Consider the following 243,793-nt stretch of genomic DNA (forward strand, 5'->3'; position numbering starts at 1 on the left):
TTGTTTATTACTTCTACAATGCAAGAAATGGGGAATATGGATAATTCAGTGGGATCCATTAATGAATGCATCAGATAGGAATGGGGCTAAGTTCTGTTTGTGTCTAGTTATTGTCTTAGCCCAGAAATCTATTTTATTATGCTTTTTACCTTGGATCAGTCTGAATACATAATAAATTTGATGTATCATTTACTGGAAAAATGGGAATTCAACCATGTGGGAAATAAGTCAGAAGCTTAGAAAAGGAATGGGGCGTCCGCAGAACGTTCCTATATTCATATATTTATCCGAATGTACCGGAGGAAGAAAATCGTAAGAGGTAAAACCCATGTGGATTTAGAAAAAGGAATTAAAGAAAGGGGATATTTAATAACAAAAAATAAAATTGGCAATACAATTCCCTGAAAATACACCTTAAATCCTGAACAATTCTAAAACAAAATAATAATAAAAATATTCAGTTAGGCAAGATGATTGATGGAAATAAGGTGTGAAAATAAAACATTGCCAGCAAAGCCCCTGAACCAAAGGGAGATCAGCTGAGGTAATGTCAGTTATCCTTAAAGGAAAAGGAGTTGCAAAAACTAAGTATCAGAAACTTTATCAGAAAGGTCTATGTAAATACAGCCATAAGCACTCACAGAAACGCTGCACTGAGTCCTCAGTTAAAAGAAACATCACATTTTTTTCCTTCTATTCTGTATACAAGATCTTCTGTGTCAGACTTCCTGCTCTCATAAAAATCCTTTAGGGCACAGCACGAGTCTGCCCAGTTTGCTCCTCTCTCCCCCTCCCCTCTCTGCTGTAATCTGAGCCGAGTGCTGTTCCCTGCCTCAACACTGCTGCCTGGAAGTGAAGTCAGACCAAGCTAAAATGGCTGCTGTTTTCTAGCTTCCAGGGCTCTTTACTCAGGTATGGTAAAGCTTTCTGCAGAATAAACATAGCATTCTAGCTTGCACTATTGTGGCTAATCTATTGGCAATAAAATGCCTGAGTAGCTTTTCTTCTCCTTCAAAGGGGTGGTTCACATTCAAATGATCTTTTAGTATGATATAGTATGGTCAATTCTTCAATTGGTCTTAATATATATATATGTATATATAAATATATATATATGTATATATAAATATATATATATGTATATATAAATATATATATATGCATATATAAATATATATATATGTATATATAAATATATATATATATACATATGTATATATAAATATATATATATATACATATGTATATATATATATATATATGTATATGTATATATATATGTATAATATATATATATATATATATGTATATGTATATATATATATATATATGTATATGTATATATATATATATATGTATATGTATATGTATATATATATATATATGTATATGTATATGTATATATATATATATGTATATATATATATATGTATATATATATATATGTATATATATATATATGTATATATATATATATGTATATATATATATATGTATATATATATATATATATATATATATATATATATATATATATATAATTTTTTTTTTTTTTTTATAGTTTTTGAATTATTTTGCTTTCCTCTTCTGACTCTTCCTAGCTTTCAAATGGGGGTCACCGACCTGAAAGCCAAAAATCTATTGTTCTGTAAGGCTACAATTACAATACAAATGTCCCCATGCACAAACCGGAGTCCAAAAAGAATTGGTTTGCTGAACAAGGAGCAGAAGAACTGAGGGAAGAACTAGAGCACCAACTGTGAGCCAGGCTTGATCCCCACCTTCAATGCACAACCTCACTCTTGCTATTGTGGCTAAATAAAAACATATCCCACCAACAATGTTTTAGCATCTAGTGAAAAGCCTTAAACAGCTGAAAAAGGCCATATGAAAAAAAAAAAAAAAAAAACATTTATAAGCTGGCGACAAGCTAAATCCTTAGCAGAACTACATAGTAACCAAAGTATTATAAAATAATTTTACAATGCAAACAGTAGAAAAAAAAAAAAAATCTGTAAGGAACGGCGTGTAGACAATATAAGAATGACAGAATGTTTGCTCTTGAACTCAAAGCAGACGATTGTGATCGGAGATATTTATATAGGTATTAAATGTGCTTAAATAGAAGCGAGAGGGAATGCGGGTAATTGGGTTCTGAAAAACTAAGCGCTCGCCGCTCTGAGCAAAGCCACTGAAATGATGGCTATTTAATGGAGACCGCCACGTCCAATAGAGTTTTGCTGGACTTAACAGCCTTTCTATCCACTGGGAATAACGGCTGCCGTTGTAAAGATCATGGGAGTAGATTGTGCTGTAAACAAATTAGAGAAGTCAATACAGGAGATTGATTTATACCCTAAGAGAGTGACGGGGATGTAGGGGAATGTGCACGACTGGGATTTGTTAAAAATTGGCTGTGCGGTTATTGTCACCCAGATTTACTCATCATTTATCCCACTGTTACATGGTCCTTATTGGCCTGTGCTGCCCAATTCTGTAAAGAATGTCACGGTCTGGATACTGAATAGATGAAACAGTAACACCTCAACCCTGGGGCAGGGTCTCCATATGTAACATTTCCATTATTACATAGTTATTGGGCTTAAACAAAGGCAAAAGTTCAACACTTTCAAATGACCCCCTGACATGGAAATAACCATACTGGTTCTATGGCACCTCTCTATGCCTTTACCCTACAGAAGGCATAGAATGTGCATTTTTATGAATGAATAATAAATAAACTTACAATTTACTGTAGAGCCAGCCCTATGTACATTACATGTGTTTGTCACATTAGAAGTCTGATACCGTCTGTGCTATATAGGCATAATCTGCTCGTACAGAATGCTAATGGGAATCTATGGAAAGAAAGCAGAAGACACTGGTTAGAGTGATTAAAATGCAGCCCTGTGTTTGCTCATCGCTGAGGTTCTGCCCAAAGGGCACAGTGTAATCAGTTAGCAGCAGAACAATGGGTTCCCTCTAGTAACTGATCTGCATCTCTTTCCTTGTGCCAGGAGTCCTGCATGCAAATACTCAGCGCTAATAGGTTTTCAAGGAAAAGAAACATTTTACCAAAACAAGTTATTATGAAATAGGGGAAAGATGCACCAATGTTAAACCAGCAATGGTCCTGGGCTGCCATATTGTTTGGTGTCAGTCAACACAATGCACCTTGCTCTCTAAGATTTCCACCAACATCAGATACACCACCATTCATTTTCAAACAGCAATAATTAGAATAACTTACTAATTATAAATCAAACCTTGGGAGGTAATTCCTATTACAATTTAATATTTTGAGAGCTTCTGGTGGTCACCACTTTTTGGGTCATTCAATCAGGACCGTACCAAGAAAAATGGAATAGATGAGGAGTATAATTAAGCTACATTGGCAACAATAAATGGTTTATAAGGCAAGATTATGCTTTAATGTTTTCTGTGGCCCCCATCCCCTATGCCTCCCCCATGTCATGGTTGCTGTTTAAAAACTATGTAACCCTATCTTGCCTTTCCAGCTAGTACAGTTAGAACATGGGTCACGTTGGACTCCCTTACTCAGATAGGCACTCACTAAGTGGAGGAGAAAGGGAGATGGAGTTGTGACACTACACCTCTCTGCTGCTGTGTAGAAATAAAAATAGGATGCCAGAGTTTCTTGCAAACAAAACAAAATGGATTATTGTCAAAGACTTTCTAGAGGTTTAATACTCACAGATCAATAAGGTATTTAGACACAGTTATAGGTAGAGTAGGCTTCTGTAACACCACCGTGGAGATGGTTTGGCAAGTTTTACATTACCAGGTAGTGGTCCAGTTTCCCTTCAGCAGAAATAGTTCAGGGCATGAAACACAACAGTACTGTGTACTGTGGTCCCTTCACTTTAGGCTAGTTATGCTTAGGAAGAGCTAACACCAGCTATCAATCCTTAGGTGGAGCACAGGGCTGCACTTTCTAGCTATGCCTATCTATCTTATGTTCCTAGAATCCACCATGAGAAATGCTAATCCTGTAATCTGACCTTTTCATGGGGCCTGTGTTCCCCAACTTTTTTATAGAAGGGATGTCCCTCTATGGCAGAACTCTTAACTGTTGACTCCAGGCTCCTCAGACACATCCATCTGGGAGAGAAGATCGATGGTCAAAGAAAAAGAACCACACCTTTCCAATAACTCAGTTAAAGTGCAACAGGAAGTGGTCATAAACTCTAAGAGCCAATAACATAGATACGTAAATAAGATAACTTACATACAGTAGCACCACATAGTAAGAATTCCAGATTGTGATGAGACAAAAAATTATTTTCATGTCTCCGAAGTCTTTAAATAGCCTGTCCTAGATCATTCACCTCTCTTTAGGCTTAAGTTTTCTGTAGGGGTGCCATGATTACATCTTCCCCCTCAGATAACCACCACTAGAATGTTAATAAGTTCCTATATTTATGGGGTTATAAGTGACTCCTTATGGATATCAGATAGGTCAGTGCTGATTACAGATTTTTTTTGTTGCCATAAGCTATTCCTACCATCTTCACTACTACTAATTGTCTGGGAACGTCTAGCTTCCCCCCCCTGAGGCAATTCCTAATATATGAGACAGACTTTTGGGTACTTAATGGATTAAACTGCAATTAACAGAGGCTGCTGCTATGGTTCCTTGTGGTGCCTCTATGCATAATGTTGGAGGCTGACTTCAGTCAAGTGGAACTTTTTCCTATGAGTGAAACTGTTTTTTTTTTTTTTTTTGTTTTCTTTATATGTATAAATTGCATAATGAATTGTGTGTGAATCATCTACGAATTGTGTGTATTATTAATTGTAAGCAAATCATTTAGTGTGCACTTTTGGGGGGAGATTTACTAATCCACGAACGCTTGGAGCGCTCATTCGAACGCTCTGAGCATATTTTCCCGCAACTTTTTCGTCGTTTGCGCGACTTTTTCGTACTTGGCGACTAAATTTGTGCAACAAAATCGAACTCATGATTTCCTGAATTGGCCCCTTGGTGTCCTCGCTTAATAAGCGGATCTTATAGTTAAGGACCACCTTTACTCAGCTTTCCTAGGGTAGAAAAGACTGAAGATCCTTATCCCATAAGCTACTAATTTTGGGTGTAAATTCTACGTTTTGATTCCATGGTTTTAAGTTACATTTTAACTAATGGGGAAGTTAATTTAGTTCTATGACTGTCAGTATTCCACTTGCTCTGGTGTTTATTTACATGATTAATAAATCTAGAAGTCCAATATACTGAGTATCCTTCTCCGATGCAGTTCGCTCCTTCTACAGAAGAACCGGAAACAAGTAAACCTACCTCTCAATTTGGATTCTGCCTGAACCCTCTACTTGCGTTAAACCGCAGAACTTTCCATGTTCCGTCTTTCTGACACGCTCTAATTAAAGTCTATATTCCCATCCAGCCGCACGATAACACTAAAATATAGAAAGAATCAATGGTGCTAAATATTCATGGCGCCACTGCATTAAGTCTAACATTAGTATGCAGGCTCGGGATGAGCACGAGGAGTGGAGCGGAGATGCAGATATCTCTGAAGGAGCAGATAACACAGATCATATTTTACATAATACATTCAGGGTGACACGAGATGCATTTCATGTGGAATTTAGTAACAGTAATAAAAGAAGCAGAAGAAAAATACATGGTTCAAATACAGCTGGCGGCTGACAAAGTATCGAGTCCCTGTCTGTAGAGCCTCCGAGAACGTTCCGAACACAGTGCATTAAACAAACTAGTTAGTCTTATGGCACAAAACAGAAGCAATTTAAAAAGTAATTGATGTCTTTTTAACCTAGGACTGTCAGACTGAATGGATAATAATGGGAGCTGACACGACTAACGGTAAAAAAAGAAATTGTAGAATTGATCCACTTTGCTTGATCATTATGAATATAATTATCTATTTTAGAGGTTTGTGTTTTTCCACAAATATAAAGGTTTTTTTTTATTGTTGTTGTTGTCGTTGCTTATGGTAGCCTGGCAGCTTATCAGCTCGGAGAAATAAAACAAGGTGACTCCAGTAAGAGGCACAACCTCAACAGCGCTCTGAATTCTGATCTGTATTGTAGAAAAATGTCTTTATAGGGAAACAAGTCTGCGATGTAAAAGATAGAAGATAAAGAGAAAGCATCTACTCAACATGAATCAATAATTGGACTTATACATAAATAAAGCATGAGTTTGGGGTTACAAGGTGTCTGTATTGCAGCTAATACACCTTTAATGTACAGGATGTTTTTGTGAATAAGTGTATGGAATTACTAAGTTAAAAATAGGAGAGATAAAGTGCAACCCCTTGGGACCTAGAATGCATCTGTGCCATTGCAATGGCCCATTCATGAATGTTGGTGGGGAGGTTATAAGATACAAAAGCTGAATACCAGAACCACAGCCTTGTAGGGGTTTCCACAGGGGAATAGAACCAATATGGTTGGAATTATGTGGTATGCTTGACCCATTCTTTCCTTGTTCCATGTCTTTTTCATGTTTCAAAGACATATAGCATATAGAACACACAGCAAATGATTCGGGGTAATTGCTTACTTGTTATCCTGTATATTACAAGATCTTTGTCAAGGATCCAATTATCATTGTACTTTGTTATAGATGTAATCTTGTTGAGAGCTAAGGAGGGAATTACATTATGAAACACAAAGCAGAGCTTTACATCCCATATTGTCATTGTATCGGTATTGAATATGGAAGGTTAAAAAGAACAGGGTAGATAATAGATAATAATAGAAAACATTTTTATGTCAAAAGTGATTTTAAGCAAAGTATAAAGAATTTATTAAAGCAGGAACTGATAAGGCTGAAAACCTTAAGATACCACCTAGTGCAGAGTCTCTTTTCTCCCTCTCTCTATATATTTATACAGTAACTAGTATGGGCTTGAAGTTTGAAACAGTCTTAATTATTATAAGTTTATTTTAATACTTCTGAAAGCATTAGGGGAAAAGCAGCACTTGAAGAGTTTGGAAAAAGGGTGTGTAAGATAGCTTACAGACCCAACATCACACAATATGTAATGAAAAAAGTGGTGTTTCAAGGAAATGCCAACATAATGATAGAAAGCACATTTTTAAATTTGGTACAGGAGCATTTCAATGCGGTTGTGGCTCCACCAACCAAAAGATTGGATTGGATATGATGATTTCTAACAATACAGAAAGTATAAATACATAATGGTAAAGGTGCTTATAAAATAATGAAGCGGTAAAGACAACATCTTGATCAAAAACTGTAAATATATATTGGCACCACCTGTTTCCCTAAAAATTTCCCAAAAGTATAACTAGCTATCTAAGATTCCAAATTACTAGATTTCATTATCTTCTAATTTTTAAATTTTTGGAAAAAATGTTCAATGATAAACAGAAAGAGTGGAATAAACCCACTATGATAAATTCACTCCACCTGGTGCAAGAAGCTACTAGTGTTTACTTCTCATATTGGATGAAGAAGTGTCAGTTAGTATCTGGTGCTGCTCAAACTAAGGAGGCAAAAAAGTAAAATGAATTCCCCAAAGTCATTTATTAATCAAGAGTTTGAATAAAATGATTTCAGTTTATTAGAGTTCATTTTCTATGTTTTACTCTATTTAATTTACAAGTTTTGAGGTCATTTCAATTTGAATACGACACTCTTTTCTCAGGCTCATTCAGTTGTACTCCAAATAATACTCTATTTGACACAGCACTAGAATACTCAGTAATATCTGATAGATATCACATGGCTCTGTAAATTCATATTTAAGTACAAAACCTGAATTTATATCTGTACTAACTTTTTTTATTATTTCTCTTAGAAAACTCTTTTTTTCTAATTGTTTGTTTACTATATAAGGTGTTCAATATATCAGGTTAATGACCAGTTGGTTTAATACAGAAGTTTAACATCTGTAAGGAAGCAATTATTTTAGAAATTATGATCAAATTCTGTTTTTGAGACTATTACAAGTAATAACATGGTGTTAAACACTCTCTAGTGGGTAAAGGGTCCCTTAGGACTGCAGTTAATAGCTGAAGTAAGCCCACTTTACTCCTTACTCCTTACAGAACAAACTGCATATCAACTAACATATATACATGTGAATTTGTGCAGCTTGGCGTGGATATAAATGTAGATTAATAACATATGTACAGGTTATTAAAAAAAAAGACAACAACTCTTTTTATTACCACAGTTTTTGTGTGTGTTTTGCACCAGAAGCAACTTGTTTGTTACCAACCACTGTGCAGTTGCAAATCCATTGATCAAATGATGCCAAAAAAGACCTGTTTGTCTCTTTAGTGCCGGGATGGCAATTATACATCTCTATTGTAATGGGTGACCTGCATCAACCGCCCTCTGTTATTTTTTTGTTCCAATTTTCTACAAGCTAATGCTTTTTTTATTGCCAGCTGATCCATTACTAACAGAAAACCAAAAGGTCAAATGGATTTACGATAAAGATCTTCAGGGAAGAATGTCATTTTCTTCTATTGGTTGTGTTGTGCCTGCTATAGAGAGAATCACTGGTTTCAGTTAGAAATTGCTGAAATGTAGACAAAATCATATTGAAATGGATATGTAATTACTGGCTGCGGTTTATAACCTGTCCATAGGCCTTGTTTACAGGTACAAATGATTTACATTGCAACAAGGTTTCCAAACAATGAACGAACAGTGAATAAAATGTTTTGTGTGCACAAAAATCCTCAGATATTGTGAAACCATAATTTTATTGAGTTGAAATCTGCAGTGCTGTACATAATAGTGCTACAGAGTCTTGTGTGTGTGTGTGTGTGTGTAGAATGCCCACCGAGCGCCATTTTTTGCAAGCTCTCCGGCGTTGCTCCCAGCTTTTTTATTTTTATACATTGTCTGCTAGTTTCCCCAAATTAAAGATGACATACGTACATTGTTTATGTACAGGTTGCTATAAGAACGGTTTATAGCACTAATGTCACTTGATTACTCATGCATATATTTTTTACCCACCCAGCTGGCTGGCATTTTCATCTTACTTGGCTGAAAAACATTCCTATAGAGAGCCCCACAGCTGGCCATAACCCCCTTCAGTACTAGTCAGCAGCTTATTAGGCTGTGTATGGGCCATCTATTGGCCAGGTTTCAAATTCCCTTAATGGCGAAGGATCGTGATGACCTTCATTTACCTTCGTTATGATCTTATTGCTCGACCTAGGGCCAAAGAATTGGATCATAACAAAATTGCCCAATACAAAGTGCCCATACTGGGGAAAGATCCACTTGTTTGGGAGACTTACCAAGTCACCAAATGACTGGATCTTCAAGTGTATAGCCACCTGTGTTGTCTTTAGAAATACATAAGCTCTTTTGAGCAGGGCTCTCTATACTTCTTGTATCAGTATTTCACTGATTTATTGTATAGCGCTGCAATACAACAATATATGTAGGTGCTTTATTAACAATATCAATAGATAAGTACGTCTATGAAGATTTTAATTTATCCACATGATGATATACATTATTTTGTAGAAATAAGTCTAAAGCAACTGAGCTTTCTGAGTTTTCTTGATGGGCACTAATTAATAATGCAAGATCTTATTTCTGTGGCTCTCCATAGATCATTTACACCTAACAAATTCTTTAGAATTGGTGATAGAGATATAGATAGAAAACCATAAGAACAAAGGGAACAGTGATCCAAATGCAACATTTGTTTCGTTAAAATGCTGTAAATAGGCAAAAGGTTCGGGGCACCAGAGGAGAACACTGTTATACAAAAAGTAGTAACTATAATGAGCAGGCCTGGAAGCCTTTATCCATATGTGGGATACTCATAGTACAGACAATGTAACAACTCCCCAAATTATTAAACTATAATCTGTAGTTTTATCAAGACCATTTTCTGGTTAAGTCTCCGGAACCCCAAGTTGAGGCCAAGGAATAATGTTGCCTTTACCCAGCCCTAAAATCCTTGGGCACACAAATCAATATTTCTTCCAGAATCCACAATGATGCGTTCTTTTCCAGCAGCTTTCGTGTTACTGGGTTTCTGGTTTATTTGCACATAATATGTTGCTGTAAATTCTTGGTTCCATAAGAAACCAACCAATCACAGCATTGGTATTTCAAGCAGTAAAGCACCAAAGGATATTCCTCAACGCACACAAAGATATTCTCTAGTCTGGTTTCAACTGGGCAGTCCAAACTCAGGAATCAAGATCTAGAAATGTAGATTGTTGTTGGGAAGCAAATGTGTATATACTATAGCTCTATAAATGTAACATCTGAAACTTCATAGATAACATCTATCTGACTGGCTTATAGAGACTTTTCTTACCTGTGCCATCCTTGGTTACTGTAGGAAATCCATACTGGATATTTTCCATTCTCGAGACAGAAAAGCACAGAAAAAAAGACCCTGCTCCTCTTACAGATTTGTCCTCATAATCTTAATTTATTCATAATCTGCATTTCAAAATAATGTTGTTAAACGTTATCCTTTACTTTGAACAATTGTTTGTATTTTCTTAGTCAGGTATTTATACCGCACTCTATCAGGGATAGCGGAACGCTGCCTGCCCCTGTTATCATGTACAATAGTTACGTGCACGTGCTTATGGATACGTGTTTGGCAGAGCTGAAGGCTGATTAGATATGGGTCTTTATGAATGTAAGTAGATAAGGACACTTTCCTTGTAGATAAAATCAGGTATAATAAAAAAAAAAATTAAAACAACCTAAAATTAAAAAAAAAAATAAAGAAAAAAAAATTTCATATATACAAATTTCTGTACAAGGTGATGACTTGGAACTTAGTGAGGTCATCATTAGGAGATTTTGTCAAAAAACGACTTAGTAAATATTGATATTGAATTATTACAGACGCCCAGCGGGAGGCCCTCAGGCTGCTGTGTAGAGAGTTACAGTTCCCAGCATGCTGTTGGGGGGATGCTGAGAGATGCAGAATGACAGCAGCTGGAGGATGCCAAGCTGGACATCCCTCATTGAGTACTTCTCTAGATAAATTAGTATCCACAGTTCAGTAGCTCACAAAATTCTCATAATCATTTGTTAAATCTAAATTATTTTCCATTATCGATGATTGCACAAAAAAAAAAAGAAGACACCACAGGCCCCGCTGAGGTAATTTTTGCATCATTAGCTGAAGTAAGTTTTACATTTGGCATCCGTGTCGACACAGCTACTGCTAGATTCCAAAATCCATGGTGGTCGGCTTTCGCATTGTCTTTGGGGGAGGCGGTGGTGGCGTCTTGCTTGGCAGCGGAGGAGGAAGATTCTGAAAAGGGAATAACATTATGTTCAGCAACAGCAGGGGAGTCGTCTCGTGTAGACTGAAAGTAAACTTCAACAACACATTTGATAGAAATTGCAATTTTGAACAGGTTTTGGGGAAAAAAAATAAAATACAAAAATCAATGCAGATCTTTTGCTTCTGCTACAAACATATTTATTACTTTTAACCACAGTGTTGCTATTTAGTACGACGATTGCTGCTAGTACTGTATATACACAATGCAATAAGCCTACGGATTTTGGTGCCCAGAACATTCCTTTTCCATATAGGCTTAAATGCATATGCCTCACCTTAGGCTAATGTCACAATAGACCTGGCTAGATTTAGGTTCCAGGGTCAAATAGTCTACCAAATAGGGAAGATTTTTGGCTTTTAATCAGACATCAAATCATTATAAAACAAATATTCAAGACCAGAGGAGTCGATACTTTTCACATATGGTCTACTTTGAGTGAAGTTAATGTGTTGGCACCTACTACCTCAAGTGTTAAGGTGGCCATACCCGTGTAGAGGAAACAACGACTGGCCTGCCCGACCGATCAGGCAGATTAAAACATTCAGTCGGATTGGGGACTGCATCGGCTCATTGATGCGGCCCCCGAACCGACTGTGCCTATTCTAGTCGTTATAATTCGATCATTTGGCCCCTAAATTCCCCCGATATCCCCCACTGGTAGGTGGGGATATTGGGAGAAGATCTGCTCACTTGGTGACCTCACCAGGCAAGCGGATCTTTACGTGTATGGCCACCCACAGGAAACAGAGGGTGTGGTCATAAAAAAACAGCCATCTTCAAATCTGAATAATGGTAAATACACAGAAGGGTAATTTAATGTTGTTGTTTATGTGGACAAAGCTAGCTGCTAATATACTGGTCAGCACCCTCAGGATCTACTTGTAGATCACTATCTACCTTTTGGTTACCTCAGTTAGAGACTCTAAATGCAAAGATCCTTTTTGTCCTTATAAAGAAAGAGAGAGAGTGTTTATCCAGTAGCTTTACAGTATGGAAAATGCCTTAGGGCCTTAGCTACTGTAACTGTATGGTATCTACTAAGCTAAAGTTCTACTTCCCATTGTTATTCTCGTACATTTGCCCTTGGAGTTGCAATTCTGAACATCAAGAAAGGTTTCAGGTAGGAATGCACCCAAAAATAATTAACTAAATCCTAAACCCTAGTTTTTAATATGCAAACTAGTAAAATAACAAAATAAAAATCCAACAACAAACAAAAATAGTCAACTGCCTAAAGTCGTGTGAATTAAATAAGTCACATGATTATAGTATTTGGTTTGGCCAGGCACTCAAACCTAAAACAACAGAAAAGGCTTGGATTCAGCTGAATCCCAACCCAAATCTGGGATTCGGCACATCCCTAGTGTCAAGGTGTGTGTCCAACTAGTTCAAGAATCAGCTCTTCTATACTGACAATCCATAGCATCCCAGGTCAGCCAAGTTGAAAAATTGTTCATACATTTGTCAATTTTTTGAAAAGCAACAACAGCATCTCTGAAGCAGGTATTTGGAAGAGGGAGGATTTCCATATTACAGTAGAGAACCTTTACAGTTCACAGGGTTATAAACTGCACTAAAGCATGGTGGCTCCATGCAAATCATACTGACTGGTGCAGGACACCATATGCACCATTTCAATAGTAAATGAAAGATTAATGAGAGAGAAGTTATTATGGATCTGTGATCCACAGGCATTAAAAGGGAAAAAAGAAAACAATGAATGTGGTAGTGAGTCTGGCACCGTTTTACAGGGAAGATATTAATTTAGCTGTACGGCTGCCATTTCATATTAGATGAATCCATTGTGTGCAAATTCAGTGATTCTCGCGCACCTCAGGGAAAAGGGGAATCTTATGTAACAGGCACATCTGTAATAACAGCAGCAATCTGTCGGCTTTCATTGCTGTGAGGCTCGGCCTGTTTGGTATCTGACTGAAATCCAGCCCCTTTGTATACAGTTTATTTAGATTAAACATGAAGGGTGCACACAGCTCTGTAACTGCTCATCTGTGAAGCTGCAATAGGCTGGAAACGTTATTCATTTAGGGAATTACTGAAAGGTTGGAAAATTATTATTTGAAAAGATTATTGAAAGATTTGAAATTAATCTTCCAAATTTAACCTTAATCTCTCCATTGTCATGCCCTGTGCTGCAATGCATCACATTAAAAATACTAGGCATGGTTCAAAAATACCCTTAAAAATACCACTGCTATAGGAATCTACAGGGAGAATGTATGGAAGCTACTGAATACAAATGTATGGAAGATGGACTGAATACAAACTGGCAAGTACCAATCCCTTTGACTTTACAGGACAACACTGAAGAGGAAAAATAGGCACAAACCAACTAAACAAATTGGTTATTTCCTCTGATTGGTTACGGGAATCACTCTGGGTCACTGCACCAAACAAAACTGTTTTACATTGGTTAGGCAGAACTGCATGATTGCTAGCCCACACTTCACTCGTCTTGCTGCCCTTTCAACCACTGGCCTCTCCAAACTTTCATTTCCTAACAAAACATCTTAAGAGGTCTGTAAGCACAGGAAGATATAAAGGGTCTCTTATGAAGACCCCCAGACCAATGCACTAAGGGGTGCAGTAGCGTGTCCCATAGTGCTCAAGATCTAACTGTGCTTGGGTGTGTGCAGCCCAGTCACTACCAGCTGGTAAAGGCAGGCACTGTATTTATGGGGGCAGCGTCAGGCATCTGGAGGAAAGAGACCTCAAGGCGAAAAGGTGGGATGGATTTGTCCATGCAATGTATTTGACATACATACACATGAGATTAAAGGACCACTTCAACAAAACCCATCACAATTTGGATATTTTATAGTAGAACGCTGCAGATAAAGCCATTCTCATTCAAATTCTATTGATTTAACTACTGGGTTGGAAATGAAAGTCAGAGGGCACACAGTATTAGATATTAACGCAAGCACATCAGCACCAGAGTGGGATGCCTGTAGCAACCTTACCCTGTGAGGAGGGGGTGGAGGAGTTGAAGGAGTTACGGAATCCGTGAAATCCATGACATTGCCGTAATCTGCCGTGCTCCCTTTGACTGGAAGTGGAGGGGGGGTAGCCACTGATTCACCGTTCATTTCCACGCCTGAAAAAAGTAAAAAAGAAATCAAAGTTAAACCAATTTGTCAAATGAAAGAACTCATTTAAATTCATGCTGTTGAGATTACACATAGAGACATCCCTTGCAATGGTGAAGATTTAAAAGAACCATTAAATACAGTAGTTTGATCAAACCGTAGCAATACCTGTGGATTCTAACAATGACCACATCCCATGCAGATGGGCTTTTTACATGGCTCATATGAGTATATGCCTGGATATCAATATATATTAACTCTGCACTCAGCACCCTACCTCCCTATGCGGTCATTATTAAATAGTAACATTTACATGTTAGGGATGCAGACAATGCCTGAGAAATACAATGTACTGGGCTGCGTAAGATTACTTGGAGAACTGTATATGGATTATATGAATGATAATTTACTTTCTTGCTGTTTGGACTTTTCAAACTTAAACCTCCCTTGGGGTCCCCATCCCTCACTTGAAAGCATTCTTTGGTAATACCAAAAACTAGCACACAACAATCCCGTTACACTAGCCCCACTCCACCGTACTGAAGATCAAGCATTTTCTAACATAAGATAAACATAAGATCAGACAGAAATCATAGAATAAGTCCAAAGCACTCATGAAAGTAAGCCATTTTTAAAAAATGTTTGGTACTGACCTATGGCCATCATGGCAGTATGAGGGCTCAGTGTTTCCCCCAGGGACAGCAACATTTAACAGTGATTTTCTAAAGTGTTGCTTCTCTTATTCTCTGGCCTTAACACGTAACTGAATACAGCAGATTGGATTTGGAAATATAAAGAATATCCTTACCTGATGGAAGACTGAACAGAGCCCTAACTCTTGGAGTAATGGGTGGTGGCTGGGTTTGTTGTGGGGTAGCTGGGCCTGGAGATACAGAAATCCGCCTTTCACCAGTAACGAGGTTGAGAACTTGGCTTTTTGGTCGCTGAGGCCTTAAAGGGCTTATCTGGGTTTGGGAAATAACAAAAGCGCTTGAAGAAAAATGCTGCAATGGTTTTATCCGAGTTGTGCACAACTGTGTGTTACTTATAGTTATAGTACAGGTATGGAACCTGTTATCCAGAATGCTCAAGACCTAGGGTTTTCTGGATAAGGGATCTTTCGGTAATTTGGATGCCCATGTCTTTAGTCCAATAAAAATGTATTACATCCTAAAAATATTTTTTAAATAATAATTATTTGCTTATTTGTCCTTCCCATCCCCCATAGACTACATTTCTGGATAACAGATCCTACACATGTATAGATAATTAGTGCCTGATAGATACTTTGCCAAACTGGGACTGGTTTTGGGGGACAAAGTCAATTTCAGTTACACAGTGTAAACACATTTTGGGACTTTAGGGCATCTGTACCCTAATTATAAGGTTTGAAACCAAGATGTCTTAAAAACAACCAAAAAAAAAACCATGCAGTCTACATTATAGGGATGCACATCACTGTACTTGTATATCATACAACCTGTTCACTGTAGTCACTGGTGTGAACAGGTTGTATGATATACAAGACAAACAAATAGAAGAAATCTTGAAAATCTAGTCTACAGGAAGGCTGCCCAGCTATAGTCCCCCAAGATGTGGCTTTCAAGTTATTGTATATGCCCCTTCTTCAGACTGCTGTGTACAACATCATTATTTTTATATTATGCAGGACATTAACATGCAATATGTCAACTAACTGATACAATGCATGAAAATGATTGGTTAAGAGTTGGTATATGGGGCCAGCCAACAGGCCTTCCCAAAAGATATCTGGCCACAAATCGGGCCGATATCCATCAGGAAGGTTTGATCTTCCCGTCAGGGTGGGGGCCACATAAGCATATTGATTTGGTCCTTTCCCTGATGGCTGTAATTACAATTCCATCAGTGGTGGCAATTATAATCCGGATGGATCTTTAGCTGTATGGCCCCCTTTACATGGAGGTTTTACATGCAGAGTTATACTGAAAACTGCCCATGCTATCTCTCGTTGACTTTAAAGGAACAGTAACGCCAAAAAATTAAAGTGTATTAAAGTATTTTAAATATAATGTACTGTTACCCTGCACAGGTAAAGTTGTGTATTTGCTAAAGTAACAGTACTATAGTTTATATAAATGAGCTGCTGTGAAGCCATGGGGGCAGCCATTCAAGCTGGAAAAAAGGAGAAAAGGCACAGGTTACATAGCAGATAACAGATAAGCTCTGTAGAATACAATAGTGTTTTATCTGTTATCTGCTATGTGCCTGTGCCTTTTCTCCTTTGAATGGCTGCCCCCATAGCTACACAGCAGCTTTGTTTATATAAACTATAGTAGTCTTTCTAAGGCAAACACACCAGCTGTACCAGTGCAGGGCAACAGTACATAATATCGTAATTAATTTTATACACTTTAATTTTTTGGTGTTACTGTTCCTTTAATAGAAACAGCCTGACATGAACTCTACTTTTTGCACTTTCTGGGACAAAAAACACATCTACGAGTAGCAGCATGGTCAGTTATGGATGCTTCTCAGCCATATTCTCAGTCATATTCACTGTACTGGGCATTCTATAGGAATTTTAAAAGGTGTAATTATGTCTACTCTTGATAAAAAATCCTTTACGAGTTAATTGAAAACTGCGACCCCTGGGGTTAACTCTTTTTTCACCCTTTGATACATATGTCCCTCGAACTCACTTTCTAGGAGAGATCAGCTAACACATCCCCCCTCTGCATAATGGAGAAAAAAAAATCTATACATCTTGTCAGAGGTCAAGCCTTACTAACTGAGGTTAATATCAGAATATCAGAATTTACTGGAAAGCCGAATCCTTGGTTAGAGACGCTTCACGGCCGAGGTGAAAGCACAGACAGTGAAACAGTGCTCGCACATAGATTTCCATTCATTTGCATTGCAGGAAAGCATCCCACCAATGAAATGATATACAGAAACATTCAGCGGCGTCTATGCACACCCACACGGCCCGAGATAGAATTACCGTTTCTGACAGAATAACGGCGTCAGACTGCTGCAGTGGAATTTCAGTAGCTTTAAATTCTTTATCAAACATCTCTTGGTGCTTGCTGTTCCTTTTCTCCTTCTTTTTCTCCTTCTTCTCCTTATCAAGATCATCTCGGTCCAATTTATCTTGGGAGCGAGAATGCATTTTCTTTGGCAAAAGTGGTTCCAGAACAAACCTGGAAGAAATGTAATATAACTGTGCACATCCATTCAGTACTGACACGTGAAATATTCTGTCTGCGGATTGAACTGGTTGGCTGCTGCGCTACTGGAACAGATGGGGGAATCTGTTACCATTTTGTTCTTTTTATCTCTGCCTGTAAAATATATACTTATAAATGGTGCTTTAACTAATGACTTACTATAACCCCTACTTAAAAATGTAACAATGGTAGAATTGACCTTGGAGCGCTAAGTCACCACTAATATCCTTATATTATATATTTATAAACGGTACATAGTGATGACATCAGTTATTATTGATATACTTAAATCACATGACTCACTGAAAATTGTGTATTATAATAAATACCCCTGTTTGAATATTAGAAGTCACCTTGGAGTTGTGACCTATAAATTAAAAATACAGGAAATCACAGAACTTTTTTGTGACATCTGATATCCTTATAATTTATAACGCCCTGTATAAAAGAACTTGCCCTTCACCTTCTGCCTTTATATAGTCATGACATTCCTCAGTGACCTATAAAATCCTTATCCTATAAAACAAGGGTATATAATTTCTCTATAATATACAAGAGCCACAAATATCATGCATGCCATTTGCCTATAGACAGTTCTTAGTAATATCATCAGGTATGATCACGTTTAGTGATGTCACTTGTGTCACATGATTCATTTAAAGTTGTATATTATAAAGATAATGTACACCCTTTTGTAAAATATGAGATATAGAAGAAGTCACCTTGAAGTTCCATCTAATAAAGCCCTAAAGTTTACAGAAGTTTCTGGTGACTAATATCCTTATAATTTACAACAAAGAGTACATTATTTGCTGCATATTTAAACAGGGCTCTATTCCATACACACACATGTAATCTTTACAGTTAACCCAATGCATGAACTGTGCTCTGAACACAAACACTGAGTTCCTACAATGACACAACTGACATATTATGTTTAATTGTTGCCCATCAATTGAACTTCGTTAAGCTAAAGAATGTCTATGTACATGACCAACCATCCTATCACATTAGGAGAATGGCTTCATCTTTAAATGAACAAGGTTTTTTGGTTTCTATCCTGTATCCAAGGGCTCAGTGTAGCAGAGGCAAACACAAATCCGCAGCCGTGCCACTGCCAGTTGGTTCTGTGCCACTGTTGATCCGTAAAACCCTGTCTGCTGATTTCATCCAAACTGACTCGCACCGGGAGACATGCCAAACATGCAAATAGCAGCAGCCAGACTAAACAGTGTAAATGTGATACAACATCCGCTTTTTAACCTTAATCAACAACTTTATCATGGCTGGATCAGAACAGGCTTCATATGCATTTTGCCCGCAGAACTGTGACAAGCAGCTGGGCTAAATATTTTGAGCTTCTTAAAGCACCCAGAGGTGTCCCCAGGGCACATATTGTTTTAGAAATGGCAACGTTTGTGTTCCCTTGCAGTCTTTAGGCTCCTTTTTCTTTTGAGAGCAGCTGAAATGCAATTTTTTTAGGAACGCTTTCCGTGAGTGTATCGAGTAACTTAATAAAGGCAGACACAAACCGGCCTGGAGATCAGGAGAAAGGCAACAGTGACATGCTGAAGACGTGGGCTGTAATTTGTGAGCTGCTGAAGTATTGTGAGTAACCAATAAGCCTTAAAAGCACACAGATGCATTGCAATTTGCTTTTCTACTCAAAGTGGAAATTAAAAGTTTATTTCTGCGAGGAGGGGAAAAGATTCCAAAAATGAAATTTATTATTTTGAAAGGGGCACAAATGTGTAGGGCACAAACTTTTGCAGGGAAAGAGGGGGGGACACAATGCCAGAAAACATACTTACTGTGATTTATTGCTGTTTTATGGTGCAAAGCTTGCCACCTTGCCAAAGCTCCTAAATGCACACAACGGGACAGCAATGCATACACAGAATTGTATGCAATATTTCTCCATATAGACTTCACCAAATGTTACCACCAGTTTGTCACAAACTGCAGGTTTACAAATGTTCTCATAAATACAAATGGATGTAAAACAACTTACCCATCTGAGCCAGGTCTTGATGGGGTACTGTCTGAAGACACTGAAGACACGGAGGCAACAGACAAAGGTCTCGATGACGACGGCATGGTAAATGAACGGACCATAGATCTTGGCCGATTCCCCCGCCTCTCGTCAGGGTTTGAAGACTAAAGTGAAGAAAATAGGGATTATTTTTTTACTTTCATATTCATTTTCAGGTTGACACTCCACTAGTATTCTGAATTATTTGACTGTTTTATGGGAAAGGGAAAGAGATGGTATCAGACAAAGTCACGGGAGTCAGACACTACAGACTTAGTTGCAGTAGCAAGTTGAGGTGGAGAAACTAACACCCATTCAACCCATGGTGTTTTACTGCAGAAAACTGAGGTGCAGATGGTACTTTGAAAGTTGAAAATATACAGTTTGTGCGATCATAACAGCATTTCTCCATTTACTTAATTAAAGAAAAAAAAAATCAAATGGAATTAAGGGAATGCTCAGTACATCTCTGAGAGCTTAGTTTTATGAAAAAAACTCTAAATTATGAAAGCAGTGCAGTGTTAAAATGTCCAAAATGTGTTGACTACACAAATTTAAATTAAATATAGCCTGCTATTAAATGATGCATACGGTTACATACAATGGCAAATTGTGACTAATTTATGCTTGGTAGGCAGGCGTGAGAAGGAGCACGCCATTATAGCAGCCAGCCTTAAGTAAGGATATGCAATGACAAGATGAAAACAGACGGGGCCCAATGTAATGCTAGTGTATGTAGGTATTCCATTGTTCCAACACTATATTTCTGTTGAAAAAGCTTACAGAAACCTACTTGCATGTCAGCTATTTCAGTTTTCAACTGCAAACAACTTGATTTAGCTCTCCATAGAAACAAATGACTTCATTAGTCAAATACTGGCATCCCATAACAAATCAGAAATCACAGGATTCACAGGTTCTCAGTGTATTTGCTCACTGGCCCATGCAGGTAATCATAAGAAATAAATTACCTGGGAAACTATTAAGTGCTGTTTACCGTGGACAAATATTTTGGGGGTCTCCAGCCACTTTCTCAATGTACATCCCACTCACTAGTCACTGGGCTTCTAATCGTGAGGATGTGCAAGTTAGGGAGCGGCAGAGGCTGCAGTGGGGCCCTGTCCCTGCCAAGGCCCCATTGCTGAAAGGGAAAATTATCTTATAATAAAGAGTAACGTAGATGCATTGCAAGGAACATGGTGGGGTGAAAAGGTAAATGAGACATTTCTAGTGATACTTAGACATCCTAACAATTACAGAAACTGGGCCCATTATTAATTAAAAAGATCTAAGTTTGTGTTAAGCTTGAAAATTCTAAACCTATGGGTTCTGACCCAACTATGGGTCCCCATGCTGTTTATGCCCACAGCTATTGTAACCAAAATGAGGTAAATAATTGGTTCTTTACCAAATATTTGGGTCATGAAGCTGATTCAATGATTTAATTTAGGTTTCTTGAGTAAAATGTAAAAAAAAAAAAAAGTTAAACCCTAATTTAGCTAAATGTATTAAACAATGAGGTTATATTAAGATATATATGGCATTATGGAGATCCCAACATTATTGCCCAATCACTTGTGTAAATACAATGGCAGTAAAGTCATAGGTTTATTTGCAGACAGGATATTGCACAGCTTATGTGCGGCCAGGTAATGTGAGAGAGGCAGTTTGGCACCAATGACCCCGGTGTCAATATATAAAAAATCTCATAATTATTACTGCAGTGTTTTATAGAGACATCAGTCTGTGGCTCAGTGGTGCTTGAGATCTGATTACTCTTGCACAATCACATCAGCTTCCCCAGAAGGCAAATAAGGAAGAGTCCGTGAGCCCCTGTGCCAAATGTATTGCTCCTTTACACTTAAACATCTATGCCTCTAATGATGTTTCATAATCCCACCCCCTATAGGAACCCATAGAGTTCAATGCCTACATACAGCCTTGTGAAATAATCCCTTCAAGCTACAGTTCTTCTTCTTCTCCACTGAACAATCAATTAAGCATCTAAAATGAAATTATAAGCAATCAGTAAGTCTAATAAGAGCATGTTTGAGCCCCAAGGCAGATCTTTTAGACCCTCACTTAAACTATAAATCCTGAAGGGACCAAATAAACCCGCAGACTAATGACTAATATTATTTTAATGCAATGTGACCCAATCTCAAGTGTTTATGAACAAGCCTTCTAACCTCAGGGGCAGATTTATCAAGGACAGATTTAGTATCCAGTCGATCTTTGGTGAAATTTTGATTAAATTGCTCAAATAAGCCTAGCAATGGCATCAAACCAACAGACCAATTCCAAATATTCAATCAAACACCTTACTCATCATTGTCGAAAGTCTTCGATATTTTAACCCCCCAAAAGAATGAATGGTTGGGGCTATCAAACATTATATCAGGCTATGAACAGGCATCAAATGTAAATCCATAACAATACTGATCAAAACTGGCTCTCCTGATAGAGAGTTCCATTATGGATAAGAATTTGTACATGTATGGGACCCTGTTATGCAGAACGCTTGGGACCTGGGGGTTTCCAGACATGTAGTCTTTCTTTAATTTGGATCTCCATACCTTAAATCTACTAAAAATTATTTCCATAAGAAATAAACCCAATAGGAATGTGTTGCTTTCAAAAATGATTCATTATATCTCAGATGGGATCAAGAACAAGGTACTGTTTTATTATTATTGAGAAAAGGGAATCATTTAACCATTAAATAAACCCAATAGGGCTGTTCTGCCCCAATAAGGGGTAATTATATCTTAGTTGGGATCAAGAACAAGGTACTGTTTTATTATTATTGAGAAAAAGGGAATATGTTTTCAAATAATTAAATGATTTGATTCTTTGAGTCTATGGGAGATGGCCATGCTGTTATATGGATCTTTCTCGATAACGGGCTCCAGATAAGGGATCCCATACCTGTTTTCAATGAATTGGGATAGATAATTGATAAAAAAGGAAAATGTGGATTTCTCTAGTCTGCCCTATTAAATCTATCCATGAGGCTCTGCTGTGTGAGGAGGCAATTACAATTTTAATGCTTGTATTCATTTTACTACTATTTCAATAACATTTTATTTCTTTTTGGTTGTTTTCTGTAAACTGCAGAGTCTGCAGGTGAAATAGAAATAAAAATATAGGAGAACAGACAGAGCAATGCACTGAGCCAGGGTCTGTTGCCATATAGCGACACAGTATAAGTACGCCCCCTCACTGAGTCCTGTATGACTGCTCATGAAGAAAGTGCACCCATTTATTACAGTCTTTCCATTATTTTATTTTGGCCTATTTCAAAGCTCTAAAGCCTGCAGCAGTTTTTCCATATGACAAGGTACGCGGTGTATTCTCACTATTTTCGCTCCATTGGGCAGAAGAGAGCAGCTCTCCTACACCAACTACCATCTCATCAGGAAAGGGAGTTATGGGAGCCCTCTCAGGTACCTCTGCTTGATGCCGGCTAATGCTGGCAAGCCCGGTGATAATATAGTTACTGTAGAGAGCCTTGTAAAAAGAAGCCTTTGCACTAATGTTAATTTTTCTGCTTGCTTTCAGAGGCTTATATTATGTAATTGTTTGACTTCTGTCTGCTTCAGAGAGCCCAGGAAATAGCAATCTGGCAGCTCTTCATAGCACAAACAGCGACAGTTACCCTCACTGTCTCCATGGGGAAGCCAAAGCTGCTCCATTGTTTTACATCTCTGACCTGTAAAAAAATACTGAAATCACAAACCTAAAGAAATACTTTTAATAAAGCAGACTTGGAGATATATGTCCTCTTCTCCTTTGGATCTAGCCTGTGGAGAGGGCTCTGTGCCTTCTATGATCAAACTGAGGAAAGGTTACCTGCCTTTTCTGTGCCTTCTTTTTCAATCTTGTAGCTTACAACCTCATGCCATCCTACTTTCTTATTATTTCCATTACAAACAGGACACACTTTCAAAGACCTCTGCATGCTACAGTGGTGGAAATGTAAACATGCAGCGGAGTACTCACACTTCTAAAGACACTTGTTTAGAGAAAAGATAAAGGAATTACTACAAAATACTTTTAAAGGTCTTTGTCATATGCAATGTCAAGTGTCACTGAGGGGACTCACACTCATTTCCAGTTGCTTATTTCTGCTTGACACAGAAGCAGAATGTGTGATTAAAGGGTCATAAAGTAACTCTTGCAGTTTTCCTTTATCTTTTCACATACTGGGCACATATGGTAAAGATCGCTAGTTTGGTGAGGTTGCCAAATGAGCATATATTTACCCAATTTGCCCCTCAACAGTGGGATGATCTGATCATTGATGGGATTATAATGGGGGTCTATCGAGACAAGAGAAGACCATATCAACTTCTCTGCTTCTGATTAAAATCTGCCCAAATGATACTGAAAATCAGTAAGATATCAACCCTGGAAGGATATTCCTAGAACCCCATAGTCAGCCTGTGTATGGCCAGTTTTAGTGACACTATGACTGAAGTCTCGGCCATTATAAGCAACACTGTAACCCTTGAGGCATCTTAAGATAATTGTGTGTGTATGTATATGTGTATGTATATATATACTTACCTTAACAGTCAACATTTTTTAGGAATCCAAGGATCCAAGAAATTAAGTCCAAGTAATTTATGTACCTAGATAAAAAGTTCTACAATGTGTAGTCAGCTAGTGCAGGATTTGGTCTCTTGGGTGCTGGTGATTCTGTTAGTGCTGCAAGCCCTATTAACCCACTATAGAGCCTGCTATGAGACAGACTGATCCAAACTACTGAAACACGTAAGGAATTGCATGGGTTATGGTGAGCAGTTAAAGCTAACTAACGTTTTATGTGTTCAGTTCATCAGAAACATATGGCTTTCTGTTATAACCATGCTTAAAAATATACAGTTTTGATATTTGTTCTGAAACTTCTTCTTCCAAGAAACAAAGGTTTCGGTGGGCAGTTTATGTAGCATATAACAAGGAAAGAACTGAGGCATTAGCTAACTGGCTAACAAGGCTGCAGGCAAGAAATGCTGCTCCCTAAATTATTCATTTAGCTACAAACAGTTTTCACGCTACTCTCTCTCTTTAAGCAACGCTATATATTTTATGCTGTACAGCTTTATCACAAGCCCAGATGAGTCTGCTAAAAACCAATAAAAAGATCACACAAAATTCACTCAAATCCATGCCTTCTAAAAAGAAATCGATTTTATTTTATATGTTAGATTTTGTGTGTATACCTGTAATGTCCACTCAATCTCTAATGGCCATTTTAGCAGGAATTTCACCTCTAAATTATTATTTGGCATTCTGCAGATGGACCTAAAGTTAGCAACCTTGCCATTGGCCTTTCTGGTTTTTAAATGAATCCATCTACATTTGCCTTTTTCCAACAGGGAATATTAAACTAGAGAGCAAAGTGACTGCGAGTTAGTATTACTATTACTGGTATTGAAAGAAGTATTTTCCTCTCTCTGTTCAAGCTATTTTGTATTTGGTGTAACTGCATCCAAATTATGGTGCAGAGCACGTACAGTTGTGTCCATTTTGACTAATCAGACATAGTGCACTTGGGTCTGATCCAAATCCCACATTGTGCCCCCAATGACACGTGGGAAACGCAGAGCAATGGTGACTGTAAGTGAATGCACCCTAATCTTCAAATACAGGCTGGCACAATAACCAACTGACCATCTCAGTAGAACTGATGCAGTGAAAAAAGTAAATTAATATAAAGAAAAAACATCTCAAAAGCTTTACGCGTTTCGTGCCTTGGGGTGCATTTAATCATAGTTCTATGATTATATGCCTGTTAATGTATGAAATGCCTCATCTAAACTGAAGGTCTGGGGCTCACTAATTTTTGTGGTGAGTTTCCCCTTTCTTTCGTTATGATATATAATGGATGCTTTATTCGAGTAAATATACCGTATATACTCGAGTATAAGCAGAGTTTTTCAGCACCAAAAATATGCTGAAAAGGTCTCCCTCGGCTTACACTCGAGTATATACGGTAATAGGTTTTCAGGCTGGACGTCCCCCGTGTACGTACCTTCGTGTGGTGATCGCTCGCACCCCCCCCCCCCCGTGTATGTACCTTCGTGCGGGGATCGCTCGCACCCACACCCCGCCCCCATGGACATATCGTCGTGCGGTGATCGCTCGCATCCCAAACCACCCCCAACCCCCTCCTGAACCCCTTCCCCCCGTGGACGCACATTTGTGCACCTGTTGCCCCTCCCGAACCCCTTCCCCCCCGTGGACGCACATTCGTGCACCAGTCAGCACACTGCTTTAGTGTGATACTGACACATTACTGATTTTTTCAGGAAGGTGTTGATATCACTTTAAAAAGCTTCCTGAAACTAATTTAAGGTGCACACTGCACAAATGCGATTGATGGCTTCTCCATGACTGCATAAGGCCCCTATGAACCTGCACAAACTGTAAGTTTACCCTGATGCACTCTCACTAATAGAAGTTATTAGACAGTATAGACAGTTAAAAAAAAACCTTAGCAGTAGCTGCTGCATTTCCCACCCTAGGCTTATACTCGAGTCAATACATTTTTCCAGTTTTCTTAGGTAAAATTAGGTACCTCAGCTTATATTCGGATCGGCTTATACTCGAGTGTATACGGTAAGTGAATGTGCCCTTATATATCGCTAATACTACTCTCCAACAGAATTCATGGCTTGCACTCACTATACTTCTTGTTAATACTACTCTCCAACAGAATGCATGGCTTGCACTCACTATACTTCTTGTTAATACTACTCTCCAACAGAATGCATGGCTTGCACTCACTATACTTCGGTTAATACTACTCTCCAACAGAATGCATGGCTTGCACTCACTATACTTCTTGTTAATACTACTCTCCAACAGAATGCATGGCTTGCACTCACTATATTTGTTCATTGCGTTTAACTGAATAGCCAGTAGAATGCGTAACTTGAAGCCACTTAAACGTTAAAGCCAGTTAAGAGAACTTGCTAGTGTGGAGTAGGGCAGAAGCTTTCCCTTTAAGTATGTATGTTGCACAGCAGACATGTAATATACTGCTTTCTTCACAGTGAGAATTGTTTGCTTGGTATGAGTCCTGCCTGTTAAGATGACAAAGTGCCCTCTGAAACGCAGCAGCACTTGTGGTGCTTGGTACATGACAGTCAGGAGTAGGAATATTTCTGCACAGTGTTGCTAACTGAAACCATATCTCATATGCCATCCTGAAAAGCTATACAGTTACTGCTGGTCCTGCTTTTAACCCCTAAAGCTTTGGCAAAATTCAAATGAAAATCAGGTTGAAAGAACATGAATTCTATCAGTCTTCACAAATCCAACTAGAGCCAAACCATTCCTCCATCCAAACACTGCTATCCAGGGCCCTTTTTGCACTCACCAGTGTTTTCACACCGTATTGCTTCTCTATTTTCTCCCTCAGTTGCCGGAAGCAAACCTCCATCCTTTCATGGAAAGGCCTTAATGCCTCTGTTACCTTTTCCCCATGAATTTTTATTCCTTCTGCCAGGAATGGAACCTTAAAAAAAAAAAAAAAAAAAAAAAAAAAGAGATTCAATACAGCGAGGAAATACGCTAAAAGTGGTGTGCGACATACTGCCAAACAGAAAGGATCTGCAAATATTCTATCTGGAATAAAAATGGTTTTATAATTTTCTTATGATCGTTGTCAAAGTGTTGCTGAAAATCACAGGAGAGAATGTTTTACATACACAGCCTGAGGAGTCAAAATACAAGAGGAGATACAGATGAAAAACAAAGACAAAAATACAGATACAATTTTAAAGATTTATATTTACAAACAATGCATGCAAATAATTTTATATAATTTTAAAAACTCCATGAAAATAGGTTATGGCCATCTGTATACATTTGCATGCTTTTGAACTGTACCCATCAACAAATACAGTAATATAAATAACAGAGATGAGAGGCCCTGGCTCCAGGCATCTGCCCGAAATGACACCTTGTAGAGAATACACTAACATATTATTACTGATTTACAGATATAAGGGAGACTGAAAGATAAATCTTTTAATGCACAAGTGCACACAATCTAATGGTAGAAACTTATAGAACATCACCATATAATTGCTACTCTATGATCGCAATAAAGGAACAAAATAAACCAAACATTCTTTCCCAATCTACAAGACACAAACATTCCATATTGTGGTTCCTGTGCTTAAACAAACCTAGCTGGAGAGTTGATTGAAAAAAAATATATAGAAACTATACAATATACACCTTACTCCCACAAGAGAACTATTCCATGGTATATCTATTTATCTTCTGAACTCTCATGAACAACTAAAGGTGGCCATACATCGAGTCCTTCAGACTGATTTGGCAGCCTATTTGCTGGGGTCAATGACCCCTATTTGAAAGATGGAAGGAGTCAGAAGAGGCAAACAACTCAAAATCGCTAAAAACTGGTAATTCTATAACTTACTAAAAGTAAGCCTGAAGGTGTTCCACCCCTTTAAGAGTGGCCATGCAAATGAAGATTCAAGTGGATCTTTGCCTGATTTGACTACCTAGATTCTGATCCAAACATCTGGCCCCTTGCCAATAATGTGTTAATTGGCACATATGCAGGTTCCTTGGGACAGGACCACACCAATCCTAAATTGCAATATCTGCCTGATGGGCTCTACAGATAGCTGGCCCATTATTTAGCCAGATATCTATTGGGAAGGCAGTCGGACAGAGCCCATACACAAGCGTATAAGATGCCGACTCTGAAGGGTTAAATCTGCCTGTGTATGGTCAGCTTAATAATAAAGCCTTCAAGACTGTAGTTTCCCGCTGATAAAAATAATTAACCTTTTGCTATGACTTCTTTTGCACAATAGAAGGCAACAATTCTGAGTATTTTATATTTCTGTGTCATATAAATACCATAGGACATGTCAGTCTTTTAAAACATAAAAACTGGGCAGACAAAAAAAAAAAGCATAAACCATATACCGTATAAGTAAATATGTCTTATAAAATTTTTCCAAGCATTCAGGATAATAGATACTATAGCTGTACACATTATGACAGCAGTGTATGTTAAAGGCTTCTAATCCCATTCAAAACAACACTAATGACAAATATTTGTTTATATATCTTGGGCAATCTTTGGGATAACGGAAGCAATTTTCCAGAGCACATACACCTACACTGCTTTCAACAGTCACTGAACAGAGTATGGCTGATATTTCCTTTCTGACCCTGACACTTCCAGATAGTCTCCTTTGAATAAAAGGCAGGGGGTTAACCAGGAACATTACTTTGGAGATGATCAGATGACAGTGTCAAATTGGAAAATGAAGCGCAGCGTTACTTCCATAGGGCAGATAAATGCCGCAGAAATGTATATGTCAGAGCGATGACAGTGATTGCACACAGGCTGTCAGAAGAGAAATCACGCTGTTGCCTGTGCACTTGCCCTGAACCATGTAATTGAGAATTTTACCTGCCATGCGATCAAGTCCTTCAGCTTTTCAATCTTCTCGTTGTCCTCTGGGTGTTCTTGCATATATTTTTCAGTAAAGAATGCCTTGTAAACATAGAGGGAGATATATCATTTCACAAGTAATCATCAATATTTTTCAAAAACAATTGTTTACACGGTCTCATAGTGTGTTTGTGTATTGCTCCTGATATCTTCTTAATTGCTCTGTGAGGTCTACTAATGATCTATAATTGCCTTAATCTGTCAGGGTCCTCCTGTTCTCATAAACATTATTCCAGAACATATGACCAATACCCCTCTTGCCTTCAGTTGCCAACACTTTCCATAACACCTGACCCTCTAATACCCCTCTTGCCTTCAGGTGCCAACACTTTCCTGAACATCATACCCTTCAATCGTCTTGCCTTCAGGCTCCATCTTCAAACTAGACTGATATCCGGCCAATGTTGAATAGCAGTCTGTTTAAAGATGGCACCGGAAGGCAAGAGGAGTATTGGAGGGTCAGTTGTTCTGGTAAGTCTCCACATTTCGTTCCATAAGCACAGAGCCTCACTGGTTCAAACTCGCTGAATAAATTCCAAGGGAAGTTGCCCTTAATACTACCTATTACTTTATATGTAGTGAGTAGGAAGCATGCCATGCTTGGGAACGTAAGTTACTGAAGGACATTTGAACATAAAATTTGCGCAATGTAACCATCAGCCTTTCAAGACAAAAGGCAACACTACATGATTAAATCAGGAATAATGGAAACCAGCCTGATGCTATAGCTTTCTCCCAAATCAATAATGAATGAGCATCTAAGAATATAGGATTCTTCCCTCAGTAATAGATACTACTTCACAGCATCTGATATACGCAACATCATCCCAGGAGCTTGCTTGCTGTCCACTGCCCTCCATGCCTCAAACCAAGAAGCAAAAAATTCCCATTATGTACAAGGAGATCTTTATTCAAACAGGAAGTGTGCTTGATGGGTATAAGGGTATACGCTGCTGTCACTAGCTAGTTCAACAGCCATTTGTACCAACAGAATCTTTCCAAAATGTGTATGCATATTCTGCGCTGGAATTCCGTAAATTCCATATTATACATATGCTCGAAAAAGGTGCAATGCAGAAATTTGCACTATAAATACTGGGACTTATAACCAGGATAAACCATAACAGAACCAACACCAACCTTTTCATAGTTTGCAAATCCTCCCATCACAGCAGGATCCACAATCCCGTTGAGAAGCAAAGACAGTGGGTTTATGGGCAAATTAGGGTCATTCATATGTTGCTGGACCATGTTATTAATCTTTTCATTTGTTAATTGCATTGTCTCAATGGCATTTTCCAGTGGACTTATTTCGACCTGTGCGAACAGAAATCAGTATGAAAAATTATTAGTATTGGCAATCAAGTAATAAGCAATAAAAAACTGAACGCACTGCAATCTTCAATGCATATTTATATGGCGGATTTGGCACTCTAGTAGCCCGCACATTCACAGATCAGTTCCCTATGTGACCAAGGTATATCATTTTAATTCGAGCAAGGCTTTGTTAAGCAAATTCAACAGCGTCTCAGCAGAGGGAAAAAAACCCTCTGTAAGAGAATCAATATTCCTGGAAAGTATCTAAGCTGACTTTGGCAATTAATATTTAAGCTGTATATATTTGAATGGAAGGTTATCATGAATAAGCAATCTATATTTCAGGCTATGTACGGCTATGTTCCTTCAGTCTGACTTTACTGCATGCGTATTCCTCTCAGAGCAACCTCAAATAAAGGAGCTAATCCATTCTAATTTGCATTGCTATGGTAACTCTTGAAGCTGGGTGTTAAATATGAGACCCCTGTTACACGGAGACACTTGACTCTTCTGCAAATTAAGTTACTTCAGTCATAATCAATGAGAAAAATATTTATTAGGGGTCACGGAGTATACTGCAGCGAGAAAAAGCTTCACAGTTCTTTTACGGCTTTATTTACTTTGATTTGTCTCTTACCCACGCACTTCTCTATAACAGACCTTACTCCCTGCCTCTGAAATATTTATAACCTCTGGCAGGGAACATTTTACCACACTGTTTTAGAAGAGTTATACAATAATATGTCGACAAGCCCATCGTGAAGGTAGGCATGTTCCAGACAAAACTGCAGGTTCCCTGTGATACTGACCAGCTCTTGGGAATACTGGGTAGTTCTGACAGTTGCCTTGCTTGAGATCTTAGTCCTAAATATCCACCTGTAGTGAAATAACGGAGCAAACCTGGCCTTTTCCAAAAACAGCTAACCACCTAGTGTCCAAATTATAGTTGTTGCCCATTGTTGAGGTCCCTAACCAGTGGAACGATTGGTCCAATTTTGACAAATCAATATACTAGCTAGTATTAAAAGAACCTAAAATGTCAGCTTTGACAAATAAAAAGCAACCTGAGCATTCTGTAATCATTTGAGCTCTCTGCTGACTTTACACCAGAAGCTGTTTGCATGACGGCATTTAAGCCACTCCACACAGGGAGGATTCTTTGGGCCCAAAGAATCACAGGCCGAGAATCCACACTCACACAAGCTTTTGGTTGTGCCTGCACCTGGAGCCATTGCCTCAATGCCAAAAGCTTTTTTTTGAGTGTATGGGTGTATTTTTGGCCTGCGTTTTTCCATAGGTGAGAATCCACCCTGTATGTGTGTGTGTTTGTGTGTGTGTGGGGGGGGGGGGCTTAAGGGAGAACTACATTATCTAGTCAGGAATTCATTTCAAGACATTTATTGGCAAATCATTTCTGTTGACCTTTAGATAAGATGAACTGTGTCATAATTATTCTTTGTTTTACAACTATGGTTGCATATAAATAAGTTTTGTACATAGAATAATATTACTTAATTTATATTATTTCATTAAAAAGGGACCTGTCACCCTAAGAAATAAGTCCAAATTATTTTCTATTGTGCTAGTCTGGCAAAATAAAATTTACTTACACTATAGAAATCTTGTTTCCCTCAGCCTTGGAGTTACACAATCACAACAAGTAGGCAGGAAGGCATCATTTTATGAACACTGTATTTAAAGGAAAACTATACCCCCAGAATGAATTCTTAACCAACAGATAGTTTATATTATGTTAAGTGACCTATTAAAGAATCTCGCCAAACTGGAATATATATCAGTAAATATTGCCCTTTTACATTTAAGGGTATATTTATCATGCTCTGTAAAAAGTGGAGTAAAGCATTACCAGTGATGTTGCCCAGGGCAACCAATCAGCAATTAGATTTCAATAGTTAGAAAACCAAAGCAAAGCATCCAATTGGCTGCTATAAATAACATAACCGTTCATGTTTTACTCACTTTTTACACAGCATGATAAATATACACCTTAGTGATGGGCTGTGTGCTCCCTCAGAGATCAGCTGACAGGAAGTAATGCAGCTCTAACTGTAACAGGAAGGAGTGTGGGAGTAAAAGGCAGACCTTGTCCATTAATTGGCTGATGGGGCCTAGCATGTATGTGTGCACTGTGAATCCTATGATCCCAGGGGGCGGCCCTTAATTCTTAAAATGGCAATTTTCTATTTAGGATTACCCAATAGCACATACTACTAAAAAGTATATTTTTATGAAAATGGTTTATTTAGATGAAGCAGGGTTTTACATATACAAATAAAATAAAGTTATACATACATATGAGCTGTTTATACAATATATTTTTATAGAGACCTACATTGTTTGGGGGTATGGTTTTCCTTTAAGATAAATTTTGCATCATCCCAAAATCTTGTGTATGTGCCAGAATGGGGGACCTGGTGCCCACGCCCATGCTACACAATTATAGCCCGTGAGGAGAAAGGATATGAGAGAAGTGTAGTGACATCTAGGAAGTGCTGAAGGTAAAGTGAAAGTATCTGCCTGCCCTTCTTCTAAACCTGAGGCATAGGCGTGATATATGATTGACAGCTAAGATTTTTAAATACCTTTAAAACAGGTATGGATGTTTTAATAAAAGATAATTTGGGCTTCATTAATTTGTAAAAGCTTTTTATGTCTGGGTAACAAATGCCCTTTAAATCTGCTATTACTTTCACTTACCGTATATATGGATTTTACTTCAAACCATCTCAATATCCCTGGCAGCTTGTATGCTATTGAAAAGGTAGTTCTCTCGATCCACATGTTCTGTAAGTAAACAGTTGGCAAAAGTTGCAGTTTACTGATATTTAATCGGGGTGTCTGCTATTAAATGACAAAGTCCCTATTTAAATATGGAGATTCAATTCACAACAAGTGCAGTGCTCCCAGGCAATGTTATGTCTGTAGAGCAAAGCACATTAAAAAGACAAAAACAAAGATATGATTTTACTGTTGCTTTCATTAGAATCAATGTATTCATCCCTAGAAGGCAGAAATTAAACACTTTGTTTTAATCTTAAAAACATTAAGCTGCATTTTTGTAATAAATGTCCTTTGCCACTGAAATGCCTTAAGACTTACAGCAAATTCGTTGTCTGGATCTTTCTCCCCTTTTCGAAATGGTCTGGAATACTGGAATCGAATGACTTCATTCACTCTGTAAAAACTGTTAAAAAACATTGGACCAATTGATTAAAAAAACAAAAAGTTAAAAAATACACAGTAGTTTATTACAATGATGCAAAATATGTGGATACAAAATAATAGGTTTCACGAAGATAGCAACTACTTCTCCTTACCAAACAAAGTTCCATTTATTCTTTAGAGTTGGCAAAACAAAATCCCCCTGAAAGTGCAGCCTGTTTCTTGTGTTCATCAGGCTTTAAAGGGGAAGGAAAGGCTAATAAAGAGTAAATGTCAAGCTGCAGGCATACCTTCAGTTGTCTCAATAGTGCCCTTAAGTCTCCCCATATTTCACCTGTTCAGATGATCAGAAGCCAAACAGGAAGAAAAAACACTGAGCTGTGTAAAGAAAGTTCCCATAATGACCCATGTTGATCGATCGAGACCCAGACCCATGTACATGCTCAGTTTGCAACACTATGAGGAAGCTTCCTGCTGATTGGCTCAGATCCACATTCCTAAGGGGGACGAAGTGAGTTCTTAGCATTAGGGAGGGGGAGGAGGAGAGTGATGCGTGTCTCTGGCACATGAATTACAGACACAACAAATCTTTTGACAGAGAAGTCAGTGCAGCATTACTGTAAGTGCTTATGGCTGTATTTACATAGACCTTTCTGATAAAGCTTACTTAGTTTTTACCTTTACTCTTAATCGCTGATTAGGATGAGACTTGGTCTTAGTTAGGACTAGTGAGATACATGTGTAGCCCCTCAAGAAGCTTGGTCTTAGATATAACTAGTATTCCTCATTAATGTCCTTTACTTCCCTCTACTAAATTGACATAATCTGTGAACCACTTGCCCACTCTCTAATACATTTCCTATATCACTATCATGACTTATGGCATACCATGTGCTTCTATTCTCCTCATTCTTTTACTGAACTACTGCTCTTATGCTCAATGCATAGGCTGATCCCTCCAGGTGTTGTCTTTGTTCTCTCTGAGGCTAAAGTGTGTTACTTCTGGGGGTTACAATGCAGCACTGAGTGTGGCTGGCCCTTTTAGATTAGGCCTACTTATAGCAGGGCACACATTGTATTCTTCTGGAAGCCATACATACTCTACCATCTCACCAGCAGCAAAAGATGATAGGGCTTATTTACAAGCAGAAGTGCACAATTGTGCACGTAAATGTCATTCACAAAGGTATCTGTAACTTGTGTCAAAACATCAGTTACTTGCACTATGCTAAGTAAGGTGCAAGCTACAATGTACAGGGGGCTTAGATGCAAGGAAGCCCTTGAATTTACACCTGCCCTGGAGCAAATTGTTTGACCATCACATAACAAGGGGCTGCATTGGAGTTTAGCAAAATAAATGCAAGCATGATATGTCATTTTGCAGAATCTCTGTCCAGAGGTCTGGAAGTATGCCTGCTGCAGGCATCAGGAGACCTTGTCAGGGTCACAATTTACAAACTCATCCGCCCACATGACGTGAAATGAAGATGTGAACTGAGATATATGAAAATTAGCTTGTTTAAATGTGTTTAATTGAAAAGTCATTGTGGAGTACAGAACATTTGGAATGCTCTTTTTAATGAGCTCAGCCTGGTATAATGTGCTTGACATACTGTAATGCCACATACCCACAATACAACTGTAACGAAATGTGCAGAGAAGTTACCGCAGTATTAATTATAAGGTTTAGTCATCACACAAAGATTGAAGAATAAAACAAAATCCTTAAGTGCAATGCCCACAACCAAGTAGCCATTTAAAAGTAGAGATAAAGGAACATTATGCCCACTAATACATTATATCCTCATGTGGGACAACAGGCAGGACAGGAAGCTTGGGGGAAACATTTATGTAATACTATACTAAGAAATTACAAATACTTCCTTAATTTTTGTATGAGGTCTAATATGTGTGTTATGAGTCAACTACACAAAATGAGTGCTCATCAGCACTTTCATGCACATCATGCATTTAACAGGGATGTCTATGTAAGTCCTAAAAACAAAGACACTGGGTTTCCTTTGTCAACAATAGGCAAATATGCAGGTATCTATCTATGGATGCAAATCTTGAATTCTCTTTAGGGTTCTGCTGAATCCTGAGTGCCGGGCCAAACTAAATCTGAACCCTTGATATCATGTGACTTTAGACCACTGGACATACATGCACGTGCAAAGTAAGGTTGTAATTTGATACAACCTTTTGCGGCAGATTCAGTAGATACGGTACATACCTACAGCTTTCATTGTCCTACCAGTAGTTTCCTGAAAAATCTAATCACTGATTGGTTGCTATAACCACCTGTGCACCTTTTTCTGGCCAGGCACAATTTTGCCCAGTGTTGATATACTTGCCCTAGTGTGTACTGGCAGACAAAATAACAGCAAGTGACAGAATCAGCAACAAACAGCACAATAATGCTATGAGAGACAGAGTATGCTGGGCATTACTGTTATCAGGAATATGAGATCTTACCTTTGAATCTGTTCTGATACAGACTTGTTCTGAAACTTTGGAGGCAGTTCCAGTAGGGGTTTCACTGTGAAACACTGGATATCTGGATATAGACATTAAGGATAAACAAGAGAAAGACCAAGAGCACTTTCTAATGGCTCAATGATGACTACACACAATATGAATTCAAACAAACCCTTTGTTTCAAGGATACATTGTCCGACAGAATTCTTTATGTCATCGCCGGGTGGAGACGACGTCTTCATCTTCTCCGCGTTTGGAAACTGGGTCAAGAGACGAGCTTCAAAATCTTCACGCCGTTCATACTCTTTGCCTCTGTACATGAACATTTTGTTCTTTCGAAAAAGAAAAAAAGCTCAAGTTAGTGAGAGTACCACTGATTTTAAGGTGTGTGTGGGCGGTAATCTGTAGGGAAGGGCCACCAATCGAGGATAATAGCAAGAAGGGTTTAGTGATGAGTTTAAACACTACTTTACACTGCATACGATCCTACTGATTTGTCTGAACTAATGGCAGCATTGGATTGCTAGCGCACAGACTGGCAAGTAGGAGAAGCAACACCAAACAGCTGCACACTCTACAGTATAGGACCTAATATCCAGAATACTTGGGACCTGGGGTTTTCTAGATAAGGTGTTGTTCCATAATTTGGTTCTCCATACCTTAAGTCAGTGATCCCCAAACAGTGACTCAGAAACAACATGTTACCCACCTTGTATGTTGCTCCCAGTGGCCTCAAAGCAGGTGATTATTTTTGAATTTCGTGCTTGGAGGCAAGTTTTAGTTGCATTAAAACCCAGATGTACTGCCTAACAGAGCCTCCTGTAGGCTGCCAGTCTCATAAGGGCTGTTATGTCTAGGAACCCTCAGGAACTTTTCTCATGCTCTTGTTGCTCCCCAACCCTTTTAACATCTGAATGTGGCTTACAGGTAAAATGGTTGGGGAGCCCTGCCTTAAGTCAACTAAAAACTCATTTAAATATGAAATAAACCCAATAGGATTGTTTTGCCTCCAATAAGGATTAATTATCATTTAGTTGGGATCAAGTACAGGTACTGTTTTATTATTACAGAGAAAAGGGAATCATTTAACCATGAAATAAACCCAATAGGATTGTTCTTCCCCCAATAAGGGGTAATTATATCTTAGTTGGGATCAAGTACAGGTACTGTTTTATTATTACAGAGAAAAGGGAATCATTTAACCATTAAATAAACCCAATAGGGCTGTTCTGCCCCCAATAAGGGGTAATTATATCTTAGTTGGGATCAAGTACAGGTACTGTTTTATTATTACAGAGAAAAGGGAATCATTTAACCATTAAATAAACCCAATAGGACTGTTCTGCCCCCAATAAGGGGTAATTATACCTTAGTTGGGATCAAGTACAGGTACTGTTTTATTATTACAGAGAAAAAGGAATCATTTAACCATTAAATAAACCCAATAGGCTTGTTTTGCCCCCAATAAGGATTAATTATATCTTAGTTGGGATCAAGTACAGGTACTGTTTTATTATTACAGAGAAAAAGGAATAATTTAACCATTAAATAAACCCAATAGGGCTGTTCTGCCCCCAATAAGGATTAATTATATCTTAGTTGGGATCAAGCACAAGGTACTGTTTTATTATTACAAAGCTTAAGGAAATCATTGGTAAATGTGGTAATGTGACTTTTTTTTTCATTAGAATTGGAGCCTATGGGAGATGGCCTTCCCATAATGTGGAGGTTTCTGGACAACAAGTTTCCCGGTAATGGATCCCATACCTGTATTCATTATACTTAAATGCTCACCACCACCATGTGCTTGCAGTATATAGTGTGCCTCCTATGGGTTCCACACCCACACATATGAATTAGCTGCCATTTTTAAATGAGCAATTTAACACCTCTAAACATTTACCTTAAATAAACATAGCATTTATTTTTATACCTGGGCCTGTGAATATTATTTTTCACACTATTGGGCACTCTACTATAATAAGCTCTGGTAACCAAACAGGAGAATGTTAAGTGGCTGCAAATAAATTAATTGGAAAGGAAAAAATGTGGGAAATGCATTGCCTTGCTTTCTTTAGCATCCATGTGTTAAGGTAACAACTCTCTCACTGGTGTATAAAATGCTTAAAATAGCCAATGATTTGTCTACTGTTTCCAGTAGTTCATAATAAGTGTGGTAGGTATAAAAAATGCAATCTGGTCTTATATGCTGCCCTAGTGCCTTATTTTACTTTTCTTTCCCTCCCTTTAATCGGGTTAGTTCAGTGTACCCTTTAATTGTACCTCGAAAATTACTAATTGCAAGCTCTTCTAGTATCCCTCAGTATTTATTATTAAATAAATTATTTAATAAAATATTTAACATTTTTACAAATTATCCCTGTAATAATAAAACTTGTACTTGATCCCAACTAAAATATAATTAATCCTTACTGGAGACAAACAATCCAATTACTGGATACAAATTGTGCTGAAAAAGTCACCCTCGGCTTATACTCGAGTCGGGTGCCTTGGGCCCCTCCAGACTAGCACCCACTGTCCTTTGTGTGCAAATTAGGCCCCCCCGCAACCAGACCCTCCAGTGCCCTTGGCCCACTCCCAAATTCATCTTTATCTACCATCCTCACCTGTCCCATTCTGCACTAGACATTGCACTTTAAATTCTATATAAACTATATATAGTTCTGAAGGGTTTTAACTCTTTGTATTTTAGCTTGGTTGCTGATTGAGCTAAGGGGGCAGTAATGTTAAGGTATCATTGTTGATAAAACATTTGTTTTTGTTGACCCTCCACTTACAGAGCTAGTTTACAGTTTTTATTTGAAATACATATTTAAAAACATATACCCCACTGATGCCTTAATGTAATTTTATTGGTATTTGTTTTGATGAAACTTAGCAGCAGCTGCTGCATTTCTCACCCTAGGCTTATACTCGAGTCAATACGTTTTTCCAGCTTTCTTAGGTAAAATTAGGTACCTCGGCTTATATTCGGATCGGCTTATACTCGAGTATGTACGGTACCTACTATCCTAAAGTCATATCCTGCCCTTCAAAGACAGTTAAGGATAGTTTTATAGTTAAAGGGGGTTTAAAACCCCCAAAAATTAATGCAAAATTGCTCTTCTACTTTTGCAATTTACATTCGTTTTTTAAATAACTTTTAATACTGTCAGATATCAGCAGTTTTACACTGTTAATATCAGGCTCTGAGCTGCTAAGCTGGCTAGCTGCCACAGAGTTAAGGTGGCAATTTAGCTCCTTTAGTCCAAGTCAGTGAGTTATGAGGATGGGGCACTCCGACATTTCCTACCTAACAGATATTTGGCTCAAAATCAGCCACGTCGCTCAGACAGGTTTAAAAATCTTATTGGTATGATGACCATATCAGTGCGTAGATAGGGTCCTCGACCTGTATCTCCAACGCTGTGATAGGGCCAAATGTAAACTGTGCAAAGTAGCATCAATTCTGACCAGTGCAAGCATGCACTATTTGACGTTTTTGGGAGTAACGGGTTAAAACTCATAAAGTGTGGCAGCAGGAAATATCTTTCTACTCCTCCTGTCCTGCTGCGCACAGCCTTAAATCTAGCATTCATGTTTAAGTAAAAAAAATAAAATAAACAGTAAACAGGGCCTTAAAACAGTAAATACAAGGCAAATGGATCAAAAAAAAAAAAAAAAAAGCAAGAAAGTGAAATTACTGACAAAAGGACAAACAAATATGGGGTAGGAAAGGATTGTGAAGAATTTTGTGTCAGCAATGCATGAGAGAGGCGATGAAATGTTATAGTCCCCCAGCTAATGCACGGCACCTGACAATATGACCACCAAGAAATGATTTGTGGTACGCAGTAAATGCGTTTCTGCGGAATCATGGAACTGTTCAGTTGTAAAGAAAATTCATCTCTGTATTAAAAAGAGGTTTAAAACACTATTCACCGTGTTTATTACTCACTCTTTTACAACATGGACAAAGGAGTCTGAATTGGAAAATTGCTGGCAGTCATGGATTGGCTTTGCGCCTTTCAGTCAGCTGTATGGCATACAAACAAGGGCAGTAGAGAGGAACCAAGATTTAGAGATGCCCTATTTTTTTTTTTTTAGCCCATGTGATCCAAATATAAAGGGGACGCTGACCTTGAAACTACTGAAAGGCGGCCATACACGCTAAGATCCTCTCGCTCGGCGAGGTGGCCAAGTGAGCGGATCTTCTCCTGATATCCCATCCTACGGGTGGGTGATATTGAGCTAATTCGGTCGTTTTGGCCCTGGGGCTAAACGACTGAATTAGAACAACAGGTACAGGCGTTAATCAGTTCAGGGACTGCATCAACGAGCCGATGCGACTGATTTTTAAACCTGCGCAATCGAGATCTGGTTGATTCCAGGCTAGATGTCAGTTGGGCAAAAAATCATTTTAACATTAAATAAACCAAATAGGATTGTTTTGCCTCCAACAAGGATTAATTGTATATTAGTTGGGATCTGGTAAAAGGGTGATAAGACTGGTTTATTATTACAGAGAAAGGGGAAATCATTTTTAAAAATTAGAATTATTTGATTATAATGGAGTCTATGGCACATAGCCTTCCTGTAATTCGGAACTTTCGGAATAACAGATCCCATACCTGTATTAGCATGACTATTTCCAGTCTGAAACTGAGAAGGCTAGCCTGTTGTGCAGCAGCCAAAAGCCCAGTAGACTGTGAGGTTACCGTTTCATTGCCACTTGAAAATGAATAAAATACAAATTAAAATCAAGTCCCATCACCATGGTTTGTTCCCACAATGCAGCACTTCTAGAAATGTTTTTGTGGTTGCCAGAACTGGGGACAATGCATCAAAATGAACAGAATTGCCCGACTGTCTGTGCTGCGCCTATTGAGGGGGGTGTTGGAGATGGTGTTAGCTCCAGGGTTCCCCTGTGTCTATGGATGCATCGCTTGATATGGATAGAGTCAGAGAGCAGAGCAAAGCACAACTACACGGAAGTGGATGCTGATGCAATCTCCTTTAATAGAGTTTTAGGTGCAAGGGACTACTCGGAATTTTGTGGCCATGCAACTGCATTTGCAGCTGTAAATGACCCCATTTGTGCAGGATTCAGTTTAGCAGTTACCATTAAACATCACTGGGTCTGTGCTCCCTTCATTTTATCTAAATGTCTATTAAAAATAGAAAGAATCCAACAAATAGCTGTATGTAGAGAGGCAGGCTATGGGGAAGGGCACGGGGAATAGCAGCTTTACATTAGTACATTATTTCAGAAAAGGTACAGAATTTTTTTAGTGATTATATAGGTATGGAATCCGTTGTCCCGAATGCTCCGAATTACAGCAATTTTTTAAACGGATTTCCTTTTCTCTGTAATAATAAAACAATACCTTGTACTTGATTCCAACTATGATATAATTACCCCTTATTGGGGGCAGAACAGCCCTATTGGGTTTATTTAATGGTTAAATGATTCCCTTTTCTCTGTAATAATAAAACAATACCTTGTACTTGATCCCAACTAAGATATAACTACCCCTTATTGGGGGCAGAACAGCCCTATTGGGTTTATTTAATGGTTAAATGATTCCCTTTTCTCTGTAATAATAAAACAGTACCTGTACTTGATTCCAACTATGATATAATTACCCCTTATTGGGGGCAGAACAGCCCTATTGGGTTTATTTAATGGTTAAATGATTCCCTTTTCTCTGTAATAATAATACAGTACCTTGTACTTGATCCCAACTAAGATATAATTAATCCTTATTGGAGGCAAAACAATCCTATTGGGTTTATGTTAAATGATTATTTAGTAGACGTAAGGTATGGAGATCCAAATTACAGAAAGTTTCCTTACATGGAAAACACCAGGCCCCAAGCATTTTGGATAACAGGCCCCATTACTTGTATTAGGAAATGACATGAATCTTCTATTATCCACTTTTTATCTCAGGCCCTCATTTCATGCTACTTTCTGGAATTCTGGAAAGCTAATAAAGCTTTAGTATGTTTGTATAGGTGTATTTATATAGCACTATCTGTGCATACAGTGCTGAACATCCAAGCAATACATCAACAGAGCAGATGGGGAGCCAGATATTTCTTCTGTAGCATCCACATTACAGTAGCACCTTGCACAAACTGCATCACACATTTATTTCAGCCTTGCTGCATCCTATCTATCATCCCTTATCATACTACTATGTTGCAAAGTGAAATAACTGCTGTCCAAGTTGGTGGCCCTCTGCTGCCCCCTACCTGTAACCCCTGTCAGCAGCAAACTAATCCCCCCCAATATGCTTCATATTCCCCTCTATTTTACTATAATACTATCATTGCAAGAGGAAGCTCTTCAGTAGCCAGTGGTTCAGTCTCCAGTTGTCCTTTAAAATCTTCATCCTTGATTTTTACATTCTAAAAACAGCAAGTATGATAGTGCACCATTTTTATAGCTAATTAAAAAAAAAGTGAAAAATATAAAAACAATAAAAGGGACGGTTCACTAACACATTAACTTTTAGTATGTTATAAAGTTAGTTTAAAGGTGAACCACCCCTTTTACCAATACGTATATGCAAGCATCTCCATTCATTTTGCCTTATCCCTGCTCATAAGGGGGGGTAAATAACGCACATACAAAAAAACACATACAAAATATAGTTACCCTAATAAATGTAGGAAACCCTTGTCCATAGTATCCAACAGCGAAATAATCGGGTTTGGGTCGGATGACTTTCACAATGTTCTCAAAAAACTGGGCTTGCTTTTTCTAAAAGAGAACAAGAAGAATAAGAGTATACAATTACGGTAACCAGCAAAGTGTTTTATGCCATGTTCTACATTGTTTAGAGAGTTAATCTGCATTTTATTTAATCAATGAATCTCCTGCTTGTCCTACTTGTCTCCTGTTAAGAACGAGTCAGTTTATAAATTGCAGCTCCTCCCGCCACACAATTATTTGCTAGTGGGGATATAGACAAGCCGTTGAAAATGAAAATATTATAATATTATTTCATTTAAAGTGCACACTTATTACTGCCTTGATTCTCACATATTATATATATATATATATATATATATATATATATATATATATATATATATACACACACACAGTTGATTTTCTTTAACATTACAACAGTGTTTTTCAGGGTTATAGCATATGTAGTGGAGAAAAGTCAGTGACCTCCCTATACCGTCCTTACCTAATTGCCCAAAACCCCTCAAGTGTCAATTTTTGGGACGCAATATGTACCAAGTGCACAGGGATAAGAGCATGTAATTAAAGGGGACAACAGGGAAAAGAGGCAGTATCTGATGGTCACTGGCAAAAGAGCTGCCATGTCTGCTATTGCCTTAAGCTGGCCTTACCATAACAGATCTGCTACTGTGGTGAGGTAGCCAAATGAGCAGATCTTTCCCGATATGCCCACCTTGACATGGGTGATATTGGATTGAACGGATAGTTTGGCCCTAGGACCACATCAATAAGTCATGGACTGCTGGCACTGTCTGAATTTTTACACTTGCCAAACTGACAATCAGCCAAAAGCAATGCTTCCACAGCTGTTTGGACTGGACTCTAGCACATAGTAAATAGAGGGCCCAGCCTAAAAGTAAATTAAGGCGAAATTTGAAGATTTACTGCCTTGCATACCCCAGGTTGACTGTTACAAATACTTTTTTTTTTTTGTATTGTATGTTTTTAACCTTGGTATGTTGTAAAGGACCACAGAAACGCCAATAGGTTAACACTCCCCCCACCCCAAAACTGCTATTTTTTTTTTATATCTTCAGTTTGAATTTTACTTGCAAAATACTCAGTTTTGGGGGGTAATTAAGTGCTAGAATACTTTGGTGTCACTGTTACTTTAAAGGGGTCCGAATAATATAAGATGACAACGTGAGGACCTGATCTGAGAAAGTCTACTGACCAAGTGTGTTTTGCCTAGAATGAAGCCCATTATAGGATGTGTTTAGATCATGTGGGTGTTCCAACCATGTAAGTAGCTTGCCAAATACAATCCATAAGGTCAAATCACATCAAGATGTGGATGAGAAACTGTGGAAGTGAGTAGGGGGTGCGGTTTGTCAACAAGAGATATAAACTGCTTCATGCATGGCAAGTGCTAATGTTACTCAATACTCAACACCGATAACAGAATGTCTATAAAACACAAAAGAGCTTTCATCTCTCAAGTAACACTCACACCATATTTAAAATGTTAGCAAGGAACATACCAGCAGTTCACTGAGTTGCTCATAATCAAACATCTCATTTTCATACTGTTCAGCCAGTTCTTTGCCAAGGGTGATCGCTTCTTCCCACATCTATGCAAAAATAAAGTATTAAAATATCATGTACTTTAAGATTACATCAAACCACAGTCAAAGAAAAATAAACATTTGAAATTAGAGGAAAAGAACAATAGTACTATGATAGAAATAAGGAAAACACAGCATAGTTATCATGGACCTGGTGTGCAGCCACATGTTGCTGGTTTGGTTGGCCACTGGCCTCACACAGCAACAATGAGAAACATCGGTCAACCAAGATTTCTGTTTAGCAATTGAATACTCTGCAGAGTTTGGGGGCTTGGAAAGGCTCTCGGCATCAGCATGCTCTAGTTGGCCCCTCCCTCTACCCACTCATGCCCCCCACTTTCCGACTGCTTGCAACAGTGTAGGTAAATGCGGGGTCTGCTTTGACTATAGTTACCCCACTGGAGGCTCTAACGAGTTCAGTTATAGAATCTCTTATCTTAAAAACTGAATTCCCAGAAAGTGCAGCCACATGTTGCTGGTGGGATGGCAAATGGCCTCAAAAATGAACAAAGAGAAACATTGGTCAACCAAGATTTCTGTTTGACAACTGAATACTCTTCAGTGATTGGGGGCTTTGAAGGCTCTCGGCATCAGCATCCTCTAGCTGGCCCCTCCCTCTACCCACTCGTGCCCCCCACTCCCCGACTGCTTGTGACGGTGTAGGTAAATGTGGGGTCTGCTTTCATTATAGTTACCCCACTGGAGGCTCTAACAAGTTCAGTTATAGAATCTCTTATCCGAAAAAACTCAAGTGCAGCCACACGTTGCTGGTGGGTTGACCAATGGCCTCAAAAAGTAAAAATGAGAGACATTGGTCAACCAAGATTTCTGTTTGGCAATTGAATACTCTTCAGTGACTGGGGGCTTTGAAGACTCTCAGCATCAGCCGGCCTCTCCCTCTACCCACTTGTGCCCCCCACTGCTTGCAATAGTGTAGGTAAATTTAGGGTCTACTTCCTCTATAGTTACCCCACTGGAGGCTCAGTAATAGTTCAGTAATAGAATCTCTTATCCAAAAAAACTATTTCCAGAAAGCTCCAAAATCATGGAAAGGCCACATCCCATTGAGTTCATTTTAAAAAATAATTCTAAGTTTTGCAAAAGAGAAAATCCCCAAGTTATTAAAAAAAACTAACAGATGAGGCCATCCAAATACGTAAATGGTGCTCCGAGTAGCCTTGGGGTGATACAAACGTCGGGCCTCCTTTTGGACGGCCTTGGATTTTGGCTTAAAGAAAGCCCTGTTTCAGGTTGGGTAAACCGTGGAGCTTTTTCAAAAGTGCAGTTTAAGATTTTGTCCAAATATTTATATTGACAAAAGGAAACATTTCTATGACTAGGATGAGCTTCAGTAAGTCATGTTCCATTTTCTTGCTTCTCAAAGACTGGCAAGTATTATGGTAAAAATTGGACAGCACAACACACAAAGAGCTGTGAGGACTACATCAAATTTTTTAGTTCAACTTTAACCAACGTATAAATCTGTACATTTACATTTGAGGTGAAAGTGAAGTAATGAGAACAGTCAAAATGTCAAGGCAGCAGAGCAATTCAGCTGCTTCACAAAGTGAAGTAAATTCTTCTTTATTGCCTTGGGGAATTGTACCAATCAATCATTCATTTCCTATAATGCAGTGTGGCATCGCTGGTGTATACACTACGTATGCTAGATCAAATACTCCGTCAATTTTGATATTTTCTACAACATGTAGGCTAAATGGGAAATGTCATGCCATATGTTAAAGAGAGAAATAGAATGTACCAAGACTGCTTTCTACTTGGCTTGGTACTGATCTTTGTCAATTAAAGGTAAAGATAATCAGGGGATTGCAAAATAGTCAAATTGCCCTAAATCTGGAACATGGAAAAATGCAATAAAAATAACTAAGCCAAAGAGAGAATTGACTCGATATGATCGGTACAATCACGGGTTGCAGTACTTCTGAGTAGCGCTTCCTTCAGTAGATGATAAATTATTCTTTATCAAGGAGCCACCCCTCTGCTTCAATATTGCTAAATATAGAAAATCTGTTCCTATGAGAGAGAGGCTTGGGGGTTAACTGCCACTGGGCTAGTTTATAAAATGCAATTTTATCATGTTACAAACTACAATACTGACAACGATTATGCTTAGTGGAGTGAAATGATGGCTCATTAAGCTAAAACTGAATAGGAAAAAAAAATAATAATATAAAGTGTAAATAAAAGGCATTTAGCACATTAGGCTATAAAAACTAATGATCCCCCAAAAATAAAACTGTTATTTGAAAGAAGTAATTAAAGTAGAAGGAGAGATATCACATGATATCATTTGCAATGGGAGAATAATTGCCATATCTATCTAAGAGTTCTGAAGATACACTTCATGGGCCAAAGTATTTGGGCACATTATAAGGCACAGGTATCCGCACATTCTCCCTAGGTGGTGTCGTAGTGACACAAAATCTAACATCATCACATGCATCGCCAAGTGTTGGCTGGAGGGGTGTAAGTGACACCAACATTTGGGGGTGTATTTATTATAGTGTGTAAGCCAACATCGTGTTGCCCATAGCAACCGATCAGCAATTAGATTTTTGTGGTCATCTACAAGTTAGAAAACAAAAGCAAAGATCTAAGTGGTTGCTATAGGCAACATCAGTGTTGGCATACATACTGTAATAAATATGCCCATCACACTCTGGAACTCTGCAAAAAAAAAAAATTTTGAGGTGAGTGACAGCATTTGGTCCATGCCGCAGTGCTGACTGGCCCTGATAAATAGTGAGTTGGGCAGTTGGTGGGAAGCAGTTCCTTCCTTCCTTCTAGGTGTACGGGCAGTTTAAAAGGATTCTGCCACAAGGATTTTTTACAAAACACATCAGTTACTAGTGCTCCTCCGTCAGAATCCTGCATTGCAATCCATATTTCAAAAGAGTTAACAGATTTCATTTTTTTACAATTCATTTTGAAATTTGTCAAGGGGCTAGACATGATCTTAGTTTTCTAAGTGCCCTTAGCCATGTGACTTATGCTCTGATAAACTTCACCCACTCTTGAAGTGATGTCACCCCCCTTTCCTCAAAAGCCAAACAGCAGAACGAAGGTAGCAGTACAACAGCTCCCTTACACCTGTATTACTAAGAATGCTCCTATGCCCCACCTAGTGGTAGATATGAGAAAACACCCAAGTCCTGCCATGACTCCATAACAACTGAGTAGGAGAAACAATAGGTTATCTCCAAGCAGTTCTAATGGGTAGCGCTGGCTCCTTCTGACTCAGCTCAGACTCAGGCACAATGCACGGAGAAGGCACCTACACACCAATATTACAGCTAAAAAAATATGTTTTTTGTTTCAAGAATACAATTTAAAATAATAAAATGCATTATTTGCAACGTACACAGTGTCATTTAATAATAAAAATCCCGTTAATAATTCCCAAGAAGTGCAGAAGCAATAGGTAAATAGACATATTAATAAAGATGTAGCATGCATATTCAATTTACCCTTAATAACTCTTCACCTAGTGCCCCTAAAAACTGCTGCTGAGCTGTAAGTCCTATTTAGCAGTATCAATCTGCTAATATGTTTTAAATGACAAAACTATATACAGGTATAGGACCCATTATCCAGAATGCTCGGGACCTGGGGTTTTCTAGATAAGGGATCTTTCCGTAATTCGGATCTCCTACCTTAAGGCTGCCAAAAAAAATAATTTAAACAGTAATTAAACCCAATAGGATTGATTTGGCTGCAATAAGGATTAATTATATCTTAGTTGGGATCAAGTACAGGTACTGTTTTATTATTACAGAGAAAAGGGAATCATTTAAGCATTAAATAAACCCAATAGGGCTGTTCTGCCCCCATAAGGGGTAATTATATCTTAGTTGGGATCAAGTACAGGTACTGTTTTATTATTACAGAGAAAAGGGAATCATTTAACCATTAAATAAACCCAATAGGGCTGTTCTGCCCCAATAAGGGGTAATTATATCTTAGTTGGGATCAAGTACAGGTACTGTTTTATTATTACAGAGAAAAGGGAATCATTTAACCATTAAATAAACCCAATAGGGCTGTTCTGCCCCAATAAGGGGTAATTATATCTTAGTTGGCATCAAGTACAGGTACTGTTTTATTATTACAGAGAAAAGGGAATCGTTTAACCATTAAATAAACCCAATAGGGCTGTTCTGCCCCCAATAAGGGGTAATTATATCTTAGTTGGGATCAAGTACAAGGTACTGTTTTATTATTACAGAGAAAAGGGAATCATTTAACCATTAATTAAACCCAATAGGGCTGTTCTGCCCCCAATAAGGGGTAATTATATCTTAGTTGGGATCAAGTACAAGGTACTGTTTTATTATTACAGAGTAAAAGGAAACCATTTTTAAAAATGTGAATTATTTTATTAAAATGTAATCTATGGGAGATGGCCTTTCCGTAATTCAGAACTTTCTGGATAATGGGTTTCCGGATAAGGGGTCCGATACCTGTACTTCAATGGCAAAATGACATCACTTCGAATAAGTTTACAAAAATGTAACTTTTGGCTTAAGAACTCCTTAAAGACATTAAATCCTTTGCTACTAGATAGAAGCAAACCCTAAACTGATTTCTTTACGTTTTTTTCAACCCCCGGTGACTCACTGAGTGGCGGCACGCTGCAGACTGCTCATGCAGCAGAAGGGTTAGGAGTTCAGTACAAAACTTTCTATATTATTTCTGGTCTAGCAACCACAGAAACTATTCGGAAGCTTAGTAATATTCTATAAAGTCAGTGGATTAAAGAGCGTTATTAAAATGACTTTGCTTCAGCAAAAGACAATAAAATAAATGAACAGACAGCGGATCCGGCAGCAAAAGGTTAGGTTGTTGTGATGAAACTAGACACAAGGGTATGAAAGCAAAGAACAGAAGATTATGGCTTTATTTCCCCCCCAAAAAAATACTATCACAGAAGATTATGGCTTTATTTAGAAAAAAAGAATAATATTATTGCTGCAGTGGAAAAGAACAGCTGAAAAGGACCCCGGCTAAACATGAATTCTCTTTTTGTTATTTCTTGAGCTAAACAGGGCAAACGAGGAAATTGAAGCTGCTCCATATTTGGTAGAGGTAGCTAATTAGATTATTATACAAGTCCCTTCTCCCTCTTTCAGGCTTTGTTTTGATTGTTTTGTTAGCAGGGGTCCATTATGCAGGAGATTATCTATGCACTGCTAAACTAGTTATCAACCTTTCAAAGGTCTAAACATGGAGCAGCTTAGGTTTCCGTTTGCCCTCTTTAGCCCAAAAAATTACAAAAACCATAATGTGATATCAAAGACACAGGGGCTTATTTCTAGATCGTAAGCGAAATTTAACCTGGGAAGTAACCTGGGGCAAAGAATCAAATGTCTGAAAAAAGCCAGTTACTGATGGGTTATTGCCCATGTGCAAATGTGTCTAGTGTTTATATATGAGGCCCAGTAGTGTCTCTTTGCAGACAACTCAATAGATCTAATAGACCAGGACAGGCAAGCCAATACAAAATTATTTCTGGAAACGGTATAATTCTACATGGGTACTGTATAGGAAACTTAACAAACAAAATATACGAGGGATCATTAACTGATACCACTGGTGCAAGTGCACCCATGGGAAATGCTGTGGTCTGTACCTTGCTTTGAATTAAATTCTATGACAAGGCGCAGAATGCACTTCTTTGCTAAATGAGGATGATTTACATTTGCAAGTAATAACCTAGGTGTTACAAATCCCATGGTGGCCACTATATTGTTATACAGTTATTGATAGGGCTGTAATCCCTGTAGAGCTAGTTATGACTTTAGAGCTGTAGTGAATCCCTAGAGCGCTGAACACAGACTGGGGATCAAACATCAGCCTCAATGGCAACTACAGGGGATCTCTCCTTGGGATTCCAGTAAGCCTAAACCTGCCATACATGGTGCGTTTCCATAACATGGAAACGCACACAAGTGTGGGCATCTCTCCTGACTTTGCTCTGCCTCACTGGATGCAGAAGAAATAAGACCACAGAAGGGATGGGTCAGTCATACTTGCAGCTCCCCTTGCACATAGAGGGACTTCACAGGACAGATATAAATACAAGTTGAGTGCTTCTAAACTTGAAATATCCCTAAACCATGCTTCCATTCAAGCACATTATAGGGCACTTCATATAAAAAAATAATAATAATAATAATTGCACTTCTGACTGTAATAACCTCCTCAGTTACCTGTTCATATGCAAACACTGTAGAATTCAACATGTAGGATGTACAACGCATCCAATGGACATGTGAGTATTGCAACTTAGGAGTAAAAAGACAAATGTACCTATTCTGAATTCATCAGAATCTGTTCTTTCCAAAAATGTATAGTTTTCTAGTGTAAACCTACTCGAAGTGGAATATTTGGCCTTGAAATCTAAAGAATGCAGATTTCTGGGCCAGTGCTTTGGAAAGTTAGCAGTGTACTGCTGGGACTTTTTGACCTATACAAGTGAGAATTCTCCATAAAACTATATATATTTAGTATTGGTGCGTTCAAGAGCCTTTCAACTTTCCAAATCAGTTGTATTTTCGTGTATAAAATAATTTCTGATATATGTGTTTATATTATGGAAAATATTATTTTTCTTCATTTTTTAGACATTTAGAAGCCTATAACTTGTTACAGAAGTGGAATAACACAAAAATAGCATATTTTGAAAGCTTACAGTATGTTGTCATGAAATATATATATATATATATTATTTTCCCAGGTAAAATAAAAGTACCCTCTAGAAAAAAGGCCCTTAAAGTGAAAGAGTGCTAAATGTTCAAAAACAGTCTGGCAATACAAGTTCCTCTTTGACCAAATGGGCAGGCAGTTAAAGGGTTAAAGAATATAAATCACAATTGCAGTGTTTAAAAAAAATTAAAAATTGAAAAAAAAGTGTAAAAAAAATTCAAGAGGCAAATAAAAATGAAAGAAGCCTTGTTTTTGTATTACCTTGCCTTTATCAAAGTAATGGATAATTTCTTGGTACAGCTGGTCTTTTAGTTGCCCTTGTGTTGTTGCTTGGTAACCATCCCGCTGAGTAAGGTGTGCGGCACATGCTTCTTCAGACCACTACACAAAGAATAGAAATGATATGCATGGTAAGTACAGAGTCAGGCAAGCAAGTTGCTCCAAGGAAAAAGATTCAATTTACTGTACTCTCACAGTGGTTTAAGCTGATCGTACATTTAAAGTCATCAAACAAACCGATCTTTTCCAGATATATCTGGGTCATATCTTGCCCTCGGGCCAACCAATTGGATCATGTTGACAGTAAATGCAGGCTGTCAGGGGGAGAAGCACATCAATGAGCCAATGCAAAATAGTAGGCCATATATAAGTGCCAATCACCTAAAAAGCCATTTCAGGCAAATGCCACAGGTGAATGAGAGAGACCCCTGGGCATTTTGGATTCATCTCCCAAACAGCCATCAAAGTATATGCAGCTAGGGATCCAAACCCACTCAACTGCATAGGGATCTTATATGGAAATGTAGCTGTATTGTACATTGTGACTGGCTGGCCAGAACTCCCTATAGCGGTGCCCATTTCATTACTTTATAATCATTGGCCGGTACCTTTAAAAGCTTGGCGTGCAGCAGTAGAGTATAGGCAGCCTCGGTATAGTTATCACATTCCTTGTGTAGATCGCACAGTTTGTACAAATACCTAAAGCAAAAAAAAAAAAATACAGATGTACAATGAGCACTACCAATGATTCATTTTTTTCATCATATTAATAGTAGAAATATTGAAATGGTTTATTACATGGCAACGTCTTAAGAAAAAGAGATTCTTGTTAGAAACTAAAGCTGCTGCCTGGTAAAAATCGCCATGAAGGCAGGGTAGAGTCCTACTGGTGCATCGGTTGTGTGAATCCTGTCTGGGTTCTGGCATTTTCCAAGTGTACCCTTCATTACTGCAAGGCATTCTGGGAATGTGTACACGGTAGCTATTACAGGAGAGCTATAGGCAGATGATCCTTATACAATCCTGCAAAATATTACTTTAATATGTGAGCCCATTTAAATAGGATTGGGCTGAAATTGCTGCAGCTCTGCCCTAGTTAATGGGCACAATGTTGCCAATAAACAGAACCATAAACCATAGCAAGCAGGGTCGACTGGGATGTGTGGGGCCCACCGGGGTTGCCACCCACCCCCCAAGCGCAGATATCTCATACTTACCTAGGTGCAATCAGGGGACGAAGCTCTGGGGTGGAGCGCTGATGCATCCTGGCAGGGATCGGTTCTGGGTCGGTGGGGCCCACTGGGTTTTATTTCCGTGTCCCGCCAGCCCAGTCCAACCCTGACAGCAAGCAAGCAGCATTTGCCTTTGATAAGTCAGCTCCAAATCAAACTGGTTGATATATATTACTGCACTAGAAACTCTTACTCCATTTGCCCCAGCTACAGGCAAGATGACATGGAGGGGTCATATTATATGGCACATTGTGTCCCCGATACAGTTTTTGTGACATTAAAATATGTACTTCTGTCGTTTTTTTTTTTTTTCATTGAAATAAAAAAGTGAATTCTTACAAACCTTATGTACATTTCTTCTCTCTCAATCTCTTTGTAGAAATTCTGCAAAACAAAACCAGGCACAAAAGAATGTAAAATGACCCATTTAAAGAATTTTCACTGTCAATATGGCTTGTAGTTGGTTGTATGAGGTGTAATATCATTTTTGGAGATAGCCTACAGTCTACAATAAGCTCCCTATAGAATGGAATAGAATTTACCTAATACTGGAAAGTTGGAAATGTGACAGTTCTTTATTTAAAGTTGATGCAGTATTTTTTGATTTTTCTTAAATTTGAATAAAAAATTATGGCTTATGGATATGGGCATTCAGTTTCATTTTAGTATGTTACAGTGGACTGGAATTCTAAATGAGCTCTGACATTTCAAGTCACTTTACAGCAGCCCCTCTGGTATTTGCCAGGACCCACAGATTGCCAGTCTGGGGCTGTGTTAGATAATAGCATATTTTAGCAACTTTTTAATTGGTCTTCATTTTATTCTTTTCTGTGTCTTTTCAGCTTTTAAATAGGGGTCGCTGACCCCAGCAGCCAAAACTATTGCTCTGTAAGGATACTATTTAATAGTTATGTTTTATTACTGATCTTTACACTCCCTGCTATTCATATTCCTGTCACTCATTAATTTTAATCTACTGCCTTGTTGCTAAGATACACTGGGCCCTAGCAATCAGATAGCTGCAGAAAATCCATTTTTCGCTTTCTGCTGCACAAAAAGCTAAAAATCAAAAACCACAAATAAAAAAATAAATAAATGAAGCCCTATTGCAAATTGTTTTAAAATATCAATGACTTATTAAATTTAAAGGTGAACTACCCTTTAATTCTCTATGGACTGTAATTACTGCTGTTGCTGAAGCATTACACCTTAGCAAATGATCAACTTCTCTGTTTCTATGATGAAAAGTCACGTGATTTTAAGTATTCAGCCTAATCCGAATCCTGCTCAAAAGGTCAAATCTTGGCTGAATCCCAAACCAAATCCTGGATTTGGTGCATTCAGGGTCGGACTGGGCCAACGGGAATAAACCCTCTGGGCCCTGGCCCTGGTTGGACCCACGGGCCTGACCTGATCCCCGCTGGGTGCTCCCCTGAGACGCCGGTTTTCCTTCCCCGACACACTAAAGGGAAGTTTAAATTATGCATACTCGGGGGAGGGAGTCGGACAACTCATGGGGGCCCCTGCGGAAGGTGTGAAAGCTGCGGAGGTGGCTCATTGGTGGGTGGGTGCAGGGGCTTTGCGAAGGCAGTGGTGGGCCCTGCACCCCCAGTCCGGCCCTGGGTGCATGCCTAGTATATGCTAGAATGTATGTGAAAGAAAGTAATACTCAATGTGAACAACACAATTCAACTCCTTCCAGCAGAATGCTTTCTCTATGGCATTTACAGGAAGCCAAGAAGAGCATGAAGGGTTAGTAGGTGACTTCCATCCAAGTGTGATTAGTGGGAAGGAGCTAAGTAATTAAAAAGGCAAGTCTGTCTAGCTGCTCATTTCTTGCTTTGTAAGTCAATATATAGAGCTGACACTGTTTAGAAATGCAAAAGAACAGCTCAGAGTATATAGATCCTGTGTTTATCCAGGATTAAAGAACCTTCTTTCTTGTGCAGTTTAGCTGAGGATATACAAATATTTTGTTTCCCCCCCAAACACGTTGGGACGCGGTGCCACTCTCATGGAACATTGTCAGGGATGCCATCACATTCACCTTTCATCTATTGCTGCACACTGGTTCCCTGATACAAATGGCTCCGAGATACGGACGTATGAATGGGCTTCTTGGGGTTTCAGGAACATTGTGTGCCGCATTATAAATCACATAAGCGCAAACACTTCCTGCTGAACGTAATCTGCCAATTTTTAAACATGAAACTCTGCAGCAGCAGCAGGTAAATCTCTGAAACATTCCCTCTTTCCAAGAACGGCTTTTACTGTGCGTTCATTGAAAGCTACAAACAGATAGAGAAGAGCGAGCAACACAAATCTGGTGGGTTTTTATTATAATGCATTTGGGCGGTGTATATTCCTTTACAAAATATACTGAATATGGGCAAATGAGTAGGGCGTTTTGGGCAAATACATTATTTTGCATATTCTGCATATTGTGATGAATCCTTTCTTTTTCATAAAGCACTAAAACAATTGGTAGTCTGTGCTGGTTTCCCCCGCAGAAAAATCTTTGGAGGGCCCTGGCGCACAGGGACTCCTACCCACCCACTCCCTGACCCCCCGCCTACCCGAGGCCCTCACGTCCCCCACTCCCTCCAGGTAGGAGAGCTGCTGTGGAGGGGGATTTATAGTCTGTTTCTTCTATAGTTATGCCACTAACTCCTGTTGTAATCAATAAAGCATAACCCTTTAACTGCCAGTAGCTACAAACATGTAGCTGCATGTTCTCTAGCAATGGTGCTGGTAGAAAGGGTTAAAATGATCCAATGAGCCATGTATGCCATTCTTTCCTCCAACTGTTGCCTATGTTTCAGGCTTACTGAAAGGAGGTGTTTAATATTCAATGTGGTTAGCTGCTCCCTCCTCCTACCCCCATAATTCACAAGAACCAAGAACCTGCACTTCTCATGAAAGGTTGGGGAAATCTGAGGATCTGACAGCTAATTTATTGGAGTTCCTTTTGTAAGTAAGCCTCAGTGTCCCCTTTTGGTGTCGAGTGTCAGTGCTACATATACCCATTCATGGGTCAATAGACATAAGATTTGCTTCATTCAGGTCTAGAAAGCTGGGGGTATAAAATGGAGAGCAGTGCCTTTTTTATCTGGGGTTCTTCATTACCGGGCAGTCTTAATGCCTCTTAATGCCTCATTGTTTTATTTTCATGTCTGTGGAAATGTTGTGCCTTAGTAAGGACTGGGACTTCAAGCCTTTAGCCCTAGAAAAGCCCATGTAAAACTGATTTTCCTCTGTTAAATTCTTCCTATGAAATGCCATTCATATCTCGGGAAGTTAAAGAGAAGTCTCATTTACAGTGTTAATACCTTTCAACAGGGGTCGGGAGCTAATAAGCAGTTTCTTTGAATCGTATATGTCAAATAAGATGAGAGGGTTAAGGTGGGATCTGCCTATTGCTACTCTGATCATTATTAGAACAGACTGAACTGTTTAACATATAGAGCACAAGCATAACAGATGATACATTAGAGCAGGGACGGCCTCCCCACGGCTCGATAGTGGTTGCTCCCAGCGTGTGCTAGCAGATGGTGGGATTTATAAATTAGAACAGGTGTTTAGGAAACATATGTAGCTCGAAATCTTAAGGAATTACTAGCATCCTTCTGCTAACTAGGCTAAAGGCATGCAGGGAGTTGTAGATTGGCAAGCTGCTGGAGAGACACGGGTCCCGCTCTGGGATAATAAACCTGGGATGAGATTCATTTTTTATAAAAAGCATAGCAAATGCTTTGTTGCAGTTTTTTACAGTGTGAAGTAATCAAATGGTGTGTGTGTGATGGTTATCGTATCCAAAACGCACCGCAAAATATCAAAAATTAGCTTTTATCCAAAGCATTGGGTTTGAGGAAAGCAAACATCTCATTGGTTGCTGCGGGTTACTGCACTGGGCCGAGCCATAGTTATAGACCCAAGAGATTTGCATATATGTGTATATATCAACGTTTCGGTCACATACTCAGACCTTTATCAAGATTTATTCCATTATCATCTTCATAAAGGTCAGAGTATGTGACGGAAAGGTCTATTCTGCACTAATAAAAAGATTTTTTGATTTTTCACATCCAGTCCTGTGAGTTCTGGATTCACTTTTGCTTTACGTTTTACATTTAGGTAAATAACTTTTTTACGGTGTGTGCCCTCCGCCTAGTATGTTACATTTACATTACTGGATATTTATACAGTTACTGACCAAAACATTGACAGTGCAGCTCATTCGGTTCTCTTTGTTCTCGTCGTGCATGATTGTCCTGTAGTCCAGTAATCGCTCCATGAGCCGGACAACCAGCGTGACAAAGTTCTCTCCATTCTTTGCTAGGTATTTATGTTTCCGGCAGTGCTCCAGCAGTCTGTAAAAGTTCACACAAGCATTAAAATAAACCAACTCCGCAGAGAGGGAAAAAAAAAAAATATACTAATTACGGTGTTTTTAATTCCCGCTGTTCATTAGCACATTTTAAATATAAGTGAGGCGCAAAGTTCACCACGTACTTGTTATTGTCTCCTGCATCTAAACTTAGATATGAATCCTAGCGCTTCATCAACACTTACATTTTCTCAAATAACACTTTGTACTGCTCGTCTCCTCGCCCTCCTTCAACTTCATGGTCCAACTTGGTGATGATCTCATTCTCAAACTGAAAAAAATTAAATGTACCCAAAATATTCAGCTCAACGACTGTAACCAGACACAAATTTCTAAATCTGAGAGACACCTAGAAGCTGTCCCACAACTGTTGTCAAACTACAATGCCCAAGAGCCTCTGGGATGTTAGCAGGGGAAGTTGTAAAGGTCAGCAGGCTATCAATTCTCAAGAAGGCACATACATTTTTAATATATTTTAACTTTTTTTTTAGCACCCAACTAATCAGATTTATGCTTTCTTTAAGTCAGCCATACTGGCTAGCAATTCAGCCACTGGTGGAAAAAGTCGGAAGCCTACTGGCCTGTGGATTGGGAGAAAAAGATAGATGCCTATGGATAGGCTATATCTGAAAGACGGGCAAGTTAACTATTGATCAGGAAAGACTGGAGAGTCTCATTTGCATCTAGCTAATAGAGCAGTCCTTTCCCAATGAGTCTCCTGGTCTCCCATGGCAAGACTTGATAAAACTCACTTGGGTGGCCAATTTAGCTCAGCTTATTTGGTCCCCTACTGCAGTTGACTGGTTACAGCTAACTTTTGGTTGGTTCTTGGAGGCTTGAAATCCAGAGCAAAATGACTCCCGTTTCATATATACCTGTGCCTGATTTAGAGCAATATGGACATTATGGATACTATAGAGGGGTGGTGTTTCATTGAGCTTTCCACCCAAAAGCTGTATGAAAATGATCCATTCCTGTAATTAACTAGGACAAACTGGACATTTTCTATTAAGGAAGGCTATCTTCCCTCATAGGAAAATATTACAGAAACATTAAAATGCTTCTGACCCAGAATGAAAGCTAGGCAAGAAATACATTTATTATAACAGACTATAGAAACACTTTACTCACTTGTGGCTTGTTCATTTATAGGCTGACACGACAGACCTATTGTGCTACAGAAAGCCAATCACCTCACAGCCTTTGGGAGCAGAGGTATAACTATGCAACTAGGAAAAGCCTTAGGGTGTGCTTGATTAATAGACTCATGCTCAGAATGAGACTTAATGTTACAATGTGTTCTACAAATTGCTTAAATACCAAGAACAACTATTTTCCTCCACACTCAGCAGACTTATTATGGGAGGAGAGAATGCCCATTTAGTCTCAATTTTCCTCCTACATTTCGCAGAAGAACAGTACCAATAAAACCTGCTGGGGTCAAATGCTAGCTCTGTTTATAGGTAATCAATAGCAGTTCAATACAGCCCTTAGCAAATCAATATTGTTACAAGCAGCCTTTCCCATATGTGATGCTATTTAATGACCTTCACTAAATCACTTACTGAGACCTAAATTATTTATCTTGCATTCTAACTTTTGCATAGGTAATTAAGCCATAACAACAAGATTGTAGTTACAATTCCAAGCCCGAGACCTGCAGCATAAAAACCTAAGAACTGGCTTTTCTCAACGTGTTTCTCACTTGCTTACAAACTGCCAATTTAGGGCACCGGAGTGAAAGCATTACATTGGATAATATCTAGCTAATGCAGCTAATGGTTTGGTTCACACTAGCATAGGCACCTTTACACATTATTTCTAACCTTGATGCTTGTTTACTCTAACAGCCTGCTGTAAAGTGTTTCTTTAGCAAACACATTTAGTTCTATTCAGCCTGAATTCTTATTTGCCTAAATAAATAATAAAAGTCAAATCTATTTAGGCCAATATAATAAAAAAATAATAATATCTGCATGCATTTAACATTTGCCCGTTATTTTAAAGACGCCATTGATTACATTTTAAGCAGGCAAAAGTGCATAACTAGATCCTTCTTGTAACCTGAAGTTTGTTGAGAAGAGCCATTAATATAAAAGCCCAGTTTCTATGACTACCGGCACTGTCAAGGTTGCGTCTTGCATTGCCAGTGTTTGGACATATTGCGAGGACCATATTAAGCAGACACGTGGGCGTTATTTGAAAACAGACTGACACGTTTCTTTTATTCTTTTGCGCTTTTACCCCGTTTCGGGTTCCAGAGAATTAACATAATTCAAAGCACAAAAAAATAAAAATATAAATAAATAAAAAAACGCAGGATCCGGTGTTAATTAAAATGACTATCATTACCTCTTACTGTAATTGCAAAAGATCTGTTATCGTACACAACCTTTTAACTCCGGTTGCTGATTAATGCAGTACATCAAAAATGTAACCTTTTTGAGGGAGAAAAATATCTAAAAAATAAATTAGCTAGAAATTTGCATCAATTTCGCTAAGTGTTTGCGAGTTAAAGACTCACACAAGCCGGGGCTGTATGACCTTTCAATGAGCTCACGCTGGGACCGTACAGAAAAGCTAACATAATCATCTAATAAAAAAAATAAAAATATCCCCTTACCAGAATCAATTTGCACGTGACTTCGCTTAATTAAAGTAATTAGGTACAACTCCCTTCAGTGGCAGTTTGTCTCCCTTCAGTGGCTAAACTAGTTCAGCTCATTAAAGGGGAAGTCATCACTGAGGGATCCCAAAGCAAAGGGAGCTCGGAGCCAGGGAACAAAACCTGGGAGAAATGGCTATAAATCTGTGCCTGCCTAGTACAGGTATGGGACCTGTTATCCAGAATGCTCGGGACCTGGGGTTTTCCAGATAAGGGGGTCTTTCTGTAATTTGGATCTTCCTACCTTAATTCTGCTAAAAAATTATTTAAACATTAAATAAACCCAATAGGATTATTTTGCCTCCAATAAGGATTAATTATATCTTAGTTGGGATCAAGTACAGGTACTGTTTTATTATTACAGAGAAAAGGGAATCATTTAACCATTAAATAAACCCAATAGGGCGGTTCTGCCCCCAATAAGGGGTAATTATATCTTAGTTGGGATCAAGTACAGGTACTGTTTTATTATTACAGAGAAAAGGGAATCATTTAACCATGAAATAAACCCAATAGGGCTGTTCTGCCCCCAATAAGGGGTAATTATATCTTAGTTGGGATCAAGTACAGGTACTGTTTTATTATTACAGAGAAAAGGGAATCATTTAACCATTAAATAAACCCAATAGGGCTGTTCTGCCCCCAATAAGGGGTAATTATATCTTAGTTGGGATCAACTAAGGTATTGTTTTATTATTACAGAGAAAAAGGTAATTTTTTTAAAAAAAAATCTGAATTATTTCCTTAAAATGGAGTCTACGGGAGGTGGCCTTTTCATAATTTGGAACTTTCTGAATAACAGGTTTCCAGATAACAGGTCCCATACCTGTACAGCCGATGGATTTTGTTTGAGCAAAAGAAGCACTAAATACAATTCAAGCAAGCAGATCTGGAACCCAAAATATAATGTTGCCCCAGTCTAGTACAGTTATGTGTGTAATATATTCTACTGTACAGGTTTCTAATATAAGGTTACTATGCATTAAAAGCACTAAAAACCGGCAACAGGGAAGGTTCTCCCTGTAACAAGCTCCATGTTAGTAAATTAGCACTATATCTGAAGAACATGTAGCACAGAGTCATTCAGCCTTATCTTGCCAATAAAATATATCTGACTACTGTATAGGACAGATGGCAGGATGAATGTTGCATCAATGGGGTATCGCTATTGGTTATTTATGGCTCGTCTTTGAGACCACCACCCTCAGAATGCCATGGTAGCAGTGGAAAATGTAATCCATACCAGAAGAGCAGCACCCAAGGAAACAGCGGTATTTAATTATTAAAAGTTAATTCAAAGCTACATAAGAATATACCACTAAATATGAAGGGCTTTCTAATCATAAATAAAAGAAGGTTGGTTATTCTTAGCATTACGGGATCCCTAATATAACTTGCCAAGCCAGTAAGGAGAAGTAAAGGTATGGGATCTGTTATCTAGAATGCTTGGGACCTGGGGTTTTCTGGATAAGAAGTCTTTCTGTAATTTGGCTCTCCATACCTTAAAAAAATCATGCTAAAAAAATCAATTAAACATTAAGTAAACCCAATGCATATATAGTAATCACAAGACATTTATAAAACCTAGCAAAGAAGTAATTCAATGAATGATAATAATGGGATTTGCCCATAATATTCAGCACACAGTCATTATGTAAAAAAGGCATATCACATTACATTTTGTAATGATAAATTAACAGGTCCCATACCCTCTGGTGCGTTGGTCGTTTTTATGGGAAAAAGAACATCCCCCATCTGCCTATAATCCCCTCTAATGTACTTGTACAGAGGAATCATGTCCCCTCGCAAGTGCCTCCTCTTCAGCGAAAACAACCCCAACCTTGACATTCTTTCCTCAGTTTTATTGTTAAATTAATTTGAGAGGGTTCAGTATATTAAAAAAAAAAAAAAAAAATCGGGCTCTACTCCATAACATAATTATTTTCTAATCAGTAATAAGTACAAATACATTCTTGAAACTACCACCATGTCAAACCACACAGCATTGAGCTTGACATTCGCTACGTGCCTAAGCCTAAAGCACAACACAAAAATAAATAAGAATTTAATCTCATTTTGTTTTTTGCTTTTTTAAAGCGTATAGCGTGTAATGGCGTACAGCAACAGTGTTGCCTTTAGCAAGTCAAACATTTATTGTTGCTGTACATCACAACGTAGCTGTGCCTTGGGATACTTACTACAGCATAATTCCCTACCCTTAAATGTCTCAGTCCATTAAGGTCTCTCTTCAATTAAATCTTAATGAGCAGTTCAAGTTGCTTTACTGTTCTCTGCGCCAATAGTTCCGGCGCTCCTGCCGCCACTCACCTGCACTGCTGTACGTTCATGCCTCTGCCTTAGTTACATTATGGTTTTTGTGGAGTCTCAGAGGTTTTATAAACTTGAGAATTTGATGAGTTATAGAGTTTTAAGCATCTCCAAAGGCACGTGTAAATTAAACAAGCACCAAATACATGTATTCTGTTCTTCATCTGAAAGAGAACTGCAAAGCTGATATTCTAAAAAAAAACATTAAAATCTGAGCTAAAATACTGTACACTTGTCTTGAAATCACTATTATGAATTTGCATTTTTGCCTTGGAATATTAAAAGGCCAGTAGAATAAAAAACTGAAAGTGCTAACCTACGGCCAGCTTTACCAAGGAATCTGCCATTTGTCTGCAATGCCATTCCTGATGGTGCTGCTCATCCCCCTGCAAGCCTTTCAGCAACATAAGCAATGACAAAGTGAGGGATAACCTCCCCTATTTAGTACCCACCACCAATGAGAGCCCCTGGAGTTAGCTACATCAGACAGGGCCTTGCTGGAACATCTCCCATTGCCAGGCTACCATGCCCAGTAATGTAGGGTCCACTTTACATAGCAGATAAATTAGCTATTTAAAAGACAGGTATGTGATCCATTATCTGCAAACCCGATATGCAGAAAGCTCTGAAATACTGGCCATCTCCCATAGACTCCATTTTAAGCAAATAATTCTAATTTTCTAAAATGATGTAATAATAATACAATACCCAATTAAGATACAATTAATGCTTACTGAAGGCAAAACAATCCTATTAGGTTTAATTGATGTTTAATTGATTTTTTTTTTTTTTTTTAGACTTCAGGTGTGGAGAAAAGTGCTGAAAGATCCCTTCTCTCTTACCCTTAAACTCCAGCTCCCGAACATTCTAGGTAACAGGACCTACACCTGTATAATTGTTTTTTATACTAAGGGGGGCATTTTCTATTGCTCCATTTTTTCGGTTAAGGTTTTTTGATGCAGAAAAAACAGATTTTGTTGCACAAAAAAACATGATTTTTTTGTGATTTATGCAATAAAACCGAGACAATCCGAGACAATCCAAATTAAAATATACGCCAGCTAAAACCTGCCAATATCACGCAGATTTCCCCTTTACAACTGAAAGATCTTTCTTGTAGAGGTTTTTGTTTTTTTTAGACACTGGCTTGTGTGTAACAAAAAAAAAATAAATAAATAAATAAAAAAAATCTGTACATTGCTAAATCCCCCCTAAGTTTTGATAAAACGCACTGTCATTGTCAAGAAAGGTTTTACTTTGCAGATTTAATATATAAATGAAGAAGAAACACAAGAAGTTATCAATAACCTATATATATATATATATATATATATATATATATATATATATATATATATATATAACAAGAACAAACGGAGCACAGCCTATTGAAATTCAAATGCCCAGGGTGCTAGCAAAAAAATATAAAGCAAGAGAATGAGCTGCACACACCAGGACTTGGCAAAAATATAATAAGTTTATTTAAGAAAAGAGATCCAACGTTTCGAGCACTAACTGTGCTCTTCCTCAGGGAAAAAACCACGGTTGGATCTCTTTTCTTAAATAAACTTATTATATTTTTGCCAAGTCCTGGTGTGTGCAGCTCATTCTCTTGCTTTATATATATATATATATATATATATATATATATATATAATATATATTGCCTATTGATGTAACTTTAGTACCTGTACTATGTATTATATGAAGAAATAGAGAAGTAGAGAAACATTATTCCTTTTACTGACTAGTTAGTTATTGTACTAATAATCTACCATTAGTCTTAAGGTATCAACAATGTGTTTTTTTACTGATTTACTGATACATAAATACACAAACACATTCAGAGCAACTTTATATGCTCACGTACATCCCTACAGTGGCAGTTTAGTGTGTATGCAAATTTAATCAGAAAGCATTATCGGTATTACAAAGTAGAGGTTTTTATATTTGGAACATGCTGGTTCGTTAGACTGGAAAAGTCAAAGCAAAAATTGCTGCTTCTTTCCTGTCATTTTAATGATACAAAGCATATGGAAATATAATGAGCACGGAATAAGGCAATCAAATGTTTAAATCTTCTAGGAAACCTGACAATTGCTAATGGCATTTAAATTTTTCTAATAAAAAAATAGAACAAAAAAAGCTAAGAGGAACTCCTGCTTCTCCACAAGTTCTTCCCTGCTGAGTCTCTGTATAGCCGCCTGGGAGAGAACAGTAAATCACAGAGATGTTCATACATAGAATGCATTGCAAAGAGGCTGCTACACATTTTTAGACCCTGTTTCACCTTGTCCCCTGATGGTGTGAATAGTGTTAATTAACATGATTTGTCCATTGAGTGCTTGTACACTAGATACAAAAACCAGGGAAGATTCTTCTCAAAACAATTCAGAGAAAATAATATTCAGAAGAATAATTGTTGCCAACTTATGCCAAACAATACAAATATATTTATTTTGAGTTCCTGAACAATTACATTGGGAGAAAAGCTTAGTATTTTCAGTAACAAACTGGAATTAATATATTCTGGTGCTGATAAAAGTTTGTACGTACCATCTGGAAACTTCGAGTGGAGTGGAACTCGCACTGCATCATGTCAAAGAATATGGGGATTGTTGCTTTTCGAAGCTCTGTTTCTGGGATCAAGGTCATTTCCAGTATAGGGCCAACCATCTCAGGAATAAATTTGATTTTATGTTGTCCTGTTGAAATGAAGATATGATATTTTTTTAATTCCTGTTATTTATATAGCGTCAACATATTTCCACAGTGCTTTACGGCGATTATACATTATTCATAGCCGCAGTCCCTGCCTTAGAGGAGCTTACAATCTAAGGTCCCTACCACATTAACACACAGCATGGTCAATTTGGTCGGAAGCCAACTGACCTGCCTGTATGATTTTGGAGTATGGAAGGAAGAAATAGGAGTACCCGGAGGAATATGTAGACATGGGGAGAACATATAAACTCCTTGCAGATCGTATCCTGGAAGGTATTGAACTCAGGACCCCAGAGCAGCAAGGCAGAAGTGCAACCCACTGAACCACTTTAATTCAGATTTGTCAAAGCAAATGGATTTTAAGGAGCAGACTTTGAAGATTAAAGCCATGGTGGCAAGTTCTGAGACGTCAATGTAAAAACTGTATTTCAGATTGGCAAATTTATATATGAACCGGTTTCCTTCACTTGAATCCAGTGACCTTGCTAACTGAGCCACATATTTCATTAAATATATTGCACAAAATTCAAAAGCAGTGTTACTCAAATAACATTCAAAAGGAAATCAAAGCAGCACTTAAAAAGCTTTCAGGCTCTCTTAAACTAGAGTTATTTACTTGCATATATTTCATGGCTTTGCTGCAGTTGTTTTGTCTAGAAGTGTTATGGGGAAATAAGAGAAGAGTGAGGTGAGAGATAGAAGGGGAGGCTAGTGGGAGAGAAAGAAGGGCGGAGTGGGGTGAGAGAAAGAAGGGGAGACTAGTCGGAGAGAAAGAAGGGAGGAGTGGGGTGAGAGAAAGAAGAGGAGAGTGGGGTGAGAAATAGAAGGGGAGGCCAGTGGGAGAGAAAGATGGGTGGAGTGGGATGAGAGAAAGAAGGGGAGACTAGTCATAGAGAAAGAAGGGAGGAGTGGGGTGAGAGAAAGAAGAGTAAGGTGAGAAATAGAAGGGGAGGCCAGTGAGAGAGAAAGAAGGGAGGAGTGGGGTGAGAAAGAAGGAGAGAGTGGGGTCAGCGATAGAAGGGGAGGCTAGTGGGAGAGAAAGAAGGGCGGACTGGCATGAGAGAAAGAAGGGGAGAGTGGGGTGAGAAATAGAAGGGGAGGCTGGTGGGAGAGAAAGAAGGGTGGAGTGGGATGAGAGAAAGAAGAGAAGAGTGGGGTGAGAAATAGAAGGAGAGGCCAGTGGGAGAGAAAGAAGGGTGGAGTAGGATGAGAGAAAGAAGAGAAGAGTGGGGTGAGAAATAGAAGGGGAGGCCAGTGGGAGAGAAAGAAGGGCGGAGTGGGGTGAGAAAGAAGGAGAGAGTGGGGTCAGCGATAGAAGGGGAGGCTAGTGGGAGAGAAAGAAGGGCGGACTGGGATGAGAGAAAGAAGGGGAGAGTGGGGTGAGAAATAGAAGGGGAGGCCAGTGGGAGAGAAAGAAGGGCGGAGTGGGATGAGAGAAAGAAGAGAAGAGTAGGGTGAGAAATAGAAGGGGAGGCCAGTGGGAGAGAAAGAAGGGCGGAGTGGGGTGAGAAAGAAGGAGAGAGTGGGGTCAGCGATAGAAGGGGAGGCTAGTGGGAGAGAAAGAAGGGCGGACTGGGATGAGAGAAAGAAGGGGAGAGTGGGGTGAGAAATAGAAGGGGAGGCTGGTGGGAGAGAAAGAAGGGTGGAGTGGGATGAGAGAAAGAAGAGAAGAGTGGGGTGAGAAATAGAAGGAGAGGCCAGTGGGAGAGAAAGAAGGGTGGAGTGGGATGAGAGAAAGAAGAGAAGAGTGGGGTGAGAAATAGAAGGGGAGGCCAGTGGGAGAGAAAGAAGGGTGGAGTGGGATGAGAGAAAGAAGGGGAGAGTGGGGTGAGAAATAGAAGGGGAGGCCAGTGGGAGAGAAAGAAGGGTGGAGTGGGATGAGAGAAAGAAGGGTGGAGTGGGATGAGAGAAAGAAGAGAAGAGTGGGGTGAGAAATAGAAGGGGAGGCCAGTGGGAGAGAAAGAAGGGTGGAGTAGGATGAGAGAAAGAAGAGAAGAGTGGGGTGAGAAATAGAAGGGGAGGCCAGTGGGAGAGAAAGAAGGGCGGAGTGGGGTGAGAAAGAAGGAGAGACTGGGGTCAGCGATAGAAGGGGAGGCTAGTGGGAGAGAAAGAAGGGCGGACTGGGATGAGAGAAAGAAGGGGAGAGTGGGGTGAGAAATAGAAGGGGAGGCTGGTGGGAGAGAAAGAAGGGTGGAGTGGGATGAGAGAAAGAAGAGAAGAGTGGGGTGAAAAATAGAAGGAGAGGCCAGTGGGAGAGAAAGAAGGATGGAGTGGGATGAGAGAAAGAAGAGAAGAGTGGGGTGAGAAATAGAAGGGGAGGCCAGTGGGAGAGAAAGAAGGGTGGAGTGGGATGAGAAAGAAGGGTGGAGTGGGATGAGAGAAAGAAGAGAAGAGTGGGGTGAGAAATAGAAGGGGAGGCCAGTGGGAGAGAAAGAAGGGCGGAGTGGGGTGAGAAAGAAGGAGAGAGTGGGGTCAGCGATAGAAGGGGAGGCTAGTGGGAGAGAAAGAAGGGCGGACTGGCATGAGAGAAAGAAGGGGAGAGTGGGGTGAGAAATAGAAGGGGAGGCTGGTGGGAGAGAAAGAAGGGTGGAGTGGGATGAGAGAAAGAAGAGAAGAGTGGGGTGAGAAATAGAAGGAGAGGCCAGTGGGAGAGAAAGAAGGGTGGAGTAGGATGAGAGAAAGAAGAGAAGAGTGGGGTGAGAAATAGAAGGGGAGGCCAGTGGGAGAGAAAGAAGGGCGGAGTGGGGTGAGAAAGAAGGAGAGAGTGGGGTCAGCGATAGAAGGGGAGGCTAGTGGTGAGAAAAAGAAATAGGAAGCAAATGAGAAATAATGGGAAGAAGTAGTGAAGGGAAATATCTGAGTAGCAATGTAAAAGTGAAGCACTATTTAGAAAAAAATAATATTTAACTGAATTTTATATTTATTTGCTGATATGAAACAGTTCATTTCTGGTGCTGACTTGTGATTGTCACAATCAATAAATTCTTTGTGAAAAACAAAAAAACCCACTACTAAACAGACACCAAGTCAACATATTTTCATGTCAAGGCAGAGTTAAACAGTGTGGATGTTGTAGCTATAGAAAATCAATTTTTCCAGATCAGGTGAGAGTGCAGCTATTTCATTCCTGGGAAGCAGTATTATTTTAAACAAAATTCATCCTCCCTCCTGATGGAATGACCCTGAAAGCATTTAATGGCTTGCACTATATAGCTGAAGAAGCTGTAAAGCATACTCCTTTCTCAGTGCTGTTATTTTCAAGCTCGTCTGTGACAGTTTTCATGTATTATGTCTGAAAAATGTCAGAGTCAGTGTTTCAGAAAACAAATGTTACTGACACCGAGTTATTCGTCAAACAAAACATCAATGTCACGAAGTTTCATAGGTTTATTGCTCTTGGCATAAAGGCAAAGGAAACTTTTTGGAGTGACTTATAAAAACGTGTAAAGATAACATTGTTGCATCTGTATTAAATCACAATTAGAGCTTGATTGGCGAGTGAGTCGTTAGTTAGTAAGAAAAGGTCAGGCAATCAAGAAGTAACAATGAGAAGACTCTGTTATACTTTTTGTTTTTTTATGAAGGCTGTAGTTCCAAGAAAATGCCCTCTCTGCCTTGGGAGCTATAGCGCCTACAAAATTACACTCCACACCAGACTTGTGTACATATCAACTGTGGTCACTTTTCTGTTTGCTTTGTCCATAGACAGTAGACAAAGAAAATGTGGACATCAAAATCACAACTCAATGTTGAAAACTCACCCAATATATAACAGTGGTCCGGGTAAATCAGCCCCAGCCCCTCAGTTCAAGGAAGTGGACAAGCCGTAAAGGGGGAGGGCCCTGCTCGCAAGAGCTTACATTCTAAAAGGGAGGGGTGAGAAATAAGGTCAGGGTAACTAGCATGGCATTGGAGTTCATGTAGGTGTGTAAAGTGACAGTAAGTGCGGAATGAGAGGTGAAAAACCAGTGGTTAGTGAATGTTTGGGGGGTTTAGGTTATAGGCTTGAGTGAAAAGGTGAGTTGAGAAAAGGTGAGACCGTTTAAAGGCTTGGAGAATCTGGCAGTGACTAATGGAAGGGCGTTCCAGAGGATGGGTGCAGCGCGTGAGAAGTCCTGGATGTGAGAGTGAGAGGAGGTGAAGAGTGAGTAGGAGAGAAGGAGGTCATGTGTAGAGCGAAGGTTACGTCTGGGGGTGTACTTGGGGATTAAGGGGGTTAAATAGAGTGGTGCAGCACCCGTGAGTACTATGAAGGTGAGTACAATCTTGAACTGAATCCTGTATGTGACAGGTAGCCAGTGCAAGGATTGGGGGGAGAGGGGCGGCACTTGTGGAGCAGGAGGAGAGGTGTATGGCAGCACTGTTCATGATGGATTGGAGTGGGGTCAGTTTAGATAGGGGAAGAGCAGTGAGTTGCAGTAGTCTAAGCGAGATATGACGAGGGCGTGGATGAGAATTTTGGCAGTCTCATGAGTGAGGAAAGGTCGAATGTGTGCGATGTTTTTGAGGTGAAACCGACAGGATTTAGAGAGTATTTGAATGTGGGGAGTGAAAGAGAGAGCAGAGTCAAATGTGACTCCTAGACAGCGAGCTTGTGGAACTGGGGTTATATTAATATTTTCCACGCAGACAGTGATGTCAGGCAGGAAAACAGAGTTGGAGGGTGGGAAGATGACCAGCTCGGTTTTGTCCATGTTGATTTTTAGGTGGTGAGAGGACATGAATGCAGAAATTGCAGTCAGACAGTCGGAGACATGAGCTAGGAGTGAGGGCAGGTTTGGGGAAGAAAGGTATATTTGAGTATCGTTTGCATATAAATGCAAAGCAACCTGCTTGGTCCTGCAAACAACTGGACAATGGGGAAATTTTATCGTCAAAGAAAATTTTAAAACCCGCCTGATCAGATTTCTGGCCAATGTTGAATGTACAATCGTTCCGTGCCCACTAACATTACGATAATTACAACAGATTTGTCAGATCACACTGAAACTGGTCGTTAGGGAAAAAAATATGCAGATACAGATTTTGTTCATTTTTCTTTCTTTGTTATTAATACACTGCAGACATTTGGACTGTTTTTTTTTTTTGTTTTTACTCAAGTTCACAAAGCCTTAATTGCTAAGAACCCTATAGTTATGGCTTCAAAAGAACTATTTGAAAGTTGCGGCAATCATGCCTAAACATTTTTTTTGACAAACAAACAGTTTCTGTTCGAGTATGCTCGCAGACATGAAATTACTACTTTAATGATTGCAAAGACATTTACAGACAAGGACACTTGTACGAGTTCTTGACATTATGCAGCCAGGTGCTCATTACTCTATGGACGTTTCAAGCATTCGGCATCTGATGAGATCAAAAGCTTAGCTCTGTGCCAGAATTTTACTTTCAAGCAAATGACTCTCAAAATCAGTTGGGTTTGCAAATAAGGGATGCACGGGATGTGTACACCGGTAAGCTAGGATAGCAGGCTATGGTTACAGGAAGATTGTCCCCACTGCAGTGCAACAGGTCAGAGGTTACACTAAAGGCTTGGGCATCTGCACTTTGAGGGGGCTGCTGGGACACTTGCTAAACTTCCAGCAAGCATGGTGGGGTATACATACCATAACAGCCAGAAAAAGGGAACCTTATCAGAGTTAATAAAACGTCGGACTCTTTTCACCCTTATATCAATATATGCCCTATATGTGTGTTGTCTTGAACACAGCAACTGTCAGACAGGAGGCCATCCTTGCTTTACTGGGTAAGAATATCTATACTAGTATGGCTTGTTTTGGAGTGCAGAATTGATGAGAACAGTGTCCCAGTTAAGACCTTTTCCAGTTCAAGCCCCCGCCCCTTGGAGTTCCTAAAGTCAGTGCACCTTAATTCCAAACAAGGTTCCATATATAGGAAAACATTGGCGTACCTGTCATTCAGCCATAGTTTCAAGAATATATAGTACAACACAATTACTCACTTCAGCTCTAACCCTAATTGACCTTCCAGCTAGGATTTCTCTTGTATCCCCACACCTCACCTGACCTTCAGGCTGGGCCCCCAGGCACCGCTCCAGGGCAGAGAAACACTACTCTAAACTGATATGTACACTTCTTAAATAAAAAAAAAAAAGCAATCTGAAAATAAAATTACCCATGTATACACACGCCAAACCCATAACAGAGAAACCAGCTTTAAAGTCAAAATATTGTGTGTTTTTGGCCTTCCTAGAAATGCATCCCTTAAAGCTCCTAAAACTACCCCATGGACTATTACCCAAAAGTGACATAACACTAAATATGGATTTAGGCAATCAACAAATTTAATGGGCAAAACAGTTTTTGTTGTAGTTGTCTATACTACTTTGCCACAGACTCTTCAATGCTTTCAAATATAGTCCTATATTGAAAGAAATAGTTTATGTTCAAGCTCTCAGCAAATATTTCTAAAATAGGGACAAAAGTGGGAAAACTGTAATATACAAATATCTAACATATTTAACTAGGAGAAATAGGCAATTAGCACAGAACTCCCACCCACAGTGGTGCATTTGAGATGGTGGATCTCAGAAAAGTCTAAACCTCTTAACAGGGTAATTGAAAGCAACTCTTCCTTCTCCTAAGAGAAGCCAAATGGATCAGGAAAATGGAAAAGAAATAAATGCCTTCATTTCAGTTTCATATTATTTCTGTGTGTTAATTAATGTCCATTATCTATGCCTTTGATCTCCTACTAAGATGAATTCACTCTGTAGAATTTCACAGGAGAACATATGGTTACTCTTAAACACTGTACTACTGTGTAATAGTAACTGTTTAACGGTATACTAGAAAGACCATTTAAAGGGGATGTCCATCCAGAGAATGTAGTTCTAATCAAATTTCCAAAATACATTAAGAAATGTAAATGTAATTGCAGTTAAAAGTAGTATCAGTTTCCAAAATACATTCATTAAAACATGTACATGTAATTGCAATTAAAAGTAGTATCACTCTGTTACAGACCAAAACCCAACCACTTGCCTCCAGAAGCACATGGCGGGACGTATTTGCCATCAGCCCAGTGCCTCCTCAACCTTTTCGCCTTGTTCCAGGCACACTACTGATGTCATAAACCAGTAGCAACACTTTCCTACATAATTTGCTTGGCCTTATCCCAGCAGAGATAGGCAGGCCAGTGGCGGGTATATAAAAGAGCATGGTTTGGCAGGCCAGGTTAGGCTCCAGTTGGGCTGTGATATTAAACACAGTGTGCCAGCTGATAAGACAAAGATCAACGAAAGAGCCCCAAGCTGAGAAAGATGCTCCCCCAAGTCAATCTGGAACAACAGTGCCCCTTACAGATGAAGCAGAGTAATGTCAGAAATTCTGATATAACATTATTATGAATAATACATTTCCCCCAATTGATGCATGAAATAAACCATTTTTTAGATTTGGACGAATACCTTTTCTTCTAACCAAATGTTTACTAACCAAAAGCAACGTTTTAATTCCAGTTACCCGCCTTGCAAAGCTAAAAGAGAAAACCCATGCAAAAACAGTATATTAAGAGCACATAATCTTACCTAGGTTGTACCACATGTCCCTTATTTCAAATCCAATTTGGCGTCTCATATCCCCATACCTGTAAAACATAAAATGTTATGTTAACAACAAACTTTTGTTTTTGTGTGACAGGGATAGGCCAGACTGAGGAAGGCAACTTCTAGTTAGTAGTATAAGCTACAACTATCTTTTTCTGCTTTTCAATTTACAATTTTCAATCTTTGCCAAGATATTGCTTCTATGCAACTTGTCTCTATAACGCTACCCAGCCGTTTCTCAATTACATGCAGCATTGCAAAGTCTCTCACATCCCTAGAGTAAACTGATGCCAAATTGTGCAGCTCTAACCTTAACGTTACAGAATTAAGGAACAGAAATATCAGGTGGCTTGGTCTGTTTCCTGTATTCTATTCTGAATTGTGTAAAAAAAAGTGTGTATGAGTGTATTGCACTTGGCACTTATCTAAAGCTTGTACAGGTATGGGATCCATTATCCAGAAAGCTCAGTATAAGGGAAGATCATCTCCCACTGACAACATTTTCATCAAATAATTCCAAATGTTAAAAACATATTTAAAAAGTACTGTGATTTGGCCTAAAAAAATACACTGCCTATGCTTTCTTTTGCACATATTGCTTACTTGTTAAGGATTTTGTTTCTTTTGGCACTTGAGAAATTCTCCAGCTGTAATGATTCTTGGGTGAGAAATGCAACCGCCAAGTGAAAGTAGTTATTCCACAGCTAAAGGGTAGAAATAAAAATACATTTTAGTTTTTAGGAGAGACCAATCCTTATTTTGGCAGAACACTGGTTATTGCGGCATTTGTAGGGTTTTAGAGGATTTTGCTAGGATGCTGATATCTCACATAGTGTAACCTAGCACCATGAATGCTCCTTATAGTCCCATGGTCTGTGCACATGTAGTTCAGACAGAAATACATGCTGCATGTGCAATTAAAATCAAATGCCGTGCCTTTAAGTGTGCGCTGGCCACAGGGCGGGTAGGAGCAGACTGGCATATCTCTGTCGACAAAGAAACCAACTATTGTGCCATTAGCCTTACATTTTTGCAGCATAACTGTGGCATTAAAAGGGTTGTTCATGTTCAGGTTAACTTATAGTATGTTATATAATGGCCTCCTCTTAGCAACTTTTCCATTGGTCTTCATTTTGTATTTGTTATAATTTTTAAATTATTATTGAATCTCTTCCCAGCTTTGAAATCGGGGTTGCTGACCCCAGCATACAAAAACTATTGCTCTGTACTTATCTTTCTATTTATTCCCATCTCTCTTTTAAACCACTGCTTGGTTGCTAGATTAAATTTGACCCTAGCTAGATGCCGTGACCCTAACAAAATGCTAAATAATTACAAAACCACAAATAAAAAATGAAGAGCAATTGAAAACTATCTCAGAATAGCACTCTCTACAACAGTGATCCCCAACCAGTGACTCATGAGCAACATGTTGCTCCCCACCCACTTTGATGTTGCTCCCAGTGGCCTCACAGTAGTTGCCAATTTTTACATTTCTGGCTTGGTTGGCAAGTTTTGGAAGCACAGAGACACAGTGTTACTCCAAGCAGAGCCTTCTGCAGGCTAGCAGTATTTATTTGGCTTCCCCAGAGAACTTATTCAGGCTTGTATGGCTCACCAACACTTGTTACATCTGAGTGTGGCTCACAAGTAAAAAAGGCAGGGTATCCCTTCTTTACAACATACTAAAAATTAATATACAGGTGAACAACCCCGTTAAATTGCATTAACATATAATATGTAATTATTAAACAGTTAAATTATTAAATGGCTAAAGTGAACAAGAGTAAAATAAAGTGGGAAACCTTATTGCTCTCATTGCTTTCAAGTATTCAACCACTTTTAACTTAAGAACACTGGTTTTTCTTCCAGATCAGTTCATCTAATGATCAATTGGGTTCATCACTGAGAATATAAAACTGGTACAATTACCATTTGAAAACTCTCCCACCCATGGTCTGCAACATTTTTACTTTAAATAAATGACTTGTACTTTTTTTTTTTCTAATAGATTTGGGGCCAAATTCCCGACACAGTGAATGGCTGCTGAGGGCCAGGCTCAGTGACTTAGAATGACTTGTTCGGGATTAATCAGTGTCATTAGTGAAAGGCAAATTAAAAGCCCATTTTCTACTCTCTTAATTTCTCCACAACATTATCCTTTTTGCAAGGGTGAAATGTCTGAATGGACAAGGGATTCGAGTGGCTATTAACTTAATCAGTCCTGTAATGTTTTAAATCTTTTACTCTACGACAACAGAATGCTACATTTAAACAAACATTAGATCTGAGACATCAGTTTCAGTGTAAGGGTTCTGAGTAAATATAAAATATAGAATTTACAGGAAGACATGTTGGAACTTAAAATAGCATGAAAGGCATGCTTCACTGTCTAAAAACTTGATAAGGAGTTGTTATTCTCTTCTGTAAAGGGCAAGTGTACACAAAATGGAAAACTATATTTGGGCCTACCTGGATGCCCGTCACTGTTTTTAATACGGACAACCAGTGAACATGTACAATATGAAGCACCTGGAAGGAAACAGCTACTCCACCAATCAGTTTTGATTACCTGTAGTTCAAAGTTGGCTTGATCGAGAAATTTTTTGTTGAGCATATCTGCATACTGATTAATTGCCCGTAAAAAGACTCTGAAAAATAAACAGAACATGAATAGTTAACACAGAAAAAAGTCCAATGGAGTTACCAATCTTTCATCATTCAAAACACATAATTTGTTTAGCTGTGTATAGCTATTTATGCAGTCCATGCCATTAGCCCATACCCTGTGCTGCTAAGCCATGCTTCCAAGTCAGGATATCGTGAGAAGATTATACCATATTAAGAAAAGAGTAGGTCTCTTTATAGCATATTAAAATCACAAGCAATATTAATATGTCCCCCAGCCCAGTCATAAGTTGGTTTAACCAACTTTGCTGAGCTACAGAAGGGATACCCTGCCTAATGGCACTGGGAGATTGACATTAAAACAATTCAGATCAGTCTTGATTACTCAGTAGAAAAAAAATCCCTTTTGGCAAAAAAAATGAAATTAAAAAATCTGTTGCGAGGACTCCAACAGTCCTGTCCTTACCGTCTACCATAAGTTAGAGATTAAGTACAGGGATCTGATGAGGCCTGCACCCACTAATTTGTGCATTAAAATGATTCCCAAATTAGGGGACAGGAAGGGGGTCCCTACATGTCTCCCCTACCCCTCATGAATACAGTGCTGCTGAATGCAGGTATCAGTGTGTTCATGGGGTGAATGCCAAATAAAAACAAAAGAGCACATTCTGCTTCCTGCAGGGCAGGGAGCAAAGTAAAAAAAAAACAACCCATGGTGGATTGCACCCATTTTGGCACCCATTATTGTCATCTCATACCAGTATCCCAACATGTACTCAGCTTGCAATATGTACAGCTGGTCAAACACTGAAAGATACACTCCTTTGGCGAGGTCGGCAAACGAGTAGATCTTTCCCCAATGTGCCCACCTTAAAGTGGGCTAACTATAACAACAGGGATACAGGCTGTTGGGCCATGGACTTGTTCTATCAACAACTAGTTGGTGCAGTCATTTCCTCAATGAGATTTTTGAACCTGTCCAATCGATATCAGATATTGGTCAGGTAAGCCCTTCAGAGTGCCCAATACATGGGCAGATAAGCTGCTGACTTAGACAAATTGACAGCTAAAATCTACCTGTGTATGGCCACCTTTACTGTCAGTTGTTTGCATACAGGTGCAAGTAAGAATTTCATGTTCTGATTCCTGACAAATGGAGGATAATCCACCCCGAATTGCTGAACTTCATCACTAACCATTCTGTGGCTTAATAATAAAACTGACTTAACACTTACAATGTACATGTGAGTGCTGTTCCTGCCTTTATTCAAAATACAGGTACGGGACCCATTATCCCGAAACCGGTTATCCAGAAAGTTCCGAATTACAGGTCATCTCCCATAGACATTATAAGCAAAAAATTCTAATTTTTAAAAATGATTTCCTTTTTCTCTGCAGTAATAAAACAGTACCTTGTACTTGATCCCAACTAAGATATTATTATTATTATTATTATTAACATTTATTTATAAAGCACCAACATATTCCGCAACCAATAACCGATACAAGAGGTGGAGAGAGCCCTGCCCAAAAGAGCTTACAATCTACAAGGAGAAAGGGTTGAGACACAAGGTGTGGGATTAATCTTTACTGGAGGCAAAACAATCCTATTGGGTTTATTTAATGCTTAAATACATTTTTTAGTAGACTTAAGGTATGGGGATCCAAATTACAGAAAGATCCTTTATCCAGAAAACCCCAGGTCCCGAGCATTCTGGATAATAGGTCCCATACCAGTAATAGCACTTCTGACCCACCCTTTTACACTAACACAACCCCTCCCAGTACATAGGAATGACTCTATACCAATTGGGATCACCACAAGTGAACACATCAGTGGAAGTTATCATAAGCAACAAGACCTAAAGCAACTTACATTTCATACATAACAGTGGATCAATGACTCTATCTTTTATGCTTGCATATAAGTTTGAGTGGCCAAACCAGGTAGAGAGAAGCAAATGTGAATCTCCAACAGTCATACAGAAAACACAAAAAAAGCGATGATCACTTGCAGGCACATTTTAATGACGGCATTTGCTGACAGATTCTATTTTCCAGCAAAGACAAGAGCGGTTATTTGAGCCATGAGTAAAAGAGAATGTGTAAAACACTTTTCTGTTGTGATGTTTGTTCTGAATACCTCTACTGTTTTCTCATTTCTCTTTAATGCCATAAATAGAAAAACGTTATTGTAAGATTTCTATTTCCATCTATTCATGCAAAATGTTCATTTTGGAAGATGTTTATAACAGATTTAAGAAATTCTGCCAATGAACCAAATGCTTATTTTCAGGCTGGTTGTACTTATATTAATAATATATACTGCATGGAATATGTCAGCACTAAATAAAGTACAATGATAATTAGTGCACCAGACTAGAAAACATATCGGACACCAAAAACCACCAGACTCTCCCTGAGAGAATTCACAACATGGTACCTGTCAATGTTGACAGCGCTCCATAAAAGATCCATTAGGAACACAAAACATCCATCTTCATTAGCAACCATCTATCCTTGGCCCTCTGAAGGGTTGATCTCTTGCTCCTATCCTCTCTTTGCAAGCTGAGTAACTGGGAGCCATTTAAAGGAAAACTATACCCCAGAATGAATACTTAACCAACAGTTTATATCATGTTAAGGGGCCTATTAAAGCATCTTATTAAACTAGAATATATATCAGTAAATATTGTCCTTTTACATCCTTTCCCTTGAGCCACCATTTAGTGATGGGCTGTGTGCTCCCTCAGAGATCAGCTGACAGGAAATAATGCAGCTCTTACTGTAACAGGAAGTAGTGTGGGAGTAAAAGACAGAACGCTGTCCATTAATTGGCTGATGTGACCTAGCATGTATGTGTGTCCCTGAATCTTATGATCCCAGGGGCGGCCCTTAGCCTTAAAATGCCAATTTTCTACTTAGGATTACCCAATAGCACAATAAAAGTATATTTTTACGAAAATGGTTTATTTAGATAAAGCACTGTTTTACTGTTTTATTCAATATATTTTTAAAGTGATCTACATTGTTCGTGGGTATAGTTTTTCTTTAAGTGCTTGCAGAGACATTGATTGCTCAATAGGGAGGGCAGTCAATGGCTCAGTAAGATACATGCCATGCTTATGAAAAGGGCATATGTATAATCTTATTTCATTTTCTTTTGTTTAGGAAGTAATTTGGGGCACAGTTTATAGTTCAGGTATTTGTTCAGAAAATGACCTTTGGGGCAGAAATGGAAAAAGTTGCTTTTATGTGTATTTTCAAACTGATCTTTGGACTGGACCCATAATGCACCTATAAGCTGCCTTGGCCTTTGTATTGCCAGCCAGTGTGGTAACTACATATAAGCAGACTCTGTCACCACAGAGGGGCCTGAGGGAGAAAGAGTGTTATGGACCCAGCCTGTACATTGGTCATGGGAAAGGGGGTGCTTAAGTGATGTGTTAGATAATGACCAGGAATGTGAAGCCCACTGTGGACATCTTTAATCATACTTCCCTCACTGATAAATGTATGGGGGGCCACTGTAAAGAAAAGAGTAATGGACAAACTAAAGATTTTCGGTAAATCAAAAGCTCTGCTTTCTGCCTCAAATCTCATGGGAAAGACAGATCTGTTTTCCCCAAAGTTTGCTCATACCCAAAACAAGGCAAGAACATAATCAATGCCATAAGCAATTATCGCTAGCACAAGCGCTACCTATATTGGCCACAATTACAGTGGAGGAAATAATTATTTGACCCCTCACTGATTTTGTAAGTTTGTCCAATGACAAATAAATGAAAAGTCTCAGAACAGTATCATTTCAATGGTAGGTTTATTTTAACAGTGGCAGATAGCACATCAAAAGGAAAATCGAAAAAATAACTTTAAATAAAAGATAGCAACTGATTTGCATTTCATTGAGTGAAATAAGTTTTTGAACCCTCTAACAAAAAAAGACTTAATACTTAGTGGAAAAACCCTTGTTTGCAAGCACAGAGGTCAAACGTTTCTTGTTTCTTGATGACCAAGTTTGCGCACATTTTAGGAGGAATGTTGGTCCACTCCTCTTTGCAGATCATCTCTAAATCCCTAAGGTTTCGAGGCTGTCTCTGTGCAACTCTGAGCTTGAGCTCCCTCCATAGGTTTTCTATTGGATTAAGGTCCGGAGACTGACTAGGCCACTCCATGACCTTAATGTGCTTCTTCTTGAGCCACTCCTTTGTTGCCTTTGCTGTATGTTTTGGGTCATTGTCGTGCTGGAACACCCATCCACGACCCATTTTCAGTTTCCTGGCAGAGGGAAGGAGGTTGTCGTTCAGGATTTCACGATACATGGCTCCGTCCATTTTCCCGTTAATGCGAATAAGTTGTCCTGTGCCCTTAGCAGAAAAACACCCCCAAAGCAAAATGTTTCCACCCCCATGCTTGACGGTGGGGACGGTGTTTTGGGGGTCATAGGCATCATTTTTCTTCCTCCAAACACCGCGAGTTGAGTTAATGCCAAAGAGCTCTATTTTGGTCTCATCAGACCACAGCACCTTCTCCCAGTCACTCATAGAATCATTCAGGTGTTCATTGGCAAACTTCAGACGGGCCTGCACATGTGCCTTCTTGAGCAGGGGGACCTTGCGAGCCCTGCAGGATTTTAATCCATTGCGGTGTAATGTGTTTCCAATGGTTTTCTTGGTGACTGTGGTCCCTGCTAATTTGAGGTCATTAACTAACTCCTCCCGTGTAGTTCTAGGATGCTTTTTCACCTTTCTCAGAATCATTGACACCCCACGAGGTGAGATCTTGCGTGGAGCCCCAGAGCGAGGTCGATTGATGGTCATTTTGTGCTCCTTCCATTTTCGAACAATCGCACCAACAGTTGTCACCTTCTCTCCCAGCTTCTTGCTAATGGTTTTGTAGCCCATTCCAGCCTTGTGCAGGTCTACAATTTTGTCTCTGACATCCTTGGACAGCTCTTTGGTCTTTCCCATGTTGGAGAGTTTGGAGTCTGCTTGATTGATTGATTCTGTGGACAGGTGTCTTTTATACAGGTGACTAGTTAAGACAGGTGTCCTTAATGAGGTTGACTAATTGAGTAGAAGTGTCTAACCACTCTGTGGGAGCCAGAACTCTTAATGGTTGGTAGGGGTTCAAAAACTTATTTCACTCAATGAAATGCAAATCAGTTGCTATCTTTTATTTAAAGTTATTTTTTCGATTTTCCTTTTGATGTGCTATCTGCCACTGTTAAAATAAACCTACCATTGAAATGATACTGTTCTGAGACTTTTCATTTCTTTGTCATTGGACAAACTTACAAAATCAGTGAGGGGTCAAATAATTATTTCCTCCACTGTAAATGGTACACTGGCTATAAAAGCCACAGTGGTTTTATGGGGCTCCCAACCAAAACTTTATCAGCATTTCCAAACAGGCAGAAAATGATAATAAGCACAAGTGCTGAGTTTCCTATGCAGCTTGCATCTCATTTTCATAAGCGATGAGCCAGACAGCGCGTCCCTGACCGCTAATCAGAAAGAAGACGGGCATTAGCAGCCGATGCCCATTATTGCTCCATGATTGGGAACGCAGCAGAAAAGCTTGTTTTCCGTAGATTACAAACCCAGACAAAACGGTGGTGCAATTTACGAGAGATAATAAAATCTTCAGTCATGCAATTCAGAAAAATGCGGCACAGAGCGAAGGCTTAGCTAATTTCGGGAGCCCTAAGAATGCTGTGATTGATAACAATTTTTAAATGAAGTTACAAAAGGCATTACTATAATGTCACACCAATTAAGTTAAATAGAAAGATAATGAAAGCTTTTATTGCAGTCTATCAGTTCTATCAGGGTTGCACATGTTGACTCTCAATAGCTCTGATAGGAGATATTCTGATAAAAAGAAAATTAGATGTGGAATTTGACTGTAAACAACTATATATGGGAGAGGAAGCCATGTGATTAAAAAGTAATGGCTGTAGGCAATAAATATACTCTATGTAGGGTGACAGAGAGGGCAGAAAAGACCTCATAGCTTCCCTACTGAGTCCAGTCTTCACTACCCAGTACAGTTTAAATTGGTCTTGCGGCCTAAAATAGGGACAATGGAAGGATTACAAGTAGGGACATTACAGAGGAGTCTGGGAGATGAAGCCTGTACAGACGGAATGGATACAGAGATGTTAAATGTGAACTAAAGCTTAAAAAAAAGAAGTGGATAGAAATACTACACATTATGTTTTGGGGTTCAGTGCTAGCTCTGTGCTGTTGTCAGATACCTGAGCTTAGGGACGCACAATATATAGTATACACAGAATATAAATGTAACAATACAAGGTTGATTACTAATTTATTCTCATTAAACAGCAGATCTAAAACCAGTGCAATTAGCATCAGAGTGTAATAGGCAACCCTGTAGCATCAGCTTCTGACAGGCAAAATCACTTTTTTTTTTTTTATAATTTCCAGTGGCTCCTAAGTTCAGCTTTCCAACAGCTGCCTGGAGCAAACTTAGCATGTGCAATGCCACTGACACTTGTAACAAAATATAAATGGTGACCCTGTGATATCTTCGAAGGCCTGGATCATTATTGTTATTGAAATACTGAACATTTAGGCTGGTGCATTAAGCACAGTATATACAATATTTTATATATATATGGTTAATAATTTTAACCATATTTGTTTTTTGAGTTTAATTCTCCTTTTAGGGTAGAAGCACATGTGGCGGATGATCAGCTTTTCCCAGCTTGTGTTTTGTATGTAGGCTAAGAAAAGTGGATCCACTTCCACCCACAGCTCTGTGCAGCTCCACACAGGCAAACCCAGAGTTCGACTGTAGCGCTACAAGGAGCTGTGGATGGGAGCGTGCATACAAAATGCAAGCTGAGAAAAGCAGGTCATCCTCCACATTTGCCCCTACTCTAAAAAGCTGAGCTAGTGCACTTATATTATTCATTAGGTGCACAGGGGCATACAGCTGGCAGCCTGGCTTTCCCCCCTCGGCGAATAAAGCAAAGGTAGTTATCTCCAACTGTTTTTCAAAAATCTATGTGCTGGGCTTGATGAAGTGTTCTAGGCCCTGATTTGGCAGGACCTACCTAGGTAGGCCCATTGGACAAGGATCACACAAAGACTGCACACACACACCGGTGCAGTCCTTGTCCAAATAGGGGATTTCAAATTTGCCAGATTAGGGTGTTCCTATTGGAGGGAGGGAATTAGCAGCTTTTATCGGAGTATGGACAACTTGGTATCACTTTAATTCCCAAGTTCAATAACTCTATGGGTCAGTTCAGGTGTGTTTGCTTCTACCTTACCTCAGTAATCATATGGGACCAATTGCATAATTCATACTTGTACATGTTATAAATAAAATTTTGGCATGGGATAGGTTAAGCCTTTTATTGTCACAGAATACAGAATCTATATAGGCATAAAAAGACCGCAGTGCCACTACAGATCAGCCCGCTTCTTTGATCCATGCTGTGCATTTGTTCACATGGCAAGTAAACGTATACATGAAATAGTCCATCCCTGGCACTAGTAACTTTATGTCATGGAATTGGTTAATTCACATGTGTTTGTAAGGTAAATGTCATACTTTAAATACACAGTCACTGAGCCTCTGTATATATTTTAGTATGTCTCTGATATAAAGACACAGAAAAATAAAGACAGAGAAAGAGACAGAAAAAGACACACAGGCTAATGAACATGGCAGCATGGTTAAACCCAAAATAAGATAATATGCACAGAATACAAATATATTCCACTCCCCCAGCTGTAGTTTGGTGTAATGCACAAAACTGTACATTGTACTGAAGCGCTGCAGACAATTTGTAGAATTTAGACATTATCTTATTTACATTTTCTGCCCTTTTCGCAGAAGGGAGATGCTCTGGAAATAGACATTCGTGCAACCATAACCTGAAGACATTTAGGAACTGCATGTCGTGAGCACATTAATCAACTCTCCGATAGGGAAAGAGGAAAAGTCTGAATGAGAGTGCTTGCTGAGTTTTCTACATTTAGTATAGTTTATAGTCTGGGGGGTGATGAATGTATACAGTATAAATACACTTTAAAGGAAAGGCAAAAACTAAGTAAGCTTTATCAGAAAGGTCTATGTAAATACAGCCATAAGCACTCACAGTAACACTGCACAGGATTTCTTGTCTCCTTTTTTGTAAACATGATGTTCCAGTGTCTGACTTCCTCTCTCAGAAACATCCTTAATTCCCAGGGCCAGAGTCTGCACAGTTTCTCCCCTCTCCTTCTCCCCCTTCCACCAGAATGCTAAGAACTCCCTCCCCCCTCCCTTAGGAATGTGTGATCTGAGCTATAATGGCTAGAGCTGCAGCAGGAAGCTACCTAAAATGGCAGCTGCTATCTTAAGCAAAGGGAGAAAGCTTCTAAAGCTGTTTACTCAGGTACAGTAATGGTTTCTGCAGCATAACTATTTTGTTCTAGGTGGCACTATAGTGGCAAATCTATTGGCAGTAAAATGCCAAAATGACTTTCCTTCTCCTTTAAAAGAAAAGTATCTCTCATTAAAAAACAGGTAGTTTATATCATATTAAGCGGCCTATTAAATAATCTTACTAAACTGGAATATATATATATATACAGTATATATATATATATATATATATATATATATATATATATATATATATATATATATATATATATATACAGTATATATAGTATACAATAAATATTGACCTTTTATCTTGAACAACTATCTTGGTATGGGCTGTGTGCTCCCTCAGAGATCACCTGATATTTAGATAAAGCAGGGTTTTACAAGAGCTGTTATATATGTGCAATATATTTTTATACATAGACTTACATTGTTCAGTGGTATGGTTTTGTCTTCCTTTAATATTTTGAGGACAAAAATGTACCCGAGGAGGAAACAATTAAAGTAGAAAGAAACAAGAGGTAAAGCTCAAATACATTTGAATGGAACCAACTAATAGCCAAACCTTTACAAACATTAGATTTGGGTACGTTCTAGTGATGCGCTTGTACATAAAACTGCACCCTTTGTTTTATTTGGATGGCAAAAGCACAATTTAAAAAATCTTCAGGATTTGGAAGTGGTATGCAAAATGAACCTTAGTAACCAAATGGGGTTTGTGATTCTGCTCCTTTCTTTACAAGGGCATAGTTGCATGTCCCTGGCACCACTAGCAGGAACAAAGGCAGGCCCTCTCCATCCAATGTGTTCAGCCTGTTGCAACCTGTGCTTTGGGACAAGACTTGACTTCCCTTCCTAGACAGAGACATGAAACCCACTTGGTTAACAGACTTCCATTATTATAGATGCACCAAATCAACCTTTCTTCACCCATACATTGCAAAGGGTCTAGATCAGTGCTGTCCAACTTCTACGGTGCCGAGGGCCGGAATTTCTCTAGCATACATGGTGGAGGGCCGCTAATGGAAGCCAGTTTTGACCACTCCCCTTTTTGAAACCACACCCACTTCAAACCACACCTATTTTATCACAATGGTGGTAACACAGCAAAATCCCAAATGCTTGGTCCTTACTGTGGGGATATCAACCATCATTCATATGTGAAAGAATTATGTCATATTAAGATATACCCTTAAATTCCATATGCCTCCTCCTCCCCTGTGGATAGCAGAGCAACCCCCAGTACATAATTACACACCTTAGGGACCATTTAATGGCTATTTCCAACTGCTAACAAACTCCCACAACAAACCCCTGCCAGGTTCACCTCCCACAAGCAGCATAGAGCAAGCAGAGTATGGCACACACAGGCAGCACTCTGCCTGTCCTATGCTGTCTGTGTGTGCCATACTCTGCCTGTCCTACCCTGCCTATGTGTGCCATACTCTGCCTTCTCTATGCTGCCTCTGTGTACCATACTCTGTCTGCCCTACCCTTCCTATGTGTGCCATACCCTCCCTGACCTATGCTACCTGTGTGTGCCATACTCTACCTGCCCTATGCTGGCTGTATGTGCCATACTCTGCCTACAGTACCTATGTCTGAGGTGTGAAGAAGTGAACAATGGGAGTGATTACAGCCTGAGCCTGAGGTGTGAACACTGCAGGGGGTGAACCATGCAGGTATTAAAAGGTGTGAAAAACACAGGGGATTACATTTTTAAACAATACAGGGGGATTACAGCCTGAATCTGAGGTGAGAACCATGCAGGGGGCCAGTTAATCTCAGTACTGATACCATTTAATGCTTACTCAAAGGTAAGCCATCAAAGCAGCCAGACAGGTGGGGGGCCACACAGAGGGGGGGCCGCGGGCCGCCAGTTGGACAGCACTGGTCTAGATATCTTCTGCACTCTATGGAAATAACTGTAACGCTTTAATAGTTTATGGGCTGTTATCCCACAAATTCCTTTTCGTAAACTTCCTGTGCTCTTTCTACCCCCACCCACCAAAATCGTTGCTGACCCACTCAGTCCCTTTCGATTCCTCCTGAATTGTTTCTCTTCTATTTTAGCCATTAGCAACTCTGCAGGGCCAATCTTCTTCATACTGCCAAACTTGTAAAAATAGGAATGGGCTGCACAAATCAATCTGTCAATAAAATACAGATTGCATTATAACTGGATATCAAGGGAAAACATAATGACCAAAGTAATTAGTGCCCCTAGTGATGACCCTCTTTAGCAGTAAAGGGGGGGAGGGCACTATTTTGGAGCAGATCTAATTTTTGTTAAATCTTATTTTTTTTTTTCTTTTTTGGCATTGCTGCTGTTCCTTTATGGACAGACATGCTAAAACCTGTCAAGATCCATTAAGACAAATGGGACATAACTGGGTATTTTAGTTGAACACTTCCTGAACTTAATGTAGTCAAGAATTCTCCACAGCTTATATACAGTACAGGTATAGGACCCGCTATCCAGAATGCTCGGGACCAAGGGTATTCCGGATAAGGGGTCTTTCCGTAATTTGGATCTCCATACCTTAAGTCTACTAAAAAATCAGTAAACAATTAATTAAACCCAATAGGATTGTTTTGCACCCAATAAGGATTATTTATATCTTAGTTGGGATCAATTACATGGTACTGTTTTATTACTACAGAGAAAAAGGTAATCAGTTTTAAAATTCTGAATTATTTGATTAATATGGAGTCTATGGGAGACAGGCTTTCTGTAATTCTTTCTGGATAATGGGTTTCCAGATAAGGGATCCCATACCTGTATTAACATAAGAGAAACTAACCTGTCTGAGATGCCATAGATAAAATCATTAAATTTGCCAACCAGGCCAAATGGGATATTTTTTTCCATGTACAGCCATTATTTCCCTAACAATCATTTACTATGGATTAGAAAAAAAAAAAAGAATAATACAGTTATCTATCAATTTATTGTTCAGAGACCTATATTAAGAACACATTTCCTGTAACATGCATCACCTCGAGACTGATCACTGTTAGACCAGAACATTTATTGTGTCTGAAAGTGAAGAATTTACAATAAAAGATAAGAGCGAGAAGAGGTACGGCTTGTGAGAATCAATATTTCTGTTGGAGAGAGAGAAGTATAAAAAGAAAAAAGCATAGGAAGAAAGGAAAACTACCAGCCATGGGACAGAGCACTATATATTATTGCCAATTTAACTGAACTAAAGGTAACTTTAAATCACCAATTCATTTATTTGTTGAGACAATATCATCCTATGACTTTTAGTTTGGATTTTTTTTTTTTATGAAAGGATATTTGGAGACCTTAAAAAGCAAAACGTACCAAGTGAAATGCTTTACTGCAATGCAGCAGAGGTTAGGTGCACAATATTACAGGGGTTTCCAACCTAATCAGGTAACAAGTCTCCATAAAAAACACCTGAATAACTCCAGCCGGAGCTTTACCAAACATGAGTAAACAGGCCTAGAAGTTCTAGGACAGCAACTGCCATTTTAGCTTGGTCTGATGTAACTTCCCTGCCTGCAGGCTGCTTCTTGGTAGCTCTGGGCTCACATTACAACAGGGAGGGGAGGAGGGAGGGGGAAAGGAGAGAGGAGCAAGCTAAGCTAATGCTCAAGCTCAAGAGGTTTGAGCTGAGAGAAGGAAGTCTGATATAGAAGTTCATATGTACAAAATAGGAGTAAAGAAATGCAGTTTCTTTTCACAGATGAGCAGCAGGACTGTAAGCGTTTATGGCTGAATTTACATAGACCTTTGTGATAGTTTGGCCTTTCCTTTTCCTTTAAAAGGTCAACTTGTTTTGTCCTTAAACCATAAACAAATAAATGTTACAGTCCCACTTACATGAAAAGAACAAAGTATATGTATAGTCTCCTTAAAGTGCTCCTTAATTCATCTGAAGTCAATAAACAATTTATTTTGTAGGTTTAGATTAGTGAAAACAGCTTAGACATGGAAAACAAATATATAAAAAATAAAATAATTATAAATTTCTATTTTACTTGAAAAAATTATGCAGAATGCCTAATTAATGGATTCTGTCTTAAGGTGCCCCTACATGGACCGGACCCAAAAGCTATCAGACCCATCAGCCCATGGTCTGAGCGGATGTTTACTGAATTGTACTAATACAGGTATAGGACCTGTTATCCAGAATGCTCGGGACCTGGTGTTTTCTGGATAAGGGATCTTTCCATAATTTAGATCTCCATACCTTAAGTCTACTAAAAGATTATTTAAACATTAAATAAACCCAATAGGGCTGTTTTGCCTCCAATAAGGATTAATTATATCTTAGTTGGGATCAAGTACAGGTACTGTTTTATTATAACAGAGAAAAGGGAATCATTTAACCATGAAATAAACCCAATAGGGCTGTTCTGCCCCCAATGAGGGGTAATTATATCTTAGTTGGGATCAAGTACAGGTACTGTTTTATTATAACAGAGAAAAGGGAATCATTTAACCATGAAATAAACCCAATAGGGCTGTTCTGCCCCCAATAAGGGGTAATTATATCTTAGTTGGGATCAAGTACAAGGTACTGTTTTATTATTACAGAGAAAAGGGAATCATTTAACCATGAAATAAACCCAATAAGGCTGTTCTGCCCCCAATAAGGGGTAATTATATCTTAGTTGGGATCAAGTACAGGTACTGTTTTATTATTACAGAGAAAAGGGAATCATTTAACCATGAAATAAACCCAATAGGGCTGTTCTGCCCCAATAAGGGGTAATTATATCTTAGTTGGGATCAAGTACAGGTACTGTTTTATTATTACAGAGAAAAGGGAATCATTTAACCATTAAATAAACCCAATAGGGCTGTTCTGCCCCCAATAAGGGGTAATTATATCTTAGTTGGGATCAAGTACCAGGTACTGTTTTAGTATTACAGAGAAAAAGGAAATCAGTTTTAAAAATTAGAATTATTTGCTTATAATAAGAGTCTATGGGGGACAGCCTTTCCGTAATTCAGAACTTTCTGCATAATGGGTTTCCGGATAACGGAAAAATATATACTAATGTAAAATCTATGTTTTATAAGCTTGTCCTCAAGGGCAGTTACTCAAACAAACCCCACAGAACCAGGGGGTCATCAATGAGATTATTACAGGCGCCAATTAAGTTATTACAGCTTTGCAGAAGTAACAGCAAACATAGGATGGGGGGGGGGGTTGGTTCTCTTTAACCATTACCTACAACTGCAGATACCTTTTATAGATGTACATTTTAACCTAGATATGTTGTACCATTTCTTGGGAAAGACAATAGCAGGATAAAAATAATTTCCTGCTGGTCAGTTTATATGAATATATTAAAAACATGACACTAGCGGAAGATTTGGATTCCAGCTGAGCTCTGTGCAGAAATAGTTCATGGCTCTATACAAAGTCAGATTATTACAGAGAAAAGGGAATCATTTAACCATTAAATAAACCCAATAGGGCTGTTCTGCCCCCAATAAGGGGTAATTATATCTTAGTTTGGATCAAGTACAAGGTACTGTTTTATTATTATTGTTTATTGTAATATTTTAAAAAATGAATTACCGTATATACTCGAGTATAAGCCGAGTTTTTCAGCCCTAAAAATGTGCTTAAAAAGTGACCCTCGGCTTAAACTCGGGTATATATTTCACTCAAACTTGCAAAGCTTCCTTCCGCGATTTCTACTAACCCACCCGTCCGACTCCATTGTGCGGCGCCCGCCTCCGCCAGAGCCCAAACGTTGAAAGTCACATGAGGTCACGTACCCCGCATGCGTGATATTCCTTCGCCCCGTAACGTCTCACTGCCCGGGAAATGAACTGCAGTGCCCGCCCTCTCGGCCACTAGCCTGTAACTGAGTTGATCGGCAGTTCACTGCATGCCCTTTCTCGGCCCTCTAGGCTTCGGTAAAATAAAGACCTGTAGAATAAAAGTCTGCTGCCACAGCAAGGTGGCTGACCAATAGGGCCCGCGGCTTAGCGTGACGCAACCGAGAGGCGTCTTGGCCACTAGATGGCGCTGAACTGTAAGCGCGTAGTAAACGTAGTCAGCAAATATGGGCATTGTAGCTCGAAGATCGCTTGCCATGAAGTGGAACGATAGTTGTGGGGTGAGTGTAGGATTGACAGGCACACGCTCTTTACGGCTGTGGGAATGTACCCTGGTGTTACAGCTAGCCGTTAAGGGATGCGTTGCCCTCAAATTCGTCGTTGTACATACTTTATTCTAATGCAGAATCGTGTGTGCTAAGGGTTTGCTCAAATGTTTGTGGTAAGTGAGACATGTTTATTAGGTGCTGATTAGCAGAATCCATAACAAGATGTTCCTGGGCCTCCATCAAAAAACGTCCAGAATGTGATTTGTTTTTACCTATAAACATATATATTGAAATTGCTATTTATGTAGGTCCCCTAAACTCCTGCCTCCACCTGGGTTCCACACTTCCAATAGCAAAGATGGAGATAGTGACAAATGCTACATGTAGGGTATCTAGGCTCATTCAAATATGTCCTCTCATCTGTATTTATCAATTTATATATATATAGAATAATTTTGTATTCATTGAAGTGACATCCAGAGCAGCAATTTACTGTACTTAAAGAATACAGAAATGCCATATTTATTAATGGGATTAAAGATTTTGTATACCGGTATATGGATGCTTTTCATGCTGCACCATTGAGGGGCTTATACTCGAGTCAATAAGTTTTTCCAGTTTTTTTTTAGTTAAAATTAGGTACCTCGGCTTATATTCGGATCGGCTTATACTCGAGTATATACGGTACAGAATTAAAATGAAGTCTACAGGAGATGTCCTTCCTGTGATTTTGAGCTTTCTGGATAACAGGTTTGCAGGTAACAGACCTTATAACTGCACTAAGGTATCATGCTGACTTGTACTTATTATTATTAAGTCAATGATGTTCAAGCATTTTCTTTTTATTTTAATAGGCATTTGAAGTAAATGAAAGCCCAAACTTACACAGCCTGCTAGAGACATGCAAAGCAGTGCAAGATAAATAAAGATAGAGATAAATAAAAGAAAATGAGGTATCATTCCAATCCCTGAATATTTTATTAGAGCCGCCGTGTCTGAAGAATCTCTAAGTGCTATAAACTCATTAGAGTTAACATAGAACCTTTCCCCCACTATATTGTGTGAATGATCCTTAAAGTTTCTGTATGGCCATTCTCTGCGCTATTAAATGCCTCTCAATCGCTATCATTTACTCTGTTTCCTCCTCCACTTCTCTGATTAGACACCTCCAATACGTCTCCCGCTCATCAGGTGAACATTCTGCAGTTTATTAAATGCACCTATTTGAAATCTTAATTAGGCTTCTTGAACCTGATCAGTAAAAAAAAAAAAAAGAAAAAAAGAAGAAAAAAAAAAAACACTTGGCTTTAATTCAGTAGAAGTAAAAGGAGGGAGACTGCGTTTAAGATAACCTTTAATATGTTATAGAAAGTCATGTTCTTAGCACTTTTCTGCTGGTGTTTTTTTTTTTTTTTTTTAGTTAGGATACAATTTTTTTTCTTGTTTTTCTACCCATTGGGTAATATCTAGATTGTAAGCTCTACGGGGCAGGGACCTCCATCCTCGTGTCTTTGACTCTTATCTTATTGCAATTGTATCTTTTATTTATTTGTGCTTATTGTAATACTTTGTATTTATCTATTATCTTAATACCCCCTGTTTGTATTAATGTATTCTACTGTACAGCAGTATTTGATTAAAATGGAGTCTATGGGAGACCATAATTTGGAGCTTTCTGGATAACAGGTTTCCGGGTTAATGGATCCCATACTTGTATAACTGACCCCTGATAAAACTAACCAGTGTTAGTGTTAATGTAAGTTTTATTGGCTCAGGGGCTAATGTCAATGATGGAAAGTCTCTGTAAAGTGCTGTGGAATATGCCGGCGCAACATAAAAAGGAATGCTTCTGACCTGCAACTCCCTGCATCCCACAGCAGGAAGGAGGTCCATTGCCCATCCTTACTCTAACAAAATAGAAACCCAAAATACAGGAAACCGTAACAGGAGCAAGTAACAAAAATTGACAGTTTTCTTTTCCTTAAAAATACCTTGTCTGTACAGTATAGGCGAGCCTGCCCAGATCAATACTCTAGTTCTGCTTATAGTGAACCACAGTGGCAAGGCTCCCCAAGCGTAAAGTCATTAGATTAGAGTCATAACCTAAAATTAAATTAGAAAAGATTTTTCTTTTTTTTTAATAACTATTTTTGTGATTATAAACCTCCCTCTTCACTGTCGGTCAAGCTCCATAATTAAAAATGTTGGCTGAAAAAAATAAGTTTTGTTATTACTCTCATAAATCACTTCCCCATCATCACACTCGGAGAAAATTCACTTTTCTTAGAAAAAAATAAATAAAAAATATCTAGTTGTTAATGATGTATGACAACAAACATGGCATCAATATTCATTAACATGATCCTGAAGATGTAAGTGGTAAAACACTACTAAAGCAATTTATTTTATTCACATGGGTTTAAGGTTTTCAGGTTTTGCAGCAACAAAAACGATGACACTTAAAAACAAATAAAATTAACCCATTATTCAGCATTAGATATCTGGATTATAATTATTTATAGGTGAATCTATTGCCTTGTAAACCTTGATAATGTCCTGCAGCTTCTGAAATGATTACCCTTAACTACTATTCCCCATATTATATAAGGTACAAGGAGTTTCTGATGCAGGGAAAACAATAGAAAAAGCAGGCACTATATGTTTGTAAGACTTTTGGTACCCTAAAATATCTTGTCATAAAACTACAAAAATTACTAAAAGCTAGATGTTAGCAGGCATATGTAAGCCCAATCTCAAGGGCCAAATTTGCCTGTAAAATGCAGTAGAGGGACTAGAAAAGGATAATAGATGAAAAGAGATGGTGCCTATAGTAGCAGTGGGGGGATACTAACCTCTGGGAAGGGACTGTGGCTGTGGGATAGCAGGTATAGTAGGGAGAGATGGTGCCTATAGTAGCAGTGGGGGGATAATAGCCTCTGGGAAGGGACTGGGGCTGTGGGATAGCACGTATAGTAGGGAGAGATGGCGCCTATAGTAGCAGTGGGGGGATAATAGCATCTGGGAAGGGACTGGGGCTGTGGGATAGCAGGTACAGTAGGGAGAGATGGTGCCTATAGTAGCAGTAGGATAATAGCCTCTGGGAAGGGACTGTGGCTGTGGGATAGCAGGTATAGTAGGGAGAGATGGTGCCTATAGTAGCAGTGGGATAATAGCCTCTGGGAAGGGACTGTGGCTATGGGATGGCAGGTATAGTAGGGAGAGATGGTGCCTATAGTAGCAGTGGGATAATAGCCTCTGGGAAGGGACTGTGGCTGTGGGATAGCAGGTATAATAGGGAGAGATGGTGCCTATAAAAATAAAAATATAGAAGTATACAGGATTCCTTAGACTGAGAGTAAACCATTCAAGCCTTCCCACAACTTGCTCCATGTAGATGTAATGGACACTTTTTTGAAACCCATGCTTCATTGATTTGGAATTCAAAATACTTTCAGATTGGACTCACTATGTAAGAAAGAGGAAAACACAAACCAGTTTCTTTACATGATTCCAATGATGACACTATTTGAAATAATTTTATCTTGTAAATTGCTAGAGAGCAGCCACATGCCCTGTTTCATTCCGGACACTCTACTCTGTGTATACTGTCAGATCTTTACTATACTCACAATGATTGTTATTTAAATAGCAGCAGCAAGTTACTCTGTACAATGATAGGAGACATACAAAAACATTTACAAACAAGAGAATCCAAATTAATCTGGAAGACGGAAGGGACTGAAACATTTTGGAAACATACCAACAGTTAATTTCTACATGACCTACATAGAGTGTGGGAGTCAGTGGGATATCACATGCAAAGAGATTCTGCCTCTGCATAAATATACTGAATATTGGATTATCTGTAACACACTCATTTAGCTATATCATACACCAAAACAAGGAGCTAAAGCATGCTATGTGCCTCCCTAATGTAATGATGCCTTAAATCATTAGTTAGAATAAGAATGTGAATTGAATATTGCCTACCTTGGAGATATCACATAACATTATGGATTCTATTTTTGCAGTGCATGAAGTCAAATGCTTTAAACATGATTTACAAGGAAAAGCAGCTCTATAACAACAAAATAAACTGCTAAATCCACATATTTCATGGAATCAGACATCCTAACGAATACAAAATTGCCTTGTTTGTTGTTATAGTTGCTTTGTAATATTTGCAGAAATAAATGACAATTTACAGTACAGAAACCACAGTGTACTTAAAAAATAGAAACAAAGCACCCAGTTGGCATTAATACAGAGCGAGTACAAATACATGATAAGGTATATTTATTTCATACAATACTGGACTCAATACTGGAAACTGCAAATGCCAGCTGCCAAACGCACAAGGGATACTGACTTGTTGCAGCTTTTCCCAGTGTTGGCAACACTTTAAAGCACAATTAAGTTTCACCCATATTTTTTTAAACCCTTGCCCAACCATTCCTTGGTTCCTTCCTACATGGTAAAGAACGGTTGCCCTCAATATTTCAGGCAATGATGTCCCACCGTTACTTACTTGTTCTGCATCATGTTCATGATAACCCAGTCGGAAGGGTAAACGTTTTTTCCAATGAGGTTCTTGAACATAATAAATGTCTCCATCAAAAAGTCCTAAAACCCAGAGAAAATAATTAGTGCCATGAAATGATGGCTTAGTGGCACATTTTGACAAAAAGAGTATTCTGTAGGCTGCCAGTCCACATAGGGGCTACCAAATAGCCAACTATAGCTCTTACTTGGCACCCTTAGAACTGTTTTCATGCTTGTGTTGCTGCCCTACATTTTGCCAATTTGAATATGGCTCATGTGTATAAAAGGGTGGGGACCCCTGGTATAGATGATCAGCTGGTGACACAGCACTGATACACAGAAGCCTTTGCACAGGGCATCTCATTGCACAACAATCCTTTGTTGGGTTTGGATAGCCTGTTATCTTCACAACTGAAGAACCATTCCAGAGCTATTCAAATAAAGTGTTATGGAATTTGTAAAAACACTATCTAGATTAGGGGGAAACTTCACAGATTGGGAATCACAATGTAGGGCCATACCACATCCATGGCTGCTTAGAATGGTACATATTTTTTTAGGTTTGTGGTTATCATATATTCTTTTACATACTTTTGATCATCTTTATATTGTCTGCCCTTGCAACTTTCCAGTTACTCAATATTCACTATTTAGTTACTGATGTGATTCCAACCACATTAAATACATAAATATTTAGCAGACATGAAGGAGTTCAGTGTGGCTTTCTATGGATACAACATATATCTCCGTTGGACATCTACTACCAGATTATGTACCTGGTTTCCAGAGCACATGCATTTATTGGTACAAAGGCCCAAATTATTGTGTGCCATACAATGTCAGTGGGCAAATTGGCCCATGGGTAAAACTGATCAATCAGTCAGCGATTGTTTTTTTTTTTCAACCAGCTGCAGGTTAAGCAGCCAAAGCAGAAATGTGATTGGTTACTGCCCAGGTGCAAATTTGCCCAGTGTTTATAAATGAGCCTGTGTACAAGTTCTATAATCTAAGCACACTATTTTCTTTTGAAGGGGCTGAATGATGTCCTCCTACCAATAAGATTTTAGTAAAGAAATATCAATAAAGTTTGTGCTTCAGCAGGTATTCTGCAACTGATATGACTTCTGTACCACTTACCACAACATCGGTCCTCATTTTTCCAAACGTCTTTATAAGATGCCCATAGTGGTAATCTTCCATTTGCCTTAAAATTCCAGTCATTGAAGCAACAAAGTTACCCTAAAAGACAGGAAAAATATTTTTACTTATACTCATCTGAAAATCATGGCTTACTGTTTAAGAGAGGCAGACTAAAGGCAACAAAATAGTATATAAACATTGGGATTTATAAGAATGCTTGAAAATAATGACAAAGTATATAGAACAACAGGTGCAGGGTGGGGAAATCGACAAGATATTATAATAAATGAAACTTCAAAGACCTGAATGTATTTCTACACAACAGTTCCCAGCACAGAATTATATTTGCTGATTTTTCTTTTATTTCATTCTTACAAAAATGTCCTTGCTCTTGTGTCAAAGGAAACACATGGCTTGTTCCAACAGTGTTGACAGCAGCGGTTATTCAAACACAAGCACAACAGACCTTATACATTTACTTCTGAAAACCTAAGAAGCACTAGATGACCTTGTGGCCTAAAGACAGCCATACACGGGACAACCAGGCAAAGTATCCAAGAGTTTGGGCCAATGGGACAAATGGACATATTTCGTATGAGGGGCCACAAATAGCATGGCTGCCTTACTAATGTTATACATATTTGGACCAGAACAGCAAGCTAAGGCTCATTTTTGCTTCCTTATGTGCAGATGCACCACACATAAAATTGTATGTGCCAAGGCACTACATTAGTTGAAGACATGCCCAGTCGACATGGATATTGGTTGGGATCGTCATGCAACCATCAGTACATGTATAGCTAGTTTAAAACCAACCTCTTGATAGTGGTGAGTATATTTTACTGCCTCTAAAAACATAGAACATAAAGAACTCCTGACGCTTCATGCAATCATGCTCATGTCTTGATGCATGGGAATACCATGTGAAAGGGCACAGAAGACCTCTGGTGTTTGTGTCTATATCCCTGTTTTGATCGGATTCCTGTTGCTTTTATTTCAGTTTGCCCCTTCAACTGACTCTTCTAGCCTCTGCCCACGGCTATATCATGCTGCCCACATCAACTTGTCTGTCCTCTGGATTTTTTTTCTCTTGCATATTTCTTTATTCCTCCTTTAGTTTCTTCCTTTCTGGCCTGGCAGCTTACAATTTGTGCCCTAGTGTCTTGTCCTGAAATGGTTCTCTCTGTCACTTTTGTCACTCTACATCAGAGAGCACCCTGTTTTAGGGTAGTGACTTCCCAAGACATGATAAAACCCTGGGTTTTCTTATAATCTACAAGTACAGGTAAGGGATCCGTTAACCATAAACCTAATTTTCAGCAAGCTCCATATTACGGAAGGCCATCTCCCACAGATTTTAATAAAATAATTCAAAACATATTTCAATTTTCTTTGTAACAATAAAACAGAATCTTACACTTGAACCCAACAAAGATGTAATTAATCCTTATTTTAGGCAAAACAATCCTATTGGGTTTATTTAATGTTTAAATGATATATTGGTACACTTAAGGTATGGAGATCCAAATTATGGAAAGACCCCTTATCTGGAAAACTCCAGATCCCAAGCATTTTAGATAACAGGTCCCATACCTGTACAGATATCATTAATCAATATTAACAATGTACTGTCCTATAAAAGCTCACTGAGAAAGGCAAAGGCATCCCGAGAACCAGTACTGCCCTTTACGGATTATAAAGGAGCAATCTGCCCACCATTTTGGCCAAACTAAATGAGCCATCATGTATGAACAGTTTAAGGCTGCCAGTATGCTATTACAGGTATGGGACCTCTTATCCAGAATGCGTGGGACCTGGAGTTTTCCAGATAAGGGGTCCTTCCTTATTTGGGATGAAGTACAAGGTACTGTTTAATTATTAAGAGAAAAAGGAAATCATTTTTAAAATTTAGCATTTTTTTATGAAAATGAAGTCTATGGGAGATGGCTCTCCTGTAATTCTGAGCTTCCTAAATAACAAGTTTCCAGATAATGGATCCCATACCTGTACTTCTAAAAGAGCAGCAATAGACAAAGGTGCTATCCACAATGTGGGTGTTTCCCCTTTGCAAATGGCGATTTCAGGCTGGCGGAAATCAATAATGTAATTACTAATAATCACTGGGAATCTTCAGAATGCAGACAAAAGAACTGTTAACACCTTAATGTTTCCTGTACTTTTACTACACAGGCTATTTCAAGAGGACACCAAGATATTGGTTTACTTATTAAAAGCATTATGAACAGTGACACGGGCAATTTACAGAAAATACATGTTTTATAGACGAGATAAAGCAGGACATTCATCTTCATCATGAGCCCAACAAACGCTTGCATTCCGCACATTTAGGCTGGAACATTAAGCCTACCCTAATAAATACATATACTGTATTCTATCCGTCACTGGCTGGCAAAATGCATTAGCCTGCATTGCAAGTCATGTCTGATTGCCATAATCATCAATCAAAACATGTTACAAAGGTTAAGGCAAAACTGCAAAATACATCAGAAACAGGCGGAGAAATCATTCGGTATGCATGTCATTTGGGTCCCGAGTAGCATAAAAACCCATTTCTGCTAACAGGCTTTTCATAGAATCTGAAGGAACATTATGCTCAAGTACTCTCCACTGGTCAGCGCGCAACAGATTAGAATCAGAGTTATTATTCTGCCATATCAGAGGCTGAGCAGCATTTAAAGTGATTTTGACACGGCTTCCTTATGTTTTCAACAACAGGCTATCAATCTGCATTACTATGTGAAGAAGTGGTTGTTTTAAATGTTACTACGCCAATGCCTGGCTTTTCACAGCATTCTCTCATGTCCGCTATTTCGCTGGCACTTGACCTCGTAAGGGTTAAAGCAAAACGGACAATTACTAACATGAAAACCGCACAGAAGAACCAGCACTGGCTGGTCCATCTATAAAGCATCAGATACAAAACAGAAGTATGGGTATGTATATAAGTATAGGTACCTGGATACCACAAAACTCTTAACTATGGAAAGTCCGTCTCCCATAGACTCCATTTTAATCAAATAATTCTAATTTTAAAAAATGATTTCCTTTTTCTCTGTAATAATAAAACAGTACCTTACACTTGATCCCAAGTCAGATATAACTAATCCTTATTGGAGGCAAAACAATCGATTTAATGTTTATAATAAATAGTAGACATCACCCAGGAATTCAGCGATGACATAGAAAGGGATGAAGTCGCAGGGCTAGTGATCTTATCCAGTTTAATGCACACAAAGCATTTTGTCTATTACTGTCCTCCAGTGGACAAAACAACCCAGTAAGACTGTCACTACTCTTAATACTATTCAATATAAAGTACTCCCTCTGACACATGGAGCAGTTACATATGGACTTTAGTGCCAAAACCTCATCACAGCTATGTGCACATCCAATAGGATGCCATTTCTTCAATAGTACAGGTGTGGCTTCTATTATCCGGAATGCTTCCGACCTGGTTTTTTTCACAGAAATGATCACCACACGTTAACAGAGAAGGAAAGGCTTAGTCACTGGGGGTGCCAAAATGTTAGGCCCCGGGATTCAGAAGACAGAAGGAAGAGAAAACACTTACTGCAGGTACCCCGGGCTGGTGCGGTTTTCTTCTCACAGGAGCACCAACCCGGGGTAAAAGGTAAGTGATTAAAGTCACTGGGGGTGGCAAAATGTTAGGTACCACACCTAAAGGTGGCCGTACACACTAAGAGCTGCTCGCTTGGCGAGGTCGCCAAGCGAGCGGATCTTCTCCCAAAATCCCCACCTACGGGTGGGCGATACCGGGCTAATTCTGTCGTTTGGCCAGATCGAGATCTGCCCGATTTCAGGCCAGATGTCAGTCGGCCAGACCCATGGTTAGTGCCCATACACGGGCCGATAAGCTGCCGAATCGGTCTAAGGGACCAATATCGACAGCTAGAACTGGCCCGTGTATGGCCACCTTAACAATTGGCACCCCCCAGTGACTAGTTTTTCTACCAATACAGATTCATGCAGCTTAGTTGGGATCAAGTACAAGATACAGTTTATTATTAATATTATAGAGAAAAAGAAAATCATTTTTTAAAAATCTGAATTATTTGCTTAAAATGTACTCTACAGGTAATGGCCTTCTGTAAATGTGTAGCTTTGTGGATAACTGGATAAGAGATCCCATACCTGTACTAGCAGAGGTAACAAGTGGGCAGGAGTGCTGCTGTGTTAATGCCGGGAACTTAACAGCTTATTCTTCTAGAAAAGTTACAGAAATTATATTATGCAAAAGTCAGACAAAAAAAAAGTTTAAAGTTTGGTTGTAATTAGAATTACCCTTTTAATGGTGCAAATGCCTTCTGTAAAGGAGGCATAAAAAAAAGATTAACCTCACAATCAGCACAATCCAAATCTAACAGAAGCTAGTCTTTGAATATTTAAATTGAGGATTTTAGGAATTTGCATGAGCTCTTATGTTAAGAAGCAAAGATTTACTTACTAATTGTACACACGGCTATAATGCTGCAATAAAACATGGCTTTCAATGAGCAAATGCAGACCATGAATAATGAATTACAGTTTAGAATATGTGAAATAGTAATTAAAACATAAGGAGATGCCATGCATGGTCAGAGTAAGCAATGGCTGTAACGACATAAGGATTTTGAATTTGCTCTTTGTATTCATCCACCCAAGGAAAATTCTTATGTTACAGAGAGTCATAAAATGGTACAGTATAGGCGCCATAGGGTTAATATATCCCCACTAAGGCAAGAATCTGTTGCCGATTTAAGCTGCTATATGGAATTATTTTATAACATTTATAGGGTATTTGGTTCCCTTTTAAACTAAACCCTAAACATGAATATAGCTAGAAATGCCATACACTGAACTTATTAGAGGTTTAGCATCTCTATTGCAGCAATGATCCAGGTTTCAAAGTTGTGCACAGGAGCTCCCCATCTTGGATTTTGTTAGGAGTTAGTCAGTGACACTGCACATGCTCAGTGGGCTCTGGGCAGCTGCTGAGAAGCTAAGCTTAGGGGTTGTTGCAAATTGTCAAACAGAACATGAATTTTGACTGTAACAGAAGCTGATGCTACAGGGTTAACTGTTAAATTTTGATACCAAATTGCACTTGTTTCTGAGCTGCCATGTAATGAAAATTGGAATTAATTACTAATCAGCCTTATATTGTGACTTTCATTCTATATATACAGTATGTTGTGAGTCAGTCCCTAAGCTCAGGTAAGTGACAGCAGCACAGAGAGCAGTGCAGTGAATCAGCAGAAAATAACATGGGGAGGTACTGGGGGCACAGATCTTCCCTGCTAAAGGGCTGGTGTTGCCTTAGGCTGGTACAGAAGCCCAAAACATAATGTACAACATTTGTAGCCTACTACTTTAGTGAGGCAAAAACAGCACAGTTGGACACCACAGCTCAGAATAATGTTTGGAATTAGTGTATGCTCACTAAGGTTAGTGTATCACCATATGGAACACATAGAAGTGTTTGTTTAAAGGAGAACTAAACACTAAATTAATATGGCTAGAAATGCCATATTTTATACAATAAACTGACTGGACTGATTTAAAGTTTCAGCATCTCTATAGTAGTAATGATATAGGTCTTTACAGTTGTCACAGGAGCTCCCCATCTTGGATTCTGTTAGAACTGTCCGGGAAAGTGCACATGCTCAGAATGGTTTGGGCAGCTGTTGAGAAGCTGAGCTTAGGGGTCGTTGCAAATTATCAAGCAGAAAATCTGATTTGTCTGTCATATAAGCAGATTCTACAGGGTTAATTATTCAGTTCCGGTGCAGTTGCCCTGGTTTCAGATCTGTCATTTAATGTGAATCTGAATGAATTACTAATCAGCCTTTTACTGTTATATTTATATTCTCTATATACAGTATATTGTGAGTGGGTCCCTAAGCTCAGTAAGTGACAGCAGCACAGAGAAAGTGCAGGGAAGCAGCAGAAAGAAGCTCGGGACCTACTGGGACATCTTTGGGGGCACAGATCTTCCCTGCTAAAGGGCTGTTGTTGCCTTGGGCTGGTACAGAAACATAACATTTCTGCCTTACTTGTTTAGTTGGCTTTAGTTCTCCTTTAAGGCTATATAAATGTGCAAGGGGAGCATACAATAAACTCTCTGATGCATTATTCAGTGAGCCAATGATAAGTTGCTCTTGGACAGGAAATGCAATTGAGGATGTATACATTTTTATAATGTAGCACTGAAAATACTTTTTAATTTTTTTTTTACTTATTTGTGGCTTCTTTGAGTGCCAAAAGAGCCAATGTTTGCTGCTCTTTATTTAATAGTTCCTCCCAGCATAAGGGCATCCACTGAGAGTAGAGCAATGGAGGTTCTACCTTAAAGGGATACTGTCATGATTTTTATGGAGTACTTTTTATTTCTAAATTACACTGTTTACATAGCAAAACATTCACTCTACCATTTCAAATTTTATTCTTAAACCAACAAATGTATTTTTAGCTGTAATATTGGTGTGTAGGCGCCATCTCAGTGCATTGTGCCTGAGTCTGAGCTTTCAGAAGGAGCCAGCGCTACACATTAGAACTGCTTTCAGCTAACCTATTGTTTCTCCTACTCCCATGTAACTGGAGGAGTCCCAAGCCGGACTTGGATTTCTTACTATTGAGTGCTATTCTGATACCTACAGGGAGCTGTTATCTTGCTCCCTTCCTACTGTTCTCTTGATCGGCTGCTGGGGTGTAAGTGTAAGTGTGAAGTTGTGGATTTCTCCCCCTGAATCGTACTGGCTGATACATTAGATAGCTGGATGCGTTTTCAGCAAGTGAGAAAATAGAAAGCTAACTGTTATTATTTCTCAGTACAAAGTTGATCCGTTGAGTCTGGAAGGATTGTAACTGTGGTAAATCTCCAAACACAAAATATAGGTATATTGGACATCACAGAAGTGTGCAATGATCCCAGACATAAAATATAAGTATATTTCTAAATTACAAAGGAGGTATAATCACCCCAGACATTAAGAAATGACTGCAGAATTATCTACCATAGTGGCAATACCCTGCCTCCTTGGGACCTGAAGCAAGAAATTCTCTGCAAAGCATTACTTCCCATAGGTGTGGCAAGGAAGACATTTCCGTGCAATGTATTTAGTCCACAGCTATTTTCTTTATTGTTTCTTTGCAGTTGTTATGTGTGTTTGAGGTTCCGCTTTTTTGTTGCCCTGTTACTTATTGTCAATTTTTTAAATGGTTTAGGATCAGCAGATATGTCAAACACCTGCATTATGTGAAAAGCCAGCTCCTTAAACCAATGGGGACCATAAAATAAAGTGCATATAAATCAATGAAAATAACAATAAGGGTCTGATTGTCGAGGTGTCCTACATAGCACACCAACTGAACACAGACACAGATAAAGCTCTTCAGGAACAAGTCCATCAAACTGCCATACACACAAGGATCCAGCAGAAGACAGATGTCAGCGCCCCAGAGCATTAACTTTAACTACTGTGTTATGTTTGGAAAATCTGTTTTGGGCAAAACCACAGCATGGCACATAGCAAACTAACGGAAGGAAAATCTGTTTTGCATAATTCAGCACCATGACCTATTTACACCATGGGCTCGCTGTGCAGAAACATAAAAAGACTTGGGATATGGATTAAAATTCTGGGAAAAAAAGAAACCTTCTGAAGGTTTTCAAAGAAATATGATATACTGTACATGCACACGCCCCCTTACCTCTGATACACACACGCCCCCTTACCTCTGATACACACACGCCCCCTTACCTCTGATACACACACGCCCCCTTACCTCTGATACACACACGCCCCCTTACCTCTGATACACACACGCCCCCTTACCTCTGATACACACACGCCCCCTTACCTCTGATACACACACGCCCCCTTACCTCTGATACACACACGCCCCCTTACCTCTGATACACACACGCCCCCTTACCTCTGATACACACACGCCCCCTTACCTCTGATACACACACGCCCCCTTACCTCTGATACACACACGCCCCCTTACCTCTAACACACACACGCCCCCCTTACCTCTAACACACACACGCCCCCTTACCTCTAATATACACACGCCCCCTTACCTCTAACACACACACACGCCCCTTTACCTCTAACACACACACGCCCCCTTACCTCTAATATACACATGCCCCCTTACCTTTAATCTACCTTCTTCACAATTAACTTTCAGCACACTATAGAATATACTGTAGAATGTTATTCAGTTGATCTTAATTTTTTTATTGTGGTTGTGGATTAAGGGGGGGACCCTGTAATGTTCCCTGAATGGCCCCTGAATTCTCACTTTGCATGCACTGTGTTCACCTGGGAGACAGGGGCAGTTAGGGGAAAAAAGGGTAACTCCTGAAAATTTCGGGAGAGTTGACAAGGGGAAGGGAAATTAGCACTGAACAGTTAGATCACTATGTAAATGGCCGACATGTCTAGTTTCAGGCACCAAAAAACACACCTTTCACGCACACGTGTCACTGCTTGGGCCGGATTTGGCCAAGTGACTGGATTTTAGACTAAGTGCAATCACAACTGACCAGTCATTTTGCTCATCCAGGGGCTCACATAATAATTACCCTGGGTGCAGCCAGCTTCACATGAATGATCTGGAGCAGAGTAAACAGTATTACAACACTTTTGGGGAAGCTTTTTACATGGAAAAGAGATTATACGCTACATATGGCAATCATGGAGAGGCAGACATTCTGGGATTTACACCATATTTAGGACCAGAATAGAGACCTATTAATACATCGCTATAGCTAAACCTTTTATGTTTCTATTCTGTAAATGAAAGCTTAGAACAAGATGTAAACAGAAATTGCTAAAACAAACTACCTCTGTTATTATTTAAAGAATAGCAGAAGATTCAGCTTAATATATGCAAACAGTCGGCACGCTCCCTTATGGCCGAATGTGACGTGGCGGCTACAAACCCTGCCAGCTCCTTGTGCAGCATGCAATATAACAACAGAACATTTGCACCACAGGTCTGATGTTTCATTATTTTCAGAAGTAAAAAAAAAACCTGGGCAGCCAACCAAATACAGATACTGTTGCCAAACGTTACATTCTGATTGCTGCTTTATAGAAACCCCAAGCTGTCAGACAAAGGGTTAAACCGTGTGGTTGTTCTCTATGTAACCGGCGCAGAAAATGACAAGGTGCAAATGCTGCTGATTCCAGCCCATATCCACCTTAACTCTATTATGAACAGCACCATCCACCATCAGTAATTTAATACATACCATGTATATTGGTTGGCTTTGAAATATCCATCTACTGATGCTGGACAGAACAATATAAAAGTGGACATACCACATATGGGTCTCTGTTCAGTTGGATAGTATATAAACTGGGCAGTGTATGGCCCCCTTTACTCCATCTTGCCACAAACCAGTGGGCCGGTTAGAGCCAGAGGCAATAAAGCAGCAGCCCTAGGAGATAACAAGCAGGGGAAAGGCAAGGGCTCAAGCCCAAAACATACTGGCCAGGAAAGCGAAAATGCACGGCACAAACAATAGACTGATAGTACAGGTATGGGATTCCTTATCTGGAAACCCCTTATCCAGATTGATCCCAACTAAGATATAATTACCCCTTATTGGGGGCAGAACAGCCCTATTGGGTTTATTTAATGGTTAAATGATTCCCTTTTCTCTGTAATAATAAAACAGTACCTGTACTTGATCCCAACTAAGATATAATTACCCCTTATTGGGGGCAGAACAGCCCTATTGGGTTTATTTAATGGTTAAATGATTCCGTTTTCTCTGTAATAATAAAACAGTACCTGTACTTGAGCCCAACTAAGATATAATTACCCCTTATTGGGGGCAGAACAGCCCTATTGGGTTTATTTAATGGTTAAATGATTCCGTTTTCTCTGTAATAATAAAACAGTACCTGTACTTGAGTCCAACTAAGATATAATTATTCCTTATTGGGTTTATTTAATGGTTAAATGATTCCCTTTTCTCTGTAATAATAAAACAGTACCTGTACTTGATCCCAACTAAGATATAATTACCCCTTATTGGGGGCAGAACAGCCCTATTGGGTTTATTTAATGGTTAAATGATTCCCTTTTCTCTGTAATAATAAAACTACTGTACTTGATAAATAATCCTTATTTGAGGCAAAACAATATTATTGGGTTTATTTAATGTTTAAATGATATTTTGGAGATCCAAATTATGAAAAGATCCCTTACCAGAAAACCCCAGGTCCCGAGCATTCTGGATAATAGGTCCCATACCTGTATATACATTGCATTTGCAGGATAAAGGCTTGCAGAACATAAGGTGGCAGGAAGAACAAAGAAGGGGATTAAGGACTACGCTGGCTTGGGGCACAGACAGACATTAACTGGACTGGGCAGAGTAGTAGAGAAGGAAGAAGACCTGAGGACGGCTGCGTGTGACTAATAAATGTTTCATACAGATGGGGGGAAATGTGCTTATTTGCAGTCTTTCCAAGCAGGATTAGTGTCATCTGACAGCCTGTATCCTATGGATCAATGTAATCATTTTAGCCTGGCACATAGATCCCAAGGTCTCTGCAATATCATTTTAGCTAAGAAAAACAAACAAACAATCTAAAGGTGACCATATGCAGGCCAATAATAGCTGCTGACTCCACCCCTCCAGCCTTAGCTGGAGGGGCCCACATATGGACTGATCCGATCATTCTGCCTCGGGTCAAACGATTGGAGCACATTTACGGGATGCAGGCTGGCAGGACAAGGACCGCATCAACAAGCATTCCTCACCCTGACAGCATTTTTAAACCTGCCTGATTGGCATCTGGACATTTCAGCCAGATAGCAGTCAGTCAGGCCTGCCTGATGGCCCCATACACGGCCCGAAAAGCTGCGTCCGCCGGCAGCTTTTATTTGCCCTTGTATGGATTGGCACAAGTCTCTAACGTAATCTGATCATTTTTGTGGGAGTCAAATTACCGAATTAGCCCAATGTTTACTACCTCCATGGGCAAATCAGCAGATCTTAGAGTATTCGCAAGCTTAAGGATAAGAAATAAATAACCAATTAGTGCTTTGGAAATAAAGAAAACATCAGCTGTCAAAACACCTTGGCTTTAGACAGGGGACTTCCCATACCTCTTCTTGAGAAGCAGTGACAGTTGGATAGGTGCGATGGGACACATTATCCAGAATGCTCGGGACCTGGGGTTTTCCGGATATGGGATCTTTCCGTAATTTAGATCTCTGTAACTTAAGTCTGCTAAAATTAATTTAAATATTGTATAGACCCAATAGGGCTGTTCTGCCCCCAATAAGGATTAATTATATCTTAGTTGGGATTAAGTACAGGTACTGTTTTATTATTACAGAGAAAAGGGAATCATTTAACCATGAAATAAACCCAATAGGGCTGTTCTGCCCCCAATATGGGGTAATTATATCTTAGTTGGGATCAAGTACAGGTACTGTTTTATTATTATAGAGAAAAGGGAATCATTTAACCATTAAATAAACCCAATAGGGCTGTTCTGCCCCCAATAAGGGGTAATTATATCTTAGTTGGGATCAAGTACAAGGTACTGTTTTATTATTACAGAGAAAAAGGAAATCATTTTTAAAAATCAGAATTATTAGCTTATAATGGAGTCTATGGGAGATGGCCTTTCTGTAATTCGAGACTTTCTGGATAAGGGATCCCATACCTGCATTAGCTTTTATGTCAAAGACCCTGCCTTCAGACTAGTTCATATTCACATACTGTAAATGAGCTACATTAGCTAAGATAGAAATGCTGCAGTCATAAAACAGAACCTTATTTGTTATATATATTTTTTTTCATTTGTATCTCTGCTGCATAACATCCTTAATTACCTTACAAAGGTATTACTAATAAAGCACAGAATATAACAAACTGGTGCAGAGAGGGTTTTCTCAATTGTCGCCTTAGTGGAGATTCCCCCGTCGCCTTAGAGAACCTAACTATACAACTATTCCACTTTCAATAATTGTTGCCTGGCAACAAAGGGTGATGTTAAAAAGTCTGTGGCTCCCACCATTACTTTAAAGGGGACCTGTCACTCACACATAAAAAGCTGTATAAAGCTGTATGAAATCATCCATACCTGTTACAAATGTATTTAAAAATCTAAGCTGTCAATCATATATTGCCTGCCCCGCCTCTATGGCTGCGGCATAGAGGCGGGGCAGGCAATATATGATTGACAGCTCAGATTTTTAATTACAATTATTTTAACTTTCCATTCAGCACTTCCTGGATATCACCTAGATAGCGAATGCACAAGACTTTGGGGTGATACACAGTTTGCCTTAATAACAATGTACACAAAATGGCACCGGCCTGCTTGCTGTGACTGTAAATTCCAAAACTGAAGGGAAAAAAGATGAAATAACTTACATAGTGTAAGTAAAATGTATTTTGCTCAGCTAACATGATAGAAAAGGATTTGGAATAATTTCTTAGGGTGACAGGTCCCCTTTAACAACAGGACTGTTACAAAGTTCAACTGGGGAAACAAAATAATAATAAACTGGTAATTAGCCAGTCAAGTTCCAGAGAAGATTAAAAAAAATATCACAACTGCCAGACTGAATAGAGTGCAAATATATTGATATTATTTATTTACCTATATACATACACACACTGTTATATACAATTTTATTAAAAAAAGTAAACTGTAATAAGCAATGTTTTGACTTCCATTAACTGCTTACTATACTTGTCAATACAAACCGATAAGTCATTTATATAAGCAGAAACACAGTAATCAACATATATATTTGGCCACCCGAGTTCAAACATTAGACTCCTGGGCTAGTGATCAGGTCACTCAGTGGCCAGTCACTGGGCCAGCTGGGATGAGATATTAATGGGAAAGGAGACTGTTCTCTTGCAGTAAATGTGCCATTAGCTACCAGGTAAGACATGAGTCAATTTCTGCCTGTGCACTCTTACTGCTTATATACACTGAAACAGAGGTATGTTATTTGGAGACCTGTTATTCAGAAAGCTCTGGATTACAGAAAGGCCATTTCCCATAGAATCCATTATAAGCAAACAATTTACTTTTTTAAAAACGCTTTCCTTCTTTGTAGTAATAGTACCTTGTACTTAATCCCAGCTAAAATATGATTAATCCCTACTGAATGCAAAACAATCCTATTGGGTTTATTCAATGTAAAAATTATTTTGTCAGTAGACTTAAAGAGATACCGACACCAGAAAAAAAAACTTTTTTTACATCTACCATAACACTGTGTTTGCATGTTGTTTATAATTTTGCCATAAAAGTATTTCATCGATGCTTTTATATTACCTATCTGATCCCCCATGTTCCTTTATGAGGGGGCTGCCATGTTTGTCTGTTAGCATTAGAAGCTATAGTTGACAGGTTGAAAAGGGTTTAGGAACTTTAATTACTTACAAAAGCAGACTTATCAGTGAAGAAAGATCAATATGACCTATAGGTAACTTTAAGTGGACATTAATATTTTGAAAAGTAGTTTTTTAGTGTCAGTATCATTTCAATGTATGGAGATCCAAATTACGGAAAGATCCCTCATTCAGAAAACTCCAGGTCCAGAGAATTTTGGATAACACCTGTACAACATACTTTTTTATGAATATGCCCTAATAATACAGGTATGGGATCCATTATCCGGAAACCCATTATCCAGAACGTTCCAAATTACGGAAAGGCCACCTCCCATAGACTCCATTATAAGCAAATAATTGTAATATTTAAAAATGATTCCCTTTTTCTCTGTAATAATAAAGCAGTACCTGTACTTGATCCCAACTAAGATATAATTACCCCTTATTGGGGGCAGAACAGCCCTATTGGGTTTATTTAATGGTTAAATGATTCCCTTTTCTCTGTAATAATAAAACAGTACCTGTACTTGATCCCAACTAAGATATAATTACCCCTTATTGGGGGCAGAACAGCCCTATTGGGTTTATTTAATGGTTAAATGATTCCCTTTTCTCTGTAATAATAAAACAGTACCTGTACTTGATCCCAACTAAGATATAATTACCCCTTATTGGGGGCAGAACAGTCCTATTGGGTTTATTTCATGGTTAAATGATTCCCTTTTCTCTGTAATAATAAAACAGTATCTGTACTTGATCCCAACTAAGATATAATTACCCCTTATTGGGGGCAGAACAGCCCTATTGGGTTTATTTAATGGTTAAATGATTCCCTTTTCTCTGTAATAATAAAACAGTACTTTGTACTTGATCCCAACTAAGATATAATTAATCCTTTTGGGTTTATTTAATGTTTAAATTATTTTTTAGTAGACTTATGATATGGAGATTCAAACTATGTAAAGACCCCTTATCCGGAAAACCCCAGGTCCCGAGCATTCTGGATAACAGGTCCCTTACCTGTAATTACAAAATATCGACAAAAACAGTCTAATACTGAGATTGTAATCCTTCCAAAATGTAAATATTAAAGCATAAATGATAAACATAACCGGAACGTTAAAACCAGATAAAAGAAGGCAGATTTGGATAAATGAGACAATGAATGTTCACGTTAGTATGTTACAAGTAGCCAGAAGAAACAAGCACTATGTTTAAAATCTATCCAACTCGAGAGGGGAGGGGAAAAAAACACAAGGTGGCGCTCCTTCCCTTGGAATGGCTCTTGTGAAATCTCTATGGTTTCATGCAGTTTGAGCGCTGGCTTCGTGGAAGGAGCAGCTTTTGTGTTTGTGCTCTACCCAGACCTCCAGTTTTTTTTTTTTTTCCCTTTTTCAGAAGAAGAAGAAAAAAAGAAAAAGAAAAAAAATCTAAAACCAACAAGTTTTAATAAGCCAAGACAACTGCTTTGTGGTGCGAGCAGTGAAGTGCTGAGGAAGGCAAGGGGATTGCTGGCAATATCCTGCAGCAGATGCTGGACCACAGCGAATCGCACAGCACTAGGCTTGCAGGACTGCTCACACACAGACATGCAGCGCAAAGGAACTTTGCAGTCGCTGACTTATTTCTGAGGATCCGTAAGGTAAGTGGCGAGGGTGCAGGCTTGCTTGCCGACGTTCAGCCTCAGTGCTCGGAGCAGGGAATGTCTTCATCAGCCATGGGAGCATCTTACACGGGCTGACATTTCTATTCCCGGGCAGCAAGATGTTTATTGATAGCGTGCCGAGCAGGCGATAAGAGAGGGGGGCCAGCATGCTAATAACAGGCAGGGGGCTTTGCACATCTCTCATACAATCATTTGCTCCACTTCTTGGAATTAATATGATCTGCATATAAGATTCTGCATTTAAGATACTGCACGGTGGCTACCTTAATCCATTAAGCTGCTACTGGACAGCACTTCATGCTGCATGGGGATTTCAGCTCTTAAGGTATATCTGTCTCATTATCATAACTTTTACATGGCATTCAATGGCAATTTACACGAATGACTATGCTGAATCTAATAAGAACAAAATTGCTTTGATCTCTGTAAATCCACCTAGAAACGTCATGATAAATATTTCCAGTTCTATCCGTGCTGGACTGGAGGAACAGATAATAACAGGCTGCTCTATCCCGTGGGACCCCTGTGACCATTTAAACAAACCTACTTATTCATGCAGGAGGCAATGCCTCTCTCTATACCTGTCTGGTCATTAATGCTGTCCGGCTAACCTATTCCCGTCAGTATGAAATGAACTTATAGGGGCTGCTACTGGCTAGAACAATGCATTTAGCAGCTCAAATAAAATATTTAGAAGCAAATTAGTGGCTCAAAGCAAGTGCTTTATCAGAGAGCAAATCCCACAGGAACGGGGGGGGGTTGTTCCATCAATATCACCAGAATTGCAAATGACCCTTCTGCGTGTATATATACATATATATGTGTGTAAAATGGTTATAGAATGTAAATTTATGTGTGTCAAGTAAAACCAAGCATAGATAGTCGAGTATATATATTTATATTACACACACGCATGTGTGTCAGGTCAGATTGTGGCCACTGGATGAGGAGGGGGGGGGGGGGCAAACACCTGACATTCAGCACATGACCAGGCATCTTAAACAGGGTTCTGAACCATTTTGCCTATAGCCCAGTCTTATAGCACCCCCCTTTTCCAGTCACACAGGCATAGACTGTCCTGCCTAAGATTTCCATCTAAACCCACTGAGGTTTCACTACACTTGTATCCGCATTAAGAGGCTCTTTCCTCATTGAAATATTCATCTTCAGTGGATGTGCCGAATTGCTGAAAGCTGAATTAATGTATTACAAGATACCTGGATGGATAGGAACCTGCATGCATTGTTATTTTAAATAATCTCTATAAATCTGCATTGATCTGAGTTGCTAGTGAAACTATAAGGAGATGCAGGGGAATGCCCCTGGGAGCTATAGCCATACGCACATTTGGAGTTAATACATGGTACAAGGGTACATAGCTATATGCACATTTGGAGTTAATAGATGGTACAAGGGTACATAGCCATTTGCACATTTGGAGTTAATAGATGGTACAAGGGTACATAGCCATTTGCACATTTGGAGTTAATAGATGGTACAAGGGTACATAGCCATATGCACATTTGGAGTTAATAGATGGTACAAGGGTACATAGCCATACGCACATTTGGAGTTAATAGATGGTACAAGGGTACATAGCAATATGCACATTTGGAGTTAATAGATGGTACAAGGGTACATAGCAATATGCACATTTGGAGTTAATAGATGGTACAAGAGTACATAGCCATACAAGGGGACTTCTCTAATATGTTATTCATTGTATGTGATGCCTATAATAATGAAACCTTATTGAGCAGCATGGATTAAATGTGTTTGGGAAGGCAGAGCACTTGGCAGTGGTACAAACAAGCAGCACCTGGAGCTGGGGATGTGTGCGGCGTATCCGGTTTATGGGCAAGCATAACTTACGCTGCCATTTGCATTGTGACAGGTCATTGGGCTGAAGGAGATCTAGGATAATGACTGCCTCCCTAAACTTAGAGGGAAAGTCCCATCCCTAGATGTACTGCAGCAAGGTCACTGTGCTTAGGAATGTCAGCAAGGGCTATAGTACAGAATTGCCCCCCAAAACCGGAGAGATGATTATTCCCAGCGCCTGGATCACCACTGCAGATAGAATGGTTCTGGGACAGGGAGTCATGGCATAAACTGCAGTCGCCTGATGGGAACTACTGAGTCTGAATGGTAGCTCCTCGGGAGAAACCAGAAAAAATTCTTGGAAAGTACATGTCCTGCCAATATCTCTAATAATTTATAGCCATAAAATATAATTCTCTGTATAAGGCTGCCCATTCTCTATATATCTCTATCAGTGGCCCTATATAACCTTGTACCCCGGAAAGCCATGCAGAGGTAATGCAAAAGCAGCAGAAGGGCCATATGTAGACAGTATACCTCTTGTAAAAAGCAATATACAGACTAACAGATACTGCAGTAATGCTTCAGTTTAAATGACACAGGGAATAGGGTCACTAATGCACTGATTATATAAAACCAACTATCACTGGGTATATCATATATAGTATGGACAAACAACAAGCATACTAGAATCCATCACATACAGCTGTGGGCTCTCTTACTCGGAAACCCATTATCCAAAGAGCTAACCCTTCAACCACAAAGCCAATTTTCAGCAAATAATTCCAATTTTAAAAACAAAGAAAAGATTTCCTTTTTCTCTGCAATAATAAAACAGTAGTTTGTACTAGATGGCACCTAAACTGCATGAATCGATATGGCAAAGCAATCCTATTGGGTTTATTTCATGTTTAAATTAATTTTGGCAGACTTATGGTATAGTGATCCAAATAATGGAAAGATCCCTTATATGGAAAAGCACAGGATCCAAGCATTCCAGATATATCAATGTACTGGCCCTGCAATAAAAGATTAATAAAAAAAAATTCAAAGGAGAAGCTGCCGGTGAATGTAAAACTCTCAGATGGCAAAGATGAACACTAAAAGATTCCTATATATATATATTTTCCTGGAAAATAAGAAGGAATTTAATAAAAGTGTTGAGTTTGTTCTTGCTAGGGCAGGGATTCATAACTTATGGGTCAGGACCCACGCAGGCTACTTAGGTTGGGCCCCCGTGCCCCTCTTTAATATTTGAATTATTAGAAAAGACAATGGGACTTTTGCCATCAACATGGACTTATGCTAGTTTAGTAACATCCTTATTTAATGTTTAAATAATTTTTTAATAGACTTAAGGTATGGAGATCCAAAATACGGAAAGACGCTTTATCTGGAAAACCTCAGGTCCCGAGCATCCTGGATAACAGATCCCATACTTGTACTGAATCCTGGAGCTTTCTGGATAATGGAATAAAAGATCCTATAGCTAAATCAAGTTTACAAAGTTAACATCAATACACGGCATTTCCAGATAAGGGTATAGGATTACAGAAAGGCCATCTCCCATAGACCACGTTATAAGCAAATAATTCTAATTTTTAAAAATGATTTCCTTTTCCTCTGTAATAATAAAACAGTACATTGTACTTGATCCCAACTAAGATATAATTACCCCTTATTGGGGGCAGAACAGTCCTATTGGGTTTATTTAAAGGTTAAATGATTCCCTTTTCTCTGTAATAATAAAACAGTACCTTGTACTTGATCCCAACTAAGATATAATTACCCCTTATTGGGGGCAGAACAGCCCTATTGGGTTTATTTCATGGTTAAATGATTCCCTTTTCTCTGTAATAATAAAACAGTACCTGTACTTGATTCCAACTAAGATATAATTACCCCTAATTGGGGGCAGAACAGCCCTATTGGGTTTATTTAATGGTTAAATGATTCCATTTTCTCTGTAATAATAAAACAGTACCTGTACTTGATCCCAACTAAGATATAATTACCCCTTATTGGGGGCAGAACAGCCCTATTGGGTTTATTTAATGGTTAAATGATTCCCTTTTCTCTGTAATAATAAAACAGTACCTGTACTTGATCCCAACTAAGATATAATTAATCCTTATTGGAGGCAAAACAATCCTATTGGGTTTAAATGATGTTTAAATTATTTTTTAGTAAACTTGAGGTATGGAGAGCCAAATTATGGAAAGATCCCTTATCCAGAAAGCTCCAGGTCCCGAGCATTCTGGATAACAGGTCCTATACCTGTATAGTAATATAGTAATACAAATGTAAATGGCAGCTACTAATCTATTTGCAAAGCAAGGCTTTAGAGAATTCAGCAAGTAACCAAGTTAATGAACAATTAACCAAAGTGAGTACAGGCATGGGATCCAATATCCAGAAAGATTAAAAATACTTATTAAACCAAACACTTTTCAGTTTTGGACTGATTTGCCCTTTCTGTATAAAATACTAAAGCAGTACCCAAATACTTAATGGTAACTTAACCAACAGAAAACAATATAATCCTGTTGGGGTTTTTAATATTTAAAAGATTTTAGTAACCTTAATGGAAGTATGCCTTATTTAGAAAAATCCCAGGTCCCAGCAATTGTGGTGGGTTATGATACCTGTGTATCAATGGTGCCTATCCAGAGTGAGCCCTGGATAGGTGTGTAAAGTCTTAAAAAATACAGTAATTTACACACACATAAAGCCCACTTTCTTCAAAAAACAGAACTACGATAAGTTTATGCTAGGGTAATGTAGGCTACACATGGCCTATATGGCCAACTGATTCTTTACCAAACTTGCCCAATATTGGCCTGTGCTTGGACCACAAAAGTCCAACATTCTAAATGTAATCTGCTCAGGGTAGAAGGGATTATGTATGTAGGTAACTGAACAGAGCTAGTAAATGTACTGTGCCCTTTGTAGGTCTCCAATCGCCCTACAGTGAGGACATAGGTTATTTAGGCTCCTGTGTATTTCTTGTCCAACTGGCCAAAGATCCATTTGCTGAAGAGCTCGGTCCAAATGGATTATCTGGCTGTGTGTGCTTAGCATTACTGATACATAATATATTCCTACGAAGTTCCAAATTTGTAGGAAAAAATTAAATCAACAAAGGCTTATATTTGCCCAGCTTGCTTACTCAGCAGGGAGTATTTTAATTTTGCAACATGACAACACTATATAAATTAGGGAAACCTTTTGCCTTCAGTTTTGTTTTGTTTTTAAATGGCAAAAGTTGTAGTACAGGTATCAGACCCCTTATCCGGAAACCCATTATCCAGAAAGTTCTGAATTACAGAAGAGCCATCTCCCACAGACTCCATTTTAATCAAATAATTCACATTTTTAAAAATGGTTTCCTTTTTCTCTGTAATGATAAAACAGTACCTGTACTTGATCCCAACTAAGATATAATTACCCCTTATTGGGGGCAGAACAGTCCTATTGGGTTTATTTAATGGTTAAATGATTCCCTTTTCTCTGTAATAATAAAACAGTACCTGTACTTGATCCCAACTAAGATATAATTACCCCTTATTGGGGGCAGAACCGTCCTATTGGGTTTATTTATTGGTTAAATGATCCCCTTTACTCTGTAATAATAAAACAGTACCTGTACTTGATCCCAACTAAGATATAATTACCCCTTATTGGGAGCAGAACAGCCCTATTGGGTTTAATTACTGTTGAAATCATTCTTTTAGCAGACTTAAGGTAGGAGATATGAATTATGGAAAGATCCCTTATCCGGAAAACCCCAGGTCCCGAGCATTCTGGATAACAGGTCCCATGCCTGAACATTTGGGGGCTCCTGGATTAGACTGACAGTGTGAAATAATGAATAAAAGGCAGAAAAGGTGGTTTAAAAAAAAAAATACAACCATTTGATGTGTCAAAAGAAAAAAATTAGTGCTTTACCATTACTGAACAATTGCAAAAATATATTTATGTCCTCTTTTTTTTTTAAATGATAAGGCGATGAGCCTTTTTATAAAGGCTTTAAAGGCCTCCCGCCTTATCAGGAACCTTTTAACATGATTGATTTACCGACTGTCATGCTTTTTAATGTCACCTGTAAACAGCGCACAGCCTTCCATTAATCTGGCTGCTTGATAAGAGCTTTTCCTCTGTACTGTCATTCAACACAGCTTACTTCTCTAAAATCCCTCAAAATACCAATCCAAACAGATTTACAGCTGATAAAAGATATACCAGGCAAAATGAGACTTCCTTTCAGCTCACAATTCGCCGGCCCATTATTGTGGTGCTACTGTTAGATCTGGGACTTGAAAGACACCGATGAAAAGGGGCCAGTGTATATAAAGTTAAAATGTGCACAAATGTTAGATACGGAAACAACTAATTTGCTTCTGACTCTATAAACCAAAAAGCGGAAATCTAACAAGGAATGAAAAAGAGAAAGCACTTCTTAGCAACTTTCCCATATACATTAAATAAACATTTCCAATGGTGTTAAAGATATCTGTAAAGGTATCGGCTATTGAAAGCAGTATCACTCTGGCAGCTTCTATATGCTGCACCTCTGGTTCTGACTTCTGAAACAATGTAGTAGACACTAGCAGATTAACAGATTAATGCTGATTTAGACCATTGCCTCCCTATTTGTGTATGTTTATGGTGAGCTGTATTTAAGCCCCTACAGCGTCTAATGATACATGTATCACAAACTGTACAAAATACCTTAATATGCCTTGTTCTTTTCTAAAAACAATTACAATTGTAAGATACAAAAAAACAAACAAAAACACCTTGGGGAGAATAGGATTTGGGGATTAGCAAAGGCTATTTTAATAGCAATCACATTTGCAAATACCTTTAAAGGACCAGGATTGTTAAAAAGTTTTATATTTTATTTACATATCAAGAATGCTTAAGAGCTGGGGTTTTCTGTATAAGGGATATTTCCATAATTTGGATCTGCATCTGTAAAGGGGAACTCCACCCAAATACAAGTTAAAAATATGCAGCCTTTTCATTATTTTTAATGTAATAATATGATTTGGGACAGTTCCCTAAGCCCCGCCCCCTGTTCCCCTGCTGATCTGGCTGGCTACTTTGAGACTCAAATAAAATGTGCAATGCATTTGTGGGTTATGTAGTTCCTGCATGCTGTCTGTAAGCTGTGGAGAAGTTGTTACAGTCTGTAACATCAATGCTTAAGTCCCTCCTCCCCTGCCAGGATTTCAAATGATTCAGAAAGAGAACTGTTTTGCTGCTGGATTCCCATATATAAAATATTTATTCCTACTTTTTGAAGGAACAAATTACAGTGATAGGTATGTTAGGGGTTTCTGTGTTTTGTGGGGCTCTTTAGCAAATTTAGGTTTGGAAGCCCGCGTTCCCCTTTAAGCCTATTAAAGAAAATTAAACAGGAAATAAACCCGATAGGATTGTTTTGCCACCTATATGGATTCATGCAGCTTAGTTACTATCAAGCACAATCTTTTATTTTTACAGAGAAAAAGCAAATCACTTTTGAAACTTGGAATTATTTACTTCTGGGTCCCAGAAAACAGATCCTATACCTGTATGTGATTATCCAGCACCCAGAAATACACTATTTTCTTGCAACAAATGCTCTATCCTATAGGAGGCTTTCTGTCTGTACTGTAGCCCTGCTTACAATTTACAACATGCAAAACATTCCAAGTAGTAACAGCCATAAATCAGAAAGCCTTTGGATGCAAGCGTAAGTGCTATTCCCACAGAAATAAAGGTTAGAACTGTATAATCCCAGTGGGGGTTATTAAATTACAATGCAAAGTACATTTTCACCAACTAAAGCCACAAAACACTGATTTTTAATGCACAGAAAGAAATAAACATAAAGAACAGAGATCAGTCCACTGCCACTTTCACATGAAGGGCTATATTTTTCAGAGACATGTAACAAGATCCAGTAGGAAATAATAAATACAGGTATAGGATCCCTTATCCGGAAACCCATTATCCAGAAAGCTCCAAATTACAGAAAGCCCGTCTCCCATAGACTCCATTATAATCAAATAATTGAGAATTTTAAAACTGATTTCCTTTTTCTCTGTAATAATAAAACAGTACCTTGTAATTAATCCCAACTAAGATATAAATAATCCTCACTGGATGCAAAATAATCCTATTGGGTTTAAATATAGTTTTATTGATTTTTTAATAGACTTAAGGTATGGAGATCCAAATTACGGAAAGACCCCTTATCCGGAATACCCTTGGTCCCGAGCATTCTGGATAATGGATCCTATACCTGTATATAAGAAAAGGGGGTAAATGTTCAGTTTCTGTTTAATGATAATTCAACTGGACCTCTTTATCTATTGTGCTGTTCAATGGGGCCCAGGAAAGACCAGTCAGTGCCTGCCCTGTGGAGCTTGCAATCTATTTCCGTCCACTGTGATTTTCTAATGTATGCTTCCCTTAATCAAAGGGTTCCTCTGTGGAACCTCAAAACTTGCCACTATCCTTAAAGGTGTAGTTCCCTTTTAGTATGTTATAGAATGCCCTATTTCTACCAACTTTGCAATTGTTAATTCATTATTTATTAATTTTTTTATCGTTTTTGAATTATTTGCCTTTCTCTTCTGCCTCTTTCCAGTTTTCAAATGGGGGTCACTGACCCCAGCAGCCAAAAACTATTGCTCTGCAACACTACAACTTTATTATTATTGTTACTTTTTAATTACTTATCTTTCTCTGCAGGCCTTTTACTATTTATATCCCCCATCTCTTGTTTATACCACTGCCTGGTTGCTAGGGTAAATTAGACAGTAGCAACCAGATAGCTGCAAAAACACCAAATGGAGAGCTGCTGAACAAAATGCTAAATAACCGAAAAACCATAAAAAATATTGTCTCAGAATATCAATGTCTACATCATATTAAAAGTTAATTTAAATGTGAACTATCCTTTTAAAGAGGAAGGGCTATCAAGTGGATAATTGTAGAAGTACTGAATGATTAGGCCTGCCTGGGGGGGGGGGGGCTGGAGGAGGAGGAAGCTCTAAAACATAATGCATTGACACAGGAGGTTTAATCAATGACACCGTTTCTGTCTGCAGGAAACATGGTGAGCAAAGAAGGGGACAAATGTGTGCTGACATCCTCGGAAAGCGAAGTTGAACAAGCGGTTTCACTTGCCTTAGAGATGAAATATGCACTGGACCCCAACAGGCAGATTAAAAAAAGGAATAAAGCCCTCCAAGTGAGGTTTAAAGATATTTGTGAAGCTCAGAATGAACAGAGGGATAAACAGCTTTCTACGGTGCCGCAAACCGACAAGAAAGACAGCAAATCTCTTTCGTACAAAGCTTATCGTAAGTACATGACCGTGCCCGCTCGGAGGTCCATACCCAATGTAACCAAGAGCACAGGGGTCCAAACCTCGCCGGATCTAAAAAAACGCTACCAGACGTTTCCTCTGGATCGGAAAAAAGGAAATATTTTAAAAAATGCTACTGGAGTGGATCCGTTAAAAAACCAGAACAATGGATTTATAATTGACGCTAAGGATAAAAACTCAGGGGACACCATTCAGTGCAGCAGGGTCAACGAACAAGTGGTGGCAGACTTAATGATACACTCGAGTGAAGACATGGATGCCATTCATCCGCTTTCTACTAGTAACTGTTCAGATGCATGTAAAAGCACCGATTCGCACAGCTGTATCAATGAGTCCCCCACTCGCCAAAATCCAGCCAACGTTTCTTTGGAACAGGTCATCTGCCACGTGCATGACGCATCCAAATATGATAGAGGGCCGCTGGGGAACATACATTCTAACCAATCCGGACACATCAAAGTGCTTTTGAAAGAGGAAGCCACGATTCATTCGCCTACACTAAACCCAAACTTGACCGATCCCGAGGAATCCAATCCCGGAAATGATTCTGAACAGACAAGTACATCAGCGGAGGAAGAAACTAAAAGAACTGCCCATCTTAACGGCTTGCAAACGCAAGACGTACATGCGAAAGCCTGTACCGCCCAGGCGCAGTGCCAAGCGACGGAATGTAATAACGAACAGACCCTTCAGATCAATGTTTTACCTGCGGGAAAAAACGCACCTTGTCAGATAGCAGTTGCTTTGAGTGGTGAATGCCAACAAATTGTGCCTCACACTGAAGTAGTAGACTTAAAAGCACAGCTCCACACCATGGAGAATCTGATAAGTTCAAGCCAGGAAACCATAAAAGTGCTTTTGGGTGTTATTCAGGAGTTGGAGAAAGGAGAAGCGCACAGAGAGGGGTAAGTAAATACCGGCCATCGATTCGTAAACCTAATATTGGGGTTCCTAACTGCATCCCCCCTTCAATGAGGTTAAAACCAGTCACTGGAAAGATCTTGTTTCTCTTGAAGTGCTGGTCCTTCAGGTTAAAGTTTAGTTATGGAATTACCTAAACTAAGCAACGTTTCAATTAGTCTTCATTTTTTTTTTTTACAGTCTTTGAATTATTTGCCTTCTTCTGAGTCTTTCCTGTAATTAACCCCAGCAGCCGTGAGGCTAACATTTTATTATTACTTTTTAAATTACTTTTCTTTCTATTTAAGTCCTCTTTTATTCATATTCCAGATAGCTGGAAAATTCCAAACTAAATAGCAGCTGCACAAAAAGCTAAATAATTGAACAACTGCAAAAAATAAAAAACGGAGACCAATTGAAAATTGTCTCAGAACAGCACTCTCTACTTCAGGGATCCCCAACCTTTCTTACTCGCGAGCCACAGTCAAATGTAAAAAGACTTGGGGAGCAACACAAGCACCATAAAAGTTCATGGAGGAGCCAAATAAGGGCTAAGATTTGCTATTAGGCAGCCTCTATGCACACTATCAGCTTACAGGGGGCTTTATTTGGTAGGAAATCTTGTTTTTATTCAACCAAAACTTACCCCCAATTCAGGAATTAAAAACTAACTACCTGGTTTGGGGGCACTGAGAGCAACATCCAAAAGGTTGGGGAGCAACATGTTGCCCCTGAGCCACTGGTTGGGGATCACTGCTCTACATCATACTAAAAGTTAATGTAAAGGTGAACAACCCATTTAAGGCTTCTTAAATGCCCTTGGTACAGGCTTGTTGGTGTCCCAACCTCATCACTCATCATTTTTAGCTATTTATGTGAGCACTGAAATGATGTAAACTGCCAGATATGTAAAAAAGTGCATGAACAGCTTGAATTTTAAAGTTACAAATAAATAATGAAAAAATATATACAATTTTTTTTCCTTCCTGCTCCTTCGTGAAGTGATGAATTGTGGGGCTTAGAATCCCTCTGCCATTTATAGTGGCTGATGCACAGACTCACTGGGAAGGAGAGGGACTTCAAGTCCCACAATCCTTCAATCCGCTTTAAAAATGAAACAAGGTGATGGAGGAGTTGAGCCTAAGAGGGTGGCAGGGTAAATGTTTCTTACAAGTCAGACAGAGACTGGCAGGGTTTCCTTTCAGTCTTTTCAGTAATGTAGGTCTGCGAAACAAATAAAATATATAGTGCTTGTTCACCTTTTTGAAGGCAAAAACTAAAGGTCTATGTAAATACAGCCATGAGCCCTAAAGTAAGTCCTCTATCAAAAGAAACACAGGATTTCTTGTCTCTTTTTTTGTAAACCTGATGTTCAAGTGTCTGACTTCCTCTCTCAGAAACATACTTGATTCCAGTGGCCAGAGTCTGCACAATTCTCTCACCTCTCCTGCTCGCCCTTCCATCAGAATGCTAAGAACTCCCTACCCCTACCTTAGGAATGTATGATCTGAGCAATGACAGCTAGAGCTGCAGGCAGGAAGCTACTTAAAATGGCAGCTGCTGTCTTAAGCAAACAGAGAAAGCTTCTAAAACTGTTTACTCAGGTAAGGTAAAGCTTTCTGCAGAATAAATATAGTGTTCTAGGTGGCACTAATGTGGCAAATCTATTGGCAGTAGAATGCCAAAATGACTTTCCTTCTCCTTTAAATATAAACCCAATTGAACAGACTTGTGCCAAAACAGAGGTATTTTTCCTTTTTAACGGGAAGAAAACAGACTCCTAAAACTTCTAACAGTCAGGATCATTGACTAGAACAGGGATATACAATTGCTACTAACAATTTCAATTACATTTTACAAATAACTTAAAGGAGAACTAAACCCTAAAAATTAATATAGCTTAAAATTCCATATTTTATATACTGAACTTACTGCGCCAGTCTAAAGTTTCAGCATCTCAATAGCAGCAGTGATCCAGGACTTCAAACTTGTCATAGGGTGTCACCATCTTGGAAAGTGTATGCAACACTCACATGTACAGTGGGCTCAGGGCAGCTGCTGAGAAGCTGAGCTTAGGGGTCGTTGTAAATTATCAAGAAGAAAATTAGGTTTGTTTGTCATAGAAGTTGATGCTACAGGGCTGATAATGAAATTCTGATGCTAATTGCATTGGTTTTTAATCGGTTATGTAGTAATTATCTGTATTAATTACTAATCAGCCTCATATTGTGACATTTATATTCAAAATATATTTTATATTGTGCAGCAGTCCCTAAGTACAGTAACTGCAGTACCTACACAGTAACTACAGCACAGAGAGAACGTGCAGTGAATCAGCAGAAAAGAAGATGGGGGGCTACTAGGGCATCTTTGGGGGCACAGATCTTCCCTGCTAAAGGGCTGTGGTTGCCTTGGGCTGGTACAGAAGTCTAAAACATAATGTATAATATTTAGTTCTCTGCACAATTATAAATGCCATTAAAAGTAACAAGCAAAACCCTGTGCAGTGATAATGTGGCCTCGGCAGGAGTAATAATTAAAAATAAAATAAAAAAAAAATAAAAAAAATCACACTGTGGTGCTAATTTACAAACACTGGGCAAATCTGCTTCAGTGCAGTAATCTATAGGGACAAATCAGAGATTGCCTTAAGTAGACAGAAAAGTCTAATTGCTGACTGGTTGCCATGAGTAAATGAATTCCATTCTTTTTCTATTCTATAATCCAAACTTTAAGATTTGAATTGGGAGCCAGATTGAGACTGAACAGCCGAGCCCACACAGTGGCAACAACAACATTAGGGGCCAGTAACACAGACTGAGATTGAAATGCTAATTATTCATTTGATAGCACTTACTTTTTATCCTGTAGATGTAAATATTTTGTTTTGCAGTTTTTTTTGTAAGATGGGAAGCTTTATTGAGAGCCCTCTTGGCCTCCTGTACCAATTAGTGTTTGTATGTAATGTGTATGTTTGAAGTATACACTCTTTCTTCATGCCTTATAAATATGGCTTTGCATCACTATTAAGGGGTGCACGATTTGTTAAGGCAGTTTTCATTAAAATGAATGACCAGGTTTGGGTGCTTTGTGTGCCAGGGAACCTGCAAATAAAGGATATCATGCTCTCTAGGGATTTTGTAGAACTTTCAAAAAATGCAAACCAAATTAACATTTTATGTTAGTACTGTCAGGGATACTGGGGGTTGCTATCTTGCTCCCTTCCCATTGTTCTGCTGATCGGCTGCTGGGAGGGGAGGAAGGGGTTATTACTCCAACTTGCAGCCCAGCAGTAAAGTGTGACTGAAGTGACAGGTCACATGGCTGTGGCACCCTGGGAAATTAATAATATGGCTAGCCCCATGTGAAATTTCAAAATTAAATATGAAAAATGGATTTCAATGCAGGATTCTGCTGGAGAAGCTCTATTAACTGATGCATTTTGAAAAACACATGTTTTCCCATGTCAGTATTCCTTTAATTTTATTTTATTGATGACCCCTTTAAGCCATATTCTTATTTATATAGTTATAGTGGCCATACATTGCCATTTGGTGAGTCAGCCAAACGAGTGAATCTTTCCCTGGTCACCAAACGAATAAATGTTTCCCTGAAATGCCTTCCTTAAGGTGAGATGGGATACAGGCCGTTGGGAACGAGGTCCGCATCAATGCGCCAATGTGCTCCTTGTCCCAATGGAATTTTAAATCCACCCAATTAACTCAATGTTTCGCTGATATTTCGGGTAGGCCCATCTAGGGCCCCATACGTTGGTGTGGCCACCTTTAATCCCTGAGTTTTGGGTCACAAAGATAATTATCCAACGTAATTTGGGTCCCTCCCAAAAAAATGCTTAAGTGTCTAAAAAATGTTACATATAGTAAATATACAACATATACCTTAATATATAAATGTAGATAGCCAGGAAGCTGCACACCACAAAACTCGGATACTACCTGGGTGCCAGTGCAGTAAATTAGACATAAAGACACATAGGGTGACGGCACTCACAGGAATTTTACGCAGGAGTCAAAATTTTTGAGAGAAATAAAGTGAAGATTTATTGGTCCGACGTTTCAGTTCCCACTGGAACTTTCTTCAGGGACATATGTAAATATATAAATATATAACATAAATATATAACATATATAACATATACGTTTACATATAAATATATAACAAACATTGACAAACATCAGTGCACACCAAGGCAGGTCACCTAATTAGCAGCACCAAAGAGGCACTGAAAAACTAAAGAGCCGATTATCATTTCTTATTAGCTGTATATATATATATATATATATATATATATATATATATATATATATATATATATATATATACACACCAAATCAAACACAACCAGCACCAAGGGTCTTGTGGTTCAAACAAATATTAGTGTATTATAATTGCATGTACAACCGACGTTTCGGTCCCTTTTGGGACCTTTTTCAAAAGGGACCGGAAACGTTGGTTGTAAAAAAAAACTGCAACATGTACTCAAAGCAACAGCCTATCAACGTCGGTTGCACAAACACTGCAACATGTACTCAAAGCAACAGCCTATCACAAGAAGCCTTGCTAGATCCAGTGAAGGCAAGTAGTTACCAATTAGTGGAAATGTACCAAATGCACCTATGGAAACCCATAACCCATCCAGCTTATAGTTTGCAGTGTGCTGTATCAGATGGTTACATTATTAGCACTGCAGTGATTATGGAGTAATGTAAATACAATTTATAGTAAAGCACACTGACAAACATTTTTTGGGATCCTATAAAAAATGTATAGTTTAGCTTTTCACGCTTTTACCTGAATATCTACTCACAGACTTGAGCGGAATTGCAAATGAATGGGATAATGATTATGGATCAAAGACAGAGATGCTTACAACAAAAGTTGAAAACGCAATATGAGGTTAGCAAAACAAATGGAGAAAGGGATATTGCATACTTCTCTGGATAATAGCAACAGTGTTCAAATCATTTTCCATTATAGCTCATTAGCTCATGCTGGGAATTACTGGATATACAAGAGATAAGAGTATATATAATTGTTAATGCAAAATTTACTCTAGAATACATAGAGTTAAGGCCTATGCCTGTAGCTTTCAAGTGTTTTTCACATGACGATGATACTATGTCAAATGTTCAGCTCAGTTTATTGAACTAAAAGCAAAAAAAATCCTCGAAAATCTCATTCCCAGTAGGTGTTGCACACTTAATGAGTTCAGGATTCGTCTTTGGAATTTTTTCTCCTTTATTTGGCTGATAGGTGAAATGCCTGATTGTACTGTAAGGGCTGATTGACTTCAGGAGGGCTTGACTGGAATGCCAGGGCCCTTGGCCCATATGATAGGTACAGTGAGGACTTAAGGTGGCCATATACTGACTGATTCTAGCTGCCGATATCAGTCCTTTAGACCAATTCAGCAGCTTATCTGCCCGTGTATGGGTGCGGACGAGGGGCCTCCGCTATCGACATCTGGCCTGAAATCGGCCAGATCTCGATTGGGCAGGTTTGATTTTTCTGTCGGATCAGGGACCACATCGACTCATTGATGCAGTCCCTGAAGCGATAGCGCCTATACAGTCATTTTAATTTGATCGTTAGCCAGATATCACCCACCAGTAAGTAAGGGTTTTCGGGAGAAAATCCACTCACTTGGCAACAAGGTCTGACACCTGCTGGAAAATACAGTGCAGCCTCTCCTATTAGTAAGATTAGTAGGAACTCAGACTGGTTAGTTTTTGTATTGCACAGTGCAGTAGCAAGGCCAGGGAAACCTACACACACACAGCTATGGATACACGGCCAATGACAAACCAAAATGACTAGTACTGGTATATCCCATTGGACATATAAAGGAATGGGGACCTGCCTTACATGTAGCTAAACTAGAGCTAAAGACCTCAGTTGAGCATATAATAAGACTATTCAGCCTAAGGGTGGGTGATATTTATATTTCTGACATTTCTACAATTATTTAAGATTCAATTAAACCTTAACCATTAATTTGTCAATATAACAAAATTTCTTAAGATTTGTATTCATGTCTCACTTCAGAAAGCGTGACAATGGTCACGAAGCTTGGGTACCTGCTGGTGTCTAGGAAGGCTCCACATGATGGCTTGATTTCTGAGCAGCTAATTATTCAATGGGAAACATCTGCTAGACAGTCCATGGTTTCTCCTCCACCCCCATGGTACTAATTGGAATCTTTAAAGTGACATGCTTGTATTACAAACAAGACTGTTCAAGGAGCATTCATGTGTTGCTGACAATTGTTTATGTACAATGCTATTTTTGGGCCAATAATCCCTTGGAATGTATCCACAGCTGAAACGTTGCCCACGTGGAATAAGGTGGAAGATACCTATTAAAAGATAATCCTCTATGCCAGCAGGGCCCTCTACCTTTCTTATTTGATGTGTTGTGGATGAAAGTCCATATCCCCATTATACAGGAAAAAAATTAGATTATATTCATTAGGGCATTTTAGAGCCATGCTGAGAAAATGAACACATTATGCTTCCTACACCTATACACTTGGAGAAATTATTGTTTACCATTCTTTACAAATTAGATATAAAACTAAAAAAAGTGACTCTCTCAGCTTATATTTTGTTGGGGTGGAAATGCTGACTCCTCAATGGCAAAGTGTTCACTGGGTTTAGGACTCATGATAGGGAAGGGGCCTCCTATCCCTTTTGATGAGGATACAGGTATGGGACCTATTACCCAAAATGCTCGGGACCTGGGGTTTTCCGGATAAGGGATCTTTCCGTAATTTGGATCGCCATACCTTAAGTCTGCTAAAAATCATTTAAATATTGAATAAACCCAATAGGCTTGTTTGGCTGCCAACAAGGAATAATTATATCTTAGTTGGAATCCAGAACAAGGTACTGTTTTATTATTACAGAGAAAAGGGAATCATTTATCCATTAAATAAACCCAATAGGGCTGTTCTGCCCCCAATAAGGGGTAATTATATCTTAGTTGGGATCAAGTACAGGTACTGTTTTATTATTACAGAGAAAAGGGAATCATTTAACCATGAAATAAACCCAATAGGGCTGTTCTGCCCCCAATAAGGGGTAATTATATCTTAGTTGGGATCAAGTACAGGTACTGTTTTATTATTACAGAGAAAAGGGAATCATTTAACCATTAAATAAACCCAATAGGGCTGTTCTGCCCCCAATAAGGGGTAATTTTATCTTAGTTGGGATCAAGTACAGGTACTGTTTTATTATTACAGAGAAAAGGGAATCATTTAACCATTAAATAAACCCAATAGGGCTGTTCTGCCCCCAATAAGGGGTAATTATATCTTAGTTGGGATCAAGTACAGGTACTGTTTTATTATTATAGAGAAAAAGGAAATCAGTTTTAAAAATTAGAATTATTTGCTTATAAAGGAGTCTATGGGACATGGCCTTTCCGTAATTCGGATAATTCTGGATAACGGGTTTCTGGATAAGGGGTACAATACCTGTACTAGCATATTTAACATCAAATAGAAAACACTGTATGCTGTCTAATTACTAGAGACAAAAAGCAAATCAGTTAGAAATAAAGATTTCTTTAATCAGGACACTACTGGAAATGTACATGGTTATTATCAGGATAACAGGATTCCAGATAATAATAAACTACCAGCACTGTATTCTGCAAGCACTCACAATTTAGGGTTAATGTATGCTCTAATACACACATTAATCTTCCCTATCCGTGTAATTAGTTGACTGTCAATACAAGGAGGTCAGGTAATGGTCAAAAAGACCTACTCCAATGCCTTTCATTATTGCAGAGATATTAAGGAAAACTGACAGTTATTTAAAAACCGTGGATCAGTCACCTGCAGGAGGCAATTTCCTGGGGATGACAGCTTTTCAATGCACCCAATCTTCTGTGTTACTGTCACCCAAATATCAGAAACATGCTTGTATAGAGGTCAGCGAGCAGCAACCTGGCTTTCAGCATGGGGCCCAGAAGTACAATCAAAGCACTGCTTTAAATTTCAACTTGCTTATTCTAAGGGCCAGATTTACCAAACTGGGAGTTTAAATCTTAATACATAAAATAACTTACCCACGTTCTATGCATTCCTGTGGAATTTTAAGAAGCATAATTATCAATTGTTGAACTATAACTTTTATACTTGTAGGTGAATAGAACATGCTTGAGTTTTTAATATATTAAGCTCTAAACCAGTGATCCCCCAACCAGTGGCTCGTGAGCAACATGTTACCACCCCTCTGACGTTGCTCCCAGTGGTCTCAAAGTAGTTGCCCATTTTTCCATTTCTGACTTGGAGGCAAGTATTGGAAGCACAGAGACACAGTTTTACTCCAAGCAGAGCCTCCTGCAGGCCAGCAGTCCACATGGGGCTACCAAATAACCAATCGCAGTCTGTATTTGGCATCCCCAAAGAACTTATTTCATGCTTGTGTGGCTCCCCAACACTTTTTACATTTGAGTGTGGCTCACTGGTAAAAAAAAGGTTGGGGATCGCTGCTCTAAACTAACATTTTAATAAATCTGCCAATTAGGGAGTCATTTACTAATGAACAATTTCCCAATTCAGAACTTTTTTGAAATTTGTTTTAATACAATAGGCTGAAAAATTCAAAACTTTTCTGTGAATTTTCCCACACACGCTTTTTCATTTCTGAATTTTTGATAAATGTCACACATTCGTGGAAATTAGTTTACGTGAATTTTTAAAAATGAAGAAATGAGAAAAGGTAGAGTTTTAATATATTTCATAATAATCAAGAGCAGATGAAACATAATACGGCTGAGTTACTATAGAAGTAGTAAAAAGGCACGATGTAACATTTTTCCTAGCATAACTGTGCCCACAGCAGGGGCTGAGCCAGTCAGTATATAGTGCACAATGGGGTGCCTGAAAAGTAAGGGATGGCAGGCAGGACAAGAGCAATGATGTGTGATTGTACAACATGCAGATGGAGCCCTGTACTTAATGGCTGGTTACAGCAGGTGTTGGGTAACTCCTGCACTAAAACAACCACAACTGGATAATTAATGGACAGCAATAATTGAGATAAACACGAGGGGCTTACACTTTTTGTATGGCAGTTTTATGGGCACTAATTTGCACCTATATGTCATTCTATTGTTTACTAATGTGCCCAGATGATTCCTCCTTGGTTTCTATGTGTGGAGATTACACAATACTGAAAACCTGCTTATGGTTTGATTGCGGTTAGTTACAAGGTTCTATTTTGATTAATCTTTTGCAGTCTGATTTAAATTAAATAAAGTGTTCATGCCCCCTTAAACTGGCTAAACATGCTCAAATTTAGTCAGGCAGTTTAACCCGGACCCCCTGGGCATGAACACTAGGCAGATCAACTATTATATAGGATTAGAACTGTCCCCTGAGCTAACATTCAGTGAAAAGCAGCTGATCTGTCTGACAGTGTTCTCTGCCATGGCACATCTTCTCCTGATCTTCTTCTAGTTGGACTGTTGGCCCAAATGAAAGGAACTATACAATGTGTCCATCTGTGTGTTGCCAGCTGTGGGGTATCGATCTGTTCCACTAGACTGTGGAATGTCGACCAATGTATAGCTACCTTTTCACAACTGCCATGCATTCATGGCAGATGACTTATTCAGCATAATGGTGGCATTCCAAGAATAGAGCAGTATGGGTGACCAGACTAGTGATAGAAGTCCCTGTCCCAATCACAGAGAAGAAATGAAAATTAAAAAAAAAAAAAAAAAAATACTGTTTTATTTAGTTTTGTATGGTTATCACATAAGAAATTATACATAGTGAATACTGTACCTTCTATAACAGGGATCCCTGACCTTTTTTACTCAAGAGCCACAATCAAATGTAAAAAGACTTGGAGAGCAACACAAGCACCATAAAAGTTCATGGAGGTGCCAAATAAGGGCTGTGATTGGCTATTAGGCAGCCTCTATGCACACTATCAGCTTACAGGGGCTTTATTTGGTAGGAAATCTTGTTTTTATTCAACCAAAACTTGCCCCCAAGTCAGGAATTCAAAAATAACTTCCTGGGTTGGGGGCACTGAGAGCAACATCCAAGGGGTTGGGGAGCAACATCCAAGGGGATGGGGAGCAACATGTTGCCCCTGAGCCATTGGTTGGGGATCACTGCTCTATAGCAACTTAGGTCAGGAAACTCCGCACACACATTACAAATATAATTAATGTATCATTTACAGGATGTTTAGGCTGTTCTCTGTATTACATAAGATATAAAAGAAAGTAATTTAAATTCCTAGATAGAATAGCATGTGGCTTCCCTGCCCAACTCTTATGAGTTGATTTAAGGCTACGTCAAGGCATGCATAACAAGCTGAGGTGAACGAAAAACCCCACAATATAAAGATTATAGCAATAGCTTTTAAACATTGCTCCAAAAAGATTTGTTGTTAGTAAAAAGGGACTATTAAATCTGGGGACCCGGGAGAAAGAGGTTTCAGCACACACATAAATCTTGCTCTGATGTTTATGGGCACAATGAAAGTTATTTGTTAGGATGGTACAGGTTCCCTTTTGAGCTTCAAAGGTGCCTTCAATTTATTCTTGGAAAGCCTACTACAGCCCAATACAATTACTTTTATAACTGCATACGATGATAGATAGATAGATAGATAGATAGATGATAGATAGATAGATGATAGATATTTTTGGACAGTTATCAGAATTGGTTACATACATTGAGCCACTGAGACTAGTGTATATTGCCCCTTGTCAAGGTGACGTATAATCCAACTAAGGAAAATGTTTTTAATGTAAATAATATACATGGTGCATGTACAATTCCAAATATAACAAAAGTATTTATTTGTCAAACATTTTCCCCAACATTTACTTTGTCTAGTAGAAAGAGAAAATATTATGTAATTCACATAAGTAAAAGCATATTTTCTTCCCTATAGGCTTTCATATCGGACTGGCCAAGATACAGCAAACTGCGACACATGCAGGAATAGCGCGTGCATTATATATAGGTATGTCCACCATAATGCCTTAGCATTCTCTGTCTTTATGTTTGGAGGCAGTTTCTATATACATTCATTTTAATTTATACATGGATTATATAAATAAATGTTAATAATAATAATAATAATAATAGAGTGGATTCCAGTCGTGGGAGGGGGTGTTGTGTTACATTGATCATGGATGTGCATGGGTTATAGCAATGCTCCAGGCTAAGCCAAGGCTAAAGCTGCATCTCCTTACTATATGAGCTAATTCCAGCAGCTACAGGCAGTACTAGTTTAGCTATTTGGGGGCACATAGGTTGTATAATGCAACAACCAGAGGGACTTATACATAAATATTTAATATATTTCTTACTTTACTTGCTCATTGCAACCTCTTGCTGCCCAACTGTGAGACAATGGCATTCAAGTCAATGCAGTATTAGGACTAATGTGCTGGTAGCAACAATGGCAAATGGCCTTATGATACTATGAGGGACATTATATTCTTTCTTTATAAAGTATATTTTATTTTCCCATATGTGAAACATGTTTCCACTTCCAAATTTACTTTTGTAGAAACTTGGCATTTACACTTAAATATGCCCCATGCAACGAATGGTATCACAAGTTGCCATTTACAACTGAATTAATGCTGAATATTTCCTTCTGTTAAGCTCTGAATATTTTGCCAGTCAAATGTTTTTGGTTTTGTTTCTTATTTTCTTCTGTTGCCTTGGAAAACTGTTTTGCATGAAGAGTAGCTTTTATTGCAAACAATGTAGTTAACCAATTGAAAGCAAGGCTGTGCATGTAACCTTGGGGGGAAAGGGAGCTTAACAAAGATTTTACATAGCCGCATTATTTGAATATAGCAAGGATACTACAGCAATTCTGCTAAATAAAAGTTATTATTATTATAAATTATTATTATTCGGTTTAATGCTGAGAGAATTAACAGGGATTAAAGAAAAACATTAATAATGGACACCAGCTTGCATACATGGGTAGATGCTGGGTACTGGTATGGCCACTCCTGACTGAGATTGCAGTCTAATGGTCAGTACTTTCCTCAATTGGTATACACAGCCTATTGGCCTAGAATGGTGCCAAACTCAGTGTTTGGGGCTCAGTCATATACTGACTTTGCCCAAAATGGTGCTTTTTTTCCCAATGGACAGAGTCCCCCGCCACTGGATCTGTATGAATACCTCACAATTCTAATCATAGCCCAAAAGCAGAACAATTGAACCCAATTTGGCATGCCACTGAGGTGGGCAAATTGCACAAAGACCGACTAACTTGGCAATATAACCGAGCTTATGGGCAATTACACAATAAATTAAGCAATGTTTTTCAAGCTGCAAGCTTCTACAAGTGCATTTTCCAACAAAATGAATGTCTATGAAGATTCTCATTCATCCAGGTCATGATATACAGTATCTAGTAGAATTAAGTCTAAAACAACTGGACTTTTCTGAGTTTTTCTTGAAAACGTTTCACCACTCATCCGAGTGGCTTCTTCTTCCAACTGAAGAAGCCACTCGGATGAGTGGTAAAACGTTTTCAAGAAAAACTCAGAAAAGTCCAGTTGTTTTAGACTTAATTCTACTAGATAACAAAATGAATGTTACTATTAGGAGTGCACTGTGCATCCCCCTATTTGTGGGAACATTTCTTCACCTTCTGCCCCTATAAATAATCCATAGTTGCAACATATGCAGTCTTTACCTATTTCCATATTGTAGTTGCGTGACTTGCTCTACTTTCTTCCATATTTCAGGGAAGGGCTGCTGGGTTTCTTTTTATATCAACCTCATTATAGCTATATTTCCATTCATAGCACTGAAGAATTAAATCGTATGACGGTAAAGTTGCCCATATGAAGGAAGATCCGCTCATTTAGAAATCTCATCAAACATGTTGCCCTGGGCCAACAATTTAATCATAATGGTTTCATGTAGACCCATTGGGAGAAGACCATATCCACAGAATAATTTGTCCTCTCCAACAGAATTTTTACCTGGACAGTCAAACCATACTTAAGCCACATTTAGACCCATCGGAAAAGCACATCCACTGACCAATGATGTCCTCCATGTAGGGACTACCCCACCTTGAGTAATTATTATTTGGGTCGTGGGATTCATTTTATACTTAAATACTTTGTAGGGGGAAGAAACCATACCACCCACACCCCCCCCCCCAAAAAGGCCCCACACCCTCATAGTTGGCAACAAAAGACAGGCCTTATATATAATGTGGATATAACCTGGAGAATCTTAATTCCTGCATCTATACTCATCTTTAGACCGGTTCTCCTAAATTTTAACACAAAGAAATAACATTTTCTAGGTAAACAGAAACAACTAATTTGTTTAATATGTATAGCATGGCAAAATTAACTCCCATAACCCATAAACATATGAAATATGTCAAAAAGATCACAGACAAGAAAAAAAAATAAAAAGAAAAAACACAGACAACCACTTTTGTATAGCATTTTATAAAGGGGTTGTGTGTTTTCGTAGTCCTTTAAGTTAAATAGAGTGATTACTTATAGGTTCAAGCCCCCTTCCTTTAAGATCCAACATTTGGTCAGGGTTCCAGATAGGGGTAAGATAGGGGGGTAAATAGTTGTTTGCTCTCCTAGATACATGCAGAAGCTTAACGTAAGGAATGTTTAGGGTAAGATTTATGGTGAAAACGTATTTGCTACATATTCTTGGGATAATTGCTCAATGACTGATAGCGCAGTGTTCTGTTATATCTCTAGCCATGTTATGATCTATCAGTCATTGAGCAATTATCCCAAGAATATGTAGCAAATACGTTTTCACCATAAATCTTACCCTAAACATTCCTTACGTTAAGCTTCTGCATGTATCTAGGAGAGCAAACAACTATTTACCCCCCTATCTTACCCTAAATGGCTATAAGGCTTGGTTGCCAAGGCACTGCTCCATGTTTTCCTGTCGGCTCCATAGTTTGGGAAGGATTAGCGGGAGGATGACAGCTTCCCATGAATTACAGTCATTTATCCGACAGACCAAAGCAGAATTTCAACCCTGTATGTAGTCCAGCTCACATATAGGTCAGTATCCTATAGACCAGTGGATCTCAACCTTCCTAATGCCGCGACCCTTTAATAAAGTTACTCATGTTGTGGTGACCCCCAACCAGAGGAGTGGTGTTTCAGTTCCTAAGAACCGCTTTGAGAACCGCTGCTATAGGCAGACTCTTGCCTATGTCGAAAGAAAAAGTCAGCCCATGTGATCAACTAACAATGTATAAAAAAAAGCAAGCACATTTATATACTAGTATTTTTTGATGCTAAATGTTATCCGTTCTTTTAACCAGTTCTTTCTAATTACAAAGCTTTCACACATTTGTTTCAAATTATTTTAATATTTCAGTGTTGAACTGGATTTCAAACAGCAAGAAGACAAACTACAACCAGTCTTGAAAAAACTAAACCCTGTTGAGGAATCTCAGGTTGCACCTTTGCCTTATCCTGCAGAGAGTTACACATCGACTCCCAAGCAAAAATCCAAAACAGAATCAAAAAAACATGGAAGATGGAAACTCTGGTTTCTTTAGCCGAACCTGCTGGAAATAGAGCCTCAGTCCTTTCTTAGGCACATACCCAAAATCCAACAATTAATTTACAAAGAGATCTTGGTAACAAGCTTATGTTATCGGGAAGACGCTGCCCTGGGGCAGTATGCAGATCCCACTGTGTGTACCAAAAAGGCCTTTATACTTGCCACATATTTGTAGGAGCAAGATGTAAAAATCACAACATGCCAACTTCTTCTAAGTAGATCATTATGCGGGATGTAAACGCTGAATAGAAACTGGGAAACTGGTTTTATGCGGTAAGGATGAGGGGAAAATGAACAAAACTTTGCTCTTTTTTTTTTCTCCACAATCCAAAGGGTTTATATTTATTTTTAGTTGATCATAAAATGAGCCACTTTTGTTTCACACTTAAAAACTTTATATTTAAGATGCTAATCTTAAAAATACATCAAATGTTTATTTTTTTTGCAATTTTTTTTTCCTCTTAAAGCTGGGGATAAGTGCAATTTTCAGCACACTGGAAATCTGAAGAAAGCACAAAATTTACAAATGGTCAGAGACAGCTGGAAACCTCATAGATGTGACTAAAATGCATATTTTCTGTTAAGTCCTGTTTAATTTGGTCGCTTGCATCTCTAGATCGATAGCATTATTACATTTAGCTTGCCTTTGATTTGCTTATTTATTAGCTGTGAGTGGTATGACATATCCCAAAGTCAGAACATGCCTTTAATCTTATGGTTCGTTGACAGGGTCAAGGCTACAGGACACTGTTTTCTTAGGAAAAAAAAAATGCTTTACCACCCAAAAAAAAAACAAAAAAAAAACAATGTTCTGACTTTAGCCAGCCTGCGTTGGAAAATTGTGGTCACCGCGTGCGTTTTTTTGTAATCTGGAGACTCAAATGCCATATCGTTGAGAAAAGCCAAGAGTTTTTTTTTTCTTAATTTGGCAGTTTGCTTTATTACAAGAGTTCATAGAGAACAACATTTTTTTTCAATACTATTTAATTTAGAAAAAGTGTAATCTAAATTTATTATTTAAGATAAATAAATTATTTAAGATAAATAAAAAAAAATGTACATTGATATTTTCTAGTTACGTACAAAATATTAATTAAGGATACTAATTATATTGTTAAGGAAGAAATTGTTAAATTATTTAATGCTTTATACAAAGATGATTGTAACTGTTAACCAATTTGTAGAGAATATAGAGACGGGATGCAACAAATTCACAAATCAGTACAAAAATGCAGAAAAGTGGAACAAAGTCAGATTTTGCATTATATATATATACATGGTTCCTTCTGCCATTTCCATATTCTTGTTATCATATGACTTTAGATATCTAGGTGGTTCCAAAAAAAACTAAGGGGGTGATTGATCAATGTTCAAATTCCAAATTTTTTTTCTGCACAAAACCGCCCAAATTTGAAATTTTTCAGATTTTCTTTGAGAGTTTGTAGACCCTTGAAAATGATGGTTGGAATATGAACTGAATGCATCAGAGTTTTTCTTTTTTTTTTTTTTTCTTTTAAGGTTTAATTCGATCAAGTTTTTTTGTCGTTTTCAAATTTTTTAATAAATGTGAGTTCGGTAAGATTTCAATTTTTTTGGGAATCGAAAAAAAAAAAAATCACAAATTCTAAGGTAAATAAGCCTCCCCTATCTGAAATACTGGAGATCGCAATTAAGGGGCAGATTTACTTATTTTTGTACAACTGGGGGGAAAAAAATTCTTAAATGTTTCCAGGTTTTGTTCCCAGCAAATTTTCATATTAAGGAAATTCTAAATTGGATTAACACCATGATGGACGGGGGAAAAAAGAAAAGATTATTACAGTGATTATTAGAATGCTGAAGATACACTCCCTTATTTACTTATTTATCCAGGCAGGTTTTAGGTGGCAAGATTTAAAATTTTTATGAATTATGATTCATGGTTTTTGCTGTGATTTTTGGAAGTAGTGGCCCAAACTTTAATACATTTGCCCCTTAATTTAGATAATGGTGCAAAAATACACTGAAGCTTTTCATCTGTAAAATTCTAATGCAGCTCAGTATCTTTTTTTACAGATTTTTTTTTTTTTTTTTGGTGTTTGGATTTGTTGCATCTCTAGTAAACAGTAAATTTTATTTCTTAGAATAGCGCAAGTAAATAACAAGAGCATATATATACCAATCTATTAGAATTAACGAGCCACAACATTTGCATTGATAGATCTGTGGCTTGTAATTGTCTTGAATTAAAGAATATTGAAGGTACATACTATATCCCACAAGCCAGCCCCACCAAAAATATGTACTTCTAAAAAGAAAAATGACATTATTCCTAAATATTTAAATGGAAACATCAAAATATTTATTTTATATGTGAGAGGACTTGTAACATTCACAAATATGTATACAACTTTATAATGTGACTTTTGAATGAAATTACAACTGTTCACTATTTAAAAGGTGTTTATTTAATGTGAGCTATTTTTTCATTATGTTTCTTGCTCTCAGGCATTTCTGTTTGAAAACGGCAATCTGCCCATCCCAAAATGAGGCTAACTTGCATACTGGGCTGTGTGTGGTATTAAAGGAACAGTAACATCAAAAAATTAAAGTGTTTTAAAGTAATTAAAATATAATGTGCTGTTGCTCTGCAAAAAACTGGTGTTTTTGCTACAGAAAAGCTACTATATAAATAAGCTGCTGTGTAGCCATGGTGGCAGCCATTTAAGCTGGAAAAAAGGAGAAAAGGCACAGGTTACATAGCAGATAACTAGTAGATAAGCCCCATATAATGTATAAGTATCCTGTGCCTTTTCTCCTTTGAATGGCTGCCCCCATGGCTACACAGCAGCTTACTTATATAAACTATAGTAGTCTTTCTGAGGCAAACACACCAGTTGTACCAGTGCAGGGCAACAGCACATTATATTGTAATTACATTTATACACTTTCATTTTTTGGTGTTACTGTTCCTTTAAGTACTCATTAACAGGACATTATTATTTCCAAAATAGGAGAAAAAAGGGAATCTATGGTCTAAATGAAATGATGGTAAAACATGCTCAGAGTACAGGTGTAGGACCTGTTATCCAGAATGCTCGGGACCTGGGGCTTTCCAGATAAGGGAACTTTCCGTAATTTGGATCTCCATACCTTAAGTCTACTAAAAAATCATTTAAACATAATTTTAACCCAGCAGGCTTGTTCTGCCCCCAATAAGGATTAATTATATCTTAGTTGGGATCAAGTACAGGTACTGTTTTATTATTACAGAGAAAAGGGAATCATTTAACCATTAAATAAACCCAATAGGGCTGTCCTGCCCCCAATAAGGGGTAATTATATCTTAGTTGGGATCAAGTACAGGTACTGTTTTATTATAAAAGAGAAAAGGGAATCATTTAACCATTAAATAAACCCAATAGGGCTGTTCTGCCCCCAATAAGGGGTAATTATATCTTAGTTGGGATGAAGTACAAGGTTCTGTTTTATTATTACAGAGAAAAAGGAAATTACATTATTTAATTAAAATGGATTCTATAGGAGATGGCCTTTCTGTAATTCGGAATTTTTTGGATAACGGTTTTCCGGATAAGGGATCCCATACCTGTACTGTCTGGGTTTAAAATAAATTAGAAATTTTATTCCTCTTCTAATGTGTTTTTATTATATTTTGCTTTGTTTTGGTGCTATTTATCGTAATAATCAAATATTTCATCCATGTCGGATTCCCTGCTTTGTTTAGATACGCATAAAGCTCCACCACTCAAACTGCTGTATTCCATTCCTGCTCCGACATCTATTTGGTAGTCTTTTACTTGTCTGCTTAACAGTGAAGGGAAATAAATATCTTTTTTCAGTTGCAGGACAGAAACCTCCTTTTCTGTGTAGTGTCCCCCAGTATCACAAATACATGTTAGGAGAATGCTTATAACTGCACTATAAAACAAGCATTAAGCAATTCAGGATATGATACATCAACATTAGGCTGCGTCACAATATGAAAGATCTGTGAATGTTATAATTAGCTTCCACAAAGGCAAAACTCATATTGCCACTAGTTCCCTTTACTGCAGCTAGTTTCCTTTAGAATGAAACTAAGAATAAACACACAACTTATTAAAATTTCATGTTGTAATATTTATTGATACTACGCTTGAACAATCCAGAGTGAATGCAGTGCCACTAACGGACCCAACGCATTCAATTTTTTTAATTGCTTCCTGTGCTTACAACAAATTGGATACGCTGAAACTACACAGTATCTATGGACATTTTTCACTTATAGAAATGTCTCACCCCCTTGAAAATCTCCATGTTTAATTGTCATAGAAAACAGAATCACAGTGGATTTTTTTTTCTCTACAATAGAAGAGAACAGAAATAGACTCTTGAAACCAGATCTCTGCAAAGTCAATTAAATTATTAAAATAAAAAAACTAACAGAGAATCACTGGTTGCACTTTGAGTTTTTGAATTTTATCAGTGTTGCACACCTGGATTCTGCAACATTTTACCCCATTCCTCTTTGTGAAAACTGTTCAGGCTCTGCCAGGTCTATCATGAGTCCCCAGCCTTTTCATGTTCAGCTGCAAACGCTCTGTTGGACTGAAATCTTAACTCTGACTCAGCCATTGACATTATTGTTTTTAAGCTATTCTTGTGTTGGTCTGGCTGTGTGCTTGGGGCTCATTGCCTGGTCATCTGCAATGGGAGTTTTAGTTAATGGTGGCTTTCTTTTAGCCACTTACCCATAAAGCAGCAACTGATTAAGTTTCAGGAGCAACAGTAGTTGTATTTGAAGTCTCTTCTATCTCAGCCAATTAGGTTTCTATCTTCTTTAGAGTTGTCAAGGTCTCGTGGTGGCCTTAATCAATAGTCTCCTTCTTGCATGGTCACTCACTTATAGAGGACAGCCTATTCCTAGAAGATTTACAGCTGTACCATACTATTTCCAGTTCAGTTGTTCAATGTGTATTCAATGACTTGGAAAGTAGAATCCTACATCTTGTATCAACCCCCTCTGGCTTTTTTTTATGGCACAGTAGGGACTTGCCATAAACAGAACATTCCAGATCCACATGCGTTTATTTTACTATCTTTTAAAACCCCTTGACTATACACAGGGGTGTCTCTCTTTCAGTAATTATGTGACTTTGGAAAAGAATTTGCTTCACCAGTGATGATTTAAGTGTGCCATACTAAATGAGGTGTATATTTATGCAATTCATTTTTGGGTCTTTTTCCCATTGAAATGATGATTCCAATTTGACATGAAAGAGTCTATTTTTGTTGATCAGTGCAAAATAACCCCACCACCACACACAAAATTAAATCAATTATGATTCAATTTTTTGTGACTGTAAACTTCCAAGGGGGATTAAATACTTATTATAGGAACTGTATAATCCCAAAGTTTATTTCCATAAACAATATATCCTCCATACTATAATACTCAAGCCCAAGCTAAAACTATACTGCTCCAAATGATCACATCAGCTATCATGCATACGGAAATAATAAAATCTATACAGGTATAGTATCTATTATCCCTAAAACTCATTATCCAGACAGCTCTGAATTACGGGAAGTCCATCTCCCATAGACTCAATTTTAATTAATTATTCTCTGTAATAATAAAACAGAACCTTGTAGACGACTTAATGAAGATCCAAATTACGGAGAGACCCCTTATCTTGCCCTGGAAACAAGTCCCATTCCTGTATATAAATATATACATATACTTACATCTGATTTATTAGTCAGCACTACAGTGGGCCATTCATATATCCTAAGCCCATAGATGTAAGTTTTTCTGCTTCTACAAGGTATGTCCCTGTTTAAAGGGATGCATAGAGTGGTGAAAGGAAATTACTTTAATTGATTAGCAGATTTAAGAATTGTGAATTATGCAATATACAGGTAAGGGATCCCTTATCTGGAAACCCGATATCCAGAAAGCTCTGAATTACGGAAAGCTTGTCTCCCATAGACTCCATTTTTTTCTGTAAAAAAAATACCTTGTATTTGATCCCAACTAAGATATAATTAATCCTTACTGGATGCAAAATAATCCTATTGGGTTTAATTAATTTTAATTAGTTTTACTGATATTTTAGTAGACTTAAGGTATGAAGATCCAAATTACGGAAAGAACCCTTATTCAGAATATCCTTGGTGCCGAGCATTCTGGATAACGGGTCCTATACCTGTACTATAGTAGATTTCTTTTTTTCTCTTAAATTAGTTTATTTTCACGCATTAAGAGCCCAAGGCTGCAAAGTATCCGTTCATTCTGACTAATAGTAGTTTTTAAAAACAACAGTTTACTCATTCAGTGTGTTCCATTCTCATTGACAACACATGTTTCTTGCCTCTAGGGCACCAAATCCCTTCCTTTAATACTATGAATCATAGTCTATCCCTTTTAAGTTTAAGGGCAGAGGGGGAGGTACTTATAGCTCCTTTAACCCTATTTATTCCTAAAATGGTTGCCGCAGTCTCTTAAGGTGGACATCAGGTGAAAGCAAGACCTTGTCTCTTTCCAACTTGCATGAAAGGGACAAGTACCAAGCGTAGAGAACTTTCAAATGTATCCATAGCTTTTTTTGTTTATTACTAAAATGCAAGAAATGTTTTATTTCTAATTGTTAAAGGATCCTTTCATTTGGTGGGAAATATTACAACATGAAATTAGATAAAAATACAAATATTACACTGAGGCTTTTCTATTGCTTACACAATACGAAACACGACTTGCGTACTTAAGACTTTTTAAATATTACACCGCCAGTAGTGAAAGACTTGGGAGTATTAAGAGAACTAGGGGGAGGGGTGTAGGGGGCAGCGGAAGAACTGTTTTTATCACTATGTGATATTTTGCAGCAAGTACGTGGTTTGTGCTGTTATAGATTCACCTTAAATAACAACCGTAACCGTGCCCCGGTAAAACAATGCTTTATGAACAAACAAAAAGTGAGTTCTTTAATAGGGCTATGAAAATGTACTTATTTTTCTGTATAACCTAAAATGTAAGTGAAGTAGTGGACGAGCGCCTAGAAGGAAGTGCAATTGTTATATCTGTTGGGAGGGAAGGGTGAAAGCATTACTGTATTTTTTAACGTTTTTAATTAAAGATATGTATGTTTATATTGCACAATACAAACGTCTATATGTTGTCATTGCCAAAATGCACTATTCTTCTTCAAATAATAATGAAGGTAAATAAAGGGCAACAAGAATCTTACTGACATTTGCGAAGAGAGAGAAACTGCTCTCAACTCTTTGCAATTCATATTTAGTATTTCATAATTAGTTAATTGTTTGGGTGTAATATATAAAATGAGTCACTATTCTTAAGCATGGACACCGCACCGTTGACTTTTCATTGCCTCTTTGGCTGGTTCCAGAGGGATGTTCAGCAGGAACAGGTTCAGCTATTACTTTTCCTCAGTACGTAATGAATGCAGGTATGGGACCTGTTATCCAGAATGCTCAGGACCTGGAATTTTTTTTTGTTTGTTTGTTTCAGGCTCTTAATCCATCAGGGATCAATTCAATGATATCTTGGAAGGGAATTCCAGGTATAAATGAGAAACCTTAACAAGATGTGTGTGAATATGGGTGCCTTTAGAAAAGTGGGACTTGAAGAAGTGAATGGGGGCTCAGCCTGCGAATGGCAATTTGTTTTTTACAATAGATATTCTTCAAACTATTACTGAAAGAATAATACAGGCTATCCGGAAACCTGTTATGCAGAAAGTTACTAATTACAGAAAGGCCATCTCCCATAGACTCCATTATAAGCAAACAATTATAATTTTTTAAAAATATTTCCTTTTTATCTGTAATAATAAAATAGTGTCTTGTACTTCATACTAATCCTTATTGGAAGCAAAACAATCTTATTGGGTTTATTTAATGTTGACAATTTTTTTTAAGAGAAAATTGAAAACCTAAAACCACAGGACTGCGGTTTTAGGTTTTTAGAAATGTAAAACCTAAACCCGCAAAAACACTCACACACAAAGGCGATTTAGAAATCTGTGAAATGTCACAGGACCTCAGTCGGGCAAAAATGTAAAATACGATTGTAAGGAAAAGTAAATTACATTGTTTGTCAAAAGGAATAAATGAAAGCTGTGCTTCAATTACAATGGGTTCCCGCAGAAGTGAAAAACAAATGGAGATGTGGATATTATTATAATGATAATGCATAATTCTGCAACCTTAAGGCAACTGATGGCCCAGTCCAAATGCAAGCTTATAAATGTTTAATCAAAACAATCCGCTATTCTGTGACTAAGACAAAGCCATTCCAATAAAGGAAAAAAATGAAACTGGGGAGAAGCAATGATTGGAAATGATTGCTAAGAGATAAAATACCTGTAGTAGTGAACTGTAATCAAATACATAGTTGTGGGGGTATAAGGGTGCCGTGTCATAGGAAGACTTCCATGGATGAATACCAATAGCAACCCCAGGATTCAGGTCTCTTACCGCTGAGCAATTATTTCATGAGCAGGACACATATTGCACTCAGTTTTACTTATTAGGCACAAGTTATGGTTTTTGTGTTAGTGCCATAAAGACAAAAAAGAGTGTACTAGACTGTTGATAAAGGATTCTTCTAATACACATTAAATGTAAATATATATATAGATATATATATATATATATATACACACATTTACATTTAATGTGTGAGAAAAAATGATGCAGGTACAACATGAATATTAAAGAGAACCCCAAACAAGATGGATTTGTGTACAATACATACATAAACAGGACATGAGAAATAAAATTGCAAACATGCAAACCCATGGAAACTGTAGGATGAATTTGTAGCCTTTTATCATTTTTATGATCCATCTTAATTCAATAACCTACCTTTTAATATATACATTTGATAAAAGCCTTTCTCTAGCACCCACAAGAAGCCTTGTTCTTAACGTCATCCATGTATTTTATGAGGCTGAGGACAGTCGACCACTGTTATATTTTATTTGAGTCTCAAAGTAGCCAGATCAGCATAAGGGGGTGCCAGGCTTAGGGAACTGTTCCAAATCATAGTGAACAGTTCAGTGTGAAAATGAAACTGGGTAAACTAGACTGTGCAAAATAAAACAATATTTATGATATAATTAGGCAAAAACGTAATCTATAAAGGCTGGAGTGCTATCTTCCTGCTTTCAGCCCTCTAAGCCTCTTAGTTAGTCAGGGGGGGGGGGCACATGGGACATAACTGCCCCCCCCCCCCCCAAAGTTACTGATTGGATACTGATCGAAAACAGCTAGAGAGCTGTAAAGCAGGAAGTAGTGTTCTGGCTATTATGTTAGACACATCTGCCCACTCCAGCCTTTATAGATTACTTTTGTGCTTAACTAACTATATTGAGAACATGTTTTATTTTGTGCAGTCTACCAATTTAACCCAGTTTCATTTTTACACTGAACTATTGTTTGGGTGGAGCTTCCCTTTCATTTCAGTTTTGGTAAATCTCATGTACGTTTTTTACGGTGGATATGGCATTATTTTACACTTGCCATCTCACACAGATTCAATAATGGCATTCATATCTGCTTTACTTGGTTAAAGCTGGGTACAAGGGAACCCTGCAATAATTGGCATATCAAAGCTCCTTGATTAGATGTGCGCAATACTCAGAGCAGACTGAATGGGTGCACTGACACATCCCACAAGTTACTACGGAGCATTTATGGGTGCCAGTAGCTTTGTGAAGGGTGTAAGAGCGTGCTGAATTTGTGCGACCCTTTGTTCTGATCCTAAAGAGGATCTAAAAAGTACCATGGCATAGCTTTACTTTCTAATTATCCAAGTAAATACAATTTTATATATTAATTATGTAAAAAGCACGTGACAGTCAAATCACAAGTTTGCCAGTTGGCACCAAAGGTTCAACTAAGGATACTCAAGGTTAAATGAAGGGTCCATGAGTATTGAAGACATAAGTGGTTAGGGAAACACTGTGGGGAAAAAGGAACAAACCAGCTGTTTAGAAACTATAAAGAGCAGTTTTTGCCCCAAAGAAGGGTGCAAGAAGCGATGTTGGGAGTTACAATTGTGCAAAGGCAGAAGAAGAGTCACAGATGGCAGACCCTTGCCCCATTATACAGTGATTTTATTACCATCTGAATTTCAAAATGACTATTCACAGCGCAACAAAAAAAAACACATACACACTGCAGGCTGAACAATATTGCCTATAAAGCCGTTTAAATAAAACCATTAAATCAGTTGTAATCCTCTAGAATGTGCTAGATTTTTACTGCATGCAATAATAAACAGAATATACAATTCTATATTTCCATGTGTAAGGGAAAAAAAGCCACAAAGACCCAAAAATCTCCCTCAAAAAATGTTTAGATGGCACTAAATATACTGTATTTGTAAGAATATATGCTAACAATAACCCTTGGCTGCAATATCACTATTATTACTAGTTTGAAAGGAGAAGTTAAATTCAATACTAACTTTTATCCAAAAGGAAAGATTCTGTAAGTGCAGGAAATGAAGAAGGGGTTAATGTACTGACATCTCAGGGCGCAGCAGTTATCCCTCACTGCATGTGGAGCCTGAATTGCCACCCTTGTACAAACCCTGCAAAACAATAGGCCAACTTCCTAGCTGATGGCAGCGGCTGTGCCAGTCACTATGGGTAGGGTGCACAGCTGCAAGAATGGCTGGAGCAGAACTGGTGCAGCTGGGGAGTAACTGGCTGCCAGAAAGCTTGTTATGGACTACAGGGGATATGTAATGAAAGCCCATCTTTAACATAAGTCCTAATTACTTTACAACAAAAGCATAGCAGGATGGCAAAAGAAAAAAGTAGCAAATTCGCACAGACACACTGATCTTGAAAGAAAAAGGAAAAAACCCTTTTGAATAGAAGAAACAAATTGTTAAAGGGGACCTGTCACCCTAAGAAATAATTCCAAATTGTTTTCTGTTGTGTTTGTCAAGCAAAATAAACTTCACTTACATTACAGAAATTATTCTGATCTTATTTTCTTCAGCCTTGGAATTCACAATTGCAGCAAGTAGGCAGGCGCCATTTTGTGGCACTGTTACGAAGGCAAACTTAGCATACTGCCAAAATCTTATTTCTGTGCCAGTATGGGAGGACCTGCTACCCATGCTCATGCACTGGTTTAAAATTACATAGTGAGGAGGGAGGGGGAATGAGAGGAATGCAGTGACGCCTAAGAAGTTCTGAACTGAAAGTGAAAGTTAGAGGCGGGACAGGCAATTTATGATTGACAGCTGGGATTTTTAAATGTTTTTGTAACGGGTATGGATGTGTTAATAAAAAAAGGAGTTTGGGTTTCATGTTTCTTTTGAAAAAGACTTTTATTATACAGTTTTTATGCCTGGATGACAGGTCCACTTTAAAGGCTAACTAAAGGCCAAAAAACTGGGGATTTGAGGAGGTTTTGGAGGTGGGGGATTCATCTGAAGCTCCAAGTCCTGCACTTACCACATGCAGAGTGTAGCATATTTGGGTACAATGTAGTGTACGTGCAGTGTTAGCCTTTAATCTAAAACTGACTCCATGGGAAGCACAGCACTCCTGTAATTTTGCTTTTAAACACTGCAAGATATTAATAATAATCTCTGTGTGTAATAAAAGATCCCCATTGGTGGTTAGAAAGCAAAAAAGCACCCACGTCTGCCACTGCGGCTGCAGTAGTTGCCAAGGCGAACAAAATGGAAGCTCCCTCACACACATACGGAACCAAATGCTCTGTATAAGCAATGCACTATAGCCTCCTACTATATAAACAAGAACAACCCACACCTCCTACAGGTTTTCTGGAAATATACATGTTGCTCCAAGCAAGAGAATTTCTAACTGTGCAAAGGGAATGGTAGGAAATTCCTTCCCACTCACAGCTGAAATAAAATATAGGAAATACCAAGAGGCTGTGTATTCTATATCGAAATGTGACGTATGTCTGTTTTTTACACCAGTGGAGAAAACGCCGCCATCCAACATGTGTTCTAGCAGCACTGACAGGCATGGCATTCACCTTTCAGCATTTACACAGGGAGGATTACAGCCTGAAACTGTGCTTTCACAAACAAGCAGACGATTAAGGGGAAGTTAAAACTATCAATGTGTGGAATGGAAGCTAACAGAAAATACATAGCGATAAAGATTTTGCTACAATAAATACATATTCATATGAAGGCAGAAATGTGCAGTTTGCTGGAGACACTTACTATGAGTTCTGAATCGCGGCCCATGGATATAACTGTTCTGTTTACTGTTCTTAATAATTTTTCCATAATGATCTGGATGTGGCGCTGTGTAGGTCCCTGAGAAGAGAAAGAAGTAACATTAAGCTCCAAATTCATTAACTTACTTCCAATGAGTAAGTTAATCTAAAGGTGAACTACATCTATAACCACACATCCAGCAAAAGCAACCGAAACACGCACATGATCTTGAAGCACTTGTTTTCAGCAGACATGGAGTGCAATAAAAAAACGGATCACAACAGCATAGAGGCCCCCCGGGATTTCAGGTAAGTGACTGGGGTTGCCTAACAAACTGATACGCCCAAATTTTTGGTGTGTCATATGTTTTAAATACTGTATACTTTTTAGCTGAAGGGAATATCATATGATGCCAGTTTCTATTTAATTAAATATCACATTTGGATCAAATCTAAATCCTAACTTAACGGAGAACTCTGGCTTCTGCCCCACACAACAAGGAATCTGCTCCTTGAAAAAGTAGGAATAAATAACATTTTTATATGCTGAAATCCGTTCTTCTCTTTCTGCATCATTTGAAATGCTGGCAGGGGAGGAGGGACTAAAACACTGATGTTGCAAATTGTAACAATGACTCCACAGCTTACAGACAGCATGCGGGAGCTACATAACCCACAATGCATTGCACTGGGATGTTCCTTTCCTTATTGACATCACGTATGCAGGCAATTGTAGGATTTGGAGGATGCAGGCTGAATGCAGGATGAGGACAGTTGACTACTGTCCAGATTCCATGAGAGTAAAAAAAATTAGGAAAATCAGGATTCGGATTCAATTTGGTGTTCGGCCAAATCTTTTACATAAGGATTTAGCCAAATCTAAAATAGTTTGATAACTCAAAATGCTATGAAATAAAAGGTTTACTTAACATCACACACAAAAAGACTGAAATCCGTTACTTACCACATCTTTCCTATAAAGCATTTCCAGGATGTTGCTCAGCAGCTGACAACAAGCTTCAGGTTCTTCATGTCTTTCCAAGTGAAACTTAAGTTGATCTATCATCATTGGCAGTAGAATATCTCTGCATTCTATAAGAATAATAAAATGGTTAAAAGAATTAAAGGGTTCTGATTCGGGTTGTAAATTCTGCAAAAAGTGAGTTTAAGAATTAAATGAGCACTTTAACTTAAAATAAACATTTAGTGTGGGTTACAGTGCTCAAAGAGATGTTCCTGGATAGCATTTAATTGACAAATTCATTTGTGCATGCACATTCAAAACTAATTAGCAGCCCATTGAGTTGCCCCCTGTATAAACAAACTTCCAACCCAACCTTCCAACAGCTGCAGCCAATTTAAGGCCTTAAGATAAGGTGCAGATTATTATACTGCGGGCTTCTCAGTTGACTGGTAATTTGTTAAGAGAGGAAGTGGTATGCGAAAAAACTTTCACTTTCATATTTTTCCCAGTTTATTGCAAGAAATAACAAAAAACATAGATATTTCATAATTTAAATAACAGGTAGAAAGTGTGTTAAGTCTTAGTAATGTTAAAAAAAAACGTATACTCCCCTTTCAAATGGGATTTTATATGAGATGGACCAAGTTGGCAGCTTATTGGCCGTGTATGGGGCCTTCTGACTTGCCTACCCAACTGATATATGGACAAAATCAGATGTTAATTAAGCATCGGATTGAGAACCGAATCTTGTTGATGAGGTCGTCTGGGCCAAATGATCAGGTCAACCTGATATTGGCCTTAGGGGCAACACAATATTATCCACTTCAAGTGGGTCAAGATCCATCAATGTATGGCCACCCTTACTCAGATTTACAAGCCGAAGGGATCCAAAGTAGACTGTAAGTGGTCAGCAGTGTTACTAGTTATTGGCACTACATATAAGGATAACAGTTGGTAAAGGCATTAACCCCACACGTGTATTATAAAGGACAACTTTTATTTTCCCTTTGTATCTTTCGTATATAATATTAAAGGAGACATATTGGATAAATGAAAAAAAAAAACCTAATTTTGTAGGCAATTATGAATAATATATGGTGCTGGTTTCACTTTGGGATAAAAATGAATCCTATCTGTGAAAATGACCCCTTTACTGGAGCGTTTTATAGAGCCTACCAGTTCTCTGTCTGTGTTTGAAATGAAGGGTGGGCATGTCCTAACGCTCCCTGCCAGAAGCAGGAGGGGTAGAAGGGGGAGGGGAGAGCCAATCTAGCAAGTCTAGCCAATCTAGAGCCTAGCACTCACAAAAGCAGACAGGCTTCAGTTCCCTATCAGGTCAGCCTAGCTGCTGATTGGTTCCTATCCTGCAGTGCAGTGTACTGAGAGCCGCTGGCCCCCCTGCACATCCAGAGAATTCAGCCAGCAGGAAGTGGAACAGATGGGCGGGGCTAGTGTGGTTTTTGTGGAATTTCTCAATAAATCAGTCCGAAACACTTTTTTTTTTTAAGCACAATCTTTCTATATCTAGAGGAGAGGGGTACATTCATAATTTTTATAGGATATGTCTCCTTTAAGAGATGAGCATATATTTTATTCTGCTAGCTTGTTACAGGAGTAAAAGTTTAGTGTTGTCTCAAATGCCATTGGCTTAAATTACACAAGCTCCCTTATCAATTCCCATTGCCATCCTATCGCCTTATAATAGACCCTTTTCTATCAAGTTCATCATTTATTTATACAGCAGCAAGTTACATAGTGCTTTACATTAATTCATAATATGACTGGACGTACAGAGAGAGGCACCAAAACTATGTCTGCAGTAAAGTTGTGTACAGTGTTTAGTTTTTTTTTTAAAGGGGTGACAAGGAGGTATTGTGGATGGGGAACAATATAAAGTCATGGTTATAACTGGGGCACATCAGGAAAAGTACTTTTATTCCTTACCTAACTGACTAAACAGGTCACTGTGTACAATCTCGATGAGGCAGTACAGTTTCTGTCGCACAAGCCGTTCTTTTGGAATATTCAGGATGAATTCTGTGAACAATTTACTGTGAAAATTGCAGACAGCTAGTTAATGTTCATAACAACAGAAATGGCACAACTGCAAAACTGTACGATTTCAAAGCGTTTAGCTAGATACATGTATGTACCATCATAAGAGGAGATTATTAGAACAAATCCCCCTCCGGGGACAGGCCCCAGAGATTAAGCATGATAGCAGATAGCAAATAAACAATTAAAAAGAAGGATTTAAAGGGATTCTGTTATTTTTTTTTTCAAAATGCATCAGTTAACAGTGCTCCTCCAGCAGAATACTGCACTGAAAACCATTTTTCATAGGAGCAAACAGATTTTTTTATATTTAATTTTGACATGGGGCTAGACTTATATTTAGTTTCCCAGGTGCCCTCAGCCATGTGAATTGTGCTCTGATAAACTTAAGTCACGCTTTACTGCTGCGTGCTGTATTGGTGTCACCCCCCTCCCAGAGGACAGGTAATAAAATGGCTACCTACACCCCTATATTACAACAAAAAAAAATACATTTGTTGGTTCCAGAATAAAATGGTAGAATTATTTGCAATGTATACAGTGTTTAGTACTAAAGCTACACTAAAAATCAAGGTAGAATCCCTGTAAAATAAACATGAAAGGTTAAAATGATCACTTACCTTAGTTCTTTTGGGTCAAATACAAGCTTCACATCATTTATGATGGCAGGCAAATATTTCAGTGCCGCTCCCTACAGAAAGATATAACACAGTATAAGAAATACTTTGCCAGACAACTGCAGAATGAGAACACTTTTGTACCACAATCTTCATTAAGTGAAGGGAGCTGAACTATACACTGACTGACAGATGCTCTGATACAGAACTCACCACTAGGCATTCTACATTTCAACAAGGTCCGAAGTCTGGCTAAACAGTATACTATCAGATCATTTGGACTGTTAATCAATTGTTTGGATTGCACATGAACAGGCTTCTTAATAGCTACCATAGCATTCTGTGTGTAAGATACAAACCAATTAGATCGAGCCTTGTAACTTTACTCTTTAAATTGGCTTTGTTCATACTAGCTTAACGGGTCTGGTGCATAGCAACAATTTCAGCTCTTAACCAGACCTAACCTTTGCTCTGGCTATTTAAACAGTTACCTTTAAATAGTAGCTCCACAAGGGAGTGCTTGCATACCACTACTTTAATGCTCTGGCTCTAAAAACAAATAGTGGCAGGCCTGCCGTGGTGCTATGGCTTCTTGGTCTAGTTCATTTCCAATACACTACATTATGGTAACTTGGCTGACATGAATTATTTCTCAACCCTGTCCACTAGTCCACTGTAATAAGGTTGTTAAACACAGCCAACATATTTAGTCTTGCTCTCAAATAGACAACATACAAGGTTCTCGTTCTCTAATTGCCAAAATATAAAGTCTTGCTCTTTAATATCCAACATATGGAGTATAGCTCTCTAAAAGCCAACATATCTAGTCTTGATCTAATAGCCAACATATATAGTCTTGCTCTCCAATAGCCAGGATATTGAGTCTTGATCTTTAGGGCTCTGGCACACGGGGAGATTAGTTGCCCGCGACAAAACTCCCTGTTCGCGGGTGACTAATCTCCCCGAGTTGCCTTCCCCTGCCATCCCACCGGTGAACATGTAAGTCGCCGGCGGGATGGCACACGCGGCGGCGCGATTTCCCGAAATCGCCGAAAAAGACTTGCGATGCTTTTTGCGCGATTTCCCGAAATCGACGAAAAAGACTCGCAAGGCTTTTTCGCCGATTTCGGGAAATCGCGCCGCCGCGTGTGCCATCCCGCCGGCGACTTACATGTTTTGTCGCGGGCGACTAATCTCCCCGTGTGCCAGAGCCCTTAATAGCCAGCATATCTAATCTTGTCGGGAAATCGCGCCGCCGCGTGTGCCATCCCACCGGCGACTTACATTCTCGCCGGTGGGATGGCAGGGGAAGGCAACTCGGGGAGATTAGTCGCCCGCGAACAGGGAGTTTTGTCGCGGGCGACTAATCTCCCCGTGTGCTAGAGCCCTAATAGACAAAATAGCTAGTCTTGCTCTCTAATAAGCACAATATCTAGTCTTGCTCTCTGATAATCTTGACCACTGTTTACTTTCAATAAGAATGAAAGTATCATCAAAAACATGTTCATTTTTTAATTTTAAAACCCTGAGTGTGTTGTGGCAGGCTCAGAATTTAGAAGCTAACGTGAAGCCCTTAGGAATACATTATAGATAGGAGAAGCAAAGATCAAGACTGGTTCAAAAGGCAAATATCTTATTCAAAGAGGAAAATATTGACACCAGTGACAGAACTTTAGTGACTGCATTAGATTAGAGTGATTGATTACTCCACTGATCTAGCAACACTTTGATAGCGCCTGCTTGTTGTTGGGATCCATAGGACAGTTAAAATATGTAAATGAAAGCCTATAGAAGGCAACTTAATTGATAAAAAGCTGAATATTTTAACACAGGATTAGCAAAACTCAAGCCAAACACTATGCAATACTCTGAGATAATTAAATCTGATTTGATGATAAACATGGGAAAATCAGATCTGTAGGCTGATAAGTAGCACTTTAACCAACTGGGAGGATTATGCAGTTTCTAGAAACAATCTATGCTTCTTAGATATACTAAAGGTAACGGTATGTGGCGTGATTTATGGCAGTTTTGATGCCCAAGCTTATGGTGTCTCTGCATTTCTCCCTATGCTCTCAATGGGAGTTGCCAGGACCTGCAGATGAACTCGTGTATCAGGTAATCGCCACTGAAATCACTATGAAGTGTTTTGGGGTCTTTTGCTGCCCACCTGTGGAGCTATTGAATACTTCAATGGTAAAATGCCCGGAATAAAACTGTTTGCCATTGCCCTGAGGGGCTGACACCTCTACGGGGACATACCGAGTGCCAGTAAGGTTAAGATTTATGGTAAAGGCTGATTTGCTCTAAAAGATACTACTGAAAGCCCAGGTTGAGGGTCATTAAATTAAATAATATGGAGTCCAAACACATTTGTTCTGCAGATATTCTTTAAACTGTGGCTTAGGGGCAGTAAATTCAAGAGTTTTAGGGGGTCTGAATTAATGTTGGATCCTGAGGGCTCTGGCACACGGGGAGATTAGTCGCCCGCGACAAATCTCCCTGTTCGCGGGCGACTAATCTCCCCGAGTTGCCATCACCTGCCATCCCACCGGCGAAAATGTAAGTTGCCGGTGGGATTGCACACGTGGCGGCACGATTTCGGGAAATCAGCGAAAAAGCCTCGCGAGGCAACTTCGGCGATTTGGCGAAATCGCGCCGCCACGTGTGCCATCCCACCGGCGACTAACATTTTCGCCGGTGGGATGGCAGGTGATGGCGACTCGGGGAGATTAGTCGCCCGCGAACAGGGAGTTTTGTCGCGGGCGACTAATCTCCCCGTGTGCCAGAGCCCTAAAGAGGGGCTTTAGCTAATAAGCCCGACCACCTTTGCCCTAAAAAAGGCTCAAAGGGTTGTCTTCCTGTATCTGGTCTTCTGTATCCTCTGTTAGGGCCATGGCAGATGGAGCATTTTTATCTATAAAACTAATAAAAAGACAACAGATAAGATTAGTAAGTGTTGCCATACTGTACATCTCCACACAATTAGTAAATAACTGGAAAAAAATCCCTACCTAAAACTAGCATATATTTTGAATTTAATACAGCAAATCCTAGCCAACTACCCAGTAACTCTTATAGAGGCTTCGCAGTTCCTAATAGTTCTTTGCAAATTTAAGGCAGCTGTCTTCTCAATATATCTATTTCATCTTCCAGAGGTTTTTACTTCTGTAGGATGAATTAACGTTCTAAGCACTGCGGCTTGATTTTTAACATTAAACTGACTGTTTGATATTTCTGCTGCATATCTCCAGAGGAGAAACATCAGATAACACAGATCTAAAAGCACATCTTTTCTTGATGCCTGAAGAATTCCTTTCAAAACACACAGTGGGCCCCCGAGATTCTCAGGGGGCGCAATTTGGACCTTTGTTTGACGTCAGCTAGAAATGGAATTCATAAGGTTGCCTGCATAAACCTCAGGAGCCTGTGCACCAAACTCAACACTGTTTCAGGCACTAAACAAAAGGTATAATTGCTAGTGGAAAGTAGATTTTGTCTAAGCTGAAAAATGTCTGTAATATAAATCCACTGGGGGGGGGGGGGGGAGGAACAAAATTTCCAGTGATTTATTATTTCGTTGCATGTGATTGCAAAGCCAACGTTTATAAATGAAAACTTTTTAACTTTTTGGTAATAAAAGGAATCAAATGCTTTTTATTCCCCCCATATTAGTATAAATGTAATTGCGCCTGACTGCATTTTGGTAAATTCTAATCTGAACTATGCATTCATCTGAATTAACTGTATATAGACAAATTCCCTGTGCCATGCTATGTTATTCATGTATGATAAATTAGCCTTGCAATCATTTTAATTTGAGATACTGTCATTGGAGGAATGATTACTATGAATAAATGCTTTTTAAATATTGCATGAAACAATTGCCAGCCATTTCTCCATTCAAACAATAATGGGAATGCAATGGATATAGTTAAAATGGTAGCACTGGAAAAATACACTAAGGCTTTGTTCTCTGTTGGCTACCAGTCCAGAAAGTTGCCCCAAAATGTTTGTAGAAGGGAAAGTCCTTCTTCTATAAACTTACATTACTGTATATAGTGAACCCCTGCATAGCTGTAGATCATTCGCAGTTAAACAGATATGTCAGTTCTATAACTTAATGAAACAGAAGTCACCATAAGATGTTAACAAAAATGCATCTCTCCGATAGTTTGCTTTAATCAATAATACAGGTATGGTATCCCTTATCCAGAAACCCATTATCCAGAATCTCTGAATTATGGGAAGACCATTTCCTGTGGAGTCCATTTAAGCAAAAAATTTAAAGTGATTGACTTTTTCTCTGTAATAATTAAACAGTAAATGTTTAAAACATGGGACCTGTGATCCAGAATACTTGGGACCTGAGGTTTTCTGGATAAAGGATTTTTTCTGTAATTTGGATCTCCATAACTTAAGTTTACTAAAAATCATTTAAATATTGAATAAACCCAATAGGCTTGTTTTGCCTCCAATAAGGATTAATTATATCTTAGTTGGGATCAAGTACAGGTACTGTTTTATTATTACAGAGAAAAAGGGAATCATTTAACCATTAAATAAACCCAATAAGGCTGTTCTGCCCCCAATAAGGGGTAATTATATCTTAGTTGGGATCAAGTACAGGTACTGTTTTATTATTACAGAGAAAAGGGAATCATTTAACCATTAAATATTTGTAATTGGATAGAGAACTGGCTGAAGGATAGATTACAAAGAGTGGTTGTAAATGGAACATTTTCTAATTGGACCAGTGTGGTTAGTGGAGTACCGCAGGGGTCAGTCCTTGGGCCTTTGCTTTTTAACTTGTTTATTAATGACCTGGAGGTGGGCATAGACAGTACTGTTTCTATTTTTGCTGATGACACTAAATTGTGCAAAACTATAAGTTCCATGCAGGATGCTGCTGCTTTGCAGAGCGATTTGACAAAATTAGATAACTGGGCAGCAGACTGGAAAATGAGGTTCAATGTTGATAAGTGCAAAGTTATGCACTTTGGTAGAAATAATATAAACGCAAACTATCTACTGAATGGTAGTGTGTTGGGGGTTTCCTTAATGGAGAAGGATCTAGGGGTTTTTGTTGATAACAAGTTGTCTAATGCCAGGCAGTGTCATTCTGTGGCTACTAAAGCAAATAAAGTGCTGTCTTGTATAAAAAAGGGCATTGACTCAAGGGATGAGAACATAATTTTGCCCCTTTATAGGTCCCTGGTAAGGCCTCACCTTGAGTATGCAGTGCAGTTTTGGGCTCCAGTCCTTAAGAAGGATATTAATGAGCTGGAGAGAGTGCAGAGACGTGCAACTAAACTGGTTAAGGGGATGGAAGATTTAAGCTATGAGGTTAGACTGTCAAGGTTGGGGTTGTTTTCTCTGGAAAAGAGGCGCTTGCGAGGGGACATGATTACTCTGTACAAGTACATTAGAGGGGATTATAGGCAGTTGGGGGATGTTCTTTTTTCCCATAAAAACAATCAGCGCACCAGAGGTCACCCCTTTAGATTAGAGGAAAGGAGCTTCCATTTGAAGCAGCGTAGGTGGTTTTTCACGGTGAGGGCAGTGAGGTTGGGGAATGCCCTTCCTAGTGATGGGGTAATGGCAGATTCTGTTAATGCCTTTAAGAGGGGCCTGGATGAGTTCTTGATCAATCAGAATATCCAAGGCTATTGTGATACTAATATCTACAGTTAGTACTAGTGGTTGTATATATAGTGTATGTATGTGTGTATAGATTGGTAGGTGTGGGTTAGGTGTGCTGGGTTTACTTGGATGGGTTGAACTTGATGGACACTGGTCTTTTTTCAACCCTATGTAACTATGTAACTATTAAATAAACCCAATAGGGCTGTTCTGCCCCCAATAAGGGGTAATTATATCTTAGTTGGGATCAAGTACAGGTACTGTTTTATTATTACAGAGAAAAGGGAATCATTTAACCATGAAATAAACCCAATAGGGCTGTTCTGCCCCCAATAAGGGGTAATTATATCTTAGTTGGGATCAAGTACAAGATACTGTTTTATTATTACAGAGAAAAAGGAAATCATTTTTAAAAATTAGAATTATTTGATAATAATGGAGTCTATGGGAGATGGCCTTTCCGTAATTCAGAACATTCTGGATAACAGGTTTCTGGATAAGGGATCCCATACCTGTACTTGATCCCAACTTAAGTATAATTAATCCTTACTGAATGCAAAACAAACTTATTGCATTATTTAATTTCTAAATGATTTTTAGCAGACTTAAAGTCTGGTGATCCAAATCTGGAAAGCCCCAGGTCCTGAGCATTCTGCATAACAGGTCCCATAACAAGAAGAGAAGAGGACAAAAAAGCAGCTGTTTGCTTAATTGTATTTACTCTGCTTTTTACAAGAGCAACCTAATCTAAAGAAAATTACCTTACACTAGTCATTTTTTTGGGTGAATTACATTATTATGTTTCAAAAAAAAAGAATAAAAATATAAAAGGAGGGCTGTTGTCTATTAAACGCGATTCCTGAGAGATTACTTGGTTCCCACATCAACTGAAATGTTTCTTTAAGCTGACAGTCAGAAGGGTTTGTTAGAAGCTGCATTCCTTCCTCTACATTCCTCCAATAAGAACTATTGATTTTAAAAGATACAGTTTGTTGGTAATGTAGTGGCAACTCTTCCAGCTGCATTCCAGCAATAAAAGCACCACTCACTTAAACCTCCCCTGATTATAAAGCCTTAAGGCTATTTTCTTTGAAAAATGCATTGAGAACCTGGCTGCCTGTTGTATGGTAGTTTATGACAGACAGACTAGCACATGTTCATGTTTTTGAGCTTGCAATGTTAAGTGATACCCTCTGTCTACATATAAATTATACATATATATTTATGGAATAAATTGAAATTGATGAAATAAAGCATGGCATTTTGGCAATAGATTCACCACATTAGTGCCACCTAGAACACTATATTTATTCTGCAAAAAGCTTTACCATACCTGAGTAAACAGCCATAGAAGCTTTCTCTGTTTGTTTAAGAGGCCATTTTAGTTTGGTCTCAGTAGTTTCCATGTTCCTGCTCTAGCTGCTGGTAGTTCAGATCACCCATTCCAATGGGAGGTGAACTGAATTCTTATGGGAGGGGGGAGCAGGAGAAAGAGAAAGCTCAGCAGACTGGGGCCCAGGAATTAAAGGAACAGTAACACCAAAAAATGAACTTTCAAGTAATAAAAATATAATGTACTGTTGCCCTGCACTGGTAAAACTGGTGTGTTTGCTACAATAACTTTACTATAATTTATATAATAAGCTGCTGTGTAGCCATGGGGGCAGCCATTCAAGCTGGAAAAAATGAGAAAGGGCACAGGTTACATAGCAGATAACAGATAAGTTCTGTAGAATACAATAGTGTTTTATCTGTTATCTGCTATGTTCCTGTGCCTTTTCTCCTTTGAATGGCTGCCTCCATGGCTACACAGCAGCTTATTTATATAAATTATAGTAGACTTTCGGAAGTAAACACACAACTTTTACCTGTGCAGGGCAGCAGCACATTATATTTTAGTTACTTTTATTTTTTGGTGTTACTGTTCCTTTAAGGATTTTTCTGAGAGAGGAAGTCTGATACCAAAGAACATATTAACACTAAAGAAGACAAGGAATCCTATGTTTCTTTTGATAGAGGACTCAGTACAGCTTTTCTGTGAGTGCTTATGGCTGTATTTACATGGACCCAAAGGTGGACCACACTTTTATTGTATTGTATGCATTGTAATTATTTGATTCTTGGCACCCAGCTTTTATTTATATATATATACCAATAATATTGACCAATAAATTATTTCTTTATTTTTCATAAGTCCTGTGAGTGCGGAGTATCTTTTCTGCAGTATCTTTACCTTTAATTCTGCACCCAGGCACCCTAAATCCTGCTGATACGCGAGTGCCTGATCCATTTGGACTTTATATATATATATATATATATATATATATATATATATATATATATATATATATATGTGGGTGCCTAACTTTGCTTTCTAGCTTTAAAGCACAGTACTGTTGCAGTCAGGGCTTACCATTCAAGCCAATGGCAGATGCAGTCGAGTAATTTCAGAAGCTTTTGAGCCAAATAGATGCCAGTCTGCCTTATAGTAAATCATTTTGTTAAGCCATGCATCAATTGAATAAAGCCATAACAAGAAACAGAAAAAAAAAAAAAACATTCAGCCAAAAACAAAAATTTTCTAAAAGTGAAATAAATCCTGGTATAATAAGAATTTTGCAATAGTTTTTGTAACATCTAGGAATCCTGCCTGGAGAAGTCCCATGCCTTATTGCCTAGAGACAACAGATCAATGAGACTTCTCAATCAAACATTCTCATTTTAATGCTTCATTAAAACACCCTAGTGCACTAAAAAGCTGCAGCCATACCCTCTTCCTTGCAGGCTTCTTTCCATCTATTTCTACTTAATTTGTGGTAGGCACCGTTCCCATGGAAATGCAAGCTTAATGAATTAGTTGTTAAAAGGGACTGATGGTAACAATGTTGACATACAGTTTAATAAGAGCATTTCTGTTTATCACAGAGATGAGTTTCCAAGAGAGATATAATGAAAGCTTAAGCAGAATGTACCTGTTCTATTTTATCTTGTCATTTTATTATTAAAAGGTTACTATGATTGCCGTGTTTCAAATAATTAAAATGCAATATTGGTTAGCACAGGCTTTGCAGTAACTAGCGGTTTAAACCATCCACTGAGTCTCAGTCTCTGCTCTGGAAAAAAATGTAATGTTAACTTCCAAATCAATGTATCCTCTACCTTGTTTCATCATCATTGAACTCTAGCCTCCATATACTAAAAATGCACTAAGTTTGCCCAGTAACAGAGACAGTACCTTATAGCAACCAATAAGATGTTTAAAAACAAACAGGTACATTCTACCTGCTGATTGGTTGCTATGGGTTACTGCTCCCGGGCAAACTTGGTGCCTTTTATTACATAACCCTCTTGGTGTGCTGTATTCATTTACCCTGTACAGGGGCAATTAGAGTACATGCAAGCATGTTATCATTTCATGACAATGCGGCCACTATAGGTTCTCCCTGGGCATAACAACATACCCTTGTTGAACATTTACAGATTTTTTTTTTTTTTTTTTAGTTTTAAATAGTACTTATTTAGTTAAAAGGCAATGAAGGATGAAAAATCAGTAACAGCTGGCTACATGAGGAATGGTCATGTCATCAAATACATGAACAGTGGTCTGGGTAAGGCTCCTCGGTGGGAGCATGTATGGTTGTAGTTTAGGGCCTAGGTGTAAATTTTAGATTTGTTGCTGAGTTTGGGTCTACACGTTATTTAATTATGTTCATTTATGTTTGTAAAAAAAGTTTTACAATACCATGCTCACTTGCTGCACAGACCATTAGGGTTTTAGCAACGTAATTGACATAGGCCCTGGGTTTGGTGATAATGGTTGGTATTCTTTCTCAAATTTCACAACAGAATACATACAGTGGAATAAAATTATTCCAAATAGGGATGCACCAAGATTTGGTTCTGGATCTGACCAAGATTCAGCCTTTTTTCAGCAGGGCATGGATTTGGCTGAAACCATGCCCCTGGCCCAACCGAATCCTTAAAATTATGTAACTTTTTGTCACAAACACAGAAGCAAAATCGTTTCACCGCATGAAGCAAATGGTTCTCTTTGGCATTTGGCTGGATCCTAAAATAGTGGATGTGGTGCATCCCTAATTCCCATTGCTGTCACTATAAGGATAAAGTACTAGTACAAGCAATACAGAAAGGTATATAAGGTCAAAATGAAACCAACCATCTTGGTGACAGTTCAGCATACAGATAAAGCACACATAAAGCAATGCCATCATTATGTTAGTGTACAAGCATGCCCTGATGCTATACAGAGGCCAGGAAAGTTCCTTGGGGGATTAAAGTGTGTTGGGGAGATACATGGTGCCCCAAATTTAACTGGGTGATTACCTAACCAAATATTTCAAGACAAAATATTCTGTGCCAGCCTGCCAAATCTTAAGGCTTAGGGCACAATGCCCTCAGTCTGTTTTTTTTTTTTTCCTTTACAGGCGGAGAGAAGTGGATCTGCTCCCCTATGCACCTCAGTAAATCTGCACTGACAAGTACAGCATCCACCTCCGTCTTCGTGTAGTCGAGTGGAGGCGGAAGCAGTGCTTGTCAGGGCAGGCTGAGAGCAGCATGTGTGCCCTTAGCCTAAACCATAAATACCTTGCCTTGCATCTCCAGCTCACTTGACAAGAATTTGACAAATGCATGGAGCAATATTTGACTTTGGGTGCCCTGCAATAGTTGTGATCTCCAAATAATGTAAAAAAAAATGTAGTGGTTTTGCATGGCTAATCAAAGGTCATAAATTGCCTTATATTGCACTAAAATCTCTTAGGCTGATGCCAAACGTGGATTTTTTCCACTGCGTATTTTCTAATTCTCTCGGCGGCTGAAAAACGCCCGATATCATCATCCATAAAAATAGCTTGAAAAGACTCAAAGCAAACCACACAATGCGGAAATACGCTAGAAAACACCTTAGCACGGATTTTTCAAGTGTAGGCCGAAATACGCCAGTATTTGCAAAGCAAGCTATTCCTATGTATACGCAAAGGCAGCTGGCAGACCTAGCGGAAATACGCTGAGTTTTTTGCTCTTTTGCGCTATTAGCACCATGGAAACGGGATTTGCTTACGTCACCAGTACTAGGCTGAAAAACGCCATGTGTGGCTTGTGCGGCGTTTTTAGGGCGAGAAAAAACCGCAGCGGAAAAACGCCACGTGTGGCATCAGCCTTACTCCATAGAAATTTTCTCTTTAACTCTACTCTTTACAAATTCTAGTATCAAAACAGTACTTTACAGAGAGGTTGGGACTGATGATCTTCACATCAGTCCCAAAGCCAGTGGACAATGGGCACACCAGGCCGATTTTAGGCGCGCGGATAAATGCAGGCTGAGAACCAGCTCCTAAACTCCAACCAGCCAACCCCTGTGCCTGCTCCCTTGTGTGCCTGTGGCCTAAGGTATTTATTCCATTTACACAAACAATGGTCAGTTTCATCAAGAACCAGTTAGCCAGCCTGTATGCTTTCGGAGTGTGGAAGGCAACTGGAGTGAACATACTAACTCCTCAACTCTATTAAAAAAGGCTGTTATATCATAGCAGCAGAATATTTCCTTTGTACTGCTAACAGCAGTAAACATCAGAGTGAGTGAGTGAGTGAGAGTGTGTGTGTGAGAGAGAGAGAGAGAGAGAGGGAGGGAGATGGCTAACATGTTGATAAGTCACCATGAACAGAAGAATTCCACAGAGATCCAGAGTATTAAGGCAGTACAGCAAATTAATTCTGCAGATTAGTTGTCTATAGCTCTAAAACACTGCTCCTCATTGATTTCGATTCTGCAGGTCAATGCTGCCCTAAAATGATTTTCTTTGCACTTAAATATATTGTCTGGGCCTTAAATAAATCCCTCCCTAAAGACCCAGGCAAGAGATGTACCCTATGAACCTCCTTCCCCTTTTAAGTGTTATGCCATTTCATTTTCTATTTTCGGGAATTCAGGGGCAATTCTATGCTCTGAGCCTCCCTGAGGAGGCTCCTGCGATGCCACTACCCCGCTCGCCCAAGCACTTACCTATTCTCCGCTGAAGGGGGCCCAGAGGGGCCTGCATCACTAATGGAGAGTGCATGCTGTCTGTACTAGAAGAGCTGAATTTCTGGTTTAATAACCAGAAATTTCTCTCTAAAAGTTACCAGAAGTTTCTCAACTAGCCTCATGGCAGCTGCACCCCTGTTGGCATTTGTTGACAACACATTTCAAGCTAACGGTCAATTTTAGGAAATATTCTGCTGGTTTATGCCCACACATAACCTAAAGGTTGTTGTAAGACCCTTTCTTGAAACATATATCATATACATCGAAACACTTTGTGACACCATTTCCATGTGCAGGTCCAGACTTGGATACAGGGCAGGGAGGCCCAAAAAGCCCCCACTAGCCCAATAAATTGATTGCCTATGGCATCCTACAGCAGCCCCTCTGGCATTTGCCTGAATCCACAGATTGCCAGTCTGGGCCTGTCAACATGATACAAAACAACACAAGATCCACCCAGTCATCTACAAACAACCTAAAAACAAAACGTCAAAGCCCCATTACCGGGCTTGTGTGCTACGGCAGAAAAAAAAAAGCAGTTACATAAATCCCATAAGTCATCCCATAATTAAAAGTGAAACTGCTACACGACCTTCCCAAAATGCCTGATGTGAATTGCTCTAAAGATTTTCTTTGTAAACCCTTCCCCCAGCACAGCTGGAAATCCATTTTGCCATCACCACACTCTAATATTAATCAAATATATCATTGGGTATTTTCACTGGGCTGACATGCTAATCAGTATTTGAAAAGCTCGAAATCTTAAACTCTACTTATTTCCCTGGGAAAAATGGTTTAAATAGCCTAAAGCAATTTTCAGCTTTTTTTTCTTTCTCTTCTCATAACAAACTGTTTTCATATGTCATGTTTCCTCCGTGGTATTCAACTATTACTGACACAAGGAGCCGTTACCAAGACACAATTTTTTAGATCCAATTAACTCTTTTTTAAACCTGCAGCTAGCATGAGAATTTAGCAGAATAATTATAGGAAACTACTTCAGGGTAGATGGAACTTCTGGCAGCACAGTGTTGCAGTGGTTAGCGCCAATAAGGCCCTTTCAGTTATATACATGGGTCTCCTCTGCCCTGTCCCACCCAGTGACATCAGTAATGGGAGAGTTGGGCATGGCAGGTCAGATCGTGTATGGGTTGGATCCAGGTGGGTTACAGTTGGACACATGTCAAGTATTTGTTGACCTATGAAATACTACAACCAGGACACTATCTGCCTGGAGTCCCCATGTCTTAAGACAGTGATCCCCAACCATTGGCTCATGAGTAACATGTTGCTCACCAGTCCCTGGGATGTTGCTCCCAGTGGCCTCAAAGCAGATGCTTATTTTCCTGGCTTTTGGGCAAGTTTTGGCTGTATAAAATCCAGATGTACTGCCAAACAGAGCCTCACGTAGAGCCCATATTTGTAACTACAGAAACATTTTTCATGCTTGTGTTGCTCTCCAACTCTTTTTACATTTGAATGTGACTCACTTGTAAAAAAAAAGGTTGGGGATCCCCATCTTAAGAGAACACAAAACACATAGGGCTGCTCTTTGTGTGTGTGCGCAAAATAGAATTCTGGAACTGCTGTCTGTAGGATTGCTCATTTCAGTACCTGCTGTTTTTCCAGGATGATATTTTTAAATGACTTACACTTTCGATTTTTGGTGTTAGTGTTCAGGTAGACAAAACAAAACCATCTACCTTCTACCTTGCACACCTCCATCTTCCCGACCACACATATAGTGCGTGTCTTAAGCTACCTACCTCCTGGACCAAATCCTTATATCTGTCTCCGTTCTCTAAGATCCTATACATTTCTTATAATCTCTTTCTTCACTCTCAAATACCAGCTTCTATTTCCAAGAAATCTCAATCTGCTTTAATTGTCCAGTTTCTCTTTCTCATTTCTCTTCCCCAGGCACTTGTACCTACCACCAGTGTTCCAACTGCCAGTATCCACTTCGGGTTCCCACTTCTTTATTTTCCAATCTCTAAATCTCCAGCTACCCTAGCTTCATTTTTATTTATATTTAAAAAAATGGGGGAAAAATAAGAACAAATATTTTTTACCTTTACTATAACAGTCTGATCAGTGATAGTACTTGTCATTTCATTGATGGATTTGAACAGCTGTATCAAGGATTCTGTAAATTCAGCTTCTCCTTTATTTTCATACAATCTGTGTTTTTAAAATGAGAGCAAAGAAAATTACATTCACCAACAAAATCAGAGAAAATAAAAATATCTGACATTATTTTAGGTTAAATTTAAGAAGTTAAGAACCTAAACTGCAAAAATGTTGCCTCTGTGTACCTAAAAAGGTAAAATAAATGTAAAGGAGGTAAAATATTTGTATTTCTATGAAATCATAATTCTTACAGAACAGCTCTCCGTAGTGCAACAAAAAGCACCAAATACAAAGGCTATTCCTCTAAAATGACATATCGGTCACTTTCATCAACTCTATATAAACGTTTTCTTTGAAGTAACACATTTGTTCAAGCAGTGGATTACAAGCTACAGTCAGGTGATCCCAATGGGCCAATAAAAGGGCAACCATTTGGGAGTTTTAACCTTGAAATCAAGTAAGTTGCAGTTAAACTTCTTTCCTGTGAAAAATGTATAATGAGGCAGCAGAATTCTTAATGAATTCAATAAAAGTGAGCGTAAGACGTAGTTGGCTAGCTTGAATATATTGCAATATATGGACAAACAATCCCTGTTTTGCTTAAAGGGGAGGGCATATATTGGTAGCTTAATGCACAGAATGTCTTAATGCCCTATATATATATAGTGAATAAAGTACGCTCTGTTGTAAAATATAGGGTTATTATAAGTCATCGAGGAGTTTCATTACCATATAAAAGTACAAGGCCGTGCAAGGTGACATGTTATATCTTCACATTTTACAACAGGGGGTATATTATTTATTACAATACACAAGTTTCAGTGAGTCATGTGACAGAAATGAAATCACTAAGCACTGATTATAAATGATTACATCACTAAGATATGTTTATAAGGATATCATTTACAGGATATTCATGGCTCTTGTGTATTATATACTAATAATGGGAGACTTCAGAGGGCCTTTGATTGGATTACAAAAGCCTGCACACCAGAGCTGATAGCTGGTGAGGCATCAAGATCATCACTGGTCAACTCTCACAAAGTAATGGGGGATCATTCAGAGTGCAAAACTATGATGACAAATAAGCATATCCCCACAGAGAATATTTATGAAGTGATACTGAAAGGAACATGTCTTGAATATAGAATTTTATATACTATAAACAAAACCACTGTAATTTTAACATAAATATGCTCTTGGTCACACTTCTTTCTTACACCTACAAGAAACCACCAGGCAACTGAATCATGTGATTTAGGGTGGGACAACTTAAAGGCAATTTTTTTTACATGGCAAAATTTTTTTTTAAATCCCAGCAAACACTGGACCATTTTAAATGGATGCTTATGGGTAAACAAGCTGTTAAATGGTAAGAGTTATGTCCCCTGAGAGGAACAGAGAGGCAAGTTGCTGACTAGTTGCAACTAAATACTAGAGTATATGTTGAAAAGTAATGCTAGGACTACGGCTTTGCACTAAATAAGTCCAACCATGCAAAAGTTAGGAATTTTATTTCCATCCTCAGTTGAACTGACAGAGTTATGCTTATTGAAAATGAGTTATTATACCTTTTGGGGATTCACTCACTGCAAGCTATGAAAAAATGCATTTTTCTACAGTAGATAAAAGTATTACTATATTCAAATAGGCAGTAAAACAGGGACATGTTGCTATAATGTATTGTACTGCTAACACAACTAGACCTAGGCAGTGCATTTTATAAGGATATCCTCTAGTAATGCACACTTCGTACAGTAAAAACAATGACATAGGTTAGATAACAAGGCAAAAAATAAAAAGCAAACTTACTGGTTAAACAATACTCTGGATCGCACAATAAATTTAAAGATGTATTCCAAAGCTTTCATTGCCTTGAATAGCTGGTCCATCACCTGTGGTTTATCAGCACTTTCAACATAGTTTTTTAACACTTTAGTCAGTTTCCTGGCAAAAGAGAAAAAAAAAAAAAGTACTTATAGTGGAAACTGCAATGTGTAATCCAATCATTCTGCATTATTCTGCGAATTCGAGCAACAGATGTACATTTTTTCCAAATACTTCCTTCTCACTCCTATAATAGTCACATTCTAAGGCTAACGCCATTCATTCTTGGCCTGTGTTTATCTTCCCTGCTGCTGGCATCAGTCCTCTCCTGTTCAAGGCTGTATTTTTGGTCCGGTGCTGCCCTAGGTACCAGACCACTGCTGCGCCCATTGGCGAAAGCAATGCCACTGCGCAATGTTCTGCGTGTGGATTTCATAGGAAAAGCTCTGGTGGCAGCGGAAAATGGTCTTTTTTTCACATAATTTTTATTTACCATATATGCACCCGAGAGCAGCCACCCCCAAGCTGCCACCTTAGGCACAGGCCCTCAAGTGCCTATATGGTAAATACAGCCCTGCTCCTGTTACTGAACCCAAAGCCACTTCCTCAGCCCAGGTACAGGTATGCTCACATGTTTCAGTGCCAAAATGCATACTCATACTTTTCTAAAGTGAAATTGGCTTAGTGTACCTGCTTGCATAGGGCTCCATATGTTGGCTAGCATAGGGACCAATATTCACCTTCATTTATTCACTAGCCTTAAATCAGCCCCATGTGGCAGTATGCAATCAAAGCTGGTTTTGGTTGACCCATGTGACGGTAGTCTAAAGATGATCAAACACAGACGAAAACTCTAAGCCAGCCATTTACTTGATTTGCCATATCTGTGAGGTGATTGGTCAAACATGAAATGCAAAGGGAGGACTTCTTACTAAACCGTGACACACATTTAATAATTCAAAAAGACATGACACAGCTAACAGGGTAAGAGGACAGCATGACATGCAAGATGGTCAACAAATTCATGATCATAAAATCAATGTGTCAGAGTCCTCTATCCAAGAGTCCTATTGCATCAAACAGACCAAATCAAGTCCCACTGGCTAATATAATCTCCTGGGTGCTGGTCACATGACTGGCTGAATAAACCAAAATAAAAGGAGTCAGCCCAGCAAGACCAATCTACCAGCAATTCTACATACCATTATCAACTGTGAATAGCATTTTACAGTTTATAAGGAGGCAAGGGATCTATTATCTGGAGTGCTTGGGACCTGGAGCTTTTAGTAAAAATATTTAAATTGTTTAAAGTTTGACATTAATTTGGTTGCTTAGTTACCAAGTATGAGTACAGATATGAGACCTGTTATCCAGAATGCTTGGTACCTGGGGTTTGCTGGATAAGGGTTTTTTCCATAATTTGTTCCCTGTACCTTAAGTCTGCTAAAAATCATTTAAACATTAAATAAACCTAATAGATCAAGTACATCTAAGTTGGGATCAAATATAAGGTACAGTGTTATTACAGAGAAAAAGGAAATAATTTTAATCATTTTTCTGTACAGGTTATTTTCTGTACAGGTTTCCGGATAACAGGTCCGATTCCTGTACTGACTCATTGTGATAGAGTTAAAGCATATCTGTAATAAATCAAGAATTCTCTCTATGGCGAAAGGCAATGTTGTAACGTGGAATCGTCAGGGTAACAAGTTTCTGTTTAACACATTCTATAGTTTTCCAAATGATTATTAAACTATTCCTGATCATTAATCATTCCTGTTAAATCACAAGCATTGAAGAAAAAAAAAAAAAAAACATACGTGTATGCCAATGTTGCACTGAAATGCTTCTTTATGTAAGTCTCCAGAACTGGATTAAAGTGTTGGAATTTCCTGTCAGCGATCAGGCCAATGATAAACACCTGAAAGAGCAAGATTAATGGTTTAACAGCACAGATTCACTAACTGCAAACATAGAGGCATAATTTGTTGGTTATCTAGTGGTGCAGTCAAAGCATTTCTATACACACGCACATTGCTGCAGTTGCTAAACAAAGGGTCACCCGGTGCAACTGAATATATATGGCAATGATCATGCAGACTCCAGCAAAATGTTGATATGTTCATATACGGGGAACAACACTGGCTTCTTAAGATAAATCATGTTCTATGCAATATGGTAAATGTGCAAATGAAATACACAGAAAGAGGGAAGGAGAGAGAAAAGATATAAATATATATATATATATATTTTTTTTTAACGTTCTTTATTTGGGGGAAAAACAAAGGCATTATTTTCCAATTTCTCATAATCAATGTCAGTCTGGCCTCCTAGGACCTATTCACCAGAGGAATTGACACCCAGGCCAAATTAATTAGGTGTTATAAAGGGCTTGTGTAAGAAATAAGGAAGGGATGATGGGAATTACTTACTAAGGTATGGGCCGACCAGAAGTTTCTCTGGTACTCTGTACACAGGCAGGCCGGTCTAACCCTTTATTCTCATCAGTCTATTTCTACAAATACTGTAGCAGTTACCATACTTACAAGCCACTTACCAAAGCATCAAATACCAATATATCATAGGTTTCGCTTTCCGAATTTTCCATTATGATGTTAAAAAGGGCATCTAGCGTGTCCTGCAGGAACTGGAAAACAAATGTCAAGAAGCAATTGTTAAATCACAGCAAATTTAAATGGGGGGGGGTGGGGGAGGCTGATAAAGATAAAGTACCTTGGCCAGTTTGCTAAACACTACTATTATATAAGGGTGAAGACACATGGGGCAGTCAGTTGCAGGGACTTCTAAAAAAAACTTGGTCACGGCGGGTAATTTAATTGCCATAGGTTAATATAAGCGTCACCGCAACTATTCACACACTGTTTGTGGTGTTCCGATTAGTTGCCGCAACTGATCAATCGCCCAGTGTGTCTTCCCCCTAAGGCACTACAAGATCAATATAAACTAACGAAAATAGATACTAAAACTGCCATAATTAGGCAAGCTAACAATGCTTTTCACTTCCACAGGTGCCAAAATGTGGAGATGGCCACCCTGCGCCCTGCAGAAATGGCTGAGAGTTCTCAAGTGGAAGTCAAGACACCTTTGATTCTCGGGTTTAAAGGAGAAGAAAAGTGACTCAGGCATTTTATTGCCAATAGATTAGCCACAATGGTGCACGCTAGAAGGCGATATATATTCTGCAGAATGCTTGATCATCCCTGAGTAAACAGCCCCAGAAGCTCCCTCTGTTTAAGACAGAAGCAGCCATTTTAGCTTGGTCTGACATCACTTCCAGGCAGCAGCGTGCAGGGAGAGAACAGCTCTAAGCTCAGATTACAGCAGAGAGGGGAGGGGGTGGACTGAGCAGACTTGTGTGGTGCCCTGAGAGAAGGAAAATCTGACACAGAAGATCATGGATACAGAAAAGAAGGAAGGAAATGTGTTTCTTTTCACCGAGGACTCCGAGCAGCAGTTGTATAAGAGCTTATGGCTGTATTTACATTGACCTTTCTGATAAAGCTTATGTTGATGGAAACCAGCCACTACAACCATTTTTAAAAGTATGCCCAACATGATTAAAATAAATAGGCAAAATGTAGTAATAAAACCAAAAGATCACCTGTTTTTAATCTAACTTTGAATATCCTTAGTAGGCAGTTTAATCCAAAACCTGAGGGATGTGGGATATTTTGCACATTCTAAGAAGCCACTATGACCTTATACCTTTCTGATTATATAAAGTCTAAACAGAGAAACAAATCAAGTCTAAAAATGGCTAGAAATGCAGTATTTTATATACTGAACTTCCTGTACTTGCAGAAAGACTTCAGCAGCCTTATAACATTAATGATCCAGTCCTTCATAGGCACTCACCTTTTTGGTCCATTTTAGGGGTTATTTAGCAGAAAATGCAAGCCAGTTGCCATGGAAACCAATGCAACAGTGCTGACAATTAAAATTTTGTTGCTGATTTACTATGTTCACATCTGCCATGTAATGTGAATTTTGGTTTGTGACTTTAATATTGAATACACCATATTAATGGCTTCTTCACTAAGCCCTGGGCACATGATGAAAATCAGCAGTAAAGAAGAGGGAGCTATGGCAGACATCTTGAGAGCCACCGATCTTCACTGCTAAAGGACTATGGTGGTTTTGGACTTGTAAAAAAAAAACTCCAAAAATATAATATGTAGCATTTCTATCCTACTTCTCTGTTTAGTTTTAGTTCTCCTTTAAGGGGGGGGGGGGAACATTTTATAGAGACTGATTTTTAACTTACATAGTTACTCTTAGTTGCAGTAAATACCAACTATATTGGCACATTACCTTAACGACTTCTTCACCATCAACCTTCATCAGCTGACGCAGATTCTGTTGCAGCAAATTTGTATTTGAGCGCCATTTCAAAAGACCCAACAAATCAACTGCAGGAGACACAATCCATACCCATAAAGAATGAGCAGAACACTTGTTAAAATGACAATATTTATTAGCTGCACTTTAACTGTGCGCTACCTCAGTATAATATATTGCTGTATTTCTAGTAGCCAGCCAGGGGCAGCTGCCAGTTCCACTCAAAGGGAAGAGGAAATTACTTTTGAGCCAACTGTGTTTAGCAGAGTCACACAAATGCAGTGTTAAATATCTTAGGCTCCAAGATGATAGAGAGAGTGGTTTGTATCACGTCCCTTCATAGCAGTCCTTCTCATACAGTCTACAATTTATTTTTTTCTAGGGACAGTTGCAAACAACCCATTTGTGTTAATCTTCATATAACAGGGAAAGTGTTAGACTGGGGCTGCCACTTCATGGGCCCCTGCCCCAGTTACTGACTCCTCCGCCAGCCCAAAGTGTGGCATGGAGAGTGGCCCTGGGTCAGCGGGGTTTCCCAGTATCCTGCCTGCCCAATCTGACCCTGAACAGGGATAGGCAACCTTTGGCACAAAACTACAATTATATTTTTTAAACTCAGCGGACTACCATATTCCAGAGCATACAATGTTCTATTTAGTTTGGCTGAACACTTATGACTTGCCCTAATTTGGTGCATCCAATCTTTAGCCAACTTATCACATTTTCTAGATTCAGTAATATAAGACAAAGAATTCACCATACCATTCTGGGTGAGTTTAGTCGAACAGACCAATGTGGATATTTGGAAGGAGTCCTTGCTAATAGTCCAATTGCCAAGGTTAACCATGGTTTTCCCGGAAGTATAGTGTCCTCTTTCTTCCAGTTCAATTTTGGTTGAAGGAAGGCCAAGGTACGTGGCCACATCCTCTTGTTTCTTCGCCTCGGCCTGTTAGTCAACAGCATGATAAAACATTCAAGAATGGAGATGGCTTACACAAAGCAGAAATCTAATAAGCAAACAGGTTTAAAGTGATTTAGCAGTTTACTGGGGTGACACTCTCAATGGGTGGTGCACAAATTCCCTAAGCAGCGGGAAGTGTGTAATTATATTCAGTTCCCTTGGAAAAAAGTGCACTTAAACAGTGCGGGGGAACCTGCAAAACAAATACTTAATTCATTGCTAAAATCAGCTGGTTCTCCTCAATATGCAGGAATAATGCTGTTAATTACTGTGATTCTTTAATTTTCATATTATGATTCAGAATATTGTTATATCAATCACAAACATGAAATCACTGGTAAAAAAAATAGTGTGTCATGTGAAATACACACCTCCCATTATCTCATCAGACACAGTGCATTAGCAAGTTAGCAGCATGTTATTACCCAACCAGCCAATATAATAATAAGATTAATAAGAAGAATTTGGTTCTTATTATTAATGTTATTATGATATTGGCTGGTTACTTTCAGTAAGATTTTGTGATGATATCTACTAGCATTTTTTAACCAAAATGCTTAGTGTGCCAAAGGCCTGATGTTGGCCACTCATAGGTGAATAAGCTGGATCATTATGCCACACAGAGTTTTAAATTTTGGTTGAGAAAGTTTGGCAGGGTTAATAAGTTGGTCTTCAAAATTATTAATTTTAAACGCCCACAGATGATACCATTTGGTGAATGAAGACTCAAGACCAACTTTGGTGAGGAGCTTTTCTAGCACTGATATACTTTATCAGCATCTTATCTAAAGGCTAATAAATGAAGACATTGTTTCAGATATTGGTTAGGGCAGTAGCACATGGGAAAATTAGTCGCCCATGGTTAAATCTTGGCTAGCGTGGGCAACTAATCTCCCGGAAGTTCCCTCCCACCAGCAATATAGTGAATTGCCGGTGGGAAGGCATACGCGGCTCTTCATTTCCCCAGGTCACCCGAAGTTTCCTGCACAGGAAGGCATTTTGGAGAAATTGGAAGTCCATGGTAGCAAAGATTTTACCGCAGGCGACTCATTTCCCTGTGTGCCTTAAAGGTGGTTCACATTTAGGATGATAAAAGCTGGCAACTCAGTCTTCTTCAGAATGAGCCAGCAGCTTACTGGACTACGTATGGGGACCTCCTAATGGCCTTCCTCAATATATGGGCAGATTTAATAATCCAGTCGGTTGAGAGCAACATCAATGTACTGATGTGGCCAGTATTAGGATCAGATTGATGGCCCAGGGGTCAAAGGATTGGATCAGCATAGCACATGGTTGGCCAAATCAGATGACTGTGCAAAATGAGCAGATCTATTAGTATATGGCCAATGATGCTGAATTGCATTTACAACACTGACTGAGTATTGGCATTCCAGGCTCAACTGTTGGTCACAGTAAAAAAAAAAAAAAGGTTACCAAATGAAGGCAGAATTGCTTTAAAATTGAAGTTTCTAAAGGTTTGACTCTATTTAAAAGTTTTTTGCGTATGTCTTTATGAAAGCTGGTCAGTTCAAAAAAATCTGTTATACAATTAGGTTACGTTACCTTGTAAACTATGAGATCATGTTCCCCATCCCTTAATGTTGTTCCATCATATCTCATCAGTTTTACAAAGGCCACTGCAAATGGTTTTTCTGTTTTATCTTTGGCTGCATAAAAAGGCAAAAACACAATGGCGTCACTAATTAAATTTAACAGTGCGTTTTACATTATTGTATGTTTATAGAATGGCTCGTTTTTAGCAACTTCCCAATTGGTTTTCTTTTCTTTCTTTTTTAATAATTGGGGTCACTGATGCTGGCAGCCATAAAGCTATTTCTCTGTTAAGGTGGCCATACAAGGGCAGATTGTAGATGCCAATTCGGCAGCTTATTGGCCTGTGTAGGGGCAGAAACGATGGCCATACCCGTCCGATATCTGACCTGAAATTGGCCAGATATCGATCGGGCAGGTTAAAAGAGTTAGTCGGATCGGGGAACGCATTGGCTCGTTGATGCAGTCCCCGAACCGACTGTGCCATTAGCCTACATTTTCCCAATATCGCCCGTAGGTGGGCACCTTAAGGCCACAATTTTATCTTTTTATTCATGTCCTCTTCTATGCATATTCCAGTCTTTCATTCAAACCACTGGCTGGTAGCTAAGGAAAGTTTGTACCCTAGCAACAAAATAGCTTCTTGAATTCTATATACATATATACACATACATATACAAAAGCTAAAAAAATGAAGATGAATAAAAGTGAACTACCTCTTTAAAAAAAAAAAAAAAAGAGAGAGAGGAGGGAGTAGGATTAACACATTTGTTGGTTACTTACAGTCCTGGGAAGATCTGTGGCGGAAAGAAAATCTTAAATGGCTACGATTCACATCTTCAATTGGGATGGCAACCTTTAGGGGAAACATATCAGAACAATTTTAAGAATTAGCAAAGCTGCAGTTTATCTTCATGCATCAAAAACACAAGTGCAGTAGAGTAAAGCACAACATTTTATACTGATACAACTGCATAAGAATTACAGCAATACTTACTTTTACAGTCTCAAACCATCGGGGTTGCTTCACTTGATAGTACACAACGGATTTGTACTCGGAAATGGGTTCATCGCCTGCCCCGAGGTAAATAACATTCTGGAAAAAAAAAAGACAGAGAGGCAAGTTTAGATTCTCATAACCTTTCTGTTTCTCTGGGGTCGCTGCCTTCAGAAGTAAGAAGTAAACCTGTAAGTTTGTAGATTTAGTAACTTCACCAAGAATGTCTTGTTTATTTATTTATTTTTGGGTCAAAGGAGTCAGAGATGTGCTGCAGACAGTAAAGCTAAAGAAGCTGTCTGCAAGCTGTGGAGAAGTTGTTAAAATTTGTAACATAAATATTTTAGCCCCTCCTCCCCTACCAGGTTTATAAATGATGCAGAAAGAACTGTTTTGTAGTTGGATTTCAGCATATAAAAATGGTATTTATTCCTACTTTTTGGTGGAACAGAATACAATGACAGGTATAGCAGGGATTTCTGTGTTGTGTGGGGCTCTTTAACAAATTTTGGTTCAGATGCTACTAGGCATTGTAGCCCAGTCACCTTCAAGGTGGCCATACATGGGCCAATATAAGCTGCAAACGGATCAGCGGCTTAGTAGCTTGTGTACGGGATCTGAGGGACCAACCCGAGAGATATCAAACCATTATCACCCACCTCAAGTATAGTGATGGCCACCTTAATGCCAGTGGAAAAGCATTTTCAGAAGATCGGCTGCCCACAGTTTAGAAAATGTACCATTGGGGAATAATCGTTCCTGTGCCATTACCCTAAAGGGCTGCATAACTTGCTAGCACTACATAAATACATGATTCCAATTCAGCCTCTCCATAGAAAACTAAATCCTCTGCGGATGTCAATTTTGAAAGTACAAATAAAAAAAATTCACAATACCTCTAACCGTTTCCCATCTTCATCAAAGACTGAAAGAGATACTTCAACATTCTTCTGCGCAGTTTTGTTTCCTCTGTCAAAGTCCCCTTGAATTAATGTGACATATATGTCATTGCGCACATCACCTAAATGTAATTTGAGAAGAATGAGCGTCTGGTCATAATATACTTACATATTTTTATATTTTTATCATCAAAAAGAAAGAAGCTCCACATTACAATCCACCCCATAACACAGTGTTACTAAAGAGTTTTAGTAAGGCTTCATTTGGCAAAACAAAGAGTACTGAGGGGTGGCCCAAACTCCTGTAGGCTGTAAAACACACTTCCTTTGGAAGTGATAAAGACATTTCTGCTAGGAAAGGAACATGGCTCCCTAATTTTATGTGCAAATAATAAAAAAAAAAACACAGGGGTAAAATAAAATGGTTATTGAAAACATCAATGCACTTAGATGTTATGCTAAAAAAGAGGCAGCTGGCATCATTTCATGTTGGCGATAGCAGGGAATTCGACATTAATGACTGATTACTGCAGATGTCACTTTTGGTTTAGATCACAAGTGCGATACCAAAGCGGTGTGTTGTTATGAAGGTCACCTCTCAGGTATAGGGAACAGATAATCATTGCTGTGATCTTTTCTTTGAAATAATAACCTTCAGAGAGCTTAGATACACGGAATAATAACAGACCAAGGAACAAAGAGAGGATAAACATAAACTGCAGCTATTTATCCACATTAGAACAATGGGCAACAGTCATCTATAGTTTTTTCAAAGAGATGGGGCTGTCTGAAAGTATTGCGCATTTTGGCAACAAAAGCAAATATGCAGATATGTATAAATGTGTATGTCGGGACTTACCTTGGCATCCCCCTAGTCACACTCTTAATAGCGATACCTTGGCCCTCCATAGCTGAACAACCCCACTTATATGCCAAGCCATATTCTTTCTTTATCAGGACTATTCAGAAAATAATAACTCTTTTTTTCTGCCAAATTTAGTTCCTGAAGGTGAGATAAGTGTCCCCCATATTAGTAAAAAGGACAGGCTGAAATAAGGGGCCTTACACTTAAAGATCCACTCGGTTGGTGTGGACCCCAAACAAGAATATCTTTCCCGGATATGCCCAACTTGAGGAGGGCGATAATGGACGGATTTGATCGTTTAGCCCTCAAGTCACACTAACTAGTGCGAAGACTGCATCAATGAGCTTCTCACCCAAATAAGGTTTTTAAACCAGCCTGATTGACATCAGTTGGTTAGACCCATCTGAGGGCCCTATACCTGTATATGGCCACCTCTACAGTCTGTTAACTTGTGCTTCTTGCATACAAAATAGACAGCGGTGCCACAAGCAGCCTGAAACTCTAAAAATGACAAAATAAAAAGGGAAAACCTCTTGAACTTGTGAGCAGCTGGTCTCTTTTTTGCAAAGGATTTGAGTAACAGTGTAGGGATGCCTAATGTACATAAATGTAGACACCCTTTCTTTGTTTGGGTCCATTCTATGTGGGTTACAAGAGCACTTCCCAATCAAACTCTTTCCATGAACTGAACCTAGTTCAGTTAAATCACTAATTGTCAGTCTAGGGCATTAATCAAATTAGCTGAATTGTAGTTTCCAATTACTGGCAAATGTCAATGGAAAATTGAAACCAGAAATACTTCACATTTTAAAAAGCATGCTGCATAAAGATCTATGTATTCCACCAAATAAAGCGAATAAAAAATGATATTTTCCCAGAGCTAGAAATGAACACAGATGGTAATATCTGCACTATTAATATAATGCTTTAAAGAACACAAGAGAACCTAAAGAAGACAGAAAGCTTTCATTTATATAGCCGTGCTGCAATAGACACCTGGCATGATGATCTCTGGAAATCCCATTTTCCGAGCAACAGCTGTTGACCTGTCTACTAGATGAGGAAATTCCTTGCGAATCTGATGAATGTCACCAGGCAGCAATTTCATCGTGACCCATAAACCTGTAAACAGAATAACCCAGGCCTTTAAAGAAAAGATTAAGTTTTGAACGCAGATGCTGTAAGCACACAGCTAATTATGAGCACATTCTATATAATAATAAACCACTGACTGTACTGAGTGACCCTCCTCAGACTTAAATTCATATGTATTGTTCTGATAGAAGAGCATTAAGCAAGTAATTGCAATATTTACAGATGGAGAAGACTCAAGGGCACCTCTGGATATACTCATACATACACAAAGCTTGTAAGGGGGTGTGTGCGCCATCCGTATTTCAAGACAATACAAAAAGTCAAGCCATACATTTACAACTGCTAATCATTAAATAGATTTTTTAGTTAAAAGGTAGTTAAAAGGAACTATTACTAAAATATGTCAGAGGAGGCTTGGGCTATTATGGAAGAAGCAGGTCTGGGTGGAGGTTTGATTCCAGCTAGGGCACTATCTGTAAATTAGGATTCAGATTCAGTTAGGTATTCTGCCGAATCCTTTACGAAGGATTCGGGGTTTGGTGCATCTCTAATTATAAACACCCTTGACAGTTTTGTGAATATTTTATTTACTCATATTTTCTTGACATCTAAGCATTACATTTTATAAAAAACAGCCATTTTTTTCCTGCTGCAGAGAACGCACTCATGATGTAAGAAACAGTACAGAAGCAACTGGTTGTAGCAAGTGAATTTCATAAGATGGAGAGAGCCTATGTCCTGTGTAGCTTAACCATGCACCTGTCCATCTAGCAACGAAGCCCATTTGCTATACATGATCCATGACTCCTGCCCTAGTTAGCTGGTAATATTTCCATACATTAATAAAACTGATCTACACTCAATGCTAACTATTATATAAGTGCATTGCTTTTTAAAAAAGTCAATAAAGCAACTGAACTGCCATAGCCACAGCTTGTGTTATTATGCTTATAGACCTACCTTGACCTTTGTGGTTGACTTCTTTAGCAACAATCACTTTGTTAATAACAGCCTGAAGGAAATCACTCTCCCCTGCCACCCTGGGTGAAAAACGGGATGATATATTCAGCTGCTTGTGTCGAATGGCGTCATCCAATGCAAGCCTGGAGTGTGCACATGACAGACAGCACCACAGCAAACATAGGGCACACACAGTACGCCAGAAACCACAGAAACAAGGGAATGTATAAGATCATAGCACAGATTTCACAAAGTATATATTAGTCAACAAATATAGAAAAAAAAAAAAAACAAAGAACAGAAATAGATGAGAAGAAAGATACAGAAAGATCATTAATCAGGAGGAAAATTACATAGGGATACAAAGAAAATAGCTTTTTACAAGAGAGGCCATATACACATTCATCAAATGCAAGTGCAAGAGGCTGCTGAAAACAGTTACACAAACAAATGCATGACTGCAAACTCCATTCTATTACAGGTAAGGGATCTGTTATCTGCAACATCTGGGGCATAAGGCTTTGCGGATAAGGGGGACTTTCTATAATGGAAAGTCTTAACTCTACTAAAAACAGATAAACCAATATTTCACCATCAAAAATAGCGAGACTGTCTTATTACTTAGAAAAAGCTAATCAATTAAAAATAAAGAACTGCTCAAACAAGACACTATGGTAAGCGGCACTGCTATGCTTTGGAGATTTTTGGATAATGGGTTTCCAGATAACAAATCCCCACCCGTACAAGCAAGGCATACAGTTTCAGAATATCTTTTCTCATATATGAATCACCAGGGATGGATAACAAGAATGTTAAAGACCTGCTTATGATTCTGCTCCAAACATTAAAAGGAAACGTATACAAGTCATTAGAGTTTATAAGGACATACACTCTCCCTAGTCGGGGGTGACTAATCTCCCCGCAATGCCATTCCACCGGTTAGAATGTAAATTGCCGGTGGGATGGCATACACAGTGCCGCGATTTGCCGAAGTCGCCTTGAGAAGAAACTTCGATGACTTCGGCAAATTGTGCCACCGTGTATGCCATCCCTCCAGCGATTTACATTCTAGCCGGTGGGATGCCAAAAAGGAAATGTCTGCAGCTTAGGGTTTGTTTAGATAGAGCTCATTATCTCCCTAGTGGGAAACAGGGAAGTATGGGGGGGAGAAAGGTCCTAATGTGGACTGAAACGTTGGACACTAAAATATGTCAGAGGAGGCTTGGGCTATTATGGAAGAAGCAGGTCTGGGTGGAGGTTTGATTCCAGCTAGGGCACTATCTGTAAATTCAGATTCAGTTAGGTATTCTGCCGAATCCTTTACGAAGGATTCGGGGTTTGGTGCATCTCTAATTATAAACACCCTTGACAGTTTTGTGAATATTTTATTTACTCATATTTTCTTGACATCTAAGCATTACATTTTATAAAAAACAGCCATTTATGTGAAATAAAGACATTTTGTTGAATTTATACTTGGGAGGGCTGGTCCTTACCAAACATATGCATTTCTTTGGACCGTGCACCTCGATGGAACGCTTGGGGACAAATGCGAGCACATTTTATTTTATCCCTTATATATATATTTTATAACTGAAAAGGATAGGCAGAACATATTTGTACTATTTATTGTGCTGATTTTGGCAAATGTAGCTGTATACTTAAAGCCAATGAAGAGCAGCAGCAAGATATACTGAAGCCTCCATGTACATAAAGAAAGACCAAAAGGGAAAGAAAAGAAAATGATAGAGGAAAAAAAAGGAAATACCAAAAGGGAAATAACCTAAAAGTGAAAATAAACAAGGGAAAGAAAAGACTGAGATGAATAGGAAAGAAAATGGAAGAGGAAAGGCAAAAGGAAAGACCAAAAAGGAAAGAAAACAAAAGTGTAAAGTAAAAATAAAAGACCAAAAGGGAAAGGAAATAAAGTTAAAGGAACAGTAACACCAAAAAATGAAAGTGTATAAAAGTAACTAAAATATAATGTGCTGCTGCCCTGCACTGGTAAAAGTTGTGTGTTTACTTCAGAAATTCTACTATAATTTATATAAATAAGCTGCTATGTAGCCATGGAGGCAGCCATTCAAAGGAGAAAAGGCACAGGCACATAGCAGATAACAGATAAAACACTATTGTATTCTACAGAACTTATCTGTTATCTGCTATGTAACCTGTGCCTTTTTTCCAGCTTGAATGGCTGCCCCCGGGGCTACACAGCAGCTTATTATATAAACTATAGTAGTGTTACTGTAGCAAACACACCAGTTTTACCAGTGCAGGGCAACAGTGCATTACATTTTTATTACTTTAAAGCTCTTTAATTTTTCGGTGTTACTGTTCCTTTAAGCTAAAAGCACTAGCAGTTAATCTCCTTCAATCCAGTTATGCAAAACCTGGCAGTCAGAGAAGATATTGACCCTTTTACACACTGTATGATGCATCGCAAGAAAAATCTAATTGGGGTTGTAAATTTCCTGCAACATGACCCTGAAACAATGTTTTTTTCTGTGCTAAAAACAATGATAGCAACAAGCCCTTTCATTTACAGGAAGCCTATGCAATATCTCATGGTGGAGACTGTAACTGGAAGTTGCATCAGTCTTGCAACGCAAATGAGTGCAATCGTTCCTTCTCACACCTGAACTCACTGCAGTGAAAATGTAATTGCACTGCTATGGCACCCTGTAATGCCTGCCAGCTGCATTTTGCCCTCGCAGCAACTATGTAAAGTTTCCTAATAAAGCTGATGGAGCTGATTTTAAATGGATGCTATATGAAGTATAGGTGCAATATAAGTAGACACAGAATCGGGGAACGTGACGATTTATATTGCACACGGGGGGCTTTTCTTATAAAAATGCTAATGTTTCTGCCATCCGGAGTTCGGAGTGTTAGTATGCACCTCTGGTGGGGGAAACAATTTCTAGGTGATTGGTAATCTTTAATCATAGGGCATATGCTCCATTGTTTCAAATTTCACACTGGGTCTGGCAACTAAATATATATATGATATAATTAATATGGGACTGATTTGTATAAATGATGTTGACTGATTACTGATACATTAAGATATACAAACATTTAAGATAGGAAGCAGAGTATAAATGATATTAAATGAATGGTAGACTCACCCCTAGATTTGCACTGTTTAAAAGTTAAAGATTTTGTGAATAGGGTTTGTGTAACTAAAGTATATAGTATACTATAAAGTATAGTATTTTTGTTCCACTATACAGGTCAAAACTGAAAGTCTCTTTCTACTGCTACTGTATAAGAACAATTAAAACAAATCCGCAGTCAACTGAGAAGCCTCTGTATAACAAGCTGCTCCTTTTCTCAATGTCTGACAAAAACTTCAGCCAAGGGATAGGAAGCGGTTTGTTTATATAAAGGGCTTCTCAGTGGAGATGCGATTGTGCTTATAATAACCGGAAGTACAATGTGACTTTAATTTTATATTTTGCCCTGTTAATTGCAAGAAATTACAAAAAAAAATATTTCTTAAATAAAACAATTGGTATGTTCAGCTCAAGTCCATATCATCAAACTTGTGCTAAAAAAGAGGGCTTATAGCATCTTTAAGGCAATGATTAATTTATAGGTAAGCTTTGGATTCATTTCCCACATGCAGAAGTACAGTAGCACTCTTTCTGATGAACGGGCACCATTGTTGGTATGAAGGTCAGACATTATATAACTTCCTGACAGTTGGGATAATGTTAATAACTGGGAATCCCGCAGGAATCGCCAGTATTTTAACAAACCTGGGCCCTACATTTCTGTCCTTGACTTGTACACTTTAGACCAAGATATGTAAAATCCTTTTTATTTCTTCAGTATCTAATAAGAGAAATGATTAGTGCTGTTACTGCAATGAGAACTGACAAAACCAGTTACACACCATGCAAGCAGGCTCGGACACCTACTATTACTCACCTACACTCAGTCCCCTGGGTCAGGACACTCTGTGTTCAGGTGGCATCTTCTAAAGCATGGCTTTTCAACCCTTTCCATTTCATACAGCACTTGAACGTAACAGTTGTTTAGCTTATCATTATTCTTACTATAACTACTTACACTGAGAATATGTTAAAAGTAGGGAATATACATCTTAACTTCCAAAACGGTTAACTAGTGCATTTTAAAATATACACATATTAATGGAATTACAGGGATAAAAACCCCTTAAAAACAGTAAAACAGACATACTTTAGATGGACAGTGCATAAAAGAAACATTTTTTTGTTATGTAATTGATGACCTCTATTATTTACTTGCTTTGTGTCTCTGGTCTTTTGATGTGTCTATTATTGTTCATTCTCCTTGAGCAACGGTGGGTACCCAACTCCAACGCCAGAGTTGCTTACAGTACACAACCTTCAAGGAGACACTAGATGATATCTGTTTTGTGTATGAATAAGAATTCTGAAGCTGTTTTGGTACTTACGGTTGAAAAGGTATGAAATATTGTTTGTCCTCATCATCCACTTTACCAGTGATTATGTCAGTTACATCCATTACTGTAAACAGAAAGAGGCAACTTGCATACAAACCACAGTACATAATGTTCAATACAGTTAAAGGAAAATGGCATAACAGTTTAAAAGCTATACTGAACTTACTGCAGTCACATTAACAGCCCTCTGACTTAAAGGAGGTGTTTATAACCCAAGGATGTAGCCCATATGGAGCTAGGCACAAATATATAATTCATGATGAATCTACTGACATGAACCCACACAGCCCCTCCAAATTGGTCGCTGACCCACTAGAACAAATTGGGCTGAACTGAATGTTCAGGTTATGGAAACCAACTGGGTACTGCCTGATAAATACCTGCCTACATCTCTGGAGGGGCCAAGCTATCAGCTTTCACTGCCACATGTTTATCCATGTAAAGGATACTCTCATACTCTATCAAAAAAAAAATGATCATAGTACAGGTATGGGACCTGTTATCCAGAATGCTAGGAACCTGGGGTTTTCTGGATAAGGGGGGGGGGGGGTCTTTCCATTATTTAGATCTCAGTACCTCAAGTCTAAAAATAATTTAAACATGAAATAAACCCAATAGTATTTATTTGCCAACAGTATGGAATCATGTAGCGTAGTTACCATCAAGATACTGTTTTATTATTACAGAGAGAAAGGAAATTATTATCAAAAATTTGAATTATTTGATTAAAATAAAGCCTATTGGAGATGGCCTTCCTGTAATTCAGAGCTTTCTGCATAACGTGTTTCCGGATAATAGATCCCATACCTGTATATCTAGACTACCAATTCAACTCATAAATATATATTTAAAAAAAAAAATAAAAACAAAGAAAAATTTAATAAAGAAAACTCCACTGAAAAATAAAGTACATATTTTAGGAACAACATTGTGATTATTCATGATTTATTATTAACATTTAAAGAAACGAGACAGAGTTTCTCTACGACTGTCGGTCCCTCTTATCTTTTATTATACTGTCAAAAAAAGATTAACTGGAGGAAAATTACCTGCAACACCAAACGGTCTCCTCAGCCCCAGGGTCAGTTTTTTAGTGTTGTTATCCCGTAGGTCCATTCTCCCCACTCTCACAATCTGGCACACAAAGCTTATTCTATCTCTTTTAACATCTTTACTTCCAAGATCCTGTTAAAAGGAGTATACAGAGTATACAGTGTGGTAAGTAAATGAAATGTTCTCTTTCTTGATGAATATTTAGACTGGAAAGCCTTTACAGAATTTATATGAATGCATTTAAGCAACCAGAGCAAAGATAAAGCACATACATTTCTCCTAACAGGGGCACCAGCCCGGGGTAAAAGGTAAGTGATTAAAGTCACTTGGGGGCACCTAACATTTTGGCACCCCCAAGTGACTAAGCCTTTCCTTCTCCTTTAAAGGAATATTAATGAAATTAATAGCCTTGTTACAGAAAAAAACTACTGGGGGCATTTACCAACTGTTTTTAGCTACATCCCTCAGGAACCACCCTGTGAAAACCAAATTTCTATATAGGGTGTGTAAGATTATGGGGGTGTCAAAACTCCCAATATTCAAATTATGGTTCAAAAACTGGAATGTAAAACTTCAGCGAGTTTATGTAGAAGTCAATGGGAGTTGTCCTAGGCAAAATCAAGCCATATTTTCAATTTGAGATTTAAGGAGGGGGGGGGGGGGACTATTTAAGTTTTTTTATTCAAACAAAAAAATTTTTTTTCAGATTTTCAAAATATTTCAACTGGCTATAGCAGGGTAAATGCTACAGACTGACTAGGTGGGCCTGATGAGACCCAGCTGGCTAATCAAGAAGCCTGAAAGCCTGGCTTGGTCAGGCTACAGGAGAGTTAAAAAAAGACAGAGGAGGTCTGTGAATCCAACATACAGGAGTCTATGTGCCTGTACACACACAGTTGCCTGAGCAGAGGTCTGTAATATTGCTGCAATTGATGTGTCACTGTCAGGGGTATGGTGGAAGACACTCTTTTGTTATTGAAGTAAGATTTGTGTCTGCATGTGCAAATTGCAAGAGGGTGACTGGCAGTGGATCTATGGCTGCTGGTGAGCAGAACAAACCCAAATGCAAAAAAGGCTGAAATGCTGTGTATATGTGAATATAAAGGATATAAAAAATAAGCTGCTTTACTGTTATATCTACAAATACAGCTTCATCAGCACCCAGCCCGGCTCCATTCCTTTACTTTCCCTTTGCACGTTTCCTGTTGAGGGGTGTGGCCTAATAACCTGGCACAGCAAATCAGCTTTCACCCTCCTCAGTCACTCACACATTTCTGCATCACTGCGCAGACAAGGGAGCCAGAGATTCTGGAGGGTGGGGGATGGGAGGCTGCATTAATAATTAGCCATAACTTTGTAACGGTGCAAAATTTTTAACAGCTATAAATCAAAATGTTTAGATTTTATATTTTCAATATTATAAAAACATTTTTCATGATTGTTCCCCTTCAATTACAAAAAAAAACAAAAAAAACAACAACAAACCCGTAGCTCCTACTCCATCATTCTGACATTAGAGAAGAAAAAACTTACAGTAAAAACTGATCGTAGATAATGCAGCTTGTCAATGTCTTTTGGCAGGCCTGAACTTGACCAACGCACCAAGTAGTTTTCACTGTAAAATAATGAATTTTTGTGTTATGCTAAATGGAAATGCTAAAGCTGGAAGGAAAAAAAGACACTGTTGTTACATGTATATGCAAGGCTCACAATCATCTGTGATTTGAAGAATCTGCAGGGCAATCCTAGTATTCTGAGACAAACAGAACCACACTGGACTGTCCGAATGCTAAGTACCTAAGTAACCTGACAAGCAGAAACAAAGCGATAGCATGCAATTAATCTTCTACTGGTGCAGTATCAGGGTATATTTTCTAAATATGTGGGTTTGTAATAGAAGATACTATGGCTAGTTCATAAACACTGGGCAGTAAACCATGGTAACCAATCAAATGTTTGCTTTCATTGTTCAACCTGCACCTACTTGCCAGTCACTGATTGGTTTCTATGGGTTAATGCCTATGTGTAAATTTGCCCACTGTTTATAAATGAGTTCTACTAAGTTAACCAGGGTGCAGTGAGTAGCATTTACTTGCCAACTGTTGAAAAGCAACCACCTTATTGACTGCTATGGGTATCTTCCCCAGGGCAAAGTTAGTGCCTTTTATGTTAGCCTAAAAATTAATATGGCTAATAATGAACTTACTGTACCAGCACAGAGGTTTAGCAGATATTTAAGAGTAATGATCTATGCCTTCCGAGTTGTCCATGGAAGCTTGCCATATTGGATCTTGTTAGGGCAACTTTTGAGCGTCAGTGGCACTACACATGCTCAGTGTGCTCTGGGCAGTATTTGAGAAGCTAAGCTTAGGGATCATTGGAAATAATCAGTCAGAAAAGGAGGTTGAATCTGTCACAGAAGTTGAAGCTACAGGGCAAATTATTAAATGACTTTAATATTATATTTATGCTGTATATTGTAAGTCAGTTCCTATGCTCAGATAATGGACAGCCAGGCCAAAGGAGGTGCTGAGAATCTGAATAGGGAGCTACTGGTAATCTTAAGAGGCACAGATCATAACTGTTTTTATAGCCTTGGGCAGGGAACATAATGTGTAGCCTTTCTAGCCCAATTTGCTGTGCAGCTGCAGTCCTCCTTTATCTCACAATACTCACAGCAACTGCCCATTTAAAGCTGACTGATGAATGGCTTCTATCAGGAACCAGAGTTAGAAAAAAGCCTGTTTCTATATTACCCACAATGTGTAAAACCTTACGTGGCTTTTAGAGATTGCGGCTCAGTCTCTTCAAATTTTGAACCACATTTAGAAAGGTTAGAGAAACCTTCACAATCTTGGCGGACATGCCCTCCCTTTTGAAATGCCAAACCTATATCTTCTTAAAGCCAAGTCAATATAATTGTCAAAATATCTCTAGGGGCAGAAGGTGAGATCTCACAGAGCACAGGGATTTTTCAACGTCTTTTAAGATAAACGTGAAAAAGCCTACAGGGTGTTTTTAAAAGCTCTGGATTTTCCAATTTAGAACAATAATTTAGACCTTCAGCAGCCAAACTGCAAAAAGTATTTTTGAACTTCTGTCTCCTTCTGTGATAACAGGCAAAAGGCAAACTAAGGTTTGCTTAGCCAGGATAATGGATTTCTGCTGTTTCACATGACTGCACTTAACCCAAGTACAGGTATGGGATCCATTATTTGGAAACCCATAATCCAGAAAGCTTTGAATTACTGGAAAACTATCTCCCATAGAGTCCATTATAAGTAATTGATTAAATTTTTTAAAAATTATTTCCTTTGTCTTTATAATAATAAAACAGCACCTTATACTTGATAGTAACTAAGCTGCATGCATCCTTATTGAAGGCAAAACTATCTTATTGGATTTATCTAATGTGAAAATGATTTTAAGCAAATTTAAGGTATGGTGATCCAAATTACAGAAAGATCCCTTATCTGGAAAACCCCAGGTCCCAAGCGTTCTGGATAATAGATCCTATACCTGTAGAGGTGTAAGGTAAAAATGTTCCCTGGCAGTGTACCAGGCCCTAAACAGTACAGCTGGAAACTAATAAACTATGTAAAGTAGTGAAAGCATTTACCTTATAAACTTTGATTCAGAAGCGTCATAAAGAGACATAAGGACTTCGGCATCCTCCCCAATTTTGCACACTACATTTTTCAAATTGACAAATAAAGCGAATGAAGGCGTTGCAGCAAACTTGGCTTGCCTGCTGATATCGTTTTTCTGAGACTTTTGAAAATAGAATTTAAAAACACATATTAGTATTAACAAAAAAAGCACAAAAAAGGAAGTGTACAATGACAACAATGATACAAAGTTACCATGGTCACAATAAAGAATTGATAAGAAAGAAAAGGATATGTGAAAGCAAAGCACATCAGTTACTCAAGCAGCTCCCACCTGAAATACACTGTGTGTAGCTGCGCTAGGGCTAAAGCAATGCTTTTGAGTACAGGCACAACTTGCAGGTTCTTCAAGCGCAGAGGTATATTCTTGCACTGTGTTTATCCGCAGGCTGAGAATCAGCCCCCCCCCATGGCATTAGCCTAACATGTTTTGATGTTTCTCTTTATCAAGTGAGATTTTTTTTACCACTTGATAAAGTGCTGCAACTCAAAATATGTCTTCTGCATAAGAAAAGGTTTGTAGCACAGTCTCTGCATTGGGTATAGCCTGTTTTTTCTAATAAATGAGCTTCAGTTGGGACAGAAGCTGCGTTCAAGGTACAGGAATTGTTAGGACCTTTTTGCAGGCAATACATATCTTTTATATACAGAACCAGGAAATGATAGACTGGTAAGCCTTTCACTGGTAGAAGTGGTATAAAGTAAGGCTATTCAGCAAAACAGTGACGCAGTGGTTCTGAACTGTGAGGCCCCAACCGGGAAGGGGGTCCTAGAGTGGTGGCAGAGGAACTGGGATCTGGGGAAGATATCTGTTGCTATATATTCCAGACATCCAAGCCTCCTCAGACAGGGTGGGATTTGGGATAAAAACGTAATTAAGCTTGCCATGCACTAAATGAGCCGCTTGCCAAATGATTGGCTCTTTCTCCAATATAACCAACTTGAGGTAGGAGATACCATATTGATCTGATCATTTGGCCCTCAGCCAAAGACTGCATCAATGATCTGATGTACTCCTTGTGCCAACTGGACTTTTTAACCTGCCCAGTCAACATCTAGCTGATTTTAGTTGGGTAACCCCATCTAAGGGCCCCATACACAGGTCAATAAGCTGCCGACTTGATCTGTCGGGTGCACACAGGCCCGTTGCTTGAAAGTTGAAGGTCATCAATATATGGAGGAAATTCATTTCTAATATTGCTACCCAAATTTTCATACTTAAACTACTGCTCAAATTTAATTATAGGCTAATGTTACATGTTTTTACGTTTTCAAAGAATAAACAGAAATAAACATTATAATATGTACCTTTTCTTCTTGTATTCTTTCCTCAACCTGCTTGGAAGCAATTTCATGTGCCCTGAAGAGACTTAATGTGCTGGTTTGGTCTGGGTCCAAAATATTTCCATCTTCATCCCGTACGACCAGATCCAAGTCAAGGATTCTAATCAAAAGCAACAAAAAGACAAGAAATAATAACTGCAAAACATTATATTTCTGCATTTTAGTCAATTTAGAAGATACCTGTTTTATTGGAAATATAAGATCAGGGGTTACAACCAAGGCCAAATAAGAGAAAAAATGCCAAAGGAAACACAAAACACAAGACAGTATGAGCTAAAAGAAAACAGGACATTTTAAAAGCAACAGGAAAACAGAAGAGAGAAAAGAGAGAAGAAAGTGGAGCGAGAAAAGAGAGAAGAAAGTAGAGCGAGAAATGAATGGCTAAGGTTATAGGGACCTCATACCCCTAAAAACACCTTTGCTAAAAATTAACACTTATTTTCTGCCTGTTGTTTTAGTAAAAAAAAAACAAAAACCATTTTTCTATTTGTTTTCCATTTTAAAGCACTAGTGTAAAAGTGGCTTCACTGGCCCCTCCCTTCCATTATAAATAGAAACAGATATTCCTTAATTAGTGCCACACGGGGTAGATTATCAGCCTGCGGATAAGTGCAGGCCGAGAATCCGCTCTGATGCTTTAAAAATCTAATAGTTGTGCCTGCATCTTTTTTACTCTACTGTGCATGCGTCGGAAGCTCTGTGGTGTTCGTGCAGTAACATTTGGTACCCCCCCCACTGGTTTAAACAACAGGCTAAAGAATGTTCAGCACAAGTCCTATTCATTAAACTCACATTGAAAAGGGGTGTATAGGTGGGCTATGAGTGTTCAACCTGCTGGCAATGGAAATAGACGTGCCTTTATACAGGTATGGGATTCCTTATGCGGAAACCTGTTATCCAGAAAGTTCCGAATTTCGAAAAGGCCATCTCCCATAGACTCCATTATAAGCAAATAATTGTAATTTTAAAAAATGTTTTCCTTTTTTTCTGTAGTAATAAAACAGTAGCTTGTACTTGATCCCAACTAAGATATAATTAATCCTTATTGGAGGCAAAAACAATCCTATTGAGTTTCTTCAATATTTAAATGATTTTTAGCAGATTTAAGTTATGGAGATCCAAATACGGAAAGATTCCTTATCCGGAAAACCCCAGGTCCCGACCATTCTGGATAACAGGTCCCATACCTGTACACTATTTATCCTTATCCACTTACTCTATAGCTAGTGCTCTGCTTGTAAAATATTATGTGAGCCAGGAGTGACTGAGCAGCCTATGAAACAGTAGCCGCTTCTAAGCTAGTATACGTTCTGGGGCCAAGAGCTACTGTTCTGCCGGTAAAACATGCCGGTGCCATCAGCAACTCTTCTGTCAGTGTGATGTGGCACAGGTCCTGACAGGCTAATGTGCCCGTGGCCAGTAAATTCTAGCCTGCCTCAATAAAGTTAGGAACTGGGAGGTGCTTTAAATATATAAATGTAGGTATAGCTTTTGGGCACCTAAACTCCTTTGTTCTACAATGTGCTTCTGTAAAATACAAGTTACATTTAATTTGTTAATAAGCTGTACATGCATGTTGATGCTCTATAAATATAGTCTGTATTATAGGAAGGCAGTTGAATTCAAGCACTCTAATGGGTCCCACTGACAAACAGCAAGAGCCAACATCTGTCACATAAAAGTCCATCCGTAAAAGTTCATAGCGGCGCTGTAACTTTCTGAAGAGAGGGGTGGGAGAAGGAGTAGAGATCTTTCTCGATACAGTCATTATTACATGAAATTTTCAGAACTTTTAGAACAAAACAGAATTTCAAGATGCTCAATCTTGTTTGAACACAGAGCATCTGGAGTGTATGCAAACTTTGAGCAAATACGCTGGCAGATGGTAAGGCACAATAACAAACAAGGAATCCATTAATTGAGTAGAAGGTTAGGTTTGAAATTCCGCACACCGAAAAGAATCAAGGATGAGTCTCAAGAAAAAAAAAAAATTGATTCTATGCAAAGCTAAACACAGCCGGAAGAAATGCAAACTTGCCCTATCATTTTGAACCGAGCCCGAAATTGGATTTTCATGAAGCGTTCATACATTTAAAAGCTGAGATGCAAAACGCATAGCCAAACCCAGACTATTCCCAGAAAGGTAAGCTAATGGTAATCGCGGCATACAGATATTCAGAAGGTGTTACATGATTCAGTGCAGCCTCTGATAAGCAAATCAGTCACCCACATGTAATTGAGAAGTGCTAAAGCATACACAAATTCCTAATAGAATAAAAAAAAATTTTTTTTCTTTCCATCTCCCTAGATATGCATAAGGAAAAGTCTGCTCTATATATATATATATATATATATATATATATATATATATATATGCAGAGATGTAAACAGAACGCTGTACATTTGCCAGGGTAACATGGGGTCATTATACATTAACTTGACTTGCTCCGATTTGGTCATTTGACTAGGTCACATAACAAGGAAATCTTTGGGCATTCCGCCCACCAAAATCAGGCTGACTTATCATTCAGGGCTAAAGGCGGCCATACACTGAAAGATCAGCGTGTCCGGCGAGGTAGCCAAATGAGTGGATCTTTCCACAATATGCTCATGGGAGGACAGGCTGTAGTAAAGGACCGCATCCACAAGCGGTCACAACTCCTCAATACCTGCCCGATGGACATCTGGTTGACTTTTGGAGAGATATTGGTCAGCTAGGCCCATTGGAGTGCCCCATATATGGGCCGATAAGCTGCTGGTCCATCAGCAGCTGTTTTCGGCCTGTGTATGGCCACCATTAGACTCACAAAGAATATGGGGGGAAAACGGATATCTGTAGGAATCAGAATATTGGTTTGTGGCCCCATACACAATTAAATAGTCTGTAAATTGTCAAAAATGTCTGGTTTCTCTGGCATAATCTGACAACAAATGTGCCCCTTCAGCTGCACTAGACAAAGCTATAAACTGATTAGTTGCTCGCTAGAGCGAATTTATCCATAATACTAAATAAACCTTTATGATGTGAAAGTTGGGTCTTCTACTTGAGACAAAACACTTTTATAGACTATGGAAACACAATAACTAATATAGATTAATAGTTAATTTGTCTCTCACGATAAAATTATCCACAAAAAAAATAGGTCATAAGGATAATCCCCAGGAACCCCATGTGTAAAGTCATTTTGTGCACTGATTAATGGGTCTCTCTTTCACTCAGTGCTATCTCCATCATATCTGCCAATATCTCTAGGATCATTATTGTCATATGGTCTCCTAGTAACAGGATAACTGTAATTTACTCTTATGGCTCCCTTAACATGCCATAGTGGAGATAAATAACTTTCTCACTAACACTTAATATTTCTCTTGCTCTTCAGTTCAGTCACAGGCATTTAGGTCAGTGCTTTTATATCATTTTTCTTTAAGCCATCAATCAGCGGTCCAGCAGCTTTGATGGTATTTGGCTCCCAGCAACCCACAGCAGACAGTGGGGTGTTGTAGTTCAACAGCACCTGGAGGCTGAGCATGGCTGCCTTTATTGTTTAAGGGGATGTTCACCTTTGAGTTAAGTTTTAGTATGACGTAGAGAGTAACATTCTGACATTTAATCATATTAAAAGTTACCTTTAAAGTGACCTACCCCTTTAAACTAAGAAAAAGGTCTGGACATGGGGTAATAAGTCTGACTGTTTCACAATTCTCTCATGGCTAAACGGACCTGTTCAGGAAAAGCCATTACCTGTTAACGAGCAGCATGATGTTGAGTTAAACTACTTATCATTGCATCAAACACTAAAGTTAATCATTTCTCTGAGATGGGGCAGCTGCATTCTGCACGCTCATCCTGTGCTGACCATAAAACACTGCACATTCAAGGCCACTTACCTGTTTCCATAGTCAATCCTGGCAGTTATTTTCTTTTTAAGTTCTTTCAATTCATCTTGCGGTAGAGTACCGGAGAGAATCTGAGATCGCCATTCCACCAGGTCATAAATCATATTTCTTACGCACTTAAACATATCGCGATTGTCTTGCTGATAACAGGAAGGGAAACACAGGTGAACAACTTCTTACATAAAATATTATGCTAAAACAAAGATGCTGATATAGTGAAAATAATATACAGGTATGGGATCAGGTATTCGGAAACAAATTATCCAAAAAGCTCTGAATTACTGGAAGGCCAACTGATAGACTCCATTTTAATCAAATAATTCATATTTTTAAAAATGATTTCCCTTTTCTCTGTAATAATAAAACAGAACCTTTACCTTGATCCCAACTAAAATATTATGAATACAATCACAACACAACACAATCCTTTTGGGTTTTATTTAATGTTTAAATGATTTTTAACAGTATTCAGGTATGGAGATCCAAATTACGGAAAAATCCCCCAGGGCGATTAGTCGCCACGACCTTTAAAAATTTAGTTGTGGCACCTTAGGGTGTGTAGGTTAATAGTTGTTTTGCTGCGACCAATCACACCGTTTGCCAATTAGTTGCTGACTTTTTTAAAAAGTTGCGGTGACTAATCGTCCCATGTGTCTTTGCCCTTTTCTGGAAAACCCCAGGTCCCATACCTGTATTCCCAAATCATGAAAATACACCACAAGCAACAGAAATACTTGAAATTCATGTAGAACAATGGAGCATTTGATTGGTTGCCATAGTTTATTGCCCAGAGTTCATAAAAGACTGTGAAGCTGGCCATACACGTGTAGCTTTTTAAAAGATCTTTTCGTTTTTGTACCACCAAGCGTATCTTGAAACAGTCATTTAAATGTACAGTTTGTCCATCAATGATCCATAATCAGCGATATCATCTAGTTGAAAATTATATACTGTACCTGGTCCTGCAAACAATTGGACAATGGACAAATTTCAATTTTAAATTGATTTTCTGACCAATGTTGGATGACAAATCTCTAAATGTAAGATTGTTTGGTGCCCACAAACCTTCCAATAATTTTACCGATTTGTCGGATCGCATGAATCTTTTGGACATGAAGGCACATCTGCTATTCAGATATCTGGTGATTGGAAACGCTAAACCACTCAGGAAAAAAACAACTGAATACTCTACATATGTCATTATCGTTAGCCTGAACCTGCCTATGAATAAATAAAATGAATTATATGTGAGAAGGGCCTGTGTATAAGAAATGGGTCCGTTCTATTACAGCAAGACCGGAAAATAATTCTAATAATTAAAAGGGTGTGTGATTTTATTTTGTGGAGAAGCACTAACCTAATTTTTTAACATGGGAAAAAAAATGAAAGATAATACAATTGACTGGACTTGGATTAAGAGCTTACAGCATAGTAATACATCACAGAGGTTAAAAAACAGCAGTCATTTGTCAAATGAACACATTTTCCTCTTGGGTTCCGGAAGGAATTTTCTTCTACATACAGTTTACCTGCTGGAATGTATTCCCCTTGTTCAGGATTTACTTGTACACTGTGGTGACTCTTATGGACCTCTGCATTTCTTTCAGCCTTACTTACAGCATATGATTGTCTATGAACTTGACTTTGTACAAATGTAACTTGTGTGTACACTTGTGTGAGGTTCTGTTCCCCCTGTATACTCACAATGTATAGCTGTCGCCAAATAGTTGACCATTCTCGTAGCGTTGTAGTGACTTCTTGAACCAGAGGGATTTCGCAGGGAACAATGGTTTCATGCTGCCTGAAAATCAGATTGAACAAGAATTAGTCAATTTTAATTCTGTATCCTAACAGATATTTCTGGAAAATGACACGGGAATTTTACAGTGAATAGACAGTAATTAATGAAAGCTTATTCAAGCCAGAAAAGTCCCAAAATGCAAAAAAATCAACCAAGCAAAACTGTCTATCCATGCAATAGTTACTCAATATATATAATGGAAGTTTCCATAATAAATACTCTTAAATCTAACAACAGTATTAAGATGGCTATACGCCAGAAGACCTGCAATGTAATGTGCTTACCAACATACTGTGCCTAACTGGATGTATCCAAACTGCATAATACGTGCATAAGGAGAAAAAAATATTTAACAGTAGTCTGCATCCTCCAAATTCAGCAATCCCCTGCACACGTGATGTCAATAAGGAAAAGAACATCACAGTGCAATGAATTGTGGGTTATGTAGTTCCTGCATGCTGCCTGTAAACTGTGGAGAAGTTGTTACATCAATGTTTTAGTCCCTCCTCCCTGACAGGATTTCAAATGATGCAGAAAGAGAAGAACTGTTTTGCAGCTGTATTTCAGCATAAAAAAATAGTATTTATTTCTACTTTTTGCAGGAACAGATTACAGTGATAGGGATATTAGGTGTTTCTATGTTGTGTGGGGCACTTTAACAAATTTTGGTTTGGATGCCAGAGTTCCCCTTTAAGGCACATTATCACCTTCACCGAATGTTCAGTGAGCAAAGCCAATGGCAACAACTGTAAACTCTGTAGTCATCCAGACCCTTAGGAGGGTGTTGTATAAGTACTTCACAGCAAGAATATAACACAATTAGAGTGTTTGATCGGACACTACACACCCCTAATACAGTTTAACACAAACTGCATGTTTTATGGTTTTACATTAATTATATAAACTGAAATTCTGGAGTGTGAAAAAACACCCATTCATGTGGAATAAAGTTTTCCTTAAAGGTCATGACACGTGTAGCACTATATGTTGAATTTCTCTAGATAGTCACAATAATAAAATGCAAAGTAATATAGGGTGAACATATTCTCTCAAACGCAATTTTCTTTCAAAAAGTACATCCACAAGCATACTGGGTAACTTGCACTTTTCCTTGCTGTCAGTTGCACCTATAACCACTTTCATTAAAGGTACTTGCATCAAAATGTGTTCATTGCTCCTCCCTATAGTTGCGCTCAGTCCCTCCTACCGTCCATTACAAATCAGGTTCTGCTGCCCCTGTTGACATTGGGGGAAACCTGGTGCTGCCACCACCTCCTGACCAGGCAGTAGCTTCAGGGTTTCCTCGGCATCCTATGTCAATCTGACTTGCATGCTTACAAACTAACTGAACAGTTATGTCCCATGTGGCCCCCCTAAAGTCACTGACTAAGAGGTAAGAGAGCTGCAAGCAGGAAGTAGAAATCTGGCTATTATGTTGGACATCTGCTCACTCCAGCCTTTATGGATTACATTTTTGCCTAACTATATCACAAATATTTTTTTATTTTGCGCAGTCGGTCTATTTCACCCAGTTTCATTTTTTACACTGAACTGTTCCTTTAAAAATTGATTAAAATGGAGTCTACGGGAGATGGCATTCATATAATTCTGAGCTTTCTGGATAATGAGTTTTCAGATAACGGATCCTATACCTGTACTGAAAGGTGGGTTGCAATAATATGCTATCAAATCACATGACATTTGTAACTGGTTCCAGATCTACATATAGTGGCATTGAAAAACCTCCACATTAGCACTTAAGGATGGCAGAGGAATGATTTCACAGGTGTATCCCACTGTCTTCTCGACAGAACCAGATCTATACAATAACAATTGTGTTTTACTTACTTTACCTCCACCCATAACAATTTCATATGCATAGTAAATTCCCAGTTCCCTAAGGAAGTCTCTAAGCCTGCAAAGCGGCAGCGAGAAATTGACAATTTCTTTTTTATTATTATTTCAGCATTTAAAGACTTTTGCATCTCATTCATGCCTAACGCCTTTCTTTAATATATTCATCACATAAATATAAATCATCTGCATGCTATTTTAGTTTAACTATGCTCTAGAAATCAATTTTGTAATCAGACGAGGAAGCTGTCATTATGCAGTAATCAGATGATTAGAATACTGATGCACAACATATTTATTTGGAGGTTAAGACAAAGGCAACAAAAACGTTAACATCTATAAATTCCGAATTAACTTCTTTCGTCATTTTTTTTTTTCCTGACCACTTTTGGATTAATTTGCGCTTCTCAATTTGATGATTTCAAATTGATGATTTTAAGAAACTGAAATAAAAGTATGATCTTTCCGCAGTTTGATCAAACAGCTATCATCCCGTATGTACACTGTGATTTGTAAAAGCTGGCCAACTATTTTGAGGTAAGGTGAGGTACGACTTAGGCGACTTAAATGTTGGAGGGGGAGAGACAACTCGTGTCAAATCTCTCTTTTTTTAAAAATAAATATTTACTTTTTAAACGCTACCTACAATAAGGAAGCACACTACGGTTTAGGCGCTATATCAATATGGTGATTCTTGCTGTATCTACATACGTTTTATATGAACATCAGCACCTTCATATTTATGAAACCACAACTGGCATTCAAACTGTCCCAGCAGGCACCTTCCTGCTTCATATTTATATAAGCTATCCTGGGCTACCATATTTATGTCCTTTATAGAAAAAAATCCTGATTCAACAATTGCAACATTCTCCTTTATTAAACCCGTTCCTGTTCTTAAATACTTTACAATTTCTTTCCAATTCTCTTTTAAATGCTCTACACAGCCCTCCATTCAATTTTTATCTTCACTTTATTCCACAAGCCCAAACTGTGCCCATCACTTCTCTTGCCTTTCTTTATTTTCTTTCTTTAGTTCTTTTCTTTAGTCTTCCATCTCCTTTTGCCCATTGCTGAGCGCCTTTCCATTATGTTTCCCCTCTTTCAACACCTTCCATTTTTTTTTATGGCTTTCAGTTTCCACTTTCTACAAACTTATTCCAAACAATATGCAGTGCAGCAAAAGACAAAAATAAACCCCAAAATATAGAATCTGTAGTTGGTTAGCAGTTAGGTAATGAAGTACATACTCCTACAAAATTGGAAATTGTAGAAAAAGTCAAGGTATATACTTTTAGAAATTTATTTGGTAGGAACCCCTAAGTAATTTATAATATAACTATGAGGAGCATATTCAATTCAAAGTCCATTTTTGAACTGAACTATTAAAAATATACAGGCATGGGATCTGTTATCCAGAAAGTTCGGCATTATGCGAAGGCCATAATAGACTCAATTTTAATCTTTGTAATTACAAAACAGTACCTTGTTCTTCATACCAACTAAAATATAATTAATCCTTATTGGGGGCAAAACATTCCTATTGGATTTATTTAATGTTTACATGATTTTTTTAGCAGACTTAACATATGGAAATCCAATTATGAAAAAATACTCCTTCCTTATTCTGAAAACCTCAGGACCTGAACATTTTGGATAACAGGTCCCATACATGTATAAATAAGTAAAAACCTGGGTTTATAGAAGGAGGGCAGTGTAACTTACCCCTTTCCATCGATGACTGCCTCTTTGAGATGAACAAAGCTTGCTGGAAATATTCCCTAAAGAAATTAAAAACAACTAATTTGTGATAATCTGAAATACCTGAACTCTTCTGACATGTATACATATGGCATGTTTATCGATTTTCACGTTTGTGAATTCGAGTATGGTTTTCTAAATCGAATAAACTCTCATATCGAGTGCTTGCTTATTTATTAAGGAAAACTTGTTTAAATAGAAAAAGCTTGAATACCTTGAATTTCACAGCCTCAATGGCACCCAATCGATGAGACGACCACTATCTGCAGCCTTTGCAATATCGGCAGTCTTGTTGATCCACCATACACACACCGAATATTGCACGAAACACAGTTTCATACGATAATATCGGTGCGTGTATGGCCAGCTTAATGTATATTAAATTAATCGCTAGCGACACCTTACATTGTATCATTATCAGCAATGTAGATTCTATCAGAAACTAATTAGTGACATGACATCATTAAGGCAATAAAGTCACCTGAACATTCTCTTGAACAGCCTTTCGCACATTAATAAAACAGTATTTGAAAACAGTGTCCATATAAATTTATTCTGATACTCGCACACAAGTACAACATGTCACACCTGGACAATACATACCTTTTTGGACTTCTTTCTCAAAGAATAGCCTCTGTACCAGCCTAAAAATAATTCAAAAACATGTTATTAGCATTTATCATGAAATGCACTTCTTCTGGTGGTGTAGCTATAATGGTGGCTTTTAAAATAAACAAGACAATGTACTTTAATGGTGGTCAAGGCACACATGACTTACCAGGGCACCAAAGAGCCAGACCCAAAAGTAAGCATGGGGAGGCAACACTTGTGTCAACAGCTGTACAGGTATGGGACCTGTTATCCAGAATGCTCGGGACCTGGGGTTTTCCATATAAGGGATCTTTCTGTAATTTGGATATCCATAACAATCTCCAAGAAAAATGTAAATATTGAATAAACCCAATAGGCTTGTTTTGCCTCCAATAAGGATTAATTATATCTTAGTTGAAATCAAGTACAAGGTACTATTTAATTATTGTAGAGAAAAAGGAAATCATTTTTAAAAATTAGAATTATTTGCTTATAATGGAGTCTATGGGAGATGACCTTTCCGTAATTCAGAACTTTCTGGATAACGGGTTTCCGGATAAGGGATCCCATTCCTGTACTATTAAAAGGTGCCTATTACCCCCATATTGCTTCCCCCAACAAAGGTGTGGGCAGTAATCTGTATGTTCAGTGTATAAACTCATTCATTGTACAGTGCTGAAAAATATGTTAGCGCTTTAAATATATGTGTTAAATAAATAATAATGGCAACATCCTGGCAACAACTCATATGTATAAATGCAACTAATAGGCCCAAATAATGTACTGTTTAATGGAAAACAATAAAAGCTATACCTTTCTCAATATTTTAGTGATAGAACAGATTTATGCTTAAGTGTCTAGTTTACTATGTAGCACAGAAACATTAGGTAGAGCTTTTAAATATGTATATTTATTCTGCCACAATTTGCTTTAGGAGCACTTTGATTTTGTGCTTTTAAGACATTTTCATGGTAGGCAATGCAAACAAATACAAGGCACAGTATTCCAGCTTGAGTAGAGTTCTTGCCCCCTGGAGACTATTTTTCAGTGAAACAGAATGCCAAGAATCCACTGTGTAATTAAGATCCCAAACATTCAGTAGAATTACGTCTCATTTATATTGAGGATACACATATTGTCTTATAGAGCACAGAAATAGTTAATGCCCAACAAAGGTTCATCATAGCAGGGTTGGATATTTATTCTTCCAAAGAACCCCCCTTGTTTCCCTGGTGCCATCATTCCCAAATTAACTGTACAATATTATATGCCTTAAAACAAAATATTACTCACCTGATAATAGCACAGCTGTCTATGGTATAATAAAATACTAGAATAACGTTGGGCATACCAGTACATATAAAGAACAGACTTTGCTCCCATCTGATTAAGAACAATCTGATTCAGAAACCATCAAGAAGGTCCCATGCACAAGACACTAAGCTGCTGACCCATCTGGAGGGACACAGCAAATTTCCCAGTGTATGGCCAGCTTAAGGCTAGTTTTACATACTGAATATCATATTTGAAAAAAAAAAAAAAAAAAAAAAAAATACATCCAAAAAACAAAGCTAGTTTCACATACTGAATATCATATTTAAAAAAAAAAAAAAATCCAAAAAACAAAGTTCATCTGAATCACAGAGATTTTAATAGAATGGCATTCGTTATTGTATGAAAAGTAAATACCTTCCCTTTCTACTTATTACACATTAACTGCCCCCAAAAAGTGGAATGCATAACATACATTTACAGTATATTTCTAACTGTTCAATAAAAAACATATTCCTTGACAGCAACAATCCAATTTTTTACAGAAAATGTTGTTCTCTTTCCCCCCAATCCCCACAAAAAAAATCTAGACTTCAAAATACTAAAGGAGAAGGGAAAGGTAAAAACTAAGTTTTATCAGAACGATCTATGTAAATACAGCCATAAGCACTCACAGAAACATTACACTGAGTCCTCTATCAAAAGAAACACAGGATTTCTTGTCTTTGTCAACATGTTCTTCAGGATCAGACTTCTTCAGAAAAATCTTTCAGAAAAATCCTTCATTCCCTTGTACTGCTCCCCCCTCCCATAAGAATTCATAAGAATTCACTCCCCTTCCCATGTGATCCGAGCTTCCAACGGCCAGGAAGACACCACACTAAAATGGCAGCTGCTGTCTCAAATGAACGGAGGAAGCTTGAAGGGCTCTTTACTCAGGTTAGGTAAAGCTTTCTGCAGAATATATATATATATATATATTATATTAATATATTAGCGTTCTAACTTCTAGAGTTCCTAAACATGATTTTTTGCCAACCTGACTGTCCCTTCTCAACCTGTCAGTTATAGCTTCTAATGCTAACAAACTCAAATATGGCAGCCTCCTCACAAAGGAACACGGGGGATCAGATAGGTAATGTAAGAGCATCAAGCAAAACTTTTAAGGCACCTTTATAAAGTGCATTAAAAGACAATTTTATTAGTATCTCTTTACGTATACTTACATTTATCATAACATTGTCTTTGCATGAGCTTTAAAATTTGCTGCAGGATGCATTTACTATAACTGACACGCTAAAAAGGGACAGTTAGGTTGGCAAAACAGTCAGGTTTAGGAACTTACAAAAGTATCCCTATCTGTGCAAAACTATCAACATGGCGTATAGGTAACAGTACACCTCAGTGCAAAGTCACATAAGAAACATGGAAGGAAGGAAGAAATGTCATAGCCCACATGAAAGAGCATGAAGGGTAATTGCTCCCATCATCTTTTTGCAAATTCACAGCACATTCTCTGCGTTGCTGAATACAATATACTGCATATTTAATATATATATATTTATTTTGCAGGGATTGTTGGTGTCATGGACTGTTGGTGTCAAAGTCACCCCTTATCTGGTCTGAGAGATCCCAATAATCCCTGGCACTTGTAAAGATGAATATATACTGTATTACAGCTAAACAAGCTGAACTTAATATTTCCTAAAAGGGAATTTCCACACACAGAATGCCAGGGATCCCACCCCCTTCTAAGCAAAAGAATGTAACAAACACCAAAAGGCCAGCTCATATTAATCTGACATGAACAGAACTTCCTCAACATAGTGTGCCAATGCATAAGAACCTCTGGCATTTAAAAAATCCTATTTTTCATCCAGGGCACTAGTACTTTTAACCTAGTTTCACTAAAGTGGGAAAGCATTTAAGTAACAGTGATCATAACGTGGTCTCCTGTCACCTGCAGACAACTGTATAAAGGGGCAACAGAGACCTTAAAGGGGTAGCTCATTTTTTTGTTAGCTTTTAGTATGATATAGAATGGGCAATTTCAAGCAGCTTTAAAATTGGTCTTCATTTTTTATTATAGTTGTGAACTGTTTGTCTTCTTCTTTAAATCAGTTATATTTTCTAACTTATATTTTTATGCATGTCTCTCCTATTCGTATTCCAGTCTCTTATTCAAAAACACTGCCTGGTTGCTAGGGTACATTTGGATCCTAGCAACCAGATAGCTGCTGAAATTCTAAACTCGAAAGCTGCTGAACAAAATGTAAAATAATTTAAAAAAAAATGCAAAATAAAGACTAATTGCAAATTGTCTCAGAATATCACTCTCTGTACTAAAAGTTGATTAAAAGGTGAACAACCCCTTTAATATTACACATGAAAACGACAGGAGTATATCATATTAACAGGGACAACTGTTTTATAGGCTAATCACCCAAAATTAAATGGAATGGTATAACAATGTTACAAAACTAATATTCATCATAATGTTGTGTATATTTCCCTTAAAGTGAGACATGTCCAACCAAAAACTACTTTGAGATTAGACAAAAACATCTGCATTTAAGGCATTGTAAACTTTTAGAAAATAAGTACAGGTATGGGACCTGTTATCCAGAATGCTTGGGACCTGGGGTTTTCTGGATAAGGGATCTTTCTGTAATTGTTTTGCCTCCAATAAAGATTATATATTTAAATTATATCTCAGTTGGGATCAAGTACAATGTTCTGTTTTATTATTACAGAGGAAAGGGAATCCTCTTTAAAAATTAGAATTATAATGAAGTCTATGGGAGATGGCCTTTTTGTAATTCGGAACTTTCTGGATAATGGGTTTTCGGATAAGGGATCCCTTACCTGCGCCACAAAACCATCTGAGAATGCAAACATTTAAAACTGTTGCTGGTTTGGGACACTTGATACTAGAGCCAGATAAATATATTAATAAAAACAGGGAGATGGCTGGTGTTTTTCTTTTTAATAGACTTCATTTATTCAGGTGACTGATTGACACTAGCGTAAGTTAAAAAAATGAGATCTGTGCTAGGAAAACCTCTGAAAGGGCCATTTAAGAACAATGGAGCGCATATATGCAAGTTCTTGCCAGAATATTCCCAGTGTTCTGAAACGCCATATCCATTTATTATTTTATTTTCATAAAACCGATGACAAAAGAGCGTGTACATTGCACTGAACAGTGCAGAGGTGCAGGAAAGGCATTGTTATCTGAAGCAACCCATATAATTCTTGACCATCTTCAGCTGGGAAAGCAGTTTTCCCTCAATGCCTTAAGAGGGGGAATTGGATGTTTTCAGCAAAGAAAAAAAACCAAAAAAACAGCTTCAGTTTTAGGCCTGTATACAAGTGCTGGTATACCGATATGTATATAGTGCTGTGCAATAGTAATCAAACTCTTAGCCAGTTCTCTCTGATGTCTAACATAATAGTCAGAACACTACTTCCTGCTTTCAGCTCTCTAACCTCTTAGTGACTATGGGAGGGGCCACACGGGACATAATGGTTCAGTTAGTTTGTGAGCACGCAGGTCAGATTCAAATGCAAACTAACTGAACAGTTATGTCCCATATGCCCCCCCCCCCCACCTCAAGTCACTGATTGGCTACTGACTTCTAACAGCTTAGAGCTATAAAGAAGGAAGTAGTATTCTGACTATTATGTTAGACATCTGTTCACTACAGCATTTATAGATTAAATTTTGTGGTTAACTATATTAAAAATAAAATCTATATATTTTACGTAGTTTCATTTTTACCATAAACTGTTCCTTTAATAAAAGAAATAAGAGGTACAAAAACCTTCAGCCAACTGAAAAAATGTAATTACTGTATATTAGAAAGCTGTTTAGAATGATATTATCTTGCATTAGGCACCATACTTGACTTTACAAGCCCTTTAACATTTAATTATATTGTACTTTCTGTTGCTATAGTACAGCCCTAGTGGAACCGACATTGGCAGTCATCTTGCATAGAAGAGCATCTTACATGGGAGCCCAAAAGAACTCACCTTCATGGGTTTCCAATATGTGCACAGTGTCTCCAATCTGTAAGCATAGCTCATCTGGCCCTTTTGCATCGTAGTTGTAAATAGCTAGGGAAGAAAAACAGAACATAAATGTCATTAACAGTACAGTAATATGTTAACAGAAACATCACCATCAGGCGTTTAGCTTCTCTCTGTAGTGCCACACTAGCTCCTTCATACCTTCATTCTCCCTAAATATTAAGAGATTAATGTATATTTGTCTTTTGCTATATGTACTCAAGCTTCTGTAAATGTATTAGTAACTATTCTTGCAGATACAATGCTTGTACTACAATGCCACTGTTGTGTTATTTCCTTACAGTCTTCCTTACTGCCTCCCAAAGCCTCTGATAACCCCCTACAGCAGGGATGTCCAACTGGGGGGCCCGAGGGCTGGATGTGGCCTGACAAAGTATTTTTATGGCCCCCAGTCGGCTTAAGGGCTCCATAGACCTCATATCATCCTTATAACCGGAAGCATGAACACATTACAGGTATGGTACCAGTTATCCAGAATGCTCAGGACCTAAGGTTTTCTGGATAACTCTCTAACTGCCTCCTGGCTATCTCCAATTGGATGAACCAACGCCACCTCAAACTGAACCTAACAAAAACTGAACTAATGATCTTTCCGCCTAAGCCTGGTCCTACTCCCCCCTTTTCTATCTCTATTGAAGGCACCCTCATCAACCCTGTCAATTCAATGCGTTGTTTGGGGGTGATCTTTGACTCCAGTCTCTCCTTCTCTGACCATACTAACACCACTGTCAAAACCTGTCACTTTTTCTTATGCAATATTGCCAAAATCCATCCCTTTCTACTGTAACAGCTAGGCTGCTCATGCACGCGCTCATCCTATCCCAACTTGATTACTGTAACCTGCTGCTAACCGGCCTCCCTAACTCCCATCTTTCCCCCCTACAGTCTATATTAAATACTGCTGCCAGAATTCTCCTCCTCTCATCCAGGAGAGTTCAGGCCCTTCCCCTGCTAAAGTCCTTATCGTGGCTTCCTGTTAAACAAAGAATAGTTTACAAACTCTTTCTCTTAACCTTCAAAGCCCTCCATTCCTCTGCTCCTCACTACATCTCTTCCCTTGTGTCTTCGTACTTTCCTGGCCGACTCCTTCGTTCCTCGCAGAGCAACCGTTTGGTTGCGCCCCCAACTACTACTGCTGTTTCCCGCCTTAAACCCTTCTGCCTTGCTGCCCCTTACATTTGGAATTCCCTCCCTGATTTCCTCCGGAGAGAATCCTCCCTTAGTCTTTTTAAAACCAAACTAAAAGACTACCTTTTGGAGCACTCACCCAGCACCTGATCTGGAAACTGGCACTTATACTGTAATGTCACCCACTGTGACCTACAGCACTTACATTTGCCCATTTGTGTCTGTTAGTTACCCCTCCCATATAGATTGTAAGCTCTACGGGGCAGGGACCTCCTTCATCTTGTGTTTCTGACTCTTATTGCAACTGTACCTTGTAAGGTAATCCAGTAAGGATTAATTATATCTTAGTTGGGGTTAAGTACAAGGTGCTGTTATATAATTACAGGTACTGGACCCCTTATCCGGAAACCCATTATCCAGAAAGTTCCAAATTATGGAAAGGCTGTCTCCCATAGACTCCATTTCAATCAAATAATTCGCATTTTTAAAAATAATTTCCTTTTTCTCCCTAATAATAAAACAGTACCTTGTACTTGATCCCAACTAAGATATAATTACCCCTTATTGGGGGCAGAACAGCCCTATTGGGTTTATTTAATGGTTAAATGATTCCCTTTTCTCTGTAATAATAAAACAGTACCTTGTACTTGATCCCAACTAAGATATAATTAATCCTTATCGGAGCCAAAACAACCCTATTGGGTTTAATTACTGATTAAATAATTTTATTAGCAGACTTAAGGTAGGAGATGCGAATTAAGGAAAGACCCCTATCTGGAAAACCCCAGGTCCTGAGCATTCTAGATAATGGGTCCCATACCTGTACAGAGAAAAAGTAAATAGGTTCTCGAATTTTAAATGATTTTATTAAAACGGAGTCTATTTTAGATGCCCATTCCGTAATTTAAGAATGACGGAATCAGTTATATGTCCCTCTTCAGCTAGATTCGTGTGGGCCCTTTATGTTCTATCAGTCAGCAAGAAACTTATATAAAGTTTATCAGTGAGCTCCCTAGAAATGATATAACCTCACAGTAGCAAGGGAACAAAAATAAATCATTTAAATTCTGGCGGACAAAGGGGTTTGTTCACATCACAAAGAGAGAGTGAGCAATTTCCAGACGGCATTCGGGAACCGAACACAAAGCAAGGGGCTGCAAAGGCATTTAATCCAAAGCTGGATTCTGAACGAAACAAACTGCAGCGGTTATATTTACAGTGTGTAACTAATCCAGGATTACACGGATCAGTTTGCTGGATATGTTGAGCTGCTGAAACACATGTTTAATGTGAGGAAGGTACATTATATTATGATGAAGGGGGAAAAAAAACAAGTCTGTGTATGGGTTTTTTTTTTCCCATAATCTGCCAAATAATTATATCATTTCTATTTAGCTCTGTATTTTATTTGAAAACCTATTAGATTAAACAAATATTTATATCCACAAGAAAAAGGTCTTTAGCTTCCGCAAGCAGTCCCACAGTTGGTCAGCTTGTTATCCGCTTAATGGGCAATAAAACAAAAATATAAAAAGGTATGGTATCCGTTATACAGAAACCCATTATCCATAGAGTTCCATAGGGTGAAGACACATGGAGCTATTAGTAGCATTTACTGATAATTGTCTCTACGTGTGTTTTAGCAAAGGCAATTCTCAGTATTGTCTATGGCAAGGGATTTTCTGGAGTTTACTAGCTGTGACAAATAGCTGCTACTATGAGCTCTGTGTGTCTTCACCCTTATGAGGGAAGACACCTAGAGCTACTAATAGCAGCTACTTGTTGTGGCTACTAAAATAGACAATCCTGATCATTTACTGATAATTGTCTCTATGTGTGTTTTAGCAGAGGCAACTCTCAGTATTGTCTGGGGCAGGGTATTTTCTGGAGTTTAGCAGCCGTGAAAAACAGGTTTTGACAGTGGTGTGTAAGTTTAGAAGCTCAGTGTTTAAGCAGAAAAGGTGACATAGGGAGAAGAGAGCAAGTTGTACGAGAGGCGACAAGAGAAGCTGGGAGACTTAGGAGGCACTTACAGGATGGAAAGAATTAGGACATGCAGAAGGGGGCTCCCGAAGGAGGAGCTGGTTAGTGTTAGCAGAGGTGGGCAGAATGCATAAGGTTGAATGATTCTTTTGATGAGGGATGCAGAAGAGAATTAAATTTAGAAAACAGGTGTCTTAGGTTGTAATTGTAATTGTTTAGAAGGTAAAGTAGTACTCCTGTGTGGCCTTTTACAAGGCAGAGTTGAGGCATGACAATAGGAATTTATAATGGATAAAGTTCACGGGATTTCCTCTACATACTTTCCGCAGACATTGTACAGGAGGAGCCAGTGTTTGCAACTTTGCAACATACATCAATTAAAACAATATGCAGCATTTTCATGATATTTAATGTAATAATTAGATTTGGAACAGTTCCCTTAGCCCCACCCCCTCTTCCCCTGCTGATCTGGCCGACTACTTTGAGACTCAAATAATATGTAACCGTAGTCGGCTGTCCTCAGCCTGCATCCTCCTATCCCACAATTCCCTGCACACGTGATGTCAATAAGCAAAGGAACATCACAGTGCAATGCATTGTGGGTTGTGTAGTTCCTGCATGCTGTCTGTAAACTGTGGAGAAGCTGTTACAATTTGTAACATCAATGGTTTAGTCCCTCCTCCCCTGTCAGGATTTCAAATGATGCAGAAAGAGAACTGTTTTGCAGCTGGATTTCTGCATACAAAAATGGTATTTATTCCTACTTTTTGAAGGGACAGATTACAGTGATAGGGATATTAGGGGTTTCTGTTGTTTCAAAAGCCGGAGTTCCCCTTTAAATGATTTTTTAAGTAGACTTAAGATATGGAGTTCTCCTTACTGGCAAATTATTTTAGGGATCCTGTAATGCTGAGAATAGCCAACCTACTTTTAATTATTATTAGAAAGCACCACATAATTATTTGCATATTCTTATGTAGCTTTGAATTAACTTTTAATAATTACATACCGCTGTTTAAACCCTAAGCATTCTCGATAACAGGGTCCCAAACCTAACATTTCCCTGCTAATTTGTGCCAAGCACAATGGATTCTTACTGCTTGCCTACTTACAACATACAGGTTTACCAACCGTCAAAGGCCCTTACCCCTCGCTTGTAATAAAATGAACAAAGCTTGTTTACGTGCAGAAACTCATATAGCCAATAAGATGCTTGCTTTTAAACAGGTTACCAAAAAATTCTGCCCTGTTGATTGGTTGCTAAAAGCAACCTCATCTGTAACAAATTTCTCTGTCCGCAACATACCTTGCCTTTATGTATGGTGAGAAAATGAGAGAAAAACTGACATATGATGGAAAAGCATTTTTTTTACCCTTTTAAGAAATCTACACTTAAGTGTTACAAGATATAAAGAAGAATTCTCTTCCGACTTTTTGGAACCTAGTTCGTCCTTATGCTGTATAATCTTGAAAACTTGCCATGGCATTACAACTGGGCAACTATGCTCCAGTGATACCACCCATAGCAACCAATTAGAGATCTGCTATAGAAAAACTGCTTTAAGCTGATAGTTGTCATGGGTTACTGCAAGATTGCCAAGTGTTAATAAATTATGCTCAATTTAAAATAAAAAAAAAATAGTACAGGTATCGGCCCCCTTATCCGGAAACCAGTTATCCAGAAAGCTCCGAATTACGGAAAGCCCGTCTCCCATAGACTCCATTTTAATCAAAATCAGAATTTTAAAATCGATTCCCTCTTTCTCTGTAGTAATAAAACAGTACCTTGTACTTAATCCCAACTAAGATATAAATAATCCTTATTGGGGGCAAAACAACCCTGTTGGGTTTAATTAATGTTTTATTGATTTTTTAGTAGACTTAAGGTATGGAGATCCAAATTACAGAACGACCCCTTATCGGGAATAACCTTGGTCCCGAGCATTATGGAAAACAGGTCCTATACCTGTAAAGGTATGGGACCCGTTATCCAGAATGCTTGGGACCTAGGGGTTTTCTGGATAAGGGGTCTTTTCATAATTCGGATCTCCTACCTTAAGCCTGCTAAAAATAATATTTAAACATTAAATAAACCCAATAGAATTGTTTTGGCTCCAATAAGGATTAATTATATCTTAGTTGGGATCAAGTACATGGTACTTGGAAATGAAGTCTATGGGAGATGGCCTTTCCGTAATATGGAACTTTCTGGATAATGGGTTTCCGGATAAGGGGTCTGATAAGCCTATTGCTGGATTGTTTTTTTTTTTTTTAATTAACCAGTATTTTAGTAACGTCTCAGCACAGTTCATTAACTAATGAGCTCCTCCCTCCTCTTGCGTGCTGCCTGTGCTCTCGGACACTCCAAGATATCCTTAAAACATAGAAGAATTAGGAAGAATGCAGAAGAAGCAATAAGAGAAGTCAAGAAGAAGGAATCCCTGGCACTGGCAGTAGATGCTAGTAAGCGAGCAGGGGCAGAGGCACTTGATGTTACATGTAAGCTTGCGGGGCTGCCAGCTCTCCCTCTACACCAAAAACACAAGAGGAACCATTACATACACTTGGTGCTTGTTAATCAGGGCATTTTTGCTGGAACTGCAGAGGGAACACGGGGAATAGTAGTGGAATGCAGGAGCCTTCTGCAGTGAAATGTGATAATATAACGCAGTGTCCTGCTGCTGAACTGGATTTGAAGGCAGAGTGGGTTTCCCTGCAGCACCAGCTCAATACGCACCTGCTATCCTGCTCATATCACACTACTAACCGGGGGGGGGGGGGGGGGGGGGTGAATCTACTTTAAAGCCAGATTAGATACAGGTTTTATGAAGCAGAATGCATTAGCAGGGATAGTTCTGCGTGGCCTTAAATCAGGAATACTGTGTTCTTACTGTAGCACTCAAAGTTTTATGAATAGAATGGTTATTTATTACAACAATGGATGCCCTATAAAGATGATGAGAACTGTGGCTCTTGTTCCAAGCACATTATGTCCCACAACGCTTCGGCAAATGATTCAAACACCTCGTTTTTCAGTAGGGGCACTAGTGTACCTCGGAGGGTCTTAAAGGAGAACAGATGCTGATTGAATCTTTGTTTTCAGTAGCAGTAAGCTCCAAAGGATCACTGAGCTGCATGGCTGTAGCACAACATGTGAGCAGCTAAGCTGAGCCTCTCAGCGCTACTGTAATTCAAGGGATCAGAGGGTGAACGATGATGACGGCTAAATAACTGTATTCAGTTATCCAATGATCACCAGCGGAAGTCATTTGATTGTAAACCCTTGAGACCCACTGAGCTCCGTGGTATTTTTGAGCTGAATGCTTAATAAAAATGCGATCAACTGATGCACGGCTAGTCAACAGGAGGGCCATGGGACGGATGTGGCCCTCAAAGGGGTTTTATGGTGCTCAGCCTGCTGATAAGCTCCACGTCTCTGTATGACCATCATTTTATGTCATGTAATCTGCCCACTGCATGACAAATGTTGGACAGTACGGAACAAATGTATCAAATTGTAACAGGTTTAAAGAATTTTTAGCATAGTAAAAAAAATAAAAACTAACTGAAAACTGTTAATTGTTTAAGGCACAGAGGTTTCCTGAAGGTGAACTCCTCCTTTACTAACTTTATATGGGAGCGCAAATTTACTTAAAGGAGAAGGAAAGGTAAAAACTAAGTAAGCTTTATCAGACAGGTCTATGTAAATACAGCCATAAGCACTCACAGAAATGCTCCTCTATCAAAAGAAACACAGGATTTCTTGTCTCTTTTTTTGTAAACATGATGTTCCAGGGTCTGACTTCCTCTCTCAGAAACATCCTAAATTTCCTTTGGCCAGAGTCTGCACAGTTCTCTCCTCTCTCCCTCCCTCCCACCAGAATGCTAAGAACTTCCCCCTCCCTTAGGAATGTGTGATCTGAGCTATAACGGCTGAGCTGCAGACAGGAAGCTTCTAAAGCTGTTTACTCAGGTATGTAGATTGTAAGCTCTTTTGGGCAGGGCCCTCTTCACCTCTTTTATCGGTTACTGATTGCTTTATATGTTACTCTGTATGTCCAATGTATGTAACCCACTTATTGTACAGCGCTGCGGAATATGTTGGCACTTTATATATAAATGTTAAAGTAATGTATGGTAATTGTTTCTGCAGAATTAATATAGTGTTCTAGGTGGCACTAATATGGCAAATCTATTGGCAGTAACATGCCAAAATGACTTTCCTTCTCCTTTAAGGGCTAATAGGACATGTGTCATTTTTGTTAAACTGCCCCAAACAAGTTCCTATCAATGATCAAAGAACAAGGGTTGGACGGTGGTCCAGTGTCATTTTTTCCTTTGGTGCAGACACTAGCCTTAGGTTTAAGCCATGTGTGGCAGATTCTGCTTATTATTTGCAGGCTGAGAATTCTCAATGTGTGGCATAAGCCTTAAGGTCATACAGACAAGATCATAATTTCATAATCATTTTAGCATCTATGGTGCCCCCAATCCAGAGCATTGGGAAAGTTTGGAAATATCATCTGCTGACGCCCCATGAAGGTAAGCGTACTGTACATGAGCTGGTACCTTAGCCCAGCACCAGCCCAGGTATAATAGAAATGTATTTATCCATAAACACGTTTCATTTGTTGTTTTAAATTGTTGGAAACATTGAAAAACAACTCATAGTTGGGCTCTTAGTATAAACATCCTCTTTTTTTTTTAATCACATTGGCAGACTTAGTCACAAGCAGTTTTCCAAGAACTATATTTAATGTGCCACAAACAGCAAGAATATTGCTCCTGATTTCATTAAAGGAACAGCATCAGCAGTGGAAGGATTTTACCCCAGATGTAAAAGTCATTTAGGCCTGAATGGTAAAGTTGTAGACAAGCCAAATGGCCATAATAGTTATTGGACTATAACCATGTCAATCCCTAAATATATTAAAAAGCTCCATAAAATACTAAATGCTGCTTTCTGATAATTTCCACAAATTCTTGTGTGTTTGATGGATAAGTGACCCTTAAACTGACCCACGTTTATAACTATACTTATTTGGCAGGGCCCTCTTACATATTGTATCGGTTATGGGTTGTTCTTGTATGTAATCTGTATGTTCAGTGTAAACACCCATTTATTATGGGTTATTATGGAGTTTTTATTACAATATAAAACATTGGCGAATTATTACTTATCTGGAAAACCCAGGTCCCAAGTTTTCCAGATATTAGATCCCACGTGCAATAATAATAATAAACGAAAAAGCAGAGATGTTTCATTTTTTCTTATACAGGTATAGGGGCTCTTTTCCAAAATGCTTGGGACCTGGGTATTTCTGGATAAGGCTTGGAGATCCAAATTACAGAAAGATCCCTTAAGTCTGCTAAAAATCATTTAAACATTAAATAAACCCAATAGGATTGTTTTGCCACCAATATGGATTCATGCAGCTTAGTCACCAACAAGTGCATGGTACTGTTCTACTAATGACAAAGAAAAGGTAAATCATTTTTAAAAATTAGAATTATTAGCTGTATGATGCAGAATCCTATCATCTTGCACAAGTATCCTTCCCTTGGAAAGTCTCAGAAACAAGCAAACTGCTCCATGTACCATTGCATGAGTACAAAATGGTCAAGATTGCCGAGGGCACCAAAGCACATAAAATGTAATTGATTTTGCTTTCTCTACAGGTACAGGCACTTCGTTCTAATTCCTTGGTGTAAATTCCACACTTTTATAAGCAGGCAACACTGAGAAGGACAGAGTGGGAAACTGTAATGTTTTTTTTTTTTTTTTGTTTTAACCATTATAAATAGTCCTACTGTTTTACACCCTCTCTTGGCAGTGGCTTTATCCAGCCATAAAAAGAAGTATTCTTTGTACCATGAGTCCCAAATGTTCATCCCCTGTATTGCCGCTTTCCTGTTGATTCCTTCCCAGAGTTCTTCACTGAAAACTAGACTCCAAATACCCAATTTGGGGCCACAAATTGCAGCATTCCATGCACAGTAATTTTCCTACTGTTATACAAATAGTGGTGTTATACCCATAGAATTAAATATACGTACATGATAAGAATGACACTCAAGATCCAGATGTGGATCTGGTGGCGCTTCTACAAAAGCTAAAAGTATACAAGTATGGGAACTGTTATCCAGAATTCTCGGGACCTGGGGTTTTCCGGTTAAGAGTTCTTTCCGTAATTTGAATCTCCATAACTTAAGTCGGCTAAAAATCATTCAAATATTGAATAAACTCAATAGGCTTGTTTTGCCTCCAATATTTAATTAGATCTTAGTTGGGATCAAGTACAAGGTACTGTGTTTTATTATTACAGAGCAAAAGGAAATCATTTTTAAAAATTAGAATTATTCGCTTATAATGGAGTCTATAGGAGATAGCCTTTCTGCAATTTGGAACTTTCTGGATAACAGGTTTCCAGATAAGGGATCCCATACCTGTACAGGTACGGAATTCTTTTATTTGCAAGCCCTGGAGTTTTCTGTATTAAAAAAGAGGGAAATCATTAATGGTGCTTGCCATCAGCATAGATCAGTACTAACTACTGTCTTATAATAACAGAGAAAAAAGGAAGGCACTATGGGAAACGGGAACATGTATTACCTGCATTTCAAAGAATTTGGCTAATTCTTGTACTTTACTAGAGGGCTAGTAGTGGGAGGTCTATGGCAAAATACAGGCAAAAGAGACAATAGAGTAAATAGGTAAAGAACACAAAAATATAGCCTTCCAGATATTCAAAATAAAATATAAAGTTCAACAGCTTTTTATAGAGACAGGCACTCACAGGCTTTTTCACTCACAAGCATGTGTTTCAACTACAGACTATTCGGCTTTAACATTTATTTTACAAAACAAGTCTGAACACATAAACCTTATTTACACAGATTCTTTGTCAGGGGGTTATCACTTTGCACAGCCTGAACTTGTTGCTGTACTGTAAGGCTGCATACACATGCACGGGCGCTTATTACACTCACACTACACTGCCTAAGGGGCCTTGTTTTTTAAGCAGAGGAATAGTAAATGCAGTAGAACTACCATACCTAAGAGATATATAGATAGATCTAGCTACAACCAGCTTCATCAGGCACAGGTGCAATGCTATTCTACTCTACTCCACCTCCTTAAAGGGACAACATACCCCCTTTTTTAACACTGGTTCAATGAAGAGGTCTTGGGCTGAATATACTTTTGCCTATTCTTTTAATTAGGAAATATATATTTGGGTTTTGGGTTTTTGCTCTAAAACTGGATAAATGTGAAAATGAAACTAAAGTCACATTCTACTTCCTGATCCTAACGAGCAAAGGCAAGTAAACCAGCATTCCAGTAAGAAGCCTCTGTATAATGAGTGATATACACAAATGTCTCTCCTAAAAACAAAGCAGGAATTAACCCCTTAAAGAGATGATAGCATTGAATTGGCCATTGGTTGGCAGGAAAGATCGATCCCACCCTCCACTGACGTTCAGGCTGAATCATCAGATATTGAGGTAGAAACAATAGGAATTCTTCCCCTATCTAACGATTCAGCCCTAAACACAACTTTTGCTCAGGTGCCAACGGCAGCTGATAAAAATCTGTTGTCCCGTCTGATCAACGAGACGATCGATATGGGTTGTCTCGTCGATCCGCCATACACGCATTGATTATTGTATGAAATATTGGTGCGTGTATGGCCAGCTTTAGTTTAATATACAGAGGAATCATGCTAAACATATTTTTTGCCTATTGTTTAAATTAAGAAACAGCAATGATTTCTGTTAATAATGCTTGCACTTAACAGACAAGTCAAACTCTACTTTATTTGAATACAATCAAAGTAAATCAGCATTTAAGCCCCCCCACCCTGTTGAGCTGCTCCTCATCTCACAGTCTAATAGCTACAGCTGGGGGAAGAGAGGGGTTTGTTTTGATTGTGCTCGTACAAACCAGGAAGTAGAATACAACTTTGCTTTCAGTTTCAGATTTTGCCCTTTTAGTAAAATAAATAAGAAAACCCTCAATAGTTCCTAATTAAGACAACAGGCTAAAAGTATGTTTAACACAAGCCCTATTCATTGCACTAATGTTGAAAAATGTAGTATGATGCCCTTTAAAAGCAGTATCTGTATTGATTCCTGCATCAAAGTTGCAAGCCAGCTGATTAAAAGACCTGACTCAGACAAAAAATAATTTTGGCCGCAAGAAAGTGTTCATATAACGAACTTTGCCCTGTATATGATAAAAATCAAATGGTCTGAAGTAAAACGTTTAAAGGAGACATATCATATAAAAATACCGTTAGGACACACCCAACATTCATTTGAAACACAGACAGAGAACTGATAGGATCTATAGGGAGCTATAATTTATAATTGCCTACAAAATTAGGGTTTTTTTCCATTTATCTAATATGTCTACTTTAAAAGTATTGATCCGGACATGTACCTATGTGTATGCATGCGTACCTGTCTGCCTATGAAATGGGTAAGCACAGGCAGGAACGCAAGGAGGCAAGTACAAACAGACTAAATACACATATGCTATTCACATAAACACAATAACTGGCACGACAAAGCTAAATATCACCATCACTTTCACAAATGCATTAACACAGATGACCAGAATAATGTGGGAAATCTTACAGAATACAATTATCCCATCTACTTATGTTACAAATATAATCAGATGAATATGGATAATCCCTAAATATGCAAAATAATGCACACAAAAATGTAAGTAATTACTGCACATACACTCATAAGCCATTATGCCTGATTGCAATCAGATGGCAAAAACAGCAGGAATAACAATACTGTCAGTTGTGCGCTAGGAAGGATTTCCTATTACTTATAGGCTTCTGTTCCACTTGTATATAAAGCTTGCGAATAATCACCATAGAGGAGGGGAGAAGGAGAAGCCTTTGCAATAGCCCCAAGGACACTGACCCTGCCAGCAAAACAAGCTACAGGCTTCCTCGACCTGATTAATTGGCATCACTGCGGCCACAAGTTACATGCAAAATTCCTATGATGGCCACCAGTCATGGGGATGTAGCCTTTCCTTCCATTGCTCATTGAAGCTATGGGTCTGAAGTGTATGCTCTTTGGGGCAGGTTCTCCCATTGAGAACATACAAATCTGCTACCCAATAAGTCTGTTACTGCTGTAATAATGGCTGGATGGATAGATAGATAGATAGATAGATAGATAGATAGATAGATAGATACACTTACAGAGAGGGAGGGAGAGAGAGAAGGACTTACACTTATAAAATATAGTTATACTTATAAAATACTTTTATAAAGGTTGTATAATTCCGGGACAACTTTTGGCTGAAAAATATGGAAGCTAATACATTTTTTTACCCACATTTCAGCATTTTCCATTCTGGTAAAGAGCAAGCAAATTGCGGCACATGTTTTTCCTTTAGTTATTTTCTGAAAATGGCATGAATAATGACATTAAGGTGCTTGAGTCACCAGACACAAGTCAGTTGAGAAACTATGGCATTAAGGCAGTTGTTAACTCTAGCCGGCCATACACACAACGATATTGCACAAAATCTTGTTTTGTACAATATTCGGTGCTTGTATGGCGGCTCAAAGGGGCAAACGATATTGCAAAGGCTGCGGATATCAGTCGTCTAGTCGATCGGTCACGTTAAAAGATTATGGTTGGGCGTCCGAGCAAAATCTACATTTAGGGCTAAATCGGCAGGTGGAGGTAAAATTCCTATTGTTTCTACATCCATATCTGACGATTCAGCCCTGAATGTAAGTGGAGGGTGAGAACGATCATTTGATATGGCTGTGTGTGGCCACCTTAAGGGCTCTGGCACACAGGGGATTTCGCGCAAATCGCCCCGCCGCGTCTGCCATCCCGCCGGCGACTTACATGTTCGCCGGTGGGATGGCAGGGGTAGGCAACTCGGGGAGATTAGTTGCCCGCGAACAGGGAGTTTTATCGCGGGCGACTAATCTCCCCCGTGTGCCAGAGCCCTAAGACTTAGATTTATCAAAATATGAGATCTGAGCTCACCACAGAAAAATTCACTCCGTTGATTTCTATGGAATTTGTAGATGTGTATTTATGAAAAGAGAACTCTTACTTTTACCTATTGATAAATATACTCCTAAAAATCCCACAGGCATTAATAGAAAGTGAGTGAATTTGTGTGTGGTGAGCTCTATTCTCACATATTGATAAATCTGCCCCTAAGGCTCCCTGGCGTCCATTATGCCCCTGTAAACCGGCACCCTCACTCTCATGTACAAATGCCAGCACAAGCTCATTACTTGTTGCAAATCAATTGCAGTCCTGGGCAAACCCTTGCTCATCAGGAAAGATAATGTTTATTTTGATTTACTTGCAGGCAGCACTAAAACAAAATGGATCTCCTGAACGAGACATATAACCTGCCCAATGGAAATAGGAATTTTTACATTCATAGCTATTTTATTTTATAATGGAAATGCAGCCAAAATACATGGTGACTAGACAGCCCCAGGGAAATTGCCCTACTGTAGGGTACAACTGAGATGGAAGATCATTATACAGGAGCAGTTAGCTGATGTTAAGGTAGCCATACACAGGCAGACTTAGTTACATAGTTAGTTACATAGGGTTGAAAAAAGACCAGTGTCCATCAAGTTCAACCCATCCAAGTAAACCCAGCACACCTAACCCACACCTACCAATCTATACACTCACATATATAACTATAAATACAACCACTAGTACTAACTGTAGATATTAGTATCACAATAGCCTTGGATATTCTGATTGATCAAGAACTCATCCAGGCCCCTCTTATAGGCATTAACAGAATCTGCCATTACCACATCACTAGGAAGGGCATTCCCCAACCTCACTGCCCTCACCGTGAAAAAACCCCTACGCTGCTTCAAATGGAAGCTCCGTTCCTCTAATCTAAAGGGGTGACCTCTGGTGCGTTGATTGTTTTTATGGGAAAAAAGAACATCCCCCAACTGCCTATAATGCCCTCTAATGTACTTGTACAGAGTAATCATGTCCCCTCGCAAGTGCCTCTTTTCCAGAGAAAACAACCTCAACCTCGACAGTCTCACCTCATAGTTTAAATCTTCCATCCCCTTAACCAGTTTAGTTGCACGTCTCTGCACTTTCTCCAGCTCATTAATATCCCTCTTAAGGACTGGAGCCCAAAACTGCACCGCATACTCAAGGTGAGGCCTTACCAGGGACCTATAAAGGGGCAAAATTATGTTCTCATCCCTTGAGTCAATGCCCTTTTTTATACAAGACAGCACTTTATTTGCTTTAGTAGCCACAGAATGACACTGCCTGGAATTAGACAACTTGTTATCAACAAAAACCCCTAGATCCTTCTCCATTAAGGATACCCCCAACACACTACCATTCAGTAGATAGTTTGCGTTTATATTATTTCTACCAAAGTGCATAACTTTGCACTTATCAACATTGAACCTCATTTTCCAGTTTGCTGCCCAGTTATCTAATTTTGTCAAATCGCTCTGCAAAGCGGCAGCATCCTGCATGGAACTTATAGATTTGCACAATTTTGTGTCATCAGCAAAAATAGAAACAGTACTGTCTATGCCCACCTCCAGGTCATTAATAAACAAGTTAAAAAGCAAAGGACTGACCCCTGCGATACTCCACTAACCACACTGGTCCAATTAGAAAATGTTCCATTTACAACCACTCTTTGTACTCTATCCTTCAGCCAGTTCTCTATCCAATTACAAATATTATGTTCTAGGCCAATATTCCTTAATTTGATCATTAACCTTCTGTGAGGTACTGTATCAAACGCTTTAGCAAAGTCCAAGTAGATGACATCAACTGCCATTCCAGCATCAAGGTTCCTACTCACCTCCTCATAAAAGGCAACTAAATTAGTCTGGCAAGATCTGTTACGCATAAAACCATGCTGGCACAAACTAATAGTATTGTGAACTGCAATGTATTCAAGTACCCTATCCCTTATTACCCCTTCCAAAAGTTTTCCTACTACTGATGTCAGACTAACAGGCCTATAGTTTTCAGGCTGAGAACGGGATCCCTTTTTAAATAATGGCACCACATTAGCAATCCGCCAGTCTCTCGGCACCATGCCAGACCTCAATGAATCCTGAAAAAGTATGTGAAGAGGTTTGATAATGATGAGGTGATAATAAAGTTCCCACCCCTTCCTGCTTCATTTTTTTACTATTCACATAATTAAAAAATAATTTTGGATTCTTTTTACTCCTAGCTGCAATATCCCTTTCCATTTCTATTTTAGCTTGCTTGATAGCTTTTTTGCATGCTTTATTTGCTTCCTTGTACCTGATGAAAGTTTCTGCTGTCCCAGCTAACTTGAATGCCCTAAAAGCACGTTTTTTCTTACCAACCTCGACAATAACACTTTTATTCAGCCATAAAGGTTTTGCTTTGCGATGCCTCTCCTTGCTTACAAGGGGGATATACTGTTGTGTATACCTACAAAGCAATGTTTTAAAGATGTTCCATTTTCCTTCTGTGTCTAACCCCATGAAAAGCCTTTCCCAGTTGACACATTGCAGAGATGCCCTTATACTGGCAAAGTCTGCACGTCTAAAATTGAGCGTTTTAGTTAATCCCTTATAGCGCTATCTCTGTAGCATTATCTCAAAGGAGACCATGTTGTGATCACTGTTCCCCAAATGCTCACCCACACAAATGTTAGAGATAAGCTCATTATTATTAGATATCACCAGGTCCAAAATAGAATCATTCCTAGTGGGTTCTTGAACCGCCTGAAATAAAAAGTTGTCATTTAGCATATTTACAAACCTACTAGCTTTTTCTGACTTAGCCACCCCATTACTCCAGTCAATGATCCGGATAATTAAAGTCCCCCATAATAACAACTTGACCCAGTTTTGAAGCCTCCTCCATTTGCAACAATAGCTGGGCCTCATCCCCCTCATCTATACGGGGTGGTTTATAGCATACACCAATGATCATTTTCTTTGTGACCTTCAGCCCTACTGAAATTTCTACCCAAAGAGATTCGACGTTTTCATTGGTAATGTCTTTATTACATGGCTTTAAATCTGACTTTACGTAAAGACAAACCTTGTATAGCACTCTGACTGGCCCATAGGCTGAAGAGACTATATATGTATATAAACGTATAACCTACAGGGGGCCATGCATGTGTATGCTCACTCTTCAACCAAATTTGGGTTAACCTCCCAAACAAGGAAAATACCAGTAAGTAATGAGGAGCCACATAGCTGAGGTCGCTCTTCACTTCCTTCCAGCAGACCAATGGAAATAGACAAGCGCCACACCGGCCATACATGCCATACCAAATTTGGCATGAAATGGTCAGCTTAAAGCTGGCCACACACACACCAATATAATAGTTTGGTACGATTTTCGGACTGTCTGTGGGCTCAGAATTATCTTCCCAATAATTTGCGGACCGCGGTGAACGGTCGTTTAGTCGATCGGACAGGTTAGAAAATTTTGGTCAGAACAATAAAATCTTTGCATGTGTATGTGACGATATCCTTGGGTGACCTACAATGCATCTCTGGGAAGTCACTTTCGTATGATTGTTGTATGATAATTATTTTATGTTCAGAATATCCTCCAAAATATTATTTTTAGTACTTTCTCCTGCAATTTCAATCTGGATGTTTTATATTGCTGCATTTAAATGTTCGATCGAAGACGATCAGAAGACGACTAAAACCTGAATGCATATGGCCAGCTTTACTCTGAATAGTTTAGGGGCTGGAAGTTAATATAAGGTTTTAAGAGCAGTGGCATTTTAAACTGGGTTCTGTCTGCTCAAAACAGATCCCACCATCCTTGCACTGCCGCGGGGGTTTAAAGTGGGTCAGTGCAGGCAACATCTAATACAAATGTGCATGCTGTAAATAGCTGCTGCAAAAACAGCTCTTGGTTCCCAACAAGTCACACATACAGTTGCATTCCCAGTCATATCTATGTGCCTCTAGTTTAAATAAACTCTAGACCAAACAGTTAACATTTTACTGTGGAAAGTGAGTTCAAATACAATTAATATAAATAAGCTTCTGTGAAGATATAGGTGGCAGCCACTCAAATTAAATGGGGAGGTAGGGCATGTTTACATAGCAAATGAGAGAAAAGCTCTGTAGAAGAATACAAGAGTTTAGTCGGGGTCTTTGTCAGGGAACATGCAAGAAAAAGAGCACGTGCCCCTGTTGAAGACCCCTATCTGCAGGGGTTGCATTGGGATTTTTTATAAAGCAAAATGAATTAATTTTGATTTTAAGCTGGAGTGCCCAGTTTTTTTTGTATTTACTGTAAATGAATATAGAGGCCATCCTCTTGTAGTACAGGTATGAAATCCATTATGTGAAAACCAGTTATCAAATATTTAAAATGTTAAAATGTATTTCATTTTTCTCTGTAAAAACAAAACTGTACCTTGTACTTGATCCCAACTAGGATACAATTACTGCTTATTAACTACTTATTTTTTTTAGTGTGGATATCCAAATTACAGAAAGGCCCTTTACCCAGGCCCTGAGCATTCTGGATAACAGGTCCCATACCTGCATATATTTTCTACATAAGCTGAACATAGATGTATAACACTATTAGAGAGAATACAATAATGTAACCAGTGACAAAGCGGTTTTGCTAAAAAGCTAAATGATCGGTTGTGAGGAAAAGAAAACACTTAAAGACTTTCCAGAACAGGAGCATTTCCCTGTTTGCCCCAAACAATAGGAAGTTGGAAAGAGGCCGGATACTGCTGCTTGAATCAAGCACATCTCACACACACACAGAACCTTCCTGAACACAACTGTGTTGTCAACTGAAAGCCAGAACTACGACACACAAATAATTTCTGAATGAATAATGTTATAGCGAAGGGATGAACATGAATGATAACACACAAGTACAATGATAAACCACTGCATGAATGTGCATGTACATATTGCATTATACACTGCCTATTAATAATAATATGACAAGTAGAACCATATAGAACAATGCAAGTGCTTTACTGGCAATGTGGAACCACATCTGAACAGCTGTTGTTAAACTACAACCCTCTCAGCCTTCTATCAAGTAGCTGAAGAACAGCTTAAAGCACTTTGCTTTCAACATAAATAGTGTATTCCATTTGGACTTGCATGGAGGATAAAAGTCACAGTGACAATTTAAAAAACTTTGCAATGTCAGTTTAGCTAACTGATTTCCAAGCAAAAAAGTCCCGGGCTAGTTGGAAGGGATGAGGGAAGAGGTATCTGCTGCTGCTGCTGGGGAGGGAGGGGGCGGCATGTACTTCAGCTGAATGGAAAGGGCCTTCCGTTGCTGCGAGCTGGGGGAATAGGCGTGCCTTCCAGGCCATTCCAAATTGATGAGCCACGGAATTCAAACACTACGTTATGCAGTTGGCCCTGGGGCAACAATAGACAGATCTGGGCAAAAACAAACAGGCTGCTGAGCTTGTGCAGAGGATTGCCGCCACACGACCACATTACTAGCATTAACTCTGTTGCCACATAAAATGCTGGAAGTGAAGCCACTTCCTCTTGTGTTATACATTGTTTCAGATCAACAAAACCACAAAGGAGTGGTGTTTACAGATATTCCAATATAGAAACCTGACTTGTGTAAACTGGATAGATACTGTGCTAGGTTCAATTATTTCAGGACAGGGGCTTATCTGGCTATTTGTACAGGTAGTTCTCTAGCCCCAGGAACTTTCCCTGGCTCACTGTGAGTTCCCGACCAACATCTGGAAGGCTGTAAGCGTTTCATTCCCACACTATGCTCTAACAGGCTGCCAGCGATTCCTCATAAGCTCACATTGGTTAGCTTGTGCACACTTGCCCAGCTACACTAAAAATGGTCATTACGAACCTATGTAAATGATCTGTAATGTAATGATTTTAACTTTTTACAGAATGGCCAGTTCTAATTTTGCAATTGGTCTTTATTATTTATTTTTATTTAGTTGCCTTCTTCTTTTGACTCTTTCCAACTTTCAAATGAAGGTCAATGACCACAGCCGTAAAAAAAAAAATTATTGTTACCATTACTTTTTATTAATTATTTTTCTATTCAGGTCCTCTCTTATTCATATACCAGTCCTTCATTCAAAAGACTCCCTGGTTGCTAAGGTAATTTAAGCCCAAGCAACCAGATAGCTGCTAAACTGCTGCTGAACAAAAAGTGCAATAATTAAACAACTACAAATAATAAAAAATGAAGAACAATTACAAATTGTCTTGGGATGTTGTTCTCTATATTCACACTAAAAGTTCACTCAAAAGTGAGCAACTCCTTTAAAAAAAGGAGTAAAGGAGTAAAATGAAAGCTGGCTCACCTAAATGAAGAAAAAGTATAAGAAAATCTCATGTACTGAGAACCCTGTCTGAGCAACACAGACACACAGGAGAACACAGGCTAAGTGCCCTTTGAAGGGCTCCTCATGGGTCCCTGGGAACTGTGTTGTAACATACAGTAGTTCATTAAATACAGTTATTCCTTTTGGTAAAAAAGAACTGAAAGCGTATAAGAAATGTTCAAGAAGAGGTAGTCATCAAGCCACTATGCATACCTGAAAGTACTTACATCCTATGACTGGAAATAAGGTGCTTAGAGCTGCATTTGCGCAACAACATGAGCCTAAAACAGCCCAGCACGAGCTAAGGAGCTACAGGCTATACCTGTACATGAATGATGGGGCTTGCACAAGAAAGGGAGTTTCAGTCATGCCAGAGGTAAGGGGGGGGGATTGTACAAGGATGATTTCTAGATATATCAATGGACAGCTTTGGTACGCTGGGGGCCAGAAAATATTTCAGAGGGGCACATCCGGCCTGTGGTACTACTGCTGTACAGCTGTGAAAACCAATTTTTAAGGGGAGTCTTAAGGTAACATTTTGCAGGTTCTCAAAACACTCACGGTGGAACACTGAGAAAATGATACAAACACAGCTCCAAATGCTTACATAGCTGCACTGGCACACACACGGAGTACACTGGTGCGGACAGCTTCTGAAGGACACACAGCCAGACAGGCACTCATCCATGCACACCTGATCATATCAGCATACACCAAGCTGGCACTGGTATATTAAGATAGTAAACCACACACACACACACATATTGCACTGGCACACAGCTATTTAAGCACAAACACAACCCACACTAGCACAGCACACATGCAAATCTGCACTGGTACATATAGTGACAAAGCACACACAGTTACATTAGTATGCCCACATGGACACGCAACACCAAAGAACACACAGCTGCACTGTCATGCACAGTCTCCCAAAAACTTACACAGCAGCACAGACACACATAAGGTACCCACGCACACAGACAGGTGCACTGGCACACATAGTTGCCCATGCACACACAGTCACACAAGCAAACACACAGTTGCACTAGCACACAGTGTCACAAATGTGTGCACACACAATGACCCTAGAACACCAGTGCACCGGCACACACAGTTGCCCATGCACATATAGTCACCCATGTTGCATGGCACATACATTCACACAAGTCTGCGCGCACACACACCCACAATGGCCCAAGAACACACCTGTGCACAGACACACATTTTCACTGGCACACAATGTCACACAGGCTCATGCACACACATACAATGGCCCAAGACCACACCAGCGCACAGAGTAGCCCAAGAACTTAGCAGCATTGGCACCCTTAGTTACCCATATACACACAGCTGTACTGGCACACACAGTCACCCATATACACACAGCTGCACTGGCACACACAGTCACCCATATACACACAGCTGCACTGGCGCACACAGTCACCCATATACACACAGCTGCACTGGCACACACACAATTACTCATATACACACACAGTTGCCCATATACACACAGTCACCCATATACACACAGCTGAACTGGCACACACACAATTACCCATATACACACACAGTTGCCCAAATACACACAGCTGCACTGGCACACACAGTCGCCCATACGCACGCACTGCTGCCCATACGCACGCACTGCTGCCCATACGCACGCACTGCTGCCCATACGCACGCACTGCTGCCCATACGCACGCACTGCTGCCCATACGCACGCACAGTCGCCCATACGCACGCACAGTCGCCCATACGCACGCACAGTCGCCCATACACACACACTGCTGCCCATACACACACACAGTTGCCCATACACACACACTGCTGCCCATATACACACTGCTGCCCATATACACACACAGTTGCCCATATACACACACAGTTGCCCATATACACACACTGCTGCCCATATACACACACTGCTGCCCATATACACACACTGCTGCCCATATACACACACAGTTGCCCATATACACACACAGTTGCCCATACACAGTTGCCCATACACACACACAGTTGCCCATACACACACACTGCTGCCCATACACACACACTGCTGCCCATACACACACACTGCTGCCCATACACACACACTGCTGCCCATACACACACACTGCTGCCCATACACACACACACAGTTGCCCATACACACACACAGTTGCCCATGACACTCATAAGTGTCACACAGTCGCCCTAAAACATGGAGTTTGCCCTGGCATATACACCCCGATATCAGCTAGCACTGACACAAAGCCCGTCAGTCTGAGGCTCCAGCACTCACCCACTCCGTACTTCTCCTCTCTCTTGGTGGGGACCCAGCGAGTCATGTTTGTCTCACAGCCACATCCGTCCACTCACACAGGGTCACCGCAAGGCTCAGGGAGCCCGGGAGTCAGCACCCCCGGGGAAACGGACCGAAGCACAAACTTTTGTTTAGGGGGGAACCCGGGCTGCCCAGCCCGACTGGCGTGTGAGGGATTTCCTGGAGCTGACCCCTCCCTCCAGCTCAGGATGGGGCGGAAGAAAAGAAAAATAAAAAGTAACCAACAAGTGGAATAGGGCTACCGGGTGACAGGCTGAATGGACTCTCAGGCCGCCATTTCCCAAACCCCCCTTGGGTACAACATAAAGAAGCAGGGGGGGGGGAATAGAAGGGGGAGAAAAAAAAAAAAGTTTGTTGGTGTCACGTGTTCCTGACGTCACGGTGTAGGAAAGGGATGCGCCTGGGAATGGGGCTTGGGAGAGTGGGAGAGTGGGAGAGTGGCCGGGCAGCCTGGGACTGCCTGTGTATATACGGCCATACTATATGACCATACTCAGTGCATTGCAGTCTCTTCAGGGTTTAGGGTAGAGGAGGGAAACCATTTGACAAGAAACAGGGACTCCCTTTAGATGAAAATGTGCAAAAATTGTTAGCCGTCTTTTTTTAAAAAAGAAACATCTAACCTGTGGCCCCCAGTGTTGGTAAAAGACCTTGGTGGTCAAAGGATATGCAGACATATTACACCCCTGTTATTTGTTACTTTTCCCAGTTTTACCAGATAAATTTAAAAATTCAGTGACACGTTTAATAAATACTTGTTGCAAGACAGCACAGATTTTAAATAAAATTGCAATTAGCTCAGTCCCACTATGAATATTCTAGACAGGTACTTGAATTCATCATATCTGGCAACATCACCTTATACATGAGCCCCTCTGACAGTGAGGTTTATACATGAACTGTGGTGGATTATTGTATGCATTCCATACCAGTATAGAATGTGAATTAACATGGCCTATTCTATTCAGTTGGTCCTATTTCCACTGTACTGTTATGAACTGCCAAGTACAGCTGGAGATGTTTTTACTTTAGCTTTTTTATTTAGAATAGGGTTACCAGATCACAAGAGAATTTAGGGAAATGTCTAGAAAATCCATCTAGAACTGAACGGATTACAGTTTACATGCAATCGACACAGCCCTGCAGCAAGCATTAGATGTGTCCCTGAATTTTCATATGATCTTGTAATGCTAATTTAGGACAGGATACCTATGGGATGGTCCATTTGTTGCATGGATTGAAGTTGTATTCAAGGCAGGTCCAGACTGAGATTCAAAATCACATACATAGCGGTACAAACAGAATCTACACATTGCCGATACCAGTTTCCAATCTACGCATTGCCAGCCCTGGGAGCTAAAGGGCCCCACAAATAGTTGCATCATTTACCAGTGCCCAATTTAGGAATATAAGTGGATCATCTTTTCTGAAAAAAAATGCCGGCATTCTTGTCTCTTCTAATTTTCTTTAAGCATCATTTTTACTGATCAGGGCAGTTTTAATACCAGACAGGTTGCAGCCCTAGATATTGAGTGAGAAGTAAGTGTATGAGGTTTGGTTCCTGCATGAAGCTTTGCACTAGGGCCTACGGACCCCTAGCTATACCCTGCTCTGCTGCTAAAAATGCACATTAGACCCAGATAGGGGATGATTTTATATTTGTGTTTAGGAAAAGTTAATTAAAGCCATGTTCCTCAAGGCTTTTTTTTTTTACACCTGAAATATCAATTAGGTTTATGGAAAATTTTAGGGTTTTTTTCTCCTAGGTAGAACTTTAAAATAAATTCACAGACAGAAGCCAAGCTAAAGCTGGCCACACATGCTGTGATATGATCATTTAAAAGACAAATGTTTATTAGACTTATAATTAGGTACAGAGAACAATAAAGCATAAACATCAAGAGCAACATCTTGGAGATGAGATCAGCTGGCAAACTGGCCATCGATGTAAAGATGCCAGTCATAAACCATTCAGAAACTTCATCTTTTGTGACCGTCTTTATTTTAAGATCGACTGCACACAAACAGGTATTATTGTTTAAGGATTTTCAAACCTGCCCAAGTGAGGGTTTGTGCTCTAATTTTGGCTTGTCTCAAAATTGTATGAAACCATGTAGAGGTATGGGATCCGTTATCCGGAAACCCGTTATCCAGAAAGTTCCGAATTACAGAAAGGTCATCTCCAATAGACTCCATTATAAGCAAATAATTCTAATTTGAATTTGAATTCCTTTTCTCTAATAATAAAACAGTACCTTGTACTTGATCCCAACTAACATACAACTAATCCCTATTGGAAGCAAAACAACAATCCTATTTAAATGATTTTTAGTAGACTTAAGTTATGAAGATCCAAATTACGGAAAGATCTCTTATCCAGAAAACCCCAGGTCCCGAGCATTCTGGATAACAGGTCCTATACCAGTATCTAACAACAAAATTGGTGTGGTATGGCCACATTACATAGTTAGTTAGTTACATAGTTACATAGGGTTGAAAAAAGACCTGTGTCCATCAAGTTCAACCCATCCAAGTAAACCCAGCACACCTAGCCCACACCTACCAATCTATACACTCACATACATAAACTATAAATACAACCACTAGTACTAACTGTAGATATTAGTATCACAATAGCCTTGGATATTCTGATTGATCAAGAACTCATCCAGGCCCCTCTTAAAGGCATTAACAGAATCTGCCATTACCACATCACTAGGAAGGGCATTCCATAACCTCACTGCCCTCACCGTGAAAAACCACCTACGCTGCTTCAAATGGAAACTCCTTTCCTCTAATCTAAAGGGGTGACCTCTGGTGCGTTGATTGTTTTTATGGGAAAAAAGAACATCCCCCAACTGCCTATAATCCCCTCTAATGTACTTGTACAGAGTAATCATGTCCCCTCGCAAGCGCCTCTTTTCCAGAGAAAACAACCCCAACCTCGACAGTCTAACCTCATAGTTTAAATCTTCCATCCCCTTAACCAGTTTAGTTGCACGTCTCTGCACTCTCTCCAGCTCATTAATATCCTTCTTAAGGACTGGAGCCCAAAACTGCACTGCATACTCAAGGTGAGGCCTTACCAGGGACCTATAAAGGGGCAAAATTATGTTCTCATCCCTTGAGTCAATGCCCTTTTTTATACAAGACAGCACTTTATTTGCTTTAGTAGCCACAGAATGACACTGCCTGGAATTAGACAACTTGTTATCAACAAAAACCCCTAGATCCTTCTCCATTAAGGATACCCCCAACACACTACCATTCAGTAGATAGTTTGCGTTTATATTATTTCTACCAAAGTGCATAACTTTGCACTTATCAACATTGAACCTCATTTTCCAGTTTGCTGCCCAGTTATCTAATTTTGTCAAATCGCTCTGCAAAGCGGCAGCATCCTGCATGGAACTTATAGTTTTGCACAATTTAGTGTCATCAGCAAAAATAGAAACAATACTTTCTATGCCCACCTCCAGGTCATTAATAAACAAGTTAAACAGCAAAGGCCCAAGGACTGACCCCTGCGGTACTCCACTAACCACACTGGTCCAATTAGAAAATGTTCCATTTACAACCACTCTTTGTACTCTATCCTTCAGCCAGTTCTCTATCCAATTACAAATATTATGTTCTAGGCCAATATTCCTTAATTTGATCATTAACCTTCTGTGAGGTACTGTATCAAACGCTTTAGCAAAGTCCAAGTAGATGACATCAACTGCCATTCCAGCATCAAGGTTCCTACTCACCTCCTCATAAAAGGCAACTAAATTAGTCTGGCAAGATCTGTTACGCATAAAACCATGCTGGCACAAACTAATAGTATTGTGAACTGCAATGTATTCAAGTACCCTATCCCTTATTACCCCTTCCAAAAGTTTTCCTACTACTGATGTCAGACTAACAGGCCTATAGTTTTCAGGCTGAGAACGGGATCCCTTTTTAAATAACGGCACCACATTAGCAATCCGCCAGTCTCTTGGCACCATGCCAGACCTCAATGAATCCTGAAAAATTAAGTGAAGAGGTTTGGCAATCACAGCGCTCAGCTCATCTAACCCTTTAAGTGCCAGCCGAATTCGTCATTTCGGTTCCCCCCAGTGCCAGACGTTTTTTAAGCATTTTGTACTCATTCGCTTTAACAATGTTTTTTGGTAGGAAAACCTCCATGAAACTAGGGAAATTATATATCGTTTTTTTCGTCACTAATTGGGCTTCGACATACATACCAAATTTTATAACTTTTCTGGAGATATGATGTGTATTTTGGGTGAATTATGTAAAAAAAAAATAAAATTATGAAAAATTTCTGTATATTTTGAGTTTTTTTTCCATAGAAAAGTTAATTTTACAAACTTTTTTTTGTTGTTTGTAAAAGCCCTGATACTCCCAAGTCCAACGATACCAAATATGTGGTGGTACCCCACAGTTCCTGTCCAGAAGTAACCCCCAAACTAAAGCAATACTTAGTACAATATCACACCAGAACAAAGCGGAAAAGCGCTTGTAACAGTTGATGCAGCATAACTTATATGTAAATCTAAAATATCCCCTCATGTTTGGTATCTTTAGAAACTACAGACCTTCAGGTTTCTAGGTGCAATGTAGTTTTCACTAAAAAGCCAAATACCTTTTGTCAGTGCATTGTGAAATTTGGAAGTTTTTTTGACATTTTTTTTTTTTTCTAAAACGTAAACTTGGACACATGATCAAATGTGGATTTGACAAAAAAAAATCTCATAAAAATTTTCTAACAAGGGCAAATTTGAAAGACAAATTTCTACTGAATAAAATGATGCCCCATATGTATGGGTGCACATAAAGACATGGGCACCAAACACTCCAAAGCAGGGGCAATGCACAAGGGCAATTACAGCTAAAAATGTGGGTGCTGTGCTCTATGTGCACTACCTGCAGTTTTTCAGTGTTAACCCCCCCTACTTGTGAAATAACCCCCACAAACTATATATTTCTGAAAAGTGCACACCTTCAGCTATTCAGAGACACCACTCTTCTCTTTCTACATAGAAAATTGTGGCCGCAGTCCCTTGCAGAAGTCAGCGCTTTGGTCAGAAATCGAGGAAAAAACTGATAAAAAACCTAGATTTCTCCCCAAAATCTCCATGGCAACTACCAAAAACTTACTAAACATCAATCTGCAAGTTCCCCTGAATAAAATAATACCCCATATGTATGGGTGCACATAAAGACGTGGCCACCAAATGCCCCAAAACAGGGGCAATGCATAAGGGCAATTTCAGTTGATATTTTGGGGGCTGCGCTCTATGTGCACTTCCTGCAGTTTTTCAGTGTTAACCCCCCCTACCTGTAAAATAACCCCCACAAACTATATATTTCTGAAAAGTGTACACCTTCAGCTATTCAGAGACACCACTCTCCTCTTTCTACATGGAAAATTGTGGCCGCAGTCCCTTGCAGAAGTCAGCGCATTGGTCAGAAATCAAGGAAAAACCAGATACAAACCTAGATTTCTCCCCAAAATCTCCATGGCAACTACCAAAAACTTACTAAACATCAATCTGCAAGTTCCCCTGAATAAAACGATACCCCATATGTATGGGTACACATAAAGACGTGGCCACCAAATGCCCCAAAACAGGGGCAATGCATAAGGGCAATTTCAGTTGAAATTTTGGGGGCTGCGCTCTATGTGCACTTCCTGCAGTTTTTCAGTGTTAACCCCCCCTACCTGTAAAATAACCCCCACAAACTATATATTTCTGAAAAGTGCACACCTTCAGCTATTCAGAGACACCACTCTCCTCTTTCTACATGGAAAATTGTGGCCGCAGTCCCTTGCAGAAGTCAGCGCATTGGTCAGAAATCAAGGAAAAAACAGACACAAACCTAGATTTCTCCCCAAAATCTCCATGGCAACTACCAAAAACTTACTAAACATCAATCTGCAAGTTCCCCTGAATAAAACGATACCCCATATGTATGGGTACACATAAAGACGTGGCCACCAAATGCCCCAAAACAGGGGCAATGCATAAGGGCAATTTCAGTTGAAATTTTGGGGGCTGCGCTCTATGTGCACTTCCTGCAGTTTTTCAGTGTTAACCCCCCCTACCTGTAAAATAACCCCCGCAAACTATATATTTCCAAAAAGTGCACACCTTCAGCTATTCAGAGACACCACTCTTCTCTTTCTACATGGAAAATTGTGGCCACAGTCCCTTGCAGAAGTCAGCGCATTGGTCAGAAATCAAGGAAAAACCAGATACAAACCTAGATTTCTCCCCAAAATCTCCATGGCAACTACCAAAAACTTACTAAACATCAATCTGCAAGTTCCCCTGAATAAAACGATACCCCATATGTATGGGTACACATAAAGACGTGGCCACCAAATGCCCCAAAACAGGGGCAATGCATAAGGGCAATTTCAGTTGAAATTTTGGGGGCTGTGCTCTATGTGCACTTCCTGCAGTTTTTCAGTGTTAACCCCCCCTACCTGTAAAATAACCCCCACAAACTATATATTTCTGAAAAGTGCACACCTTCAGCTATTCAGAGACACCACTCTCCTCTTTCTACATGGAAAATTGTGGCCGCAGTCCCTTGCAGAAGTAAGCGCATCGGTCAGAAATCAAGGAAAAACCAGATACAAACCTAGATTTCTCCCCAAAATCTCCATGGCAACTACCAAAAACTTACTAAACATCAATCTGCAAGTTCCCCTGAATAAAACGATACCCCATATGTATGGGTACACATAAAGACGTGTCCACCAAATGCCCCCAAACAGGGGCAATGCATAAGGGGGGGGCTGTGCTCTACCTGCAGTTATTTAGTCTAAACACCCCCATACCTGTGAAATAACCCCCACAAACTATATATTTCCAAAAAGTGCACACCTTCAGCTATTCAGAGACACCACTCTTCTCTTTCTACATGGAAAATTGTGGCCACAGTCCCTTGCAGAAGTCAGCGCTTTGGTCAGAAATCAAGGAAAAACCAGATACAAACCTAGATTTCTCCCCAAAATCTCCATGGCAACTACCAAAAACTTACTAACCATTAATCTGCAAGTTCCCCTGAATAAAACGATACCCCATATGTATGGGTGCACATAAAGACGTGGCCACCAAATGCCCCAAAACAGGGGCAATGCATAAGGGCAATTTCAGTTGAAATTTTGGGGGCTGCGCTCTATGTGCACTACCTGCAGTTTTTCAGTGTTAACCCCCCCTACCTGTGAAATAACCCCCACAATCTATATATTTACGAAAAGTGCACACCTTCAGCTATTCAGAGACACCACTCTTCTCTTTCTACATGGAAAATTGTGGCCGCAGTCCCTTGCAGAAGTCAGCGCTTTGGTCAGAAATCAAGGAAAAACCAGATACAAACCTAGATTTTGGTCAGAAATCAAGGAAAAACCAGATAAAAAACCTAGATTTCTCCCCAAAATCTCCATGGCAACTACCAAAAACTTACTAAACCTCAATTTGCAAGTTCCCCTGAATAAAACGATACCCCATATGTATGGGTGCACATAAAGACGTGGCCACCAAATGCCCCCTAACAGGGGCAATGCATAACGGGGGGCTTTGCTCTACCTGCAGTTATTTAGTCTAAACACCCCCATACCTGTGAAATAACCCCCGCAAACTATATATTTCCAAAAAGTGCACACCTTCAGCTATTCAGAGACACCACTCTTCTCTTTCTACATGGAAAATTGTGGCCGCAGTCCCTTGCAGAAGTCAGCGCTTTGGTCAGAAATCAAGGAAAAACCAGATACAAACCTAGATTTTGGTCAGAAATCAAGGAAAAACCAGATAAAAAAACCTAGATTTCTCCCCAAAATCTCCATGGCAACTACCAAAAACTTACTAAACCTCAATTTGCAAGTTCCCCTGAATAAAACGATACCCCATATGTATGGGTGCACATAAAGACGTGGCCACCAAATGCCCCCAAACAGGGGCAATGCATAAGGGGGGGCTTTGCTCTACCTGCAGTTTTTCAGTGTTAACCCCCCCTACCTGTGAAATAACCCCCACAATCATATATTTACGAAAAGTGCACACCTTCAGCTATTCAGAGACACCACTCTTCTCTTTCTACATGGAAAATTGTGGCCGCAGTCCCTTGCAGAAGTCAGCGCATTGGTCAGAAATCAAGGAAAAACCAGATAAAAAACCTAGATTTCTCCCCAAAATCTCCATGGCAACTACCAAAAACTTACTAAACCTCAATTTGCAAGTTCCCTTGAATAAAACGATACCCCATATGTATGGGTGCACATAAAGACGTGGCCACCAAATGCCCCAAAACAGGGGCAATGCATAAGGGCAATTTCAGTTGAAATTTTGGGGGCTGCGCTCTATGTGCACTACCTGCAGTTTTTCAGTGTTAACCCCCCCTACCTGTGAAATAACCCCCACAATCTATATATTTACGAAAAGTGCACACCTTCAGCTATTCAGAGACACCACTCTTCTCTTTCTACATGGAAAATTGTGGCCGCAGTCCCTTGCAGAAGTCAGCGCTTTGGTCAGAAATCAAGGAAAAACCAGATACAAACCTAGATTTTGGTCAGAAATCAAGGAAAAACCAGATAAAAAACCTAGATTTCTCCCCAAAATCTCCATGGCAACTACCAAAAACTTACTAAACCTCAATTTGCAAGTTCCCCTGAATAAAACGATACCCCATATGTATGGGTGCACATAAAGACGTGGCCACCAAATGCCCCCTAACAGGGGCAATGCATAACGGGGGGCTTTGCTCTACCTGCAGTTATTTAGTCTAAACACCCCCATACCTGTGAAATAACCCCCGCAAACTATATATTTCCAAAAAGTGCACACCTTCAGCTATTCAGAGACACCACTCTTCTCTTTCTACATGGAAAATTGTGGCCGCAGTCCCTTGCAGAAGTCACGCTTTGGTCAGAAATCAAGGAAAAACCAGATACAAACCTAGATTTCTCCCCAAAATCTCCATGGCAACTACCAAAAACTTACTAACCATAAATCTGCAAGTTCCCCTGAATAAAACGATACCCCATATGTATGGGTGCACATAAGTACATGGCCGCCAAACCTGAAAATGCATAATATTGGGGCTGCACTCTATGCACCCCTTTTTTTTTTGCCAGCACCCAATAGCAATACAAAAGTTATAGTGCAATAGAATAATTCAAAAACAGAAATCAATTATGAAAATGCAAAAAAAACACTAAAATGCAACCAAATAAATCAGATAATTATAGAGCAAGATCAGAAATAAAGTTTTAGTAAAAAAAAAGACTGCCAGAGAAAGCAAAGAAAGAAAGAAAAGAAAAGAAAGAAAGAAAAAAAAAAAAAAAAAAGTGTAAGTGTAAGTGTGTGTGTAAGTGTCTGTGTGTGCTTGGGAAAGTTGTAAATAAGTGTGTATGTGTACAAAAGTGTAATAATGACAAAGATAGAAGAAGAAATGGAAAAAAAAAAAAAAAAAATTTTAGACAGTTGAGATAGAAATAAGCAAAATAAACAGTGGTTAGAGAGTTGTAGTTCAGCTTACACAATGCAGGCAGGCGATCAGGGCGACCAATCTGGCAGGAAGGCAGCAGGGGGGCTCCAGCAGTCTCACGTGGCAGCAGAGTGAAGAGGCGACGGCGGGGGCGGCGACAATTAAAGGGACAGCAGTGGACACGTCATCAATGCGTGTCCACTGCTGTCATTGGCTGAGGACCCGGATCGGCGGCGCTGGGGGACCCGGATCGGTAAGTATGACCTCTTATGCTCGTTGCCTAGGGGGTTGTGCAGGCTTTACAAGCGCTGCGCTGCTTTAAAAGCGAGCGCAGCGCTTGTAAACCCGTTAGTGCTGTAGGACGTAGATTCTACGTTCTATGGCACTTTGGTCCCTTGGTACCTAGGACGTAGAATCTACGTCCTATGGCACTAAAAAGGTTAATACCCTGGGATGAATCCCATCCGGCCCTGGACCTTTGTTTACCTTTACATGTTCAAGTCTCTTTTGAATTTCCTCCCGAATCAGTATGGAGAGAGACTCATAATGTTTGGGTCGGCCACCTTCTGCTTTCTACCTGAGGTTTTAGAAGCAAAGAGAGAGGGAATAGGACATGATGGTGCAGACTGTGGCATTGCCAGCCGTGAAGGAATTCTCTTGCAATCAAATATAAAATTATGAGATCTCTTTTTTGTTAGCTATTTTATCTGTATTTAGTACTAGATTGGTACACTAGTACCTTTAAGCTTAGTATTTGGATAGGCAGTCATGTTGTTTAAAATTCACCCACAAGCCTTTACAGTCACACCACAGCTCAATGCACCAAAAAATATACATGTACATGTAGCAGTATACTTATGGTTAAGTGTTAAAGTGACTAATCCACCATAATATAGCAACCTATTTGTTGTCCTACTGATTTTGTTTTTGGCTTTCTTAAAGCAAGATCCTTTGTTAAACCTCAACCAGACCCTCTTCTCATTGGTTTCAGTCAGGCTACTGTAACTGGTGATGGTAACAGTTTCTGCTTTCCTAATGGAACCTTTTAAGTCTGATATTATTTTACTTAAAGATGGGTTGCAGAAGAATGGGAGAGAGTGAACATGAAAGTAAAAATGGAAAAAAAAATATAAGCAGGTAAGTCTGGTATAATATAGGCATGGGAAGAGAGTGATAAGAATATGAATGGCAGTGCAGAACATTGAACAGAAGTCATTGCAGGGCCCCAGGTCAGGAATGTTATTATCTTTAGTTTGCAATTGGTGGTAGTTCTGCCCCAGACAAATGAGAGTAAAAAGTCTAAAATGAAGAGTAAGAATATGAAGGAACTCATAAGAGAACAGCAGGATGGAAGAAATTATAGTGCATAGGTGGAAGATGTCATTGATTTGGAGAATGCATTAAAATGCAGAATAAATAAACAGCAAGGAGAGAAAACAAACATGCTAAAAGGTGAAGAAAGAGCAAAATAGGGCTAAGAGGAAATGGGAGATAATGATATCTGTTCTGGAACAGAAATGAGGTAGCATAAAGGCTGCTGTAGTGAAAAATAAATTGTGTCGGGATAGGAGAAAGGAGGTGAAGAAGAGTAATGAAGAGCTGGTAAAGAAACTTGGAACAAGGGATCAAGGGGAGAAGGTGACTGAAGATAGAAAATAGGTAAGAAAAAGTGGGATAAGCAGAACATATTAGAGAGGTACATGAGAGAAAAGTGGAAGGAGGAATAAAAAAGAAAAGAAGGAATGAAGGTTACTGTGAATATTAGCTGTAGTCCAGCTACTCCATCAGCATAGACATGTGACATCAGCCTAGACATCAGCCTCTTGCCTACTTCTGCCACTTCCTTGTAAATTTTAGGTGGAAACTCAGTAGTTAAAACAATATGTTGCCATCAGTTTTATTACTGTCAGGAGATGATGGGGAACCTTTGACTGTGAGGATATTCTCCCTCTATTGTTTTCTCAGTCTTCTCCTCTTATCTCATTAAGGCTAGGTGTCAATAATTTTGTCATCAAGGCCCTATATAAGTCAGTACGTTCCTGCCAGTTATGGCTGGATCATTGACTCATGTTCTTGCCACTTGTGCCGGAGTTCATGATTTGCCCTGTTCCTGCTTGTTCTTCAGTCCAGTTAGTCCCTTGTTCCTGTTACCCATCCTTTTATTAGATCTCCTAGTTTTTACCTCTGGCCTGTTCCGCGTACTTGAACTGCTTGCCATGCTGCAAGACCTCTCGCCTGTTTATATGGACTTGCTTCAGCTTGCAGTCCGCCCCCAACCTCTGGCTTGTTATACGAACTTATCTTTAGGTTATATCCTCTATTCTATTACTCAGATTTGATCTTCATTTGTCTTCTGTTTCATTATGTCATCTGTTCAAGTTTTTTATTAAACCAAGTTCAGAGTGCATTTACATATTCCTGGTTCTAAAACCAAACATGGAAACATCTGGTTACCAAGAACTTTGGCTCCTACCTGCCAGCCATTAACCTGTGGCCCAGCCTGACACTTACAGAACAACTTAATTGCAAGCCTCCTTCATCCTCAAAAGACATCTATAATGTGCACAATACACAGGACTGATGTCATAGAGAACATCCACAATACACAGGTCTTAGAATCACATGACAGCATTAGAACCAGTCCGAGCCAAAAACACATCATTAATGTGTCTTTGGTGGATTATTTGGAAAGAAAATGATTCCAAAATATACTTGTTTTAAAAAATATTTTAAACCAATGTATAAGTTTGCCAGGAAGCGCACTGCTACTGTAGGGAAAATGTTGAGCCGATTATGAAGTAGTTGATACAAGGATACAATTAATTGCACAAATGTAGTGGGAGGTTGCACAGACTAACATTTATTACAGAACTGCAATATGTTTTTATTTCAACCCCATGTTATATAACCATATGAAGACTATGTGCATTCATTTGTTACCAGAATTCCATTAGTACATTGTTTCATTCAGATCATATAGAAAATGGGTGAATCCTGTAAAAATTAGTCATTTTTTAATAGCAACCTGCAGATTAGAGTCTGCAAGTGTAGCAGATGACTCATACAAAGATGGAGATGATTGGATGTCTCAGGGGCATTGATTTGTGCCCTTTGGGAAACATTTATACAATTGACCAATTATGGGTTGTCCACGTGAAAAAAAGAAGTTCACTTCATCATTAATACATCTTATCCAACAACTCATCCAATTTGTTTTTATATACCAGATTCTTAGAGAGTTTACAATGGCCCTAGTAGATCCTGACAATACTATTCTTTATCAGATAGAACCACTGCTCCTTACTTGTCTGCACAGAGTACAAAAGGGGACATGTAGAAATATAATAGCTATGTGTTCACAGAGGGTCAGCTTAGGGTATAATTGTGTATTAATAGTCTTTTTTTACATCAAACAAAGAATGGTCCAATTCTTGGCAAAAGGTTTTAATAACTGGAGGAATATAGCTGAGTTCTATTGTACTTTTGTACTAAAGCTTCTACCCTCGCTGCCCAAACTATTTTTGAAACGATCTTTAATTTCATTTGGTGCTGAAATTATACAAATTGGCCTTAGTCTCAAAGGGATCATATCTAACTAGCAAAGAAATCTCATCTGCTGTAACAGCATGACAGCTCAAATTATATGTTACATTTCTTTTACTGTTGGGAGGACTGCCTCTTAGGTTTATACCCCGCCCAGATGTGCTATTCTTAGCTGCAAAATAAGGAGCTTTGATATTTGAAAAGCAATCTGCATGTATATCCTTTTTAGACTTATAGATAAATCCGTAGTAAAATTTTGGAATTCTTCATGACTTTTTTAAAGAGGGGGTATAGATTTAGTGGTTTATTACAGCAGCCTCGGGCTACTTATTGCACTGTGTAACGTATTTGTTTGATAACTGTATAGCTTTTAAGGTGTGGTTCACCTCTGCATTAACTTTTATATGTTATAAAATGTCCTATTCCTAGCAACTTTGAAATTGGTCTTAATTGTTTATTACTTATAACTTTGCCTTCCACTTCTACATCTTTCCAGCTTTCAAATGAGAACAGTCCCTGACAGCCAAAAACTATTGCTTTGTATGCTTACAAATTAATTATTATTGTTACTCTTTATTCTTTATGTTTCTATTCAGTGTCTTTCCTATTCATATTCCAGTCTCTCATTCAAACCACTGCCTGGTTGCTAAGGTAAACAAAAACTTAGCACCCAGATAACTTCTGAAATAGCAAACTGGAGAGCTTCTGAATAAAAATCTAAATAACTGAAAAACCAAAAAAAATAAACAATGAAGACTGATTGCAAATTGTCACAGAATATCGCTGTCTATATCATACTAAAAGTTAATTGAAAAACAACCATTTTAAGCTCTGTTTATTTTTAGTTTTGCTTATTTTTTTCTTTCTGCTTTGCCGTGTATATCAGTCTGGCCATTTCTATAGCTCACTGCCCCATTGTATGGCCTCTATAATGCATTAATATAATGCATAATTAACATATCTCGGGCCCCAGATGACAGATGTACCAAGCAACAAACTACATTTTCGCTCAGTTTATGAGCCCTGTGGCTTTGTGTTGGTATCTAATCTTACATTCACAGGTGGATTTACCAGTGACATGAGAATCACAGTGCAGCAATTAGTGAAGAAAATTAGCTAATGTCTCCAAGGTGTCGGTATTACCTCTGTCTGACGTCTCCAGCTATCACTATTTATTTATTAAAGCAACTGGTTTGATAAATAAAGGCAGCCTTATACTCTTCTCAAGAAACCCAGTGTACTCAAAACTGCTTTTGTAAGGAGAAATAAGTTATATAATTCTACTTTCTGCTGAGATACAATATTTATTTTTTTGAAAAAAACATAGAAACATCAGATTAAACAACAAATTAATATTGTATGTATAATACATATATATTAATATAAAATAAATATAAAACAACAAATTAATATTGCATATCTTATCCAAGTATGCTGCAGATTTTCTTTGTAGAAGCCTAGAATTTGCTAAGCATTTTGTTACAGCATTGCTTCTGGTAGGCCCGTTGGAAGGGGTGTCACATGGGGTTTATGGGCATTGCATTGTGCCACATCTGGATTGCACCAAGACATACACTGCAATGCTAGACTTTACTTGGCACAGAGGAGCTGTAATTAATACCAGCCTAGGGCAGTACTTGTCATTACACTAAAGTTCCACTTTCAGTGCTATGAATTAGAATGACTGTGGCACAGACTTAGTTCATTAACTGTAACAATATGCTTTCAATATTAGTGCATAGGACATTGATACCACTTTTTCCATGATTTTATACCCCTCAGTTGAGCTGGCATCAGTTCTGCACATGAAACAGTGATTAAAGGAGAACCCAAACACAACTTGAGGTTTTTGAAAAGTAAATATAATTTCAACCAACTTTGCATTATATATCAATTAAAAAATATGCAGGAGGCATTTTGCAGTGCTTTCAGGTGGCCAAAATGCTAATTTGTAATAATCAAATAAACCTGTGTGCTTGAACCAACCTACTGAGTTGAGTAAACGGAATGCACCAGGCCTGGACTGGCAATCTTTGGGTTTTGGTAAATGCCTGTGGAGCCGTTGTAGGATGCCATAGACAGTTACTTTAAGTGGGCTTGTGGGGGCCTTTGTGTACTGGTAATGCCAGGGCCTATTTTGTATCCCAGTCCAGACCTGGAATGCATTATTGATTTACAGTCAGCTGATATTTTAGGAGCAGCAGTGCTCTAAGCTTGGGTCTCATCCAAATATAATTTGGAAGCTGTAATACAGAGAGCTAGATTGCCATAGGCTGGAAATCCCTGATGTATAGTACAGAGTAAGATATGTCCATTATAATAAAACATTTTTCTTGAATGAGTCCCCTGTAATGCTAGTGCCCCAGGGCAAATGCTCCCTATCCTAAAAACTGACCTGGGTGCCAACCAGGGCCGTAACTAGGGGTAGGCAGAAAAAGCACCTGCCTAGGACGCAATAATGACGGGCACAATCGGGGTGGGGGTAAGGTAGGGTGAGGTGCCCGGCGGGGTTGCCTAGGGCACATGGTCAGCTTGGCCCGCCCCTGGTGCCAACTACTGTTTATGAAGGCCATCTGTTTTTTTCTGCATTAGAAATACTGTGTCGTTGTGAACCTTGAACTTGTACGTTTCATTCCCTCAGTTTGTTTTTAATGATTTACTGTAAATTTTGCCTAAAGTGTATTAATACATTTTACTAGTGACTGTATAATATAAAAAGGCAATAACAATAGATGTTATGTGAATTGCCATATTAACTGATGAGTGTGACATACTGGAACAGATACTTTTGGAGATGTTCTCTGCCTTTTGGGTTCTTTCTTTTTGATGTTATTTACAATGACACTTAGAAGTTATATGTGAATTGTTTCTGCTCCGTTTTTGCAGTTGAAGGCACAGCGGGGTTACCTCTTGTAGCAAAAAAGCTTTTCTAATTAGTACTGTAGACACAAGTACATTTACTAGAGATGAAGGGATGCATGGACTCACAATGAAAAGTAGATCTGTCACTGAATCCAGTAAGATACATTCAGGGCATGTTGAAAGAACCTAGGGATCTGACCCATTTTCAGAAGTTCCTTAAGGCTGGAAAAAAATAATTTATATGTTTTGCAAATAATAAAACATAATGCAAAATATAACGTGAAACATAAAGCACACAGTAAACTCTAATGCAAGCTAAAACAAAATATAAGCCATAATGGAAAACAAAACTCAACACAAAATCTAAAACTTATGGAAAAATAACACAAAATATATTGCAAAATATACAACACAGCAAAATAGCAAAAAAGTATGAAATAATGCATGATAACGCAAAACAAAACACAAACATAACTCAAAATACAATGCAAAACAACACAAAATATATAAAGCATATCACTAAAAAAAATCATACAAAATAAGACATAACACAAAAGAGAAAACATAACAACAGAAAAAGAATAATGCAAAACATAGTACAAAATATAAAACATAACACAAAATATGAAAAAATGCTTAATATAACAAAAATATAAAACATTTCACATTAAAACACAAAACACTGCAAAACATAAAATATGAATTTTCGAACACAAAATATAATACAAAACTCAAAGTGATATTGACACTAAAAAACATAAAAAGTTATCTATAGATCATGTTGGTCATTTCTCACTAACAGGGCAGCTTTTGTAAGTAATTGTTACCTGAAGTTCCTGAACCTTACTGTCCCTGACTGTCAGATAGGTAATGTAAATTCTTTTAGGACAAAATTATAAATTGCATTGAAAAACAATGTTATTATAGATTTAAAAAAAGGTTTACATTTTGGTGTCAGAATCTCTTTAAAGGGGTTGTTCACCTTTGAGTTAGCGTTTAGTATGATGTAGAGAGTAATATTTGCAAAATTTGCAATTGGTCTTCATTTTTTATTTTTTGTGTTCTTTTTTTAATTATTTCACTTTTTTCTCAGCAACTCTACAGATTGGAATTTCAGCAGCTATCTGGTTGCTAAAGTCCAAATTACCGTAGTAACCAGGCAGTGGTTTAAATATGAGAGTGGAATATGAATAGGAGAGGGCCTGAATAGAAAGATAAGGTATAAAGAATAACAATGATAATACAGTTGTAAGTTTACACAGCAATAGTTTTTGGCTATTGAGGTCAATGACTCCCATTTTAAAGCTGGAAAGAATCAGAAAAGGAAGGCAAGAAACTCAAAAACAATAAAAAAGAACAATGAAGACCAATTGAAATGATGATCATCCTATAACATATAAAATGTTGACTAAAATGTGACCAACCCCTTTAACGAAACTCATCCTCATTGGTTCAACTTTTGCACCATCCTTAAAAAGAAAAGCCCCATCAGACCACTAATGGCTCCAATTTCCATAGCCTTTCTTTGAAAGATAAATATTAATTTCCTTTTATTTATCTGTTTAAATGTATTTGAACAATTTTTAGGGTCTGCAAGATGATATTATTCAGTGTAATTTGTAAATATTTATATTTATTAGCAAACCAGTGTTTGTCTAGGCTGGGATTGAGTGGGTTTGTTTCCTGCCATACATGATGATAAATATGAAATATCTCAGACAATGGATCATAGATTGTATTCCAGTTAGTAGTGTTGGCCTTCATAGGCTGCTAAACAGTCAGTAGAAATGGGGGTGGGGGTAGGGGTAGGCTGAAGACTGGTGTATTGGGACTGGGGTGGGGGAGAAAGGGATAAATATGCAAATCCCACTTCAAATGTTTTAGGGCTATGACACATGTGGCCTTTTGATGCTTCCTACACCCACCCACCTCTCTTTCAAATGACTTTGCCTGAGTGACAGCTGCAGCATCTGCTATAAGCAGAGTTTATCCCATTTGTTTGAATGGGAAGTGGCTGCACGTGGGGAAGAGCATATTGACCGAACATTTTCTGAACCTCATATACTTATGAAGGTAACTAATTTAGCCACTGTAATTTACAGAGGTGGAG

General features: G+C 38.7%; 2 protein-coding genes across 3 annotated transcripts; one reads left to right on the forward strand and one right to left on the reverse strand.

Annotated features, from left to right (window-relative positions):
- Window positions 1–10,421: 10,421 nt before the first annotated feature.
- On the reverse strand, window positions 10,422–226,127 carry dock1 (dedicator of cytokinesis 1). Of its 2 annotated transcripts, none has more exons than XM_012959631.3 (52): window positions 225,748–226,127; window positions 203,909–203,992; window positions 198,614–198,654; window positions 197,975–198,030; window positions 194,299–194,395; window positions 192,586–192,734; window positions 188,662–188,797; window positions 187,305–187,456; window positions 185,219–185,300; window positions 183,682–183,817; window positions 182,624–182,696; window positions 178,177–178,319; window positions 177,118–177,243; window positions 175,254–175,378; window positions 174,358–174,456; window positions 174,144–174,216; window positions 173,373–173,476; window positions 171,611–171,794; window positions 170,822–170,919; window positions 169,047–169,136; window positions 168,310–168,410; window positions 166,475–166,609; window positions 164,605–164,713; window positions 150,850–150,920; window positions 150,119–150,225; window positions 148,175–148,302; window positions 147,215–147,310; window positions 95,205–95,306; window positions 94,054–94,148; window positions 74,965–75,043; window positions 72,996–73,096; window positions 72,375–72,433; window positions 64,658–64,806; window positions 57,294–57,379; window positions 56,935–57,091; window positions 53,065–53,105; window positions 52,098–52,188; window positions 51,472–51,591; window positions 44,401–44,490; window positions 42,824–42,928; window positions 36,350–36,491; window positions 36,157–36,238; window positions 33,619–33,703; window positions 33,217–33,303; window positions 30,322–30,498; window positions 29,140–29,223; window positions 27,058–27,195; window positions 19,650–19,795; window positions 17,413–17,611; window positions 15,238–15,394; window positions 14,304–14,437; window positions 10,422–11,288 (listed from the first exon to the last, which is right to left on the reverse strand). In XM_012959631.3, the coding sequence occupies exons 1-52, from the start codon at window positions 225,791–225,793 to the stop codon at window positions 11,199–11,201; spliced, it is 5,637 nt and encodes a 1,878-aa protein (XP_012815085.1). In that variant the 5' UTR covers window positions 225,794–226,127; the 3' UTR covers window positions 10,422–11,198. The 2 variants fall into 2 exon arrangements, with proteins under 2 accessions (XP_012815085.1, XP_002932708.2); XM_002932662.5 differs by having other exon boundaries at window positions 178,177–178,256; window positions 225,748–226,126.
- Window positions 109,873–137,595, forward strand: insyn2 (inhibitory synaptic factor 2A). Its single transcript, XM_004912719.4, has 4 exons — window positions 109,873–110,263; window positions 119,212–120,397; window positions 131,342–131,413; window positions 134,803–137,595. Exons 2-4 carry the CDS (start codon window positions 119,217–119,219, stop codon window positions 134,984–134,986), a joined length of 1,437 nt encoding a protein of 478 aa, XP_004912776.1. The 5' UTR covers window positions 109,873–110,263; window positions 119,212–119,216; the 3' UTR covers window positions 134,987–137,595.
- Window positions 226,128–243,793: the final 17,666 nt, after the last annotated feature.

This window comes from Xenopus tropicalis, chromosome 7, assembly GCF_000004195.4.
Source record: "Xenopus tropicalis strain Nigerian chromosome 7, UCB_Xtro_10.0, whole genome shotgun sequence".
Lineage (NCBI taxonomy): Eukaryota > Metazoa > Chordata > Amphibia > Anura > Pipidae > Xenopus > Xenopus tropicalis.

What these genes read in the sequence shown, in the direction of transcription:
- dock1 (XM_012959631.3), bottom strand. Translation starts at nt 225,793, where the DNA reads ATGACTCGCTGGGTCCCCACCAAGAGAGAGGAGAAGTACGGAGTGG. An exon ending in AAAGAATACAAGAAGAAAAG is followed by an intron (nt 187,457 to 188,661) that starts GTACATATTATA and finishes TATTTTCAAAAG; the next exon opens with TCTCAGAAAAACGATATCAG. An exon ending in TGCACGCCAAGCTTTTAAAG is followed by an intron (nt 51,592 to 52,097) that starts GTACCGGCCAAT and finishes TTCTTTGTGTAG; the next exon opens with TGGTCTGAAGAAGCATGTGC.
- insyn2 (XM_004912719.4), top strand. Translation starts at nt 119,217, where the DNA reads ATGGTGAGCAAAGAAGGGGACAAATGTGTGCTGACATCCTCGGAAAGC. An exon ending in GGAGAAGCGCACAGAGAGGG is followed by an intron (nt 120,398 to 131,341) that starts GTAAGTAAATAC and finishes TCTTCCCTATAG; the next exon opens with GCTTTCATATCGGACTGGCC. An exon ending in AGCGCGTGCATTATATATAG is followed by an intron (nt 131,414 to 134,802) that starts GTATGTCCACCA and finishes TTAATATTTCAG; the next exon opens with TGTTGAACTGGATTTCAAAC.